The 236,699-nt window shown below is 41.6% G+C and overlaps 1 protein-coding gene and 1 long non-coding RNA gene across 8 annotated transcripts; one reads left to right on the top strand and one right to left on the bottom strand.

The window, feature by feature from the left end:
* Positions 1-68,452: 68,452 nt before the first annotated feature.
* LOC311521124 lies at positions 68,453-118,913 on the bottom strand. Its single transcript, XR_014711802.1, has 3 exons — positions 118,866-118,913; positions 117,068-117,161; positions 68,453-70,345 (listed from the first exon to the last, which is right to left on the bottom strand). It is a non-coding gene; the product is annotated as an uncharacterized lncRNA (long non-coding RNA).
* Positions 108,258-233,492, top strand: PJA2 (praja ring finger ubiquitin ligase 2). 7 transcript variants are annotated; one of them, XM_084629257.1, is made up of 10 exons: positions 108,258-108,277; positions 168,670-168,870; positions 173,022-174,090; positions 197,278-197,463; positions 206,547-206,732; positions 208,566-208,677; positions 222,307-222,381; positions 231,493-231,607; positions 231,930-232,051; positions 232,800-233,492. In XM_084629257.1, the coding sequence occupies exons 2-10, from the start codon at positions 168,672-168,674 to the stop codon at positions 232,923-232,925; spliced, it is 2,190 nt and encodes a 729-aa protein (XP_084485383.1). In that variant the 5' UTR covers positions 108,258-108,277; positions 168,670-168,671; the 3' UTR covers positions 232,926-233,492. The 7 variants fall into 7 exon arrangements, with proteins under 7 accessions (XP_084485383.1, XP_084485384.1, XP_084485386.1 ...); XM_084629258.1 differs by lacking the exon at positions 108,258-108,277 and adding an exon at positions 121,689-121,707; XM_084629260.1 differs by lacking the exon at positions 108,258-108,277 and adding an exon at positions 121,691-121,707 and having other exon boundaries at positions 168,670-168,760.
* The last annotated feature ends 3,207 nt before the right edge of the window (positions 233,493-236,699 follow it).

The raw sequence follows: 236,699 nt of genomic DNA, 5'->3' as shown, positions 1-236,699 counted from the left end.
ACATCACTCCCTGGGTCTTCCCAGTGTGTCCACAAAGACAACCAGAGACAATCAGAGCACCACATTCAAGGACAAGAAAATCTAAGAATCTTAACTCTGTATATCTTGCACCTTCTTCCAGTGCTCTCACCCTGCAGCTGTATCAGTTAAGTCTTCTCTAGATTCACACCCAGTTACCAATGTATAATTTGCTTCTCTCCTACAAACCTTTATACATTACCTGTGAATTTGGCTCACTAGGCCCTGGTCTATAGGAGTTGAGGTCGAATATAGCAGTGTTAAATCGATTTAAATCTGCACCCGTCCACACAACGAAGCCCCTTTTTTCGACTTAAAGGGCTCTTAAAGTCGATTTCTTTACTCCACCCCCGACAAGGGGATTAGCGCTGAAATCGGCCTTGCCTGGTCGAATTTGGGGTAGTGTGGATGCAACTTGGCAGTATTGGCCTCCGGAAGCTATCCCAGAGTGCTCCATTGTGACCGCTCTGGACAGTACTCTCAACTCAGATGCACTGGCCAGGTAAACAGGAAAAGGCCCGTGAACTTTTGAATCTCATTTCCTGTTTGGCCAGCGTGGCAGGCTGCAGGTGACCATGCAGAGCTCATCAGCAGAGGTGACCATGATGGAGTCCCAGAATCGCAAAACAGCTCCAGATGGACCGAACGGGAGGTACGGGATCTGATCACTGTATGGGGAGAGGAATCCGTGCTATCAGAACTCCGTTCCAGATTTTGAAATGCCAAAACATTTGTCAAAATCTCCCAGGGCATGAAGGACAGAGGCCATAACAGGGACCCGAAGCAGTGCCACATGAAACTTAAGGAGCTGAGGCAAGCCTACCAGAAAACCAGAGAGGCAAACGGCCGCTCTGGGTCAGAGCCCCAAACATGCCGCTTTTATGATGAGCTGCATGCTGTTTTAGGGTGTTCAGCCACCACTACCCCAACCGTCTGCTTTGACTCCGTCAATGGAGAGGGAGGCAACACGGAAGAGGTTTTGGAGACAAGGAAGATGATGATGATGAGGTTGTAGATAGCTCACAGCAAGCAAGTGGAGAAACCGGTTTTCCTGACAGCCAGGAACTGTTTCTCACCCTGGACCTGGAGCCAGTACCCCCCGAACCCACCCAAGACTGCCTCCCAGACCCGCCAGGCGGAGAAGGGACCTCTGGTGAGTGTACCTTTTTAAATAGTATACATGGTTTAAAATAAAGCGTGTTTAATGATTAATTTGCCCTGGCATTCGCGGCCAGTACAGCTACTGGAAAAGTCTGTTAAAGTGTCTGGGGATGGAGCGGAAATCCTCCAGGGACATCTCCATAAAGCTCTCCTCAATGTACTCCCAAAGCCTTTGCAAAAGGTTTCTGGGCAGGGTAGCCTTATTCCGTCCACCATGGTAGGACACATTACCATGCCAGGCCAGTAGCACGTAGTCGGGAATCATTCCAGAACAAAGCATTGCAGTGTATGTTTGCTGGCGTTCAAACAACATCCGTTCTTTATCTCTCTGTGTTATCCTCAGGAGAGTGATATCACCCTGGTTGAAATAGGGTGCTTTTCCTAAGGGGACATTCAGAGGTGCCCGTTCCTGCTGGGCTGTTTGCCTGTGTCTGAACAGAAATGTTCCCCGCTGTTAGCCATGCAGTGTGGGGAGGGGGGAGGGGTGAGCCACACGGTGGGGGGAGGTAAAATGCGACCTTGTAACAAAAGCACATGTGCTATGTATGTAATGTTAACAGCAAGGTTTACCGTGAAAGAGTGTACCCATTGTTCTATAAAATATGTCTTTTTAAATACCACTGTCCCTTTTTTTTTTCTCCACCAGCTGCGTGTGTTTCAGGATATTCTCCTTCCCAGAGGCTAAAGATTAGAAGGCAAAAAATGGCACTCGCAATGAAATGTTCTCTGACCTCATGCTGTCCTCCCACACTGACAGAGCACAGACGAATACGTGGAGGCAGACAATGTCAGAGTGCAGGAAAGCACAAAATGAACATGAGGAGAAGTGGCGGGCTGAAGAGAGTAAGTGGCGGGCTGAAAATGATAGGTGGCAGCAGCTTGATGAGCGGAGGCAGGATTCAATGCTGAGGCTGTGAGGAATACAGTTTATTAAATTAGGTTTAGTAAAGGACTCTTTCAGTGAATTTTTAAGTGATCTTATTGAATTTCTGATCCCTTACACAAAGATTATTTAAATTTTCATAACGACTTTGTGTTTCATTATTGTCCTTAATTTTTTAATTTGTAAAGCATGATTACTTTCACATTGAACTGCACTGGGCTACTGTAGCTCTTCAAACGCTGGAAACCAGATGTGAGCAGTAGGGAATGACAAAGCCTCTCAGACTTCACTTGAAAACAAAATAGGAAAAATTTCATAAATATTCATGTTGCCTTAAAACTTGTGCAAAATTAAAGATTTTTTAAACAATACCCAAATAATAAGATATATTGAAAAAATAAATTTAGGTTTGGTATCATCCCCAATAAACTCTTGTAACATCCAACTTTTCTTCTGAAAACTTTCTCAAAATCCATTTGCAGGGTTCATAAATTTTATTGGAGAAATTTAGCATCAGTGTTGGCATCCACTTGTCAACAAGGATCTTGGAGAAAAATTGGAAGGGGGCACCTATTATTTTTTTACATTATAGATTCCCAGGGCCCATTCAGTGGTAGCAGAGTTTAGTAAATTAGTTTTCATGATGATGTGGTCTGTCTGACAGACCATTTCAGCGTTTACAGGGGATTCTGTGTGATGTTGGATTGGCTCTGGGGTTTCTTCATCAGTTTTTTGAATGAATTACTGCATGAATTTTATTGTCAGAATTATTTATATTTCACAAATTTTAGAGATGTTTCATACAATAAAACTAGTCTCCCATTTCTTCTGGATTGCAAGAATTTTCTTAAAATTGTGATTTACAGAATCCAGTTTTTATCTAACAAGATGATATTGTTTGAAGGAAAGTTCCTGGGGTATTGTTTCTTCTGTGGAAAGAAAGCAGACTTTTTAATTCTAAAGCTTTGTCATCATCATACATGTTAAACTGAATCATTGAAGGCTAACAATTAATTGGTTCTATTCTAGTATCCTGACAAATTAAGTGAGTCTGTTTGCACAAGTGGTTATAAATTGCTGTATGATTCACAGGGGTCAATTAAGATTATGCTGGGCCTATCTCCACTAAAGTTTTGGACACTTTCTCATCGCTCTCTTTGCCCCCGCCTCCCCCAAATAAATAAAAATGTTGGCTTCCCTAGATAGCAGTGTGAACTATTTTTGCTGACCAAGGCTACGTCTACGCTGCAATCAATAGATGTTATTTGCAGCTTGGGTAGGCATATATGTGCTAGTTTTAATCTAGTTTGCATGGTTAAAAATAGCAGTGCAGATGTGGTGGCACAGGCTTCAGTAGAAGCTTGCCCAGTTCCTCTGGGTACATACATAGGTAGCCCGTGCTATGGCCTATACCACTACATCTTCACTGCTATTTTTAGTGTGCTAACTAGATTAAAAGTAGCGCAGGTAAACCTACCCAAACTGCAAATCAGCCTAAGTCCGATCTATATGACTTCCAGCTTGTTACCTTACCCCTCTTCCTCGCTTTTCCATGAATCACATAACATGTCATGACCAAACAATGGATGGGGGTACCATGAACATAGAATTCGTCTTCTTTTCCTAGTTGGTGGCCTGTTTCTATCAGAAAAGGAGTACTTGTGGCACCTTAGAGACTAACCAATTTATTTGAGCATAAGCTTTCGTGAGCTACAGCTCACTTCATCGGATGCATAGCTGTACAGTATGCCAGCTGTTGCCCAATATCTGTACCGGTTCCCTCTTTCACCATTAAGTCTAGAACGTAAAGCTCCTGCCTTAATCCTCCCTGGACTGACTCAGCACATCTGAATTCTTGGGGTCAAATAACTTCACATCAAATGGTAATTTAATGAGCAGGACATAAAAAAAAGCAGCATGTTTGGCTTCAAAGCTGTGTTGAGATCTGAAAGTAATCCATGACAGGCCATATATCTGAAAGTCTTGATGAATGTGTATTAACCCCTATGAAAGCTTACTGTAGTTTATACAGAGTAATAGTAAATCATGCATATAACAAAGATCACCCAGCACAAAATGCCAAAAGGGGAAAAGAATATTTGGAAATGGCTTAACCAGCTCATCTGATGATGGATCAAAACTTACAGTGCATACTAAGATGTTTTTACAAAATGGCTCCAGTTCATGTTTCTTTATTGAATTCTATCAGGTATTTCTTTTTTTAATTGTGTACTGACAACATGGAATTTCATTTTGCAGATGTTTTGTAACAAGCATTTCTGCTTTAGTTAAAAAGGAAAAATCTATAAACAGCAGAAAAGTAATGTCTAGCTTCAGAATAGAAGCTGATACTTACCAGTGCTTGTTACGGGGGAGAGAGCACAAAAGAGACAAAAGCCAGTTGAAGGGGAGATAGAGAAGACTGAAATGATGGGAGTGGGAGCCAAAAGGATATGACATGAGAGCAAAGAATGAAGCAGCTCTTGAGTTTTTGCATGAGTATTGAGCTCTGAGGAGGAACAGTGATCAGAGCTGTGCAACTGGAGGAATGCCTCCAAAACAACAGCAACCAACTTCCTGCACCCAGGGCCGTCCCTAGCAATTCTGGGGCCCTTCGCAGACCCCCACCCCCATGGGCTTGGGGGTCAGGGGAAACCACGCCCCAGCACTCACCGGCGGCATGGCTGGGGCTAGGTTGCTGCACTTCCCACGGCCGGTGAGAGCAGGCCCAGACCCCCTGCACGCCTCAGGGGAAGGGGGGCGGGGCTGGGGCAGAGCAGGGGCAGGAAGAGAGGGCTGGTGCAGCAGAGGGCACCAGGAAATTTGGTGCCCCAAATTTCCTGGTGCCCTACAGAGCTGCGTACTTTGTTTTAAGGGGTGCAGGCAGGGCCGTTCTTACCCATATGCAAAGTCCCATCCCTAACAAGCACAGCATACTTAATGAAATGTAGAGAACACCATATTTACTGTTGATTAAGCTGAAGTGCATGGGACACATAACAGAGTGTTGGATGGTAGAATGTGTATGAATTAGCAATAGCCTTCTTGGGTACACAATGGAATAAAGAAAATCAGTTGACACAGAGGAGCATTTCTTTCTAATATGTTGATAAAGAAACAACTCAAAGAGTTGTCTTACAGCTGAGAAACAATTCTGGGAACTGCAAATTTTTACACAATCATTATTTAAGGGGGGGGGACACGACAATGAATGGGTGTGGATAAAGTTGCCTATTTGGACATAATCAAAATAAAGAACAATGATCAAAATACATTGTAGATAATCAGATAAAATATCAGTTTAGGTTTTTTAAACTAACATTTAATGAACACAAAAGAAAACAAATAGCAACAAAAATAGTCAACAGAGCATTAAACATGGTAATTGTCATGTTAAAAGCACAAGCTACAAACAGAACTGTGAAGTTAATAGCACCACTTCAATCAGTTTTATCATTAGGAGTCAAATAGCTGAGAAATATTTTAAACTGATCCTAGCTTACCTTTTCTTGGGAATTTTTCTATTATAAAATACAACCATAGTTCTCTGACTTACCCCTGCAATACAACTAATGGACCTAATGCTAAATAGGCATCCACACTCATGTAAGGCTTAAATGGAGTGGAAATGTAGATCACTGCCACACAGAGTGATTCAGGAGCCCTGCCCCTCTTCCAGGACTGTGGAGTAAGTTTTCATGATGCCTTTTCATTTGGAGCAAAAGCATGAATATTTGGAGAGCATTACTAGTGGATCACACACTGAATCCACAAGGTTTAAACCACATGCTAGAAGGGAGCAGTAAACCATATTCACAATTCCATCTCTCAGCATACAGTAGCAGACACTGTGTGCATGATGGTCCTGAGTCACATGTTGGAACCAAAGATTCAGCCCTGCCATGCTTCAGAATATTTTCCTTGAAGCACTGTCCTTTAGCTTGGGCTATTTATTTAACAATTTTTAGCTTTACTGTGTGAATAGTCATTACACATTGTTCCATGGTTCACCTTGGTAGAAAATAACTTCACCTATATTTGGATCTTCATTTCTGTTGGTGTGTTAGATTGGCATTCCTACTTTATAGAAAAAATAATAATTCTTTGTAACTTCAAAATGCAAATATTCCTGAGAATGTGTCAGATGTTTTAACGTATGGTACACAAACTAATTAAATCCCATATGTCTAAGAATTTGCTGTTCCTGGAATAATTTTGACAGTATGGAACACAATTTGCATTTGTTTATGCCTGCTGTTGCTTACTGCCTATGGAAATATAATGTCTTAGCATTGTAAGGCTATATTATGGTAGATTTTCAGATTATATTCTGTGTGATATTTCTTTTGATCTCTCTTTCAGTGCAACTGAAATATACTTTCTGGAGAGGATATTACAGATCAGCTTCACTTTGTAAGGAACTCCCTCTTCTCATTTACTGCCTTTAACTGTAAAACAACGTATAGAGGAGAAGCTTGTGAAAATCTGTTTTACTTGTACCAGGCCTAGAGTAGAATTGCTTTCTTACAATGCATATTCATATGTACAATTATTATTTATTACAGTAGTGCCTAGAGGTTCCAGTCATGATGGAAGATCTATCATTATGCTAAAGCACAGAGTAAAAAACAGTCCTTGCTCTAAAGAACTTGCAATCCAAACAAAGAAAACAAAGAAAAAAAGTAGTTACCAACAGCTCAAAAATACATAGAATGTTGATCACATTTCCCCAAACCAGCCTTTCCTGTATTCTATGTATATGCCACAACCAACCCATAGTGGCCACCTCTCACCAGGCCCACCCCACAAAAATTGCTAAAACTTAATCTGAGCGAATAAAACAAAGACAGTCAGAAAATCAGACTGGTGAAAAGTGTCTCAGAGCCTGCTTCTGGTTCCCATCTTCTCTGCTCCATGTGGAAGGACCTGGGGGTAGCTCCTGGCAAGGTGTCATAAATATAAAGGGAAGGGTAAACCCCTTTGAAATCCCTCCTGGCCAGAGGAAAAACTCCTCTCACCTGTAAAGGGTTAAGAAGCTAAAGGTAACCTCGCTGGCACCTGACCAAAATGACCAATGAGGAGACAAGATACTTTCAAAAGCTGGGAGGAGGGAGAGAAATAAGGGGTCTCTGTCTGTCTGCTGGGGATAGACCAGGAATGGAGTTTTATTACTTTTAGTAAGTAATCTAGCTAGGTATGCATTAGATTATGATTTCTTTAAATGGCTGAGAAAAGAATTGTGCTGAATAGAATGACTATTTCTGTCTGTGTATCTTTTTTGTAACTTAAGGTTTTGCCTAGAGGGATTCTCTATGTTTTGAATCTAATTACCCTGTAAGGTATCTACCATCCTGATTTTACAGAGGTGATTTCTTTACTTCTATTTACTTCTATTTCTATTAAAAGTCTTCTTGTAAGAAAACTGAATGCTTTTTCATTGTTCTCAGATCCAAGGGTTTGGGTCTGTAGTCACCTATGCAAATTGGTGAGGCTTTTTATCCAACATTTCCCAGGAAAGGGGGGGTGCAAGTGTTGTTGGGAGGATTGTTCTTAAGATCCAAGGGTCTGGGTCTGTAGTCACCTAGGCAAATAGGTGGGGCTTTTTACCAAACCTTGCCCAGGAAGTGGGGTGCAAGGTTTTGGAAAGTATTTTGGGGGGGAAAGATGTTTCCAAACAGCTCTTCCCCAGTAACCAATATTTGTTTGGTGGTGGTAGCGGCCAATCCAAGGACAAAGGGTGGAATATTTTGTACCTTGGGGAAGTTTTGACCTAAGCTGGTAAAGATAAGCTTAGGAGGTTTTTCATGCAGGTCCCCACATCTGTACCCTAGCGTTCAGAGTGGGGAAGGAACCTTGACACAAGGTCTTCTGGGAGAGAGTGCCAACATAGCCCATTCCTCCCCCTGCAGTCACTGGCAAGCAGCTCCAGGCTACTTGTCAGCTCCCTGTGTTGGGGAAGATGGAGAGAAGAAAAGGAGTTCCTGGTGTCATCTCATGAAGCAATATTCAGAGTTTTTCCATTTGAAAGCCAACCCCCCCCCCCCCCCGAAAAAAAAACAAACATCCCCTTTGTTTAGGACAGACCCATTTGCCAATTTCTGCTTTGGCAGAGCTGTGGGGTTAGAAATATGTGTTAATAGTATCATACAAGGGAATTTTACAGCTTCACATACAATGTTACACATTTTATCAGGACAAGACTGATCAGCAAATTATGTGTTTTCAAAATAATATCTTACATGGCATACCTTGAACAACAGTATTGTGGTGGAATGCTTGTAAGCATGAACGCTCAGTAAAGGAATATGAAGATAGACCACTTCTGGTCAGGGGTTACAGCACAGGAAGATGGCAAGGTAGTATACAGGAATGGGTGCCCAGTGAGCTTACAGGAAGGGATGTAAAGATCATATCTTGATTTTTGTGGCTGCATATTTATATTGCATTAACCTTGAAAACACATTAAAAAAAGCTACCTCATGCTCTGCCCTATAGCTCAGAGCATGGTGGCTGCTGCGCTGTGTAGCACTGATAGAGGCATATGGATGTGTGAATGCCTACTATGTTAAAGGGGTGGTGGGAGAGGGGGAAGATAAAGGTTGAGCATGATGTTAGCATGCAGAGAAGACAAGACCTCTATCTCTTGCTCTAATTCTCCTTCTGAAGGGTAAAGGGTTTCCTGGTCTGTTTCCTAACTCTCAATAGATGAGGAAGGTCTCCTTTCTCTCCCTTCCTTCCTTTGCTTCCTGTAGATGAGGAGAGGAAGGGAACTCTCCCCTCTGCTTCTCTATGAACTTGATGGGGAGGAGTCTCTCCCCCCCCCCCTTCTTTTGGTGATTGAAGGAGTCTCCTCCTTCTGGATTTCTGATAGGAAGGTGTCAAACTGAGAAGGGGGTGGTCATGCCTAATGGTTAGAGCATTGGTGATTGGGCCTAGAGATCAGGCTGGGACTCTAGCTAAGTGTCAGAGCAGAAATGAAGAATAGAATTGGAACAAGGAACAGTCTGTCTGAACCACCAAGTGGCAGGAATTACTCCCAGCAAAATAGTGATATTGAGCAGATTGAAGTGGCTGCTGTCAATGGGAGCCAATATTCCTGGCCTTGGAGGTCACCTAGTTAGACCTTCACTTGTTGATTGTCAATCAACCAGGGCTCAGCCATAGAATCCTCAGGTAATCAGGCTCAGAGATGACTAAAGTTAAAGATTTTTGTCAATTCACTGAAGCCTGCAACCTGTTTGACTTTTACTAAAAATAGCCAAGGGGTGGGGGAGGAAGAGACCAACAGTGGGAGCTCCACAGGGGGCTGACCACTGCCTGCTGCTCCAGCCCTGCTGCTGCTGCTCCTGTGGCAGGGGCTGACTCAGCCCAGACACTGTTCCAGCCCCAGGCCGCTGCTCTGCCAGCCGCAGCAGCAAACCTGGCCCTAGCCACTGCTCCCATGGCTGACTGCTGCTCTAGTCCTGACGCGGCTCCTGGGCAGGAGCTAGCAGCTTCTCCAGCCCTGCCACTGCGGCGGGCTGAAGCCAAAGAAATCATGGAGGTCTGATAAAAATCAGAGAATCCATTACTTCAGTGACAGAATCATATCCTTACAGAGGACTCATTACTGGATGATACATTCCCCGCCCCCCATGAGGAGCTGGGACAGCAAATGTCAGGATATTGGGATTGCACCCCATACACAAATGGAAAAGAGATAGAAGGACCTTCTCTGCCTCCTTACAATGAGTGACTATGGTGCCACCTTTCTCCTCTTATTCACTCAACCTTGCAGTAACAGTGACATGCAAGTTGAAGAGCTTACAGTCTTGCAAAGCAAGTATCTTACAACTTGAGCATGTGTGATAGAGTATATCAGCTCTGTACTGAAACCAGGAAAATCATCTGGTAATCACAATAAAACAATTGACAAAAGAGGTAGTGTTGGGTATATTTACATACCATTTATAATGGCCTTATTACAATTCTTTACATGAACATAAAATGGCTTGCACAACAAGACTGATCATCTGTATTAGTTTTACATTAATGTATTCCTTTTAGTTTATAATTTAACTTTGACTCAATTTTGCACTTGTGAAAAATGATGGCTAAAGAGCCCAGCACCCTGAAGCCTGACATCCAAGATGGGGTAGCACAGGCAGCAGCATGGTAACATTCCCCCTACAAGCTGGAGCCACTCTGTCTCAATCTTGCTCTGACAGGCCCATTCGGTCCTGAGGCAACAAGGACACCAATTGGTGGTAGAGATTTGTGACTTAGACATTTGGAAGTAGCTGAGGCTATTAACTCATTTCATGTAAGGTACTAAACAGTCATCTGCTGTTCCAGAAATGCAGCCACTACCAATTTAAACTGAATTTGAACTGGTAGATTAAGGTGAAAAGATCCATATCTGATTACTAACATCTTGAGCCAAATCGTACGACTCTGTTAACTATTGTGTATATATATGTGTCTTTCTGTTAATAAACTGAATACTAATTAATCCCCTAAATTAAAGTATTAATTACAAAAAGTCTGTATCATAACTAACACCCGAAGTTCAATAATTAGTGTGAAAAGCGGAAATGTCATCTGCCCTTCAAAATGGCTTTGTAATTAGCTGAAAAATCTGGGCCTGCAATCCAATCCAATAGGTGCTGATCAGTGCCGCTCCTGTTTGTCCTTGACTTTACGCTCATTAACAGAGCTGAAATCCAAACAGGCTATATATGATATAAATTTGGAGGGTCTTCTATAGCTCCCTCTTATCCTATGACCACCTCCAGGCACTCAACACTATTCTCCATCATGACTGACATGTGTGACAACCACTTCAGCATACAAGCTTCATCTTCACCTGTCTTCCAGGCTCCCTGGCCGCTGATGACACCATGCATGAAATCTAAGAGTATGGAGCTGAAGTACAACTTTCCAGACAGTGAGCAGATGTACTGTAAGAGACTTCAGTATCTGCCATGGCCCTCTCCTGGGAGATGGGATATTCAGAAATTGATGGCTGTCAGCTAGGTTGGATGTGTGCAATTACAAGGTCCTTTGAGGCTCCAGAGATCTAAGGCATATGGTGATCAACATAATTATGGCCAATTTCTTTAGAGTGGAGAAAACCCTCTGCTACTATAAAGTTTGGACCAAAATTCAAAAGTTGTATCTGCTAATTTCAAAGTCTTGAAGATCAGCAAAATTGTAAACAAGGAAAGAATTTTGATAATTTGAGAAGATTCTGTCCTTATGTATCAATGAATCATTTAGAAGAATAACACCCCATTTAGTTTTCTACAATCCTCACATTTCATGACAAAATATTAATGAAGTTGCTTTTAAAAGAAATGGCTGCAAATATTTAATATTTCTCATCTGAAAGAAGTTACTTGTGATTGAGAAACATTACATTTTATTACTTTTTTCAAGGTCTATCTATAAATATTATCAATTTACTTTCAGCACCACTTTTTTAAAAAGAGGAAGCCTGACCCTAGAGTGAAAATACAATTTTATGTTTATACTTGTATGCTGTGTTAGCAAGATATTGAGCATAAATGGGTGTATTTATTTGCATGTGCAATTAGGGTAACTGCAGGTGCAAATGAAGAAATGCAATTGCATGTGTATTTTGGCTTCACCTACCTCCTGAAAATATGACTCAAAGCATGAGAGCCCTTACACATCAGTTGATTAACTCCTGGTGGTTTTAAATGGAGCTTCTTGTTATGTCACCTAAGGTCATAAGTGTTCTTAGTTATATCAGCCGTGAACTAAAAAAATTGAAACCTCTGCTCTTTGTATCTTAAAAAAAAAAAAAAAAAAAAAAAAGCATAGATTTCTATTTTTAGAAGCCAGGAACACTCCATTTTTTTTTTTTTTTTTTTTTTGCTAAAACCAGAATTGCATAGTGGTAATCTTTAATACAATATGACCTAATCTTTCTTCCAGAAAGAAAGGAGCTTTAGCAACAAGTTCATGCTGCATGGAATACTTAATTTTCATGACATTTGCTAAGTTTTTAAAAAAAAATAAAAGTTTAGAACACAAGACAGGCATGTGGACTATTTGTAATAGAACTCAAAGGGGTTGAAGTTCATCCTACAGAGCAGAGGAAGCCTTTCTGCAGACTATTTTAGATAGAGTTTGTTGTTCTAAGAAATACAAATATAGCTTCATTCCAAGTTTATGTTTGTACTTTTAGCAGGGCCAGAAAGTTCTCAGCAAAGTCCTGTTCACAGGGAAAATATTCTTTCCATGTTTCCTAAAATTTTCACTTTCTCTTTATGTATTTTATTTCTGTCTTTGTGAATGCTGCCATTATGCCAACTGACAGGTAAGGCCTGAGTCACCACTCTTTTACATCAATGTTATCTTTAACTTCAATAAGGTATACCGGCGTACAGTTGATGTGAGAGAGGGGAGAATCAGGCCCCGAGTTTGCAAAGTGTTTTAATTGGCAAAGGAAGCAGTAATGTCTATTAACTGTATTAACCAAAGGGTGTAATTATCTGGATTTTGGGTGTGTCTAGATAGTTTGTCACAATTGAACATGCAAGACAGAACTTTATTACTAAATTCTAATTTGTAGAGTTATGACAATTCATTAAATGCCATAACTCTTTTTCCTTCCCCTCTATCCTACCTCTGCAGAACTGAGCTAATTTCTCTGCAGGCCAAAGCACTTGGGACCACTTCTCCTGTCACTGTGAAGGAAACACTGATTATTATTTCAAACTGACATAATAGCTGAACCTAGCAATATATTTCTAGAACCACATTATTCCATTCAAAGACTGGAGAGCTTCCAGAATAAGTTGAAGGAAGTAGAATATCGCACCAGATGACAGCATAGTTCTGATCACACAGAATGCATCTGTGTATAATTTAAAACTCATTTGTCTAGCTACCAGAACTTTAGAGAACCTAGATAAATCTCAGTGGAGTTATATTATCTAACTTGAAAATAGCTGGAATTTCACAGAGGTCAAATGGAAATAATTTCAATAGAAGAAATTCACAAAATCTTCTGGTACAAGTAATTGGAGCAGATACTTTCAGTCACAGCACAGAATTTGAAAGGGTGCCTGCAGACCTTGGCCCCAGCCCAAGTGTAGAAGAGATACCTAAGATGATTGTTCTGAAGCTACTGCACTTTTAAGAGATGAGAATTTTGTACCATGCCAGGAAAAAACAGGCAGAGATACCCTCGAAAGACTTTTTTTTTTTTAATTTACCCACACATCATTGTAGAATACAATGGACAATTAATAGACTTCAAAAGTGGGTTTGCTGCTTCTGAAGATAAAGCGATGGTCATAATACTGTTCACCCGATACATATACTAATTCCTCATTGTGATTTAAAAAGTTTCAACGTAGGAGGCTGAATTTTTCTCTTGTTCTTTCCCTTATCCGATCAACTGGGGTCAGATCATTGTACAAGCATCCACCATCTTCATTTGTCTGAAGTGGCACTAAGGTCCACTTGCTTTCCATGTTCTTTGATACAATCCAACCATCGCTTCCTCAGTGTCTTTTTCCTTTCATCTTCTCCTGGAATACTGTCAGCACCATGTCCCCTTCATTAATCCTCTGCATGTGTCAGAGCCAGCACCATCATGCTTCCTGGATTTTCTCAGCCCCACTACAGACTTGGACTTCCATCCTAATATTTTCATTTCTAAATCCGTCTCTCTGTGTAACTCCTCTCATGGCAAGGCAACATCTCAGACACCTGTAGGCATTGAACCTGCAGCCTCTATTGCCCATGCTCCTGCACCATACATCATTGCAGGGCGCACCAAGATTCTATATCGCTGAGCTTTTAGTCTCAGTGGCATACACTTGTCATATACAATCCCTGAGATGTTATTCTACACTCTTCCAGCATTCCCCAAGCTGGACTGTACCTCCTATTCAAGTTTGTAGTCTTCTGTAACCCAGACACCAACGTACTTGAACTGATCAGTCTGGGTTAGTCTCACTCCATTAATCTCTGATGCACATGACCTCAGTCTTAGTCATGCTTATTTTCATCCTATGCCAGGTCACTGGTAATACCTCTGGTTTACCAGTTCCTCGAGGCCTTTTTTTGAGGATGCCGTTATTGCTATATCTGCAGATAACAGCTTCTCAACATTTCCCATTGGGATCTTCCTGCTGACATAGTCCATCAATATAATAAACAGCAGTGGACTTATGTATTGGGACCAAGATAGATTTGCACTAGTCCTAGGGAAATTCTCTTGTCTTGCCATATGGCTTTAAGCACTCTGCTCATCCATTTTCAGCCTCTCTCACTCAGGACTTTCACTGGGTCCACTGTCATTTCATCAGGTCCTACTGTCTTACTGTTAATTTCCTGGATTGGATTTCTCACCTCCTTCTCTGTTGTTTATGTCAGACTCAGGCACAGCACTAGGATCATATGTTTGCAATTCTGCCCCAGCAGGATTTGCCTCATTTAAGATTCTCTCAAAGTATTGTTTCCACTTCTCCTTCCTTTGTTCAGGTGTTACTAGCAGTCTCCCATGATCATCATTTACAATACCATCCTTCTCTGAGTGTCATTTTTGCAATGCTATAGATCTTTTTGCTAGCTTGTTTACAAGTTCAGTATATAAGTCATCTAAGGCACTTTTTGGCCATTTTCACTCCCCTCTTGGAAGTTCACTTTGCTTCTTTGTATTAGTTTTGATTTCATTTACTCTCATTGGATTCATTTTTCTCTTTATGCACCATTTTCTTCTTTCAGATTCCTACTTGCATTTTATTGGTCCACTACCTCTCCTCTCTTTCCCTTGGTTTTCCCCATCTACAAACCTCTTCTACCACCATGATCCATATTTGCCAGAGGAACTTGTGAAGGCCAAGACTATAACAGGGTTCAAAAAAGAACTAGATACATTCATGGATGATAGGTCCATCAATGGCTATTAGCCAGGATGGGCAGGGATGCAAAACCATGTTCTGAAGCATCCCTAGCCTCTGTTTGCCAGAAGCTGGGAATGGGCAACAGGGGATGGATCACTTGATGATTACCTATTCTGTTCATTCCCTCTGAAGTACTTGGTATTGGCCACTTTCAGAAGATAGAATACTAGGCTAGACAGACCTTTGGTCTGACCCAGTATGGCCATTCTTATGTTCTTTTAAGGTGGTGCCACTCCTCTTCAGTGGATGTCAAATCAGTTTCCAGACACTTATCCTGCACTGCTTCCACAAACTTCTCAGCCGCCCTTCCCATTAATTTTCCATACTTTCAGGGGCATGCACAAGGGGAGCAAACAGGGACAACCCCCTTCCCAATGATCAGCAGGGCACAGAACTACTCCAGCCCCAGGGCCGCAATGGGGAGAGTGAGCTCCTCCGGTCCCCGGGTCCATTGTGTGGCACAGAACATGCCCCTCCAAAAGCAAGGAAATTAAAATTCCTGTCCACACCCCTACATACTTTAATCTTGTTTCTTTTGAGCTTAGTTCTCTCCTTTCCCAACACTACCACAATCTCTTGATAGTCCATAACTATGCTCCTCTGAGATTTCCTCACCAACATCACATCAATCTGGTTTTTGTTTTCACCAGTGATGTAGGCAATGAAATTACTCACCCTCTTCTGGAACCATATATCAGCTGTTATCCATTGTTTGACAACACACGTCTAGTAGTGCTTTCCCTTCCTCATTCATGCAGCCTAGACTGCATTTTCCCCAAAACATTTCATAATCTCTTCTATTTTTGCATGTGAGTGGATTCAGATTACCCGTATCACCAACAGCTGATCAGGGTTGCTGTGTCCACTAGTGCCTGCAAATCTTGGTGGAAACTCTCCATCACATCCTGGCTGAGGTGCATAAACTGATATCACAAACATGATGTACCTTTTAACTAGGGCTCAGTACAGCCATCAGTCTGTCACTTACCCTTAGTTTCAAACACCATCTTCCTCAGCTCTCCTCTCCCTGCCACCCAGACTCTAGTATGCCCCTTTTTGTCACCTGCATAGGAGAGTTTACAATCTAAGCTCAACTCCTTCATTATGTTCCCCATCCATCATCTTTCCTGTAGACACAGAACATTGATACCTCTCCTTAACATTGCATCAGCTACTTCTATATCTTTACCAATGAAACTGGATACATTCAGTTTTGCTACTTTTATAATATGGGGCTTTTTTGGCTGTGCAGGTCACTCCTTTAAGTCTGATTCTCTGCTCTGACCACCTCTCCCCTGACCCTTTATAGGGCAGTTCAGACACTGGCCACCAGAAATCCTGTTGGGCTGGTGCTGCCAGCCTTAGGGTGGGCAAACTGTTTGCATAGGGCTGAAATCCCCTCCCATTGTTAGTGGTAGTCCCTAGCAGAGAACCATAAAGGCCGGTCTCACCCCTCCTCATAATGAGTGTCAATTACAGCCCTTCGGTAACTTGCCATAAGAAGAAGAAATCTGCTTGCACTGACAGTCACTTTGTGCCAATAAGAACTCTAGTGTATCACTGACATCCCCTATATCCACCACACTGCGAGAGTCTTTCTCCAGTTAGGCTAAATACATGCCCACTCTTCCCCATCTTGTTAGGATTGACTTGGTGAACCATCAACAGGAAGTGCTGGTGCCACCATTATCCAACACCAGGCTGCTTTTAACCCAAGGACCGGGAGTTGAGATCAGACTTTTCCTTCTCCTAGATAGGCTGTCCTCCTGGGCTAAAGGGTTCTATCTGTCCTGAACTAATGCTTATTTTAAAAGCACCTGATACCCACCTTTCACACTCCTAATTTCAGTGAAAACATCTGTGGCACCTGAAGGCAAGTGAAGAGGAGTTTTGCTGTCAGAGGCTATCATAGATGCCAGCTATGTACACTTTCATGCACTGAATTCAGGAAAGAAGGAGAAACAGTGATTAAACTCCTGACATATGTTAAGCCAGGACTCCCCACTGCTTGTGAAGGCCATTGATCTTAATACACACAGCTTTGGAATGTGCTGGTAAAATTTCACAGAACTTTTCTAGAAAGTAGTATTTAATCTTTGCCTGGACTTTTCTAATCAGAATTGTCTTGTTTCTCCTGCCATAATAGGACACTTTCCCATGCCATTTTGTAAGGACTTCAAGGATCATCATTTTGAAGAGGCTGGCAGTAAACAGCCTCAGCCGACCACTAACCCTTTCAAGCAGCTTCCTTCTCTGGCCCTTAGAAACCCACCTCATTATATCCTCAAGGACCATGATTATCTGTAATGAGTAACTTTTTGGCATAGAATGGTAATGACTACTAAACTTAAGCCCCCATGCCCAGCCAGCCCTCACAGCTGCAAGGGTTAAAAAAACTCCCCTGTACTCCCCATGCTGCATGCTCTTAAAGGCTTGTGAAGCAATGGGGATTGTGAGACATAGTAGTTTTATACACCTGAGATGGGAAAATGTAGACAGTTATAGTCTGGCACCCCCCTCCTCAAACACACACCCTTAACAATGGCTTTCTGTTTATCAGTAACTTCAGCTGGGGTACCCTTTAGGAGTATCCCTTCTACACATACTGATCAACTCAGCCTGAGGAGGAGAGAGAGAAACAGACAAGAGAAGACATGGTTTTCAAATTGATCCAGACTACCTAGCCCAGAGTCAGATTCAAAAATGGTGGGAGCATATGCTTGAGAAGACAGAAAGATTGAGAGGTGCCCCAAGACATCCTGCAGCACTTGAAGTGAGGTGTTAGAGCATATTATTGATCAAAGCACCCAAAGGACAGCATCCCAACAGCCACTCCACAGCTTGGAGAAAAATTCCTTCTGGCTGTGGTGGTCAGAGCAGGAGAAAGGACCTAGTGCTCAGAGTAGGAGTCCTTAGCCAGGGGCCAGAGCCAAGGGTCACAGCTGGAATGAAGAACCAGGAGTCAGAGCCCAGGATCAGAACTAGAGTCAGAGGCCAGAACCAAGGGTCAAAGTCAGTCAGGAATCAGAGCCGAGGGTCAAAATCAGGAAAAGCAGGAGCAGGACTGGAATGGACCAAGATGGTACAAGGCTAGGAACAAAGAATTATCCCAATCATGGGCAAAATGCTTCAAGCAGCCAGCAGCTTCTCATTTTAAGAGCAGGTCTGCGAATCCTCTCAGCCAACTGGGCAGTTTGGCCAATCAGGTGACTGAAATGGGGCCCAGCTGCATTCATTAGACTGCCTGGGTTAACCTAGCAGGTAAGCAGGCTAGCTGTGGGTCCTTACTCCTGACAGGGCCATGAAGTCCTTTCTTCTGTAGAGTCTCCAATCTTTCCTGCAGCAGTATCCCTGGCATTCAGCCCCAGTGAACAATAATGAGAACTACTGTGAACACACCTACTGCCTGATGTGATGTAGCTGCATACACCTTGCTCTTTCTTTTTCTATATATTTATAAAATTCTATTTCATGAAAACAATTTTATTTTATTTACAATGCAGAGATGAAAATCCCCCAAAGCAATGACCCTTCCTCCCCATTAAAAACACAATTGATAAACCAGTTACTGTATTTGCATAAGCCCAAAGTAACATGCTGGCTCCTGCTTACTGTCAAACTGTGCTCTTAACGCTTCTCTAAACCACACAGCACCTGTAGTGGTAAAAGTCTTGTCTCAGGCTGCTCCAAATCAGCAGACAACCTGGCAACCTCACCCCTCTACCCTGGCAGTAGTGTTTCCCCTCTAGCTTCACCAATGTTATGCAGTACACAACATGCAACAATAATGTCAAGAGTATTTTCCAGCCTTGTCATGAGACACCTCCACCTGCCCTATAGTCTTCCAAAGGCACATTCTACAACCATCTTTCACCAGTCCAGGTGATGTTTAAATCTGTCCTTCTGTCCAGGCACTTGTATGGTTTGTGGCTTCATGAGCTAGAGAAACAAAATGCAGTGTCCCTGAGTATCACAATTGGCATGGCAACCTCATTAATGACAATAAGACAGTCTGGGTAAAGTGTCCTTGCTTTCAGCTTTGCAGAAAGTCCTGTATTCCTGAGATGTGAGCATCATGAACATTCTCTATTCAGACAACATTAATATCAGTAAATCATCCTTAATGCTTGCATTGCCGTGGGGATGTACCGTTTCTGCTTATATACTCAGAGGCAAGGCAGTGGGGAGGGACATGCAGATTTGGGATATGAGTCCCATCTATTGCCGCACCACAGATCAGGAAGCCCATTGCATCACATCCATCTACCACTCCTTCAATATTGCCCAGCATGAAACCCTGTGCAACAAAATATGTTTAATCACCTTGCACACGTGGATGACTACTGGCCCCAAACTGATTGCCTATTGACCATTAGCAATCTGGGGTTGCAAGCTTCCAGACAGCAACTGCCACCCATTTCTCCACTGTCAGAGCAGATGGTCTCTGTGCACTGTAGAACTAGGGTGAGCTCAGCACACAACCTTATCATGTGGCCATCTGTATCTGAAAATTCTGCAACCACTACTGATTGTCCCAGGTTTGCATCACAATCCAATCCTCATAGTATGGGCCCCAAACCACTACTCCGCTGTGTGCAGTTGGTTAGTGAATACTTGACAGCATTCCAGCTTCCTTTTCTGCTTTGCACTCAGGCTCAGTATCCTTGCTGTGTGTCTAAACACATTGGTTCCCCAGACACAAAATAATCTCTTGCTCTGTCCTTAAAATGGACAAGACAGCTCCACTGATCAGTAAAGCATCCATGTTTCTGATGGCAAGAAAGAAAAATGGCATAAACAGAGAGTAGAGTATGGGATGGAACGAGGGATTTATGGAAATTTTACCTCAAACTTCCATAATTCCCTAGGAGGGTTGATGCTGTCCCCAATACCTAGCAACAGGATCACAAAACACTGCAAACATTTTCTACAAGGTAGTGTGCCAGACAATGGCATGGGGGACACTGGGATGTCTTCCCAAAATGCCCTGTCTTTTGCGCATATAACCTGTTTCTGTGAGGACATGCTGCACCAGCAAAGGCAGCCCAATGTGATTGCACTCTGTCAAATGAAACATGTTGGTTGCAGTATGCTGGCAGAACTTCTGTCAATAAAACTTTCTAGTGTGGACATGGCCTTCATCAGGGTTGAAATACATTGGCGAGGAAGTGTAGGGAAGTTACAGAGCTAGTAAACCCGTTCTGCTGAGAGAGGACTTCATTCTCCAGGACACCCAATCTGTCACCCTTCACCAGCATTAAAATCAGTTGCCAACAATTATGAGAAACATAAAATGATAAAGGGGGAAATATTAACTTCTTGATAAATTTCCTTCTTTTTTCACTCTTGGTTTGTAAGGCTGATTCTGTGAAAATGCCAGTGAATCTTACTGTCTCGTGAATCCTAGCTATTCATTGGCTTGCATTGCATAGATGTCATTCTGTTAAAAGCCAACCAAATCACACAGTTACTTCATGCCTAAAGCAAGCTTTTAAAGAGATGTTCATTTGCATACATAGTCTTCTGCTGGACTGGAATGTCAAACTGACAAAAATGTCATTTAAGGAAAGTCTAGTGTTAAAAGGAGAAGGAATATACTGGCATTTAGAGTTTGGACCTGGGATCATGGAAGGAACGTTAACAAAAGGAATGTCTGCTACATTTGCATTCATAGTCTAATCATAATCCAATGTCAACCTGGCAGAGGAGATACCATAATCACGAAGGTGGTTTTCCCAGAGCGAGGCTCATCCATTGTACTGCAGGTGTGCTGACCCCTGCGATTCCCCAAGTGTGGGAAACTTGACTGCATAAATTTGTGGTCGTGGGGGACTGCGTTCGCACTTTCTCCTGGCAAAAAAACCCTATCTTCTTAAATGCAATGGAGTGGTTAAGTTTTGAGATGAAACTTTTGAATGCAATTCTGCAAACTGAACAATGAGTTTCAAAAGGTCAACAGAAGCAGTAATGGCTTGTAATTTGTATGTAATCCAGATACATTACTTTATTACACGATAAATAATGTATTAACATACTGCATAGATCTGTGTTAGCTTTGTGTGTTTTCTATTTCTTGCCTAATGACTTGCATTTATCTTGCTCATCTGTTTTGTTTTCTTTCTTTCATCATCAAGAACAGTACACCAAGAAAGTAGATATTAAAGAAAGGCCCATTCAGTACTTTCTAGAAAAACTGAGTTTACACAAACAGGGCCTAAACAGGAAAGGTCAAGTCTTCCACTAAAATTTTGTGGAACTAAATTAAAAGCAGAAAAAACAGCTGCTCTGCAGTCTTTCATTTCTATCAGCTCTTCTCTGCTCAATAAGAAAATGACAATGAAAAAATAAAGAATTTAGCAATGCTCAAACACTGGCCCCGTACTCTATGTTGGCTGAAGTTATATTCAGGACAATCATAGATGCAATACTCCATATAATAGTAAGAAAGGAAAAAAGAGAAGAGGTGAAAAATTGGAGGAGATTGAAGCAGAGGGAAGGATTGTGTGTGAGAGAGTGGGGAAGGTGGAAAAGATTTATAGATTACCTGAAAAAGAAAAAATATCATGTAGGAAACCATTTTTGCTTTTTTATAACATTGTAATGGGGTCTACAGGCATCAAGTTGAGGAGTAGAGCAATAGTGGGCTATAGAGTCCTGAACCCCTCAATAGGAGCAAGGCATGTTCCCAGTGGAGGAACAGTTTAAAAGGGCACTGATCGTCCAGGAGAAGGGGGAAATGAGCTAGCCTGCATATGGCATCAGGAAGCAAGGCTGATGTGGAGAGCTGTGCCAAGAGTGGCAACAGCTTTAAAAAGGCTGTTTTATAGCAAGGGTGTGGTTTTCCCCACTCCCCACCCCCACTTCTTTAGGAGTTAACAGCTAGTTAGTGTACAGGACACTAAAAGACTGAGGCCTGGTCTACACTGGGGCGGGAGATCGATCTAAGTTACGCAATTTCAACTACGTGAATAAGGTAGCTGAAGTCGACGTACTTAGACCTACTCACTGTGGTGTCTTCAGTGCAGTGAGTCGACTGCTGCCGCTCCCCCGTCGACTCTGCCTGCACCTCTCGTGGCGGTGGAGTACAGGAGTCGACAGGAAAGTGCTCGGGGTGGGGGGTCGATTTATTGCATCTAAATTAGACTTGATAAATCGACCCCAGCTGGATTGATTGCTGCTCGCCGATCCAGCAGGTAGTATAAACATACCCTAGACCAGTCTGCTAAGCCAGTGACCATGCCCCAAACTGAGGAGTTCCAGATTAGTAAAAAGTGACTCGGGGGAAAACATAATATAGGGTAGCTCAGTAACTGGGCTGGACTCTTTGATAAACCCCTAGGACTCTGGTTTAAGACCTGGTGGATTGGGTGGGCCTGCATCCCCGAACCTTGCTTCCCCCCACCCCCACTCGTTTGTAGTGACTGAACTCTAGGGAAGCAATCAGAGTACGAGGGAGTGACTGCGGCTGCATCCAGGGCCCTTCTGAGCTGACTAGACTGGCAGAAATTGTAAGGCCATGAGCTGACCACTAGGTCAGCTGCTCATCAGACATTCCTGCTACAAATATATAAGGAGGCCTGAAAGGTTTATTTCTAAAAAGCAAAAAAGAGAGATAGAAAGAGAGATTTTGTGTTTTGTTTGATTATATCACCAATAATGAGCCTCAGTCTTACCTTCCCTTTTTTGCTGGAGAACTCCATGGGGAACCAAAGAACTGGGACCTTCCTCAGTCATTAATTGAAAGAGCATGACTTTTAACAAAATCTTTCCTCCCATCTGTGTATCAGGTGGTTTAGTTAAATAGGTATAAATCAAAAAAATAAAAACAAAGTTTTAACCTTTCAGAGGGCAAAAAATGCCTTCCTCTGTTACCTCTTCAATAAATGTAATGTCATAATATTTCCAGTCATCGCTAGCCTCTAGTTGTCCAAGAAAAAAAAAAAAAGACGACAAGACCTGAATTTCTAATGGCGTAAAGAGGGGGGGACCCCCACATCCCTACTTTCAGGCTTTTTTTTATATTTCATAATAAAAATGGCACAGGTTCTTTTTTTCTTTAAAAATTATATGTATTTCTTTAAAATGTTATAGAGTAAAATACTCAAATGATAACAACATGTATGCGTGCATATATTGTATATTTTCTTTTCACTGGATCTATTGTGGGTGACACTAATGTTTGTTCTATGTATATAAACATAAAACTACACAGTTACTCTTGGTTGTAACGTTGGCCTTATCATAACCCTTGTCTGACACCTATTGTCTGGTTATAGAAGAATGCCTGCACTGCTCTGAAATGTGAGAGGACATGCATTTAATATACTAAACCTGAAGGCTTGTCCACAGAGGGACACTCAGGAAAGTTGATCTGAATTAACCAGAAGGTGTGCATTTAATACGTTAAATTTATGTGCACTTTAACATAAGTTTGAGTTAAACTGCCTGAAACCGTTGTTTAGATACACTCATTCAGAATTAAAGTGGCCTTAGTTTGGTCTAGTTTCTACTAAACCATGTAAACAACCCAGTCCTGCAGAACTTAAGAGAAATCTTTCACTGAAATTAACAGATGTTTTACATAGTAAGGTCTGCAGGAAGAGGCTCTTAAGTTTTTGGATAACTGGCAGTCAGCTTAGTGAATCAGATTTCCTTTATCTCCTCCTTTAAGTTTTGATCCAAAGCCTAATCAAGGGAATGAGAATCTTTCTGTTGACTTCAATGAGCTTTAGATCAGGCCCTCATCCCACTTTCTCCTTCCTCCCCTTCTTTCGCTGTATTCTATCCTTATTATAGGCACAGATCAAGACCAAGTTATGGACTAATTTTTTTATTTACTAGTAATGACCATGAATTTACCAAGCCTGGAGCCCAAGGATAAAGAAACTTTAGACAGACATCAATAGAGGAGGCAGAAACGTAGAGAACTAGTTTTAATCTAAAAGCTAATAAAGCTCCTGCCCCACATGAGTATACAATCTACTTTCACAAGATACTTAAAGATCAGCTATTCCCCATATGACAGTGTGCAAAGCTTTTAATTTTGTGATTGAACAACAATAAGGTAAAAGAAAATTAAGTTGGCATTTATTTCAGTATTTTAAAATGCAGGAAGGGACTCTTGAGGCTACCAATTTTACAGACCAATCTTATCATTCAGTGCAGGCTAAAAATATTAATCAAAACATCAGTATAATGCCAGATATCCTACTTCCCAAGGTGATGTAGGCAGGCTTTACAACATACCACTATCTGTCAGATGTTTCCTATAGTCTCTTATCTACCCTTGAAAGCTCAGACCCAGAAGGCCTGCCAGAAGTTATCTTGATGATGGACATAGAAAAAGCAGTCAACATGATGAAACAGAGCTTTCTGTTTGCAGTGCTGGGAAAATTTGGTTTAGGCAGCCCTTTTGTTAGATGGGTGATCATAAGCCTTGGCAACAGCCTTTTCCAACTGCATAGTGGCACCCAGCACGGTTGTCTTTTGTCACTTTATTATCTTCTTTGTTTCTATATCCTTTAGCTATAACTCAGTCTGAGACAGAGGCTATAGAAAGGTGGGATCTAACCCTGTTTCTCTTTACATGCCAAGGATATTTTACTTTGTCAGGAATTCTGACTCAACCTTACCAATTTTTAAAGATGCATTATCATTTTTGACATGATAGGCTGTAAAATTAAATTATCTAATAATTATCTAATTACTAAATTAGATAGAGTCTAGTGCCACTGAAATCTCAAAATGAAAGGTAAATACTCAGTGCACTGTATGCTATGAAGAGAACACCTTGCTTATCAAATATCATGGTGTTAAAATCTGACTGATATTATTCTATTCTCCAATTTAAATTACACAGCAAGGATTGAGGAGACAGATGAAATGATCTGCCTAGATGGAATCATGTTCCATTGTTCATAATGGGTAAAACTGAAGGTGTTATAATAAATGTTCTACCCAGTTCTTTAATGTTATTTCAACCCCTTTATGTTATCACGTGTAATTGAGAGGCTAACATTTCTGGCAGCATAAACAATAGTTAAAAATACCTAAACTAACTGAACTATGCAAAGTGCAGCTTCACCTGAATTTAAATTTAACTACTGGGTATTCAGCTTGTGAGGAAGCCTTTTTGAATACTTGGATATTCCAAGTTGTTTTTCTTCTTAACGTACAAAAATACCATCCTCTGCATCTGATATTATAGCCATGCAAAAACTTGGGATTAATGCATTGTTCAAGTGGAGAAGTCAAACATGCGCCAGTCAGGAAATACAGACATAAGGTTGACAGCAGTGCCCTCATTATCCTCTCAATTTTTAGATAGCCTTAAGTGGAAATTATCTCCTATTTGAGATAGCCTGAAGATTGACGTGAACCTGCATTTCAGATGGATCACAGATGTAAACATCCCAGTGGTCTAACCACAATCACTTTGAATTGCTTTAAACAAAAGAATGGAAAAGCTTCAAAATTTCCAGGAAAACAGGACTATTAAAAAGTTCATAATGTTAAAATGACTGAATTGATTTTTCTCAAAAATTTGGCTTGCTTGGGATGACCTTAACTCTCAGAGTCTCTTATTTGGGAGATATCTGTATAATAAAAATAGTTGGCACTTAATTATTAGAGCTAGTGGAAACCATTTCTGTTCCACAGGAAATTCTGGCATTTCCCCCCAAAATTGTTCTGAATCAGAATGAAAAGTCTAAAGTTTCCCATCAAATGAAACTTCCACAATATTTAGTTTCAAGTCAATAAAAATGTTTTGCTTTGATTTTCACTTTAAATTTTTATTTTTTAATTTTATATGGCTATATTATGTTATTTTATAAAATAATATAATAAAGCAATATAATAAAAAGGGTAACATTCCATTCCAATCAGGTTGAAATTGGATGTTTCAACCTTATCAAGATGCTGTTTCAACTTTTTTTTTTCCCCTTTCTAAACAAAATTCTAAAAATAGTACTAAGTACTTGTATGACACCTTTCATATGATTATCTCAAAATACATTTCAAATATTAATAATTTAATTAATCATTACAGTCTCACATTGATTAGGCTGCCAACAAATGTGTCTAGTTGGTATGGTATACACCAAGTGTCCTACCTCTTACAGCGGTTTTACAGTAGTGTAATCCATTGATTTATTTAGTGGAGTTACTCATGATTTGCACCAGGGTATTGGAATTATAGGCATGTATTAAGAATTAGTTAAACTGATATGAAATAAACCTGGTTTAAATAGAAATTGGAGCATCCATACAGGGGTTTCTACCAGTTTAACTAACTTGGTTTAAAATAAAACCTTTAGTTAAACTGGTAGAATTTTTTTATGTGGTCAAGGCATAAGCAAGAGGAAAATGAGACTTGTTCTTTTTTGTTTTGTTTTTCTTAGGGCTGTCAATCAATCACAGTTAACTTACACAATTATCTCAAAAAATTAATCATGATTTAAAAAAATTGCGATTAATTGCACTGTTAAACACTAGAATAGCAATTGACATTTATTAAAAATTTTGGATTTTTCTACATTTTCAAATATATTTCTATTACAACACAGAATACAAAGTGTACAGTGCTCAGTTTATTTTTTTATACAAATATTTGCACTGTAAAAATGATAAGAAATACAGTAGTATTTTTCAATTCAAAAGTACTGTAGTGCAGCCTCTTTATCGTAAAAGTGTAACTTACAAATGTAGATTTTTTTTGTTAGAGCACTGCATTCAAAAACAAATCAGTGTAAAACTTTAGAACCTACAAGTCCACTCAGTCCTACTTCTGGTTCAGACAATCTCTAAGACAAACAAGTGCAAATATTTGTAATCAAAAATAAATGTAAAGTGAGCAATGAACACGTTGTATTTTGTGTTGTAATTGAAATCAATATATTTGAAAATGTAGGAAACATACAAAAATATTTAAATAAATGGCATTGTATTAACAGCGCGATTAATCAAGTGATTAATTGCTATTAATTTTTATAATTGCGCAATTGATCACAATTTTTTTAACCACTTGACAGCCCTAGTTTTTTTCCCTTTCACTCTTTCCTTTTATTAATCTATTCAGTGGAAAACTACTATTGAACATGAACAGCCAACCTCAGAAAATATGTAATATCTAACAATTTTGATGCTTCAGTGCTTATACAAAATCTTTGATTAGCAGTTCGATATGGTATAGCGTTCTTAGATTATATTTAAGGTTTACATTTGATCGCTCCACATCTTTTGCATGCTTAGTGGAGGTGTGAGGAACTTCCCACTGGATCCCCTTCCCCAAATCTTGAAGCCCTGTATCACTGTAATTATCACTGTAATTATCTAACCAAAGATAATTCAACAGAACTCCATTCAGATGTCCCTCTTTAATTTAATGAGTCTGAAATCTTAAAAATACCCAAAGATTATTTTTAAATATTTGCCTGTCCTACATAGATTGTGAGGGGTTGTTTCTCCCCATCCCAATCCTTTAAGGGAATAAATGGCTGAATGTTGTGACAAACAAGTCCATTTCTGACATCATACAATGGTTAGTAGAATTATAGATAATCTCCACTCATTTTTAAACACATTAATTTTTAGGCCCAAATTTTCAAAAGTGCAAGTGTAATTTTATTACACTCAACTTTGGCACATGCCAGTACATGATGTGTGTATGCAAACTGAGGTTGCTTACACACTGTTGATGGGTTTTTTCCCAGGCTGTAGGATGTTTTACACTAACCCTTGTGCCACAGTTATAAGGTAGCCAATGATCAGTATTTGTAGCTACTTTCTGTAGTTCCATTAAGATGACTCATGGCTATTGCACTAGGGAATGAAAGACATTTATCTTTTTTCTGTTAAAGCTAGCTATCCTATTTGCAATTTAATGTGCTGCAAAACTGTTTTTCTCAAAAGGTTTCAATTCTATTTTTGTTCAAATGTGGGAATAAAAAGTTGGTTGTATTTATTTTCCAAAATGCACAAATTACAAACTTTTAATACTGGGAAGCTGAAATGGCAAATGTCACTAGCTTATTCATAGCATTGACAGTGATGTAAAATACAAGCCAACAAGAACAGCTGAAGAGCTCTCTAACTGCAGATCACTTTTAACAATTTATTTTTCCCCACGTATGGGAGAATTAAAGTTCAGTGAGTCTTCTATCTTAGGCTCTTATCTGGCCCCCATTACCACAGTATTTAAACCCCTCACAATTTTTAATATAGTTATCCTCAACACCCTTGAGAGGCAGGGAAGTACTATTAACCCCATTTTACAGATGGGGAACTGAGGCACAGAAAGGGTAGGTCACACAGGAAGTCTTTAGCAGAGCTGGTAATTGAATCTAGGGTCTCCCAAATTCTAATCTAGGGACCTAGCCACTGGACCATCTTTCCTCCGGGCTTAAGCACAAACACACCCCTTGTGAGATAGCAGAGATAATTCTAAAGATACTACCTGAAAAAGTGCAGTAAAGTAGTATGTTTTTGCTGGACTATTTCCTTAACTTCCAGCCATTCCTTGACTTTTATAGCGCTTTAGAAAGACTCATCATGTAAACCTTTTTCTTTTAACTATTGTAAGGTGCTCAGACAGGGAGGGAACAAGTACCATAATAAAATTATAAACAATACAGCTAAATAAATAATGAATAATTTAGGCCTGATCCTGCAATGTGCTCTGTGCAGTTGCAGGGGTTCCCCAGTGCACCTTAAAGGCTCAAAAACTAGAAGGCAAATAAGAACCTAAACTGTTTTGGGTTTTTTTTTTTAATCTTCTGATTTAAGTAAATCTCATGTTTTTTTGGATCCTGACTCACGATATTTGACTGTTTTGTGCTGGCAATACTGCAAATACTCTGCTGTAGAAATATTGAGGGGTGAGATGTTGTTCAAAACAGAACTATCTGCCAGGGAGTAAAGGGATTGGCTCATTGGGCAAAAGATCCTACTCTTGTCTGCAATCTAATCACGAGGAGAGTGACAGATCTTCCACTCACCCCAAGGTACCTTATATTCAAACTATTTTAATTTTCCATACAACAATACAATAATACAATGCAGCTTCAAACTGTAGTAATCCAAAATACACAATTAGCACACCTGAAAGATCAATCTACTTGAAGTACCTCTGAATGATCAAGTCTTTACACTGGTTTGAAAGTTGAATAAACCTCTCAGTGTTGTTGGAACAGATTATGCAGTTTAAAAGGAATCTGGAGACTGTTGCAGCAAGTAAAAGTTCTGCCCAATCTGAAACAAAAGGAAGTGGATATCTAGAAGTCCTTGTACCTGATTTTCCTGCGCATATCTAGTCTTTGCTCCTTACACTTATCAGGAGAAACATTTGTTGATTTTGAGCCCCATCCTTCTTCTGTTTGTTTACAAGAACTTGAGAAAACTGAAGATGTTGTGGTGGGTTTTGTACCTTGTTGACCCCTTTGATTCCGGGGGGGTGGGGTGGGGGGAGGGAGGAGGTTAACCCCGTCTCCTATGCTGGTTCTACAACCTCCCCAGTAGTCAGGGCTGTATGGGATAGCGCAGCCTAGCGGCCAGAGTCCCTATAGCGTGCTCCTAAAGCAGCATGGCCTGAGGGCCAGAGTCCCTCTAAGTCCTCTTCCCCTCGTAGGATAGTGCGGCCCAGCGGCCAGAGTTCATCTCTCTCCTTTGAGGTCAGAGAGAGGTTGGTGAACTATGTTGTCACAAAAAGGGGGGGGGGGGTTAGAGACCCCTGGTAGGGGAGCCTGGGCCCACCCACCTTTACCAGGCTCCAATCCAAGGCCCTGTCATTGATGGCATGATCCGCCCCAGGTCAGCGGGAAATCCTACCGCAACATGCTGCTCTCAGAGTGGTGGGAGATACCACTCCCTTCCCTTTCCTGGGTCACTTCCTACCAGTTCTCCAAACGTAGCAGTCCCTGTGGCATCAGGGTCTTCAGGTTCCTCATCCCCTGAGGCTCCCTGGGGTTCCCACAGCTGCCAGTCTCTGGTCCCACTTCCTGGCCCTTCGGCTCCCTCCTGTACGAGTCACCACAGCTCCTGGGCTGGAGCCTCCACTGGGTGTCCTCCTTCCTCTGCTTCCAGCCCCGATTGAGCAGCTCTGCAGGCTTTTATACTTGACTCTCTGTTGGAACATGCCCAGCAGAGCCTCAGGGGCATGGCATCCTCTGCCAGCAGAGAAGGGTTGACCCTCTCATTCCCAGTGCGGGGCCAGTCCGCCCCGTCATAATGTATATAAATAAGGCAAAAGTACAGCCTTAATTATCCTCAATCACCACTATGTTTTTGTGATCTGAATTCTGAATCGTGCAACATTTTAGCCCATAGTAGGTATGATTATTTTTAGTGCCTTGTCTCATTATCTTACATTCTGTATGCTGAACTGCATGAGCTACTTTATCAGCTTCTATGCCTAATCTATTCAAATAGTTTTCAGGTGATTGGTTCTCTTCTTTATCTATTGGTCCATCCCAATTTGGTATTATCAGCAAAGTAAGCTACTGTTGAAATTACATCTTCCCTTCAGTATCTTGTATATCCACAAAGAAACCAAAGTAAAATTGTAATAAAAAAGAGAAAGGAAGCAGGACTGGGGAATTCTGAGGGGAGACTGGGTGAGGAAAGTGGTCAGTGGAAGCATGTGACTAAAAGAACCAGGCAGAGGAAAAGACGGGCTAGTGAAGGAGAAATAGAGCTTAAGAATAGGTATGCAGAGTTGGAAAATGAAGAAGGGGCTCAGCAGGTAGTCACTGAAGGTGGAAGGGCAAGGAAGAAGAGGAAAAGGGGAAGAGCTAATGGAGATTACACCAAATATGAGCCCCAGGAGGATACAGGATGGGTTAAAGAGGATTATAAGGGAGAATAGGAATGGAAAGAACTTGTAGCCAGAGGGAACAGGGGATAGACTGGAGAATAGCACCATCACTAGGAAAAGACAGGTCTATGTGATTGGGGACTCTTTACTGAGAAGAATAGATAGGCCTGTAACCAGAGCTGATCTGGAAAATAGGAGGGTGTGCTGTCTTCCAGGTGCTAAGATATGGGATGTAGACCTGAGGTTGAAAAGGATTCTAAAGGGAGCGGGAAAGAATCCCCTAATTATCCTTCATGTGGGAACAAATGATACGGCTAGATTCTCGCTGGAAAGTATTAAGGGAGACTATGCTAGGCTGGGGAAGACGCTTAAGGAAATTGAGGCTCAGGTGATCTTTAGTGGGATTCTGCCTGTTCCTAGAGAAGGGCAACAAAGGTGTGACAAGATTATGACTATCAACAGATGGCTTAGGCAGTGTTGCTATAAGGAGGGCTTTGGGATGTATGGCCACTGGGAGGCATTCATGCATAGAGGATAGTTCTCTTGGGATGGACTTCATCTGAGTAGGGAAGGAAATAGACTTCTAGGATGGAGGCTGGCACAACTGATTAAGAGAGCTTTAAACTAGAAATTAGGGGGAGATGGTTGGGAGATGTCCAGGTAATCTCCACGCCAGAATTTAGCATTGAGAGGAAAGAAAATGAAGTAAGAGTGGATACAGCCGTGGGTAGGAGGAAGGGCAGTGTAGACACAAGTCTAATAGGTTATACTGGTAGTAAAATGACCGTGCCTAATAGGGTACAGAATGTGAGTGAGGCCAAACAGCAAAAATTAAGATGTTTGTACACTAATGCGAGGAGCCTAGGTAACAAAATGGAGGAACTAGAGCTACTGGTGCAGAAAGTGAAACCAGAGATTATAGGGATAACAGAAACATGGTGGAATAGTCGTCATGACAGGACTACAGGTATTGAAGGGTATGTGCTGTTTAGGAAAGACCGAAATAAAGGCAAAGGTGGTGGAGTAGCATTGTATATCAATGATGAGGTAGAATGTAAAGAAATAAGAAGGGATGGAATGGATAAGACAGAGTCTGTCTGGGCAAAAATTACATTGGGGAAGAAAACTATTAGAGCCTCCCCTGGGATAGTGCTTGGGGTGTGCTATAGACCGCCGGGATCTAATTTGGATATGGATAGAGCCCTTTTTAATGTTTTTAATAAAGTAAATACTAATGGAAACTGTGTGATCATGGGAGACTTTAACTTCCCAGATATAGACTGGAGGACGAGTGCTACTAATAATAATAGGGCTCAGATTTTCCTAGATGCGATAGCTGATGGATTCCTTCAGCAAGTAGTTGCTGAACCGACTAGAGGGGATGCCATTTTAGAGTTGGTTTTGGTGAGTAGTGAGGACCTCATAGAAGAAATGGTTGTAGGGGATAATCTTGACTCAAGTGATCATGAGCTAATTCAGTTCAAACTGAATGGAAGGATTAATAAAAATAAATCTGCAGCTAGGGTTTTTGATTTCAAAAGGGCTGACTTTCAAAAATTAAAAGGAAATTAGTTAGGGAAGTGGATTGGACTGAAGAATTTATGGATCTAAAGGTAGGAGGCAGCCTGGGATTATTTTAAATCAAAGCTGCAGAAGCTATCGGAAGCCTGCATCCCAAGTAAGGGGAAAAAAAAAAATCATAGGCAGGAGTTGTAGACCAAGCTGGATGAGCAAGCATCTCAGAGAGGTGATTAAGAAAAAGCAAAAAGCATATAGGGAGTGGAAGAAGGGAGGGATCAGCAAGGAAAGCTACCTTATTGAGGTCAGAACATGTAGGGATAAAGTGAGACCAGCTAAAAGACAAGTAGAGTTGGACCTTGCAAAGGGAATTAAAGCCAATAGTAAAAGGTTCTATAGACATATAAATAAGAAGAAAACAAAGAAAGAAGAAGAAGTGGGACCGCTGAACACTGAGGATGAGTGGAGGTCAAGGATAATCTAGGCATGGCCCAATATCTAAACGAATACTTTGCCTCAGTCTTTAATAAGACTAAAGAGGATCTTAGGGATAATGGTAGCACGACAAATGGGAATGAGGATATGGAGGTAGACATCACCATATTTGAGGCAGAAGCGAAACTCAAACAGCTTAATGGGACTAAATCGGGCAGCCCAGATAATCTTCATCCAAGAATATTAAAGGAATTGGCACAAAAAATTGCAAACCCATTAGCGAGAATTTTTAATGAATCTGTAAACTCAGGGGTTATACCGTATGATTGGAGAATTGCTAACATAGTTCCTATTTTTAAGAAAGGGAAAAAAGTGATCCAGGTAATTATAGGCCTGTTAGTTTGACATCTGTAGTATGCAAGGTCTTGGAAAAAATTTTGAAGGAGAAGGTAGTTAAGGACATTGAAGTCAATGGTAAATGGGACAAAATACAACATGGTTTTACAAAAGGTAGATCATGCCAAACCATCCTGATCTCCTTCTTTGAGAAAGGAGCAGATTTTTTAGACAAAGGAAACGCAGTGGATCTAATTTACCTAGATTTTAGTAAGGCATTTGATACCGTGCCACATGGGGAATTATTCGTTAAATTGGATAAGATGGGGATCAATAGGAAAATTGAAAGGTGGACAAGGAATTGGTTAAAGGGGTGACTACAATGAGTCCTACTGAAAGGTGACCTGTCAGGCTGGAGGGAGGTTACCAGTGGAGTTCCTCAAGGATCGGTTTTGGGAACAATCTTTTTATTACTGACCTTGGCACAGAGTGGGAGTGTGCTAATAAAGTTTGCGGATGATACAAAGCTGGGAGGTATTGCCAATTTAGAGAAGGACAGGGATACCCTACAGGAGGATCTGGATGACCTTGTAAACTGGAGTAATAGTAATAGGATGAAATTTAATAGTGAGAAGTGTAAGGTCATGCATTTAGGGATTAATAAGAATTTTAGTTATAAGCTAGGGACGCATCAATTAGAAGTAATGGAGGAGGAAAAGGACCTTGGAGTATTGGTTGATCATAGGATGACTATGAGCTGCCAATGTGATATGGCTGTGAAAAAAGCTAATGCGGTCTTGGGATGCATCAAGAGAGGTATTTCCAGTAGGGATAAGGAGGTTTTAGTACCATTATACAAGGCACTGGTGAGACCTCACCTGGAATACTGTGTGCAGTTCTGGTCTCCCATGTTTAAGAAGGATGAATTCAAACTGGAACAGGTACAGAGAAGGGCTACTAGGATGATCCGAGGAATGGAAAACTTGTCTTATGAAAGGAGACTCAAGGAGCGTGGTTTGTTTAGCCTAACTAAAAGAAGGTTGAGGGGAGATATGATTGCTCTCTATAAATATATCAGAGGGATAAATACTGGAGAGGGAGAGGCATTATTTGAGCTCAGTACCAATGTGGACACAAGAACAAATGGATATAAACTGGCCACTAGGAAATTTAGACTTGAAATTAGACGAAGGTTTTTAACCATCAGAGGAGTGAAGTTTTGAAATAGCCTTCCAAGGGAAGCAGTGGGGGCAAAAGATCTATCTGGCTTTAAGATTAAACTTGATAAGTTTATGGTGGAGATGGTATGATGGGATAACATGGTTTTGGTAATTAAATATTCATAAATAGGCCCAATGGCCTGTGATGGGCTATTAGATGGGGTAAGATCCGAGTTACCCAGGAAAGAATTTTCTGTAGTATCTGGCTGATGAATCTTGCCCATATGCTCAGGGTTTAGCTGATAGCCATATTTGGGGTCGGGAAGGAATTTTCCTCCAGGGCAGATTGGAAGAGGCCCTGGAGGTTTTTCTCCTTCCTCTGTAGCATGTGGCACGGGTCACTTGCTGGAGGATTCTCTGCTACTTGAAGTCTTTAAACTATGATTTGAGGACTTCAGTAGCACAGATATAGGTGTGAGGGTTTTTTTTTTTTGTAGGAGTGGTGGGTGAAATTCTGTGGCCTGCATTGTGCAGGAGGTCAGACTAGATGATCATAATGGTCCCTTCTGACCTAAATATCTATGAATCTAGTGTAGCTACAGTGTATTAAATTCCTTGCTTGACTGGTTTTAAAGCAAAAGCATGTTTTACTGGAGAAGCGGATATTATCACCATCGAAGAACACTGGGAAGATCCAATTAGGTAGGTTTCTTTAACTGACCTTAAAGAAGTTCAACTCTTGGGGAAAAAAACAAACACATAATGTCCATGATTGTCCCCTCTCCACAATCCATGCACAGAGAAGAACCCCCATCCACATGAAAGAGTGAAGGTCAATCACCTCCTCACCACTCTTCCTCCAGATCCTGTGGCAGGTGCTTTGCAGGCCTGTGCTGTGGGAGGGGGTGGAGACTGGGGAGGCTAAGGGCAGAAGTAGGCTGTCTGAAGACAAGTCCAGGGAGATTAACATCATTATCTACCTCTTACCCCACAGCACACAGGCAAAAGAGATAATACACAAAAAGCAACAATCTCTTTTCACTGCCACGATGTCCAACAAAAGTCTCTGGTAATGCAGCTCCAGTGGAGCATTTTCTGGAGGTCAGAGAAGCTGTAGAGGCAGAGAGCCTTTAGATAGATGTCCCTAACTTCCTGCAAACCCTGGGGTGGGAGCATGTTAGGTTTGGGAGTGGGTTCAGTGTCCTGTTCTGCAGAAGGTCACTTCCTCACAGGACAGGTTATTGCACCGATAGGGGTGGTCCAGGCGGTGCTTGTTAAAACTGGCTATTGTATCAGACACTTGTTAAAATGTTGAGTACAGGGTAGTATCCAAACCAACCCATTTTCTTAAATATAAAAACAAATTCAGGTCAAACACTGAGAATCTCCTCTTGTAGTCTCCTCTTGAAACAAAGGTTTACACATGAAGATTAGCCAGCACTGAATAAAAGCTTTCCCTAAGCATCTACCCTATTTTGCCTTTTAAACGTTCAGTTTAAAAATGGAGGGGGGGAAAATGTCACAAAATAATAAAAAATGAACCCTCCCTCTTTTAATTCTTAATTTTTTACAATATATATAAAAATGCTCTGCCAAACTTTCCCACCTGTACATTTTTTGCTGCATTTTAAACCTGTGCAAATTTAAAATTATGGTGGAAATACTGGCAGATCATTAGCTACAGTTTAATGCTGCACATGTGATGATATAATACAATACAAGTTAAACTGAGGTGGTTCTACCCTGAAGGGGTAACTCTCCCCACACAAATCTGTTCATCATCACATTCCCAGCCACATCTCTCTGCCAGGGGGCTACCTAGTCCACTGCGCCCACAAATGTGTTTTCTTCCATACCATCCCAGTATCTGCAATTGGCATCCTCTCCTCCTTCAAAATTTCTGTGATATCCATTTTGCTGTGATGCCAACAAGAAATAAACCAACTAATGATGGATTTTTGAGCAGCAGTCATGTAACTACTTGATCATCATTACCTTAATACTCTTTAGCACTCTCTCCCTGTTCCCTCCTATTTGCTACATTCACTTACTACACCTTATTTCAAATTAGGTCCTGATCTTGCAAATGGATCCATCTGAGTGTAGGGGTTTGTCCAAACAAATCTAACTGTAGAATCAGCCTAGTCAGGGACTGTGTGTTCATATGACAGGTTTCAGAGTAACAGCCATGTTAGTCTGTATTCACAAAAAGAAAAGGAGTACTCGTGGCACCTTAGAGACTAACCAATTTATTTGAGCAGAAGCTTTCGTGAGCTACAGCTCACTTCATCGGATGCATACTGTGCAAAGTGTAGAAGATCTTTTTATACACACAAAGCATGAAAAAATACCTCCCACCTCACTCTCCGGCTGGTAATAGCTTCTCTAAAGTGATCACTCTCCTTACAATGTGTATGATAATCAAGGTGGGCCATTTCCAGCACAAATCCAGGGTTTAACAAGAACGTCGGCGGTGAGGGGGGTAAGAAAAAACAAGGGGAAATAGGCTTGAATAGAGACTGGGAGTGGCTAAGTCATTATGCAAGGTAACCTAAGTTAATTGTATCCAATTTGCAAATAATTCCAATTCAACAGTTTCTCGCTGGAGTCTGGATTTGAAGTTTTTTGTTGTAATATCGCAACTTTCATGTCTAAATTTAAATTTAAATTTAAATTTCATGTAAAATTCATGAGAACCTTGACAAATTAGAAAACTAGCCTAAAATTAACAAGATGAAATTCAGTAAAGAAAAGTTGGAAGTCCAACCTTAAGAAGGAAAAATTAAATGTACAAATACAAAATGGGGAATATCTGGCTAGGTGGTAGTACTGCTGAAAAGGATCTGGGGTTATAGTGGATCACAAATTGAATCTGAGCCAGCAATGTGATGGAGTAGCAAAAAAAAAAAAAAAAAGGCTGATATTCTGGGGTGTATTGACAGGAGTGCCGTACAGAAGGCACAGGAGGTATTTGTCCCACTCTACTTGGCAGTGATGAGGCCTCAGCTGGAGTACTATGACCAGTTTTAGACGCCACACTCTAAGAAAGATGTGAACAAATTGAAGAGATTTCAGAGGAGAGTAACAAAAATGCTAAAAGGTCTAGAAAACCTGACCTGTGAAGAAAGGTTAAAAAAATGGGCATGTCAATCTTGAGGAAAAACGACCTGATAAGTCTTCACATATGTTAAGGGCTGTTATAAAGAGGACAGTGATCAATTGTTCTCCATGGCTACTGAAAGTAGGACAAGACGTAAACGGCTTAATTCGAAGCCAGGGAGATTTAGGTAGATATTAGAAAAAAAAGAAAAAAAAAACTTTCCAACTCTCAGGATTGTTAAGCACTGAAATAGGTTACCAAGGGAGGTTGTGGAATCCTTGTCACTGGGGACTTTTCAGAACAGGTTGGACAAACACCTGCCAGGGTTGGTCTAGGTATATTTGATCCTGCCTCAGTACAGTGGGACAGGCTAGATGATCTCATGACTTCAAGGGGTCCCTTCCAGAGCTAAATTTCTATGATAAGAACTGATTCTCTAGAAAAGGATAATGCAGCAGATCTAATCTCTCTGGACTTCTGTCAAGCATATGATATAGTGCCACATGGGAATGTATTTGTTAAACTGAAGAATATGGGGATTAGTACAAGAGTTGTAAGGTGGGTAAGGACCTATCAACAGAAGAAAAGACAAAAGGTTTTGCTGAAAGGTGAACTATCAGGCTGGAGGGAGGTTACTTGTGAAGCTCCTCAAGTATCGGTCTTGGAACTGATATTATTTGGTATTTTCATCAGTGACCTTGGCCCAAAAAGTAGAAGTGTGTTAATGAAGTTTGCTGATGACACAGAGTAGGGAGACATTATCAATACAGAGGAGGACTAGAATATCATACAGGAACAACTGGAAGACCTTGAGGGCCAAAGAGAGGGACACAGATTGCATCACCACCTCTCTCAGCCCCAGCTGAGTCCCAAACACTGCCTAGGGTGAAACAAGATTAGATTTTAACAATAGCAGCATCTCCAGCCCATCTCCATTAAATTCTTCTCTTTTCTCCAACCGGACAGTAACATCTTTGATACCATCTAAGAAACTGTCCAACAAGGGAGTTTTTCCTTCTAAAAACTCTCTCCAGCTAAAGGGGACAAGGCATGTAGTTAAAAGGAAAGACTTACTTAATAATTTACATTTCAAAAGCTCTGTTTCTTTCTTTTCTAGATATGTAATAAAAGGTTAAAATGATTTTGGATGATGTTTGCGCCCTGGTATGAAGCAGGCTGAGGTCTCTGTATACCAAAATCCTAGACCTTGTTTAACACTGTTCAATACTGGACAGCGACTGGGTTGTGTTAACACCATTAGCTCATATATTCCCTCTAAAATGAATACATCACCCATACTCAAGAAAGATTTATTCAAGCTGGAACATGTGCAAAGACAGGTTACTATGATGATAAGTAATGGAGAGCCTGTCTTACAAGAAGATACTAGAAAACCTTGGCTTGTTTAGCCTAGCAAAATGAAGACTGAGAGGGTATGAGATTGCTCTCTATAAATACACCAGGGGAGTAAATTCCAGGAAAGGAGAAGAGCATTGCTCTTTAGTTTAAATAGCAATGCATAAGAACAAATAGGTATAAATAGGCCATGAATAAATTTAGTCTGGAAATTAGAAGATTTCTAAACATCAGAGGAGTGAGGTTTTCTAACAGCAGCCCCACAGAAGTAGTGGAAGAAAGTAAAGCTAACTGGTTTTACGATAGAGCTTGATCAGTTTACAACTAGTATTATATGATGGGTTCCCTGCGATAGCAGGGGTCCAGACTCACTTACCCAGGAGATCCCTTCCAGTCCTGTGTTCTTGGGTTGGTTGAGTTCCTCAGCAAAAAAGTACACCAACCTTAATACACTTGGGCTAAATGAAGGGGAGGGACGTAGCTCCCTTTTATGAGCCCCCAGCCAGCCAGCTTGCTATAAAATCCTTTAGTAGCTGTTCTCTACTTGCTTTGCCTTTAAAGGGTTAAAAAGGCCCATAGGTAAAAGGAAGGGAGTGGACACCTGACCAAAAGAGCCAATGGGAGAGCTAGAACTTTTTAAAATTGGGGGAAAAAAACTTTCCCTTTGTCTGTTGTTCTCCAGAGAGGGGACAGAGCAGAGACAGGGCTGGGACTATGCTGTAAGAGCTTTGAGCCAGGTATGGAAACCATCACTTCATACCTAGAACTACTCATTTGAACCCCAGATATGTAAGTAGATCAGGAAAAGTCTAGGAAGATGCAATTAGGTTTATCTCTTATTGGCTTGTGGTCTCCTCTGTGCTAATCCATGTGCTTTTGTTTCGCTTGTAACCATTCTTGAGGATTATTATATTTTCTCTTTTTAAATCTAGCAATAGCTTAAGTTCCAGATATGTTTGTTTTTAATAAAGTTTACCTTTTTTAAGAACAGAATTGGGTTTGTGTCCCAAGAGGTTTGTGCATATGTTGTCTAATTAGCTGGTGGCAACAGCTGGATTTCCTTTGTTTTCTTTCTCAGCTCTCCCCTGGAGAGGGGGGGGGTGAGTGCGTGTGGGTGTGTGTAAGGGCTTGAGGGTACCCCACAGGGAGGAATTCCCAAGTGTGCCTTCCTGGGTTAAAAGGTTTTTTTGCATTTGGGTGGTGGCAGCATCTACCCATCTAAGGTCAGAGAAAAGCTCTAACCTTAGGAGTTTAATACCAGCCTGGGGTGGCCAGTATTAATGTTTAGAATCCTTGTGGGCCCCCACCTTCTGCACTCAAAGTGCCAGAGTGGGGAATCAGCCTTGACAACACTAATATAATTGTCACTAACATTGCATAATTAGCAAGATGGAAAATACAATAATCCTAAAAAGTATACAGCAATGACAGTATCATGTTTATCCCTCTGACCTCTCTCTACTATCCACACTTTAAAATTCAACAATTATTGCTTCTAAGAAGGTCACTAAATAGATCTGTATTAAACATTAACCTATACACCACTTCTCTGTAACCTTCAATTACTCAGGTTATTCATATCGATTTTCTAAATTATTCAGTTTGTCCCCATGTACATTAATCTCTTGAATCAATTTATGCTTGATTTCCTATTACAGTCCTCTAGGACTTGTGTGTTGCTCTGCCTCTGTGGTATTGACTCTATTCAAATGTTTCTGGATTTTCTAATATATCACTTTTAACATGATCAAATTCCCCCCCCCCCCCCAGCTCCTTATTTCCTTTCTTCACAACTTAGGAGACTTATTTCAGTCTCCAAATATTTTCTTCATTGTGTCTGATGCTGTTGAATCGGCTGCCTGTGAGTGCGTGGGAGAATCTGATTGCTCTCAGTTTATAGAATTGTCATGCTTTTGTTGCCTTTTCCTTACTCAGCTTCATCTTTCTAGCTTGATATATAGTGCAGGAGCCATTTTCTGTCATACAAAGTATTCTCTTAATTGTACAGCTGATTATTATAAATTCTTCATTCTGATGGGCTATAGAAGGAAGGGAAAGAGCTTTTAGAACCCCATCATAAGCCCCCTCACATTTCAGGTCACAGGCTACCCCTAAAACGCCACAAAATTTCTCTTTTTATTGAGCTTTTCTGCCTATTGAAAATCTGCCTAAACACAAGAACAGCATTCCTGAGATTTCCTGCTCCTCAGTTACCCCAAACTCAACACACACACACTTGCAGAGCCATTATTATACAGAAGAGTCTCTTCTGGTGTCCAAGTAGGTTCAGGAGAAAGTGAAGCAGAGACCACATTTAGAGTGGGCCCTATCTCCACAGCCTTGCCACCCACTTGGCCCTGTTGCCCACCTGCACCATTTAGCAGATGGAAGCAGGTGGTCGTCCATTTTTAAAACTTCTTCTCAGTTTTTCATTGTTTCCTCTGAACAACATGGAATACTGGGACCATTAAAAAGAATTCCTTAAATACAAGTTGTCATGAAAAGAATATAAATTTTTTCAAGAATCCAAAGTGCTGATCCTGAATTCCCTTAACATACAAAAATCCAATGGCAGTTTTCATGCTCAAGGAAGATAGGATTGGGCCCCAGATGTTATTTGAAATGGACAGCCTGCACAGAGATGAGCACTGATTGCAACCTATAAAGTATTCATAAACTCATTGAGAGAGCATGTCATTACTGTATTTTTTCCCTTCTTTTCATTTTTAATTGAACACTTAGTATCTTCAAAGAGCTTTACAGTCAACTAATTAATCCTCACAGTCCCCCTGTGCATCTCTCTGCTAGGTAATTATTATTATCCCCATTTTACAGGTGAGGAAAAACAGATTCTATCCATATGGGCTTGTGATTCTTGAAACTATTTATTTATTTGCATTTATAAAACAAGAAGTTACTACCTCAAATAGGGTTGCCAGGCGTTTGGTTTTCAACCGGAACACCCGGTCGAAAAAGGACCCTGCTGGCTCCGGTCAACACCACCGACTGGAACCTTAAAAGTCCAGTCGGTGGCCGAGCAGGGGCCCAGGGCTAAGGCAGGCTCCTTGCCTGCCCTAGCTCCACACGGCTCCTGGAAGTGGCTGCCAGGTCCTTGTGGACCCTAAATGTATGAGCGGCCAGGGAGGCTCCACACGCTGCCCCCACCCTGAGGTCCGACTCAGTAGCTCCCATTGGCTGGGAACTGCGACCAATAGGAGCTGCAGGGGCGATGCCTGTGGGAGCGAGGGCAACATGCAAAGCCTCCCTGGCCCCCATGCATTTGTGGGCTGCAGGGACATGGCAGCCGCTTCCTGGGAGCTGTAGTAAGTGCCACCAGGACCCCGAACCCTCTCCCATACCCCAACTCCCTGCCCCAGCCCAGAGTCCTCTCCTGCACCCAAATTCCCTCCCAGAGCCTGCACCTCCCACAACACCCTGTCCCAGCCTCCTCCTGCACCCCAACCCCCTCATTTCTGACCCCACACCAGAATCCACATCCCTAGCCTGAGCCCTGACCCACCCCGGCACTCCAACCTCCCCACCCCAACCTCCTGCCCCAGCCCACTGGGGGTGAGTGAGGGTGGGGGAGAGTGAGTGACAGAGGGAGGGGGATGGAATGAGCGGGGGGGGGCCTCAAATAAGGGGTGGGGCAGAGGTGTTTGGTTTTGTGTGATTAGAAAATTTGGCAAGCCTAATCTCAAACTGTAGATACATCTGACCGATCACTAAAACAATACATCAATATGAAAAGAAAACAAAGAACTCCTCAAAATTTAACAACCAAGTTTCTGAATAACTGTTGCAGGGCAAGCACTCCCCATCCCCTCTTGGGGTGATGGTAACTACTTCCCTGTGGCCACATCTTTATGAGCACTCCTTGTCTTGGGGTAGCATGGCCTAGTGGTAAAAGTCAATATCACCATTCTCTCTCTCTGGGTTACGTGGCCCGATGGCCAGGGTCAGGGTAACGGCCCCTTTCCACAGGACCGTGGACCCAATGGCCCAAGTCACTATGACTACCCATTTTGACCAAGGTGTATGGCCTACTGTTCAAAATCAGTGTTGCCACCTGTCTCATCAAGGCTGTGTGGCCTAGTGGCAAAAGTCAGTAGGCTGCCCCCTCTCTCAGGGCTGTGTGGTCCAATGGCCAGAGTCAGTCCAACTACCCACTTCAGGAAGGCTGTATGGCCTAGCAGCCAGAGTCAGTATGACTGCCCGTTCTCAGGGCTTCACAGCCCAATTACCAGAGTCAGTTCACCTGCTCTCTTTCAGGGCAGCAGGTCCCAATGCCCAGAGTCAGCATAATGGCTATCCTGTTCCACAGGGCTGTTTGGCCTGGTGGCTGGTAAGAGGCGTGGGCAGTCACTTGGGTGTGGGGGCAGCCAGGTAGGGAGAGCCAGGCCCTCCCTGCTCCGCTAAGTCCTAGCTCAGGGCCTGGACTTTGGCAAGTATGCTCACCACTGGGTCAGCAGGGAATCCACCCAAAACATCACTCCGAATGATGCCTAGTCCCCCTGAGCTACTTCCTTCCCTGTCCCTGGTGAAGTGGTCCTTGCATTTCCAAAGTCTGTAGGCTCCTCAACTTGTGTGGCTCCCAGGAGCCCATCACTCCTTGAGTGTCTGCAGGGGCTAGGGCATTTGCCTGGGTCTTGGTGTCTCTGGCTTCCGCTGTCGCCGTACCTTCTGCTGTAGTATCAACAGCTCCCAGGCTAGAACTTGCAAATATGCATCCTCCCTCTTCAGCAGCCAGCCCTCAATCAGCTGAGCTGCTCCCTTTTATACTTAGTCTCCAGACAGAGCATGCCCAGCAAGGCCGAGGGGGCGTGGCCTCCTTGGCTCAAAGAGTAGAGTTAACCCTAGCAGTACCAGTGTGGGGCAAGTGCGTCCAATCACAATAACCAAGTTTTGTAAGTAGTAACATCTCAGAGGCTCTGTCTAGACTAGATAACTGAGCTGTTGGTAATTGAACTGTCTGAATAGCTCCAATTTAAGCACCAGTGGTATTGGATGTCTACACTAGCCATGTTGTTATGGATACAAGCCAATCTCAGTTTTTTCTCATGTCCACATTAGTACTGTTGCAGTTGCACTGCCCCCCCATACCTATTCTACAATTCTCAGAGGTTGCTGAAGGAGTGGCTTATAGGAAGTTTTGTTTGATCTAGTGAGAGCTTTTGAAAAACTCAGAGGAATTGCAAAAGAAAAAGTCAAACTCCAATAATTCCTGAGTAACTCCCATAATTCCCCAGCAAAATCCCATAAAACGACAGGTGTCAGTACTTAGCCCATCTCTCAAAATGGAAGGCAGAGTGAAGAACAAGTATCTATACAGAACCAGAAACCAAAATAAGCAGTTGATGGTGGTCTTGATACCAAAGTTGAGTACCCACTATAACCTAAGTAAATGGCTGCATGCTGTACCCAAAGAAGTTCTTCATTGTGTGGAATGCCATTTTCTGGGCCTGGACCACACACACAAAAACAAAGATGGGGAGATCAAGTTGTTCTCAACACCTAAGAGGAGCAGCAGTGGCTGCATGAAGGGGACTTTTCTGTGCTTCTGAGGTGAGCTAGTCCCAGCACTGTATTTTTTTTCCATCCTGAGTTGAACAGATTGTTATTGTCTCAGACCTTATTATATTGGACCTTCAGTTTCTTTATTTTCTGCTAGCATAGCTTGCTGGTTTTGATGAAGACCGTCTCTGCCAGTCACTCAGTTACTAGGTTATATACTAATAATGTGACAATATGTCCCACTTGTACCAGTCTGCAGTGTAATTGTAGTCATGTTGATCCGAGGATATTAGGGAGACAAGGTGGGTGAGGTAATATCTTTTACTGGATCAACTCGGTTTTGGCGGGAGAGACAATCTTTTGAGCCACACAGAGCTCTTCTTCAGGTACTTTTTCCAGGCCTGAAGTAGAGCTCTGTGTGGTTCAAAAGCTTGTCTCTCTCACCCACACAAGTTAGTCCAATAAAAGATATTGCCTCCCCCACCTCTCCACTTTTACCAGAACAGTCCTGTTTTTTCATTTTGTCAGTCAAAATGTTTGGGGAATTTTATAACTACAAAATTTTTGTTTGAAATGAATTGCTGTGCTGAATAGAATTTGTTCTGTGTTTACCAGGAATGAATAACCCAGTGGAACAAGTGTTCAGTGTGATGAAATGTTTGGAGAGAAAAGTTGAATGAGTTTACACATTATCAAAGCTGTTATTTTGCTCAAAAGAACATTGATGACACTTGTTCAGTGTTTTCAGATAAGCTCGTTCATAGGGGAAAAGTCTGTCCTCTGAGAAATATGCATGTGACTCTGTTCAATCAGGAGCTGGCAACAGTGAGCAGCACACATTGTAAAAACTGCATACTTTTGTCTCTTGAATGACTACTTTACAACCCTAAAAAGTGTAGCCACAAAAGTCTCCCACTTTTAAACACCACTTAGCACCTAATGTAGACAAAGATAGGCATGTTTAAAAATGTAATTACAATATTATTAGTACCACATGAACCACTACCACTGACATTTGTTTCAGTGTGAGAATGCCTAGTGCCCCAGGATGCAGTTACAAAGGCTACTGTTATAGCTGTTATATATATATATACAATAAAGAATGTTGTCCTTTAATCAAATTATTATTTGTTCGTCTCTAGAAATCATCTAGCTTCTTTCTGTTTGCAGGATTCAAAGAGGAATTTTTATTATATAGATTGATGGTGAATATTCAACATTCAGGCTGCTTCGCTTAGTTGTGATTGATCACATACGTTGCATGCTATTGTTCACATGAAAGTTTAAAATCTGGGTTTCTGCAAAGACTTGTACAATCTCCTTCAAATTTTGCTTTCTGTAAGTACATAAGTGAGAAAACTCGATTATTTGTTCATGGAAAATGAGCATGAAAGGAGTGTGAACAAGTCCAAAGTGAATTTATTTATATATTCAGACAAATATTTAAAAAAAAAACTTTGAATAATTTACCCAGTTTTTTAAATTCCAGTATGACTTGTATTAAAATTCAGAATGTTTCATGGAAATTTGAATGATAATTTAGTTCTCAACATGGTATAGTATATTTTCAGTTTCTAAGTGTGAAGAACTTTAATTAAAATATCATTTTATCTATCTATATATAGTAGATGCTATTTTTAGCTCTTCCAAAGTAATAATGCATATTATATTTATTATTTATATTGTGTAACAGACAGACCCTGCCCAGAGGAATTTACACTCTACATTCTCTCAGATCTGGGCTTCAAAGAATTTTTCTGACCATGCTCAGACAAGACCCCTAACTTCATTATCATTTATAGTAACAGGGAACCCCAGAGCTGCATGTTTTGTTTCTGCATGATAAAATTGAAGTAGGCTGTATGGGTGTTTCATGGAATGTGTTTTAATGCTGTTGGATCAGTTATATGCTCTGTAGAACTAAATTTCTGCTGAATAGAGACTTTAAAATCTGACTTCTTGACATACAGTCTTGAGTAATTATTTTGGATGGTATTTTCACATATAGAATTGATGTTTAAAATAGGATAAAACTTATTCTGAAATTATGTTGATTCTGATTTTTTTTAAATGTCATCAATTAGAGGCAGGCATTAGTGATTAGAATTCTTATTCATAAAGTAATGTACCATAAGAGAAAATGTAATAGAAAGATAACACATTTTCATACAAAACTTAAAAGACAAATGCACAGAATTGCACTAGATGAATTAACTTCATGTAGAATTTAATATGACTCTTGTGGCTTATAATCCTTTTTGAGAGTCAATCTGGAAAATTGCTCTGGAACTATGAAAGCACAAAATCAAATCATGTTGAAGACTAATGGAGAAAGCGTATAATAGCAGTAAACATGTTGTCTTCTACTCTATATTCACAGGCAGGGCATATTTGTTATATTTTTCTTCAAGCACATAAAAGGTGCAAGACTGCAACATAAAATGTGTATCTGCTTTTTATTTTTTAAATATCTTTCAAGATATGAAAATACTAAAAAATGCAAAGCAGAAAATTAATCACTTACAATATAAGATTACTGGGAGTTCAACCATTTATCATTTGGTATATAGTATTTCATTTTGGTGATAGCACTCTCACAATTTAAGCACAACCACATAACCAGTACAACCGTATAAATCACTATTGTCCTTGAGAATGTTATATACCTTGATGAAACTTCTATGCTTAATGAAATTAAAACATTTGATCATCTTCATATCCCCTAGTTCCCCTCCTCTGTATTTAACTATTAATTTAGTGTGATGGTGTGAGTAACTGGACTGGTGTCAATGTGATTTAGGGGCCTGTTTATACTGCCATCTCAGCTGGATTTGTCTGGAATAATTTATTTTAACAGCTTTTGCCGGGGCCTATTGCACTAATGGTTCAACTGCATACAGAATGCCAGGCCAATCAAATGTTTAATGACAATAAACATCAGCTGACAACAATGCACAAGTAAAACATATTGACTAATCAGATAGCAAAGGGAATTAATACAATGAAGAATTAAACACATAATGAGAGAACCAGATAATCCTCAATACTCTAAATAAACAGAAGTAGGGAAAAAGCGATGCCCTTACTTACAACCCATGAAGCTCTACTGAAGTCAATGTGATTGCATGTAGTATCAAGTTAGAACTTTTGGACATTTCTGTGAAATGAAGAGTTAACATCTAGAGCAGTATCTGCACTGTCTAGTGTCTTCCTGACTTAAATTTTAACTTTTTAATCAAGAGGAAAGAAAGATTTTTTTTTTTAAATAAAATGTATGGGTATGATAGTTAAATAGAACTTGCAGCATAGTCTTTACTGTATTTAGAAAGAGCTAAACATGTTTTTCCTGCCTTTATATTTATGAAGAAGACTGATTAACAATCTTTTCATTATTTTTTTTTCTGTGATTTCTCTTTGCTTCATGCATGGGTCATGTGTGAATATTTGCAAATAATAGTGTTATAAAGATATTCCCAGTTTTTATCTCTGTGTTGTCCATATTTAAACTTGGTTGTCATCCATCAACTAAAGGGAAAAATTAGCCTAAATTCACTGCTGGGGTAAATCCATTGAAGTTAGTGGCTTCCATCAGCATTAATTTGTCCCATTCTATGTGTAAGACGTCTTGGACATGAAGTTTAAGATCCTACACTTTGCTTTAGCCTCCTCATTAGATGCAAGCATTTATAATCCAGGGTGTACGAGTTGAATATTTAAAGGGTAAGGCCTTGATTATACAAAAGCCTTTTACCAGGCCTCTAATTAGTTAAAGTTGCAGTTGGCTAAAAGCAAAGTTTGTGTCCACACAGCATACATTTATTAATCAGTCAATTACTGGCAAATCTAACCAGGAATTGCAATGGCTAGCTGCCTAGTCTGGCACACAGATTAGTTCCTGTAACCAGTTAGACACATGCATTTTATTTATGGGTGGAAGGGCACCTTTAATTTTGCCAATGCAATCTGTAAATCTAGTTCCCTCTCTGCCGCTAGAACTCTGTGCAGTTAGATTTCTCACATTTTACATTCCAACACAATGAAGGTGTCACTGTGCCTGATCTCTAGGAGTCCCTGGGCATAAACTATAACTATCAACTTTCCTTGCTACACCTGGAACCCAATGGCTGATGCGATGAATCTGTTAAGCTGGAAAAAAATTATTATTCCCATCAATCCTTTTACTACTAACCTATAGCAGACCCAGGCCCTTCTTCTGGCCAGCGGGGAAAGCGTGTGTGTGTGTGGGTGGGGGCAATGGGAGCTGGCCACCACTTCCCATAGCTCCCATTGGCCATTAGGAACAGTGAATCGCGGCCACTGGGAGCTGCGAGCAGCCGTACCTGTGGAAGCTCAGGTAAACAATGTGTCTCGCAGCCCGCCAGGGGCTTACCCTGAACAAGCCACAAACCAAATTTGGGAACCCCTGCTCTAGATACTATGGAGGGGAGGGGCTGCAGTGTTGCCTTGTGGTTGGGGTTGCAGTGGGCTTACATTGTTGGGGAAGGGGTAAGTGCCGGGTTTTTTGCATTTCAAAGGTGGTAATCTAGGGTGGACTGGAGAGGGACCTTTTATGAACTCTTAAGGTACAAAGCCCAGGGCTGTTCTTAAAGGACAGAAACCTGAAGAAGGCCATTACAACCTAAATAACCCAGACACAAGAGATTAGCCTGGGATGTGATTAGTGTTGGACCCAAAGAGAAGGGCTAGTCTCCTTGAGAAGAAAGATTATATACCACAAGCAACTAGGACGACGGAGTGGCTGTAGCCTAATTGCCATGCCATTTGCAGGAGCCTGCTAGCAGGATCTGTACAAGAAGAGCTGCCACAATAGCAAATGTAAGCAGCTGCTGAAAATATTTGTTGGGAGGGCTGAGCCTATCCCTCACTCACCCTGCAGCCGTGGCTTCTCTCCCACAGGCCTGAACTCTGCTGCCGCTGCCTGTTCCACCTATTGGCTCTTGCTGCTCGCAGATTTGGAGGAGCCTGCCACAGTGTCAGTTGACTCGTAAGTCTGCTCACAGGTAATGCTCTCCCCTGCAATGTCCCACCCACCCCTTGCTGACCAGGGGCTGCTGTGAAGAGCATGGTTCGGGCGGGGGGGGAGAAGGGTGCTGGTGGGACAGGAGAGGATAATAGGAACCAGAGAGCCTGAGGCCCAGACCAGAGACCAGTTGCCCACAGCCAGTCATCAGGAGTTGGAGTCCCAACAAGCTACCTGTGGCAAGGAGCTTAGACACCCTGATGACAAATGGACCCCAGCTTCAGGATTCACAGTAGGAAGTGGCCAAGGGGGGGGTGAAGTGAGTGGTACCTTGTACCCGAGGAAAGTCATCATGTTGCAGTAGGAGCCCTGCTGACTGGGTGGTGACCATGCTCACTACTGACAGGGCCCTGGGCCGGGACCCCATCCCCCTATCCACTTGCCGCCACCCATCCCTCGGTGGTGGCCCATTTCTCTGACTTTGGCCATTAGGCCACACTGCCCTGACCCCAAGGGATGTTGTATTGACTCTGACCATTCGGCTGGACAGCCCTGAACCCAAGGCCCCGGTACTGAAGCTGGCCACTAGGACTCACTGCCCTAAACCCAAGGGCCACCCTTTTGAATCTGACCATTGTGCCTTATTGTGGCGAGACCCGAGACAGTCAGGTAGACTGTAACCATGGTGTCAGCACACCCATCATCAACTTCAACAGGCAATTGGGCGTGCATATAACGCCAAAGATCCAAAGGACTGCTGTACAGTGTTACAAAACAATCAGGTTAAACAGTTGACCAAGGTCTCCAGAAACCAGCAGACAGTTGATCTGATAGCAGATACGCCTTATTTTGAGGAAGTGGATTGGGCTCTGACAACCAAATTGACCACAGACCCAGTTAATCTCATGGACAGTGAAGAATCTAAACAAGATGAGCTGCTGAAGCATGACGGGAAGCAGGGTGAATAGGCATCTGATTCAAATATTATGCAAGGTCTTTTTACTTTGTTGGTGATGTTGCCGGCACCCAGTGCTGAGAGGCTGAACAACAGCTTGAGTGGTTCGTTACCCAGTGTGCTACACCCAATAATCACAACAGGGTGGAGAAGCAGAAGAGTTTATTTGAAGCTTCAAATAGGTACAGGGAGATTTGAATCTCAAATCCTGTACCCAGAGCAGGAAGTTACACAGGCTTTTATACATCCTTTTTCCCAGCATACTTATCCAATAGCAAGCTGCCCCAAGTATCCATATAGCCAGCCAATCCAGTTCCCAGCTAGTTCCCTGGTTCTCTGTATCATTTGTTAAACTATACATAAAGCTGCTTTATTCAGCATTGTTCTTCCATATCTGCCCTGTGTGGCCTTGCTTAGTTTCAGGCAGTCTGACTCTGCAGCATATTGTTGCAGATCCTCAGCATAACTGCTGTGTGTGCCTCCAGGCGGGGGGGCCAAGGACACCTGGGCCTAGTGTGAGGGGGCTTCATCGACACTCGTGGTCTTCCATCCCCTCGAGTTACCTAGTGGCCATGCCCCAGTGTTCTCAACAGTGGCATGGATGGAGCCAGAGGTAGCATGATAACAGATCCATAGCTCACAATCCATCCATTTTTTTTATTTTTGTGCTGACAGAGCTAACCTCCTGTGAGGGAGACAATCATCTTCCTGCTATGGACCAGCTCCAGAAGCCTCTTTGTCTAGCTGCAGCCTGTATTTGCCTGTTGTCCAAGCAACAATTAGTAATTTTAAGAGTGAAATACAGCAACACACCCAGACTCTTTCCAGCAAGCCACATCGAATTCCAACATTGAATACTCATCACCTATGGCTCCCCATGTTTGTGGTGGCCAAAGAACAGTTTGGTGAAGGCAGAAATTGAGTGATTTTTCCATTTAGTACCACTGGTTTACCAGTTCTATCTCCCCGTAATGGCTAACAGATGCCATACATTTCAAACATGTGAAAAACAAGTCACTCAATTAACCAGTTTATTTAGGTAACTGAGTTGGGATGCCAGGACTACACCACCCCTTTGTTTGAATCTTGGTGATCTAACCAATGTAAGGCATTATATTAGTTTGTACCTTTGTTGATCTTTTTCTAAGTTCATGGAGAACTTTCCAAACAATTTTCTATTTTCTAGCTTATACACCAGATAGCTTTTGTAAAAGGAAATCATGCCTAACCAATCTATTAGAATTCTTTGAGGGGGGTCAACAAACATGCGGACAAAGGTGATCCAGTGGATATAGTATGCTTGGACTTTTAGAAAGCCTTTGATAGGTTTGCTTACCAAAGGTTCTTAAGTAAAGTTAGGAGTCATGAGATAAGAGGAAAGGTCCTCTCATGGATCAATAACTGATTAAAAGATGGGAAGCAAAGGGTAGGAATAAATGGTCAGTTTTCACAGCAGAGAGAGGTAAACAGTGGGGTCCCCAAAGGATCTGTACTGGGACCTTTACCGTTTAACATTTTCATAAATGATCTGGAAAAGAGGGTGAACAGTGAGGTGGCAAAGTTTGTAGACAATACAAAATTATTCAAGATAGTTAAGTCCAAAGCTGACTGTGAAGAGTTACACAGGGATCTAACAAAACTGGGTGACTGGGTGTACCAACCCCACACTACTTCAGCAGGGGTTAAGCACAATCTGTAGGCCAAGGAAGCCATGCCCCCTCACCCCTACTGGGCATGCTCCAACTGGGACGAGGATATGAAAGGGAGTAGCTCAGCTCAGTCTGGGCTGGCCATTGATGAGAGAAGATATGTGTTGTAGGGTCCTGCCAGGAGAGTCTCAGAGCTCCAGGACATAGAAGCCCAACTGGGCTGAGACTCCAGCAGACCCCCAGCCAACTGCTGATGTAAGAAAGACAGCAGAGGCCATAAGATTACAAACAGGGCAGGTTGGGACACAAGCCCTTACTGGTCTGGCTTGAACCCCAAAGCATCACAGAGGGATCTGCAAAGTTGAGTACGGAAAGGAGAGGTCTCAGATGTCTAATTCTGGCCTTGTTAATCAACTGTGCTATGGAGCAGTGCAGTCAGCCAGCAGAGTGCATACTGTACAAGAGATGACATAATCACCCTCCACAGACACAAGACACAGAGATAGGAAGGCTGGGAATATTTTCAAAGCTCATTAGTGGGGAGCAGAGACTCCTAAGTCCCATTTTTCAAGGAATGTTTCTCCTTTATTGCTGTTGGACGCAACTCCATTGCCATCATATTGGGAAGATCTCCTCCAGTTAGAGTTCAAAGGGGCCTTCTTAGAGAGATGGGGTAACTGTAAGCCAAATGGTCCTGTTGTCTGGCACATCTCACCTGACCGAGCTCTGGAACACAGCTGCTATGTGAGGAAAATCTATTGTCTTGGGACCATGGCTCCGTTAGCATTCTTGTTTGGTTGATACACATTCATTAAGACTGGGAAGAATTTGAAAACATGAACATTCGGAGGTACATTCAGTTCAGTATGTCCCCTGACACTGTTTTCATGAATCAAGCTAGACAGAATCACAGATTGTCACTTTAGGAGAGACCAGTTATAGACAGTGTAATAGCAGTGTACGGGCATCAAACTTTGCTGCTATAGTCCTATAGTGTAGACACTTTGTACAGCATCAGAGGGAGTTTTTCCATCAGTTTAGGATCTCCACTTCCCTCAGCAATGGTAGATAGGTCAATGCAAGTATTCTTCCATCAACCTAGCTGGATGGAAGGTTAGGTTGACATAGCTATGGCACTCAAGGGTGTGAATTTTTAAGTGCAGACCAGACCAGAGATGGAAAGCTCACAGCTAGGGAGAGAAGCAGAGTGAGCATGGCTCTGAGAGGAAGCAGAGAGAGAGAGAGAGAAAGAAAGAGCGCAAGCTTCTTTGGGGCACAGAATTTGTTGAAAAGCCAGACTTGGGTTTCTAAGCAAGGAAACTGCCTCCTGTTTTGTTTCTTCAGTGATCAGGGAAACAGAACTTTGTGTACATGCTTTGTAAATAAACAGGATTGCACCAAAGAAATACCAGATTCAGATAATCTACTTCTCTTTCTAATGGAAACAACCTAGCAATTCCCCAAATACTAGCAAACCACTCAGGCCAAAAGGGCAACAATACAGGATATAGCTCCTTGTTGGCATCAAAAGCAGACTCTGTGCTTCTGAGGGCTAGTAGCCACTCAAGCTTAGGACCTGCTTCTATTAAGGTTACAGCCATGTTAGGGGAAACTCTTTACACTATTTTTATACTTTAACTTGATCTCAGCGATGGCTCACAAGTGTAATGAAGATTGGACCTTAATCGGGTCTTATAACTTGTTAAAATTGATCCTATTTAGTATATAACTTGGTTGTTGAAAACAAAAAAAAGGTACATAAAATGATGGCTGACATTTTGGTAATTAAAGGGTTTATCTTCATTCACTTGGAATTACATTGTGAGTAATAAAGCCATGCCAAACTCAGACTACATCACCCAATCATTTATTGTCTATAAATATTTAACAATAATGTGATAAGTGGTATCAGGTATTTTAAAAAATGTTACATCTAAAATTTCAGAAAGCCCAAAGTTAAAAGGTCATTTAATAAACTACATGAGAATACACGCATGGTTTATACCTAGCTCCATTTCGGGAGATAGTGACTGCTGGAACTGACAACTGCAGGATGAGTGGGGATCTCCTCACCCCTTTCACATCTAGATTCACAAATATGGATTTCAGTTGCTAAAATAATTGGATTCTACTACTTATGACATGCAGCGTTTCCTTCCTTCCTCCTTCATGTCAAATTTCTGTGCATAGCTCCCTCAAAGAATAGGGATTTCCTGATATCTAGAAAATGATGAACCTGAAATATGATTGCTCTTATGCATTCTTATTGAGGTTATGCTCAAATAAATTTGTTAGTCTCTAAGGTTACACAAGTACTCCTTTTCTTAAGCATTATATTAGAGTTGAATACTACTGGATAACGTTTTGATGCTTATGCATATGGAAGTGTGGTGGTTTTGTTGATAATTACGATTGGTTTTGGTTGATCACTTTTTTCCTGAATCTCCCTCTTACTCTTTTACGAGCGTATTATGTGGAGTTTTTGATCTCTCATTCTCTTAATATTTCCCATTACTTTCACCAATATTTCTCCAATTGAATCAAAATTTAGTGCACATCCAGTTTTTAAACAAGAAAATATTTTCCTCTCAATAAGAAAAAGAGTACTTGTGGCACCTTAGAGACTAACCAATTTATTTGAGCATAAGCTTTCGTGAGCTACAGCTCACTTCAATGACCTTCATAACCTGCCTCCCTTTCTCTGGTTTCCAGTGTGAGTGCCGAAGATTTAAACTTCTGTTTCAAGATCTCTTTGTTCCCCTCTGTTACTTTTTAAACTCTAAAAGGGCGGAACCATGGGACTTGGTCCTGGTGCTTTGGAATGGTGACATGGGTACTCCAGAAGAAAGTCACTGGATCCATTCAGTGGGAGCAGATCTGCTAGGCTGCCCTTTCTGAAGTAGGAATGTGGACCTGAAGATAAGGGTAATGTGATAAGGGTAGAGTGAGACGCTCAGGGTTACCACACCTCAATAGGCGAGATCACAGCTCCAGGTAGCAGAACACTTAGGTACAGCTACACTCCAATAAAAGTGTAGATGTTCGGACTGGGGCTGGAGCCCACACTCTGAAATTCCAAGAAGGGAGACTTGCTGCCATGGAATTTTTATTGCAGTGTATATGTACCCTATGCGCCCTCCTTTCTCCAGAATAATTACCATCACAGAAGAAGTGGGTGAGGCAAGGATAAAGGGTTAGTACTGAGACATCTTACTCTCTGAATATATGCACAAGGATGGGGGAACAGCAAGGACAGAGTTAGTCTGTCTCTTCAGCTCAAGTTATAGGGACGCATACTTTTACATCTTACATCTGTACCTGGTAAATTGGTTTCCATGATGATTAAAAATAAAATAATAAAACACATGGTAGATCATGGTAGGTCTAACCAACACAGTTTCTGCAAAGATGTCTCACTAATCTATTAGAATTCTTTGACCATGTCAGTAAAGTAGTGGATAAAGGAGAACCATCTGACAATTCAGAGGGGTAGCCGTGTTAGTCTGGATCTGTAAAAGCAGCAAAGAGTCCTGTGGCACCTTATAGACTAACAGACGTATTGGAGCATAAGCTTTCGTGGGTGAATACCCACTTCTTCAGATGCATTTATTTAGACTTTTAAAAGGCCTTTAACAAGTCCCTCACAAGAAACTATTAAAGAAACTACGTAGCTATATAAGAGATGCAAGATATTGACATGGATCAAAAACTGGCTAGGAGACAGGTAACGGGAGGAATAAATGCTCAATCAACTTTCATCATGGCAATATTTAAAAGCAGGCTTCCTTGAGGTTCTGTATTGGGTCTGGTGGTATTTAATAAATGGGTGTTGAGCAGTATAGTAGCAAAATTTGCAGACTGTGAGGAACTTCAGAAGGAACTCCCTAAGGTGAATGGACAACACTGGGGTAGATGGAGTTATATGGCAATAATGAACACTGGAGGGGGAGGGAATGAGCTACTAAGACCCCTTACTTACAGAGTTCTAAATTAACTGTCAGCTCAGGAAAGGGACTGAGGTGTGATTGTGGACAGATCAATGAAGATCGCTGTTCAATGAGTAACTGCAGTCAAACAAGATGTTTGGATGTCTGAGGAATGGGATGGAGAATATAGAGAGAATATAACAATGCCTTTATAAAAATAATGGTGCAGCCTCAACTGTAATACCATGTGCAGCATTGGTCATCCTATCTCAAAGGGGATATTGCAGAATGGGAAGGGATTCAGAGAAAGTTGATGAGAATGATTAAGGGCATGCAAAAACTCTCATATTAATAGAGATCAAAAAGATGGGAATTATTTACCCTAAAAAGGAGATATAACAGGGGACATGACAAAAGTATATAAAATACTGAATGGTATACAGAAGATAGATGGGGAGCTTCTGTTCTCCCCATTTCATAACAGCAATGAGCTATTCAGTGACATTGAAAGATGGAAAATCCAACATGAAAAAAAATTATACAATATATGGTTACACTGTGGAAATCACTGCCAAAGGACATTGTTGAGGCCCAGAATTTAGCAAGATGCAAAAAAGGATTGGACATTTATATGGATAAGAATATCCAGTGTAAAAACAGTAAATGGTAACAAATTTTGGAAAGATACAAAATCTCATGCTTCAGGGTTTAAACCAGTCTCTGACTATAAAGAATTAGGATGAGACGTTCATGGAAATTAGATTATGCTGCATCTGCCTATTGGGGAGTTTCTTGTACCAACTTCTGAAACACTGGAGACAGGATACTGGACTAGATGAACTACAGGCCCAGTATGATATTGGTATGTAAAGCTAGCCACATTTTACATTTTTAAATCTTGACAAATTCAGAATTTGAAGGATGACTGAAGGCTCAGTATACAGCAGGTAAAAATGGTGAAATTTTTCACCAAATTCCTGAAATTTTGAAAAAATTTCCAACCAGCTCTTTTTAAGGGACAGTCTTTTATTTCTTCCTTGAATCAGTGTACCAGTCTTTAATGAAAACCAATTGATTCACTGATGTTTGTATCTTGTATTCTTTGTCACTCAGAAGAAGATGGCGTAAGTATCAATATCACAATGGAGTGAGTTTCATGAGACAGTTTGTTTTGTTCTTTTGGGTGTCTTGTACTTTGTCTACCCGTTCGCCTTTCTCCTCTTAAACTGGAAAGGAAGTGCAAAGAAGGAGAGGAATAGCCAAAGAGTGGAGGAAAATAGAATATTAAAAGGTCACGGCAGTGTGGAACGCTATTTTAATTCGTAAAATGTGAGGCAGTCTAAATGCTTCCTGGCACCTCATTCTACTGACAAATACTGTAATAAGAAGCACAAATGGCACAAATTATTCCATTCACTTGACAAAGATTATGATGAGAGTAGGAAATGGTGCAAAAATTAATCAGTTCCTTTTGTATTTTATTCTTTGACTTGTCTTTAGATGTGTTATTTAAAATTACCAAGTAACAGAGGTATAGCAGCCATTTACTATGATAACAAAAGAGTAAATGGGCAGTGGCTTTCTTTAAATTAATAACCTGAGATTTTAAATAAAAGTCATCAAGAAACTGAACTACTCTTCCATCCTTTTCTCTTCACAACTACATAACTTGTTCTGCCATAATGTGTTGTATTAACTTTCCTCCTCTTTCCAGGAAATGCTCCATTGGAGGAAGAATCACATTTTTTACATGAGGGCAAAATTGATAAAAACCCTTTAATAGGCTTCTTATTATCCTTGCTGAAGTGCTGCAACACTATTTTTTAGTCTATTAAATATACTGTTTTAAAGGGTGTATGTAGCATGATTTTTTTGCTATATGGATGTAAGCAGAGTCAGGATTTGCTCCACCCTGACATCTGGTGGTGAGGTGTGGCAAGTTGTGGAAAAGAACTTCAGGGGCTGATCTCATTTGCATAGGCACACCCACCCACCCCCTAGAATGAGGCCATAAATGCCCAAACATTTGGCTGTTGTGGGATCCCCAGTGTCTCTGTTATTGGGGCGGGAAGAATAAATTGTTATTACCCTGATTATGGGAACTGTGCTTGGAACTGTACTTGGCCTTTTGTTATGATGGAGGGACTCACCATCAACTAAGTAGCACTCGCTAGGCAAGGGACATGGGTTCCAAAACTCTGTGAATGGAGAGAGGCTTGAGACAAGTATTTGTACCTGGTGGTGTGGGCCCGAAACACCAATTGCACCTCTGTCTCTCTCCACTGTGGAATGTCAGAGCTAATTTTGGGTCTATTAAGAGTCTTGCTACAGGTACTGTGCTGAATTCACTTTGGCCTTATGGTGCACCAGCACTAAGGCTCCCCCTACTATGAGCTGGAATCACTGAGCACTGTGTCAAGTAGTGGGGAGCCGAAAAAACTAGAGTGCAGTGGTGCTGTTTGTGGATAGGCTGGCGGAGTGTTCGTGAGATGGCGAGGCGAGCTGTGCAGGGCGGAGCCGTTCGTGAGACAGCGGCGTGTTCGTGAGACGGCGAGCTGAGCAGAGCTGTTTGTGAGACGGCAAGCTGTGCAGAGTGGAGCCGGTCGTGGTGGAGCAGAGCCGTTTGTGAGACAGCAGAGCAGAGCCCTGTGGGGCAGTCAGCTTCAGGACACGTAAGGTGCCCCTAACCTCTTTCCCCCCACACACAGGCACATTTTAGCCAGACTGGGGAGCAACACTCCACAGATGAACTTTTGAACTCTGGGGCTGGACTTTGTGAACTTTGGGTGATTTGTGGATTGCTGGACTCAAGAGACGTTTGGGTTCTGGGACTCAAGAATTCGAGGGAAAGGATGTGGCCCAATTTTCTGGGGTGGGTCTTTGTTCATGGTTTGGTTAATGAACACTAGTTGTGGTGTTTCCCCAATTTAATGCTGATGTCGTTTACCTCATGTTATTAAAGATTCTCTGCTACACCAAGACTCTGTGCTTGCGAGAGGGGAAGTATTGCCTCTTTGAGGCGCCCGGGGGTGTGTAAGATTTTCCCAGGTCACTGGGTGGGGGCTCGAGCCAGTTTTGCATTTGCTTTGATGAGAGGGAACCCCTGTGTACTGAACCCGGCCCTTGCTGCTGTCAACTTGGCCTGGCAGAAGGGTTACATAAAGATGCTATTTTCAATGTGTTGCTTGTAGGAGGGGACAGTTTAACTAGTACAGCACATGGTAAACAGAGGGTATGTGGTCTAATCAAGCAAATTCCTCTGCAACTGCTGCTGGGATTGAACAAGGAGATACTACCCAATATCATAGTTAGAGATTACTGTAGATACTTACTCTTTGCTTAACCGTACAGCAGGATCTCTGTGCCTGCCTTGTCTCTATTAGCTTCTGGCTGCGCAAAAACTTCCTACTACAGGATATTTCAAGTTACTGTCACTTTTCCTAGCTCTCAAGACAGAAATTTTGGAATTCTTCTTTGAGTGATTATATATGTATTCTACGGCTTGTGTACATTCATATTATTCATATCATTTTTGGCCAGCAGGCTCCATTGGTGCTGTGCCCGTGCCCAAGGACATGAAGGATATGTCTGCACTGCAGGTCGGAGCATGCCTCCCAGGCCCCAGTTAGACAGACATGCACTAGCTCCCCTCAGCTAATATGCAAAAACTAGCAGTGTTGATGTTGCCACATGGGCAGTGGTGTGGTAAATTGATGGTTCCTGCCTTAATGCAGCTCAGCTATAAATCTCTAAATTTCAGGGAGTTTATAACATTATATCCTGGTCCCTCTTGCTCCAGAAAACAGGACTATATCACCCCTATTCTCATGGCCTTGGGGGATTCCTGTCCCTAATTCAATCAAATGCATCTATCCTGCCTCTCCTACCTCATTTCCAGCTGTTCCTGTTGGCCCTCTCTTGATCTCCTCTCTTTCTTAAGCCCACGGTTGTATATAGCTATGGGCTGCCCTTCACTTGTGATGCCCCATAACAGTAGAACTGTCCCCTTTTCTTCTTTTAATTTAGCCTTAAAATTTCTTTTTAACATTAGCCTCTGAGTAACACTAACCCACAATCACCTTTTCCCCTTCCCACACTGAAACTACTGCAAAAGTACTCATTTGCATTTTTACCACTTTCAATTTGCAACTTTCTTCATTTGCTCCACCCCCTATATTACTGCCATTTTCTAACCAAAGTCACTGCAACCAGTTCTGCAAGGCTCTCTCTCTCTATTATTCTTGTCTCTGTAAAGTGCTGTATGTTACTTTGTATAAAGGCCATTATACAAAAAAATAAATTGAATTGTTATATTTTATTGTGCAAACCTGTGTGAATGTACTTTCTGGAGAAACCATATCTACATTTTATAAATATTGTCTTAGTAAGAGCACTGTTTTAATTAAAAAAACAGATGTTACACGGAGCTCACAATAGACAAGCTCAAATATAACTTCTGGAAGAATATAGTCATAAAATATTGCTGAACAATACAACTGGAATAATAGAATTTAAGGTAGAAAGAATCCAAATCAGTGGCACTTATTTGAGGGCAGGATCCCAGTGCTTACACCCCCCTAGAACTCTTGTCTCTTGCCAACTGCCCTCCTCTCTAGGAAGTGACTGCAAAGCTCCTCCCTGCAGCAGCCTCTTACTCTCTACTTCCTGGTTTTATTCTCACTCAGCCTGCCCAGCTGGGCTTCATCATCAATTAGAGTTTATCAGCCCTGACTCTCCTCCAGGTGCAGCCTGTCACAAGGTTAATTGGCCCTTTTTACTCACTGAGGCCTTGTGAGGGGTAGACACCCTGTCAGAGTTAAATATGACAGAAATGAACCAGGCACATTCTTAGGGGTTTTTTTTAATCTGTTGTGCCACAAGCCAGTGTGCTTCAAGGTGCTGGCATAATAAAACTGAACGTGCTCATGACACTGTTATACGAATACAAAAAGGTAGGGTGGGAAGGAAGATAAAACACACAGCAACTACAGAAGAATCCAAGTGTAATGGAGAATTAAATATTATGGGCAAAACTTTCACAGGTGGGAGCTTAAAGTTAGACACCTTAGGCTCAGTCCTGCAAACACACACATGAAATGTGTCAGAGGAAAAGATATAGCTATACAGAAGTATAGGAGGAAGAGCAAGGCTGCGCAGTGAGTGTCAAAGATTTGCAGGAGAGCACAGGGATGGGAATTCATATAAAAATGACAATGATCCATGTGAATAACTATCAATGTTGATAAATCTTTATTTAAAAGACAGGAGATTATGCCAAACAAAACTTGGTTAAACAGTCAGGGTTGCTTATGTGCATATACCAATAACACAACCATAAAACTCTCCAAGGAGATCATTAGTTAAGTCCTTGTACAAGAATGATTTCACTTCCCCACATTACCTCTTCCACTTCTACCATTATGTGCCACTTTCCTCCATCTCCACACAAAACATGCAATTTGAACTATGAATATCAACTACTGAAGAAAACCAAAACACTATACCTTACTTCCTCATTATGTCACCTAAATCACATTACTCCAGACATTACACACCCTAACCTCTCAGAATGATAAACTTTGTTATACATTACTTCTGTTTAAAAGCAAACACTTAAACATCACCATCCACTAACAATTTACACTTATACATTAACCATTTTCTTTAACAACATAACAATTTAGCATTCCAACCCTTTAGAAAATATACTATATGCTTTGAGTTAAAGGGCTTCATTCTCCACTTCATCCTAACTACACTCAGATGGAGAGCTGATTTGCTGCTCCCTCATTTTGGGCTACCCAGTACAAATTAGGGCTGCTCGGGGCAACCCCTCCCACCACCGATCTATACCACTGGAGTATCATGCATTGTGCAGCTCTGCTCCAATGTGTCCCATCCCCAGAATTCTCTGATATACTTCCTCTTACGTCAGAGATGAGAGAGTGGATGGCATAGGAGACAAGAAAGCCACCACCATTGCCAGCTTTGTAGCAGCAGGCGTTCCTATGCACAGGGGGGATTCTTCTCTGACCTTCTCTGGCCAGTGCCAAATGGTGCAAAGTGGCCTTAATGGACTGAAGAATTTAGCCCTATATGTTTTATGTGGATCTGGAGCAAAGAGCCACATGTGTTGTGAACTAGATAAAATAATGCAGAGAGAATGATTTAAGTTGGAAGGGTATGGCAAGGACCTAACTAGTGGTCTTGCTTTTTCTTTCATTATCATATTTTTTGGGAAGTGGCTTTCTAAAACCTCAGAACATTTCACTGTTTTCTCCTTAGCCTGCCTCCTGTGGGAACAAAAGATGGGCATTGATTGCAGCTTATCATGTCTTTACAGACTAGATGGGTCACATAAAGAAGTCTGCTCGCTGCAGGTGCACCTCCTTGGGGTTGGGTCTGGGAATTAGCATTTGCCCCGTCCTGTCCCCTGCTCCATCAGTTGCTCATGCTACAGCCCTTCTCTTTCCGTTACTTGGCCCTCCAGTAAAGTCATTATGTAGTCCCCCACCTTCTGGGTTAAAAAAGTCCCACCAGATAAGCTACTTGTATGCTGTCTCAGGAAGTCTTCTGTTCCAACTCCAGTTCCTGTACCACTTTGCCAGTGGTGGATAGAGGACCCTGGGCCCACCTGCTGCTTTGGGTTCCTACTTAGGGACCCTCTGCCCAATAACAATGCTCTGCTCAGTCTCAAACCCTGTTGCTATTTCCCTGAGCGTCTTATTCCCCCTCCCTCCAGTCAATCTGGTTGTCTGTTTCTGGGTTTACTTCTGGAGATTCCTCTGCTCCCCATGGCTACTTCACCCCTTTCATTCTCTTCCCAGATCCCTAATCCAGGGCATGACCCCAGAGTTTATTCCTCCCCTGGATTTCCACCTGGTCCCTGGCTAACTCCTTTTCCCTCTAAGAAATGACTGTATACCTCCTTCCTAGTCTTACTTCCAGGTTTTATAATCCTAGTCCAGCTCCTCCACCAGTTGTGCTTTCTCTGCAATTAGGCCTAATCAAGACCTGGCTTCCCTCCAGAAGCAGCATATCAGGTTAATTGCCCCCTTCTGCCCCACATTCACACCACACAAGCTCTGAGTGTGTTAACACCCCCACCACAGATCAGGTTTGCTCAGTTGGTGTTTGTGACGGGGGTAGGCGGTAGGATGTGTTTGCATTGCACTACTATTAGGACATTCCTTGCCAGTTATAGCTTACCATTTTTGGGCTACCAAAGAATGACAGAAACCTGAAATGGGTGGGAGCAACTGCAGGATGTCCTCCTTATTCTCAATAGCAGAGAGTGATGCGGAGGTGTGCAGCACAGAGACTTCTGTCTGTCTGGCACCAGAACTAGAGACGTGATGCGGATGGCCTGTAAGTAGTAGAGTTGGGAATTGACTGCAAGGCCCAAGCATGCCTATTGCTTTGCTTTATGTCAAATCAAAGAGCAGCAGAGAAGGCCACCTGTGCATTCAGAGCTGGCCTTACCATGAGGCAAACTGAGGCAGCCACCTCAGGTGCCAGACTGTGGGGTGGGCGCCACTAGGACCCAGAGTGTAGAAAATTGTGTCTACTACTGGTGCATGTGTATTCTCTCTGCTCTAGATGCACCGAGGTGGTGGAGTGCTGTGCTGGAGGAAGGAGGGAACAAGAGACATAACAGGCAGGAGAAAAGGTGAAAGCGAATAACAGAAAGCAGCAGGAGCTGCAGGGAGAAAAAGGAGGAAGAGCCTCTTATGTACCTCTCTAGCACCCCCAGGAGCCTGGACTGATTAACACCAGCTTCTCAGGGAGCTCCCTGTTTCCTGCTGCTTCCCTGAAGCCACTTGAGAAGAACAGGCAGTCAACTGAAGTAGTAGGAGCCAGTTAGGCCCTTAAGACGCTGATATCTTCCCTCACTCAGGCCCTGCTTCCAGACTGCTTATTTGTCTCCTTCAATTGACTGTTGAGAGCCACTATAGCTGGCACAGAACAGCAGTCATGAGTGAAAGAAGAAAATGTACCTCTGGGGCAGCATTCAGAAAAAGAAAGAAAGCAAAGGAAGCTTTTCTATCTAAGCAGGAAGGAGCTCTCCTGAGATACATAGACACAAGTGTTCACGGTGAGCCTTCTGGCCCCAGTGAGGATGTGAGTGGTGAAGAGATGCCTGATCTTCTAGTTAGTCAGAGTGCAGGTGACCTGGCAGCTACTGCAGCATCCATATCTCCATCCCAAATGGAAGTAACCATGCCCATTCCTGAAGAAAAATGTAGATCAGAGAAGAGTGTGGTGGAGGCACAAGAAACAGCTGCTGCTGAGTTTAGTTCCTTAAGTCTAGATGATCCAGGACTGTGGACCCACTTGAGTAGCAGCCTCACCAGCAATTCAGGGCACTAGAGACAGTGTTGACACACGATGACATGTGCGATATTGATGTGAGTGATTTAGCTGATGAACTGAAAGCCCTTTCAAGATACATTTCAGCAGGATCAACTCCAAAGGCTGTTCTGGAATATATGTGCACAAATAAGATCACCACCCTCTTTCCAAATGCTTTTGTTGCTCTGAGCATACTTCTAACACTTCCTGTAACAGTTGCTAGTTTATTAACTTCACTTCTCCAAGCTGAAGTTAATAAAAACACATCTACGCTCCACAGTGACACAGGAGAGGCTGGTCAGCCTTGCATCCATCTCAATAGAGCATGAGTTGGCCCAGACTGTGGACCTTCAGGAAGCAGTTAAAATCTTTGCAACCAAGAAGGCACGGAAAGCACTACTTTGATTATTCAAACAGATAAAAATGCCAGTGTTTACTATGCAGACAAGAAAAGTTACATTTGCTGTTCAGGCGTTTGAAAGTTAAGTGTTACTTAAAATTTTTGAACAAGGCATTTTAAGTTGTTGGTTCTCCTTTATTGGAGTAGGTAGCAGAGCAGTACCATGAGAGGAGTAGAACAGGAAGAAGGCAGAATTGAGACCTTTCAAAGTTTTGGCCCAAGTGAGGGGGTATGGGAGTGTCATTTGAGCTCCCCGCCTCAGGTGCCAAAATGTTGTGGGCCGGCCCTGTGTGCTTTATCTTCTCAGCTTTGCTATATTGGAAGCTGGTGTTAGTCTCTAAGAAGAAAATACAGAAACAGGCCACATTAAAGGAATTGATAATTGACTGGTAGGGTTTGTAGGAAAGTGAGCATCATCCTCAAGATGTTTACAATGAACTCATCTTGAAGTCAGATATTTCTCAAAAGTATTTGCTTTAAATTGGATATTGTGGGGATACTCAGTTGTTAGGTGAAGGGGGCTATAGAAGTACCCAGATAGATCCTAAAATCAACTATTTTTAGAAGTATTAAAATCCTAATCTCCAGAGTCAAATCCTGTTAGTTTTTCCTGTTGGAAAAAAAATTGGATGCTTCCTTCAAGAGTACAGCACAGAATAATTTTTACACTTTTGAGTCAGTGGCAGAAAAGATTTGTTGACTGCTAAACATTTCAGTGGGTAGAACAGAATTTTTTCTCTAACTGAAATGACCAGTTGCTTAAATGTACTTTTCAGATGACACAAAGAAGAAGAAAAGGGAACAACTGTAAACAATCAAAAAGTGACATTTCTGTAAGGTATCGTTATGTGACTACCTGTCTTCTCTGTGGTAGTGACCCAAATATCATAGACCATCTGTATGCATAAAATATTTCTATCAACCTGAAATGATGCTTTGACAATCCTATGTGGACTTCTTTCTGTTTTGAAATGTAAATATGGTCTAACTGCTGTGCCTTTCCTTTAAATTTAGTAGATCTCTTGTTGTGAGTGACTTGAGTTCACCATCAGTTCTTCCAAGCAAACATGTTGAAAGAAGTATGCTCTTGTAAGTTCATAAAAACAACAGACAGGGTGGTTACAGTTTCTGTGCACTCCAGCTGTTTTGTAAATTGATAATTATGAGAGTGGTGGCTATTCTTAGCTTAGTTCCTGTATATGTCAACTTGTAAATAAAAACCTCCACAGTCTGTTTTGCTAATGAATTCCACTTCATAATGTAATGCAGATGGCTCTCTTATCTCTTGAAAAGATGTTCTCACCAAGGCTTGATCCTGCTTCCCCTGAAATCAATGGGAATTTTTGCATGGATTCCAGAGAAGGCAAGAGAAGTGTGATGACCCCTTCTTACTGGACCCAGACAGCAATTATTTCATGCATTTAAATAAGCCTGTTTTCTTTTCAGTGGTTAATGCCAGCACAGGGAATCTGTCCGCTCACTGGCTGATATTCAGGATAGAACTGGATAATGTTCCTGTTGAGAACACTTAGAAAGAAGAAATTTCTTTTGAACTGTTAGACAAGAAGAAAGATTTTGCAGCAAACAGCACATATATGTCAGCAGCTGCAAAGTAATTGGAATTAAAGATACATTAGATATGTGCGCACATTTACTAGCATTCAGGATCAACAGTAGACATGTTTGTAAGAAACAAGAGAGAAGCTACTGTAGGAACTAGCTAATGTGAATTGCTACTTTGAACAGAGTCTTTAAGATTTTAAGTGTCAGACAGATACAGGAGCAGAATACAGGTCTGTTCAGCATTGCTGCCTGCTCTATAATCACTCGACTGTCTCAAAGTACTTCTTAAAAAGAAAAGGAGGACTTGTGGCACCTTACAGACTAACCAATTTATTTGAGCATGAGCTTTTGAAAGCTTAATCTCAAATAAATTGGTTAGTATCTAAGGTGCCACAAGTCCTCCTTTTCTTTTTGCGAATACAGACTAACACGGCTGTTACTCTGAAAAAAGTACTTCTTGTTTCCTTTGCACTGGGTGGAGCTACAAGTAGACACACAGGATTTCAGGTAATAAAACTGGAAGATTTTTTTTAAAAAATCTAACGTACATATAATTGTTTATGCTGCTTGTTTAATTTCTGAACTTTTTGCGGCTTGGATAATGAAAGTACCAGTAACTATTTTGCTAATAGCTTCTAATAAAGTACATCTTCACATTCTTGTGCACTAGCACAATGCTGGAATAACTGGAATGCAAATGTAAGAGTATGTGCATTTGTTTAGAAAATGTTTCCATTGCAATTAAAAAAAAAATCATTGGAGCATGTTTTCTAGTCTAAATTCTTGTAAAAATGTAATTTTACAAAGCTTTAATTTTTAAGCAAAATTTGATCTGACAATGTCTGTTTGAGTTCAGGCATGCTACATTCACATAAAAAGAAAACAGATCTAGCCACATGCTTAGAAGGGGCTCTCATGCCTCACAATGTATAAGGCTTAGACAGGCCTCAGGTTTATGTTGTGGGAGTATACACAGGGGCATAGTTAACTTTATTTCTAGATCTAGACCCTCTCTGCCCCACATCATTTCTGTTGCTCTGCCTGACGGGGAAGAAGCATGAAGTGCAAGGTTTTTTTTTAAAAGGCCAGTTCACTATGCCCTGTGATCATTACACGTTCCAGAATAAGGAGCAGGAGGACAAGTCGGAAGTGGAGAGTTCAGCAGTAATTCTGTAGGCCAGGATTTCTGATCCTGTGAAATAAAAGTCAAGGGCTACATTTTAAATAAGTAGATTCAGATGCCAAAAAATTCCCATGAAATTACAGCATTGCACACACAAATCAAATACCTAACTAGCCTTTTGGATCTGCCATTACCTGATTTGCAAAAACTATTGCTTGTATATTTTTGCACATGTATTTTTTCTGCACAGACTGGTCCACAGTTTTTAATGGTACGCAAAGGGACATTACCCATGAAGATTGGTTCATTTTCAACAAAAGCATATAAGCTGAAATGAAAATCCAAATCTACGATGCCTAAGCAGACCTCTCAGACTGAGCAAAAGAAAAATATACAGTATTGCCTCAAGATCCACCACTCCTGCAATGCCTAGACTTGGTCAGCCAATTTATGATGTCAGGTCAGGATAGTTGGAACTTACTTTATTAATTTTTTGGCAAATGTCTATGTTTAGAACAACTGTATATACTTGATTTTATCCTCTATTGACACACTTCATGCAATACTTATCATTCTAGGACTGGAGTGGTGCTTTTATGCACAATGAGGCCTACCTTACTCCACAAGCAGACCCAGTGACTTCAGTGGGACTTCCAGTGGTGAAAGGTTCTATACAACTTCAGCAAGGATACATCATATTTTGACAGTTACACTGTAAAGCAGGGGTGAGCAAACTTTTCGGTCCAAGGACCACATCGGGGTACGAAACTGTATGGAGGGCCAGGTAGAACCCCCTCCCAATCGCTCCCTGTCCCCTGACTGCCCCCCGGGACTCCCTGCCCTTTACCCAACCCTCCACCCCCTTACCCTGCTGCTCAGAACAGCATGTCTAGCAGCCGCTCTGCCTGGCCAGAGCTAGACACGCTGCCACTCTGCGCTGCAGGAGTGCGCAGCCCTGCCACCCAGAGCACTGCCCGCGCAGCGCCATGGCTGCGGGAGAGGGCTGACAGCAGGGGAGGAGCCAGGGGCTAGCCTCCCTGGCCAGGAGCTCAGGGGCCGGGCAGGACGGTCTCGTGGGCCGCAGTTTGCCCACCTCTGCTGTAAAGTGTCGGGGGTAGGGGCTCTCTTCATATATGTTTGTCTCTAACACAGTGGAGCCATGATTGAGTCCTATGGGAACTACTGTAATATAAATATGAATAAGAATGTAGTAAGAATATTAATAAAATGTGTATGGTTTTCAGAGATATAATCATACAGTTGCATGTAGAGAGAGCTAAGAAATTATGATACATTTTGGCTCTGTCCTACACTTTTTAGTGGTCCTGTTACACATTGGGGGCCAGATTCTCCAGCCCGGTAGATGTAAATTGGCCAGAAATGGCCAGTGGCCCTTCCATCTGTGCAGAGAAGCTATCACTGGCAGAAAGGTGGTGAAGAGGACACAGATCCATCCTTTAATGATGGGGCAAGATAGGGAGGAGCAGCAGTGGGACGGGCCATGATATAGTGGAGCTCCACTATAATCCTCTACTGATGAAAAGTCTCAATGGCCTAAGTAAGAAATATTCCTCAACAGTCCTAACATCCCCGAAGGCCAGGTGATGCAGAACAAATAACTGCAGCTGCCTCCCTGTAGCTCTACCTCTCTGCGGTGCTGAGGTGAGATCAGGTAGAGTAAAGAATCTAGCCACTAGTGTTCAGGAAGGTGAAAGGTATGTGTCCAAACACAACAGAACAAAATGTATTATTACATAGACATATGTCAATTTTTATTTAAGCTTTTAATTATTTTTACAAAAGAGAGTAATACAAATGTACAGGATTAATTTTCTTATACTTATCAGCATAAACTATTGGCAGTCTGCATTTTCTCCCTTATTTGACATTCATTTCTTGTTTAACAATCAAAAGCAATGTTGTGTGTGCAAATTACCACTTGGAAGACCTGGATTTGTAACCTTAATTGCTCATGTAAATCATAGCTTTAGACAGAGTGAGCCAAATTCATCCCCAATGTTACTCCATTGAAATCCCAGAGATGAATTCAGCCAACAAGTGTAGTCTTTAGAAAATGTTGACCAAAGCACAATTGTTTTATGTTGACTGTCATATTTAAGTCATTTAGCTATTGAGAAGTTCACAATTTCCTGACTCCAAGGTACAGTACAGCTATCATTTTAGACCTTTCATTGGACAATTCACATAAGAAAAGATTTGCAGGATCAGGTTCTAATATTTTTTAAATGTGTTTTTATCAAGGTAGTCAGGTGCTAAAAAGTGTTAGAGATTTTGTTTTGTTGGTTTTTGGTTGCTTGTGTAACTTGAAAATAAACTGCTTGATTTTCATTCAGCAAATATCTGAATTCAGGCTGACATCTTTTATGTCAAATTACTGCTTAATACACTTTTGGCCCAAATTATGATAAATTATTTAAAACCGGGGTTTATGAACAGGCACAAACCAAGAGAATTAAAGGGCACCAGATATAAATATATAAAATTTGGGTGGGTATTTCATCTCCTTATTTAAGTGATGTGTGATCTGTTCTTAAAGCAATAGTAGCTCAGCTTTCTGTCAGAGTACCAGAAGCTGAGCAAGAATACTGAACATGGTGTTGCTTCTTCCTCCTTTTTTCCAAAGCTTCTAGAGGCATCTACTAACAATTACTGTGACTTCAGATGTCCTTGTTAGTCCTGTCTCCCTTCCTCCTCTCAAACTCAAGAATTGTTACTAGAAAGCATAATTATCTGTACAACTAAAAATTATTAATTTTCTTCTGGGAATTAGTTGTAGCAATTTAAAATACCATTGTGAATCTATAACATCCCCTAACCATCACTGAGAGACTTGTGTTTTAAATGCTAGCAGGACTATTCAAAGCAGAGCATAAATTCATGAACTAATGACTAATACAACATTGTCTGGCAGAGTATAACCTTTACTGTTACTAGCATATTGTTTCTAATATCACAGTCTACAAATTTAACACCAAGTAAGGAGAATAATCAAGTGCAATATAGTTTTCCTTGACTATGCTTAAGAAAAGCATTTCTGTTACAACAGAAAACATCTATATCATTAAATAACCGATTCACAAAATAAGACATGGAAAAGCTCTTTGGTTGATTACTATCCGAAGTTCACGCAGCCATGCATATTGCCCAGACTTTTTATGAGCTGTGAAGAAAAGAAAATGTATTTTATAGGATTTGAGCATATGAGAATATTTCAGTGACTGAAGTAATCCTGCCAAATCCCTCTACAACCTGATCTCCCCACACCACGACCCACCCTTCCTCCCTATCTCTCCTCCCACTCACCCGTCCCCCGCGCACACACAAAAGAAGGAACTCATATTCTGGGCATCATTTAACAAAGTAGCTTTGGGAACAGCATCATAAGATTGCCAGGAATGTGTCATGACTCATTATAGCAAGGTTCCCTCTGACTACCAGAGGGAAAATTAGTTGTCACAGGTTGGGGATATCACTTGCAGGGATTTAGCCTGGAGGTATTGTAAGATGTTAGAAATGTGTCATTCCTCATTATAGCAATGTTGTCAGTCTGCAGTATATAAAATACCATGTCACAGTTACTGTCTGAAATCTGTGCTGTTGATCACTTCTGTTCATATAGTCATTAGTTCACTATCCTGACAGGTCACACTACTCTGAAATTTTGCACCTTAAAACATCATGCTTCAGAAACACCAATGCTATTTAACACCAAGAGGATTTATACCAGTAGCTATAAAGCTAAGTTCCACAGACCACATGGGGTCAGTCATTGGAGAGCTAGTTGGTCACATGATGTTGCTTCCTCCTCCTTGTTTCCAGAGCTTCTAGAGGCATCCACACACTCTAGTGCAAAGAAAGGCTTAGGCACCTGTAGAAGCAGCTAGAAAATGGGCAAGTCTGGCTGCTTCCACTAGGGACAGCTGAAGTGTGAAAGGAAATAAGACCAGCCCTCAGGAAGTAGAACTGTCAGTCACCCGTTTGAGCTGCTAAGAGGAGTAGAACCAAAAGCTTACAGTGTGGAAGGAATGTCCAGAGGAGAAGGGAACGTGAGTGTGGAGCAGTATGGCCAGGGGAGGAGTAGAGAGGAGCAAGTAGTTGGGCAGTATATCCAAGGGGAGAAGAAAAGTAGGCAGAAGGAAGCATACTGTATGCAGGACTAAATAGGAGAGTGTGACCGTGCAGCAGAGAAGCATGGGCAGCCGAAGCAGTGGAAGAGAAAGGAAACAGCATGTGGGAGAGGCAAAGGGGAGATGACATAAATAACATTTTTCTAAAAGGACAAAACACAGTTAAACATACATCTCCGTTTTCCTAATATTACTTTCCACACCAACTATTGCTGTTGTTGCCACAGGGATGTTCCACACTTAGGAATGTGGGATTGTGATTGGCTGCTTTGGAGTGGGGATAGTCTGCAAGAAAATGTGTCTGTTTAAAAACTGGTCCTCAGGCATTCAGAGTCTATCTTAGATTTTATTACAACTTTAAGAAGATATTCTGCCAATTTTTTCTTGTTTAAATTGACTTTTCACTTTCCTGCAAAAAATGGGTATTTGGGGGAATTTTCTAGTTATGTTCAGTGTATGAACATTTTTGAAGGGGGTTACAAACACAAAAATAAGTCCAGCTTTCCCAAAAGAACCAATTATGGACCCGTCTCTGAAGTTTTTGAATAAATGTCAAAAATTGTCTGTAGGTTACAGCTACCACTTTCATAGATCAAGATCTGGAAAAGTGAGTATAATAATTGGTGACCAAATTGTGTGTCCCAATTTGCATGGACAGTTACTGGATTTTACAATTTTACAGTTACTATTTAGCATATATTTTTGTTTGGAAGACTTAGGCATCCCATTTTCAAACTTCTCAAGTGTCCTGCAATTAAGTGTTATGATCAACATAGGAAGTTGTAAGAGCAGAAGTAGCTCTTAGTCCCAAAGAAGTAAAAGGCAAGTGGAAAAAGAAGTGAAAGGCAAGGCACAAGACCTAAAAGAATCATGACAACAGCTAAAACCGCAGAAAATTAGAGTCACAGCCCTAAATGACTAATCATAGAATCATAGAATATCAGGTTTGGAAGGGACCTCAGGAGGTCATCTAGTCCAACCCCCTGCTCAAAGCAAGACCAATCCCCAACTAAATCATCCCAGCCAGGGCTTTGTCAAGCCTGACCTTAAAAACCTCTAAGGAAAGAGAGTCTACCACCTCCCACCACTCTCTTTGAGTGTTCCAGTTTTCATTTAAATTAATACTGAGTTACAAGGTGCATAAGGAGAGCCATTAATGGCAGGCACATGGAATTCGATCTTACACTAAAAAAAGTGGAAAGTAAGAATTGTGAACCACGATCTTCTGCTGTATGTAATTGGTAAACTCCATGCGGCACTAAATTCTTGTTATAGTACGTACTGGGGCATACCCAGTTTGTTTTGACATTCAAAGCAAGAACTCGGCATGAGTGAATGCACCTACTGGACTATGGTATGATGACTACTTTTTAATTTGATTATTGTGTTTTTAATTTATTAGTACAATTAATTTGTATCGATTAGCTCTTCTATATCATGATGTTTGTCGTTGAATATTTTAATGGAGAATACTTTTCACATCAGATGGATTCTTCAGAATCTCAGGTTTCATTTACAATAATTATGTTTCTAGCCCTTATTTAGTGAAGGAAACTTTAAAATTGTGACCTGAGTATAATCAATGCAGTATTGTCTACTTGCGTCTGTCATTTCTTGTGTTTCATGGTACACATATCATTGAAGAATGATATACTAAGAAATTTTTGTTCGAAGTATTTTAGTTCTGACCTACATTGTCCAATAGATTTATTAATAATGTTCTCAGCCAATTTTTTAACGTTTCCAAATATGGTGAGTTGACACAGTTGTGCTGCCCATGAGAATATTAATGTTTGGGCTCATTTAAGTCATTTCAAAAAGTTTCCTAGTCTTTCTGTCAGTCTAGGTAATTTCTGCAATGTGATGGTTCTGTAAACAGAACAGTGAAAATGTCCATGTGTGTCCTAGACTTGCAGATCAACAAGTTTATTATGGTTGGTTTTCAAGCCATCATGGGCTAGATTGATCCATTCGGGTCAGCCCAGATTGGGGCAACAGGTAACTGTACTATCCCAGGAGGGTAGAATTCCTGTCATGTTTCCTCCTTGGTTTAGGGCAGTGGCCCCCTAACTTTTCAGGGTCACACCCCCTGATTCATGTCTGCATTCCCTCCCCCTCCAAGTCGGGGCTGGGAGCAGGGACCACATCTCCTGGGGGGGGGAACGCAGACTGGGGTACGGGGGCTGAGGCTGGGGGCAGATCTGGGGCCAGAAACAGAGCTGTGGCCGGAGGCTGGGGCTTGGACCGGGTGCAAAGCCACGGCCGGGCCGCACTCAGAGTCTGTGGCTGGGAGGTGGAAATGGAGCAGAGCTGAGAGCAGAGCAGGGCTTGTGGTGCTTCCTCCCTGCCCCCTGTGGGGGCTGTCCCAGGCCCTGCTGCACCCCGCCGAACATTCCTCCAAGTGCGCCCCACAGTTTGGGGACCTCTGGTTTAGGGGGTAATATATTACAATTAACTTCATATCAAGGTGTACATTACCCACCACGCTCACACTCAGCCAACTGTTCTTGGTGGGGAATGGAGGAGTTGGGGGTGGGGAGGTCCAACGCTCTTCCCGCCTGCCATCTTTCTCTGCTCCATTAGCTCACAATGGGCAGTTTGGGGTGAGCAGCCCCTGTTCTTTCCCCTATGACCACATCCACAGTCTGAGCAGCCCTTAGTCAGCTTAGCATGAATCAAGAGGGTTGGGGGCTTTACTCCTCTTACTCCGCTCCTCAGCAAAGCAAGTACTAGGGACAATCTAGCCCAGTGTGGCTACCTGTGCTGTCCTTGATGATGACAGACACTGACAACCCATTACAACTGATGACCTAAAAAAGGATGATCATCATCAATGATCAACATCATTGTGGGTCACCAACAGCTTTCACAAAATCAAAAGTGCACTATTTTTGAGGTAAATCTTTTTCATTTTTTATTGAAATTTGTAATTTTGTCCATGTCCTATCAATGTTTCAAATTTCAGTATTTTCTTAGCAGCTCTAGTTTTGTACAATGCAATGTTTAACTTGGGATTTCCTTGTTTGTACTGTTTGTGTTGCTTGTATGCTCACTTGAGCAACCTTAACTCAATTTCAGTGAAATTTTTGCAGGAGGATAGAAGATATACTGGGTGTAAGCCTGCATGGCCACCCCTCCTGGTCTATCTCTGAGGGAGGCCACGCCTCCTCACTGTTGTGCCTTTAGTACTGCAATCAATTAGGGGGGAATTAGCAGCCTTTAAAGCTGAGGCCGCTTGATCTGAGCTAAGCAATAGCGAGTCTGTGAAGCCCAGCCCTCAGGCAGAGCAGGGCCACAAACAGTTAGGGGCTCTGGCCTGCAGTCAGGGCAGAGTTAAACAAGGGTCTAGCATCCTATCTCAGGGGACGGTAGGCTAGCACAGACCTATTGCCATACACTGGGGAGGCTGCCATCCCAGGGCTGGTGTGGCAGGGGGAGCTGGGCCAACCTGACTCCACCAGGTCCCAGCCCAGGGCCCTAACAGTGGCATTGTGTTCCGCCACTGGGTTCAGGGGGGACTCCAGCCGCAACATGCTGACCTATCTGCAGGCAGCCACGCAGCCAGACTACATTTGGCTTCCCCGGGCTACTTCCTACATTCCCAGGGTTTAGTTCCGCCATGCTGTGGGAGTCCTCCATCTCTCAGGGGTTGGTTGTCAGTGGCAGCCCCAGCAGCTCATCAGTGTCTCAGTCGTCCAGCAGCCCTGGAATCCCTGGCCATTCCTCAGGGCAGCAGCGGTCCCCCTCTGCATCCCATTCCGGCAGCAGGGGAAAAGCATCACTCAGCAGCTCCCACCCAACTGAGCTGCAGGGCTCGCCTTTTATACTTCCACTTCCTGTCCCACCCCTCAGCTTCCAGAGTGGTTGGCAGGACTTTCCTGGCTCTACAGCCCCAGAAGCAGATTGTGGTCCCTCCTAGTCTATCTCTGAGGGAGGCCACACTTCCTCGCTACACTGAGAAAATTAAAAATTAAATTTCAGAGTAACAGCTGTGTTAGTCTGTATTCGCAAAAAGAAAAGGAGTACTTGTGGCACTTTAGAGACTAACCAATTTATTTGAGCATAAGCTTTCGTGAGCTACATTCTTTTTTAAAAAAATATGTGGAAGTATAAACAAGTCAGAACAAAATCCAAAGTATTCAAGCCCTGATCCTACAAAACCTTCCAATTCAGCAAAGCACTTGAGCACAAGCTTAAATTTAAGCACATATTTAAATTCCATTTACTTCAATGAGACTTAAGCATCTGCTCAAGTGCTTTGTTGGATTAGGGCCAGAATGTTCTGCATCTTGCAGAATCGTGCTTCAAAACAGAACAATTGAAAAAAAATTAAGAAACCAAAATATGGGATCCTGATAACAGTCAAGGTGCTTCATATATTCAAAAAAGAAATCATGAAATAAGATATTCTGTTGAAGATAAATGACAAGCTTGAATGGCCCCAAAGAAACTGAAAATTTCCTAACAGTTTATTGCATTACCACTATGAAATTCTACAGGTAGAAAAAAATAATTACTAGCCTTTTGAAGAGTACATCACCAGATGTCCTTTATCAGCTCTATCGTATCCACATGGCAGGATGCCTTCGGTGCAAATGTGTTTCTTCATGTATGAACAGCAAACACAATGGGTTTCATCAGCTGTTGCAACATGAAAGAAAAATAAATGCACTCTTTTAAATGTTTCCTTCTCTTTAAGTTTGGTGCCTCAAAATCAGCAAAGATACTCTCAAATATATACTCACAGGCTGCCTCCGCAAACTTTAATGATCAGTACTCTGGAATCATTGTTGTAAACAAAACCTAAAGGCCAATATAACCTATTGAGTTGCAAAAGGGAATTTATGATGTAGTGTATACCATCTCTAAACAGAGGCTTATTCCCTGAGTAGCATAATATTGGAGAGTTTTCTGATGTCTTAGTTTCAGCTGGCTCTAGATTTGATCAAAAGTCCTTAACACAATGGCTAAGTTACATTAAATATATGTATATAATCTATTGGGCATCCTAAACAGATGGAATATTTTGCCCTCAGCTAGGTATGACTGGGAATAACAAAGCCCAATGCAACTATTTATGTTAATACATTCATGAACATCAGAAACATGAGGGGATGCTATATTAATACTGAGTTACTGTGCAGGTACATATCTCACTGAGTATTTGACAGACAAGGTGGGTGAGGTAATATCTTTTATTGGACCAACTTCTGCTGGTGAAAGAGACATGCTTTCAAGCTACACAGAGCTCTTCTTCATGTCTGTCTGGCAATGGTACTCAAAGTGTCACAGCTAAATACAAGATGGAACAGATTGTTTAGCATTAGTTAACACATATTGTAAGAGACCATTCAAAGTGAAGTGGACTCTTAAATAAGAAATGCAAGTATTGTTGAACTTTTCTACACAAATAGCTGTCAATTTTATCTAAAACTCTTTTATGCATGTGACTTGGCCCAAGCTTTTGCCTAGTTGCGTGTAATGGTCCATATTCTGTCCATATTCAGATTCTTGTGTGCAACTCCCTTTTGAGTCATCTTGAATTGCGTGCATGAATATGAGAACAGAACTTGATCTACTGACTTTTAATAAACAGTGTGATGTTAGTTCAGAAAGGAACGTAAAGCTAGTGATGTCATGGTGACATCTTTAAAATGCTGCATGACTGTTTTGGTGACTTACAGAACATTCTTTGCCCAGTTCATACAGCTAGTACAGTAATCACTCAGTATGTTTTAAAACTGTATTTTCATCATAAATCAACAAATAGCACAAGATGGAGCAAACAAAGCAGAATCCATGGGTGATTAAACAGACCCAACTCTCACACCCATGTAATATGTCTCCTCTACACTGTATTGGTGCTGTAATACTATTTAGGTAGAAAACACACATTTGGTAGCCATTATCCAGTAACTTACAGACTGAAGGCACCATGGACAGCACTGCACAAAAAGTTAAGCAAATGAGACAAGGACCAAGGGCCCACTTTGTCTAAGGTCCTAAAAACATTTTTTCTGCTATAATAATTCTCACAGATGTTTGGGAAACAAAGATATTCCAGATATTGTGAATGACAGCTGAGCGAGTGACTACTGGCTTGGATCAGACATTTGCAATGTGCAGCTTCACAGAGTATTAGCCCTGGTCTACACTAGGACTTTAGGTCGAATTTAGCAGCGTTAAATCGATTTAAACCTGCACCCGTCTACACAATGAAGCCCTTTATTTCGACTTAAAGGGCTCTTAAAATCGATTTCCTTACTCCACCCCTGACAAGTGGATTAGTGCTTAAATCGACGTTGCCGGCTCGAATTTGGGGTACTGTGGATACAATTCGATGGTATTGGCCTCTGGGAGCTATCCCAGAGTGCTCCATTCTGACCGCTCTGGACAGCACTCTCAACTCAGATGCACTGGCCAGGTAGACAGGAAAAGAACCGCGAACTTTTGAATCTCATTTCCTGTTTGGCCAGCGTGGCAAGCTGCAGGTGACCATGCAGAGCTCATCAGCACAGGTGACCATGATGGAGTCCCAGAATCGCAAAAGAGCTCCAGCATGGACCGAACGGGAGGTACGGGATCTGATCGCTGTATGGGGAGAGGAATCCGTGCTATCAGAACTCCGTTCCAGTTTTTGAAATGCCAAAACCTTTGTCAAAATCTCCCAGGGCATGAAGGACAGAGGCCATAACAGGGACCCGAAGCAGTGCCGCGTGAAACTGAAGGAGCTGAGGCAAGCCTACCAGAAAACCAGAGAGGCGAACAGCCGCTCTGGGTCAGAGCCCCAAACATGCCGCTTCTATGATGAGCTGCATGCCATTTTAGGGGGTTCAGCCACCACTACCCCAGCCGTGTTGTTTGACTCCTTCAATGGAGATGGAGGCAATACAGAAGCAGGTTTTGGGGACGAAGAAGATGATGATGATGAGGAGGTTGTAGATAGCTCACAGCAAGCAAGCGGAGAAACCGGTTTTCCCGACAGCCAGGAACTGTTTCTCACCCTAGACCTGGAGCCAGTACCCCCCGAACCCACCCAAGGCTGCCTCCTGGACCCAGCAGGCGGAGAAGGGACCTCTGGTGAGTGTACCTTTTAAAATGCTATACATGGTTTAAAAGCAAGCATGTGAAAGGATTACTTTGCCCTGGCATTTGCGGTTCTCCTAGATGTAGTCCTAAAGCCTTTGCAAAAGGTTTCTGGGGAGGGCAGCCTTATTTCGTCCTTCATGGTAGGACACTTTACCACTCCAGGCCAGTAACACGTACTCGGGAATCACTGTAGAACAAAGCATTGCAGTGTATGTTTGCTGGCATTCAACCAAAATCCGTTCTTTATCTCTCTGTGTTATCCTCAGGAGAGTGAGATATAATTCATGGTCACCTGGTTGAAATAGAGTGCTTTTCTTCAGGGGACACTCAGAGGAGCCCATTCCTGCTGGGCTGTTTGCCTGTGGCTAAACAGAAATGTTCCCCGCTGTTAGCCACAGGGAGGGGGGAAGGTTGAGGGGGTAGTCACGCGGTGGGAGGAGGCAAAATACGACCTTGTAACGAAAGCACATGTGCTATGTATGTAATGTTAACAGCAAGGTTTACCCTGAAAGAGTGTAGCGACTGCTTTATAAAATGTGTCTTTTTAAATACCGCTGTCCCTTTTTTTTCTCCACCAGCTGCATGTGTTTCAATGATCACAGGATCTTCTCCTTTCCAGAGGCTAGTGAAGCTTAGAAAGAAAAAAAAACGCACTCGCGATGAAATGTTCTCCGAGCTCATGCTGTCCTCCCACACTGACAGAGCACAGATGAATGCGTGGAGGCAAATAATGTCAGAGTGCAGGAAAGCACAAAATGACCGGGAGGAGAGGTGAAGGGCTGAAGAGAGTAAGTGGCGGGCTGAAGACAGGGCTGAAGCTCAAATGTGGCAGCAGCGTGATGAGAGGAGGCAGGATTCAATGCTGAGGCTGCTGGCGGACCAAACCAGTATGCTCCAGTGTATGCTTGAGCTGCAGCAAAGGCAGCTGGAGCACAGACTGCCACTGCTGCCCCTCTGTAACCAACCGCCCTCCTCCCCAAGTTCCATAGCCTGCACACCCAGACGCCCAAGAACGTGGTGGGGGGGCCTCCGGCCAACCAGCCACTCCACCACAGAGGATTGCCCAAAAAAAAGAAGGCTGTCATTCAATAAATTTTAAAGTTGTAAACTTTTAAAGTGCTGTGCTTAAAGTGCTGTGTGGCATTTTCCTTCCCTCCTCCACCACCCCTCCTGGGATACCTTGATAGTCATCTCCCTATTTGTTTGATGAATGAATAACGAATGCATGACTGTGAAGCAGCAATGACTTTATTGCCTCTGCAAGCAATGATTAAAGGGAGGAGGGGAGGGTGGTTAGCTTACAGGGAAGTAGAGTGAACCAAGGGGCGGGGGGTTTCATCAAGGAGAAACAAACAGAACTTTCACACTGTAGCCTGGCCAGTCATGAAACTGGTTTTCAAAGCTTCTCTGATGCGTACCGCGCCCTCCTGTGCTCTTCTAACCGCCCTGGTGTCTGGCTGCGCGTAACCAGCAGCTAGGCGATTTGCCTCAACCTCCCACCCCGCCCTAAATGTCTCCCCCTTACTCTCACCGATATTGTGGAGCACACAGCAAGCAGTAATAACAGTGGGAATATTGGTTTCGCTGAGGTCTAAGCGAGTCAGTAAACTGCGCCAGCGCGCCTTTAAACGTCCAAATGCACATTCTACCACCATTCTGCACTTGCTCAGCCTGTAGTTGAACAGCTCCTGACTACTGTCCAGGCTGCCTGTGTACGGCTTCATGAGCCATGGCATTAAGGGGTAGGCTGGGTCCCCAAGGATACATATAGGCATTTCAACATCCCCAACAGTTATTTTCTGGTCTGGGAATAAAGTCCCTTCCTGCAGCTTTTGAAACAGACCAGAGTTCCTGAAGATGCGAGCATCATGCACCTTTCCCGGCCATCCCACGTCGATGTTGGTGAAACGTCCCTTGTGATCCACCAGAGCTTGCAGCACTATCGAAAAGTACCCCTTGTGGTTTATGTACTCGGCGGCTTGGTGCTCCGGTGCCAAGATAGGGATATGGGTTCCGTCTATAGCCCCACCACAGTTAGGGAATCCCATTGCAGCAAAGCCATCCACTATGACCTGCACATTTCCCAGGGTCACTACCCTTGATATCAGCAGATCTTTGATTGCGTGAGCTACTTGCATCACAGCAGCCCCCACAGTAGATTTGCCCACTCCAAATTGATTCCCAACTGACCGGTAGCTGTCTGGTGTTGCAAGCTTCCACAGGGCTATCGCCACTCGCTTCTCAACTGTGAGGGCTGCTCTCATCTTGGTATTCATGCGCTTCAGGGCAGGGGAAAGCAAGTCACAAAGTTCCATGAAAGTGCCCCTACGCATGCGAAAGTTTCGCAGCCACTGGGAATCGTCCCAGACTGCAACACTATGCGGTCCCACCAGTCTGTGCTTGTTTCCCGAGCCCAGAATCGGCGTTCCACAGCATGAACCTGCCCCATTAGCACCATGATGCATGCATTGTCAGGGCCCATGCTTTCAGAGAAATCTGTGTCCATGTCCTGATCACTCACGGGACCGCGCTGACGTCGCCTCCTCGCCCGGTATCGCGTTGCCATGTTCTGGTGCTGCATATACTGCTGGATAATGCGTGTGGTGTTTAATGTGCTCCTAATTGCCAAAGTGAGCTGAGCGGCCTCCATGCTTGCCTTGGTATGGCGTCCGCACAGAAAAAAGGCGCGGAACGACTGTCTGCCATTGCTCTGACGGAGGGAGGGGCGACTGACGACACAGCTTACAGGGTTGGCTTCAGGGAGCTAAAATCAACAAAGGGTGTGCCTGTACATCAAGGAGTATTTCAGGCAGGACTGCACGGAGGGTTCCAATAAGAAATGGTGCACCTAAGTTATCGTTGTTATTGGAACAAGGAGGTTAGCCTGGCCTCTGATTGATACATGGCTAGATTTACCTCGCTGCACCTTCTCTGTGAGTGACTGCAGTGTGATCTAGACAGGGAAGGAGGCAAATGAGTACAAAACAAATCTGGTCTATTTCTTGTTCTGACCCACTCCATCTATCTTTTACATCTTTGGCTGGCAGCAGACGGTGCAGAAGGACTGCATGCCATCCACATCTCATGGCTGCTCGGCAGAAGATGGTATAGTACGACTACTAGCCATCTTCATCTCTTGCCTGCCTGGCATAAGATGGTACAATACGACTGCTAGAAATCCTCATCTCTTGCCTGCCTGGCAGAAGATGGTACAGTACGACTGCTAGCAGTCCATATCGCCTGCCCGCTCACCATAAGACGGTTCAATTGGACTGCAGGACTAAAGAGAATGACCTGGTCAAGTCACTCCAAATTTAGTCCCTGCGCCCATGTCTGCCCAGGCGCTCTCAGCCGACGTGGCCAGGAGCACCTCGGACACGACGAGGATGACTACCAATCGTATTGCACCGTCTGCTGCCAGAAGGCAATGGGTTGCTGCTACTGTGCAGCAAAGCCGTACCGCGTCTGCCAGCACCCAGGAGACATAGGGTGACGGTTACCTGAGCTGGCTCCATGCTTGCCGTGGTATGGCGTCTGCACAGGTAACTCATGAAAAAAGGCGCGAAATGATTGTCTGCCCTTGCTTTCACGGGGGGAGGGAGGGAACGGGGGCCTGACGATATGTACCCAGAACCACCCGTGACAATGTTTTAGCCCCATCAGGCATTGGGATCTCAACCCAGAATTCCAATGGGCAGCGGAGACTGTGGGAACTGTGGGATAGCTACCCACAGTACAACGCTCCGGAAGTCGACGCTTGCCTCGGTACTGTGGAAGCGCTCCGCCGAGTTAATGCACTTAATGCACTTAGAGCATTTTCTGTGGGGACACACACACTCGAATATATAAAACCGATTTCTAAAAAACCGACTTCTATAAATTCGACCTAATTTCGTAGTGTAGACATACCCTTAGCTACATTTATCTGAAGTTCACCCATGCAGCACCAAAGCTTCTGTGGAAAATTAGTGTATATAACTCCAGATCATCTGTGACACTGCTGGTCAGTCTCCAAACACTCAATTTTGGGAGGAGCATTAACAACTGTCTATATAAAGACAACCCCAATCTCCAGTAACGTATAATGGTGACTTTCACAGGAAAAGGGCTACACAGATATCCTGTGCTGAATGAGGCGGCAATGTCAATAGAATAGTAAAAACCAGTAAGGACAACAGCACAATTCACAAATGAATGTGATCCTCTGGTAGAACAGATGATCTACAATAGACATAAAATTGAAGTGAAAGTAGTATATGTCTAGAGTGACCAGAGGTCCTGTTTTTAAAGAGACAGACCCGTATTTAAGCCAGCCTGCAGGGGTCCTGACTTTTTCTTTAAAACGGACAAACTGTCCTGTATTTTCTGTCCCATGTCCATACCTCCCCCCACACCGCCCATCTGTACTGGCGGGTCCTGCTGCTGGCTGGATCCCTGGTCACCACCCACCCTCCCACCAGTGGTGAGTGGGGGGGTCCAGTGGCTGACGATATGGGTGGGTACAAGGCTAGTGTCAGGACGAAGTTGCAGTGTGCGGGGCTGGCCGCTCTCCCTGCCAGCCTGTCAGTGCAGTCCCCACTGCATGTTGGCTTTTGGCTAGCAGGGCCCCACCCCCTGCCTTGTTTCCGGCTGGCACTGGCTGCACGCTGTGGCGGCTGCTGAGTGTGGGCAGGTGCCAAGCAGTGACCGGTTACGTGTTGCTTCTTCTGTGTTGCATCGGCCCTTTACGTGCTCCCCTCTCGCTGTGCTTTCCCTGCTTTGCCCCTTCATTCCCCTGCCCTGCTGCTCCTCCATACCTCTCCCCTCCCCCCGGGGTACGTCCCACTGTGAGCAGTGTGTGGAGAACCAGCCCCTGATCGGAGCACTCAGCTCACCAACAGCCTGACCGAGGTACTGGCCAGGAGGAGCCATGCCCTGCATGTGCCAAAGACACACACAGCGCTGGCACGGGAAGCCTCTCCACTCCTCAGGTGGAGGGTGGTAAACGATTCCCAGCTTGTTCGTGCCCCAGCCCTGCAGGCTCCACATCAGCCCCCTGGGCAGGGGCTTAGCACCCTCTCCATCTGCCCCCCGACCCTGGGTCCTACCCCAAAGGAGCACGGGGCTGCTGCATCCCCTAGGCTCCCTCCCCTGCTGAGCCACCTCTCTGGCCAGGTTTTCTGAAGTCCCTGCAGTCAGATTCCTTGGACCCTGGTGCACAATGCATCTTTAGGGCTTAACCCCTTCCTGCCCACGCTGTAGCCAGGGGACAGGAGGCAGCTGGGTTATGTTGGTGGCCAGCAGCAGCCTGGAGGTGTTAGCTGCCTACTGACACTGTGCGGGCAGGAAGGGACAAAGACACAGGCAAAGTCATCCCTTCCCCCAGCTCCCCTGTGGCTGGAAGCAACTCCCGTCCTTTCTCTCCCGCACAGTGCCAAAAGGCTGCTGCTGGCCACATTCTGGTGTGAACCCTGACAGAAATATGGGGGGTGGGGCATCTGACCCTGCATGCCCCCCGACATGTTGCCTGGGGAAGACATGGTGCCAGATACCAGGAAAGGCAGGTCCATCCTGGAGATCCAGCCAGGCATGGTGGCAGGCGGAGAGCACTGGACAGGGAGGGTTGAGTCAGTCACCTTCCCTGTGTGAGAGAGGTGTACAGAGTATGTGTGTATCTCTCACCTCTCCCTGTGTGAACCCTAAAGTTTTAAAGATAAGAAGATAACTAAAAATAATCCAACTACGCAGTATTTCTTTTTAATAAGGGCTCAGTCAGCTTGATGTTAATTTGAACGTTTGTACTGCATAGTTCTGACTGATTGCTTCAATACAAGTAATTTTACCAGGGATGTCCTATATTCAGTATAGGGAAATATGGTCACCCGATATATGTTAATATGAAAAGTGCTGTAATTATTGTGAATGACAATTCATGTTTGGATGTTTCTAGGGTGTTTAACTGAATAATTGTTTTGTAATGATTATTGGAAACATAGTGTAGGTTTGTCATTAAATATTATTGATGATAATATGCACTGGAGAGAGAGAGAGAGAAATCCAGAGAGGGCAAACTAAAAAGATTCATTACAGTGTAGCAGTGTGCTGGTTAGAAATCAGACACCAGCACACATTGACCTATACTCTGATTTTGCTATTATTTTAAAACTAATAATGATAGAAGAGCAAAACGAACATTTTGATAAGTGAACAGTTGTCTGTTTTTCAATCAGCATGCTTTTAGCATAATGACAAGCCACTCGGAATGGAAATTAGCCAATGGATTTCATCACAGTCTATACCCATAATAATATTTATGTTAAATTATTGTGTCTCAGCCTAGCGGATAAATGCACTTTGGAGGAAAAAAAAGATTTGAAATTTTGACTGTTCTCAGAATCTGTAAACAAGAAGGCAGGGCAACGCATTGGCCACCAAGAATAAAGCATCGCTGTACATTGTAGTGCAGAAAACTACTTCATGAATAGAAACTTATCTAAAACCTGAGCTGTACATTTCAGCAAAACTGATATATTTTTTTCAAATTAGATTACTTTTCAGACAACCAATGAAGTCATAAATAAAACTCTCTGTGTTATTCCTGCTGGCAGTAGATTCTGCAAGGGGAGGAAATGAAAATCACAGTAGAAGATAGTTACGTAAAATTATTTTAACTTATAGTTTAATTAAGACATTAAAAACTAATTTTTTAATAATTTATGTACAAAAAATGCATTAGAATGCAGTATGAGAATAAGTAATGAAAAAGAAGATATTATAATGTCTAATAGATGTGCAGTGTTTGCACTGAGAAACTAATTTTCATAGATAGTAAGTAACAATTTAAAAATAATTGCACTGTAAATTATGGTACATAGTTCTGGGAAACTTTTTTCATTAAAAAGATAAGCTTTTTTTTTTAGTTTGAATGTTGTCAATATAATCTCTAAAAAAAAACATCTGCTTACAGTCTAATGGAAACCAGGGACTTTTGATGTCATACCATCAAGATTCCTTGGAAAGAGCTTTTACTAGATGAACATTGGTGTCTGCAGGCTTGGGGTCAATATTGTACCAGTATATCACATGAGCAGTAGAACTGAAGAATGCTTGCTTTTGAGCTCACAAAAATTCTAATTTTGTGGAGTGAATTCTTTTCCTTCACCACCATTAAAGGATGATTGGGGGGTTGGGGGGAAACACATTTATTTGTCACACAATTTTTGCAAACAGCAAATTGAATTGGTTGACTTTGATTGGTCACATAAGTCACTAAGTATTTGGTTTTGGTGCTCTATCTGAGCTGGAAAGTTAGCAGAAGAAGCTATTCTGACTCATTTTCTAAGATGTATTTGCTCTTTGAGCCAGTCAGGATATAAATGGTTGGCATCAGAGAGAAATGTATAGGGAAAATGTTTCTTATCCTTGATTAATTATCACCCTCATCCCTAAAGGTCCGGTTAGGATTTACCAGGGGTAGTGCCTCCATCTGGCAAAGATACTAGGAAAAAAGCAGTCTAGCCACCAACAGTGCAAGAGGGGTTGTAGAAGACCTCCAGTCTTCCTCCGAAAAGGAATATAGGGGGACTGTGTGAGGGAGGACTTAGAGTTGGTTGGAAAAATGAAAATATTTTCACAAAAGAACTGTAGATTGCTTTTTCCTGATTTGTCAAAATGTAATGGACAAAAAAATAGAATAGTTTCTGACTAACTCTGGTGAGCAGTGTGGCCGGGTGTGGTCCTCAGAGTTTCAGATAGGTTTCAAATAAACATCAAAAGTTTCAAAGTGTATTTGTAGATTTCCCCATCTCTAGGATTATTTGGTTGGCACCCTTTAAACATTTACTTTTACATAAGGTATTCATGATACTAGCAGTATTCTCCATTCTAATTGCTCATACATAGAGCCCTGCAAATCCATGGGTATCTGCTTTGTATCCGTAGATGTCCGCATCTGCAGATGCGCAATGTCCGCAGACCATTTTTGCAGATCGCAGCGTGGCTGCAGATACAAACTTTATATCCGCACAGGGGTCCACCGTGCACACTCAAATGGAGTAACTGTCACCTAGCCTGCAGGCTCCATCTCAGCTCTCTGACCGCAACAGTGTGCTGGGCATTCTGGGAGTTGTAGTCCCCAGCTTGCTTTGAGGGAGGAGGTAAACTACAACCCCCAGAAGGGAGTGAGCCAAGCACCATTTTGAAGGTGGGGCTGTTCTTTAAATGAGCAGGTGGCAATGGCTGTGTGCGTGAGAATTGCTGCAACTGCATAGGGGTGCCTGAGCTCCCCAGGGGCAGGGCAGTACTGCATAGAAGGACCCAGAATTGTAGACTTCCTGCCCAGAGTGGGGAAGGAGGTACGGCAGAAGTGGAGCAGGCAGCAGGTCTCTGGGGAGAAGTGGGGCTAAGGGGGTGGTTGGGGGCTGTGCAGTGAGCTGTTTAGAGCCATGCAAATTCATGGATGCAGATATCTGCAGATAATTTTTGCGGATCGCATGGTGATACACCTTTTTGTGTCTGTGAAGGGCTCCACTCATACCACTAATACTGTATTGAATGGTAATAAAAAGTTTAAATGAATTTAAGGTGTTCAAACTACATAGTCTAACTATGTTAAGGCTGGTTTACTGCCAGCATTTCATTGGTTTTGGTTCTCTGATTGGCAAAACCTACTCTATATGGGCTGGAAAGTTAGCAGAAGCTTTTCTGACTCACTTTCTAAGAAGGATTTGCTCTTTGAACCAGTCAGGAAATAAATGGTTGGCATTAGAGAGAAATCTGCAGGGAGAAGGGTTGCTTATCGCAGTCTGGCTATGTCAAGTGCCAGGGTTTGAATGATTATTTCATTCACCTTGTAGGCATCATGCACAAGTTATAAAAATCAGTAACTTTTTAGGTGCATTGTGTGTTCCCTCTGAGAAAGAGGCTAGCACAGGTGTTGACAGACAGTAACGATTAATATACCTGCTGCCTCAGACTCACTTCCCTGGTTCCACGTGGCCAAAGTCCTACTTTAAAAGTATGTATCCTTGTCCTCGGTCACCTCACGGGTCGTCAGATGAACTGAAGGAAATGGAAGAGAAGCTTTCAGTGGTAGGACAAGAAGAAGAGCCCACTACTGGTAAAGCTGTAACTGAGACACTTTCTGGGGGGTGGCCAAGACTGTGAGTCACCTTATTACCCCCACCCCCGCCTCAGGAAGAGAGAGACTTGCTTATGCTTAATTGGATATTAGGCCCTGAACCCTCCAGCCAGTTAGCCACCCAAAAAAATCTCTTCAGGCCTCTGCTTGCCTTTAAGGGGGCTTGGCTTTTCAAAGTAAAGAGTGTTCCTCATTCACTGTCCAGCCCTCAGCCACTGGACACTCACAGAAATTACCAGATAAGCTGTCCCCAAATGACTGGTGCACACAGCAGCTTGCTTAGTTCAGCTGAGGATCAGCTCTACTACAACATCTCAGCGCTGAGATACATTTATATTGAAAAGAATCACAAGTTAAATATTAAAAGATTTATGAGATAGTAAATAAGGATAATGGAAACAAATGGTTACATATAAAACAAAACATAAAATGCAAACCTGGGTCTACACATATCAATGGTTACCTTTGCTATTTAATAAAGTAGATTTCTCCCCGCTCCCCCCCAAGGATTAAAAACCACGATCCAAGCATTCATGATCATCCCTATTCTTGTCTATGTTAAAGGATAACAAAATGTCTTTTTGCTTCTTTTTATATTTCTCCAAACCAATTGTTTTTGTCCCCAGAGTCAGGATGACTCTCCATGGCTCCCTTCCTGGTGTCCTGGCTCTAAGTTGCTTTCACATCCTTGTGTTGACTCCATGTGCAAACTGAGGCTTCCATTGTGTAGGCTTATAATGCTTAATCTACACATGAACCAAGGCAGACAGGTGAATCTACATCCCTTTGTCTGGCAAAACCTGTTTGTCCGCAGATTTTTAAAATCTTTTCAGTGCACAACTCTTTAAATATCATCTGTATATACATCTCACAACATTTATGAGAAACAGTATGACAAGCTTTTACGAGATCTCACTTCTCTCTCTTTGGAGAAATACTATGAAAGCAATATGTTATTGCTGACATACTCACTATATCCATCAGGGGTTACTGTTATAGAACAATGAACCTTTTACCAGTTGGCATGGAGGAGTTCTTAGGGTCACCAATATGTTTCCTTGTCCTCAGTCACTTCTGGGGTCATCACATGACCTGAAGGGAAGAAAAGCTTGTAGCAGCAGGACAAGAGGAAGGGCCCACTACTGGTAACACAGTAGGGTAAGCGCCTACATTGCCTGCCTCCAATTCCATAGCACCCTGGCCATCAGCCTTGTGTGGTTAGGTTCATCAGCTTTCTAACTGCAAAATGGTGGGATGGGTCTCTGATTCCTCTTGGGAAGCCAGGGGCTATTCATGGTCCTTTAGTATGGAAGCCCCCATGAAAAGCTGCTGCTTCACCTCTGAGCCCCATCACACAGAGTTTTGTTGGCCTGGAAGGCCTAGTCTACTTTCTCCCTGCTGGTGAGAATTTCACATTTGTTAGTGGCACAGAAGCCAAAGGCTGGGAGCTAGAAAAGCTAGTGGTTCAGCTGGGAAAGCTTGAGGGGAAAAGAAAAGAAAATCACGTCTCTCCAGACTCAAACTAACATTAATTAGAGACAATATACAACTAAGGGCATGTCTTCACTAGCCATGTTAAAGCGCTGCTGCGGCAGCACTTTAATGTGGCTGTGTAGTCATGGCACCAGTGCTGAGAGAGCTCTCTCCCAGCGCTGTAAAAAACAAAACAAAAACCAAAAACCCCACATCTCCATGAGGGGAGTGGCTCCCGCCACTGGTGCACTGTCTACACTGCCACTTTACAGTGCTGAAATTTGCAGCGCACCGGGGATGTCTTTTCACATTCCTGAGCGAGAAAGTTGCAGCGCTGTAAAGTGACAGTTTAGACAAGGCCTATGAAGAAAGATGGAGCATTTGCTGAAGTGCAGACATTAATAATTTACAGTTAATGAATTTCCCAAGAGTTTTAGGGAGTGACTCTACAGAGGCTTTCAAGCTGTTTACTTACTATTAGATGTCTTTGAAATCTCTGAAAACGGCTGTTTGGAAACCTTCGTGATTTAATGTTTTTGATAAAGAAGGTGGGACAAAATTGCAAGTGATTTGTCTCCACCTAAGGTTACAAAAGATCAAGACCTACAGTAAATGTCAATTTGATAAAAGGCAAAAGGGAATTAAGAGCTGGATGTATCCTATTTGTGACATTTCTGTTTCAGACCCATTGGGACAAGATTAAGTGCCTTGCTAGTCATGGAAAAATTGTACTTCTTAACAGCTAGAAATGAATTTTTCCTTAACTTTACAGCAGCACCTTGTAAAAGAAAATTGAAAACGTATGTGAAGAAATAAGGCTAACCTGCAAAGTTTGGGGTCCAGCAACTACTAGTTCATGAAAAGCAGCACTGGCTAATGTTGGTAAACCAGATTTTGAGGGATGTTACAATAAATCAGTGTCTAGGTAAGACAAGAGACAGATGCCATGTTAATACACAGCCACTAAAGGCATAAAAAAATCCTTTCCCACTGTTTGCAATTTTGTGACATCATGCATATATATAAATAAAACAGTAAAGACAAACAATGTGCTTTTGGGACAGTCAGTTTGAAGATCTGCAGAAATATGGAGAAACAGATGAAGTCAACATTTTCCATAGATGTTCAGGTGCTTTTCTAAAATTAACTTTATATATAAACACAAATCAGTGTTTATCTGCCAGATGGTTAATGAGGGCCAGCCAGGCAACTTCTATAATTCACAATAATGAGTATGGTAATGAGCCTGAATTATAAACTGAAGTGCCGAATGATACATAGTACCTACTTCAACCAACAAAGCCTTTGGAGTGTTTGATATTAAGAAGAGAAACATTGAATTTCCTTAAAGAAATATTGGAAGTAAAATTGAAAGATTCAGTTAAACCCTAATTTGATTGAAAGAATGCTCAAAGTTTGTTATAAATGTTTTCAACGTTATATCTTTATAAATGTAGTCAACATAGTAAACCAGACTAGAATCAAACCAAAAGGTAAGGTATTTAAAGCATACAACAAGTGCAGTTTATATGTCTCCAACAACGAATTTTTCTATACCAGTATCTTCTGTTACCCTTTGCTTACATAAAGGCAACATAACAGGCACATAAGAATGGTTATACTGGGTTAGACCAAAAATCCATCTAGGCAAGTATCTTGTCTTCCGACAGTGGCCAATGCCAGGTGCCCCAGAGGGAATGAACAGAACAGGTAATCATCATGTGATCCATCCCCTGACGCCCATTCCCAGCTTCTGGGAAACAGAGGCTAGGAACACCAGCCCTGACCTATCCTCTATGAACTTATCCAGTTCTTTTCTGAACCCTGTTATAGTCTTGGCCTTCACAACATACTCTGGCAAAGAATTCCACAGGTGTACTGCATTGTTTGAAGAAATACTTCCTTTTGTTTGTTTTAAACCTGCTGCCTATTAATTTCATTTGGTGATCCCTAATTCTTGTTTATGAGGAGTAAATAACACTTATTTACTTTCTTCACTCCAGACTGCTGCTAATTACATTGATTTATTTTCATAAAATTAGATATGCAAATACCATAATTGGGCATCTAGTACTTTTGTGTACTAATAACATGGGTCTAATAAGCCATTTGGGTGTGTGATTTTGGTACTGATACATGCAAAATAGGCATACCGTTTAAAAAAAAATCAATCCCAATGTGTCTCAGACAGTCGTGCATTCCAAAGAGAATAGAGAAAAATTCCTGTTCTCTGTAGCACTCAGGGGTCAGCTTGGCATGCTCACGATGGCTCAGTGTGGTGGGGTGCAGAAGGGAAAGGAATGGGAAGAGACTACACTGAGGCACTATATACATAAATTAAGACAAACACATTTCCTGCATATTCATCTGATAGCTGGTGGCTCATAAAGGTGGTGGCCACCGTTCAAATCCATGAATGGGTTCAGGCATCATGGACTGAAAGCACCATACTCTCCTGCTGGGCATGAGAAAACCTGGGCAAAGGGTCCCATCTCTACCCACTGCCTGATCAGCTACCTCCACATTTCATAGAATCATAGAATATCAGGGTTGGAAGGGACCTCAGGAGGTCATCTAGTCCAACCCCCTTGTACCCTCATGAAGTGCCCTTCACTTTTCTTGACGTTCTCCAAGATGCCTCCTTTGGCCTCCCAAAGCATTCATGTTATCCAGCACATCTGTTCAATCTCTCCTTCAGAGTGACCTCCGTTGTTGGCATATGGTCTCCGAAAGAAGAAAATCTCAAATAGGACCTTCCTCTTCTTCTTAGTTTCTGATAGGCTGGCTAACTGAGATCCACCTGTAGGAGCAAGTGAAGTCACAATAGGAGCAGCTGACGCCCCATCAGCTGAGTGTCATCTAACAACTTTTACTTATTATTTATCCATAGCTCATTACAATATGCTAATTACCCTGGATCCATACAGCTGTTCTGGACAGCTACCCACTCTGTACCCATTACCTTGGATTGGATCTGTTTGGCTTATGTGCTGCCTTAAAGAAGCATGCAATTTGAAAAAATCTCTTTGAAAATTAAACTTCTCATTAGCTTTAATGCAAGACTGAGCCCTGTATGTGGGCCATGGAGTGGTATTGCTGCACAAAACTCCCACTGGTTTCAGCTTAGACTTTCCTTTATCTACATACACATTCCAGGACTGTTTGAAGTTCTTAATTTCCCTCCAAAAAATTCTTGGCCCTTCATCTTCTAGATCTCAGCCAAAGCTTTCTAAGCTAATCACTTTATCATTTTGATGCAACTGCTTTGTAAATTCTAAGGGCTTGATTGGTCACTACCATACACCTTATGCAGTCACTTTAATCCTGGGCAACCTGCTGGTTTTCCTGTGGTCGTGGATGCTGGGAAATGTGCCAGCTTAACACTGACTGACTGGAGGAAAGTTCATTGTTTTGAAAATAAAATGCTAGCACTCTGCTCCCCCCTGCAGGTGTTTCACTTTCCACCTTCTCTTCTCACTCTTTTACTATATCTCCTGATGCTCAAAAAATGTGCCAGTGTAAGTAAAACACATTACTAAGCCTCCACTATAAAGATGGAGGGATGCTATGTGGCCAGCAGAAAGCAGTTAAGAAGGTGCCTGCGTATTAATTCACACATGTGCAAAGTGGGTATATAATGCAACCAAATCAGAATGCGAGTGTTTGATGTTCCTTTTGTCCTCTCTTTGCAGAGCTGTAGATTATTATAGTCTCATAGACTCTTGGACTTTAAATTAGAAGGGATGATCTAGTCTGACTTCCTGCATATTGCAGGCCACAGAACCTCACCCATTCAATTCTGTAATCGACCCCCAACCTCTGGCTGAGTTACTCAAGTCCTCAAATCATGATTTAAAGATTTAAAGTTACAGAGAATTCACTATTTACACTAATTTAAACCTGCAAGTGACCCAGACCCCATGCTTCAGAGGAAGGCAAAAAAATCCCAGGGTCTCTGCTCATCGGACCCAGGCAAAAATTCCTTCCCAACCCCAAATATGGTGGTCAGTCAGATCCTGAGCATGTGGGCAAGACCCACCAGCCGGACACGTGGGAAAGAATTCTCTGTGGTAACTCAGAGCCCTCCTGTAATGGGGTTCACTCACCACTGTGGTGCCTCCTGCTGGCTGTCTTGGGAATTAGCCAACATCCTCTTCAGGTGGTGTCTCACCACCATCACTCCTGCTCTAGGACCCACGTCTCTCCAAGGACCACAGCGTCCTCTTCAGCAACACAGCCCTCTGGCTGTGCCACGCTCTATGCTCCTGCCTTCCGGGGCCTGCAGTCTGCTGTTCAGCCACTTCCCTTAGTGGAAACTGCAGCAAATTGTCCGGCCACTTCCTCGTGGCCCCAGCATCCTCTTGCCCTTGCCTCAGGGCCTCAGCCTGCAAAACCCCAGCAGCCAGCCAGGAGCTGTCTCTCACTCCCCACCTCCATCCCTGCTAGCAGCACTGCTCTGTCCAGGGTGCTGGCAGTTCTCTCAGCCCTCCAGAGAGGCTGTCTGTGTCTGTGTCTGTGTCTGTGTCTGTGTCTGTGTCTGTGTCTGTGTCTGTGTCTGTGTCTGTGTCTGTGTCTGTGTCTGTGTCTGTGTCTGTCCTTCCCCCCTCCCTGGGATCCCAGCAGAGAACTACCTTCCTATGCCCTGTAGCTCCCTTTTTATATGGGCCTGCTTGGCTGCTCCCTTCAGCCCTTCTCTGATTGGCTGCCTCCTGTGCAGCCTCCCTAGGGCTCTGTTAACCCCTTAGAGCCCAGTGTGGGGCAGACGCCCCCTCACATCTCCCCATCTAGGGTCCCATCAGTGGCCATTGGAGATATTTGCCACTAGCAGTCACAGATCAGCTACATGACATTGTACGTACCATCTCCTACATTAACTTATCAAGTTCAGTCTTGAAGCCAGTTAGGTTTTTTGCCCCCACTGTTCCCCTTGGAAGGCTATTCCAAAACTTCATTTCTCTGATGGTTTGAAACCTTTGTCTAATTTCAAGCCTAGCCTTGTTGATGGCCAGTTTATATCCATTTGGTCTTGTGTCCACATTGGCGCTCATCTTAAATAAGTCCTCTCCCTCCCTGGTATTTATCCTTCTGATGTATTTATAGAGAACAATCATATCTCCCCCTTGCCTTCTTTTGTTTAGGCTAAACAAGCCAAGCTCTTTGAGTCTCATCTCATAAGGTAGGTTTTCTATTCCTCTGATCATCCTAGTAGCCCTTCTCTGCACCTTTTCCAGTTTGAATTTATCTTTCTTGAACATGGGAGGCCAGAACTGCACACACTATTCCAGATGAGGTCTCACCAATATCTTGTACAATAGTACTAACACTTCCTGTCTCTACTGGAAATACCTTTCCTGATGCATCCTAGGACTGCATTAGCCTTTTTCCCAGCTGCATCGAAGTGGTGGCTCATAGTCATCCTGTGATCAACCAATATACCCAGGTCTTTCTCTCCTCTGTCACGTCCAACTGGTAAATCCTCATCTTATAGCAAAAATTCTTGTTGCTATTCCCTAAGAGCGTGACCTTGCTCTTTGCACAACTAATAAGATGCATTATCTTCAGTGGGAGTTTTGCCCAAGTAAAGACAATAAGTTCAGGGGGTTGGGATAACATTTTTGCTTTTGGCCTCACTATGCTTTCATTTTCTTCCCCTCTTTTATTTATCTTTAATAAGCACTTCAGGATCCAATTCTAACTGCCTTGTTATGCCTTTCTTTTGTTCCATTCCCTAACTCAGTCATTTTCCATACATTATCCTGTGCTGTTTGTATTTGCTTGTTCTGCACAGTATGCCTTCCATTATCCAGTTTGTTTTTCTTTTTGTTTCAAACCATGTGGATTCCCTGCCTTCTTTCTGGCTGTTAGTTGCTTTGTTGTTTTTCAGCACTTTGATATGACTCACTTCATTGCTGCTTTTGATTTGTTGCTCTGATTTGGTATATACTTTAGACATGCAGTATATGCAAAATGTTCAGAATTCTGTTCTAAAAAGAATCACTGGCCTTTATAATTATTAAAAATATTTCAATTTGCCAAATCAATTTGGAACACTAGCAACATAAACAAAGTCTGATTGAATGTTTTTTTTATTCTGCCATTGCATTACCTGACTTTGGAATTGTTTTCAGTGTCCCCCAAATGTAAACTATTTAAGTAGGATGAATCAAGCTTGATGAAGATAAGACTTTTATGATTTTTTTATAGATAAAGTAATACTACTCTTCTATGGGAGGAAAAAACAAATAGGTACCAGACACTCACCAATCACTCAGACAACCCTGAAAGATCTACAAAAAACTAGGAGAGATAATAATCTGTAAGGTTTCAATAACTCTCTGAGAAAAGGTCACACAGGAAGGAAAATGAACTACCCCTGAGATTTTTCCAGGGAAAACTCAGTTAGAAACAATTATCCTTACTACACAATTGTTTTTGGCATCACTCTCTTCATAACATGCTCATATATGCTGCTTTTTTTCTGTCATTGCTGTCATTATCTACTTTTCTTTTTCTTTAAATTTTCTTCTCTTCTCCTGCTCCTTCACTGCTCTTCCTTCCTTCCTCTGTATTCACTATTCTGATCTGTCTTTAGTTTTCCACAGTTTTTTATTTTATTTCCTTTTTTAGCACAAGAAGAAATTGAAAATAAATAAATCCTACCAGGATAGGCTGATGACTTCCATTTACATCTGGAGATAGCACCTGGAATCATGTTCTAGGAATATGGACACCCAAGGCTAGATTGGGATAGGGATTTAGGTACTTAACTGCCACTTTAGGCACCTGTGTCCAAAATGTAGATCCTCAAAACCCCTGCTCATCTGCCACCTAGCAATGTCAGTGCCTAAGTTCCCAAGGAACCTAAGTTTCCACAGGTGAAGTCCCTATGGTACCTAAATTCCTGCTGTGTAAGTAAATTCCAATACCTAAATTCCAATGCCGCTGAGCTACTCAGTGTTCATGTCCCAGCGGGATCCTCAAACTAGGCATTTCCCTATTTTCCCGCAGAGCCTGATCCAACAGGTGTGCTCAGAGATTGCCTACCAGATTCAGCCCTGCATAAAACAGATAAGATGGTGGTGCTACCTCTTAGCTTATAGCCCAGTGGTTAAAGCACTCACCCACAATGTGGGAGGATCCAGGTCCAAATCCCCACTCTGCCTGATGTGGCTTAAGGACTCCTGCTGAATGCATTAATCACTGAGCTATAGGATATTCTGGGATGAATTTCTCTAAATCTCTCCTACTGAAGCTGTTCCACTTTGTATGAAATACTTAAATAGTTATTGGGACAGAGAGAGTGAGTGAGAATGACTCTACAACCCAGTAGTTAAGGCACTCACCTGGGAGACCCAGGTTCCAATTCCTGCTCCAATGACTATTTAAGTATTTCATGTACAGTGGAACAGCATCAACCAGAGATATTATGAGAACTAGAGGTGCAGGGACCTCACTGGGGAGGTTGGCGACCTAGGGTCAAGTCCCTGCTCCACATCAGGCAGCGTGGAGCTTTGAATCTGTATCTCCCACAGCCTAGATGAGTGTTCTAACTACTCGCTACCTCCTTCTCTGTCCTTTATGATAAAGCATCGACCTGGCATAGGCATCTAATTCCAGGAGAGGCTTCACAACTGTGAATCCTAAGTGGAGATAGGTGCCTCCCTCTGCCATAGACTTAGAGACCTAACTCCGTTTGAGGGGCAGGGACAATCCCCACCCTTCTCAGTATTTTTACTGGCTAGTTTAGCCAGCTCTCTGCTCAGCATTTTGACATTTGTGAATCCCATTCTTAGGCATCTAGCTCTCTCCATTGAATTGTACAGGGAGCCTGGGTACCTAACTCAGGCTGTGGATTTCAGTAGGTGGTAGGCTATCCAAAACTAGCCTTTAAATGCTGAGCATAAGTCCTCTTTGTGGACTCTAGCCTCCAGACTCTAAGTACTCTGAATTATTCTCAGCCTCCTAATTCTTTTCAATAATATCACTAAACTTACAAAATACCTGCAAAATTTGCTAGCACACTGATTTCCATATGCAAAATCTGTATTTCTCCATATAAATAGAACAAATTATTAGTTATTACATTATTTGTGAAACAGTAGTGCCTAGAAGTCAGGATCCCATTGTGCTACGTCAGTGGTTCTCAACTGTGGTCTACCATTTGTTCAGGGAAAGCCCCTGGCACGCCGGGCCAGTTTGTTTACCTGCCGTGTCCACAGGTTCCGCCAATCGCGGCTCCCACTGGCCGCGGTTCACTGCTCCAGGCCAATGGGGGCTGCAGGAAGGTCGGCCAGCACATCCCTTGGCCCGCACCGCTTCCCGCACCCCCCATTGGCCTGGAGCGGCGAACTGTGGCCAGTGGGAGCCGCGATCGGCCGAACCTATGGACACGGCAGGTAAACAAACTGGCCTGGTGCGCCAGGGGCTTACCCTGAACAAATGGTGGACCACAGTTGAGAACCACTGTGCTAGGTACTGTACAGTCATATGGCAAAGAGCCAGTCCCTGCTCTGAAAAGTTTACAGTATAAGTAATGTCATGCATAAATACACATTTGGGTGCACAGTAATCCTGGATCCACATACAAATGAGTGTAAATATTTACAATTGTAAATGTAAATATGGGAGGCCCATTTTAAAATCTCACCAGAAATTTGAGCTAGGATTTTCAAAGGGAGTTAGGCATCCAGGTCAATTGAAATGCAATGGGATTTGGGACCCTGATTCTCTTAGACTTAGATTATGCTTTAAGAATCAGGATAATTACTGCTGAGCCATCCTAGCCACCAGCCAGCATATAAAGGGAGTGGGCAAAAGAGGAAGACTGAGGAGCATCTGAGTTTTGGGAGACATGATCAGATGACAGGTTTCAGAGTAGCAGCTGTGTTAGTCTGTATTCGCAAAAAGAAAAGGAGTACTTGTGGCACCTTAGAGACTAACCAATTTATTTTAGCATAAGCTTTCGTGAGCTACAGCTCACTTCACTGGCTGCATCCGATGAAGTGAGCTGTAGCTCACGAAAGCTTATGCTAAAATAAATTGGTTAGTCTCTAAGGTGCCACAAGTACTCCTTTTCTTTTTATGATCAGATGAGTTTATGTTAGAGGTGTTGTTTCTGCTGAATCCCATTTCTGAGTGAGTTTGGCCTCTCAGGGGCCGAAACCCACTGATATCAGAAGTAATTTTTCCGTTGACCTCAATGGACTTTGGCACAGACCTTAACTCTGTGAGAAAGGGGTAAGGACTCAATCAATTTATATAATAAAAAAAAGTGTTGTTTTTTCCCAATGGCAGTATTTATTTAATGCTTGGAAGAGTCTTAAAACCACTTACCAAGCTAAAAACAATTATTCACTGTATGCAAATAATTTTATGCATTATTTGGATTGTGAGGCTTTTGTTACTTTAAATGTTCCAGCAGAATCAAGTTCATAGTGAAACCAAAGTTCTTGATACCCCACCAAAAAGTTAACTATTAATTTATAATATAGGTTTTGCTTGGTGCAAAATTCATTGTAGAGATTAGCACAAAAATAATAATTTAGATTCACAATTATCACATAAAAATTCTCTAATAGCATTTTTGTGTCTGTTCTGCAGGGTGCTGGGGCAGGTGGGGGGCAGGAGCAAAGCAGGAAAGATTGTTTTCTACTGACATAAAAGTTGTCCCATAATGGTTAGATTAACAGCAAGAATAATTAGCAGCTCAGTGGGTAGGTTGCTACAGTTGTTTTTTCAGCTTTGGCAGATTGCACATACATACCTGTTGAGTTTTGCTACCATGTAAAAATCTAATAAATTATATTGAGGGCACATTGTGATGCATATTCTTTCCTATGATGGATTTATGTTTCTGTTTTTAAAGTCTGAGCCTTAACTAATAGTTGCAGCACAAATTAACAATAACAAAGTATGTATGGAAATTATGAGTGCATTTTCCCAGTTAATTCCAAAATAAGCTTGTTATCTACATGAAATACAACTGTGACTCCATGAATAATTCTTAATAAACTCGAATGTAAGCTGAAAGCCAACCATGATAAATACCAGTGAAATAATTCTGCTATTTCCACATCTCCTATTCAGGAGTTTGTTCATATGAGATTATTACTGTTATCAACTATTTATTCAGGAAAAAATTAGCATAAAACCTAAGAGTTTTGTAAATTTGGTACAGAGTGAATTCATCAGTATTCACCAGTATATTATTTTATCAGAAATTCTTTGATGTGCATTGCATTCCTTGTCAACATATTCTTGCTGACATATATATTTTAACAGAAAATGCTTTTTTCAAGAATCTGATTCAACTGCTTATTGAGTTGGTGTCAGGGATATGAATGACCAACCCAGCGTAGACTAACATAAAGGACCAAATTCTGATTTTAGTTATACTAGTGTAAAGCTGAAGAAAATCCCCTGAATTAGGCTTTTAAAGTCAAATAGATTACGTGAATACAAACTAGGTCTGATACATATGTTTGAGCTGAGCCATATCCTTCCCTATAGGGGAGAAACCCATGTAGGGGCCAGGAAACTCTGAGAGTTTGAACTGATGAAGATTCCTTTAGCTTCTATCACAGGACCAGGATTTGTCCATATATGGAATCGGGAGGGGGTGAAACCCATTAATTCTGAAATTATCCTGAGATCCATAGAATGTTCCTATGGCTCTCAAGATACCCCAAAAAAGAGAGATGCTTACGTAGAGACCTGGCACCTGTTTGTTGTTTCCCAGGATCCTTCTCTTCCATAGCAACATGTCTTTCCCTGCAGTGATACTCACATGCACTTCTCAGCTCCCAATTGTGGGGTAGGGAGACTTTTTAATATGTGGAGGGGGGAATTTTCAGAAGTTAGTTTGACATATGTCAGCCTTATTTTCCACAGGGAAATCCCCACAGATTGGAGTGGAGAATGATGCTTATGAAGGCATCCATTGTTAGGCCCACCCTGCCTTCTTCCATTCCATTCCAGGTATCTGCATATATTTAATATTTTTGCTATGCCATAAAATCACTCAAACACTTTTAACTAGTGCAATCCGTAAGGAAACAAAAACAATTTCTTACTAACGTGTACAGTATAACATAGATTTTATGAGCTGTCATTTAATGCTTATTTCAAAGGAGAATAAAAACTAGGGGCCTGATTTTCCTCTCATTGACACCAGCTTTAAACCAGGCCCAGACATGCCACTTGGTATTTTTCTATTATTTCAGTTTGGTTTTGACTGTAATGAATGCAGCACTGTATCTGCCCTGGTCAGGCTGAAACAAAGCTTAAGACTTTAGAGACACTCAGTTTACAAATCACCAGGCTCTATCTTCATCTGAATGGTGGGGAGTGAATATGTTTGCGTGGGATTAAGAGCTCTCTCTCTCTCCCCCTGCAAAAGCTCACAGTGCTGCAGGCAAAAGAGATGGGTGGCGGTGGGGGGGAAGGTAGGCAAAAAACCTCTTCAGCAGATCATCCCCTCTTGAGCAAAGGTGAACAAGGTAAAAAGATACTAAAATAATAATGTTTAAGCTGTCTTCTATCAACTCACGAAATCTATGCAAATCTGCAACCAGTGAATGTGGCTGTATTGAAGGTGGATGTTCCATTTAAGATAAAGGCCATGTCTAGCTAAATGCTGGAAAAGTATTTGTGGCTCTTTCAGGCCAAGAACGAAGTAGATCGCCTGCAACCATAACTACTAGCTGCTGTTAGGTGCAGAGGAATGTGGTTGCTGATGCAGCTTTGTTACTATGCTTGGAGCACCAATGTCAGCTGTACTAGCAGACAGTGCAGCATGTTAATTCAGGAGACCTTGATAAGAAAAACAACAGGCTCAGTTCAGTGGTGAAGGCATGCACCTAGGTGTATTATTGTTGAAGCATGGTCCTAGTGCCCCATAGGAACTACAGGTACACTAACACATGTAGGCCTATGACAGTGGACCCGCTCAGTCAGCTGCGGGAGTTTCTGATGTCCCTCGGCTGGACAAAGGTGCCCCTCCTATGACTTCCTCTTTTATACATTGATAAAAACAATTTACATATTACAGTCCTGACGTGGTTAGTTACCACCCTTATTCTTGTACCTGCTAGTTCAAACAAAACATCCCCATCCATTGTCTGTCATCCCATCCTAATTGTACTTGGGGTCGGTGTATTACTGTACCTTCTCCTAGGAATGTGTTTACACCGTTACTTGAGAACTCTAGGTGTTCCTGTACCATCCTCTCAAGTCATGAATGTGCTTACTTGGTGTTAGCTAATACCTACTGTATTGTTATTTTGCCAAGACCAGGCTTACTCTGGTTCACAGCCTTTGTTTCACACTGTTACTTATGCCCAAGGCTCCAGCAAAGCCTACAACTAGTTCACAGGTGACAAAAGGTGTCTCAAGTGTTCCAGAGATTCATAAGAATGGTCACACTGGGTCAGACACAGGTCCATCTAGCCCAGTATCCTGTCTTCCAACAGCGGCCAATGCCAGGCTCCCCAGAGGAAATGAACAGAACAGGCAATCATCAAGTGATCCATCCCCTGTCGCCCAGCTTCTGGCAAACAGAGGCCAGGGACACCATCCCTGCCCTGCCTGTCTAATAGACATTCATGGACCTATCTTCCGTGAATTAATCTAGTTCTTTTTTTAACCCTGTTATAGTCTTGGCCTTCACAACATCCCCTGGCAAAGAGTTCCACAGGTTGATTGTGCATTGTGTGAAGAAATACTTTTGTTTGTTTTAAACCTGCTGCCTGTTAATTTCATTTGGCAACCCCTCGTTCTTGTGTTATGAGAAGGAATAAATAACACTTCCTTATCTACTTTCTCCATGCCAGTCATGATTTTATAGACCTCTATCATATATCCCCCCTTAGTCATCTCTTTTCTAAGCTGGAATGTCCCAGTTTTATTAATCTCTCCTCATATGGAAGCTCTTCCATACCCCTAATAATTTTTGTTGCCCTTTTCTGTACCTTTTACAATTCTAGTATACCTTTTTTTGAGATGGGATGCCAACATCTGCATGCAGTATTCAAGATGTGAGCGTACCATTGATTTATATAGAGGCAATATGATATTTTCTGTCTTATTATCTATTCCTTTCTTAATGAATCCCAACATTCTGTTCGCTTTTTTGACTACCACTGTACATTGAGTGGATATTTTCAGAGAACTATCCACAATGACTCCAAGATCTCTTTCTTGAGTGGTAACAGCTAATTTAGACCCCATCATTTTATATGTATAGTTGGGATTATGTTGTCCAATGTCCATTACTTTGCATTTATCAACACTGAACTTCATATGCCGTTTTGTTGCCCAGTCACCCAGTTTCAAGAGATGCTTTTGTAACTCTTTGAAGTCTGCTTGGGACTTAACTATCTTGAGTAGTTTTGTATCATCTTCAAATTTTGCCATCTCACTGTTTACCTCTTTTTCCAAATCATTTATGAATATGTTGAACAGCATTGGTCCCAGTACAGACCCCCGTGGGACACCACAATTTACCTCTCTACATTCTGAAAACTGAACATTTATTATTACCCTTCGTTTCCCATCTTTTAACCATTTACTGATCTATGAGAGGACCTTTCTTCTTATCTGATCACAGCTTACTTTCCTTAAGAGCCTTTGGTGAGGGACCATGCCAAAGGCTTTCTGAAGATCCAAGTACATTATATCTACTGGATCACCCTTTTCCACATGTCTGTTGATCCTCTCAAAGAATTCTAGTAGATCGGTGAGGCATGATTTCGCTTTACAAAAACCATGTTGACTCTTCCCCAACAAATCATGTTCATCTATGTGTCTGATAATTCCGTTCTTTGCTATAGTTTCAGTGAGTTTGCCTGGTACTAAAGTTAGGCTTACCAGTCTGTAATTGTCTAGAGCCTTTTTAAAAAATTGGTTTCACATTAGCCATCCTCCAGTCATCTTGTACAGAAGCTGATTTAAATGACAGGTTACATACCACAGTTAGTAGTTCCACAATTTCATGTTTTAGTTCCTTCAGAACTCTTGAGTGAATACCAGCTGGTCCTGGTGACTTATTACTGTTTAGTTTTTAAATTTGTTTCAAAATCTCCTCTAATGACACCTCAATCTGGGATAGTTCCTCATATTTGTCACCTAAAAAATGGTTGTATAGTAGGCTCTCTGCTTCTGAAGTCCTTTAAAAAGTTTTTGTTATTACTTTTTTGAGTCTTTGGCTAACTGTTCTTCAAATTCTTTTTTGGCATTTCTAATTATATTTTTACACTTCACTTGCCAGAGTAGTGGCTGCTAACAGGCAATACAAGTGTGGATGGTGAGAATGCAGTCCCAAGTCCAAAGAGAGAACCTACAACAATTGAGGTGAGACAGTGGTGCGAGAGAACAAGAAATGTTCAGTTGACTCTTGTATGAAAGTTTGTGCTGCTACATAACAGTGCTGCAGTAACAGTGCTACATCTAACTGTGCTGCAAATACAGTATTATTTGTGCTGTACTTACCTAATGCTAACAGCTGTGGAATGCATAGTTCTCATTTTATGCCTATATTGTTGGATATGCAGTGTATGGTTATATTCAGTCAAAACTCTTCAGCAGCATAGTCAAATGAAAAGGTTTAATATTGATAACAGATATTTTATCTGATGTGTTCAGAGACAAATCAGTAACAGAGACAGTGATTCCACACCCAGTAGGATAAAATGAGCATCAGATCATAGAATCATAGATGCCATACATCATAGCTGCATAAAGAATCCACTGTCCGCATAATCAATATGCTAAGCAATATGACCTTCTTGTAGCAAATAGATCAATATGGTAGCTGTAGCTGGTACCCAGTCTCCCACTGACTAGTGATACATTAGCACCAGTATCTGCTGTGGCCCTAGGGGCAGAGTGGCAAAGATGCAAGAGAAGCATGCTTTGAGCAGGTTTAACTTGTTCCCTTTTTTATGCTGCTTTTTGGATGAGATAATACTAAGTAAGGAATCTGACCACATCTCTCTCTCTCTCTCTGTCTTTTAAATCCTTTCCTATGTCTACAGCTCACCTCTAAATGAGAAAGTCCTAGGTAAGAGTATTGTACTATTTCTTTCAGTCTGTAACAGGAAGCCAGGCAGGAGTGGGGAAGAGAAAAATTCTAGGCAGATTCTGCAGTGAAACAGATGCAGAGATAAAATAGCTCAATATTGGGTTGCTGGGTTTTTTTCATTCTAATAAAGGTCCTTGTTCAATGTAAATTACTTTTTTAACATTGTTACACTGACATCCTGTGCACTGAATGAGTGCTCCCCTTGCTCATTTAGGATTATATGCTAATATATCTTGTGTGTATGCATGAATAATTTACATACTTTTAAAGATTAGTCATATCTTGCATCCTTTTTATCAAGTGTATGCCATATGCCAGATGGAATAGTCTAGCCCCTTTTCTGAAGGACTCTTTCAAACAAAGGCCCAAAGGGCTTTTACCTGACGACAGAAAACAAAGGATTCAAAAATGTGAAAAAGCAGTAAAAATATTATTTTATTTTGCCAGGGTTGTTATTGTTACATGACTTCTGGGCTTAAGCAGCCATTCTGTCTTGGCTTCTGCTGGACTCAAAAATTATTTAATTTCACAGACTGCATTTATAGCAGAGTCACATGTGCTCAGTCTGTGTACATGCACCCACGCACACAGCTTTGCTTCATATAGGAAATACTGGAAGTGCCATGCTGAATCAGACCAGTGGCCCATATAATCCAGATGTGCGTTCTGGGTCTGACAGTAGCCAGTACTAGATACTTCAAGAAAAGATGCAAGCAAGCTGGCAGCAGATAGTTATGGAACATGCCCACAGAGAAAGTTTCTTCTAAATCCCATTTATTTTTGAAAATATGGAAGAATGTGGGGGAACAAAGTCAGCATGCTGGATGTTTATAGCTTTAGTTTGCAACAAGAAGGTGTATAGCACACAGCGCAATTTGTAGTTAGGGACATTTGACAAACATAACATTTCAAAAACCACCTGTAAGCTGATGGGGCAAATCAATGGTTCCGAAAAATTACATGCACATTTTAGACAATTTTATTCCTCCAGGTTTTATTCTTGGAAGATTTTAAAGTGTATTGATTAGAAGAGACACAAACCAAGGTGAATTCACATAAAGAAAATAACCAAACAACTCTCTCAGCCTGGAGCCAACAGGCCTGTGACAAGGTGTGAAGTTAGTCAAAGACCTCCTAATGGGGACATGCACGAGGGGGGCAAGAAGGAGCATGCCCCCCCCCCATCTTCATGTGTCCCTGCAACCTGAGGAGGGAAGAAGCAGCAGGGTGGCTGGCTGCCAGCTGAGCTCCTCCTCCCACCACCTCTACAGCTGCTGCTTCTCCTTTCCCGCTGCTGGAGTCCCACCCGTTACCTCTGCCTCCATCCCCTGACTCACCTCAGTGGGCAGTCTGCAAAGAAGGCAGCAGCACTGGGACTCTAGCAGCAGGGAAGGAGAAGCAGCAGCTATAGGGCCGCCCTGCTGCTTCCTCCCTCCCCCGGCTTCCTCCTTGCTCCTGGGTGTCCCCACCGCTGATGTTCTGAGAAATCGGGGAGGGAGAGTGTCACACGAACCTTTTATTTGTGTGTGTTTAAGATGCCCCTCCAAAAGCAGTCAGATTTAAATTCCTGTGCATGCCCCTGCCTCCTAACTACCAAGTGTTATTTTCCTTTATTCCCCAAGGGACTGAATGGGGGCTGCTTAGGCGTACAGGTCCCAGCCTGTACACCTGTTTGAGGTCTAAGCAGGAGTTCACTCCCTGCTTGCTGGGAAATTAGCAGGATCTCTGGAAGCTGTCACATTATCAAAATGATATGGTCACTGGACTCGTTCACCTATCATCTTTTTTGGACGGGGATGATGTCCCTCGTCTTTGTTTACAAGAAGCTGGGAATGGGCGACATGGGATGGATCACTTGATGATTATCTGTTCTGCTCAGTCGCTCTGAAGCACCTGACATTGGCCACTGGTGGAAGACAGGATACTGGGGTAGATGGACCAATGGTCTGACCCAGTATGGCCATTCTTATGCTTATCTTTGTGGGTTTCTATACCTCAAAGCAGTCTCATCACCAACCAGTCTTCACTGAGAATAATGGAATAAAATAAATTTAGTGGCTAGGCGCTCTTGAGAATGGGTTGATAAGAGAAAGTTATGGAAAAGTGAACAGCCCTAATATTTTAAGTTTTCATATCTTCCAATTGCTTTGCCTGATTAAATTAAATTCAAACTTCAAAATATTTCTCCTTTGGTGGGAAAAAAACTGGTTTATTTTATAGCCAATTTTGCAGTCAAATTTGGGCTTTAAATAGAAATGTACTCACAGCCTGAACTATAATTTCTGTATATCTTGTGAAGTTTTGATAATTTCCTTTGCAAGTCACTTTTAAAAAAAGGTTTAGGTTCTGTTTGGATTAGCGGTTGGACAAAAGGTTGCATCTCTTCTTATTTGTCCTAAACAAATTTGATTATTTCTAATACATACAGTAGTGCTTCATATACTCCTTATAGTTTCTTATTGATTTCCTGCATAACAGTGTGGTGTCAAATATGTAAGTAACACTTTCCATTTGATGCAGGTACTGAATCCTGGATGCACATTCTCAGAAACAAACAACTTGCACATAATGTCAGTATTCTGCTTCACCACTTACTTCTCTTTTGCTGTCCTGTGCAAAGCAAGCAAATCATGAAACAAACTGAGCACAAATCCTGAAACAAGTCACGTTAAAAATATCACATTAACAAATACAATGGTCCATACACCAGAACTGATGCCAACAGCAAGAGCCATAAAAATCATTCGCTGTCTATATGTGAAGTTGAGACTATGGATAGCCTATTAACTTGGGCCCTGTGTCTTTTTCCCTGAATAAGGCATTTATCATCCAAATACACTTAATCTGTAACTATATCAGTAAAAGGATATTTCCATGAAGAAAAGAATACAGACGTCAGAAAAGATCTTTTCACATATTGGGAACTAAGAAATTGGCTGTGGATGGCTCTGGTAGCAGATTAAATGAGTAATATTGTACATGAGCATGGATTCACAATGGTGTGCTTTCACTGAAATTTGAGCACAGCATCGAACAGTGGGCTACTACATTGTAACATGAAACAATGCCAAAATATAAAGGGAACATACATAGCTTATAATACTAATCTATTTTATACAGCCTGCCCATACAAACCGTGTACCAAAACTTAGTGCCTTCCCTTCCTACATAAAGATGTATAGAAAAGGACTTACTCTAGAAGGATTGGTACAGCCTCATGTAGGGAAAAAACTGTTTTAGCACCCTGGCTGGACACAGTATTGGTGGGAATGTGTGGCCAAAGGGATGCATGGAGACTGAGTATCCATGGAGAAAATCAGGGATAAACCACTTAGACTTCAGAGCAGCTATGTGCTGCCTTCCTGACTCTGCTTAACTCCTGTGTCCTTTGTCCAGCACTGGCAGCACATTTTGCAGAGGGGGATTACTGCTGTGCCAAGTAGCAGAAATGTATGCTATGTAATATGTCCCTATTGGAGATGAGTCCATGTGGTGCACAGCAGCCGTTACTTGACCCCTGCTCCCAGCAGCCAGACCAGATATCCTTTTGAGATGCCAGAGTGGCAGTTAGGGGCTGCTAATGACGAACGTAGTGAGTAGGCACATACCGCATAGCCAATTTATAGCTACGTCTGCAAAGCTCCTTAGCCACTCCACCCACTTTTCCTGTGTTTAACATGCTTTTGTTTCCCTCCACCCTAGGCTTTGGATGAAGAAGGGGTTTCTTACAGAACAAAGTAATACAAGACAGTGAATATAATATGATATATATTTCAGAAACAAGGATATAAAGACATTGTATGGTGAATAAATCAAAGCATTCCATCACAAAGCCAATAGCGGAGGAAGAAAGCAAGTAGGAGCATAGGCAAGGGAGAAAAGATAAGTTTTAAGATGAGATTTGAAAGGAGATGGGGAGTTAAAAAGTCAGGGAAATACAGATGGCAGGAAATGCAAAGAAAAAATATCTGGCACCAACAGCTTGGAGATTGTAGGAATAGAATACAAGAGGAAGTAGTTTAAAAAAATAAAGGGAGGGTAGAGGGGAAGAGGGAGGAACACAGTCCAAAAGTAAGCTGCAGTAAATCCAGATTCTTTTTTTGAAAGGAGACAGTTTTGAACTGGATCCTGAGATGAATTTGGAATGAAGTGGCAGAATCTCAGGATAGGGGTGATGCGTTTCCACTTCTTTGTCAAAGTAATAAGGTGGGTAGCAACATTCTGCACATAGCAGGCAAGGAGATGGGTAGATGATAGAAATGTGAGTTAAGGGGTGAAGAAAGGGTTGTAGAGATGAGGATTTCAGCAGAACAAGACTCCAGGCAATTGAACAGCTGCAGAGGTGACAGGGAGATTTGCAGACCCAGGAGATGGCAGTGGAAGGAGAAGGAGAGTTCAGGATCAAGAATGATGCCAAGGTTATGGATAGTGGAATCACAGGGAGTTCAGAGATGAGTAAAATGATGGCATTATATTCCCAGGTGCTTCTCTTATTGTTACGTGATGGAATATCTATTGGTATTTGTTCCAAAATGAAGCCAGGAAAACAAACAGTGAAGAAAAGGCAAGTAAATTTTGAAATTATCCACATGCCTGCTGACAGTGGATGGATTCTGTATTAACTAGAAATGCGTACATTAAGTTCAAGTTATTGTTTAGCAGCCTGTCACATCTCTAATTTAAAGACATATTGAGAAATGACACAGTGGATGAAAAGCCTCTTTTTAAATTATCATTTAATATTACACTCTTCCTTATTTTGTTAGAGTAAACTCAATAGTTCTGAGCTGAGATTTTTTTAATCACATGCGTGAGTCCCATGAAGCCAAGAGTCCAGAAATCCCCCAAAGTCAATTAGCCAGAAAGCTGACAGGAGGAAAAGTATTCAGTGGTTTAGAGAAGAGAGAGTTAATGTCCTGTTGCTAGGCAATAGGTTTCTAGGCCCTTCTCAAAAGCCCAGACTAGTGTGGTGTTTAGTAAAGTACACTTCATTGCATAAACAAATCAGAACAACTGCACACACAGAAATTGCTCTGATTTTTAAAAGAAGAGATTGAAATTTCAAAATAAAAAGCCTCAAATTGGTCCTTTAAGAAGACACATTAGGTCCCCCTCCCTTCTCAGAAACAAAGGATACTTGCTCTTCTTTCAGCTTTCTGGCTTAGTAACTTCTCAACATGTTGACTTCTTGGCCTTTCAGCCATATGTCTGTTGACCTTATGGATTGTTGCCTTTATGAGATGCAACCATATGTCTGGATCCCATGCTCAGAGCAGCAGTTCCCAGTAGTGAATTATTGCAGCAGCCTTAGAGAGAAGAGCTGACACAGCTCCCTATTGTTTCAATAGCCTTTGCAAGCTCAGCAATACAATTAAACTCTCATACTTCATGGATTTCCTCTCCCTACTGTGCACCAATAGTTTCAGAAGTGACCTATTTGGAAGTCATATACTATCCAAATATTTACTCCCCCAATAGCAGTTTTAATTCTAATATAAATTGCTTGTGTTAAATATGTTTGTGGTATATGGATAGCAGTAATCTCTTTATATGTAATCCTCTTTATGTAGTGATGTAGTATGTGAGTTGATACCTTATTCCCCACTCCAGAAAAAATGGCAGTGAAATTGTTGTCATGAAATTCAGATGATGTATGTTATTAATTTAGATATGCTCTTTCTGTACTGGTTTATGGTAACCAAAATAAAGTGGGCTTTACAGATCTTTCACTTGAAGGATATAATTTAAAGTGATCGTATTTAAATACATCAGAAAATTGATTATCTACACATTTCTGGTGTACTATGCACCATAGCCTCCCTGAACCATGTTTAGAGAAACATATATGTAAATAAATACCTGCTCCACATGTATCATGGCCTCCCCATGCCTTTTACTGCTCTTCCACCCAAACACAATATTCTTCTTAACTGAGTTACCCTTGAAATGTGGTACCCAGAAACTGAAGTTTTATTATCAATACAACACTGTTTACGGCATTTTACCAGAATCAAGTACTTCCTAAAATTATGTTACAAAACAGCAAGGGGAAATTTCACCACCACAAGTAGGAAATGACTCAGCAACAAATTATTCTCTTTTCCCTTAGCAAAGAGGCAAAACCTCCCAGTTCCCTAAATGTTTACCAAGATTCCTGCAACATCCCTTAACTATCTAAGCACTTTTATCACATCCATTTACCCTTAGGATAGGGTTTTAATCTTTTTTTAAAACTGCTCTAGTTAATTTTAGTGCTTCTGAAAAGTGCTGTACTGATAGCCCAGAGAAGGAAGTTCTCTGTTTACTCACATAACAAGTACAGTCTTGCAAACTTCAGCAAAAATGGAAGTTGTTACAGATTCACACTCTTGGGTCTTAAGCTTCAAGAACATGCATTGGCAACTCCCAAAACTAAAGATTTTGAGTTGTGCCCCCATCTTCACCCACGTAACAGATGGTATATACACCCTGCTCTCTGAGCTCACAGCCTTATAGTGTTTCAACTGTCAGTTCCTTTTCAAAAGCTGCTGGCAGAAGAGCTCCCGGTGATGGCTACTCCTTCTGTTGTTTATTGTTGGTTAAAATAAATTATTTGGGTATTTTCTGGAGTTTTACCCTCCTTTTCAGTAAGGTAAAAGTAAATAGAGAGGAAAGTGCTATCATGCCATGTGTTATTTTTCTTATTTGTGCTTTCATAAGTTGATAGCGATTAGTATCTCTTCCTCTTTTTCTATCAAGGACATCAACATAATTGAATCACTTGGGGCTGGATTCATGAAGGGGTCTTTGACACCTAGCTGCCATTTCAGGCATCTAAGGTCAACTTTTAGGTATCGCTGGTATTCACAAAACAAACAACCACTTAGCTGCCACCTTATCCTTTAGGTGCCTCAAGTCCCCTAAATGTCTGTTGTTGGATATGCACAAAGGTGTTTAAGTCCTGATGCCACTGCTCAGCACTTAACTCATGCCTAAGCCCCAGGGGGATTCACAATCTTGGTGTTCATTTATTGGGTCCAATCTGTTAGGGCTGCTCAGACATTGCCTAACCTTCACAAAACATAACTGGGGCAAGTGCCCAGTGGTTAGAGCACTCACCCAGGATGCAGGAGACCCAAATTCAAGTCACCACTCTGTGATTCATAGCAGAGACCTGAATCTGGGTGTCCCACCTGATATATCACGGCTCTAAATACTGGGCTATAGGAAGATATTCTGGGGTGGGAATCCCTCCTGTTGAAACTGTCCCACTTTGTATGAAATACTTACCATCACTCAAACAGCAAGAGGAGACTGAGTATAGTCTACTGGTTAGGGCCCTTATGTGGGAAGTGGGAGACTTGGATTCAAATCCATGTTCTGAATCAGGCAGGGTGGGACTTAGAACCCAGGTTCTCCACAGCCTGGGTAAGTATGCTAACAATTGGGTTTAAGGGGCAGTTCTACCCCCCACCTTCTTTTCCTCTGTTTTTCTTTGAGAAAAGGGCTGACTTGGTATAGACACTTAATTTCAGGTGTGGGTTCATAGCTGTGAATCTGGAGCAGAGTTAGGCCCCTCCCTCTAGCCCAAAGTTAGTGCCTAACTCCCTTTGCTGGGCATGGTTTTGGCCACATCACTGTTTTTGGCATTTCTTATTGGCTAATTTAGACAAGCTGGCTTTTCTGAATCTGTTTTTTTAGGCACATACTGCTCCCTATGCATTGTATAGGGACTCTGGGCACCTAACTTGGGCTTGAGAATTCCACGAGGTGGCAAGGCGCCAAAAACATCTAAACTCCCCTGTGAATCTAGCCCTTAGAAGCTTTTTCAGTTCCACTGCCTCCTTTGGTATTTTAATTCTCTTGTCTGGCATATCCATGAACAGAGACTAGTAGATTATACTCAATTACTACTTCATTGTGTCACTCAGGATCTGAACAATAGGCAGAAGCCTTACCTCATTCAGAGGTGTAAGGCAGTTAAAATCTTTCCTTCCAGGTATTAAGACAACAGTAAAGAGTCACCTACTGCAAGGTATTGATGAAATTTTAATGCTTTGATTGGAACTTCAAGACATTGGTACCGCACCTCCTATGAGAAGCACTAGCTCAGAATCACCGTGATTCACTATTGTTTAAAGAGTAGCTGGTCATGTATTGTGACTCGTCTTCTAGAACTTTCAGGGAATTGAAACTCTCAAGCCTCTGTACATCCAGTTATGCTGCCTCCTGAGTCCGAGACGTTGACAGATATGGGCCTTTGGGTCCATACTTGGGACAGATATCAAAGCATCCCCTTTGTAGGCTCTGAGGCTTCAACACAGCATCATCTTCTAAAGCCTGTCATTTCCACACACTTTTGTTTCTAAGTATAGAGGCCTTGGTGCAGTCACCTCCTGGGACAAATGTGTAGGCAAGGCTTTGTACCTTTGACTCCAAATATTTAGGCTTCTATGCAATGATGAAGCCCTGATGCAGCCCTGGAGTGAGGTACAGATGGATCTTTAATTCTAAGTTTGAAAGCTCCAATGTGCCCTTACTGCTTGAAGCCAAAGCTCCAGTCCATCTTCCCTTCTTGGTATACACACACATACATCATTGCTTCCTTTCTGAGGCAGCGATGCACTTTGGTTTGTGGTCCTTAAAGCTCCAGAGAATTGTAGCTTCTTGACTCCAGTGCACTTTCCTTAATTTGCTGTCTGATAATGAAGTCTGATATAGGTTCTACAGTCTAGAACCAAGACACATGCATCATTCATGCACTTACGCTCCAGAATAGTATTAGTCCTGAAACTAAAGCACAGATACTCTGGTGTCCAATGAGAGAGACTGTAAATGGTGCTGGTTACAGAAATCGAAGCACTAACGTTTTTTGTCCCAGACACTGTGGATCAGACATAGTGTAACCTCTGACCACCAAGATGCCAGCCAATGTTGTCTTCTGGCATTGTGCTTATGTGATGACATTGGCTCAGGAGGTCATGGCATTCCACACAGCTTGGTCTCCAGTAAGGGATACAGTGTTATCCCCAAAGGTCATACCCCATGTAACTTGCTTGATTCAAGACTGCAATATTTATCCCCTCCTCTTACACTTGTAGTGCATACATCATGTCTAGGTGAGTTTCAGTTTAAAGGGACATACACTTACACGGTTTGGTTCATATACAGCTAATGGTTCAGCACTTACGGATAAAGGATTGAGGTCCTAGCTTCTCAGATATGTGGCATTTGCGGGGCGAGGGGGGGCATTGGGGGGGGGTGAAAGACATCCATAGAAGGCCTTAAGCACAAGAAATTCAAGAAACTATCTGGGGAGAGTCACAGGGACCTTCCTAAGCTGTACTGTGAGCGGTGCTGCCTAGCTGTTTTCATGGTTTCCTAGTCACAAACACAGATAGCCTGTTTCTTTTTTACCACATATATCTTTAATCCTCAGTTACCAAATTTGCAAGATATAGTACAGATATGGTCCATGTGCAGACTTCTAACTCATGTAACTATTCAATATTTAGCATTTTTTAAAATTAGGCCACTCATTTAGGTACCTAAATATAGGTGTAGGAGCCTAAATTTAGCCATTTTAAAAAAACCTTTTTCTTAGTCTGTATTTTATGAATATCTGCCTACATTTTATGTATTTCATAGTGGAGAGTTTGCAGAAGAGAAGCGTCTGTGCAGGGATCTGTAGCAATATAGGCTCCTGTCACAGTTTCAGTGTAACTACCTTTATTCTCTCTCTGTGGTCCCCCAAAGGCCCAGCAAAGAAAATAACAGAACGCCACTAGCCATCACCTTCAGCCCCCAACTAAAACCTCTCCAACGCATCATCAAGGATCTACAAACTATCCTGAAGGACGACCCATCACTCTTACAGATCTTGGGAGACAGGCCAGTCCTTGCTTACAGACAGCCCGCCAACCTGAAGCAAATACTCATCAGCAACCACACATCACACAACAGAACCACTAACCCAGGAACCTATCCTTGCAACAAAGCCCGTTGCCAACTGTGTCCACATATCTATTCAGGGGACACCATCACAGGGCCTAATCACATTGGCAACACTATCAGAGGCTCGTTCACCTGCACATCTACCAATGTGATATATGCCATCATGTGCCAGCAATGCCCCTCTGCCATGTACATTGGTCAAACTGGACAGTCTCTACGTAAAAGAATAAATGGACACAAATCAGACGTCAAGAATTATAACATTCAAAAACCAGTCGGAGAACACTTCAATCTCCCCCCGCTCCCCTGCTGGTAATAGCTCACCTTAAGTGATCACGCTCATTACAGTGTGTATGGTAACACCCATCGTTGCATGTTCTCTGTGTATATAAAATCTCCCCACTATATTTTCCATTGTATGCATCCGATGAAGTGAGCTGTAGCTCACGAAAGCTTATGCTCAAATAAATTTGTTAGTCTCTAAGGTGCCACAAGTACTCCTCTACTTACAGTTTCAGGCTCTCAGCTGTCAAGATGACTTGTGCCTCCTTATAGTAGGGGGGCACAAGCTAAAGGGGAGTACATATGACCACCTCATGTGTCTCCCCTGCCCAGTGATCCCTCCCGCCTTGCGCCCAGCCTGGAGCCGCAGTGTTCTCCCCACCCCATGTTAAATGCAGGGAGGGGCTCTCTGTCCTTCTCTCCCTGTGCCTCCCTCTCGCAGGTTGAGTCGCTCTCCCTGGCAGCTGGGCGGGGAGCAAGATGCAGCTGCTTCTGCCTGAGAGAGCCTGGCTAGTGCTAGAGAAGTGCCAGAGACAGTGTCCAAACATGCTGGGAGAGAGGAGCGAGGAGAGAAGAACAGAGCCCCTCTCCTTGTGAGGCACTGGAATTTGGAAAGGGGATCCTGTTATTCTCTGAATGGTCAGGAGTTTATCAGGGATAATTCTTGAGGGATCTACTACCTCCAGGCTTGCAAGTGGTACTTGGGCCCTAGTGTCCCTCCACCGCAGGGCCTTTTCCCATCCACTCCCACTTGGAAAAATGTTTTGTTGATTCTCCTTTTGGTTCCGAAATGGTCAGGTTTACTGAGTCAGGGAAAGATCTGTTTCAGCCATGGGTGGGACTATTACCACCTGGACCCACTGTGGTTTACCACTGGCCCCTTGTCCCCCCAGACCTGGGTAATATGTTACTTTATCTGGATAGAAATGGGGAGCCAACCTGGCATATCATGCCCCTAGTATTATCTTGCCACATAGGACAGAATCTTCACCACCAATACACCCTTCCAAAGCTAACCCATAAAAGGCCCCAAGTCCCTCAAGAGGCAAGATAATGTGCAGAATGACAACAATGTGAACAGATCTTCACACTCTGACACCCACAGAATTAATTTAGCAAATTATTCATCTGCAGGAGAACGGGGATTAGTCAGAGAGAACAGACAGAGTGGACAACTAAAGGGGAGATAGGCTAGCCCTTGCAATGACAACGGATGCGGAATAGTAAGAAGGGGAAGTAATAGGTAAGATTTAATTAAACAAGAAAGGGAAAAAAGTGAAGTTAACTAATAGATGAAAGGTGAATATAAGAATTAGTGCTGAAGGGGAGAACTAGTAACAAAACCAATAAAATATAAAAATACAAAATAGTGTGATAAAACGTTATGAAAAATAGCACATTGAGAACTTAACAAAAATGAGAACGTAGGCTAGAGTTTGTCATAAAAAACAGAGGTTAACAGATAAGAGTTAATAAATAATAAAGGCAACCAGGCTTCAATGGGTTTTGAATCATGCCCTTATTGCATAGTAAATCATGTGTTACAGTTTTCATGGGTTAGAAGTTAATCTGCCTGAGGAGTTCTCTCTTGTTCCACAATTAAGATATAAACGATGCCATTTACACATATACAGTCATTTCTTTTAATTAAGACTGACATCTTTGTCAAAGCTATTATTACGTTTCCATAAGTGTTGTATAAGAAACATTGTCAAATGTTTAAAAAGCTTAATCACAATTAATTGCGAGATTAAAAAAAACAGTCACAATTAATCGATGTTTTAATATCACTGTTAAACAATAGTAGAATACAATTTATTTAAATATTTTGGGTGTTTTCTAGATTTTCAAATATATTGATTCCATTTACAACACAGAATACAAAGTATGCAGTGCTCACTTGGGATTATTATTTTTTATTACAAATATTTGCACTGTAAAAAAGATAAGCAAAATAAATAGTATTTTTCAGTTCACCTCATACAGGTACTGTAGCACAAGCTATTTATCCTGAAAGTGCAACTTACAAATGTAGAATTATTTTTTTTACATAACTGCACTCAAAAATAAAACAACGTAAAATTTAGAGCCTACACGTCCACTCAGTACTATTATTCCATATTCTGTATTCCACTCAGTATTATTCCAAACAAAGCTGGTGATTTGAGACATCTTTGAAGATTGAGAACAAGTTTTATCAATCAGCTACTTATAGTAGTTGAATAAAAGGTCACTTTTCAACTTTATGGATAATAGTAATTTAGAGCTGAACTTGTCTCTGTATGAATAACACAGTATGTTTAGCTCTCACTTGTCTATGACCGTATGTCTTTCTTAACATATACTATAGTTTTCTCTCTTTCTCCAAAATGCAGTGCATTTCTCTGCCTGCCTCTGTACACATAGTTCAGTGCATGGAATACTTTTTCTCTCCACATTCTTGTACCAGGCCCAACACAAGTCTCTCAGTCATTCTCTCTCTCTACCTGTTTCTGTATGCACTATACAGTGCACATCTTTTGTGCGCTCCGTCTCTCTGTCTCTCTCTCCACAGAACAGTGTGTGCCACTTTGCCTATGTATCTCTACACTGCAATGTAGAAGTTCTTTCTGCCAGTCTCTCTGACCAGTGCAACTACCCTCAAATGGAAGATGAAAAATTACCAGCCCAGGCCCAAAATCTTTTCTACTTGCCCTTTACCATGATTGTTATAATGATGAAAAACTAACTACAATTTATTCAATAAACCAATAAACAACTCAGAAAGAAAAAAAAACTCACTCTAGGTGAGATGTCACATCAGGTGAGATGTCACATCAGTTCAGTTGAATTCAATAATCCGTTCTGGGCATGACAGGCTACAAGTGTTGGCAAACTGTAAAAGAGACAGAAACCTCACATGTCTGTCAGAGATAGATGCAAACTCCATGGTTAGGGCTGTAGGGAGTGCCTCTCTGCCTGTCACTCCCCATAGGGTTGCCAAATTCCTAGTTGCACAAAACCGAACACCCGAGCCCCACCCCTTCCCCGAGGCCCCACCCCTGCTCCACCACTTCCTCGAGGCCCTGCGCCCCACTCACTATATTTCCCCTCCCTCGGTGGCTTGCTCTCCCCCACCTCATTGACTTTCACTGGGCTGGGACAGGGGGTTGGGGAGTGGGAGTGGATGAGGGCTCTAACTGGGGGTGTGGGCTCTGGGGTGGGGCCAGAAATGAGGGGTTCAGGGTTCAGGAAGGGACTCCGGGCTGGGGCAGGGAGTTGGGGTGTGGGAGGGGGTGAGGGCTCCAGCTGGGGTGGGTAGGCTCTGGTGTGGGGCTGGGGATGAGGGGTTTGAGATGCAGGAGGGGGCACCAGGGTGCAGGGTGGGGCCGAGGGATTTGGAGTGCAGGAGGGGGTTGCAGGTTGAGGCAGGGGTTGGGGTGCAGGGGGGTGAGGGCTCTGGGCTGGGAGTGCTGGCTCTGGGGTGGGGCTGTGGATGAAAGGTTTGGGGTGAAGGAGGGGGCTCCAGACTGGGGTGTGTGGCCAAGGGATTCAGAATGTGGGAGGGGGCTGTGGGTTGAGGCAGAGGGTTGGGGTGTGAGAGGTGAGAGGGCTCTGGGGTGGGGGTACTGGCTCTGGGGTGGGACCTGGGATGAGGGGTTTGGGGTTCAGGAGGGGGTTCCAGGCTGGGGTGTGGCTAAGGCAGGCTGCCTGCCTGTCCTGGCTCCGTACTGCGCATTCCCCAGAAGCAGCCAGCATGTCCAGCTCCTAGGAGGAGGGGGCCAGGAGACTCCACGTGCCATTCTCGCCTGCAGGCACTGCCCCCACCCCCTCCAGCTCCCATTGGCTGGGAACCGGCCAATGGGAGTGTGCAGCCAGTGCTCGGAGCGGGGGCAGCATGCAGAGCCCATTGCCCCTGTCAAGGTTCCTCCCCCACTCTGAACTCTAGGGTACAGATGTGGGGACCTGCATGAAAAACCTCCTAAGCTTATCTTTACCAGCTTAGGTCAAAACTTCCCCAAGGTACAAAATATTCCACCCGTTGTCCTTGGACTGGCCGCTACCACCACAAACTAATACTGGTTACTGGGGAAGAGCTGTTTGGACGCGTCCTTCCCCCCAAAATACTTCCCAAAACCTTGCACCCCACTTCCTGGACAAGGTTTGGTAAAAGCGTCACCAATTTGCCTAGGTGACTACAGACCCAGACCCTTGGATCTTAAGAACAATGAACAATCCTCCCAACACTTGCACCCCCCCTTTCCTGGGAAATGTTGGATAAAAAGCCTCACCAATTTGCATAGGTGACCACAGACCCAAACCCTTGGATCTGAGAACAATGAAAAAGCATTCAGTTTCTTACAAGAAGACTTTTAATAAAAATAGAAGTAAATAGAAATGAAGAAATCCCCCCTGTAAAATCAGGATGGTAGATATCTTACAGGGTAATTAGATTCAAAAACATAGAGAACCCCTCTAGGCAAAACCTTAAGTTACAAAAAAGATACACAGACAGAAATAGTTATTCTATTCAGCACAATTCTTTTCTCAGCCATTTAAAGAAATCATAATCTAACACATACCTAGCTAGATTACTTACTAAAAGTTCTAAGACTCCATTCCTGGTCTATCCCGGACAAAGACAGACTATAGACAGACACAAAGACCCTTTGTTTCTCTCCCTCCTCCCAGCTTTTGAAAGTATCTTGTCTCCTCATTGGTCATTTTGGTCAGGTGCCAGTGAGGTTACCTTTAGCTTCTTAACCCTTTACAGGTGAGAGGAGCTTTCCCCTGGCCAGGAGGGATTTCAAAGGGGTTTACCCTTCCCTTTATATTTATGACAGCCCCCCCCCACTTAGAAGCTGGACCTGCTGGTGCCCCAGGACTGGTAGGGACTAACCTGCCTTAACGCTGAAGCACCGCTGACTGCGCTTTTAATGGCCCGGTTGGCAGTGCTGACCGGAGCTGCCAGAGTCCCTTTTTGACCAGGTGTTCCAGTTGAAAACCGGACATGTGGTCACCCCATCTCCCTACGGTGAAGTGTAGCGCAGTACTTTGTGTGTGTGTCTGTGCATGTGTGTGTGTGTACCCCATTTGTGTGTTTTCACTGGGTGCATATTCTGTGTAGCCTGGTTGTGATATTGGGTTTATGTATGGTACCTTGCATGTGGTTCTGGGTATAGTTTGCCAATCCCAAGCATTTAATAATCACAAAACTGGCTTTACATTTTTCATTTTCACTTTTCACGTTTTCAGGCTTTTCTCCAAGAGAGCTAGAAACTTTCCTTTGAAAACTGAAAGTTGAGATTCTCTCCTAGTCATTAGACTTCAGGAACTGGGGCTTAAGTACAGTAAACACACCAAACATTGCAAAAGTTATCAACACTATGTATACTACTGTATGTGTCTGTCTGCCAGTTCTGGCGGGGCCAGGGAGGGATGCAACTGTGTGTGTGTATGTCTCTGAGGAGGGGTGGATCTCTGTCTGTGTGTCTCTGTGGAGGGTTGTAGCTCTGTGTCTGTGTGCAGCACTAAGGGGAGGAGTATAGCTCTGTAGAACTGTGTGTGTCTCATTGGAGGGGTGTAGCTGTGCATAGCTTTGGGGAAGGGTGTAGCTGTGTGTGTGTATAATTTGGGAGGGACGTAGCTGTGTGGGTGGCTTTGGAGAGGCGTATAGCTCTGTGCAGAGGGGAATCTAGTGTAGCTCAGTGTGTAGCTCTTGGGGAGGAATGTAGCACTGTGCATCTATGTCTAGGGAGAGGTGTAGCACTGTATGTGTGTGGTTCTACGCAGGGGTGTATCTCTGGTGCATAGCTCTGGGGGAGGAGGGTAGCTCTGTGTGTGCGTGTTGCTCTAGAGAGTGGTGTAGCTCTGTGTGTGTGGTTCTAAGGAGCATTGTAACTCCATGTGTGTGGTTCTAGGGAGGGGTGTAGCTTTGTGTGTGTGTGTGTGTGAGTGTGACTCTAGGAAGGGGAGTAGATCTCTCCTTGTGTGTAGCTCTGTCTCTGGGGAGGTGGGTAGCTCTGGGTTTTTCTACACTTAAAACGCTGCAATGGCACACCTCCTTTGCTGCATTGCTGTAGCACTTCAGTGAAGACACTACCTATGCTGACAGCAGGAGTGCAAGTAGGACGGTACCCTCCAGTACGCAGTACTGGCAAGACATTTTTAGCAGGTACAGAGTACTGGAAAGACTTTGGCCTAGCCCCCTGCCCACAACTCCAGGGGTGGGGAGGAGCTGTGCTCTGCTCCTTAAAGGAGCAGAACGAGGCTAGGGAGGCCATTCATTCTTTAAATGGCTTTAACAGCACAATACATATGCTAACAAACTTAAACAAAGGTTTCAGAGCATATGTATTGTGCTGTTACCTTGGTCAGGAGTCCTCAAGAGGGGAGGGATTGGAGGGGACAGAAGGTGTTTAAACAGTGTTTTTGATACTGTTTCTCCCCATTGGTCTGAATTATCCATGACATCCATACTGCATCACATCAAGTCTAAATCATTAGAGGAATGCCTCTGCTTGCACTGACCAGAGGATGTTTGGATTCTGATGTCAGCCCAGTTCTGCAGCCTGATGGGAATCATGAGTTGTCCCCAGTGTAGATATAATTCTTCTTTGCAGCCAAACTAGTCTATCATGCGTTTTGTTAACTGGAACTGGAGCAGCAAAACAAATGTCTCATTTTCCAGCTTTGTGGGTGAGAGAACTATAAGTGAAGATTATAATGCCGAACATTGATGGCCTTAAACCAGCTGCCTCAGGAATCTGCCAAGAATGTTGCTGAAAAATATGTTCCTCATCTTAGCAACGGAGCTAACACTTATCACATATCTGCCCACCTTTATCTGAATTACATGCCTTCTGATCTGACAGCTCAGGCATTGTCAGTTTTATCCAGAACAATTTACAAACTTGGAACCTAATCCTGTAAACTCTTAATCATTTGATCAATCCCATTGAACACAATGGGACTATTTGCATATCTGTGGATCACTTCTGTGGACTGGTAAGAGTTTTAGGAGTCTGTTCCTATAAAGGAAGTTGAAGCCTGCATTGAAATGCAATGTTTGGGTATAATGCCATAATGCAGTTTAGGATACAGTTCTACTTAAAATTTGTCTTTTAATAAGTCATACATATGCTGAAATGGCTCCTCAACCAACTCCCATATTCCATATAAACAGACTGAATACTACATATTTGGGAGGAAAGTGAGTAGTTAAGCATGTTGATGTTTCTATATACAAAGGGAGGTGTCAGAGGGGACGGGAAGAGCGTGGGGGCCCCGGGCTGGGTGCAGGGCAGGGAGGAGTCATATGGAGGGTCATGTGAGGAGGTCACATGCCCCCCTTGTGTCCCTCCCATGAGTGCAGTACTGGCAAGAAAAATGATTTCTACTTGCACCACTGGCTGACAGGAAGACTTGTCCCATTGGCATAGGTAATCCACCTCCACAGGAGGTGGCAGCTAGGTTGACGGGAGAATTCTCCCATTGACCTAGTGCTCTCTACACCAGGGGTTAGGCTGGTTTAATTGTGTCGCTCAGGGACATGGATGTTTCACACCCCTGAGCGATGTAATTATATTGACCTTACTTCTTAGTGCAGATCAGGCCTCTGTGTGAGAGAGGTTCTAAGGATGGGTGTAGTTCTTTGTGTGTGCATAGCTCTGGGGTAGAAGTGTAGCTCCCTGTGTGTCTCTAGGGAGAAGTGTAGCTCTATATCTGTGGCTCTAGGGAAGGGCGTAGCTTTGTGTGTATCTCTAGGGTAGAGTCTAACTGTGTGTGTGTGGCTGTGGTTCTAGAGGGGTTGTAGCTCTGAATGGGCATAGGGAGGAATGTATGTAGCTCTGTGTGTATCTTTGGGATGAAGTGTAGCTCTGTGTGTGGGTGGCTCTAGAGAGGGTATAGTTGTGTGTGCATGGTTCTAGGAAAAAGTGTAGCTCTGTATGTATCTCTAGAGAAGGGTGTAGCTAGGGGTGATAGGAACAATTTTTATAGTGGGGGTGCTGAGAGCCATTGAACCAAACTGTAAACGCTGTGTATAATGGAAATCACTTCAAGCCAGGGGGTGCTGCAGCATCTGTTGGTGTAGTTTCTCTCTGTGGCTCCAGGCAGGAATGTAGTTCTGTGTGTGTGGTTCTAGGGAACAGTGTAGCTCTGCGTGTGTCTCTAGAGAGGACTGTAGCTCTCTCTGTGTGTGGCTCTTGGGATGAGGGTGGCTCTGGGTGGGCGCGTGTGGCCGTAGGGAGAGCCATAGCTGTATGTGTAGCTTAGTTCAGTCATTTCCTTCCCCTGAAACCTACAGCAGCAGTAGCGGGCGGACCCATGGGTTCCCATCCTCTCCCCATCTCTGCAAGGATTGGCTGGTGTCTCCGCAGTGCGGCCCGGGATTGGCTGGCTCTGGCGGTGTAGCGGGCCGGGATTGGCCCGGCTGGCTCTCGCTGAGGCTGTGTCGGGGCCCAGGCTTTGGTGCCGGGACCCGGCCTGGAGGAGGCGGGTGAGTCGGGACCGGGGAGGGGTGAGTGCAGGGGCCGGCCTGGCCGGCGGGTTCGGGGGAATGGCCCCCGTTGCGCGGGAGCGTGGCTGGCTCGGGAGGATCCCGGGCGGTTGGGCCCGGCCGCTCCGTGCCGCGGCCTGTCACGGGGGGAGCCCCGGCCCCCGGGCTGTCGCGGGCGCGACCCGTCCCGTCCCTTCTTGGTTTCCCCGGGGGTCTGACCCCTTTGCCCGGGTGCCCGGTGCGGGGCAGGAGCGGCGCAGCCCGGGCCTGAGGGGAGCGCCTGGGCCGGAACCGCCGCCTCGGTACAGGCCGCTTCCCCCGGGCTTGACGACGGGTCTCGGCTCCACGCCTCTCCAGGCTTGTGCAGGCCCGGGTGGGGGATCGGCCAGCGCTGCTGGCAGCAGGGACTGGGAGGCGCGAGGGGGTAGGAGGAGCTGCGGGGTGGGGCTGGGCATGGTCTAGTCAGTGGGGGGGGGGGGTGCCTGGGGGATGTGGTGGCCACCGGGGCAGCTGTGACCCATAGAGTGGGAAATAAGTGGGGGTGGGGGGCGCCTAGGGAGGGTAGTGGGGAGCAGGGTACATGTGGGTGGGGCTGCTACTCTGAAACCTGTCAGTATTTAGTGTGTGTCAAGGCTGAGCCCTGGAAGCTGGAGGCTCATAGCCCCGGCACCTCTGGGCTTGCTGCATCAGTTATAAATGTAAAAAAAATTACTTGAGTCTCAGTACCGAATTGCTTGAGGCCTGACACCTTTTTCATTACCAGTTAAGTTCTGTGGGGCACTGGGTTGTGGAGTCCTGGTCACAGTCAGTGAACACATCTGGGCCTCCATGCTGCAAACCCTTCCCCTGTGTGCATAACTTCATGTGTGTGAAGAGTCGCTTTAATCAAATGGGGCTGCTTGTGCAAGTAATGTAAAATATAGAACCATAGATACGTAGGGCTAGAAGGGGCCCGCAGTTCATCCCGCACATTGAGTATACCTGGGCGTCTGCAGGATTGGGGCCATAAGTAGAAGCACATCATAAATGTGAAGGCTGGTATTGCTTCTATATAAATCCATAGTATGCCCACATGTTGAATACTGTGTGCAGATGTGGTCACCCCATCTCAAAAAAGATATTTTGGAAAAGTTACAGAAAAGGGCAACAGAAGTGATTAGGGGTATGGAACAACTTCCATATGAAGAGAGATTAATAAGACTGGGGTGTTCCAGCTTAGGAAAGAGACAACTAAAGGGGGAGATCTATAAAATCACAATTGGTGTGGAGAAAGTAAACAAGGAAGTTTTAGTTACTCTTCCTGATAATACAATAACTAGGGATCACCAAATGAAATTAAGAGGCAACAGGTTTAAAACAAACAAAAGGAAGTATTTCTTCACACAGTGCATAGTCAACCTGTGGAACTGTTTGCCAGAGGATGTTGTGAAGGCCAAGAAACTGACAGGGTTAAAAAAAGAACTAGATAAGTTAATGGAGGATGGGTCTATCAATGGCTATTAGCCAGGATGGACAGGGATGCAAAACCGTGCTCTGAAGTGTTCTTAGCCTCCGTTTGCTGGAAGGCAGGAATGGGTGACCAGGAGATGGATCAGTTGATGATTACTTGTTCTGTTCATTCCCTGTGAAGTACCTGGTATTGGCCACTGTCGGAAGATAGGATACTGGCTAGATGGACCATTGATCTGACTCCATATGGCCATTCTTATATTCTTACGATAACAGTCTGTACGTACTTAGGCTATGTCTATGCCAGGGGTGGCCAAACTGGCTTGCGAGCCACATGCGTCTCTCTTACTGTTAAAGTGCAGCTCACAGCCCCACCCCCCCCACCATGCCCTGCCCCATTTTCCACCTACCAGACTGTGTGGGGCCGGGGGGGGGGGAAGAGCTTGGGACCTCTGACTTGCAGTAGGGTGGTGGTGTAGGGGTTTCTGCCCAGTGGGGTGGGCCTTCTCAGGGTTGAATTCAGGGGTGTGAATTTTTTGTAGACTTCAGGTCTCGGGCTGAAGACCTGGCTCTAGGATCTTGCAGGATGGATCCAGCCCAAGCTCTAGGACCCTCTCATGGCCCTGGAGCCTGAGTTCTAGCCTAAGACTGGAAGTCTCCACAGCAGTGAAACAGCCCTGTGGACTGAGCCTCCCAGGCCTGAGTTGGCTGGCAGAGGCCAGCTATGTGATTTTTCTTTGCTGTGTAGACATACCCTAAGTGACCTAATTATAGTGGAATTAACGATATTTTAAAATAAAGAACATTTTGAACACTTGCATAGTATCCGACCAGATACCACTGAAAGTGATTTCACAGACATGAGTTATACATTCATGTAAATACACATATATTGCACAATCTCTGCATATTCAAAGGATGAAAACAATGTTTAAAAAAATTCAAAATTGTAAACTAAACAGGGTCATATATGTGATACTATATAGTTCGCAGAGGAGCCAGGTCTCTCAGGCTTACTGACTTGGGTGGGTTTAAGGTGCTGCTTTGTGTTTTTAATGTCTCTGTAGAGACCAGTTTTCTGGTATGAATCTTGAACTGTGTTATATACGCTTATCCCTCTAAACTGTGCTACCTTTGAGGCTGAAATTGTGCTGCATGTGAATTTCTTTTGTTATATTTGATAAAATTCCATTTGACCATCTTGGGGGGTGGGGAGGAAGGGGGCCTCCCAGCAGTAAAGAGAACTTCCAAATTTTATTTTTGTGCTCTGATAGCTTTTTAAAACTTCTGTACTTCATGGACTTGATGTTCATTTAAGACTAGTGACATGATTGAAAAAAATGATTTTAAAAATAAGCTGTGTAAATATTTATGTATCTGTGATGCAGTACACCAGATATAAACCATTTTGTTTACTTGATTATACAAGTATATATTTGCATCAGAGATTGTATAGAAGTTATTTTCCCTAAAACTGTTAATGTAAGATAAATGTTTAAAAATCAACACACATGAATCAAGAAAGTAAATTGTTTACTGTAGCCATATTGCAGAGGTAATAAGGCAAATGCAAATGGTGTACAAGTGATAGAGATGACTACACATGTGCAATGTGGTCAAGCTATTGTTGCTGTAGGAAACATAACTTTTACATTTCTTGACTTAAAAAGTCAAGCTTAACATTGTATAAATAGTGCTCTTTCACAGGTATTGATTTTTGTCTATTTTGCTAATTCAGTGCATAAGCAGTGCAGTGAAGAAAGTATGTCATTATTTTGCAAATCAAATCAACATCAAAACAAGGCACATTTTTGACCCAGTTTTATTGTGCTGGGTCAGTTGTGGAGTTTTTCCATGAAAAGGACCTGTTCCCCCCAAAGAATTCAGTATATTAACTGAAAAGTGTTTAATCTAGTGTACTGGGTTAACTCAGAGAATGCTGTGATGGGTATTAGTAGCAACAGTTCAGGATGGCACCATCATCACTTTGTATAAATACACTATTTTGCATGGAATCAGAAGTACTCATTGGTTTGTGGGTCTGGTTGTTTTTTTTTGGTGGGAGGGCTGGGGTTTTTTTTGGTGATTCTTGGTCCCTTTTGCTTTGGCCTGGCGTAGTCTTGAAATAGATGAATCTTATTACTTTATTTTGTACTGTGATAGGGCCTAGAGGCCAGGGCTCCATTGTGCTAAGCACAGTATAAACATATAAGAGAGACTGTCTGTGATGATTCCTAGCAGTACCCAGAATTATGAGGCACCTCGCTACCATCCACCCTTAGCATGAGAAAGCCGTCTCTGCGCCTGCAGAGTGTCAGCTCCTTGACTTCACTGACCACGGGCAGCATTACTTTACGCAGGCTCTGTTATCTATCTGCAGGTTAGCAAAATGCACGCTCCAACACCTGAACCTTCTGAGTGTCCCCTTGGATTGTCCAGCCACTGGTTCACTGGACACTTAGAGTTCAGAGATTCACTGCTCCCAAAGGAACGGTACCCCCCAGTTTACCAGCTACACCTCAGAGCAGCACTCCATTTAACACACAGCATTTCACTTTTTTTCACACCTGTAAAAATGTATTTGACAACATACGGAGATTTGAGAAGTAGCAAATAAAAGGTTTGGAAACAAGTGGTTACTTGTGAAATAAAAAACATAACACACATTCTAGAGCCTGGACTTAATTAACAAGATATTCTCCTGTCTAATGAAGTTTAGTTCACCCAAAGTCTCTGTAGCATTTTCAGAGCAAAACTATGCTCTGAAGTGTCCCTAGCCTCTGTTTGCCAGAAGCTGGGAATGGTTGACGGGGGATGGACCACTTAATGATTACCTGTTCTAGTCATTCCCTCTGAAGCACCTGGCATTTTCGGCACCGTTGGAAGACAGGATACTGGGTTAGATGGATCATTGGTCTGACCCAATATGGTCATTTTTATGTTCTAGCTAAGTTAGCTGTGACCCTCCTTTCTTAAAACAGAACACGTTGACAGTATCCTCGGTGAAGGATCCAGGGTGTACCTCAGGACCTCCAGTTGTACCCCAAAAATCCATTGTCTTTATGTGTAAACAAGATACCTCTCTGCTGAAAGTGTTTCCTGCAGTTTTTTCTCTTGAAGATGTCACAAACTCTTGATTATCGTTCTGATCTGTCTGTGGAGGGACCTCCATTGTGAAGCAGACAATATCACACATGTGACCAGCCAGAGTGAGAAGGGTCTCTTCCCTCCTACTTAAAAGGAGCATGTTTATCACCTTCTGGTGACCGGCCTTAACTTACATACCTTAAAAACATAATTTCTGGTTTAGATACTTAACTTCTTAAATATTTTCCATACATACATTTTGAAATGATTGATAATCAGTGGGATACTGTCTTTCAGTAGAGACTTCACATGTCACACTTTGGTGAATTATTGTATGTATACTTGACACAGAGGATCCCAATAAAACTCTATACCTTCCCCGTTCAGGCCCTCTACCAGTTGGCACAAAGATATTCCTGGGTCACAGTTCCTTTACCTGAAGAGCTTATAATATAGGTAGATTGTTATTTACAATGCAAGATAACTGGAGCTGTGAACATATGATTTACATTTTAATAAAGTTTTGTTGCAATACTTCTGAAAAATGGTAATGTTTGATACAAAATAGAACCATAGGGAATGTGTGTGTACTACTTTATTTATTAGAATGCTCATAAAAACCCTTCTGTCTTTTTCTGAACAGATTAAGGGCTGAGAAAATCTGTAATACAGTCCATATGCCAGTATTGGCACAAACTTCACCAGCTTTATTACTTGCTGTGTACCAGCATCATAGTAAAACAGTCCCTGGAGTTCAGTTTAGGATCTACTTTTTATTAGTAGGTGAGCAAAATGTATTTGAAAGAAACAAATCTAAGTTATATTGAAACAACTTTTAAATTATTACATGTACAACTTTCAACATGTCAAAACAAGGCAACTCAAAGATGGAGGTAGGGATGGGAACTCCACAACTTCTGCATTCCATTCTAGGCTCATGCTTTGCCATGGTGTTTCTTATCTTTTCAAAAGGTGCAGCAGCATGACTTAAGGATGGAACTTTTTGGTTTTGTTTGAATCTTCTTCCTTCTGTTGGTTCCAACAGCCTTAACTTTATTGACAGATCTGGTGTGTTGTCTGTCAAAGAAATGACCAGAAACGTTTGCAGTAATGCATTGCTCAGCTGATACAAGGACAGTTATTGGAACTAATTCAACAGTGAATCATAGAATATCAGGGCCGGAAGGGACCTCAGGAGGTCATCTAGTCCAACCCCCAAAGGAACAGGTTCCACCGAGTGTCAGTCATATGCTGACCCTGTAGCAGTGAAGATGAGCGGCTCCTACCAGAAGCTTTGCCTTGGCAAAGAGAAGACTAAGCAGTCAGGGTGGTTGTTTTTGTCTGATTCTTTTAGTCAGTTTCTTTCAGTTAATAGCAATAATTTCTAAACAAATGTTACTTGATATTAGTGGTTAGAGCTTTGTTTTATGCTCTAAGAAAGCACTCAAAAGTTGTAGCTGCTGACACAGCATACAAGTTGTATTTTAGCATAGCTAAGTAAAAGAAAACTCTGAAGACCTAGAAGACGTGGTCCAGAGAACTCTAGATCTAAACCACAGGTACAGGGTGGGAACAAACAATGAGTGTAGGTAACTCACAGCTTGTTAAATATCAGCAACACAGACATGTAAGTGCTAAAATGTCCTCATCTTTTACTAATTAATTTAACATACTTCAAAGGTATGGCAGAACCAGAGTGCCACGTGAAGTATTAAGATAAGCGTTCATGACAGTGGGGAGAAATGTCTCAATCTTCTCCTGCTGAAATTAACTGTTCTAAATCAGTGTTAGCATCTAAGAGGATTGTTCAAATGTGAGAAACTTAAGATGGATATTAGACACCTTATCTGAGGCCTCAGGTGTCTGACTTAATCAAATTATATGAATTCAAAGTACATGAGTTCAGTTCAAATGAGAAAAAGTAGCAAGTTTTAAGAAAAGCTCTGTGCAGCAGCCCCTTACCACCTCCAATTCCCATAAACGCAGAAGGAAAAATGTAGCAATAAGAAATACAAAAGAAAGTCTAAGAACTCTGTTAATATTTTATTAATGTATACATACAATCACGTGATTGTATCTTGTAACTTAATCAAAATTATATTATGCGTTATTGGACTCAGCAGTCTTATACTCGTAATAGCTGGGTTACTTTTATTTTGAGCTCTGACTTCTAAAAAATAAATAGATATGCTCAAGAATAAAGAGATTTTTATGCCCTTTGGATATTGATTTTGGAGGGTTTTCCCTTCAAATTTTAACTTTTGATAGGGAAAGTTCAACAATTTTCATGAAAATTCTTCTACATAGGACCTTGATCCGCACCAAGTTCGCATGAAATGTCAAATGAAACATTCATTTGGCAAAAATATGCAAGGTTGTTCCAGTTTTTAGATTTGTTCTTTTCTGTATGCATCTGAAAGAAAGTTATAGGTGCTTGGATCGCACTGGCTATGTATGTATACCCACAGACGTTTATACTTGCTTATTTTCATATATTCTGTCGTGTATACAGCTTTTGTGACTCAACATCTTTAAATATTTTTAAAAATAAACAGGGTTTTTGAAAAGCAAAAATATAAATTGATTATTTTATACCAGTAATTCATCTGTTTCAGTCAGAATTGGAACTGTCAGTCCGGGTTACAGAGTAGTAGAGGCTTTTTCCTTCTGAATATTTTGTCTTAGTGGGGGAAGTAAGTACTTCAGAGTTCCAAATGAAATATCGGCACATGTAAAGAAAAGGAAAATAGCCTCTTACCTCATTAAATGAAACAAACACCAGAAGCCATAAAAGGAGAGTAGACGCTACCCCAACAAGGGTCATGCTGTAGGTTACCAGGCTATAAAGCTCTGGGCATGTCTACACTAGAAATGCAAGTCGACCTATGTTAGGTTATCTCACAACCACTGCAGTAATTACAGTGCAGTTCATATCCACGCTACTCTCCTTCTGTTGGTGGTGCGCGTCCTCACTAGGAGCACTCCCATTGACTTAAGAGGAGCAGTATGGGGTGCTGAGAGACTGGGAGCTCACAACTGGGACCCCGGCTCTGGTGGGGAGCTGACAGTTGGGGGGGCAGCACCCATGGGGTGCCAGGAACCTCTGAGCAGCAGCTGAGTGGGGAGCACAGGCAGCAGTTGGGCATGCTGCACGAAGCTGGGAGGCAGCTGGGCTCTGGGGAGCAGGGCGAGTGCAGCCCGGCTTAGAGCAGTAAGCCCGGGAGCAGCCATGCTTTAGCTGGAGCCATCCACCCTCCTCTGTGACAGCCCAGCTTTCTTGTCAATTTCAGGGCTCCAATGAACAGCTAGTATAAGTAATGCAGTGTCTCTACACAGACACTGCATCGCCCTAACTACACCGACATAAGCCCTACACTTCTTGTGGAGGTATGTTGGTGTAGTAGGGCACTTGCATCCCGAGGAGCATGTGTACATTGACATAATTAGGTCAACATAAGATGCCTTATGTTGACCTAACTCTGTAGACCAAGCCTTGAACAGTGAGCAGACTTCACAGTGGAAATCTGTGAGGTAACCTCCTTTCTGATTAAACTGTCATCTTTGTCATCAAACGGTCTCTTTGTGGGAAAGCAAGGAAAGGAGATGCCCCAGATAGTTTTCTCAGGTGCTATTACAAGATTTCAATCAACTTTTCAGCTTTTGCGTGTTTTGCTGTAGCTAAAGGACAGTTTTACCTAACAGACTCAAGCATCACCACGATGCTGCTTTTTGGACTTGTATGTTTTTATGCTGTCAGACATCACTATAGTAACTGAGCACCTTCCACATGAAATCGATAACAATGGCACTATCCTTAGTGGGCGACTTCTTCTTTTGGGGGGTAAAAATTCTGCTTGTGGTGGAGGCTGTTGTAGGTCTTTTTTTGAAGTGGGTAGAAGAGACTTGGTTCAGTTGGTTGGGTAGAAGGTTGGTGTCAGTGTTGTATCATAATGGAAAATATTTTGAAAAGTTGGTAAAAGAGCATGCAGAAAAGATTGTCTGACCTCTGTCAAAGACATATAAAGGCACACAGCATCTGAAGACCATTTTTCTTTTTGTTCCTATGGATATAGAAAGAACTCTGCTTATATCGGAAAGAGGTCTTGTAACAGAAATAGTAAGTAGAGGAACACACATGTCAAGACTTGGGAAAATACAGTTAAATCCAATAGAGAACTAGGTAAGACACCCCAGGTCAAAAAGAGCTTTAGGTATGGGGCAGAATATCATTTTTAGACTCTCTAGATAAAACTTATTGCAGACTGATGGGTCACAGAAGAAATTTCCTAAGGTACTCCACAGAATTCATGATGAGTACACAGAATGTGTTTTACCCCCTAAACTCCTTGAGATTTAAAAAAAAAGAAAGAGAAGAATAAGAAGATGTTGACCTCTGTACTACTACCTTGAAAGGGATGCAATAAGACTGTATCAGTGGCATTTTCTGTTGTCTTGTGACTCATAAAAGAAAATGCTATAAATACATGCTGTGTTGGAACACAAGAATGTAAACAAGCTGAGGTTTTTAGTTATTTGTATTGCAGTAGCACCTAGAGGTCCCAGTTGTGCACCCGGACCCCATTGTGGTAGATATTAAAAAAACTAAAAGTCAGTCCCTGCCCTAAAGAGCTTACTATCTAAGACAAGAAACTACATGTATATACAACAGATAGGTGGAGAATAAGGAAACACTGCGATAATACAGGTTAGCATGATAGTCAGTGGTCTCATAGTGTCCCCAAAAGATTTGATGACAGTTAGTTTTAGTAGTGTGTATCTTTCTAGTTACAGTTGACTACCTCTCATGGATTTATGAAATGCTGTTGCCAGATGGTGTTCAAATTCTCAAATCTCTAGAATTCTTTCCAAGATTCTGGTAGCATCTTCTTTGAGGATAGGGATATCACCTTTCACCCTTCCTTGAAAATATTCTATGAGAACCAGTGGCATGGGACTCAACAAGCATAGCAGCTCAGATATCAACAATATCAAAACTCAAGTTCAGGCTATTTGTAATCAATATATCTTCTCAAATAGATACGAGGCTCTTATTAGAACTCCTTTCAATAGTAACCTCTCATCCATTTGAAGATAGGGCAGCTAGCAAGGACAATTACTGTTCTAGGAAAAGAAGTTTTATCAAGTGACAAGTTCCAGAAGATGAGATACAGCATGAACTAACTCCGTATGCAAGAAAGTATGAACAAGCACCTTCATTTGTCTGCTTGAGATAAGTTTCACATCTAGACATTGTGCAATACGCTAGCTGCAACATGTGAAGAATGTAGTGCCCATCTTTAAAAAAGGGAAGAAGGAGGATCCTGGAAACTACAGGCCAGACAGCCTCACCTCAGTCCTTGGAAAAATCATGGAGCAGGTCCTCAAGGAATCAATTCTGCAGCACTTAGAGGAGAGGAAAGTGATCAGGAACAGTCAGCATGGATTCACCAAGGGCAAGTCATGCCTGACTAATCTAATTGCCTTCTATGATGAGATAACTGGCTTTGTGGATGAGGGGAAAGCAGTGGACGTGTTGTTCCTTGACTTTAGCAAAGCTGTTGACGTGGTCTCCCACAGTATTCTTGCCAGCAAGTTAAGGAAGTATGGGCTGGATGAATGGACTATAAGGTGGATAGAAAGTTGGCTAGATTGTCGGGCTCAGCGGGTAGTAATCAATGGCTCCATGTCTGGTTGGCAGCCAGTATCAAGTGGAGTGCCCCAAGGGTCGGTCCTGGGGCCGGTTTTGTTCAATATCTTCATTAATGATCTGGAGGATGGTGTGGACTGCACCCTCAGCAAGTTTGCAGATGACACTAAACTGGGAGGAGAGGTAGATACGCTGGAGGATAGGGATAGGATACAGAGGGACCTAGACAAATTGGAGGATTGGGCCAAAAGAAATCTGATGAGGTTCAACAAGGACAAGTGCAGAGTCCTGCACTTAGGACGGAAGAATCCAATCCACCGCTACGGACTAGGGACCGAATGGCTAGGCTGCAGTTCTGCAGAAAAGGACTTAGGGGTTACAGTGGACTAGAAGCTGGATATGAGTCAAAAGGGTGTGCCCTTGTTGCCAAGAAGGCCAATGGGATTTTGGGCTGTATAAGTAGGAGCATTGCCAGCAGATTGAGGGACGTGATCGTTCCCCTCTATTCGACATTGGTGAGGCCTCATCTGGAGTATTGTGTCCAGTTTTGGGCCCCACACTCCAAGAAGGATGTGGAAAAATTGGAAAGAGTCCAGCGGAGGGCAACAAAAATGATTAGGGGACTGGAACACATGACTTATGAGGAGAGGCTGAGGGAACTGGGATTGTTTAGTCTGCGGAAGAGAAGAATGAGGAGGGATTTGATAGCTGCTTTCAACTACCTGAAAAGGGTTTCAAAGAGGATGGCTCTAGACTGTTCTCAGTGGTAGCAGATGACAGAACGAGGAGTAATGGTCTCAAATTGCAGTGGGGGAGGTTTAGGTTAGATATTAAGAAAAACTTTTTCACTAGGAGGGTGGTGAAACACTGGAATGCGTTACCTAGGGAGGTGGTGGAATCTCCTTCCTTAGATATTTTTAAGGTCAGGCTTACAAAGCCCTGGCTGGGATGATTTAGTTGGGGATTGGTCCTGCTTTGAGCAGGGGGTTGGACTAGAAGACCACCTGAGGTCCCTTCCAACCCTGATATTCTAGGATTCTATGAAAGTATGTGTTCAGCTAGTTGTGGGAACACCAGCATCTACTAGAGTGCAATGTTGCCGTGATGTTGGAGGAAAAGTATTCCAGACAGTTGTCATTTTGAAAGGATAGGTAAACTTAGTGGACGCATGGAAACACTACAAAGCAACACAGATTTTCTGGAACTGTGAGTGGCAAGATTATCTTTGACTTCTTTAAAAGGGGCCTTCAGTGTCAGAGTCCTGCAAGACATTACTATAGTTGGAACAAGCAGGTAGGTATGAGAAGCTGTGTTTTTCATCAGGAAGTGATCAAGACTTGCGTGTTTGTGTGACGCCCAGCAAAATAGGACCCTAACTTGACAGCAGCCTCTGGGTGGTAGTGTTATACAAATAATCATTAAGCTGGGCAAATACAAAAGCAGATCAGTTCAATAGGAGCATTGGAACTGGAACTTGGAAACATGCAAGTGTGTTCCCAGGAACAGCTGCAGTGTACTCATCTCATGACTTATAGTGAGGAAGGCATACAGTGGGGTGTTTGTCAATTGTACTCTCCAGAGCTCTTGAAGAAAAGAGCGTCGGGGGGCATCCTTCTAATGGGCCCCAAATTAGCTCAGCAGAAAATGATTTTAAAACGACATATTTTCCAAAAAATGTACTGTATTTGTTTCTTGAGATCAGTAATAAAACCCAAATCTATAAATACTAATCTAATAGCTTGGCGTTTCAAAGTTTACTGTTAAACCAAAACAAATTTTTTTTATATTCGAAGGTAGATTTTTACAATTCCAGATGCTACCAGCGCTAATAGATGTGAGACTGAATTAACAATTTAATCTTCAGAGGTTAGTTTAGCAAACAGCTTGGGGAACCTGCTGGCCTACAATGTAAGAACAGATGAATAGTTACTTAAAGTAATGTTTTTAAAGGCATTTTAAAAAAAAATTAGATTAAGAACTACCCTGCAGTTCTCTGTGATGCATACGTGCCTATGCACCTTCAAACTTCTTGAGGAAGTTTTATTTTTTTTTAAAATAGCATTTCTTAGTAAATACATTTTCTCAGAGAAAATCAGAGGAGGCAGTCTTGTTCTTGCTATAAAGTTGAAATAATTATCATGCCTTCTCTTGCATTCATACCAAGACTTATTTATTTAGTTCAGAGGTCACAGGAATTAAAAACTGGTAGAACTGTGCTTAAAATGTGGAAGAGAACTAAAGAATTAAGGCTAAACTACGTCCATATTTTCCACTTAGACTCCAGAGCAATAGAGATTCAAAGTTGTTATAGAAAGTGGGGATGTAAAATATTAACTGGTAAGCATTAGTCTTACCAGTTAACCTGCCTTAACTATTAACCCCTGGGCTGGCCCAGCAGCCCCCGCGCCGGCCGAACGTGACCCGAGCCCTGGGCCTGCCGGAGCAGCTCCAACCCCTCTCCCTTTAATTGGTTAACCGTTTAAACAATATAATTTTAATCTCTGTGTCACAGAAGGTGAATGATTAGCAGCATGCTAATTTAAACATAATATAGCCAGTACTTGGCATAAGACAAAAGAGAAATTATGCAGAAATACCTCTCAGGATATGATCTTTGTGCTGAGTTGTGGCTTTCTGTCATGTAAGACCATGCTTACATTATGGAGCCGATGCCAGCATAATTTTTTTTTTCATGTAGTCCTAACCAACATAGTTGTACTGGAATAATTGTGTAGGGTAGATCAGGCCTTCAATTTTCAGAAATCTGAAATTCTACTTTGGAACCGTAGGTTTCAGAGTAGCAGCTGTGTTACTCTGTATTCGCAAAAAGAAAAGGAGTACTTGTGGCACCTTAGAGACTAACAAATTTATCAACACCCATTGTTTCATGTTCTCTATGTATATAAATCTCCCCACCATATTTTCCAGTGAATGCATCCGATGAAGTGAGCTGTAGGTCATGAAAGCTTATGCTCAGATAAATTTGTTAGTCTCTAAGGGGCCACAAGTTCTTTTCTTTTTAGAACGATAGAATCACTTAGACAAACACTTTATAGTATTTGTCAAAGTGAGGGTGTAGCTTTTTGAACTGTCAGGTCCCCTTGAGAGAGAATATGTAATCTTATGATGGGAGTAGCAAGACTAAGGGTATGTCTACACTATGAAATTAGGTTGAATTTATAGAAGTCGGTTTTTTAGAAATTGTTTTTATATAGTTGATTGTGTGTGTCCCCACACAAAATGCTCTAAGTGCATTAAGTGCATTAACTCGGCGGAGTGCTTCCACGGTACCGAGGCTAGCGTCGACTTCTGGAGCGTTGCACTGTGGGTAGCTATCCCACAGTTCCCGCAGTCTCCGCCTCCCATTGGAGTTCTGGGTTGAGATCCCAATGCCTAATGGGGCAAAAACATTGTCGCGGGTGGTTCTGGGTACATGTCATCAGGCCTGCCCCCCTCCCTCCGTGAAAGCAACAGCAGACAATCATTGGCGCCTTTTTTCCTGAGTTTCTTGTGTAGACACCATACCACAGCAAGCATGGAGCCTGCTCAGCTCACTGTCACCGTATGTCTCCTGGGTGCTGGCAGACGCGGTACTGCATTGCTACACAGCAGCAGCTCATTGCCTTTTGGCAACAGATGGTGCAATAGGCCTGCTAACAATTGTCCTCATGTCCGAGGTGCTCTTGCCTGCCTTGGTAAGGTCGGTCAGGAACTCCTGGGCAGACATGGGTGCAGGGACTAAAATAGGAATTACTTGAGCAGGTCATTCTCTTTAGTCCTGCCGGCAGTCCTATTGCACTGTCTTCTGGTGAGCAGCCAGGAGATGAGGATGGCTAGCAGTCCTACTGTACCGTCTGCTGCCAGCCAAAGATGTAAAAGATAGATGGAGTGGATCAAAACAAGAAATAGACCAGATTTGTTTTGTATTCATTTGCTCCCCTCTCCCTCCCTCCGTGAAATCAATGGCCGATAATTGTTTTGGTGAGGTCTGTCAGGGGCACCTTGAAAAGTTTAATGGAGATTCAGTCCTGCCTGGAATACCGGGGAGAGGGATAGCTCAGTGGGTTGAGCATTGGCCTGCCAAACCCAAGGTTTTGAGTTCAATCCTTGAGGGGCCCATTCTGTGTGACAGTTGTTCTTGTTTCTCCTTGATGTAAAGCCACCCCCTTTGTTGATTTTAGTTCCCTGCAAGCCAACCCTGTAAGCCATGTCGTCAGTCGCCCCTCCCTCTGTCAGAGCAACGGCAGATAATCGTTCCGCGGCTTTTTACCGTGCGGAAGCCATACCACGGCAAGCATGGAGCCTGCTCAGATCACTTTGGCAATTATGAGCTCATTAAACACCACGCGCATTATTCAGCAGCATATGGATCACTAGAACCTGCCAAAGTGAAACCGGGCAAGTAGGCGACGTCTGCACGGTGACGAGAGTGATGAGGACATGGACGCAGACTTCTCTTAAAGCACGGGCCCTGGCAATGTGGGCATCATGGTGCTAATGGGGTAGGTTCATGCCATGGAACACTGATTCTGGGCCTGGGAAACAAGCACAGACTGGTGGGACCGCATAGTGTTGCAGTCTGGGACGATTCCCAGTGGCTGCGAAACTTTCGCATGTGTAAGGGCTCTTTCATGGAACTTTGTGACTTGCTTTCCCCTGCCCTGAAGCACCAGAATACGAAGATGAGAGCAGCCCTCACAGTTGAGAAGCGAGTGGCAATAGCCATGTGGAAGCTTTCAATGCCAGACAGCTACCGGTCAGTCCGGAATCAGTTTGGAGTGGGCACATCTACTGTGGGGGCTGCTGTGATGCAAGTAGCCAATGCAATCAAAGATCTGCTGATATCAAGGGTAGTGACCCTGGGAAATGTGCAGGTCATAGTGGATGGCTTTGCTGCAATGGGATTCCCTAACTGTGGTGGGGCCATAGACAGAACCAATATCCCTATCTTGGCACCGGAGCACCAAGCCGGAGAGTACATAAACCGCAAGGGGTACTTTTCGATAGTGCTGCAAGCACTGGTGGATCACAAGGGACGTTTCACCAACATCAACGTGGGATGGCCGGGAAAGGTACATGACGCTCGCATCTTCAGGAACTCTGGTCTGTTTCAAAAGCTGCAGGAAGGGACTTTTCTTCCCAGACCAGAAAATAACTGTTGGGGATGTTGAAATGCCTATAGTTATCCTTGGGGACCCAGCCTACCCCTTAATGCCATGGCTCATGAAGCCGTACACAGGCAGCCTGGACAGTAGTCAGGAGCTGTTCAACTACAGGCTGAGCAAGTGCATAATGGTCATAGAATGTGCATTTGGACATTTAAAAGTGCGCTGGTGCAGTTTACTGATTCGGTTAGACCTCAGCGAAACCAATATTCCCACTGTTATTACTGCTTGCTGTGCGTTCCACAATATCTGTGAGAGTAAGGGGGAGACATTTATGGTAGGGTGGGAGGTAGAGGCAAATCGCCTGGCTGCTGGTCACGCACAGCCAGACACCAGAGCGGTTAGAAGAGCACAGGAGGGCGCGGTGTGCATCAGAGAAGCTTTGAAAACCAGTTTCATGACTGGCCAGGCTACGGTGTGAAAGTTCTGTTTGTTTCTTCTTGATGAAACCCCCCGCCCCTTGGTTCACTCTACTTCCCTGTAAGCTAACTACCCTCCCCTCCCCCCTTTGATCACAGCTTGCAGAGGCAATAAAGTCATTGTTGTCTCAGATTCATGCATTCTTTATTTATTCATCACACAAATAGGGGGATAACTGCCAAGGTAGCCTGGGGGGGGGGGTGGAGGAGGGAAGGACAAGGCCACGCAGCACTTTAAAACTTATTGAATGCCAGCCTTCTGTTGCTTGGGCAATCCTCTGTGGTGGAGTGGCTGGGTGGCCAGAGAGCCCCCCACCACGTTCTTGGGCGTCTGGGTGAGGAGGCTATGGAACTTGGGGAGGAGGGTGGTTGGTTACATAAGGGCTGTAGCGGCGGTCTGTGCTCCTGCCTTTCCTGCAGCTCAACCATATGCTGGAGTATGTTAGTTTGATCCTCCAGCAGCCTCATCATTGAATCCTGCCTCCTCTCATCATGCTGCCGCCACCTATCAGCTTCAGCCCTCTCTTGAGCCCGCCACCTTTCCTCCCAGTTATTTTGTGCTTTCCTGCATTCTGACATTGTCTGCCTCCACGCATTCATCTGTGCTCTGTCAGTGTGGGAGGACAGCATGAGGTCAGAGAACATTTAATTACGAGTGCGTTTTTTTCGCCTTCTAATCTTTGCTAGCCTCTGGGAAGGAGAATCATAGAATATCAGGGTTGGAAGGGACCCCAGAAGGTCATCTAGTCCAACCCCCTGCTCGAAGCAGGACCAATTCCCAGTTAAATCATCCCAGCCAGGGCTTTGTCAAGCCTGACCTTAAAAACCTCGAAGGAAGGAGATTCTACCACCTCCCTAGGTAACGCATTCCAGTGTTTCACCACCCTCATAGTGAAAAAGTTTTTCCTAATATCTAATCTAAACCTCCCCCACTGCAACTTGAGACCATTACTCCTTGTTCTGTCATTTGCTACCATTGAGAACAGTCTAGAGCCATCCTCTTTGGAACCCCCTTTCAGGTAGTTGAAAGCAGCTATCAAATCCCCCCTCATTCTTTTCTTCTGCAGACTAAACAATCCCAGCTCCCTCACCCTCTCCTCATAAGTCATGTGTTCTAGACCCCTAATCATTTTTGTTGCCCTTCGCTGGACTCTCTCCAATTTATCCACATCCTTCTTGTAGTGTGGGGCCCAAAACTGGACACAGTACTCCAGATGAGGCCTCACCAATGTCGAATAGAGGGGAACGATCACGTCCCTCGATCTGCTCGCTATGCCCCTACTTATACATCCCAAAATGCCATTGGCCTTCTTGGCAACAAGGGCACACTGCTGACTCATATCCAGCTTCTCCCCTAGGTCCTTTTCTGCAGAACTGCTGCCTAGCCGTTCAGCCCCTAGTCTGTAGCGGTGCATTGCATTCTTCCGTCCTAAGTGCAGGACCCTGCACTTATCCTTATTGAACCTCATCAGATTTCTTTTGGCCCAATCCTCCAATTTGTCTAGGTCCTTCTGCATCCTATCCCTCCCCTCCAGCGTATCTACCACTCCTCCCAGTTTAGTATCATCCGCAAATTTGCTGAGAGTGCAATCTACACTTGACACCGGCTGCCAACTAGACATGGAGCCATTGATCACTACCCGTTGAGCCCGACAATCTAGCCAGCTTTCTACCCACCTTATAGTGCATTCATCCAGCCCATACTTCCTTAACTTGCTGACAAGAATACTGTGGGAGACGGTGTCAAAAGCTTTGCTAAAGTCAAGAAACAATACATCCACTGCTTTCCCTTCATCCACAGAACCAGTAATCTCATCATAAAAGGCGATTAGATTAGTCAGGCATGACCTTCCCTTGGTGAATCCATGCTGGCTGTTCCTGATCACTTTCCTCTCATGCAAGTGCTTCAGGATTGATTCTTTGAGGACCTGCTCCATGATTTTTCCAGGGACTGAGGTGAGGCTGACTGGCCTGTAGTTCCCAGGATCCTCCTCCTTCCCTTTTTTAAAGATTGGCACTACATTAGCCTTTTTCCAGTCATCCGGGACTTCCCCCATTCGCCACGAGTTTTCAATGATAATGGCCAATGGCTCTGCAATCACAGCCGCCAATTCCTTCAGCACTCTCGGATGCAACTCGTCCGGCCCCATGGACTTGTGCACGTCCAGCTTTTCTAAATAGTCCCTAACCACCTCTATCTCCACAGAGGGCTGGCCATCTATTCCCCATGTTTTGATGCCCAGCGCAGCAGTCTGGGAGCTGACCTTGTTAGTGAAGACAGAGGCAAAAAAAGCATTGAGTACATTAGCTTTTTCCACATCCTCTGTCACTAGGTTGCCTCCCTCATTCATTAAGGGGCCCACAGTTTCCTTGGCTTTCTTCTTGTTGCCAACATACCTGAAGAAACGCTTCTTGTTACTCTTGACATCTCTTGCTAGCTGCAGCTCCAGGTGCGATTTGGCCCTCCTGATATCATTCCTACATGCCCAAGCAATATTTTTATACTCTTCCCTGATCATATGTCCAACCTTCCACTTCTTGTAAGCTTCTTTTTTATGTTTAAGATCCTGTGATCCTTGAAACACATGCAGCTGGTGGAGGAAAAAAAAGGACAGTGGTATTCAAAAAGACACATTTTATAGAACAATGAGTACACTCTTTCACGGTAAACCTTGCTGTTCGGGGGGTACTGGCTCAAGGTTCAGGGTGAGAAACAGTTCCTGGCTGTCGGGAAAACTGGTTTCTCCACTTGCTTGCTGTGAGCTATCTACAACCTCATCATCATCATCTTCCTCGTCCCCAAAACCTGCTTCCATGTTGCCTCCCTCTCCATTGAAGGAGTCAAAGCACATGGTTGGGGTAGTGGTGGCTGAACCCCCTAAAATAGCATGCAGCTCATCATAGAAGCGGCATGTTTGGGGCTCTACCCGGAGCGGCCATTTGCCTCTCTGGTTTTCTGGTAGGCTTGCCTTAGCTCCTTAAGTTTCACACGGCACTGCTTTGGGTCCCTGTTATGGCCTCTGTCCTTCGTGCCCTGGGAGATTTTGACAAATGTTTTGGCATTTGGAAAACTGGAACAGAGTTCTGATAGCATGAATTCCTCTCCCCATACAGTGATTAGATCCCGTACCTCCGGTTTGATCCATTCTGGAGCTCTTTTGCGATTCTGGGACTCCATTATGGTTACCTCTGCTGATGAGCTCTGCACTCACCTGCAGCTTGCCACGCTGGCCAAAGAGGAAATTAGATTCAGAAGTTCGCGGGCCTTTTCCTATCTACCTGGCCAGTGCATCTGAGTTGAGTGTGCTGTCCAGAGCAGTCACAATGGAGCACTCTGGGATAGCTCCCAGACGCCAATACCGTCGAAGTGTGTCCACAGTACCCCAAATTTGACCAGGCAAGGCCAATTTCAGCGCTAATCCCCTTGTCGGGGATGGAGTAAAGAAATTGATTTTAAGAGCCCTTTAAGTGTAAAAAAAAAAAAGGGGGGGGGGGCTTCGTCATGTGGACAGGTGCAGGGTTAAATCGATTTAACGCTGCTAAATTGGACCTCAACTCCAAGTGTAGACCAATGCTGGGTGTAATTAATGATCTGAGTTACAATATATAAACTAACCTTTCCTGTACCCATTTCCTTCCTCAGACTGTGCTGCAGAAAGATGGGAGAGGGCCACTTTAGGTACAGGGAAGGCCAAATGACCTGAAAGGTAGTGGGAGGGAAATATCACCCAACCTTTAATTCATGTCTTCACCTGGATCCTGTAGGTGTCTCCCAAAATGTATTGAATGCGATACAGCCTTTTTCAACATACCTTCATTGTGGAAGAACAACTATGTCCAGGCCCTTTGACAGAGTCTGAGTGGATGACTCAATCCCACAAAATCTTTATCCCTTCTTTTGAGGTGGTAGGTTACTTTTCTTTTTGGTGACACTGACTGAAACAGCACACCACAGTAGAATTTCTTAAAATGAGGCTTATTAAAAACGGAAAATTAATTTAAAACAAATTGTTAATATATCTAGATCTACACTTTTGATAAACAAGATAATGCCGCCTTAATGTAGGTAAGAGAAGAAAATCTAACATGTTCCAAGAGCAAGTCCTGTCTCTGACCTCTCGTATGAAAGTTCTTTCCCCACGTTCAGATTTTTCCCATCCCAAAGCCAGGTTACTTCCACCCTTACGACTTTCCCTATTTCCAAACCCAAAATATAGCACTTCCCAGCTTGTTCTGTAAGTATCTGCCTATCCCATGAAGTTGATTGGTTTCTGATGGGCCTACCCTTTGTTCCTGAGGATGGTAGTTCCATGTGGCTGCATGGAGTTGTTTGTCGGGCTTGCTTGTCTACGCTTTAAACACTGTGCTGCTGTAGTGCTTCAGTATAGAAGATACCTAGGCTGATGGGTGGGATTCTTCCATCAGTATAGGTAATCCACTTCCCCAAGAGGTGGTAGCTAGGTGGATATAAGAATTCTTCCATCAACCTAGTGCTGTCTGTGTGGGAACTTAGGTTGGCTTAACTACGCAACTCAGTGGTGTGCATTTATCATACTCCTGGCCTACATAGTTGAACGAACCTTATTTTGTAGTGTAGACCAGGCCTGTGTCTAAAACTTGCCTACTTAGATATGAAATATTAATTTACTGACTGACTATAATCTGTCACACAGACTATTTCAATAGAAGAAATGTTATTTAATTGTTAAATAATACTAATGTGTAAGGCCCTACCAAATTCACTGTCCATTTTGGTCAATTTCAGGGTCATAGGATTTTAAAAATCATAAATTTCATGATTTCAGCTATTTAAACCTGAAATTTCACGGTGTTGTAATTGTAGAGGTTCTGACCCAAAAAGGAGTTGTGGGGGGGTTGTAAGATTATTATAGGGCGGGGTTGCGGTACTGCTACCTTTACTTCTGGGATGCATCTGAAGGCAGAGCCGCTGCCAGTAGCAGCGCAGAAGTAAGCGTGGCCTGGTATGGTATTGCCACCCTTACTTCTGCACTGCTACTGGCAGGGTCCTGCCTTCAGAGCAGGGCCCCTGGCCAACAGCTGCTGCTCTCCAGCTGCCCAACTCTGAAGGCGGTGCAGAAGTAAGGGTGGCAGTACCGCAACCCCCCTAAAATAACCTTGTGCCCCCCCACAATACCCTTTTGGTTCAGGACCCCTCCTTTGAGAAATGCTGGTCTCCCCCGTGAAATCTGTATATTCCAGGGTAAAAGCGCACACAAGACAAGATTTCACAGGGGGAGACCAGATTTCACAGTCCGTGACGCATTTTTCATGGTTGTGAATTTGGTAGGGCCCTATTAATGTGGTGGTACCTAGAGGCTTCAACTATGATCAGGGTCCCATTATGTTAGGCACAACATACAAACACATAGTACAAACATGTAGTGAGAGACAATTCCTACCCCAAAGAGCTTATAGTCTAAATAGACAAGACAGACAGGGCGAGAGTAGAAATGGGCACAGAAAGGGGAAGTGACTTGTCCAAGGTCACAAAAGAGGTCAGTGACAGAGCCAGGAATAGAATCCAGGTCTCCTGAGTCCTGGTTCAATATATTAATAAATAGTATAGAACATCATCACTCTACATGGTCTTGTCTAGATTTAAAAAAGACACAGTCCCTTCTCCAAAGAGCTTATGATCAAAATTACACTCAAATTGCATGTTGTTTAACAGACAAAGGAATGATAGGGAAAGGAGAGAGGACAGTTAAAAACACATCATTTTACATACAGGAGTCTGGTTTTGTTTGTTTTTTTTTTCAGACAGAGAGCACATCCATCAATTTCAGTCCTTCTGTAGGTAAAATTGTACCTTTCAGTTGCAAAGCAACACTAAGGAATTACTAGTTTAGTACACTTTATTAGTTTAGTTTTAATCTTTTGTCTATAAAAGAATTCTTCTACCAGAATTAGCGAAAGGAGCAAATCACCCAAGGCTTAGCCAATGATTGAGAGCTCTCATGGCTGTCTTCATATTAGCAAAATGCACAACTCTTCTGTGGTGACTGCTGTGTAACCCACACTACATTTTTTTTTTTCCTTTTTAGGCTTTTTGAACTATAAGATGTAGATTTTTCTTCATCAGAAAACCAGTCTATATTTAGACATTATAATTATTGGATATGCCCAGTAGTTAGTTCTGAAAACTTTTATTATTTCAATTATTTAATCGCCTTACTTTTCCTGAATAATAAAACAGGTTTAGTCTAAAATGTTTCACTTTCTAATTTGAGTAATTCTGCTTTATAAGTGCAAAAAAATCCTACAGAATGCTTTTGCATTTACTGTAAAATCATTGACTATAGCAGCTTTTAAAAAGCAACACATTTTTAAAAAAATACACTGAAGTTGAAAATTTGTGTATGCAGTCCTCTTCCCAGAGCCATTAAAGATGTGTTGAAAGTCTCTGAATTTTTGGTGCTTTTAGGACAAATTTACAATGGTGCAAATGTTTGATTCTTTTGTGGTTCACTTGGATAAAGAGTGCATTACTGTCAAATGAAACCGTCATAGGGAGGAAAATACTGAAATTACCAGTGAATGTGAAATTGTACTTTGGGATTAAGATGTGTGGTAGGAAAGCAGTGAGATTAATGTAATCTTGATGTAATTAACGATATTGAGCATAAATGGTCGGCTCATATAACTTGATTCTATCACATTTCTAGAGTATTTTTCTTGGATTATGTTATACATTCTAGAGATGTAATGCTTCAGTGTTTATAAGGGTATCAATCTGATATTGGCACATTTATATATTTGACCTTATTTTTTAAGTTTTTTTTGGTCATTTGGTACTAATAATCTCTTTTGGTCAAAAGGGAATGTCGCCTCCTAAGAAGTAGAAAAGGAATGTGTTAGTGTAATCTGGTAGGAAATTTGATTACAGGAATATTCTTTTTCTAAAAGTGTAAATAAGGGGAACTTTGTATTACAATAGTAAATCTCCTTTGTCTTAAAGAAAGAAGGTTAATCCTTTCTGGTCAAACCATATCAAGGAAAACATAGTTCTGCCCGCTAGCAAGGAAGCAAGTCTACTCTACTTTTACACTTCAACTCCTTTCCTTTCTTGCTAATAAAAGTATAATAGTGGACTTTTTTTGGGAGAAGTACTTCAACAAGGAAATGTTCTTTCCCATCTCACTGCATTTAATGGCAAAACCCTGAATTATGAACCTTACCCAGAGCCCAGTGAAATCTATGAGAATCTTTCCATTGACTTCAGTGGCCTCTGGATTGGGCCTTGTATACTTCTGGAGAAGATGCAGAAGGAATATTGCAATTTGTTAGTAAACTAACTGAAAATAAAAACAATATAGTCTTGGTTAGACTGTAGAAAATGTAACACTAAAAATTACGTAGTGATAATTGGCAGTGGCAAACAGTGAATGCAGCTTCTTTATTTTGGACATAAAACACTTAGCCCCAAATTATATGAAGCATTTAGATTATCTTCTGAATGCTACTGTTGTTTGTATTATTGTAGTGCCTATGAGCCTCAGTCATGGATCAGAACCCAGTTGAGGTAGGTGCTGTATAAACACAGAGCAAAATCCTCCACAAAAGCTTACAATCGAAGTAATAAGACAAAAGGAAACAGATGGATATGGACAGACAGGAGAATACAAAGAATTAATAAGACAATTGTTGCCTAATCATTGTTAATTTTTTTTGTAGGCATCATAGAAAAGGAGAGATTTGAAAGAGGATAATGAGGTAGCTTTGCAGATCTTTATGGGGAGCGCATCCCAAGAATGAGGGGCACCATGCAAGAAAGTTCAAAGGTGCTTGTTTGAAAATTTAAAAGTGGGCTAAGGAGGCTGGCATCATGGGCTATCACACTGACTGTGAATGAGAGGTGACAGGTAGGATGAGGATAGGTTGTGAAGGGCATTTGAAGTGAAGACAAGCAGCATATGTTTGATAATGATAGAGAAGGGGGAGCTAAGATTGGGATGAAAAGACAGGGCTGACATGGCCAAAGTGACGGGCTAGGAAAATGATATTTGTAACAGCAGGCTGATTGATGTGAGTAGGGCAAGATTGTATTTGCTCCAGAGAGAGACTGGAGCATGAGAACAGGAGTGGATGAAGTGCATGTTGCAGGTGAGCAAGGGCTTGGGGGTTGGCAGACTGGATCTTGCAATGGGAAAGAGGGACAGAGAGGCAAGGGTGGAGGAGAGTGAAACGTGGAGAGAATCAACCACAATAGCAATGAAAGAAAGAAATGAATGAGAAGCAAGTGGAGTTAGTATAAGACAAGGATAATGTGCATTTGCTCACATTAGTGAAAAAGTTGTTGTTACTGAACAATTTAGCAAATGTAGTCTGAGAGAGTCCCTGACCGCCTTCCCATGGGCCTCCTCTTAACCTAGAGGGTCTTCCCTATTTTCTACTGCAGGAACCATCCCTCTGGTAGCTATATATGGAAGCTTAAAGATTCCAGAAGAGAATACCATATAGCAACAGAAGAGAGTTCCCGTCCCTTGAGATTGAGCATACTACTTGTGTCTGGTTCTTCTAGATGGGTGGCAAAAGATCAAGTAGTCTCCAACTCCGCTCTCCACACCCACATCAGTGCACTGCACTGCAAAGCTCACGCTGAATATACTCAGGAAAGAGGAGTGGTGGCCACGAGCAGGAAATTAGTTTGTGCTAACACAGCACTTATCACCTCCCTCCTCTTACCTGTGCCGTCACTTTGGAGGGCTGGAACTGGATTCTCCCCTTCTTCCAGTTCTGCCTATGCGGTCTGGGAGCATAACAAAGTAAAATCTCATTCTGTGGTCAAGTTAGTGATAGAAAGGTAAGGGAGGTTTCATTTGACTAATTAAAATCAACAGAATCATAATTTCAATGGTATTGCATGGCAAAGGGGATGTGCTGCTCCCAGCTCCAAGTTCTCAGGTTGATGGAAATTTTGATACTAATAATTTTGATAATAATAAGTGTCATGGGAAATGGGTCAAGTTGAGTATCGTTGGAAAGCCCTGTCTCCCATGAACACAATGGTACCAAACATGACAAAGCTAGAACAGTTATGTAGATACATATTTGAGAAAATGTTTAAAAATCAACATTTTAAATTATACAATGCTTTGCTTACGGGAAAAAAAGACATTGATCTTGGGTAACCATAGGGAAATCTCCCCTCATTTAAATTTTTTTCAGTACTTTCAAAAAATTGGTAGTGCTCTGTTATGAAAGTTATTAAAAATAAACAAGTTTCTTTCATGACAAGTGTGTACATGGAAAATCTCCAGGTATTAACACCTTTAATTACATCACAGACGTTTTCATACAGTGCCACCACCTGCTCCCTTTGAATTCCATGGGATAATTCCCTATGGTTTGAATGGAGATGTGATATATCTGATTATAGTATAGTATTAATTGAAAGCAAATGTATATAAATGCTGATTCAAATATGAATGTTCCTTCTTACTTTTCAGCTGATTGACTACCACCTCTTGATAACCTGGATTAATTCCTTCTTGAAAAGTTTAGCCTTCTCGGTGTTTCTGTGTCTCCATGGTTATAGATGTTTGAGCTCTTTTATTCTCATTCTTATAACAGTTTAGAACTATTTTTATGGGGACAAAATCCACACACAAACACTGTTAGGGAAGTCACAACTCCTTAAATCTGCAGATAAATGCTAAAATTTTAGCTCTAATCTAAGTAAAAGAAGGTTGATTATCATTTTAAATGTTTCACTATTTGTATTATTCTCCCCTCCTTGGAATTCAGGAAGAGATGGGTGTAAATACATGCAGATATTTTTGTGCAATCAGATGCTCTATTGAGGGGAGATGAATTTGCGCAATGCTCTATTTTTAAAAGTATTTTTACCCATCTTACATGTATTTAAAAACAAAACAAAACTTCTTGCTTATTTAGGGTTGTTTGATGGAACAGGTATCGTTTTGGTGAGGATCCAAAAGGATAGTTGCCAAATTACAACAGCATATTTCAGTTACATTACCATATAAACAGTATGCTGCTGGATTCTATTTAAAATAGTAGTCTGCATTCACAAGTATGGAGTGATAATTTACATTAGCAATGATAAAAGAGAAAAAGTTTCTAATAGAGTAGGTAGCTTGGGGCTTGTTCTAATAGAGTAGGTAAACTATTTTAGTTGCTTCAGCCTTACATACCCATCTCCTAAAGTAATTGTTGACTCTGGGTATTTCAAAGTTGATAGACCTGGGTGAAGCCAGTAGCCACTTGCTCTCTACGTCTGATAAGTGAGTATAAACATGTTAAAGCCAAGTTACAAATGTACGTATACGATATGGTATACTGTTTGGTTTGGAGTGACTTAGCTAACTAAGTTGATTATAGAGGACCCAGTCATGTATCTTCTGCAAACTTATAAAGTTTGTGGATGATACTAAATTGGGAGGCCTTGAAGTTGCTTTGGAGGACAGAATTACAATTAAAAATTATTTGGACAAACTGGAAGTGTGGTCTGAAATAAATAGGATGAAATTCAGTAACGACAAATTCAGAGTACTCCACTTAGGAAGGCATAATCAATTGCACAAATACCAAATGGGAAATGACTACGTAGGACTGCCTAGGAAGGAGTACTGCAGAAAAGGATCTGGGGGTTATAGACGATCACAAGAAAAGGCACAAGAACAAATCCTCACAGACACACCCCTGGAACCCTGACCAGGAGTATTCTATCTGCTACCCAAGATCCATAAACCTGGAAATCCTGGATGCCCCAACATCTCAGGCATTGGCACCCTGACAGCAGGATTGTCTGGCTATGTAGACTGCCTCCTCAGGCCCTATGCTACCAGCACTCCCAGCTATCTTCGAGACACCACTGACTTCCTGAGGAAACTACAATCCATCGGTGATCTTCCTGAAAACACCATCCTAGTCACTATGGATGTAGAAGCCCTCTATACCAACATTCCACACAAAGATGGACTACAAGCCGTCAAGAACAGTATCCCCGATAATGTCACGGCAAACCTGGTGGTTGAACTTTGTGACTTTGTCCTCACCCATAACTATTTCACATCTGGGGACAATGTATACCTTCAAATCAGCGGCACTGCTATGGGTACCCACATGACCCCACAGTATGCCAACATTTTTATGGCTGACTTTAGAACAACACTTCCTCAGCTCTCATCTCCTAATGCCCCTATTCTACTTGCGCTACATTGATGACATCTTCAGCATCTGGACCCATGGAAAAGAAGCCCTTGAGGAATTCCACCATGATTTCAACAATTTCCATCCCAACATCAACCTCAGCCTGGATGTGTCCACACAAGAGATCCACTTCCTGAACTCTACAGTGCTAATAAGCGATGGTCACATAAAGACCACCCTATACCGGAAGCCTACTGACTGTCATACTTACCTACATGCCTCCAGCTTTCACCCAGGCCACACCACACGATCCATTGTCTACAGCCAAGCTGTACGATACAACCGCATTTGCTCCAACCCCGCAGACAGAGACAAACACCTACAAGATCTCTATCAAGCGTTTTTACAACTACAACACCCACCTGCTGAAGTGAAGAAACAGATTGACAGAGCCAGAAGAGTACCCAGAAGTTACCTACTACAGGACAGGCCCAACAAAGAAAATAACAGAACGCCACTAGCCATCACCTTCAGCCCCCAACTAAAACCTCTCCAACGCATCATCAAGGATCTACAACCTATCCTGAAGGACGACCCATCACTCTTACAGATCTTGGGAGACAGGCCAGTCCTTGTTTACAGGCAGCCCCCCAAACTGAAGCAAATACTCACCAGCAACCACACACCACACAACAGAACCACTAACCCAGGAATCTATCCTTGCAGCAAAGCCCGTTGCCAACTGTGTCCACATATCTATTCAGGGGACACCATCATAGGGCCTAATCACATTGGCCACACTATCAGAGGCTCGTTCACCTGCACACCTACCAATGTGATATATGCCATCATGTGCCAGCAATGCCCCTCTGCCATGTACATTGGCCAATTGGACAGTCTCTACATAAAAGAATAAATGGACACAAATCGGACGTCAAGAATTATAACATTCAAAAACCAGTCGGAGAACACTTCATTCTCTTTGGTCACTCCATTAGAGACCTAAAAGTGGCAATTCTTCAATAAAAAAACTTCAAATCCAGACTCCAACGAGAGACTGCTGAATTGGAATTAATTTGCAAACGATACAATTAACTTAGGCTTGAATAAAGACTGGGACTGGATGGGTCATTACACAAAGTAAAACTATTTTCCCATGTTTATTCCGCACCTCCCCCCCCCACTGTTCCTCAGACATTGTTAACTGCTGGAAATGGCCCACCTTGATTATCACTACAAAAGGTTTTTTTCTTTCCTGTTGGTAATAGCTCACCTTAGGTGATCACTCTTGTTACAGTGTGTATGGTAACACCCATTGTTTCATGTTCTCTATGTATATAAGTCTCCCTACTGTATTTTACAGTGAATGCATCCGATGAAGTGAGCTGTAGCTCACGAAAGCTTATGCTCAAATAAATTTGTTAGTCTATAAGGTGCCACAAGTACTCCTTTTCTTTTTGCGGACACAGACTAACACGGCTGCAATTCTGACACAAGCTAAATATGAGTCATCAATGTAATAATGTTGCAAAAACCCCACAAATGAACATTGGTTTTTTGATGTATTAGCGGGAGTGTTATAAGCAAGGTACAAGAAGTAATTCTTTCACTCTGCTCAATACTGATAAGACCTCAAGTGGAGTATTGTGTCCAGTTCTGGGTACCACATTTTGGGAAAGATGTGGACAAATTGGAGAAAGTCCAGAGGAGAGCAACAAACATGATTAAAGAGGAAAGTCATGACCTATGAGGAAAAGATTTTTTTAAAATTGGGTTTTTTCAGTCTGGAGAAGAGAAGACTGAGGGGATACATAAGTCTTCAGGTATGTAAAAGGTTATGATAAAGAGAAGGGTGATAAATTATTCCCCTTGACCTCTGAGGACAGGACAAAAAATAATGTGCTTAAATTGCAGCAATGGAGATTTAGGTTAGACATTAGGAGAAACTTCCTAACAGTAAGCGTAGGTAAGCACTGCAATAAATTACCTGTGGAGGTGGTGGAATCTCTGTCATTGAAGGTTTTTAAGAACAAGTTAGACAAACATCTGTCAGGGATGGTGTAGCAAATATTTGGTCTTGCCTTGAGTGCAGGAGACTGGACTACAGGGCCTGTTAAGGGCCCTTCCAGTCCTACATGGCTATTATTTTTGTGATTCTTTGTGCTTGATATTCACAAAGTCAAAACTCACTCTGTTAAATATTTTCAAAGTATGCATTAGCACACCAAATAATTTTAAATATAAATTAATCCCCATAGTCCAGAATGGGCCAGGTACTGCTGAACAACCTGCTTCTTCACAAAGTATTTCACACTTCTTAAATTATCTGTACAGTGCTTCTGAACTTTGATCTACTTTGGAGGAAATACTGGCTTGTTGAAAGGAGGGATTCCTGATGCTTAAATGCCACAAGACATCACCATCTGCTGTTTCAGTCATTAATGACTGAAATCATGACTCTGTAATTTGGGAGGTGAACCAAAAATCATGGTTTTCATTTAATTTAAAGTCAACCCAGTGGAGAGCTGGCTGCCATCTTATTAATATCAGACTACAGGCTGCTTTCAACCTGGGGTAAAGATAGCTGTAATAAAAGGTTGACAAAAAGAAAAAAATTAAGGCCTAAGAATAATCCCTGAAGCACCCACATTTGTTAACATCTTTGTATCTGAAATAACACTGCTTATGGAAACAACCAATGTACATTTCTCAAGTAACCTACAAAACAGTTTTGAGTGGCTCTAAAGCATAATACTCTTAAGACTTTGAAAAGTAACTTGCAGCTAATAAAAATCAAATGCCTTAAGTACATTTTAAATATTTTCCTACAGCATGGTCCTCCATTGCTTTAGGTAAATCCCAGGTGGCTAAAGATGGTGGAATGTCCTAACACTGGAAGTTAACTGTTTTACCAGTGCACATAGTGTGAAATCTGTAAACTTAGAAACTAACATTAACCACAACCAACTTCAAGAACGTTTGTCACAAGTACTTGATTTGGGAATGGCCACATTGCGGTGCAGTGGTATGTCTCTTCACCACTCTAAGGTATTTATTTGCTCATTCGTTTTCTCAGTATTTTTCCTTTTTTCATCTGGCAGCAGTGAGTCGTGAAATAACCTCCCCACCAATTTGAGCCCTGGCCAGCAAAACTGAAATAACTCTTTACTGATTCAAATCTATGTTATTTCATACATTCTTTCATGCTTTCAAATATATCTTCTGGAAAGAAACAATAACATTAAATATCAGTTACTACCTTAATTATTGATGGCACAGGCATTTTAAGGAACTTGAGGACTAGAACTTTTATTTGGAATTATGAGATAGTGTTTTAATAACTTCTCAAAACTAATTGCCCAAAATAGAGAGCATGACGAATACAATTTACCAAAAACTTTTGCACTTAATAGAGGTTGCTAAATTGTTATAATCTAAGATAGTTAAAACGTCTCAAAAGTACTCATTTTGGTAGTTCTCTTCAATTATATTGATGTGCCATATAATTTTTGGGAAGGAAAGAAACTTGGGGAACTAATGTTGAGACCACCACTGTTGGTTTTTACCTTTTCCTTACCTCCATTCCCTTTTCTCCTTTTCTACATTTGTTACAGTTCTTCTGTGTGCTCTTTTTTCTCTTTGTCTGCTCAAGTGTATTTTCTCCCCATTTTTGGTTTTCCCTGAAATTGATTCATTTTGAGTTATTTTCTGAATTACCAGCAGTGATACATTTTACATAAAAGATCCCATAGGAAAACTGATTAGTATTGTACAATGCTAGGTTGCAGTCCTGCAAACACTTTTGCATGTTTATAACATTAAGCACGTTAATATATTCATTAACTTGTCTGTTGCTTAAAGTTACACACTTGTGTAAGTGTTTGCAGGATCAGAATCCTAGTTAGCTTCTTTTTGCTGTTTTAGAGCGTTGCTGTGGCTGTCTGCTTGCACAATCACTGCCTAAGGTGCACCAAGGCTTGTGGTGGGCAAAATGGTGAAGCAGCTCTGCAAAGTATGAATGATTCAGAGGAAACATAATACCATGCAGCTGTTCTTTATAATTTACGGTTTGATCTTTACCTGGTAGCTTGCATACTTTGAGTCTGTCTTTAAGTGACAAATGGAGCTCAATCCAGCATGTTATTTCTGATGCCTTCTAAGCCACATGGGCCTTAGAAGGCTGTGAACTCTGTGATAAATTCTTAGTCTGCTGAAACAGTCTACCTAAGGATGAAAGATCCTATGTTGTAAACTAGTTGAATTTCATAGGGGATGATAACATGAAGATGAGCTTCACAATCCACTTCTCTTGTGATCCATAATTCTGGATTTTCCATTCTGTTCATCTCTCTATCCTAGGTTAACAGTAATTCTGTGCTGTGTGTAATAGTGTTAGGGGAAATGGGTCTTGTCAAACAAACCTGTTTTCATTCTTTTATCAATCAAGTTTGTAATCTCAAAGTAACTGCAGAGGTGTAATATACTTAAATTTTTATAAGGTGTTTGATTTAGTACCACATAATATTCTGGTTTCAAAAATTAGCACTGCACAATATCAATAAAATATATACTTTAATGGATTAAGAATTGGCTAATTGACAGATCTCAAAGAACAGTTGTCCATGGGAATCATCATAAAATGGGAGTGTAACCACAGGGATTGGTAATAAGCCTGATATTCAACATTTTCATAAATGATCTGGAAGCAAACATAAAATCATTCCTGGTAAAATTTGTAGATGACACAAAGATGGTGGAATAGTAAATAATGATTTGGAGAGGGCAGTTATACAGATCTTGCTTGTTAATCTGGGCCTATTAAAATAAAATGTGTTTTAGTAGAGTCAAGCGCAGAGTTCATACACGTAGGAATTAGGAAAGCAGGCCACATCTAGAGAATGAGAGATTACCCTGGAAAGCAGTAACTTTGAGAAGGGCTTATGGGTCATAGTGGACAAGCAACTGAACATGAGCTTCCAATGTGATGCTACGGGAAAGAGGGCTAATAGGATCCTTGGATGTATAAATAGGAGAGTAGTGGAGGAAGGTGATTTTATTTCTGTATATGGCATTGGTGAGAAGTAAATTAGAATACTGTGTACGGTTCTGGTGTCAATATATTTAAAGGAGTGGTGAAAAATTGGACAAGGTATAGAAAAGAACCACACAAAAATGATTTTAGGACTGGAGAAAATGCCTTGTAGTGAGAGACTTAAAGTTCAATCTTTTTAGTTTATCAGAAAGAAGATTGAGAGGTGACTTGTCTACAGTGTAACCAAGGGGAGAAAATACTGGCTACTACAGGGTTTGTAAATCTATTAGAGAAAGGCATAACAAGAACCAGTGGCTTGAAGTTGATGTCAGACAAATGCAAACTACTTGCCTCAATGGGTGGGAAACTTTATGGGGCCAGCAATGATAGGGGCAGCCCCAATTGAATGGAAAGGACATGATAAACACACTGAGGGGAAGCTGTGTAAAAGACCTGAGATTTTGCTGATGGGCTTTATGCTCATAGATTCATAGATATTTAGGTCAGAAGGGACCATTATGATCATCTAGTCTGACCTCCTGCACAATGCAGGCCACAGAATTTCACCCACCACTCCTGCGAAAGACCTCTCACCTATGTCTGAGCTACCTTGTATAACAATACTAAAACCTCCTTATCCCTACTGGAAATACCTGAGACCATTACTCCTCGTTCTGTCATCTGCTACCACTGAGAACAGTCTAGATCCATCCTCTTTGGAACCCCCTTTCAGGTAGTTGAAAGCAGCTATCAAATCCCCTCTCATTCTTCTCTTCCTCAGACTAAACAATCCCAGTTCCCTCAGCCTCTCCTCATAAGTCATGTGTTCCACTCCCCTAATAATTTTTGTTGCCCTCCGCTGGACCTTTTCCAATTTTTCCACATCCTTCTTGTAGTGTGGGGCCCAAAACTGGACACAGTACTCCCAGATGAGGCCTCACCAATGTCGAATAGAGGGGAACGATCACGTCCCTCGATCTGCTGGCAATGTTCCTACTTATACAGCCCAAAATGCCGTTAGCCTTCTTGGCAACAAGGGCACACCCTGTTGACTCATATCCAGCTTCTCGTCCACTGTAACCCCTAAGTCCTTTTCTGCAATTAGGGGAAGACATTGTGGGTTTCACAGGCCGAGGTCTCCCCTCTTTAATACTCTTTGTGTGCCCCTCTTCTTTGAGGGGAAGTAGTAGGATTCAAATGAGGTGACTGCCTGATCTATCAATCATGGAATACTTTAGTGGTCATCTCATACTAATACTTGTGTGAGTTCCCCCAGTCACAAGTGAACTTTGGGAGAACCTCTTTTGATCTTTCTCCTTCCTTTTTGTTTTCTAATATATATAAAATAAAACATAAGAATATTAGGATTATTTGTTCCTTGGTTATATGTGTTATGTCACATGACTATGTCATTGGCTCTTTAATTATGGGGGATTTATTTTATTTATTGTTGGAACAAACATTTTGGGTGCAATGGTAAAAAGTTATAGTACATTTTTTTGTGATAGCACACTATTTTAATATTATAAATAGATTATAACCACCATTATTATAATGGTAGTTCAATTCCTTTTTGCAAATGCTACTCATAAATTAGGTATATTTGCCTGCATAAACAATTTAACCCAGACGGTTTCTATATTAATCAAACTTTTTGTTCAAACTGTTGTTAATTTTGATATGGGATTTGTCAAGCAATGTAGCCAGATGTTTGGGAAAGCCCAGGTTAAAATATATAAATTCATTAAAAACAAACCATGGCAATATTAATATAGATTAATAGCTATGCATGTAATAGCTAAAATGTTTTATAATGTAACTGTATATTTTTGGCTACTGGTGCCATAAATGATTAAACATAATCAGTTTAATGCAAATATAAAAATCAAGTCTCAGCTAAGTAATATGGTATTAGGATTGACACCCCAACAAAGGTGCACCCTAAATTTGACTTTGAGAGCTTTATCTTAGATCAAACTCTGATTGGTATGTGATTGAGTCAACTAATGGTGATTAAAGTTGATGCAGAAAGTCCACATTCTGCAAAATATATTCTTCACAATACACCAAATTGGTGAAAGTGTGATGAATGGAAGGAGACGGGATATATACAGGCTATCACACATTTGTGAGTCAGCTGGTCACTCCTGTCCAATTTCTTCAATTAAGGGAATTCGGGGTAAGGTTGGGGTGGGAAGGTAGATTAAAAAAAATCTACCATGCTAACCATTTAAAGCTGTACCAGAAAAAAGACATTGCAAATTTAGGTATTCCTGTAAAGACCAACCTCTGTCCTTCAAGAAGGAAATGTGGAATTGATCCTTTTGGAATTTGGGGGAGTGTAACAGGTTTACTTGGAACAGGAATATCAATTTGGAACTTGGTGGCTTTTGAAAGAATTAGAAGGCAAATTAACTGTATGGCTCAGGAAAAAGCCAACAAGGTAGTTAACCTAATATTAAAAGGCGATACAAGTTTTAGCAATAGAAGAAAGATTTACAATTTTTGACATGCATGAGATAACAAGATTGTTTGAGACAGACTAAAATTAATCAATTAATAGAACACAATAATGATCAGGGAAGAAATCAATATATGGGGAAGGAATTATCTCTTCTGCATATGGTGACTGTAGTAAATATTATTGCAAGCACCTTACAATTTTTAGAATTGGGAAAAGTGCCCGACCTTAATTAAGAATGGACATATCTTAAATTGGTATTGTCCCAAATTCATTCAAAGAAATGGAGGAGAGAAAGCAAAATGCCTGACTAAATGTCAAGTGATATTATGTGGTGCAATTAAAAACCTAGGATTTGGGACACCACATCCTAATCATAACTCATGTTACTTATTTAAGTAAAATATGTTGCAACTCAAAATCTTTGCATATCTTGTTCATGCTGTGTTTGACCCAGATAAGGATGTATTTGGTCAACTAGCTGCTATTTACTCCATAGGTTGCCTAGAAGACAACATTATTAAGGAAGGACTGAAATTACCCTTCCTGGTGGTTTATCATCAAGAAACTTAGGCCTGGTCCATACTAGACAGGTTGGTTTAACTATGTCAGGGGTGTGAAAAATCCACATTCCTGAGCGGCGTTTGTTAAGCTGATCTAAGTCCCTGTGTTGAGCTAGCTACCATCTCTCGGGGAGGTGGGTTACCTTCACCGATGTGAGAACCGCTCCCATCAACGCAGGCAGTGTCTATACTGAAGCACTACTTAATTGGTGCAGATGTGCTGCTGTAGCATTTTAAATCCAGACATGGCAAGTCCCGCAGACTGCCCGTTACTTTCAAAAGGAGCGTCAGTGGGTCTGTAGGTGTAATGTATTTGAGGTAACAACCCCACTGTGTGGCCAGGCAGAAGGGTACCTATGGAACCTACTGAAAGCTAACTCAACAAGTGTCATGTGCAGTGCAACTGACCAAATGGAAATCTCCCATGGAGCAGGAGACCTACAATGGAAAGGGGCAATATTGTGTCTAACAAGTGAAAAAGATTTGTTTATAATAGTCAAATTAGGTGTCAGGTCACAATTCCAAATTTCTGTTTTAAGCCAAAACTACATATGATTATTGGGCATACAGCAGTCTCCCTTGTAGCTGTGTTTGAAAATGAAATTGTTATCCTTTGTAACCTAGATTATCAAGAGCTAACAAGGCAGAGTACCCCCAGTCTTTCTTGCATCCAAACAACTGTTAGATTTACAGCTAAACTAATTGTTAGAAAGAAGAATGTGCATTTAATTGACATTAGTAATGACATGGACTAAGCGGAGCAAATACTGAATAAATTATTAGATGGAACAGATGACTTATTACCAAGCCCTTTATGAATGAAAATTGGATTAAAAGGAAGAATTGTCCAAGGAAGTATGATAATGATGTATGGGAGGAAGGATTATAACATTGTCGGGATATCGAGAAATACCAAGAAGTCAACCTCAATTGATCAATACTATCCCCATTCCTTCTCAACCATGGTTGCTCCAACAATCCATCGCCACTGTAAAGATCACCCTGTGTTATGGATATGTAAACATGAGCAGAATAAAGCCTTGGCAAGTACCAGAACATCTATATATTTCCATCCACTGGTAACAGCCAGTAAAAACAGCTTACCAACCACGAGAAACTCCATTTAAAAAAAAAAAAAAAAAAGCAACCATCCCTAATTTAGGTATTAATAAAGTTTTCTGTGTAGTAACATATATAACTATGTTGCATGTAGAGCTAATCTAATCATCTGTGTGATGGGGTTCTTATTCATTCTTATTTAGAATCACCCCATTAAAGGGGGAGACTTGTAGCCAAGAATAAAATATATTAAGTATATTTAGGATATAGAGGTGAAATATAGGTATTAATAAATGTTGTAATGCAGGTTGTATAAGCCTGAGGCCTATAAGGCATTCAGTTTAGCCACACTAGGTGTTATGCCTCAACCAAGTTGGTGTGACTAGGTGACCGAAAGACAACCCTGTATCAGTAAATTGTAAGATTACAGTAAAAGATATGCTAAGTGCTGCTGATCTGGAAACTACATGACAATGGACTAGGAAATGTGCTGCAATGTGTCAGTAAATATCACAAGATGACGGATGATAACGTTTTGGGGGATTCTGTAGTAACTTGAACGTGCTATGGTAACCTATTGACATAAATGTTATACTCCTGGGGGAATTCTGTGCCAAAAATTAAAAATTCTGCAAAGAATATTGTAAAATTCTGCAAATTTTGAGTATCAAAATAACACTATATAATCACATCAGTTTCAATTATTTTGGTAATTTATTTCAAAATACCTGTCAGCAACTATGTGTAACAATACAGATACACAAATATTCCCCAAGGAAAGAAACCTCTACAACAACCAGTTCCTGCTTCTCTGCCCCTCTCCTCCAGAGTCCAGTTGGGGATTCAGATGCTCACCCCCCTCCCGAGCCCAGTCGTGGGCCTTTCCCAAACCCAGACATTCAAAACCCCTATCCCCCAGAGCCCAGCCGCAGTCCACGCCCTGGTCCAGAAACTCACAACCTCTACCCCTCAGAGGTGATCTGCAGGGGGGCCCCAGCCCAGACACCCACATCCCCTGTCCCTCAGAGCCCAGCCAAGTTGCCCCTCCTAGCCTGGACACACACACTTCCTACCCTCTTAGAGCCTAGGGATACAGAGGGAGAAACAGCCTGATGCTGGGTCCCAGGCTTGCACAGAGTTTCCGGCTTGGTGCCGCCTCCTTCCTTCAGAACGTGCTGGGAACTGCAGCTGCTGGGAACATTCCAGTTCCCTCCCCTTCCCTCTGGCCTTGCCTTTTATTTGTGAGCTGGGCTCTGCCGAAGCCAGCAGCCCCTAGGGGAGGCCAACATCTCTGCAGGCCCTTTCTGTGGGGGAAAAATGGAAATTCTGTGCACACAACATTAATTTCTGCAAAATTCTGCTTTGCACAGTGGCACAGATTTCCCCCAGGAGTAATGTTAATGAGAATTAAGGGAACTAAGAGGGTAGCCAGTGAAAAATGGGGTGCCCCTAATTAGTGGGGTTTGGAAATACGGATAAGGAAAAATGGGTTGGAACCTTTGAGCCTTAAAAGGTGGAATCATAACTCAGGATAAAAAGGTGTTGCCTGGCCAGTGTGCTGATGGAAGGGGAATGCACAGAGCGCCCTAGGATGACAATCATGGATGATGATAATGATAATGACTAACCCTTCAGGGTCCCCAGCAGGTGATATGAAATGTGAGATTTAAGTGGTGCCAGTCTTAGGGCTAAACATTTTGCACTGTCTTACTATCTACTGTTGTATTTTAGTGTAATTGTTTATCTACGTAGTGGATTTGTTAATAAAGGGACTTGTGATATATTGCTTCTAGGGTCTGTTATGCTAGGGATACTGATTATGATATTCCTGATTCTGTAGCGCTTGGGAGACCAAACCTTTCTTGACCACTGTGGTCTCAAAGATTGGTTAATATTAATTAATCAGTCAATCAATCACCAATCCATCATTAAGGCTACATTAGAGCCTTTTGACATCTTTTCCAGTTGTGAATGAGCCTGTCACAGAATATCTTATTTCGTATTTCATGGTTACAGATGAGGAAATAAGTCTTTCTTTGCCCCTAGAATGTACAGTTAGCACGGCAGAGCCCAGGAAACTCTTCAACTGTATCTGTAAAGATTATTTTTGTGTGAATTTTCGCTTTAAAACTATATTTCTCAATTATGTTAACATTTTTCCACAGTATCTGTCTTATATATTAAAATATGTGTATTTATTCGGTTTAGTATTGTTACTTGTAAGTCAATAAGGGAAAAGTAAATATTTAAGCCACTGGAAGGTGGGGAGGGAACTTGCTATACCTTCAGAATGGATGGAAACACTAAAGGCAGAATACAGACTAACACGGCTGTTACTCTGAAAACTAAAGGCAGTTTAAATTTAGATTTGTTTAAAATGTACATTTGAATTTATACCCATTCATCAAAAGAATGAAGCTAACTATAAATTTGTATTTAAATTTCAACATAACAAACTGAATATTTCTCCCAACATCACTGTAACGGGTTAGGTCACAGAGACCCACTTGGAACTGTCACCTGATGTGCTGAAACTACCTCTGAGCCTGTTTTCCCCGGTTGCGTGGGACTTCAGAGCCCTATCTTGTTGAGCCAGACATGCTAGCCTGCTGCAACACAGACCCGGGGTCTGAACCATGCTCCCAAAGCTGCAGACTAAACTGAAAACAGTTCAGCAAGTACTCCTGTCTTCAGCACCCAGACACCCAGCTCCCAATAGGATCCACACCCCAAATAAATCTGCTTTACTCTGTATAAAGCAGGGGTGGCCAACTTGAGTCTGAGAAGGAGCCAGAATTTACCAATGTACATTTCCAAAGAGCCACAGTAATACATCAGCAGCTCCCACCCCATTTCCAGCGCCTTCCACCCAGTGGCAGCCTTGCCAATCAGCGCCTTCCCCTCCCTCCCTGCACCTCCTAATCAGCTGTTTCATGGTGTGCAGGAGGCTGGGGGTGGGGGGAGCGAGGGCATGGCAGTCTCAGAGGAGGGTGTGGGAAGGGGTGGGGTGGGGGCAGGGCCTGTGGTAGAGCCAGGGGTTGAATAGTGAGCACCCCCCCGCACATTGGAAAGTTGGCGCCTGTAGCTCTAGCCCCGGAGTCGGTGCCTGTACAAGGAGCCGCATGTTCACTTCTGAAGAGCCGCATGTGGCTCCGGAGCCACGGATTGGCCACCCCTGGTATAAAGATTATACAGGGTAAACTCATAAATGGTCCACCCTCTATAATGCTGATAGAGAGATATGTACAGCTGTTTGTTGCCCCAGGTATTAATCACTTACCCTGGGTTCATTAATAAACAAAAGTGATTTTATTAAGTATAAAAAGTAGGATTTAAGTGGTTTCAAGTAATAACAGACAGAACAAAGTTAGTTAACAAGCAAAATAAAATGAAACTCACAATTCTAAGCCTAATACATTAAGAAACTAATACAGGTAAATCTCACCCTCAGAGATGTTCTAATAAGCTTCTTTCACAGACTACACTCCTTCCTAGTCTGGCCCAATCCTTTCCCTAGTTACCATCTGAGATGGAATTAACAAGGACTGTACCAAGGGAATTTCTCCTGACTGGCAGCCCCCTTTGTTCTGTTACACCCACTTCTATAGCTTTGGCCCAAGGTGGGAATCTTTTGTGTCTCTGGGTCCCCACCCTTCCTTCTAAATGGAAAAATACGAGTTTTAAGATGGATTCCAGTATCATGTGACATGGTCACATGTCACTGTAAGAACTTATTCTTCATTACCCACATACACAGGAAAGCTTGCAGGTAAATAGACCCATTCAGAACCAATTGTCCTAGTCAATGGGAGCAATCAAGATTCCAAGCCACCATTAAAGCCACTTTGCATAATTACAATAGGACTTCAGAGTAATACTTCATATTTCTAGCTTCAGATACAAGAATGATACATTCATACAAATAGGTTGAACACACTCAGTAGATTATAAGCTTTGTAATGATTACAAGAGACCTTTTGCATAAAGCATATTCCAGTTACTTTATATTCACACTCATAAACATATTTCCATAAACATATGGAGTATAACGTCACAATCACATATTGCATCTTAGTCTAGTCATCACTGCACTAAGATTAGTAGGACCAGGGTGGATAAAAATCAATGATTTTTTTTATTTAAATCTGATTTTTTTCATAAAATGCTTTTTGAGGGAAAAAAGATAGATACATTATAGCTCAAAGATATCTCATCATGGAATAAGGATTATAAATTCTAATTCTATAGTATGAGATAATATATTCATGTAACAATTAAGACAAGTTTTGTAAATGAGTTCGAATAGTTCATGGATTAGGGAACCAATCTTATGGGGTTCCAGGGACTTCTGTGTTAATTGTTTAGGTTAATCTTTCTATCTACCCAATGGGACTCAGTGCTTAGTCTAGAAGGTACCATCAGAGATGCGTAGTTTTGCAGTTCTCAAACTGTGTATTTGTCTCTCCAGAGATTAAACATGCTTGTTAACAGTAAAAATGTTTTAAAATAATACACAGAGGTGAGAAATAACAGATCCCAACTTTATTGTCTCTCTGCAAATTTGTGCACACAGAGTCAATCCCTTACTTCTCTCTAAAAGTGCAAAGTTTCAAAAAGTTCAATGAACAGAAGATTGTTGGGGGCGGAATAGATCTGGACAAGGAGAAGTCTGGAGATGAATGTGAGAAGGGAGGGACAGGCGGTAAAACAATAGTGAAACAGTTTGAGCAGCATATTCCAGGAGTCTTGAGGTCTTTCCGAGTGTAGCCTTCATTGATTTGAGGTCTACCATACCATTCTCTCACTAGAAGGGAAACCTATAACGGCAGCAGGCCGTAAAAGACACCCAGTTTGGGAATAAGAACCATTCAAGAAAATATGTTTGCTGATGATGTTTTAAAGAAAGTCACATCAGTGAACTGGTAGAAGTCACTTAAGCACTTGGATTCAGAGACTGTTGAAGTGATAATCTCACTTTTAACAGCAGTAGCTTCTTCTGCCACTGTAGAAAATAAGTATTTCCTTTAGACTAATTCATTACAAATTGAGAAATTGTTTGGGACCTGAAAAAGCAGGAAAGCTTGTTTTTCTTTTCCAGATTATGAACAAACAGGAAAATGAAAGTGAAGTTGACTGAGTTAGCTGCAGAAGCCAATATTTTAAGTTTCTCATGTTGGCCTCTGGCTGACATAGTCCGTTTAATTTTTTAAAAAATATTTAATTTAACTATTTTAGTTTAAAACAATTTTAACAAAAACAAACCTGATTTTAAAAAACTTGAATGTTTAACTAAATTCAAAAATTCAGATGCTTGTTTTGTTAAGATATTATATGTTTGCTGTTGAAGAAAAAAATCCAGACTACATAAATGTTGTTGTTTTAGTTAAAACAATTTAAACGTCTGTCTGGTGATGTTCTCTTCCTAATAGAGCATGGCAAGAAAATTCTCCAAATATTAATGATTAACTTGTTGAATTGGAGATAGTTTACCTCCCAGTGACTTCATAAATATCTGTTTGTTACCTTTGATAAATGAAATAACCAATCATTCATTCATTTTCTGATATAGCAGTAAAACTAATCTGAAAAGTTTTCCAAATAAATCACTTAAAAATGTATAGTGTGTGCCTTCTAAAAATGAAACCTCCATCTATCTCTGAGTTATGAAGAATATGTATTAAGGTTATAACAACCAACAAGAATGCACTTTTATGTAGAAACCATGATTAAATGGAGTCTTCCTGACTAGTGATTTAAATCACTAGCCCGCTGCCGGTCTGGGGTTCTGGCTGCCAGCCCCTTGCCAGCCGGGTCCCGGCCGCAGGTCCTGCTTAGCCTGCTGCCAGCCTAGGTGAATGGAACCCCAGGCTGGCAGCGGGCTGAGAGGGCTGGCAGCGTAAGATCAGCATTTTAATTTAATTTTAAATGAAGCTTCTTAAACATTTTGAAAACCTTGTTTACATATGACAATAGTTTAGTTATATAATATATAGACCTTTCGAGAGACACCTTCTAAAAACGTTAAAATGTATTACTGGCACGCAAAACCTTAAATTAAAGTGAATAAATGAAGACTCAGCACACCACTTCTGAAAGGTTGCCAACCCCTGGTGTAGGTACTCCACTTCCCCGAAAGGTGGTAGATATGTCAGCTGGAGGGCACTGTCTACGCCAGGAGTTAGATCAGTAACTATGTTATATTTACATAAGTTGCTAGAGTAGAACAAGCCTTAGAGTGGCTGAAAATTTGGCAGGTAATGGGAAAAAATGAAATTTTAGCTTGAATAATTGTAAAATATTGTAGATCAAAATAGTTAGTGGAAGAGAGACATTTGAAAAAGTGACATAGGTTTGATAGCTGACAGCAAGTTGTCACCTCTGGCAGGGCTTTGCAATATTATATGGCAGCAAGAAAGACCAGTGCAATTTTGGGCTGTGTAGACAGTGATGTCACAGAAGAAGGATGTGATAGTCCAGCACTATAAAGGTCTGAGCTTTCACCTGAAATACTGCATTCTGTTCTGGAATCATCCATATTAGCAAGCTAAAGCTATATGGGAAGGAGTCCAGGAAATGGCAATGAAAGTGACTTAAAGTGGCAGGAGAGACTAAAATTACTAAATGTTTCTTGCTTTAGTGACTGCTAAAAGTAGTAGGTCAGAGGAGAGAATATATACCAGGAAAGAGGATTTATTTAGAGTGATTTAAGGGGATGAAATTAAGTAAGGGAAATCTTAAGCAGAGTATCTGGAAAAATGTCCAGAGCAGAAGATCATTTGGACTGTGGAATAGTCTTTCAAAGGAAGTGGAGGAAACTTAATTGCTTGATGTTTAAAAACAGGATTGGAGGAAGTGTAGTATAGGGAATTTTGCTCTCCCACTGTCCATGCTGTACATCATGGGATAAATAGAGGACCTCAGCTTCCATGATTATTGATTTAGTACCTGTCTTGAGTGCTAAAGTTACTCCAACTCTGAAATATAAAAGGGGGGAAATGTGATCCTGAAAGTCTTTCTCTAAGCTTTCAGGAATTCCTGTAAATCTCATGAAACTTGATGTGCATTTAGTGTATAGATTAAAGTATATGTAAGTTAAAATACTGCTCCAAAATGAGAAGAGGTCACCCGTAATGGCTATCCATATCTTCAATAATGAAGCATAAATAATAAAATGATTCATTGTTTAAATAATTTATTTAAGATGCTATTTGCGTTTAAATAACTTCTCAGAAAAAGCATAAGTAACAAGATCCAGACTCACATAGTGCCTTTTCTTAGTGATGAAGTTCAAGCACAAGGGAAGTCCTTAAATTGAGAGAGAATCTCCCAGGAACTTCCAGATTTGTATCTTTCCCAACTTGACATGAATAATAACTTATATTTATCAATCTGTAATTGAGACACAACCTGATTCTCCTTTAAGGTGCTTTATAGATGCTTTGTAACTGAGTTCCTAAAACTTATGTGAAATTATTCCATTAATGTTTACCTTGCACGCATTTTTCTTTGTGTTCACCAGCCAGAAATTCTCCAGATTTGCCTTTTAATACTGAAAACAATATAACCATTGTCTTCCTCAGAAAAAGTCTAGTACCCAGATTACACGTTAAAATCATGACAGTTACAGTTCTTTAAACTTTTCTTTGAGAATATTGACATACCTGCAGCCCAAATGGCTTCTGCTGGAAGCCTTTAGGTTGTAATAAGTAGCCCTCCTACATCCATTGCTTCAGTTGAAGTTTTTAAAGGGTGGTATCTTAACTGAGAGAAGCTCCAGGAAAAAAAAAATCCTTTTTTCTCTCCAAATTTTTTTCTTAGGACTGGCTCTGGCTTCATCCTGCTTGGAACAAAAAATTGCCTCCTTTGGTGTGTCTGTGTTGGCATAATTAATACATGCTTCAGCAGTGGTGTAGGTTTTTAAGAGAGGTAAAAACACCAGCACCCCATCTACTCTTAATATTTATACTGTTACCACCTGTGCAGTTGCACCATTCTTGGCAGTTGACCTAATATAGGTACTAACTTCGGTAGTAGAAAAAGTGCTTGAGTGCACATGAGGAAATCTCCTGATCATTGGCATCATATGTCTAAACAAACAACTTTATCCTGCTTGTCTCCACTGAACTGAGCATGGTTCTTAAAGAAAGAATATTTGTAACAGCTGGGAAAAATAGAACTTCCATTTGAACTCCAAATATATTTGCTGTCTTTGAATGTGGGCTCTCAGAGAAACTAAACTCCCTCTTGTCCTTGCCCCATCCATTTCGGTGGCTGTCAAGGTTACAAAAGCTAAAGTGTTAATTGAATATCCAACAAAGTTAAAGATGGCCGATTGACTGGAAAAATTACTTATATGTAAGAAAGCTGCTGAACTTCTGAAGTATAGTTCTTTTAATTACAGTAATTGGGGAAATTATGCAACATGAGCACTTCTAAATCAGGCAGACTGCAACTGGAATTAACATTGCACCAGAAACTTTTATAATATCTAGTATATCAGCATTTTTTCCTATTCAAGTTTTCTTATACCTTTGACTGTATCTTCTTGGTAAAGTCAGTAGGATCCATTTAGCCTGGATCTTATTACCATAATAAGATCCCACATGAGTTATTACTTTGTATGGCTACTCTTAATAAAGTTACCTAATGTAAAGAATCCATCACTACCCCTTGTGACCTGGAATGTTTATTCTAGAAGATGTGCTCTGACTACCAATATTTTTCCCCGCCCCAGAGAGAGACTAACTGGAGCCAGCTAACTTTTGTGTTGTTACTGTTAGGCTTATTTTCAACAGTACTTAAGTTTGTGATAAAACTTCTTATGGTCGTGTAAAATGTCAGACCCATTAGCAGCAATGCATGTCATTTAAGGAAGAGCAATCAAGTGTTCTATGTTCTTTATTTGTAAATTTTTGCATATATAAGGAAAAAGCCTAATCACAAAAAACAGATAGTGTTTGTAGTGAAGATTTGAATTTGAGATATGATCTATTGACCTCACAGGGTGGATTGTGCAATGTTCAGTTCTGACCTTTTAAAGTTGTTGCTTTACGTGGCTCAAACAAGTGAAATTTTTTCTTTGAAGCAGCAATTCTTAAATCAGCACTTCTTAAGAAATACTGGATGTGAGCTACAGTTGTTCTTAACTCTTTTCTTAATCATATATTATGCCTTTATGACAAAATGCTAAGTTTATATAAAGTGTCAATATACTTTTCTTTTGCTTAGGGGACTACTGTAACTTCTGAACACTTTTTTTTTTTTTGTAGCATGCATTTAATAAAAGTAGATTGTTCTTTCAGCAAACCCTTTACGTAGATTGTTCTGAAAAACAAGTAGTTCATAGTTGTGCTTTGGATGGTTTATCAAATAACGAAATCCTAATTTTGCAGTGCTGAGTGTTCCAGATTGAGACATTTGTGTCACTCAGAAATATGAAAGGGATGAGAAATGATAAAAATCAGGAATAGAGCAAAATTTACTGTGTCAAACTAGTTCCTGATTTCAGTTGAGCTACATTAGGGATGAGTTAGGCCCAGTGTTTGTTTTTAAGCCTTTATTTACTGCAGAGTTTTATCCTGACAGGATAAAAATTAAATATTATTTAAAACAAGGAGAAAAGTCTGGTCAAGTGTACTTTTATATGCCATTAGTATCAAAAGAACTAAAATTTAAGCTGGTAGTGTTCACTGATTATATATAGATTTTAAAAAAATGTTCATGCCAATGCAGCTCAACACTTTAAAGAGGAAAAATGGGAAATTTATTGTGGAAAATGATTCCCTGCTCAAACAAATCAAACCGTAAGGGGAAGGTGAGGAATGGATTTTTGTTTTCCCTCCCTCTTATCTAATGTATTCAGTTTTTCCTGTTTTGTTTCTTGCAGCAATGGGTCAAGAAGCTGGCAAACCTGCTTGGCCCAAACCAGCAGGAGGCTATCAGACCATTACAGGGAGAAGATATGGAAGAAGACACGCGTATGTCAGTTTTAGACCATCTTTGATGAATCAAGACAGAAATTCAAGTCAACAGAATGGAGAATGTGAAGGATTAGAATTAGACGATGTTCAAAAAGAGAAGTCTTTATGTGCGTTCTCTGTAATTTCAAACTGAGACACATTTTCTTTGGGAGGGAACGGAGATGGAAATGTATAGAATGTTGAAAGTCATATGAACAAACTTCAGGTCATATGTTCTGCATCAAAAACTCAATGTGAAGTTTAATGAACATTAGTATTTATCTTGAAATGTTTTAATTTACTTCATAAAATAAAGTAGAGCAACACTGAAAGATTTAAATTTCATAAAATTTCACAAAACATATAATTGTAACCATGAATATGTCATAGAAATCTTATCTTACCCCAGAACCAGATTCTTGAATAATTCCCATGTAAGAGGAAAATACATCATGTTTATTTGCTGCCTCAAATAGAGCTAGAAAACAAAATACTTTACATTCCATGAGCCAAATTCTTCCATCATGTAAGTCCATTGACTTAGCAGAGTTACACCAGAAGTTAATTCGACTATTTGTAAATAATTACAAGAAAAATATGAGAGCGAAAAAGAAATACTGAAATAGCAAATAGACATTATTTTCCTCTTTTCATGAATATTCAGTTTTCTTTGGTTTGCTAATTTTAAACTTCATCCATAATTCATGAGTTTAAAGTAGCATTCAGTTAGAATAATTGAATCTAGAAATTCAAAATGACCTATTAGATCATATGTATAGTCCCTCTTCTTTTGAGTCTATTATATATTCGTAAATGTTTTTGCAGTCTAGTCTTAAATGTGCCAATTAATATTTGTAAAAAGAAAAGGAGTACTTGTGGCACCTTAGAGACTAACCAATTTATTTGAGCATGAGCTTTCGTGAGCTACAGCTCACTTCATCGGATGCATACTTTGGAAACTGCAGAAGATGCATCCGATGAAGTGAGCTGTAGCTCACGAAAGCTCATGCTCAAATAAATTGGTTAGTCTCTAAGGTGCCCCAAGTACTCCTTTTCTTTTTGCGAATACAGACTAACACGGCTGTTACTCTGAAACCTGTCAGATTTAATTATGCAAGTAATATTTACCACTCTTTCACTTAAGAGACTATTCCAAAAGCCAGAAGATCTCACTTTTTTGGAAACTCTTCACATAATTTCATTTCATTATTCTTGAAAGCTTTTTTTATTGTGCTAAGAAATTCCTGTTCCCCTTTTGTGTTTACATCTTACAAATGTTCAGAGTGAGTTGTATGCAAATATTTACCTTATTTGCATCTTCGTTTTCTGGTAGATCAGTGCTAACCCCATGACTTTTTTTTTGCTTTTTTTGGTCTGAACTTCCTGTAGTTTGTCACTATCTTTTTAGATAATGAAGTGCCAACATTGAACATATTGTTTCAGGTGTTCAGAGGAGGTAAATGGTGAAAGGAATATTACTTCTCTGTTCCGTGATATGACTCCTCTACAGATGTAGCTCAAACTTTCATTGACTTTTTGCTGCTATATTTCCTTGTAAACTTATGACTAATAGTAATTATGTGCTCTATAACCCTTAAGTCTCTTCTTGGCATTTCTACTTTCCATATTTTTCCCTGTCATTTAATATTTGTGTTTCGGATTATTTTATTCCCAGATGTATGAGCTTGCATGTTTCCAAGCTGATTCTCATTTTATACTGAGAGTACTGACCAAAACACAGGAGTTATCCCCTGCTAAATTCCATGCCATCTTCAATATATACTTAAACAACCACAAGAGATAGATAGAAGGGACCTCACTATAATGTTTCATCAAAGGCAGCACCTCTAACAGTGCAGTATCCTTTTAGTTTTGCAGTGACAGCATGCCATGTAAGCCCAAATTCTAGTGTGGGAAACCACAACCCGCATCATTGTGTTCCAGAAATGAAAGTGCTATCAACTCACCCTTCTGACATGCCATATCTTTTTTCAGATAAGACTGAAGAGATAAATAAAAATGTTGGGCTACCATAATTAGAGGTGACACTATCTGTGCCACTTATAATTCAAGGTTCTGCAGAAATCTGAGTCTGTATGATACAAGTGTCTCAAGCAGCCATCTGGATTCTAATCGTAGAAATGTAGGGCTGGAAGGGAACTTGAGAAGTCATCAAGTCCAGCCACTTGTGCTGTGGGAGGACCAAGTAAACCTAGGCCATCCCTGACAGGTGTTTGTCCAACTTCTTTTAAAAGTTTCCAATAATGGGGACTCCACGACCTCCTCTGGAAGCCTGTTCCAGAGCTTAACTACCCCTATTGTTAGAAAGTTTTTCCTAATATCTAACCTAAATCTCCCTTGCTGCAGATTAAATCCATTACTACTTGTCTTACCTCCAGTGGACATGTCCTACCTTCAGTGGACATGGAGAACAATTGATCACCTTCCTCTTTATAACAGCCCTTAACATATTGGAAAACTGTTATCAGGTTGCCCATGGGTCTTCTTTTCTCAAGACTAAACATGCCCACTTTTTTCAAACTTTCCTCACAGGTGAGGTTTTCTAAACCTTTTATCATTTTTGTTGCTGTCCTATGGATTCTTTCCAGTTTGTCCCTGTCTTGCCTAAATTGTGGTGTCTAGAATTGGGGTCTCATCAGTGCCTAGTAGAGCAGGATAGTTATCTCCTGTGTCTTACATACCACACTCTGATTAATATACCTCAGAATCATATAGGCCTTTTTTGCATCACATTGATGACTCGTATTCAGTTTGTGGTCCATAATAATCTTGAGCTCCTTTTCCGCAGTACTACCATCTAGACAATTATTCCCCGTTTTGTATTTGTGCATTTGATTTTTTTCCTTCCTCAAGTGAGGTACTTTGCACTTGTCTTTATTGAATTTCATCTTGTTAAATTCAAACCAATTCAACTTGCCACGGTCATTTTGAATTTTAAACCTGTTGTCCCAAGTGCTTGCAACCCCTCCCGGCCTGGTGTCATCTGCGGATTTTTTCTGCATACTCTCTACTTCATTACCAAGTCATTAATGAAAATATTGAATCATACTGGACCCAGGACTGACCCCTGCAGGACTCCGCTAGGTATGCCCTTCCAGTGTAACAGCAAACCATTGATAAGTACTCTTTGAGTACAGTCTTTCAATCAGTTGTGCACCTACCTTATAGTAATTTAATCTAGACCACATTTCCCTAGTTTGCTTATGTATTTGAATAATGTATAACATTTTTAATTAGATTTTTTCTTTTTCTTTTTTTTAAAGAATATACTTGGGTACATCTATTTAACCATGCATATTTCATTCTTCTTTATTCAAAACCCTTTTCTCAGATGTATACAAGCTTTCTGTGCTTCTAACAGGGGTTTAAATTTCATAAGTGCGTGCACTGAGTTATGCGTGCAACTGGAGGTTTCCATGCAAACTTGAATATAAACGTTCCAACCCTGATTTGCATGTGCACCAGTCAGAGATATGAAAGAATGTACACGCTTTTGAAGATTTGGGTCACTGTTCACTTCAAAGCTGATTGGATGCTATACTTATTTAACCTGTTTCTAACTTTTTCCACTCCGTTTTCAAAGTCTGCCATTCTTGATGTTCATTGTCATGTCACCATCAGAGGAGTCTGCCCTCAGTTTTACTATCAAACCTAATTGCAGTGAAATCATTGTTGCTAATTGGAGCCTTTACATTTACTTTCCTTGTTAATTTCTCCTTGTAAGTCAAGAATAGCATTCTTGCTTGCAAGTACAAAATAGGCCTATTTAAAATCCCATTTATGGTACCAATAAATGGCTTCTTCAGATCCTTGCAGAATGTGCATTTTTGCCCATTAATGTATGGGTAGTCTAATTATTAGCAGTATTATTATTAGCAGCAAATTTTTCAGTTTCCTTAACTTTTGAAGCATACTAAATTCCTATAATTCTCATTTCAAACTTCTATTGTCTGAAAGCAATTTAAAAGAGGCTGCCTGCAAATGTGTTTTTGTTTATAGGGCTCTTACGTATTTCTGCTGTCATGAGTGAAGCTGAAATTGTATCATTTAAGTTTGTTTGTTTAGACTTAGTTTAATAAATGGAACCAAAGATATATTAGCTGCACATAAGCACACATGTGATAAACGTACCTGATCATTCAATTGCACTGTTGTTCCAGTCAACTGCCGGCTTTTTCATGAGCAAGCATTGTTAATGAGAAACTTTATATCCAGTTTGATCACTCCAATGTATTCTTTCTTGCGATTTTCTATGAAGGTCCCAATCCATTGGTTCAAGTTTGTTCTGCTTTATCAGATGAATCTTCGTTACAGAATGGTGGATCTGAAGTTCCTGTTGGTAGAACAGAATTGAGGCGAACTGTCGAGACAGACACATCACCATTTTTTCCAGTATGCTATAATCAGGAAGGCAATCAAACCTCAAGGAGCAGTATGAATCCTGATAAAATTCCTGAGGACTGTGCAGAATATACTTCTGGCAAGTGTAGTGATCTGAATGGTCAGAATGGAATTGCTTTTGTAAACATTGACTCCTATGAACCAGATAGCAGTGATGGAGAGGATGATGGTGCACAAGTTGATCTTTCCTTAGCAAAAGAAGAAGCAGGCTTATTTCAAGAAACGCTGGATCACATGCTTTCTGAGTTGGAGAAAGAGGTGGAGTCCTTCAGTAGCATACAGTCACGATTGTCTACTTTTAATCATAATGCTTCCAGAGAAGTTTTTGAAGAACTAGGACCAGTGCCTTCAATGAGATATTATAACATAGACTCAGATCTTGGCCATCGAAATAATAGGACATTTAAAAAATCATCTGCTGAAGACGAAGCTAGAGGAAAAAATAGCTTAAGTGGTAATGCCAGTTGTGAAACACAACAGAGAAAGATGATAGCTGATGTTGCGGTCAGGACCCCTGTAGGGCTTTGTAATGAACTGAATACCAGTGATGGCAAGACTGATCAAGGAAATTCACCTGAACTGGTAGTGAGACCTAAAGTTAGAAAACAAAATGCTACAAACCCATTGGATAGAAAAAAGCTTACTAGTGATGACGAAGCAAAAAGCAGTACTAGGAGGAGGAGTGAAATTTTGGAAGCCCGGCAAGGCAGTGCAGAGCATGTCTTGAGAAATAGCAAAGAAAAAATGAATTCCAGTGTGTTCTTTGACCCAAGAGACTATGAAGATGCTCAAAAGAAAACAGAAAATGATCTAAAAACTAATGTAACCATCCAAGAAAGAACAGCTGTAGTAGATGATAGAGCTTTCTGGGATGAATTTGAAGATTGCAGCAGGCATTTACCTGGTTCCAACAAAGATGAAGACAGGTAAGATTTAATATATACATTATTGTAGCATCTTAAATTTGTAAAAATAATGCACTAATCTGAATAACTTTAGCAACTATTATGAGGTAGTAGTGGTTTAAAAAAGACAGAGTATCTTGGGAATGAATATATAAAATGGCAAAACAAAAAATTGCTCTCTAAATTGTTTGTGACCTTGTCATGAGTTGCCATCTTTCTCCTCCTCAAATTGCTGTGCAATATTAATACCTGTTGCTGTACCGAAAGCCAGAAATGCATCATTGAAGATAGGGTTTTTTAATTTTAAAATATTAACCAGCCCGTTTTTCATTCTACTAATATGTAAGGTATTTGTGCCTCAGTAAGAATTGATAATTTAAAACCGCATTGAATTATAATTTTCTGCATACAGCTATTTGTAGAGAAAGATTACTGAAATAATGACCAGTAAATACTATCTGTAATTTCTTGCTGTAGAAGCATTTCTTTTTAAAGATGTGCACGGTATGGTAGAGAGACTTAGCTGCTACAGTTGTGTATTATACTAGGAGGGTTTAGATTTCTGAAACACTGACCTTCCTGCTATGCTTCAGTGTCTCCATTCTGTATTCAGCCCAAAGTGTACTGTAAGCTAAAGCCCTCCACATACCATGGAACTCTTAGGGCATGTCTACACTTGCCTCCAGAGCGATCGATCCAGCAGGGGTTGATTTATGGCATCTAGTGAAAATGCAATAAATCGACCGCTCTCCTGTCGACTCCAGTACTCCACCAGAGTAAGACGTGTAGGCGGAGTCGACGGGAGCGGACACAGTCAACCTACCGCAGTGAAGACGCCACGGTAAGTAGCTCTAAGTACATTGACTTCAGCTACGCTATTTTCGTAGCTGAAGATGTGTAACTTAGACCGACTTAGCTCGTGCCCACTCCCCCTTCTCCTCCCAGTGTAGACCAGGCCTTAGTCTCTGTCAGAAACATAGATTATCATCCTGCATTCCAAAACAAAATATTTTGAAGATTGGTTAGTGGAAATGCAGTTGGATGAAGTAAGCGTTTTGTTTTTGAAAGCTTATTTAAACTAATATAAAGAGAAATTTTGGAAGTCCTCTGTAGTAGCCTAATAACAGGGGTGACCAAACTGTGGCTTGTGAGCCACATGCGACTCTTTACCATTGACGTGCGGCTCGCGGAGCCCCCATTCTCCACCTACCAGAAAGTGGTGGGGGAGGAGTTTAGGACCTCTGCCTTGCAGTGGGGTGGTGGGGTAGGGGCTTCTGCCCAGTGTGTGTGGGGGTCTGTCAAGGTTCCTCCCCCACTCTGAACTCTAGGGTACAGATGTGGGGACCTGCATGAAAAAACCTCCTAAGCTTATCTTTACCAGCTTAGGTCAAAACTTCCCCAAGGTACAAAATATTCCCCCCGTTGTCCTTGGACTGGCCGCTACCACCACCAAACTAATACTGGTTACTGGGGAAGAGCTGTTTGGACGCGTCTTTCCCCCCAAAATACTTCCCAAAACCCTGCACCCCACTTCCTGGACAAGGTTTGGTAAAAAGCCTCACCAATTTGCCTAGGTGACTATGTTGTACCAATAAAATAAAAACCAGCAGGATCTTATTAAAGGGAAAAAGGCAAAATACCACATTTATTGTGAATACAGAAAGAATCATAGTAAGCAGTTAGTTATAGCTATAACATGCCATTCAATCTCATATTTAGTCACACATTCATTCATACAAACACACACACACACACACAGGTTCTGCAAGGTTGTTATCATAGTTACCAGCCTTAGAGTTGCTCATGCCAAGCCACTGGCCAGGTGGCCTGGACATGAGGAGGGAGCAGGGCCTTGTCAGATGCTCATCTGATGCTCCTGGAAGTTGGTTTGCAGAATCAGACCCCAAAGTTCTCACTTTTTAGAGTCTATTTTTATAGGAATTTCTTCCTATGCCAGTCTATGGGAATTGCTTCATCATGCTGTTGCTGAATCAATCAGCAGATAGCACATTCCTGGCGGCTCCAAGATGTTATCTTGTTCTTTGGTTCTCCCATTCTTGAGGCTGTTGGGTGGATTCCAGTCTGCCCTCCGGGGGGTCCTCTGGTTATTTCCACTTGACGCCTTCTTCAGCCGATGGACACTGGATTCTTAGGCTGGCACCTCCCTGATCATTCAGTTATTATCCACACCAAGCATCCATCCACATACATCCTCTATCTCTATTTTAATCACAATTGTTAATACAACAAAAGGGCGGGGAGTCTCTGGGTGCTGTTTCTGTTGTTAGAGTATTGCTTTGAGTCTCTCTCTCTCTGTGAATTGCTTTGAGAACAGACTCTGTCTTAGAATGTACTAACACAATTAGCAGCTTGCAAGTTTCACACATAGAGGGAGAGAATCAGCACCAAAAACCAAGAGACCTCTTAATTAGTAATACCCTGGAATTTAAACTCTGGGGAATCAAACTCATTTGTGATTTTAATACAGAACTTCTTTAATATGATCCAACATAATCCCCCTTTTGACACTAAGATTTATAATCGTCAGTGTCACTTTCTATGTAGCCTATTCAAGAGAAAGTACTGTGAGGCAATTTGAGTTTGTGATTCCAATTCATGCCACATACATGATCCTAGTGATGTATCTTTACTACAAGGTTCTGGGGCAACAGGCAAGGTGAGGCACACCCACTTTTGAGGAGTCCATTCGGTACAACCTCTAGTGTCCAATAGCTTCCCTCCCTCCCCAGCCCACTGGCTCGAGGTCCAGGGTAGCCAAAAGGATCCCATGTGTAATATGGGGAGTGGGTTAACCTTCAATACCTTTGCCTCCAGGGACTGTTGGTGTGCAATTTTGACAACAATTTCTCCCATTAACAAGTCTGGTTTACAATAGTGGAAACATGTTGCATCCATTCATATTGATAAGTGTCAAACAATGATCTCTTTCTTTTTTGACAAATGCATCAAACCCTTAATATTTCCCAATATGACCCAGAACATTTTGTGTTCCAAAGTAGCTAGTGCAAGTATCTGCATTTCAGTGCATCCCATAGCTATGGCTGTGTAGTATCCTATTTCTAATATATTTTTTTTTCTTATGGATAAGCCACGTGGTAGTATTAAGCCATTACTAAAGATTCCATCGGCCTTTTAGGTTACCCAGACCAATTTGGACCAAGTCTACATTGGCATGTACTTGTTTTTGTATCAGGCTGTCCTGTAGCTGGGACAGAAAGCTTAATTTATTTTTAAGTTCCTGCAGGTCTTCAGTATTTTTTTTTTTAAACACACAACAGTGCTAGCAACAACACAAAACACAAGACAAAACATAGAACACAGAACACAATTTCTATTGTGACAGTAGATTCATGGTATTGGGTTGCTTTTCAGCTGGCAGCTTTTCCTGATTTTCTGAAAGACAAAAAGAACATGTTTCTACCCCTTTTGGGGTGGCAGATTATTGCTTAAAATATTTCTTTTACAAATACCCTTGCTGATTGCAGGCAAAACAGAGAAATTGCCCCCATATTTTCCTGTTTTTGTTCTATAGGCAGGCCAGGTTTCAAAGGCTTTTATCTTTTAAGGGTTATGGGGAAATTATCCCACTGTTTAGTCATTAAATCCCTGAGTTTTCCTTCTTATACAGCAGACCAAGTTTATAATGTTTTTCCTGCTGTGTTAAGCTTTAAGTTTTATTTACAGGTAATAACTGAGAAGCATCATTACCATACGACCTTAAAGGATTTTTCCAAAAATCATACACACTATATGTTGTTACAGGGATACTTATTATCATTAAATTTATTAAAATTATCTTGTTATCCCATGCCTTTTATTTAGACAATTTGTTTGCTGACCAGGTATGTCCTTTATCTGCAGCTCCTTTGTGCTGCTAGTTCTTTCCTTCCTTTATCATTTAGATAATTTGCATTTTCACAGAAACTTCCTGCTTTTGGATTTAAAGCCATCAGCAGCTCAGAGACTCTATCTTAAAAGGGACACAATCAACTTTCACCAGAGTTTTGATTACTTTTAACTTCTGCTTCCAAAACACACAGCAATCTGAAAAAGAAAACCCAACCTATTGTGGCTCCCTTTGGAGCCCTAATAGCATTTTAATTAAGTAGCATGGTATGTTTGCATTTCTTTTGCCCCTTCTACAATATACCCTGCACATGTTCTGGGGCAAATGCACATTCCTTCCATAGTTTAACTTCTATAACATTATCCAGATCCATTTTTACATAAGGTGTCACTATTTCTTTTTTTTGCTTAGAGAGTTTTCATGTACCTTTATCAAAGTGACAGTCTGATTACTCAGAGCCATTTTAAGACTCAGTGTTTCTAACATTGCTTCTTTTTGTTTTGTGCACTTCACCCCTGCTGTTGCTTCAGAGAGGCACTGTCTTTTTTTTAATTTTTTTTTTTTTACTACAACTCTCATCTGCTATTTTGTTACAAAAACAAACAAACAAAAAGAATCCAAAATTTTTTTTTATATTCTCCTGATTTTGACTGCCCTGCTGCAGCCACAACTTAAAAACATTTTAAATTTTGTAAAGCATTGAGTTACCTTTTAAGGGTTAAATGCCAAATCCCAAAGCCAAACAACACTAATTACCTGTGTCTAGCAAAAAGGTCTGTCAGTTTTGCAACTTTGAATTAAAGAGTCAAATGGATTTTTAGTGGCATTATTTAAAACAAAAACAAAACTAACTGGTCCTTAGAACTTTACATATTTACACACACACAGACAGATACATACACATTTTCTTTTCCTTAACATCCCTTCCACACTGCTCTGTTTTTTACATCTTACATTCCCTTTATACATTTGAGGCAGTTAAGTTCCAATAGAACCCTCTTATGTTCTTTTAGCAAATTTGACTAAATTGTCCAGTCAAATGATTTTAATCAGATAGTTTATTTTTGCCTGGCTAATTTACAGACATTCCTTTGGAAAAGGGCCCATTTTTCTTTCAGAATGGCTGCAAAGAAACCAAGAATGCTCTAACACTTTTCCTTTTTAACATTTTCGGTTAAAAGTTGTTTGGGTGAAATACAAAGTTTAACTGCTTAATTCCCTCCAGCCTCTGCAGAGTTAACTTTTTTTTTTTTTACTCTCTTTTCTCTTTGTAATTATGCCTGGGGGTGCCGTACATAGGACCTTCTCCCCCTTTACCTGCCTCCCTCCAGCCTCTGCAGAGTTAACTTTTTCACTCTTTTTGTATTCCTGGAGTGCCTCTTTCACTATTTTCAGCTGGCTTTGGATATTTGTAGCCAGCACCTTCCAATTGTCTGCTCCCTTTTCCATTTGTGCCTTTTCCTCTTTACATGAAGACAAGCGGAGGGAAGAATCCTTACATGCCTCCCACAACAACCAAATTGCTGCTGCATCTCTTTTGGCAGCACTAGAAGGTTTGTATATGAGGATATACTGAGCCAATCTATCCTCTAGGTCCGAAATAGTGCAGACATCAGCTAGGCCTTGTTTAGTCCAAGGACTGTGCCCAAATTTTTGAAGGATTTGTTTAAAAGGTGTAATTTCTTTAACAAAAGGTGAGGTTGGAGTTCCTTCTGACTCCATTCCTCCCTCTAGTACTGGCTTACCCTGTTTTCTTTTAAACATCTTAACATGGATATTTCAATCTCTTTGTCACTGCTGGTATTACTTAGCAAGTGACACAGCCTAGATTCTGAAATCATAGCTTAATCTATGCGTTTTTCCCCTGCTACCTTCCCGGAGGCCAGCAGGTCCCCTGCTACCTTCCCAGAGGCCAGCAGGTCCAGTTAACCTATTTCTCCCTGCTACCTTCTCGGAGGCCAGCAGGTCTGGTTAACCTGTTTCTCCCTGCTACCTTCTCGGAGGCCAGCAGGTCCGGTTAATCTGTTTTCCCTACTACCTTCTCGGAGGCCAGCAGGTCCCCTGCTACCTTCTCGGAGGCCAGCAGGTCTGGTTTAATCTGTTTTTCCTGCTACCTTCTCGGAGGCCAGCAGGTCCCCTGCTACCTTCTCGGAGGCCAGCAGGTCTGGTTTAATCTGTTTTCCCTACTACCTTCTCGGAGGCCAGCAGGTCTCCTGCTACCTTCTCGGAGGCCAGCAGGTCTGGTTTAATCTGTTTTTCCTGCTACCTTCTCGGAGGCCAGCAGGTCCCCTGCTACCTTCTCGGAGGCCAGCAGGTCCCCTGCTACCTTCTCGGAGGCCAGCAGGTCCCCTGCTACCTTCTCGGAGGCCAGCAGGTCTGGTTTAATCTGTTTTTCCTGCTACCTTCTCGGAGGCCAGCAGGTCCCCTGCTACCTTCTCGGAGGCCAGCAGGTCTGGTTAACCTAATAGAAATGCCTAGCTCACTAGAGCTGGTGGTGTGCACACCAATATTTACAATAACTGAGGTTTTTTACCAATATTCCCCCTTTCGCAATTCTCCACCAAAATGTTGTACCAATAAAATAAAAACCAGCAGGATCTTATTAAAGGGAAAAAGGCAAAATACCACATTTATTGTGAATACAGAAAGAATCATAGTAAGCAGTTAGTTATAGCTATAACATGCCATTCAATCTCATATTTAGTCACACATTCATTCATACAAACACACACACACACACACAGGTTCTGCAAGGTTGTTATCATAGTTACCAGCCTTAGAGTTGCTCATGCCAAGCCACTGGCCAGGTGGCCTGGACATGAGGAGGGAGCAGGGCCTTGTCAGATGCTCATCTGATGCTCCTGGAAGTTGGTTTGCAGAATCAGACCCCAAAGTTCTCACTTTTTAGAGTCTATTTTTATAGGAATTTCTTCCTATGCCAGTCTATGGGAATTGCTTCATCATGCTGTTGCTGAATCAATCAGCAGATAGCACATTCCTGGCGGCTCCAAGATGTTATCTTGTTCTTTGGTTCTCCCATTCTTGAGGCTGTTGGGTGGATTCCAGTCTGCCCTCCGGGGGGTCCTCTGGTTATTTCCACTTGACGCCTTCTTCAGCCGATGGACACTGGATTCTTAGGCTGGCACCTCCCTGATCATTCAGTTATTATCCACACCAAGCATCCATCCACATACATCCTCTATCTCTATTTTAATCACAATTGTTAATACAACAAAAGGGCGGGGAGTCTCTGGGTGCTGTTTCTGTTGTTAGAGTATTGCTTTGAGTCTCTCTCTCTCTGTGAATTGCTTTGAGAACAGACTCTGTCTTAGAATGTACTAACACAATTAGCAGCTTGCAAGTTTCACACATAGAGGGAGAGAATCAGCACCAAAAACCAAGAGACCTCTTAATTAGTAATACCCTGGAATTTAAACTCTGGGGAATCAAACTCATTTGTGATTTTAATACAGAACTTCTTTAATATGATCCAACAACTACAGACCCAGACCCTTGGATCTTAAGAACAATGAACAATCCTCCCAACACTTGCACCCCCCCTTTCCTGGGAAATGTTGGATAAAAAGCCTCACCAATTTGCATAGGTGACCACAGACCCAAACCCTTGGATCTGAGAACAATGAAAAAGCATTCAGTTTTTTACAAGAAGACTTTTAATAAAAAATAGAAGTAAATAGAAATAAAGAAATCCCTCCTGTAAAATCAGGATGGTAGATATCTTACAGGGTAATTAGATTCAAAAACATAGAGAACCCCTCTAGGCAAAACCTTAAGTTACAAAAAAGATGCACAGACAGAAATAGTTATTCTATTCAGCACAATTCTTTTCTCAGCCATTTAAAGAAATCATAATCTAACACATACCTAGCTAGATTACTTACTAAAAGTTCTAAGACTCCATTCCTGGTCTATCCCCGGCCAAGACGACTACAGACAGACCCAGACCCTTTGTTTCTCTCCCTCCTCCCAGCTTTTGAAAGTATCTTGTCTCCTCATTGGTCATTTTGGTCAGGTGCCAGCGAGGTTACCTTTAGCTTCTTAACCCTTTACAGGTGAGAGGAGCTTTCCCCTGGCCAGGAGGGATTTCAAAGGGGTTTACCCTTCCCTTTATATTTATGACAGGGTCTCTGGACTTCTGCTTAATAGGGAGGAGGGTCTTGGGGCTTTAGCCCCACAGGGTGCACCTGCTGGGGCTTGGGGCTTTAACAGGAGTGGGTCTGAAGCCCCGAGCTGCAGCAGGTGTCTCCCATGGGGCTGAAGTCTTGAGCCCCGGCAGGTGTGCCCCAGCTTTCGAACTTTTGAAGACTGTTGTATGTGGCTCAGAGGGTCAGTAAGTTTGGCCACCCCTGCTATATAACTTTTAGAAGACTTCTCCTTCTTCCCATAGCTTCTGACTAGTTTCACTGACAATCAGTGTAGCCAGCTGTAGAGTGAAATTGATGAGTATCTTGCATGTTGCACTTTCATCTTCACTCTTTAGTTTGCCTTGTGTACCCCGTGACAGCAGCAACCTAGTGGTTCGGGTAGCTTGGCAAATATCCAGCAAATCCACCATGCATAAGCGTCTTATGCTGTGAGTAAATCTTAAATATTACAAAATGCATAAAATGTAATTTCTGTATTTGAGAATGACATGTAGTATTCGCTCTTTAATTTACTCATGTAAGAAAGACCAACTGCTGATATAATCCTCATTGAAGTTTTAACGATCATACTGATCTGCAAAAACTATAAATAGAAGAAATATCCATAGCTAGATAAAAACATAGGTGTAATACCCAAAGGAAGAATTATTCTAAAAGGATTATTAAATTGTTGAGATCTTAAAATCTTTTAAAAATACGTCTTCAACTTGTTGCTGTATTTTTTTGTTATAAAGATACTAACTACCGAAACGACATGAATGGAACATTGGGCTTGCCTCCTTGTGTTAACTTTAAAGACAGAGTTAAGTTTCACAGGCCATCCATAATCATGCTTTATGTAGCACTTTCTAGCCTAAAGATCCCATGGCAACTTTTTAAAACTACTACCAAATCTTACAAGCGTAGGTGCCTAAATTAGATCCCTAAATAAGTGGCCAAGGGGTGTGTGCGTGTTAAGAGGTGCAGAGCACCCTAGCTACCACTGAGGACTGTCACTTTTACTGGTAGGAATAGAGGAAAAAGGGGCAAGTTGTTGTTCACCTGTGTAATTTGGTAATTTCTTTTAAACACTTCACCCTGGTTGGTTAGGAAGTTAAAGGTCCTTTGCTGTGAGGGAATTCTTGAACTCTCTTTGTGTGTTGTTCAGGGGGGATTTGATTTAAATCACGATTTAAATCACTAGTCAGGAAGACTTGATTTAATCATGGATTTCTACATAAAAGTGCGTTCTTGTTGGTTGTTATAATCTTAATACATATTCTTCATAACTCAGAGATAGATGGAGGTTTCATTTTTAGAAGGCACACACTATACATTTTTTAAGTGATTTATTTTGAAAACTTTTCAGTTTGGTTTGGTTGTTTGGTTATTTCATTTACCAAAGTTTAATTAAAGCAGATATTTATGAAGTCATTGGGAGGTGAACTATCTCCAATTCAACAGATTAATCATTAATATTTGGAGGATTTTCTTGCTATGCGGTATTAGGAGGAGAACATCACCAGACAGACGTTTAAATTGTTGTATTTAATTAAAACAACAACGTTATGTAGTCTGGATTTTTTCTTCAACAGCAAACGTATAATATTTTAACAAAACAAGCATCTGAATTTTTAAATTTAGTTAAACGTTCAAGTTTTCTAAAATCAGGTTTGTTTTTGTTAAATTGTTTTTAACTAAAATAATTAAATGGCATTTAAAAAAAAATCGACTATGTCAGCCAGGTCAACATGAGAAACTTAAAATATTGGCTTCTGCAGCTAAGTATTGTCTTCCCCTTCATTTTCCTGTTTGTTCATAATCTGGAAAAGAAAAACAAGCTTTCCTGCTTTTTCAGGTCCCAAACGATTTTTCAATTTGTAATGAATTAGTCCAAAGGAAGAAAATATTTTTTCTACACCTGCAGAAGAAGGTACTGCTGTTAAAAATCAGATTATCACTTCAGCCGTCTCTGAATCCAAGGTCTTAAGTGACTTCCTCCAGTTCTCTGGTGTGCCTTTCTTTAGAACATCATCAGCAAACATATATTTCTTGAATGGTTCTTATTCCCAAACTGGGAGTCTTTTATGGCCTGCTGCCATTATAGGTTTTCCCTTCTAGTGAGAGAACGGTATGGTAGATCTCAAATCAATGAAGGCTAAAGTCAGAAAGACCTCAAGACTTCTGGAATATGCTGCTCAAACACTTTCACTTTTGTTTCTACTGCCTGTCCCTCCCTTCTCACATTGATCTCCAAACTTTTCCTTGTCCAGATCTATTCCACCCCCAACAATCTGCTATTCATTGAACTTTTTGAAACTTTGCACTTTTAGAGAGAGATAAGGGATTGACTCTGTGTGCACAAATTTGCAGAGGGATAGTAGGGTTGATGTCTGTTGTTTCTCTCCTCTATATATTTATTTATTTAAAACATTTTTGCTGTTAACAAGCATGTTATCTCTGGAGAGACAAATCCACAGTTTGAGAACTACAAAACTAAGCATCTTTGATTGTATCTTTTATACTGAGTCCCATTGGGTAGATAGAAAGATTAACTTAAATAATCTAGACAGAAGCCCCTGGAACTCCATAAAATTGGTTCCCTAATCCATGAACTATTGGAACTCATTTACAAAACTTGTCTTAAACATTACCTGAATATATTGTCTCATACTATAGAATTAGAATTTATAATCCTTATTCTATGATGAGATATCTTTGAGCTATAATGTATCTTAATTAAAACTATCTTTAGATAAGTTTTTTCCTCAAAAAAGCATTTTATCAAAATAATCCTATTTAAAAATTTTTTTTTAAATCATTGCTTTTTATTCCCCCTCCTGTTATGCTTGGAACTTGTATGATATTCTCAATCAAAGTCTCACTTTCATGTCTTCCAAGAAAAATATATATTTCCCCCTTTGCGCATTACCAATTTCCTTTGTCTTTTACAAGCTGTTATAGCTAGTAACAGTTCTCTATTATAACAGTTATGCCTTAAATAATAGTGAACAAGAGTGACAAGCGCTAGGTGACTGATGACCAAGGACATCTGTGGCCGCATTCATACTCGCATAACCTTTTTTTGGCTGCCTTTTGGGCGGAGAAAATAAATTTTTTGGGGGGGCCCACTTGTACTACTCAAATGTTGATGAGTACTTATTCACACAAGGAATCCCATTGAAATCAGTAGGATGCTATGTGAGCACTTAGTCAGTGTGAGTAAGGGTTGCACAACTGAACCCCCTTAGTGAGGGCTGCCAGCTGAAACCATTATTCAGCCTCTGTTAATTAATTCTCTAAGCATCCATGCTCAATGCAGCATTGTTCCCTTGGGAGTCTATTATTTATTATTATTGTTGATTTATATTGCGGTATCATCGAGGAGCCCCAGTCATAGATCAGGACACTGTTATGCTAGCCACCGTAAAAAGACAGTCCCTGCCCCAAAGAGCTTACAATCTAAGTAGTCTTAGTATCCTGCAAGCCATCTTTCATGTGTTCTGTTCTTTAAAAATACTGTTTTTTACATAGTTCTTTTGCAGTAACTTCACTTCTCCCTGCTTATCTGCTAGTGCTTGATGCACCCTGGTAGTTGACTAGGTTTGACTGATTTTACTTTACTGAGAAAGGGACAGCTTTGTCATATCTATCAGCTAGCCTCATATTATGTATCTGTCAATGTAGAGCTTCTGTCCTTTAGTTGTGCATGTGTTTTTCCTCTTGTGGATGATGATCCCTCACGCTAATCTTTGGGAGGTGATGGCATCAGTCAGCATCTCTATATATGGCTCCTGATTGCCACAAAAGATAAATCATTCTATTTCTAAAATACCTATGTTATCACCATGTTGCTTCCACTAGAGATTTCTTCACCAGATATGAAGTACTAACTGACAAAGTGGGGAAGAGAGAGAACATAAAAAAAAATCAGCCAAACCGTCATCTTCCTTCTTATATTGAAGAATGACATCTTAAAGCCTATACATTTTTTAAAAAATGACATTCATTGCTCTTAACAGGTGAGCATCTCATAAACACTATGGTATACTTCTGATTATCCAAATAGTATGGATAACATGGATTTTCTTTGGATAATCAGGAGCTCTGATAATCAAGAGGGCAGGAGCCATTCAGCAGCTTGGTGGACTCTTCCCACAGCTGGGGACTTGTCATCGTCATCCTCCTGGCAGTCCTCGACGGGGTCTCTGCTCTGCCCCATTTGCTCATTCCCATGACAGTGGGCTGCAGAAATCTCTTTGCACTTCCATAAGGCAGGTGACACCCTATCCCTGTAGGTGCAAGGGTGCAGTGGGGAGCCTGTGGTCCTGGTGAGACAAGAGCAGAGATCCCTGGCTAGGACTCTGTTCTGCTCTGCTCTGCCACAACCAGAGCCTTCCCTGCAGCTTGTCCTTGCACGGATTGGATGTCACTGACTGCAGAAGTTCAAGGAGCCCTTTCAAGGTTCCTTCCCCACTCTGAACTCTACGGTACAGATGTGGGGACCTGCATGAAAGACCCCCTAAACTTATTCTTACCAGCTTAGGTTAAAACTTCCCCAAGGTACAAACTTTTACCTTTTGTCCCTGGACCTTATGCTGCCACCACCAAGGTGTCTAACAAAAATAACAGGGGAAGTGCCCACTTGGAAACGTCTCCCCCACAATATATCCCCCCAAGCACTACACCCCCTTTCCTTGGGAAGGCTTGATTAAAAATCCTCACCAATTTGCATAGGTGAACACAGACCCATACCCTTGGATCTTAAGAACAATGAAAAAGCAATCATGTTCTTGAAAGAAGAATTTTAATTAAAGAAAAAGTAAAAGAATCACCTCTGTAAAATCAGGATGGTAAATACCTTACAGGATAATCAGATTTTAAACATAGAGAATCCCTCTAGGCAAAACCTTAAGTTAGCAAAAGATACAAAAACAGGAATATACATTCCATTCAGCACAACTTATTTTATGAGCCATTTAAACAAAACAGAATCTAACACATATCTAACTAGATTGCTTACAAACTGTTTACAGGAGTTGTGACCTGCATTCCTGCTCTGGTCCCGGCAAAAGCAGCACACAGACAGAGAGGACCCTTTGTGTCCCTCGTCCGTCCCCCCCCCCCCGCCCGCCTCCAGCTTTGAAAGTATCTTGTCTCCTCATTGGTCATTTTGGTCAGGTGCCAGCGAGGTCATCTTAGCTTCATAACCCTTTACAGGTGAAAGGATTTTTCCTCTGGCCAGGAGGGATTTAAAGGTGGTTAGCCTTCCCTTTATATTTATGACAAGCCCTCTGCAGCTCTGGTGTCACACCCCCATTCACTCCTATGACAAGAGGGCTTTCAGAGGGTTCCCTGCACTGCTGCAGGAGCCATTTAGCCACAGGGTGGCTTCCCTCACAGCTGGGGGTTCATCCTCCTCTTCACAGTGTTGGTGGGACGGGGGAGGTGGCTCTGTTCTATTATCTGAAGCTCTTGATTATCCAAATTCCTTCCTTGTGCCCTAACATGATATACATGACCTCTGCATCATATATCTCATGCCGGGGAACAAGGAAGAGATCTGAATAATGCAAAGGTTCGGGTAATAGTGTTTTGGATACATGGGCGTATGCTGTAATTGAGTTTCGTAACACCTTGTAAGTTAGGGAAGTAGTATTCTCATCTTGCAGTTAAGGAGTTAAGTCACTAAGGGTAACATTTTCAAAAGCACTTAAGTCCCATTGAAAGTTAGTGGGACTTAAGTGCTTTTGAAAATGTTACCCAAATAACATGTTACCCAAAGAAGCATGGCCAAAATGACATAAGTCTTTGGCAGAGCTGGAAATAGAAATCAGATCTCTGGCGGTCCAATTTTCAGTGCATTTAACCATAGATCTAATCTTCTCTCTTGATATATAATTGGCCTTGTATTTTTTTTTTTTTACTACTTTATGCTCCTTGGCCAGACCCATTTACCAGTTCACATTTTTACCATTTATGGGGGATTTACAGTATGAAAAATTGTCTGCATAAACTCTTGTAACAAAAATATTGCAGGAAGCTCTGACTGAACAAAAGAATGAAATCTTCAAGGCCTTGTAAATGGATTCAAAAGGTCAAGCCTTTTATTTAATGCCTTTGGGTGGACTTTTGAGGAATACTAACATGAGGGAGGATGGGAATAACCTGTAACAGTTCTTCTTCTTCTATATGTTAGTGCAGATCCCATTCTAGGTACAGATGTGCCTCATGCACGCAAAACTGGAGGTGTTTTAATATCATCCATTAGGGCTGTGCATGTGTCCTCTGCTGCCTCATGCAGCAAGGGCATAAAGGGTGGGGGCAGTCGCTGTACGTGGCAGCAAGATAGAACTTAGCTGATGGCTGACTCACTAGGCTTTAGTTCTGGCTAAATTTCTCTAATGCTTCTTCAAGCACTCTGAAATGCCTCAGAACTATCTTTATTCTGTATTACCTAGACTGTTCTAGCATTTGTCAAACAGAAGTTGCTTGCAGACCCTCCTGTACAACCACTTTCCCATACATAGCTTTTTTTTTTTTTATGGGCTCTTAGAATGGTTGGCTCGAAACTTGCAGGCTAGTAGTTGGCTAGTTCCACTGAAAGACAGGTACAGCAGGTGCCTATTCTTGGGAGAGTCTTGCATTAAAGCAGGTGCTTTGTCTGCCTTTCGTTTTCTGAAAGAACCTGAAAGTTTAGGGACATGCGAGGCTGAAGCTGCATCTTCTGGAGCAGTCTCAGAGTGGGACTGGATCCAGAAGAGCCAAGCTTGAACATCCTTCTGATAGTCAAGCCCACATCTTCTAGCCCTCCATCTGTTAGCCTGCGACTCCAGAAATCTCTGCAGAGAAAGTGGCATCAAAGCCCAAGTTGGATTGACATTGGCATTAGTATTGACCCTGACTTAAAAATTGACACCTCAGATATTGGAGCAAAGTGTTGCAAGTAGGAACTCAAAGCACTTGGACAGGAGCTCTAGAAGGAGTTCTGTGTGCTCTCTTATAAAGAGGGACACTGGAATACATCACGAGACAACCCAACCAAATCATTCACTGAATTGATGACAGGGCAGAAAGGAGCAGACTGTGCTTCAAGAGTTCAGAGCTGTTTTTAGTGAATGGATAGTGATCTATGTTCACTGAAAAATTTCAGTGTCCCTATCCTCTCTGGGGAGCTACATTCCCCCACCCTGTCAAAAACCCTTCAGTCATCATACCAGCGGACACTGTGTACCCTCCTACCAGAGACAGAGTACCAGGCCAGGGAATGCACAGGTGTAACATGGGGTGTCAGTCTTCCAGGACCTTGTCCCTGGACTTCTCCGCAGCAACCCGCCAGCAAATTTGATGGGATGGTTGAGAGTTGCATAGAAATCAGTGCACAGAGCATGACCTTTGGAAGCTGCATCACCCCATTCCCCCAGGTGTGATCTGTTGATAACATCAGACAGGTGCGTATGGGAGATCATAGCCTATGGCTACCCTATACAATCCATTGCTTACTCCCTTCCCCATTCCTCTTTAGGGATCCTTCTCACGAAAGTCTATTACAAACAGGAGTGGCCAGATTGCTTCACCTAGCAGCTATAGGGGAGGTTCCTCAAGAATACAAGGGAGGAGATGTCTGCTCCCACTATAACCTTATACCAAAGGGGGTCTTTGTCCTGTCCCAGACCTGAGGAGACTCAAGATATACACGTCATCTCAGGTTCAGGATTGTAATACTTGCTTCTATCATGTCATCACTCCAAGCCCAAGACTGGTGCATGGTTCTTTACTTGTACATAAAGATGCATACTTCCACATTGCCATCCACTTGGTCCACAGGATGTATCTAAGATTCACAGTGAGGCAAACCATTGCTAGTACAGAGTTCCACCCTTTGGACTCTCCACACCATTAAGAGTGTTTGCTCAGTGTTGAGCTGTAGTGGCAGTGCACCTATGGAAACAAGAATGTTTTCCTGTGTCTGGATTGGCTGGTCTGAGACAGGTTCTAAGAGGAGGCTGAAGCAGCCCTGAGTCACATCCTCTTCTTTCTCTCACAGATGGGACTCCTCGTGAACTATGAGAAGCTGTCTCTTAGATGCTAAGATGGTGCAGATGCTAAGAGTTCCAAAGAGTGCGACTTCACGTAAGTGAAAGCCTTCCTTTCAGAGGATGGATCCAGTCCTTGCTGTAGGTAGTGTGCAAGCTACAGACAAGACCAGTTCCCCCAGTGCATATGTCCACGTGCACATACATGACCTTGCTTGCCAGATTTTGTTTGCTGCCTCGTCAACACTGCTCCCCATCTGGATGTCTTATGATGAAAGGAGTCTCAGGGACAAGTTGGTGTGCCACATGGACCCCCTGCAAGTGCAAGGGTCCAGGTCTCAGAACAATCTAAAACTACATATGAATGTCTTGAAACTGAGAGTCATCCTACTGGCTTATAAGGTGGTCCTAACAGTCCTTTGAAAGGCGGTGGTGCAGATCATTAGAGACAGCATATCAGCTACATACTGTATAAACAAGCGGAAGTCACTCAATCATTCCCTCTCTGCCTGGAGGTCATTGAGTCTGGAAATGGTGCTATCAGCATGGGGTGACTCTAATAGTTCTCCATCTACCAGAGGTTAGCAATGACCTGGCTGACTTCTAGAGTAAGAATGTGGTGACCAGCCATGAATGGTCAGTGCAGAATCAATCCTGGAATTGTTATTCCACCAGTGGAGAACTTGCACTATAGATCTTTTCACCATGGTGGACAACACCAACCATAAGGAGATGTGAACTCCAGTTCCCTTCTTGTTGCTTTTCTACTTTGATGGTTTCAAGTACAACTGTATGCCTTTCCAGCAATCCCCGGGATCATTATCTAAGATCAGATTGGGCAGAGCTATGGTCATTATCATACCCCCTGCCTGTCTGAGGCAGTTGTGGCTGTCAGATCTCCAGCATCTGACTTCCAGCTTCCCCCTGCCCCAGTGTCTGCCCAGAAACAGTCTGGCAGAAGTAGAGTCAAATATTGTACCTGGACCCATAGCTGGTGCATCTGAGAGCCTGGCTTTTGGGTGGTTGAGAAGGACTGAGAGAGACTGTTCATTGTAAGACAAGGAGATCCTTCTACAGTCAGAAACCCTCCATCAGGAAGACATATTCTTTAAAGTGGAAAGATTTTCCATATGGGCAGTGCCAAATGATGTGAACCAAGTTAAAGTCCTGATAGCCAAGATTCTGGACTACAGTACTGCTCCTGAAGCAAGGAGTAGCAGCCTTTAGCTCCCTTAAAGTCTATCTGGAAGCAATATACAGAGAGCCACACTCCAATACAATCACACTTGGTCTTTCATGCCCTGTGGTGTCTAGATTCCTCAAGAGATTTCTTCATACCTGCCCTCTAGTTTCAGACCCTGCTACCATCTGGGAGCTTTATGTTGTTCTCCTACAACTCATTTGAACCATTGGTGGAATGCTTGTTATATTATCTTCACCATCAGGACTGTCTTCTTCATAGCTACTACATCAGCATGAAGAGCCAGTGAACTGCAAGTTCTCATTCTGCTATTCTTTCACATGGGCCAAGTGATGATGAGACCATACTCTAAATTAATCCCTAAAATGGTCTCTCAGAATTCCACCTGAACTAGTCCATCACCTTGCCAGTCTTCTTCCCAAAGCTGCACTTGTTGCCAGGAGGAAAGAAGCTTTGTACTCTGGATGTATCTAAGGCCCTGCTTTATTACATCAACAGGACCAAAGATGCCCCCCTCAACTTTCTCCACACCTCTTTGTGTTGACCTAATGTGGTGCGTAAAAAGGTCAAACTGTCTTATCTCAGAATCTCTGTGTGGATTTCAAAATGCATTTTTACCTGCTACAGGTTGTCCGGCAAGCCTCTGCCTCTAAATATCAAGGCACACTCCACCAGGGCACAGGCAGTGTCTCTGGCCTATTTCAGAAATATGGTGATCTTTGAGATCTGTCAGGCAGCCATGTGGAGCAACCCTGGAGACTTTTGGGAAACATTATGCACTTGATGAGGCTACATGACTGCCAGGACAGACGCCAAGTTTGCAAAAGCAGTACTTGAATCTCTCTTTGATACAGCTGAAACCCTGACTCTTGCCATCTGGGGAGGATGCTACTCACCTAGGGTGGAATCCACAGTGACACATACTCAAAGAAAATACAGTGACTTTCCCTTCGGTAGCTATATGGTTCTTTGAGATGATGTATTTAGTGTGGATTCCATGACCCACCCTCCATCCCAGTTTTTCTGAGCCCTCAGCTATACAGGCTTTGAATTGCGAGGGCATTGTGGGAGGGTTGTGACTGTCCCACTCATGAGGCACATTCAAGGCCCTGACAGACATGGCTATTCAAAAAATCCAGACTGGTGTGTGTGTTGCTCATGTACAGCTGGAGTGGGATCTGCACTGATTACATGATCTTGAACCACAGTTATTGTAGGTAAGTAACTGTATTTTACTTTCAAGGTTATATTATTGCGTAACCTTCTTTTCCACAGTGCTGCTACTATAGATGTGGAGAGGAACTACATTTATATAACTTAACCATTGCCTCCCAGGAGACAATCTGTCTCTTTGCTGTAGAATGATAGGGAGGAAAAAAATATATAGACCACATGCTTATGAATATTGTCTTAGTGATCATGGTAGTAAATGACCCATTAAATAGTAAGCACAGGTGTTTTAAACTACAAATACAACTCACTATCTCTTCACTTTGTTTCAGCTCTGCTATTGCTGTTACTGGTAAGCATCCCGTCATAGGGCTTGGGGAAGGCCACACACCATCAACAAAATAGTGTAACTGACTCCATATGCCATGGTGTCAAACATGTAAAACAAACCACATGAAAGAGAGTTTTGGTTTTGCTATAGTAACTTGCACTTGTGACAGTAATGGATACAAACTTTTCAGATGGGAATGCAATTTTGTTTCAAGTTGACATTTCCCCATTAAAACAGTGGGTTTCTACCACCGTAAGTCAGCTTTTGTCCCAAGTGGATTTCTCCATACAGGGAGATAATACTATGAATTTTTCTTATTTTTAATGGTGTGACCTTTTTCTTGGTGCCCTAACTTAGCTAGGTCTCAGATGTTTGCCCTTAATCTTTGGATTTGGACTCTGGCTATTATTATAAGAAATCATGCCAGAATCTTTCATATGGCTGAATGGGTAGAAGAGCAGAGTTATCCTAGAAAAGCACACAGTAAATCCCTGTAAAGCAAACAGTCCAAAAATAACTCAAAATCCTTTGTGATGGAGAACTCATACATACTAGAAGTAAAGGTGTGTGTAAGCTGTTACAGCTGACAGTGGTTTAACCTAGGTATCGGGGCAGGCATCAGGCCTCGTGGTCAGAGTGGTCCTTAGAAACTAAGGACTAGGGTCAGAGCAAGAATCAGTATTGAGAAGCTGGAGTGAAGGATCAAGCCAGAATCAGTAGTAAAAGTTAAAGCCAAGGGTTAAACCGGAGGCTAGGAACTGGATACCAGAGCTGAGGGGCAAGCTGGAGACAGTAGTCATTAGTCAAAGATCCATGGTCAAGCTGGAGGTCAGAAACTGGAGTGAGCAGGGTAAGAGGCAAGGAAGGGCAGGGACAGGACAGAGGCAGGGGTGGGAGTCAGGCAGGAGTAGCAGGAACAAGGTAACACAGGAGCAGGCATTATGGTGGGTGTTGAGTAGCCAGCCTGCAGCTGCTGCTGACTTAAGAGCCAGCCTGCTGGCCCCTTCAGCCAGTCAGATGGCAAGGACAAATCAGGCAGCCTGCTGCTGCAGGCCAGCTGTATTGTTGGGGCAGTTTGGAGATTAGCTGTGCTACAGGCCTGATTCCTGAGAGTCAGGATCAGGTTGTCCTTAACCATGGTGAAAACACTGTTCCATTATGTTCTGTAGATGGGGCTTTAACCTTGTCACTATTAAACTTTGGAATACCAGTGCTATTGGTTTGGCTATATGCTACTGACACACAAAGGGAAAATAATTTATATTATGCAGTGAAAAGATGAATATAGATGACTGACTGTGGAAGCAATAATTAGTTGATTTCACTCGTGGTAACTTGATCTATTCATTTTTAATGTAACTTGTCTTTACAGCATTCTCTCATGGACTTCTCAGATTTCTTTTGCAATTGGGATATTGTTGAACTTCTAACTGCTGTTTTACTGGAGACTCTTGAAGACAGCTTGAATTGACATTCCAGCTTTATGGAACTATTTCCTCTGGGGGATAACTATTCATAGATCAGATGGACAGTTAGATGTATTTATGGGACTGCTCCTGAGGGACATCTAACTTTACTGGACACTTACTGGATAGCTTTTATTTACCATTGTAGGTTCAGCATGCATGACCAGAGCCAGTATAAAACTGTGGATGTCTCTTTTGGTGGGGAAGCGGGGATAAATAAACGTACAGATCCTGCAACATTTTTCCCTCAGCTTGCATTTATCATGTGTAGCTTCCAGTGTACTGTGCTATTTGGTTAAACATGTTCTTCAGCAAATTCTGTCAGCATGGGTATGTACTATTAGAAGGAAACTTTCTCCATTTTCCCAAATAAGTTTGAAGGTAGGAAGAAGGTAAAATTTCAAATGTCAACTTCATAATGACTCCCAGATTAAATCCTGGTCTGCAGCTTAAATAAAAAGAGATTTTCTCCATCAGATTACAGACTCTCTGCTTCCCTACTCATTATAGTTTTCTGTAACTTTTTATTGAATGACATACTCCATTATCTCTGCTTTGATCTAAGCAGGTGTTCTCTGTCCCTGGGGGCAAAAGATCCAAGAGCTATGCAAATTGTTTTACAGAAGGTGCTGTTTGACAAGTTATGTAGACTGCTTCTGGAGATTCAGCAAATGCCTCTACAATGTTAATGCTATTATAAGCCATGAGAGTAACATCCAGTCAGATATCATCTACTGTGCTCCTTTACTGCACTATGTTGTGGGTGAAAGTTAAACTTCCTCAATCTTTACCCTTTTCTTAGGAAAAACATCTCTGCCATTGGTTCTTTTAGACCGGGGTGGGCAAACTTTTTGGCCCGAGGTCAACATCTGGGTATGGAAATTGTATGGCAGGCCACAAATGCTCACAAAATTGGGGGTTGGGGTGCGGTAGGGGGTGAGTGCTCCGGCTGGGGATGTGGGCTCTGGGGTGGGGCCAGAAATGAGGAGATCAGGGTGCGGGAGGGGGCTCCGGTCTGGGGCAGGGGCTTGGTGGGGGGGAGGGAGGAAGACTCTGGCTGGGGGTGCAAGCTCTGGGTTGGGGTTGGGGATGAGGGGTTTGGGGTGAAGGAGGGTGCTCTGGGCTGGGATTGAGTGATTCAGAGGGCAGGAGGGGTATCAAGGCTGGGGCAGGGGGTTGGGGCACAGGAAAACCTCCTAAGCTTATCTTTACCAGCTTAGGTCAAAACTTCCCCAAGGTACAAAATATTCCACCCTTTGTCCTTGGATTGGCCGCTACCACCACCAAACTAATACTGGTTACTGGGGAAGAGCTGTTTGGACACGTCTTTCCCCCCAAAATACTTCCCAAAACCTTGCACCCCACTTCCTGGACAAGGTTTGGTAAAAAGCCTCACCAATTTGCCTAGGTGACTACAGACCCAGACCCTTGGATCTTAAGAACAATGAACAATCCTCCCAACACTTGCACCCCCCCCTTTCTTGGGAAATGTTGGATAAAAAGCCTCACCAATTTGCATAGGTGACCACAGACCCAAACCCTTGGATCTGAGAACAATGAAAAAGCATTCAGTTTTCTTACAAGAAGTCTTTTAATAAAAATAGAAGTAAATAGAAATAAAGAAATCCCTCCTGTAAAATCAGGATGGTAGATACCTCACAGGTAATTAGATTCAAAACATAGAGAACCCCTCTAGGCAAAACCTTAAGTTACAAAAAGATACACAGACAGAAATAGTTATTCTATTCAGCACAGTTCTTTTCTCAGCCATTTAAAGAAATCATAATCTAACACGTACCAGCTAGATTACTTACTAAAAGTTCTAAGACTCCATTCCTGGTCTATCCCCGGCAAAGACAGAATATAGACAGACACACAGACCCTTTGTTTCTCTCCCTCCTCCCAGCTTTTGAAAGTATCTTGTCTCCTCATTGGTCATTTTGGTCAGGTGCCAGCGAGGTTACCTTTAGCTCTGGGTGCAGGCTCTGGGTGGCGCTTACCTCAAGCAGCTCCCAGAAACAGTGGCATGTTCCTGCTCCGGCTCCTATGCAGAGGTGCAGCCAGGCGGCTCTGCACGCTGCCCTATCTGCAAGCACCACCCCTGCAGCTCCCGTTGGCTGCAGTTCCTGGCTAATGGGAGCTGTGGGGGCAGCGCTTGGGGCAGGGGCAGCATGCGGAGTCCCCTGATTGCCCCTACACGTAGGAGCCAGAGTGGGGACATGCCGCTGCTTCTGGGAGCTGCGTGGAGTAGGGCAAGCCCCCACCCTGCTCCCTGGCTGGAGTGCCAGAGTGGGGCAAGCGCCAGACCCTGCTTCCCAGCGGAAACTTGAGGGCCAAATTAAAACATCTGGAGGGCCTAATGCAGCCCCCGGGCCATAGTTTGCCCACCCCTGTTTCAGTAGTTAATCAGTTTTTTTCTCTTGTTCCTTCAATTTAGATGTCAAATTCACATATAAAGAGTTTTTTTTTTATTTAAAAGTACCAAATAGTGTTTAGAAGTGGAGGATCAATGTCCGGGTGTGAAGTCTTACATGCCATGGGTATGAGGCCATTGCCACACACTTGTATCCTCCTGGCTCCTCTCAAGGGTCTTGCCATCCTTTTCTTTTCCCAGGGCAGCAAGAGAAAGGGTTCTTATATAGTATCTGGAGTGAATATTTTGAAGGTATTTCATGGACTCTGCAAACATGGATGGAGGAGGGAAAAATGAAAAATTGTGCCAAATAATATGGACATGATTTTTAAAAATCATAGTTATAAGAAGATAAACCCTCCTCTTTATAAAGAAACAACAGCTTTTATTCATAATGGTAAGATACATGAATGGTACAAAATTAATGTATTTCAGAAATATTGTTTCTATTTAGAAACAGTTCTCTACCCTTTTCATGAAATAGCTAATAATGAATTTTAACTTTGGCTTTTTTAAATTTATTTACTTATGAACCTGTCAATACTTTAAACACAACATTGGCTTGTCTCAAATTGCAGTTCTGAATGCAGTGATGGGGAGTGGTCTGCATGTTTGCCCTCCTATTTTGCTGCTACAGAAAAAGACCAATCCTCCAGTGATGAAAGCTGGGAGACTTTACCAGGCAGGGAGGAACGTGAACCTGAAGTGCAGAGCAACAGCAGTGGCCTAGAAGAGGAAAACACAGACTTCTGTTTCCAAGGCGGGTATGTATTTTTGTATTTCAGAAAGTGATTTCTACTAATAAGTGAGAATTAATAATACGATATGTACTCAAAAGTATATTTAATTATTGCCATTTTTAATAAATCTTAATTTACCATCAATTACCTCGGTTGCATCAGAAAGAATGCAGTATTTGCCTACATTTAGAACAGGAAATAACTCTGATGTTTCATACAGACCCACTGTTGGTAATTCTTGACTTCTGAATGATAGCTGTAGTAATACTGTAATGCTTTTGAGAAATACTGATGATTGCGCAAGCAACAAAAGAGACTTACTAGACTAAAACAGTCAGAGTGGATTCTGTATTATCTTTGTCCAAATTCGTTGTAATAAACACTCTTCTTCTTCACATATATTTACTTTTTATGTTAACTTTTCAGATACCTCCTCCTACAAATCTACTTCCATGTTTTTCTGTCTGATTCTTCTCTTTACCTGGTTGCTCCTCTTCCTCTGGTCATGGAATTTGCCATCATCAGTTCTTTGTCTATTCAGTCATGTGTGTCAATGACCATAGCAACTTTGTTCTTCAAAGCAAACTGTGGAGGCTTCCAGCTGAGAACTAGATAAAACTCTCCTCTGAGCCAGTCCGTATTGTTTCTTAATTGACTAGAGAGTTCTTCCTTGAGCAACAGTAGTCACTCCCAGTTTTTCTGCTCTTCTGAACTCTCAGATCCTGCTTGCCTTGGGAAATCGCTACCACTAGGCTATCTCTGTTCTGGCCTTCATAAATTTCAGGTGTAATGAATTAGCACAGACTTGCAAAAATACTGTTAAAAACTTACCAGTCCAGACACAAGATCTTTCCAGCCTTTGCAACATTGATGGTGGGAGAACCTGACATTTTATTCACCTGTCAAATAAATTACTCGCCCTGGGAGATTACACATTTGAAAGGTTATTCAGTGTATATTTTTGGGTGAAAGTGTGTAGCTTTCCATTACTCTTTTTACCCTGTAAATAATATTATATGTCAAGAATTGTGAATGAGTGCCTAAATTTGGTTACTTATATCTGTTTGTAGGCATCTAAATCAGAATGGCCTGATTTCACAGACTTCGAGGGTTGCAAGTGTTCAACACTTCAAAAAATAATAATTTAGATGATTTAGATGTCTAAATATGGGTATAGGTGACCAAATATAGGCACTGATGTTTGAAAATGTTGATCTTCATACTTTTTTTAAAATAATTGGTACAGCTTATATAGTGCTGCTATATTAGTGACAATAATAATGTGGTGAATAATTTTCTAAATCACTACTTCTCAAACTGATCTGCAGAGCTGTTTCGGTCACAATGTTTATTGTATTCTAGAAATTTCATTTATCTGGAAAAGTCTTCAGAGTTCACAGGGTCTGTTTTGTTTCTGTGGGAGATTCCTTGTATGGCTCTGTGTCCAGGTTGCTGTGCAGGAATTTGCCTATTAATTAGTCTTTGAGTGTTTTTTCTGGTGTAAATTCAACTCTGATCAAATTTATTGACAAAAAATAAATTGTAAAACTTAAACAGAGTAACACTCCATGAGGCAATTTGGAGAGATTAGACCAGAGTGAGATGTAGGGATATTTGGTACTAATAAATATTGGCTCTAAATCCAGAAAGAGGAAGTAAATAGCAGAGATACTGTATCAGATTAGGAACATATGTCCACTTTAATTCTACTTAGTTATTTTATTTTCATCCCCTAATGGTGTTATAGGATGTTTTCTATTAATTGGATGTGATATATCTTGACTTTAGCAAAGTGTTTGATACGGTCTACCACAGTATTCTTGCCAGCAAGTTAAAGAAGTATGGATTGGATGAATGGACTATAAAGTGGGTAGAAAGCTGGCTAGATTGTCAGGCTCAACGAGTAGTGGTCAACAGCTCGATGTCTAGTTGGCAGCTGGTATCAAGCGGAGTACCCCAGGGTTGGTCCTGGGGCCAGTTTTGTTCAACATCTTTATCACTCATCTGGATGATGGGATTAATTGCATCCTCAGCAAGTTTGCAGATGACACTAAGATGTGGGGAGAGGTAGATATGCTGGAGGGCAGGGATAGGGTCAAGAGTGATCTAGACAAATTGGAGGATTGGGCCAAAAGAAATCTGATGAGGTTCAACAAGGACAAATGCAGAGTTCTGCACTTAGGAAGAAAGAATCCCATGCACCGCTACAGGCTGGGGACAGACTGGCTAAACAGCAGTTCTGCAGAAAAGGACCTAGGGGTTACAGTGGATGAGAAGCTGGATATGAGTCAGCAGTGTGCTCTTGTTACCAAGAAGGCCAATGGCATTTTGGGATGTGTAAGTAGGATCATTGCCAGCCGATTGAGGGAAGTGCTTGTTCCCCTCTATTTGGCACGGTGAGGCCACACCTGGAGTATTGCTTCCAGTTTGGTCCCCCGACTACAGAAGGGGTGTGGCCAAATTGGAGAGAGCCCAGGGGAGGGCAACGAAAATGATTAGGGGGATGGGGCACATGATTTATGAGGAGAGACTGAGGGGTTATTTAGTCTTCAGAAGAGAAGAGTGGGGGGGGATTTGATAGCAGCCTTCAACTACCTGAAGGAGGGTTCCAAAGAGGATGGAGCTTGGCTGTTCTCAGTGGTGGCAGATGGCAGAAAAAGAAACAATGGTCTCAAGTTGCAGTGGGGGAGGTCTAGGTTGGATATTAGTAAACACTATTTCACTAGGAGGGTGGTGAAGCACTGGAATGGGTTACCTAGGCTTGACAAAGTCTTGGCTGCGATGATTTAGTTGGTATTTGGTCCTGCTTTAAGCAGGGGATTAGACTAGATGACCTCCCGAGGTCTCTTCCAACCCGAATATTCTGTTATTCTATGAATCAAGAACTAAGGGTATTGAAAGCATGTGAGATTTGAAAGTTGCAAGGGAAGTGTACCCTAGGGTGGATATTTAGCTTAAGGAGGAGTCTACAATATACGATCTCTTAAATAAAGCTGTGATTTTTCTCTTTGGGGTTATTGGTGGCCTGGGCAGGGAGAGAAAAGGTTTTTTTGATAAAAACACAAATATCTCATGAATGACAACGAAACTATCTTTTATGTTCTATGCAGGGCAGGGCATTTCTTGTGTATTTGTCTGAAATGTGTTAAATCTGGATCGAAAACCAAAACAAAATTTGAGCATTTACTGTTCTTTTTCTTTTAACTTACAAAGTCTGGCCAAAAATATAGAATGTTGTCTTCCCAATGTGCCATAGGCTTTCTTCGGGTTGTCATAATTGGAAGATCAGTAAGCATTCAAGGCAGTGCTAGAAAGGTCATTCACTATGAAATGCGGAAGGAAATGGATTAAAGAAAAACTAGGTAATTTTACCTAGAACATTCACTGTAGTGTGCATTCAATTACCTTGTTGACCAAAAAGCTGCACAAGACTTTCTCTGGGTTTTTTTTTCTGTCATTCAAGCCATTCAAATTGCAATCTTGAGGTCAGTGGCATCAACAGACTGATTGAATTATGATCGTGTATTCCCTTGGGTGGTACATTTTTTCTGTATTTGCTATATGAAATAGAAGAATCATCTGAATATACCCAATCTTTTAAAAATAGCTTTCCTTTCTGACAAGCACTAGAGTTCCATTGCTGTGTTGCAAAAGATGGCTTGTGACCAGCACAGTGCAAGCACTCTGGCATGGCAAATTTACCACCTGAATTTTGCTTTTCATCAAAGCAGTGTCTGTGGCTTGTCATGTTGGTCAACAGTGTTGTGTATAACACCCACACAATACCCATAGTCCTATTATTAGAGGTGGTCTCTTCAAGGCCTTTGCCTTCACACTTGGTGAATGAATAAAAGTGTTGCTTAACTAGTATCGGAGCAGTGGTAGTAACCTGTTGCAAACAACTGCTGAGATTTAGTGTGATTCATCCTCTTCATATGTTGGATTTTTTTCTAAATTGGAATAAAAATATAGACATAAGGGCTTTTATCCTTTCTGTCTGAACCATAAAACAATTGAAAAAGATATTTTTGCATTCTCTTCAGAAATCACGCAATTCTCCATTACATAGCCAAGAAGCTGAGACTCTTGCAGTGTGTCAGAAGTGAAAATCGTATTTTCTAAGGACAGTATACAGTACAGTCTTTACAGGGCAGTCACCCTCAATAATTCCCTGATCTGCAGCACACACAAAAAAGTGGGTCAGGGCCAGTGTGGCTGACACTTTATTTAAAAAAAAAGGGGGGGGGGCAAACCATGGGATTGAAGGGCCCCTAAAATCACCTAATTGCAGCGGGAGAAAGCACATCTGCTGCCCCTGTAGGGGAAGTCCATATAGGTCTGTGAGCAGCAATTGAAGAACAGCAGAGGGCAGGTTTACACTCCCAAATACTTGAAACCCTGTATTGCTGGGAGACAGCGTACGCAAAATATACTGAGTAATGAGGGCAAAAGGGAGGGGCACCTGCTGCAATATTTCTCGTCTGCCCTCTTCCCTCTTGCCCAGTGGTTCTCAAACTTTTGTATTGGTGACCCCTTTCACACAGCAAGCCTCTGAGTGCGACTCCCCCTAATAAATTAAAAACACTTTTTAATATATTTAACACCATTATAAATGCTGGAGGCAAAGCGGGGTTTGGGGGTGGAGGCTGGCAGCTCACGACCCCATGAGGGTCCCTACCCCCAGTTTGAGAACCCCTGCTTTTGCCAGACATCTCACTGGGAACTAACCACTCTGTCAGAATGTTATAGCCTCTGCAAGATTATGGAGAGCTGCAGCCTACCAGGTACATGAATTTGAACATGAACTGCTCTCTCTCTCTTCTGCTACAAACACGGTTACCCCAGTTTTTCACTGCAGTGGGGCAGCCTGTTTGAAGTGTAGTGTGTGGTGAGCAAAGCTATAGGCTGTATTTACCCAGCATTCCTTGCCTATCCCTGCTTCTGTCAGACATGGATTTAGCATCACCATCTTTTTGAGAGGGAGTATAACTGAGGTTGGAGAAGCTGTTTTATCTCACTCTGCCTTCTACAGTTGAAAGGGACCACTAGATTGCAGTGAGAAGTCAGGATAACCCTGAGTGCAATAGGAGGGAGGGAATGGAGAAAATCAGATCACGGATGATTATCCTGGGCAGAGCTAGCCCTTTCTACATGATGTAACTTGTTCATTTCTTTATAAGTTCTTATACTGCCGTCATCTCTGTAGTATATGAGAGGAGTTAGTGCCCAGTGTGGGGAAGGGGACTATAGGCAGGTGACATCTCAGGGGTTTTGTTGGTGCCTGTTCTCTCCTATTCAGGTACTTGTACTGAGCCCATCATAGCGATATTGGAGTATCTTCCTGCCCCTACCCCAGTAATGTAGCATACTGAGTCCTATTCAACCTCTGATAGTTGCCGAGATTGCAGGAGAGGCATAACAATTGCAGCAGTTGAGTTGTCTCCTGCTGTCTGTCCTCTGCTGCAGATAGACAGGTTCCTTCTATGTTCTTTCAAGGAATCAGGGTTATTTCTGATTTCTGGGGATGGGGACTCGGTGAGGCCCATAACCTCAATTTTCCATTACAGCAGCACCTTAAAATGCCCGTTAATGGCAATTACAGACCTTGACCCTCACTGACTGGCAAAGTGAGCAGTCTAGAGCCAAACACTAACTTTTTAATTAAATTTCTTTAAATGCTATTAAAGACTATCTTACCTGAAAAAACAGTAACATGGGTGATGTCAATATATTAGTTCAACTTTATTCTCAGTTAGGGACCCAGTAATTTATCAAATTTAATCCTGGTGTCCCTTTCAGTGAAAAATTAATTGAAAACTTACAATTCTTTTAAAAAAGTGAGCAAGAGTTTAGGTGTTCTCTGAACTAAGCAAAAGCTTAAACTAAACGAAGCATCTTTCAATTGAGTTAGTTCAAATGTATTGAAAAACTCATTTAACACCAGTGTAGACACAGTTTTACACCTTTTAACTCAACTTCACCTATCATTCAACCTGCTAAAATCAAGCTGAAGGAGTGTGTATATTCATGTTACATGGAGTTTTCAGTTGAACTAACTTGGTTTAAGAAGGCACCTATTTCTCTTCTCTAAGCAAGGCCTTAAAGGCCATTAGGGATAGCTCTGTGGTAACAATTGGCAAATGTTAACTCTTATTAGCGTCTTCTATAACTCCACCTATTGTGCATCTCCTGCTCTCAACGCCACATTGTACCCAATATTATGTGTACTAGTTATGTATTGTTCAGCCTAGTACCTGTTGTCCTAAGTTGCAGGGTTTCCACCACTTATCTTGTGAGATTATTGCACAGTTTAAATTTTAATGTAAAAAAGCTTTTCCTGAGATTCAGCCTAAAATTTGCTTTGTTGATTTCACCTCTTAGTCTTGGCTATATACCTGTGTACTATCCTAATTAAATAATTCCTGATCATTCATGTTGATTTTTCTCTGAACTTCCTCCAAATTGTCACTATCTTTCAAATAAAAAAATCAGGAATCAGTATGATGTTCAAGGTGCAGTCACTCCAGAACTTAAAATGCAATGTTTAGCCATCTCGTAGCAGATAAAACAGTATCAGGAGACCTGTAATTGACACCTGTTAGCTCACGTAGGTATATGCTTGTGGCAAAAAATGAGGGTGAGCAGATGCTAAATCCAATGCTTTTCCTTTTACTTTGTGCCAAACTATGATGAGATGTGTGCCAGCTGTTAATTGGGCTTGCTTCTAGCAGTTGGAGCTGCTACTTTTCCTTTAGTGGCCCCATCTTGATTTCCAGAATCTAAGCTTTCATTTAACAAAAGTTTAGCTTCTCTACTCTAAAGGCTAGAGACTTAATCTTGAAAATGAGTGTAACCCATGCAGTTTTGCCTCCCTAGGTCTCTAGGCAGCCTGAAACAATAGCACTGAGAATTCTGAAAAAAGAAAAGGAGTACTTTGTGGCACCTTAGAGACGAACAAATTTATTTGAGCATAAGCTATCATGAGCTACAAGCTGTAGCTCACGAAAGCTTATGCTCAAATAAATTTGTCCATCTCCAAGGTGCCACAAGTCCTCCTTTTCTTTTTGCGGATACAGACTAACACGGCTGCTACTCTGAAACCTGAGAATTCTGAGTATCCTTTCTTCATCTGGTGTGCTAACTCTCTGGGGCTGCTTGATTTAAATGTTAGTTTAAGTATTTCATTAGTGATGAAAACATGCCAGAAAGAAGGATGGTCCTCTTATGGTCATCTTCTCAATTTACTATGTGAAGCATCTAATTTTGGCAACAAGAGTGTGTAGTTCTTGGGTTGATGGTGGATGGAGCTTGGGAGAGTACCATCTCCTTCTGCTCTCCATCTGACTTCTACTTAATATTTGGATTCCAGAATCATTTAAATGTATTGTCTGTTTTCGCAAGTGACTTGCCAATGGAACAGCTATAGTATACTGATATTCTAGTATATTAATGTCTATAGCTAGTAGGTTTTGCATGTCCACCAAAGTAGATTTCAGTTCTACAAGGATAAGCACCTTATTCAATCAGGTTATGGATTGAAATATAGGAAGAGAAACACCATCAACAATTGTAAAAATAGGAATGAAAATGTATTTAAAAGATAAACCAAAAGTGAGCATGACACACAGACTGTATTAGATGCTGAAAAAACTAAAATGTATTTGTATCTTAAATGACTCAGTATCCAACTCTGTGTGAAATAAAACTTCACTCTCCTATACCAATTTTGATCTGAAAGCACTTTAAAAATATCCCAAATTAATTTCATAATATCCCTGCTCAGGGTAGGCAGGTTTTAATCCCAGGTGAAGGATGTCTGAGGCATAGAGACAAAAAAAAAAAAGTTTGCTCATGGTCATGCAGTAAGTCCAGTTGCAAAGCCAGGTAGACTCCTAACTCCAGTCCAGTATACCAATGACTGGATATATGTACTTTGTTGGGCAGTGCAATTTTAATTTTTTTGTTTAAAACATATATTATGCTGACTAGACTTCACACAATCAGTCCAAAAGGGTTATGATCAGAGTACCCCTTTTTTCCCCCATTGTTGATCCAGTTCAAAAGTACAAATCTTGGGGCAACAATCAAAGTGTAAATTTAAAATATTAATTTCAGATTTTCCCTGAGAGCATAAGAATTTTCCTATGATTTTTCCCCAGATTCCTATTATATACAACAACATATACAAATCTACCAGTGAGAAAATGGAGTGCCTCTCTCTGCCTGCCTTATATTAACAGTAGCAAAGGAAATGGAACTGTTTAGTGCTATTCTCCAGACAGGCCAGTTGGCCAGTCTACAATTTTGGCTTTCCAGCTCCACTGTTGCAAGCTGGACTCCTGTTCTTGGTCACCAATCCCTTGCTTGCTGGTTCCATGGAACATTTCAAAGAGATTGCACTGTAATCCAGTTAACTGCCCTCTTGTAGGGAAAGATGGATAGCAAAATTCAGCAGGAAACTGGGCCCTGGCTGGACAGTGAGACAAATGCCTGATTCTGGCTGCAACAAAATAGCAAGTTCTGCAGTAAAAATGCTGATTTCTGTGGCATCTTGGGGAAAAGCCAAATTCCATGACCACAGAATTATGGCTGTCACGGAGCTCTGATTTTTGGTGAATGGGTCAGGTGATACCTCTCGGAGCTATTGTCTTAGGATCTTGGCAGATGACATTGGATTCAGAGTCTAGTTCTTCTGAGCCTTGGTCTACACCGAGGAGGGGTCCAATCTAAGTTACGCAACTTTGGCTACATGAATAATATAGCTGAATTTGACGTACTTAGATCGACTTACTGTGGTGTCTCCACCACAGTGAGTCAACCGCTGCCACTCCCCCATCGACTCTGCTTGCGCCTCTCGCGGTGCTGGTGTACAGGAGTCGACGGGAGAGTGCTTAGGGGTCGATTTATTGCGTCTGGACCAGACACGATAAATCGATCCCTGCTGGATCGATTGCTGCCCACCGATCTGGCGGGTAGTGAAGATATACCCTCAGTCTGAGAAAGCTGCATTTACAGCCCTTAAGAGTAAAAGAAGTATCCTCCATTATTTACATTTACTTTAGAACTTATTTTGTTTAAGTTACAGCTTTTCTAATATTTGTTTGTAGGGAACAGACCTCTTTGGAGGAGGGAGAGATTCCTTGGCTGCAGTACCATGAAGAAATTGAAAGTAGCAGTGATGAGGAAAATGATCCAGTTAGCCATTTTGTGCATCCAGGATTTTTCATGTTGGATGGGAACAACAACCTTGAGGATGACTCCAGTATGAGTGAAGACCTAGACATGGAGTGGAGGTATGCACCTGTGCATAAAAGTGATGGGTTCTCTGTGTGAGATGATATTAATGGTTAGTTTTTCTGTCATCTTGCACTTTGTGCTATATTTAGGAGGCCACAAATTGAGCATTGTTCTACTGCTTAAACAAGCCGATGATACTGGATTTTCAGGGTTAACTTGCAATAAGTGCTGTTTCTTCCAACAAGAAGACTAAGACGTGTCATATTGCTCAGGTTCAAATTTTAAGATAGTTCTGATGTACCATGTAGTTATTTCAAATTGGAGATCCTGTGGATGTAATTTTGGGTTCATTTCCAGGTTGATAAGTGCCCCTATATAAATGTTGTTATACACATTTTTGATTACATAAGAATATTCATCTAATTGAATGTTGACGTATATATGATCTTGGTAAAGGTTTTTATTTTGTAGTTACTCCTCTGCAATTATAGGGATTTAGATCTGCATTATAAACCTTGTCTTATTTCTCTTTTCAGTGCTATGCACATAGAAATCATTTTTACATGTTTCTTTCCATTTCAGTGTTAAGATTACTTAGAAATATTGCAAAATATCAAGATAATTACAATAGGAGTAGGAAGATGACTTTGCCTCCATATGCCATTCATAAGACCATTACTAGAATATTGCATACCCAGTCTGGTATCCACATTTTAAAAAGAAAATTGAAAAATTAGAGAGTGCAGAAAAGAGCCTCAAAAATAATTTGAGGGTTGGAGAAAATGCCTTAGAATGAGAGACTTAAGGAGTTCAATCTGTTTAGTTTATCCAAAAGGAGAGTAACAGGTGACTTGATGACTGTGTATTAGTAGCTTTATGGGGATAAAACAGAGGGTGCCAAAGAGCTGTTTAATCTAGCAGAGAAAGGCTTTATAAGAACCAATGGTTTTCATTTCATTTTTTTTTTAACCTTAGGAATATCAAGGCTGGTTTTCCAAGTACAGTGTTAACTTTCAGCCCTTAATTGAAAAGGTGGGATGTTGAATTTTTAAAATAGTCTACATTCAAAATTTTTAGGTGTTTAAGTTCAAAAGTGTGACCAAAAACAGTTTTAAGCAGCCTAATTACAAATCCTACCTTTACAATAGTTCACCTTTCACTTTTATTGTTGTGGTGACATCACAGTCTCTTCCAGGCTAGACAGGACCTGAGTTCCTAATGTAGAAAAATAAGCAGGAAATAAACTTTTTTGTTGGGAGAGGAGCAAGAGCTTTCAGAGTGTGGCTTAGCATCATGAAGACCTAAAAGGCACAACCCGAAGTCTTGTTTCAATTTTTTGGAAAACAAAAATTGGTAATATCTTTTAGGGTTGATAAGAAAACAGAAAGCATATCCCTTATACCTAGCAAATGCTGATACCTGCATCTTGCAATATCTGCTCATATCAAAGCCTTGTCACTAAATTATACTGATGAATTTATAAAAAGTAGCTCTAAAATAAATTGCTTTTATTTTTCATGTGCATAATATAGAAAAGCATCAGATACAAGGTCAGAAATTGTGTCAGAAGCCTTGTATGGGTTTGTTCCATTGCAGAGTGTACAACTTTACTTAAAATAGATGTAAATGTTTTTGAAAAAGTATAGACACACAGTGTTTAGTCTATCTGAACATCTGTGTGCAGAGACATGAAGCACAAAATTTTCAAATGGGCATACTCCTGACTGATTCACAAACATCCTCTAATTGACATATACAAACCCAGCTTTTATGCACTCCTTAGGATTTGTATGCAGTATAGTTGAATATTTGAATATAATTGAATATTGTTAAAGCTGCACTTAAAATGGAGGCTCTGTTTCCTAATATTGCATTTTTGGTGTTTTCAGACTACTTGATGAATTTGGTGATGGCCTAGGAGTTGCTCAAGCCATTTCTTATGTGGATCCTCAGTTTCTCACATATATGGCACTGGAGGAGCGTTTGGCACAGGCCATGGAGGTACTGAAATACGATTTCTGACTTCTGTGTAAAAATAAAAACGGAACACATTAAAATGACTTAAAACCATGTCACCAGACTAGCTTAAAGGAGCCTAAAGATGATAGTTTTTGTTTTGTTTTGAGTAGTAATGCACCAGTGTGTTCCGCATATATGGTCCCTGTGTGTATTAATTCATATCCGCTCACTTTTTAATGACACGCATTTTTACTACTTTTTATACTTGTAAGCTCTGCTGATCTAAACAAGTATGAAACAGTGAGCTAGATGCACTTACTAGTGTGTTATCATTTCCTAGTGCATCAGTCACTTAGGTGAAAGTAATCATGAAATGACACTTTCATGATCCAATGGAAAGGAAGGATGGAGAGCAGCAGAATAAGGCCAATGGACTTCAAAAAAGAATACTTGAAGAAAATCAGAGAATTAGTGGGTAAGGTTCCATTGGGAAAAAAAATCTAAGGGAAAAAGGAATTCACAGGAGCTGGCAGTTTCTCAAACAGTATTTAAGGGTGTTGAGGGGCAGTTAACCTGCTCCAGTGGAAAAAGGCTAGGGTGACTGGGGAAGCAGCCACAGCTGGGGCTATGCCCTGTCAGGCCACAGCGGACTTATAAAAGGGCTGTCAGTCAGGAGCTGAAGGACCTAGCTGCCTGGGAGAAAAGGGTACCTGAAGCAGAGCAGGGCTGAGGAAAGGCAAGAGGAGCTGGGGAGCTCCAGTCTGACCTTGTTAGGGGCCCAAGGCAGGTACTGGGGCTAAAGAGGTGTAGCCCGGGGATAGGCAGAGGCAGCTGGTCCAACCCCCTTACCGATGATGAGTGGCCATTACAGACTGCAGTTTGCCCCAGTGAGAGGGGGCTAGATGACGACTGGCAGAAGCCACGGAGGCAAGATGGTCTTAGAGGGTTGGGGATTCCCCTGGGAAGAGAGACCCAGAGTGTGAGGGTACAGCTGGGGCAGAACCCAAGTTAAAGGGGCACTGGGGTCCAGGAGGGACACAGGGGCCTTAGGCAGGTGAGCCACCAGCTGGCAGAGGGTGCTCCAAGGCTGGAAAAGAGCTAATTCCCAGGATGTGGGATGCTGATGAGTCATCGCTCTGCTACGAAGGCACAACAGCAAACTGTCCTGATGCAAAGGAAAGATAAGAAGAAGAATAGTAAGAGGCCTGTATGACTCCATCATGAGCTCTTTACTGACCTGAAAATCAAAAAGGAATCCTACAAAAGGTGGAAACATAGCCAGATTGCTAAGGATGAATATAAATGAATACCACAAGCATGTAGGGACAAAATCACAAAGGCTAAGGCACAAAATGAGTTACACCTAGCAAGGGTCATGAGACAGTAAGAAGAGGTTCTATAAATACCTTGGGAGCAAAGAAAGACACAGGAAAGTGTAGGTCTGCTACTTAGCAGGGAAGGAGAACTAATACTAGATGGCACCAAGAAGACTGAAGTGTTTAATGCCCGTGTTACCTCAGTCTGCAATTAAAAAGGAGTGAATGGTGTCCAGATGTTTAACATAAGTAATATTAACAAAGACTAGGAAGGAATACAAGTCAGAATCGAGAAAGTACTGGTTGAAGAATATTCAGATAGCTTAGATGTATTCAAGTCAGCAGGGCCTTACAAAATTCATGATAGGGTACTAAAGCAATCTTTGAACCATTAGCAATTATCTTTGAGAATTTACTGAGGATGGGTGATGTGCAGGAGGATTGGAAGGGGCGTATAGTACATGACTTTTATAAAGGGAAACTTCAATATCTGGAAAGATACTGCAACAAAGTATTAAACAATCCATTTGTAAGCATCTAGAGGATAATTGAGTGATAAGTAATGGCCAATATGGATTTGTCAAGAATAAATAAAGCCAGACAAACCTAATTACTTTCTTTGACATGTTTACTGGCCTAGTGGTTGGGGGTGAAGCAAGTAGATATGAGATATCTTGATTTAGTAAAGCTTTTGGTTTAGTCCCATATGTTCCCCTAGGTCCCATAGGGAAATGTTGCCTAGATGAAGTTAGCATAGAATCATAGAATATGAGGGTTGGAAGGGAGCTCAGGAGGTCATCTAGTACAACTCCCTGCTCAAAGCAGGGCCGATCCCCGACTAAATCATCCCAGCCAGGGCTTTGTCAAGCCTGACCTTAAAAACTTCTAGGGAAGGAGATTCCACCACCACCCTAGGTAACTCATTCCAGTGTTTCACCACCCTCCTAGTGAAAAAGTTTTTCCTAATATCCAACCTAAATCTCCCCCACTGCAACTTGAGACCATTACTCCTTGTTCTGTCATCTGCTACCACTGAGAACAGTCTAGAGCCATCCTCTTTGGAACCCCCTTTCAGCTAGTTGAAAGCAGCTACCAAATCCCTCCTCATTCTTCTCTTCTGAAGACTAAACATCCCCAGTTCCCTCAGCCTCTCCTCATAACACATGTGTTCCAGTCCCCTAATCATTTTTGTTGCCCTCCGCTGGACTCTTTCCAATTTTTCCACATCCTCCGTGTAGTGTGGGCCCCAAAACTGGACACAGTACTCCAGATGAGGCCTCACCAATGTCGAATAGAGGGGAACGATCACGTCCCTCGATCTGCTCGCTATGCCCCTACTTATACATCCCAAAATGCCATTGGCCGCCTTGGCAACAAGGGCACACTGTTGACTCATATCCAACTTCTCGTCCACTGTGACCCCTAGGTCCTTTTCCGCAGAACTGCTGCCGAGCCATTCGGTCCCTAGTCTGTAGTGGTGCATTGGATTCTTCCATCCTAAGTGCAGGACTCTGCACTTGTCCTTGTTGAACCTCATCAGATTTCTTTTGGCCCAATCCTCCAATTTGTCTAGGTCCCTCTGTATCCTATCCCTACCCTTCAGCGTATCTACCACTCCTCCCAGTTTAGTGTCATCTGCAAACTTGCTGAGGGTGCAATCCATGCTATCCTCCAGATCATTTATGAAGATATTGAACAAAATCGGCCCCAGGACCAACCCTGGGGCACTCCACTTGATTCCGCCTGCCAACTAGACATGGAGCCATTGATCACTACCTGTTGAGCCTGACAATCTAGCCAGCTTCCTATCCACCTTATAGTCCATTCATCCAGCCCATACTTCTTTAACCTGCTGGCAAGAGTACTGTAGGAGGCCGTGTCAAAAGCTTTGCTAAAGTCAAGAAACAACATGTGCACTGCTTTCCCTTCATCCACAGTTACTATAAGGTGGATATGCAACTGGTTGAAAAACTGCACTCAGAGAATAGTTATCAATGGCTAGCTGTCAAACTAGGAAGACCTATCTCATGCGGTCATGCAGGGTTCTGTCCTGAGTCTGGTACTAGTCAATATTTTCATTAAAGACTTGGTTAATGGACTAGAGACTACTCTTATAAAATTTGCACTTGACACCAAACTGTTAAGGATTGCAAGCACTTTGCAGGACAGGATTAGAAATCAAAAGACCTTGACAAATTGAAGAATTGGTCTGAAATCAACAGGATGAAATTCAATAAAGTAAAGTTAAATGTACTACATGTAAGAAGGAAAAATCCCATGCATAAATACAAAATGGGTGAATAACTGGCTAGGTGATAGTACTGCTGGGTGTTGTAGAGGACCACAAATTGCATATGAGCCAGCAATGTGAGGCAGTTGCAAAAGAGACTAATATCATTGTGGGGTGTATTAACAGGAGTGTCATATGTAAGACACAAGGGGCAATTGTTTTGTTCTGCTTGGCATTGTGGAGGACCCATCTGCAGTGTTGATTCCAGTTTTGGGTGCTCAAACATAAAGAAAAATGTGGACAAATGGGAGAAGCTCCAGAGGAGAGCAGCAAAAATTATAACAGGTTTAGAAAACCTGACCTATGAGGAAAGGTTTAAAAAAATAACCCAAAAAACTGGGTATGTTCAGTCTTGAGAAAAAGATTGAAGAGGGACATGATGAGTCTTCAAATGTGCTGTTATAAAAAGGATAGTGATCAGTGGTCCTACTGCAGGTAGGACAAGAAGTAATCAGCTTAATCTGCAGCAAGGAAGATGTAGGTTAGATATTAGGAAAAACTTTCTAAATCTAAGAAAACAACAAGGAGTCTGGTGGCACCTTAAAGACTAACAGATTTATTTGGGCATAAGCTTTTGTGGGTAAAACACCACTTCTTCAGATGCACTTTCTAAATCTAAGAATAGTTAAGTATTGGAATAGGCTACCAAGGGAGGTTGTAGAATTCCTGTTATTGGAGGTTTTTCTTCGTGTTTGCATCCATGTGTTCAACTCAGGTATGTACCCACCCAGCACACCAAAGCCAGAGAACTTTGCTAAGCAGTATCTATACAGGCTGTGCTCCTACCCATACCTGCATCAGTTCCTTCTCACTGCCCAGAGCTTGAGTAAGAGTGCTCGTTGTGGTTTTTACCTCAAGCCTTGTTTCACGGTGCTGTCTGTGGTTTCCCCCCCATGTATAGTTGTTAGTTGTCGTTCGAATAGTAGTACCCTTAGGTTTAGTTTACTAATAGTTAGGATTTTGCCTGGTGTGATGCCCTCACTGTTGTGTGGTGTAGCGAACCCTTATAGTGACTCTCAGACTTGTTGGGGGAAGGGCACGTTAAAGAAATCTGCAAGTCCTTCAGAAGAGAGAGGCAAAGAAATGCAGATGGCCAGAAGCTTTCACTTGAAGCAGTACCTTCTGGAGCAGACCATGAGGTTTGCTTCAGCACTAGGGACCTCCAAAGATTGCCAGACCCCTTAGTGGCATCTCAGCCAGCATGGGCTGTTGTTTGGCCAGGTTTGGATTCCTCTTCCAGGAGGAAGAGAGACTGTCTCCCTTCCTCTGGTCCTCCTAGACAAAGATCTCATAAAATGGACCAGAGCTAGGAGAGGTTTCTTCTCCCCTTCTAAGAGGAGTGCAAACCAAGACCATGATTCATCTGGTACATGAGATAGAGCAGGGATGTCTACCTGTACTCTGGTACCAACGTGTGAACTCTGTACTATTGACTCTGGTACTCTGGCGTATTGGGCAGTATCAGACTTGTTTTGCCTGTCTGTTCCTGACTGTCCACTAATTGAGGAATGTTCAGGTGTGGTGGCTTCTTCTTCAGTGTCCTTTGTGCCATGTGAACTTATTACAGACATGACGTTGTTGACACCTTGTTCTGCAGCTCTTCCAATTTAGGGCGCAGAGTTGAGGTTGCCCACCTGTTTGGTACTGAGGGGCTTGTCGGGCTGAGGGGCTAGATCAGATACAAACTTTGGGAAGGCAGTTCTGCAGTTTTCTATAAGTAGTCTCTGATCTCACCTCCTACTCATTCGCTTGTGAGTCACCTGATCTCAACCACTTGAAGAAGAAAAGACAGTTACTTGGTATCTCATGACATATTGATTAAGAAACTGGAATAATATGAAATTAACATGGCACACATTAAATGGATTAATAACTGGCTAACTGTTAGGTCTCAAAATGTAACTGTAAATGGGGAATCATCATCATCAAGCATGTCTGTTTCCACTGGGGTCCCACAGGAATCAGTTCTTGGTCCCATGCTATTTAACATTTTTATCAACGACCTGGAAGAAAACATAAAATAATCACTGATAAAGTTTGCAGATGAGACACAAATTGGGGGGAGTGGTGAATAATGAAGAGGACAAGTTACTGGTACAGAGCAACCTGAATCACTTGGTAAAATGGACACCAGCAAACAATATGTGTTTAATGGGACTAAGTATAAATATATATGTCTAGGAACAAAGAATGTAAGACATACTTACAAGATGGGGTACTCTATCCATGGAAGTAGTGACTCTGAAAAAGATTTGGGAGTCATGGTGGATAATCAGCGGAACATGAGTTCCCAGTGTGACACTGTGACCAAAAGAGCTAATGTGATCCTGGGATGCATAAACAGGAAAATCTTGAGTAGAAGTAGAGAGGTATTATTTTACTTGGCACCAGTGTGACTGCTGCTGGAATACTGAGTCCAGTCCTGGTGTCCACAGTTCCAGAAGGCAGCTGATAAATTAGATAGGGGAAGAGCCACAAGAATGATTGAAGGATTAAAAAACAGTGATACTCAAGGAGTTCAATCTATTTAGCTTAACATGTTATGAGATGACTTGATGCCAGTCTGTAAGTATCCACATAGGGAATAAATATTTTTTAAATAAAAAGAAAAGGAGTACTTGTGGCACCTTAGAGACTAACCAATTTATTTGAGCATAAGCTTTCATGAGCTACAGCTCACTTCATCGGATGCATACTGTGGAAAATACAGAAGATGTTTTTATACACACGAACCATGAAAAAATGGGTGTTTATCACTACAAAAGGTTTTCTCTCCCCCCACCCCACTCTCCTGCTGGTAATAGCTTATCTAAAGTGATCACTCTCCTTACAATGTGTGTGATAATCAAGATGGGCCATTTCCAGCACAAATCCAGGGTTTAACAAGAACGTCTGAGAAACGGGGGCGGGAGGGGGGGTAGGAAAAAACAAGGGGAAATAGGTTACCTTGCATAGTGACTTAGCCACTCCCAGTCTCTATTCAAGCCTAAGTTAATTGTATCCAATTTGCAAATGAATTCCAATTCAGCAGTCCCTCGCTGGAGTCTGGTTTTGAAGTTTTTCTGTTGTAATGTCGCAACTTTCTTGTCTGTAATCGTGTGACCAGAGAGATTGAAGTGTTCTCCGACTCGTTTATGGATGTTATAATTCTTGACATCTGATTTGTGTCCATTTATTCTTTTACGTAGAGACTGTCCAGTTTGACCAATGTACGTGGCAGAGGGGCATTGCTGTCACATGATGGCATATATCACATTGGTAGATGTGCAGGTGAACGAGCCTCTGATAGTGTGGCTGATGTTGTTAGGCCCTGTGATGGTGTCCCCTGAATAGATATGTGGACACAGTTGGCAACGGGCTTTGTTGCAAGGATAGGTTCCTGGGTTAGTGGTTCTGTTGTGTGGTATGTGGTTGCTGGTGAGTATTTGCTTCAGGTTGGGGGGCTGTCTGTAGGCAAGGACTGGACAAATCTCCCAAGATTTGTGAGAGTGTTGGGTCATCCTTCAGGATAGGTTGTAGATCCCTGATAATGCGTTGGAGGGGTTTTAGTTGGGGGCTGAAGGTGACGGCTAGTGGCGTTCTGTTATTTTCTTTGTTAGGCCTGTCCTGTAGTAGGTGACTTCCGGGAACTCTTCTGGCTCTATCAATCTGTTTCTTCACTTCCGCAGGTGGGTATTGTAGTTGTAAGAATACTTAATAGATATCTTGTAGGTGTTTGTCTGAGGGGTTGGAGCAAATGCGGTTGTATCGCAGAGCTTGGCTGTAGACAATGGATCGTGTGGTGTGGTCTCGGTGAAAGCTGGAGGCATGTAGGTAGGAATAGCGGTCAGTAGATTTCCGGTATAGGGTGGTGTTTATGTGACAACTGTTTGTTAGCACTGTAGTGTCCAGGAAGTGGATCTCTTGTGTGGACTGGACCAGGCTGAGGTTGATGGTGCGATGGAAATTGTTGAAATCATGGTGGAATTCCTCAAGGGCGTCTTTTCCGTGGGTCCAGATCATAGAATCATAGAATATCAAGGTTGGAAGGGACCTCAGAGGTCATCTAGTCCAAAGCCCTGCTCAAAGCAGGACCAATCCCCAATTAAATCATCCCAGCCAGGGCTTTGTAAGCCTGACCTTAAAAACTTCTAAGGAAGGAGATTCTACCATCTCCCTAGGTAACGCATTCCAGTGTTTCACCACCCTCCTAGTGAAAAAGTTTTTCCTAATATCCAACCTAAACCTTCCCCACTGGAACCTGAGACCATTACTCCTTGTCCTGTCCTCTTCTACCACTGAGAATAGTCTAGAACCATCCTCTCTGGAATCACCTCTCAGGTAGTTGAAAGCAGCTATCAAATCCCCCCTCATTCTTCTCTTCTGCAGACTAAACAATCCCAGTTCCCTCAGCCTCTCCTCATAAGTCATGTGTTCCAGACCCCTAATCATTTTTGTTGCCCTTCGCTGGACTCTCTCCAATTTATCCACATCCTTCTTGTAGTGTGGGGCCCAAAACTGGACACAGTACTCCAGATGAGGCCTCACCAATGTCGAATAGAGGGGGACGATCACGTCCCTCGATCTGCTCGCTATGCCCCTACTTATACATCCCAAAATGCCATTTGCCTTCTTGGCAACAAGGGCACACTGCTGACTCATATCCAGCTTCTCCCCTAGGTCCTTTTCCACAGAACTGCTGCCTAGCCATTTGGTCCCTAGTCTGTAGCTGTGCATTGGGTTCTTCCGTCCTAAGTGCAGGACCCTGCACTTATCCTTATTGAACCTCATCAGATTTCTTTTGGCCCAATCCTCCAATTTGTCTAGCTCCCTCTGTATCCTGTCCCTACCCTTCAGCGTATCTACCACTCCTCCCAGTTTAGTATCATCCGCAAATTTGCTGAGAGTGCAATCCACACCATCCTTCAGATCATTTATGAAGATATTGAACAAAACCAGCCCCAGGACTGACCCCTGGGGCACTCCACTTGACACCGGCTGCCAACTAGACATGGAGCCATTGATCACTACCCGTTGAGCCCGACAATCTAGCCAACTTTCTACCCACCTTATAGTGCATTCATCCAGCCCGTACTTCTTTAACTTGCTGACAAGAGACCGTGGGAGACCGTGTCAAAAGCTTTGCTAAAGTCAAGAAACAATACATCCACTGCTTTCCCTTCATCCAGAGAACCAGTAATCTCATCATAAAAGGCTATTAGATTAGTCCGGCATGACCTTCCCTTGGTGAATCCATGCTGACTGTTCCTGATCACTTTCCTCTCATGTAAGTGCTTCAGGATTGATTCTTTGAGGACCTGCTCCATGATTTTTCCAGGGACTGAGGTGAGGCTGACTGGCCTGTAGTTCCCAGGATCCTCCTCCTTCCCTTTTTTAAAGATTGGCACTACATTAGCCTTTTTCCAGTCATCCGGGACTTCCCCCATTCGCCACGAGTTTTCAAAGATAATGGCCAATGGATCTGCAATCACAGCCGCCAATTCCTTTAGCACTCTCGGATGCAACTCGTCCGGCCTCATGGACTTGTGCTCGTCCAGCTTTTCTAAATAGTCCCTAACCACCTCTTTCTCCACAGAGGGCTGGCCATCTATTCCCCATGTTGTGATGCCCAGCGCAGCAGTCTGGGAGCTGACCTTGTTCGTGAAGACAGAGGCAAAAAAAGCATTGAGTACATTAGCTTTTTGCACATCCTCTGTCACTAGGTTGACTCCCTCATTCAGTAAGGGGCCCACACTTTCCTTGGCTTTCTTCTTGTTGCCAACATACCTGAAGAAACCCTTCTTGTTACTCTTGACATCTCTCGCTAGCTGCAGCTCCAGGTGCGATTTGGCCCTCCTGATTTCATTCCTACATGCCTGAGCAATATTTTTAAACTCTTCCCTGGTCATATGTCCAACCTTCCACTTCTTGTAAGCTTCTTTTTTATGTTTAAGATCCGCTAGGATTTTACCGTTAAGCCAAGCTGGTCGCCTGCCATATTTACTATTCTTTCGACTCATCGGGATGGTTTGTCCCTGTAACCTCAAAAGGGATTCCTTGAAATACAGCCAGCTCTCCTGGACTCCTTTCCCCTTCATGTTAGTCCCCCAGGGGATCCTACCCATCTGTTCCCTGAGGGAGTCAAAGTCTGCTTTCCTGAAGTCCAGGGTCTGTATCCTGCTGCTTACTTTTCTTCCCTGTGTCAGGATCCTGAACTCAACCAACTCATGGTCACTGCCTCCCAGATTCCCATCCACTTTTGCTTCCCCCACTAATTCTTCCCGGTTTGTGAGCAGCAGGTCAAGAAAAGCTCCCCCCCTAGTTGGCTCCTCTAGCACTTGCACCAGGAAATTGTCCCCTACAGTTTCCAAAAACTTCCTCGATTGTTTATGCACCGCTGTATTGCTCTCCCAGCAGATATCAGGAAAATTAAAGTCACCCATGATGACAGATGATGAAGATGTCATCAATATAGCGCAAGTAGTGTAGGGGCGTTAGGGGACAAGAGCTGAGGAAGCGTTGTTCTAAGTCAACCATAAAAATGTTGGCATACTGTGGGGCCATGCGGGTACCCATAGCAGTGCCGCTGATTTGAAGGTATACATTGTCCCCAAATGTAAAATAGTTATGGGTAAGGACAAAATCACAAAGTTCAGCCACCAGGTTAGCCGTGACATTATCGGGGATAGTGTTCTTGACGACTTGTAGTCCATCTTTGTGTGGAATGTTGGTGTATAATCCATAGTGGCCAGGATGGTGTTATCAGGAAGATCACCGATGGATTGTAGTTTCCTCAGGAAGTCAGTAGTATCTCGAAGGTAGCTGGGAGTGCTGGTAGCGTAGGGCCTGAGGAGAGAGTCTACATAGCCAGACAATCCTGCTGTCAGGGTGCCAATGCCTGAGATCATGGGGCGCCCAGGATTTCCAGGTTTATGGATCTTGAGTAGTAGATAGAATATCCCAGGTCGGAGTTCCAGGGGTGTGTCTATGCGGATTTGATCTTGTGCTTTTTCAGGGAGTTTCTTGAGCAAATGCTGTAGTTTCTTTTGGTAACTCTCAGTGGGATCAGAGGGTAATGGCTTGTAGAAAGTGGTGCTGGCGAGCTGCCGAGCAGCCTCTTGTTCGTATTCTGACCTATTCATGATGACAACAGCACCTCCTTTGTCAGCCCTTTTGATTATGATGTCAGAGTTGTTTCTGAGGCTCTGGATGGCATTGTGTTCTGCACGGCTGAGGTTGTGGGGCAAGTGATGCTGCTTTTCCACAGTTTCAGCCCGTGAACTCTTAAAATTACTTTGTTGTTCCCCATTAAGAGAAGTTAATCTCCAACAATGAAATAACAATAATGATAGCCATCATGCATTCATATACATACAGTTCAAACTGTTCTAGGAATATTGGCAATTTCTCTATATTTACAATCTGAATATGGAACATCCAGTAATGGTACGATTCATGCCCAGAAATTATTTCTGCTTAATCCTAATTCTAAATTCCTTTTTTCCTCTTTTTGCCCTTTGATCCCACAGTGGTGCAGGATATATTTCTGCTGTAGATTTGGCTCAGGTCCATTTTAAGAAAAGGTGGCGATTTTTCCAGTCTTAATTACCTTGCTCTGGTAGACAACAGATGACCTCTTCTCTGTAGCATCATACAGAGCATTGCTCTAAACTTTTAGCAGTTGGCCTTCTCATGTCAAAACTAAAATTCAACAGTGTAGCCCAGTTTGATATTCCTGTCGAAATAAGATTTTGAGGTCCCATGTAGTTTAATTGAGAATCTGGAGAGGGGAGTGCTTGGGGAGGTAAGTAGATAACACAAAGTGATGTAGGTTAGTCAGGAGCATAGGGGACTGTGAGGAATTTCAGAGAGACCTAAATAAGCGAAGTGAAAAGACAACAAAACGGCAAACAAAAGTCATTGTCAATAAATGCAATGTAATGCGCATTGGAAAGAAAAAACTAAACAACTTATAACCTGTCAATTGTGTCAAATCAAGGAAGCGACCTGGCCTCCATTATAGATAATTCAGTGAAGAGTTCTTGATGTGCAGCTGTAGTTTAAAAAAAAAATGTTAGGGTGCATAAGAAAAAGGTTTGAGAATAGTGCAAACAATATTAAATGCTCTTATATAAAGCAGTGATGCAACCTCATCTGGAATAGTGTGTGCAGTCCTGTCTCCCCATCTCAAGAAGAATATTACAAAACTGGGGGGGGAGGGGGGTTCAGAGAAAAGCAAGAGTGATGAAGGGAAGGGAAAAATTCTCATATGAAGGGAGATTGAAAAGTTTGAGAGAATAAGAGGAGACATGAAAAATATGTAAAATAATGAATGGTCTAGAGAAGGTGAATTAGGGACTTTTCTCCTATCTCATAACACAAGAACAAGGGAACATTTGATTAAATTAAAAGATGAGAAATTCAAAATAGATAAAAATAAATTTTTTACTCGATCTGTAATTAAACTGTGGAATTTGCTGCTATGGGATATCATTGAGGCCAATAATTTAACAAAATGTCAAAAGGAATTGGATAATCTATATATCAGAATAATTAGTCAGAATTATAATGCATGATCATAAAAGATTTGGAAGAGATTGAGATTGGCTAAGGATCAAATGTTAGAGGTCAGGGTGAGACCTAATGTGAGGTGCAGATTATCCCACACTTGCCTGCTGTGGGGTTCTTCACCTTTTTTTGGACATCTGATGCTGGTCACTGTTAGACAGGATACTGAACTATATGGACCATGGGTCTGACCCAGTCTGGCAATTCCCATGTTCCCAGACGCCTCAATCTTAGGTTGCATTGTACAAAAGAAGTGCTAAATGGTGCTTTTAGATGTGTAATGTACTGTTGTAAAGTAATTGCTGCAGTGAGTACCTGGTATGTGATCCTGTAAATGCAGGAGCAACATCATTCGACTACCAGTCCATTAGTTCAAAAGGGTAAATTCAATAGACTCGTTTGTTGTAGTACACATGGAGAATTTTTTAAATCTCTGTCTATAGCTCACTCCCTTAATATATTGGTCATGGGTCTCTTCAGTCCTCTCCTGGTAATAGCCGTGGGAGGAGATCTGGGAGATGAAAAACCCCATGAGGATCCCTTCACATTTTTCTTCATTTAATCATTCAATCAGGGGACAGGGGTTGTAGCATCAGCAGTGATTCTGTTCCCATGCCACCTAGGTCCCCTAAGACCCACGAGAAGTCAGGGCCATCCAAAAAAAAGTCATACCTCTGCATCTGCTCTAGGCTCTATACCACTCAGCTCTACCCAGATCCTTAACAGCACGTCTCAACTGGAGACAAATTGCTTTACTTCTGCTAGTCCTTTACTGAGTCACAGGTTTTCATTCAGGGTGGATTTGATTTAAATCATGTTTTAAATCACTAGTAAGGAAGACTCGATTTAATCATGGATTTCTACATAAAAGTGCTTTCTTGTTGGTTGTTATAACCTTAATACATATTCTTCTCAACTCAGAGGTAGATGGAGGTTTAATTTTTAGAAGGTACACACCATACATTTTTAAGTGATTTATTTTGAAAACTTTTCAGATTAGTTTTACAGCAATATCAGAAAATGAATGATTGTTTAGTTATTTCATTTACCAAAGGTAATTGAAGCAGATAGTTCACCTCCCAGTGACTTCAAAAATATCTCCAGTTCAACAGGTTAATTGTCATTAATATTGTGAGGATTTTCTTGCCATGCTGTATTAGGAGAACATCACCAGACAGACATTTAAATTGTTTTATTTAGTTAAAACAACAACGTTATGTAGTCTGGATTTTTTTCTTCAACAGTAAACATATAATATTTTAACAAAACAAGCATCTGAATTTTTAAATTTAGTTAAACGTTCAAGTTTTTTAAAATCAGATTTGTTTTTGTTAAAATTGTTTTTAATTAAAATAGTTAAATGGCATTTTTTAAAAAAATAAATAAATTGACTATGTCAGCCAGGTCAACATGAGAAACTCTAAAATATTGGCTTCTGCAGGTAAGTATTGTCTTCCCCTTCATTTTCCTGTTTGTTCATAATCTGGAAAAGAAAAACAAGTTTTCCTGCTTTTTCAGGTTCCAAACGATTTCTCAATTTGGAATGAATTAGTCCAAAGGAAGAAAATATTTTTTCTACATCAGCAGAAGAAGGTACTGCTGTTAAAAGTGAGATTATCACTTCAACAGTCTTGTCTGAATCCAAGGTCTTAAGTGACTTCCTCCAGTTCTCTGGTGTGCCTTTCTTTAAAACATCATCAGCAAACATATATTTCTTGAATGGTTCTTATTCCCAAACTGGGTGTCTTTCACGGCCTGCTGCCATTATAGGTTTTCCCTTCTAGTGAGAGAATGGTATGGTAGATCTCAAATCAATGAAGGCTACACTCAGAAAGACTTCTGGAATATGCTGCTCAAACAGTTTCACTTTTGTTTCTACTGGCTGTCCCCCACTCCTCACATTTGTCTCCAGACTTCTTCTCCTTGTCCAGATCTATTCTACCCCCAACAATCTGCTATTCATTGAACTTTTTGAAACTTTGCACTTTTAGAGAGAGGTAAGGAATTGACTCTGTGTACACAATTTGCAGAGGGACAGTAGGGTTGAGGTCTGTTATTTCTCTCCTCTATATATTTATTTATTTATTTATTTAAAATATTTTGGCTGGTAACAAGCATGTTATTTCTGGAGAGACAAACCCACATTTTGAGAACTGAAAAACTAAACATCTCTGATGGTATCTTCTAGACTGAGCACTGAGTCCCATTGGGTAGATAGAAAGATTAACCTAAATAATCTAGACAGAAGCCCCTTGAACTCCATAAAATTGGTTCCCTAATCCATGAACTATTGGAACTCATTTACAGAACTTGTCTTGAACATTATATGAATACATTGTCTCATACTATAAAATTAGAATTTTTTCTCAAAAAGCATTTTATCAAAAAAATCTGATTTAAATTTAAAAAAATCTATTTTTTTATTTTTTTTTTACATTTTAAATCATTGATTTTTATCCACCCAGTTTTTTTCCCCTGGGGGGACTGTGGTAACTGAGTGGCTTCTCTGCACAAGAATAGGGGAGCCTGCATGGAGAGGGCAAATCCTTTATGTTTGTTATATTTACCAGATAATCTTGTCCTATTTGTGTTCATATTCATATGTTTATACCTGACCCAGAAGTCTTAGGGTGTTGAGCCTGCAAGAAGTTTGTGTATATTGCTAGTATGCAACAGACATAAGCTCTTCTATCGGAAGAAAAGCATGAGCCCCTGTTTAATTCCATCTGTAATGGCAGTCCTTGGGGGCTGTATGCCCGATTGACTGAGAGAGCTGCTGTAAGGGTGGTAGTATGGTTGGGAGCTGTTGAGCATTCTGTCCATTTAGTAATTCGTAGATGACTGTAAACAAGTTCTTATTTAGTCTTTGAGAGTGACACAAATCCTATCCAGTCAGTTTTTATATCAGACCAGGAGGGAAGACGATTCCCTTAGAACAGTGGGTCTCAACCTATTTACTGTTGTGGATCTCCTATGCAGCTCTCTATGTTTATGTGGGCCACATCCACACAATATATATACTATTTGTATGGCCCTGAGTATGTCACAAGGGACTCGGCTGAGTGCTGATTGGGCCGCCAGTTGAGAACCACTGACTTGGACTATATACCAGTGTTTAAAATTAGGTCTTAGTTGTCTGAAGCGTTATGGAAAGCAAAAGAGCTTGATATAATTGATTTTTGTCAGCAGTACATAAATGCCCAATAGGATGTTTCAAAGCATCTTATATGGCTTTAATAACTGGTTGACACTTATGATACCTGGTACATACATCACTTCTCTACGCTTCCTGGAAAACCCCATTGTGGGATAGTATCATTCTCATTTGTAAATTCAAGTAATTCTTTAAAGGTATGGACTCTATGCTTTTGGCTAAACAAAGTTAGCAATTCTGTATTGTGTTGCGAATGTTGACACAATGTATTTGTTGATACAGGTTGAATCTAATACCATATTCACTGAGCCTCTGTGAAAGTCAGGATTCAGATCCGCTCTCACTAAAATCTCAACCTTTTTCTGGTTTTATGTCATTATCAAGGGCATCGGGATGGCTCTGCATCTACAAGCAAGTCTGGAGCTAATGTAAATACAGGTTTCAGAGTAACAGCCGTGTTAGTCTGTATTCGCAAAAAGAAAAGGAGTACTTGTGGCACCTTAGAGACTAACCAATTTATTTGAGCATAAGCTTTCGTGAGCATAAGCTGTAGCTCACAAAAGCTTAGGCTCAAATAAATTGGTTAGTCTCTAAGGTGCCACAAGTACTCCTTTTCTTTTAATGTAAATACATCTTCTTTAGGGAGAAAAGATAGCTCATAGGCTATTAAATAGCTTATAGGGAGCAGATGAGTTTTAAACTTGCATGCTGTTGTATCTATTGCACTGTCTCCAGTCAGTGTCCTCTTTATTGTTACCAGAATACTTCTAGGTGTTCCTGTATTCATGATTCTTTACCTTTTTTAGGTGAACAGTCATTCCACGCACCTGTCCTAATTTTATTAATGCCAAGAATCAACCTGTTAAATTCTCGACCTTCTACTGTCTAGCTATACTGGGAAGATTTCTGATCAATAGAGCATCCTATATATTTTTGCATACTTACTTCATTCAGAGGTACAGAATATTTTCTAGGCTGTTCAACTGTTTTCAGACATGGTTTAAAGTGGTGAGGAGACTTTCAAAATTTTATTAATGCCAAGAATCAACCCTACATGTGTAATATGTGCTTTCCAGGCTGGAGGGGAATTGGCTTTCACAATATGAAGGAAGCAAACTTTCACACATAATTAACATCAGTACAGAAACCCTGATCTATTATAATAGTGGCTACAACTTCCTAATACAATAATTTCAGCATTCTGATTAATAACCAAGCCTAATGAAAATGAGTAATTTGAGGATTTTGAGTTCTAATATACACGTACACCTTTGCATTAAACATTTTATGATGTAAATAATAGCTACCCATGTGAACCACTGGTAAAAACCTATTGGCATATCCGTCTAAAATTTGCATTTCCAGTAATCATGAGGGGGAGACCATAGGTGTCATGTTTTAGTAGATCTCTTCCTTAGATTCTATAACTTGACCCAACTCTGTTCTTCTAAGAGCTTCTTCCTTTTAATATGGCTAATGTCAATGCCTCTTCCTCTCCAAACTTAAATCCATGAAGCAATTTGAAAAATGGATATTGCCTGTTTCTGATTTGATTATCAGTTGTATCTGCTTCTTTTATTGAATTGAAAATCTGGCATATGTCAAGTGTTGTCGTTTGCTACTCCCTTGTCCAAAAGAACAGACTTACTGCATTGGTTTACTGAATGTAGGAAATGTTTAATCTCTGATCATGTTATCTTTAGATATGTTAAATTCCCTACCCTCTACTATCTAGCTATACTGGGAAGATTTCTGATCAATAGAGCATCCTATATATTTTTGCATACTTACTACATTCAGAGGTACAGAATATTTTCTAGGCTGATCAACTGTTTTCAGAAATGGTTTAAAGTGGTGAGGAGACTTTCAAAATAGCAAAAAAACTACATCTATATTATTTGATTATACCAGAAACAACAGGAATTTTGAGAAGATCTCAAGATATGTACTCCAAATCAGAATTCTATAGATGGCTCACCTCTACTCCGAGCTTCAAGATAGTTACAAAAATTGGCCAGAAAACAGCAAGAATTATCGAACATATGACTTGGTTTCCTTTGGGAGAACTTTGTATGTACCTTCTGGAACTTGAAAAGGAAACTGACTGAAAATCTGTGCTATCCAGAGGACTGTGTGTTCGGCTGTCATCTGGATTTTGATCTACTAAGGTCCCATGTTTGATGAGCATAGCCTGATTTAGAAACAGGAAATACTGTTTTAAATTCTCTTACAAAAGTTTCTAGAACCATAGTGGGCAACCTGTGGATGGTCAACGTCAACATGTCTTGCGGCCCGCAGTCAGCCAACCTGTGGATGGTCAACTGCGGCCATGCCTGTGGATGGTCAACGTCAACATGTCTTGCGGCCCGCAGTCAGCCAACCTGTGGATGGTCAACTGCGGCCATGCCTGTGGATGGTCAACGTCAACATGTCTTGTGGCCCACAGTCAGCTTACCCTGATGGGCCCACAGGTTGCCCACCACTGTTCTAGAAGCAGGGGCAGGTCTACCCATTTTGCCACCCCAAGCAGTCGCCACTGAATTGCCACCGTAGCGGGAAGAGCGGTGGGGGTGCCGCCGAATTGCCGCCGCGGGACACGGACTACCGCCCCATTCTGAATGCCGCCTTGGAATGCCTACTTGGAAAGCTGGTGCCTGGAGCCGGCCCTGTCTAGAAGATGGAGTCTAACATGATTTGGCTGGCTGGTGTTAGCCTAAATTAAGGCAAGCTACCTAGTGTAGGACACTGTGGAAAAGGTGCAGCACCATCCCACATTGGTTAGGCACACAGTGCTAGAAATTAATGTTCCTGATACTGTTTCATTTTCAAACCAAGTTTAAATGATTCCTTCTCTTGCTTTTAGGTCCTTGTAGATAGAGCCTTTAAATGGTGCACCATGCAATTGGAAAATCTAAAATCGATGTGAAGCAAGTAAAATAAAATAAAAATCTTGGAACAGAGAACGTCTTACATTTCTCAGAATACTGGCATAATGGTACGAAGGTTTTCTCTCCTATTTAGTACCACTGTCATAATGCCCACAAACATTCCAGCCCTGGAATTACATTTTTCAGAAAAATAATCTTTTAAGCTAGCTTGTTCTGGGGTACAAACAGTTAAGAATCCTGCACTCTCCTTCACTAACCTGAGTCTTTTCAAATTCAGGTAACAAGCATGTTCATGGAAATGACTTATCACCGTCTACAGGTATCGGCAATTTCTGATTATCTACATATACGGAGTGTAGGAAATATGGTGAATATGGGATAGTAAATAGCATTTTGTTCTGTAGCTTAAAAAGAAGACTGGCTGCTCCCTGTCAAATACAATGAGGTGGCCAGGAGTATCACAGTTTGGCAGCATTTTGCATGTGGGGTTAAGGGTGTTCTCAAAGTCTAACCCAAGGGTCAGCAACTTTTCAGAAGTGGTGTGCCGAGTCTTCATTTTTTCACTCTAATTTAAGGTTTCGTGTGTCTGTAATACATTTTAACATTTTTAGAAGGTCTCTTTCTATAAATCTCTAATATATAACTAAACTATTGTTGTATGTAAAGTAAATAAGGTTTTAAAAATGTTTAAGAAGCTTCATTTAAAATTAAATTAAAATGCAGAGCCCCCCGGACCGGTGGCCAGGACCCGGAAAGCGTGAGTGCCACTGAAAATCAGCTCCCATGCCGCCTTTGGCATGCGTGCCATAGTTTGCCGACCCCTGGTCTAACCACTGACTTGAAATATTATGTACAATTTTTTGATATTTGAGGAACTGGTAGGGTTGATTTTAATGATATCATCAAGAAAATCCTATCTGTCTTGTGACAGTGCAATTCATTCTTTCAGAGGTACTAATTTATTTAAACCCCCTTCCCCAATCTTCCCAAAATGTCTGATGTTCCTTATCTGAACTAGCAAATTCATTTGCTAGATACCTTTCCCCGTGACAACCTAACTTTCATCTGAGGCTATTATAGCTCAGAAGTTACTGAGAAAATCTCTCTACCTAGCAAAACCAATTTGCTGTAGCTAAGGAGCACTTGAAAGGGAGGGGAAACTGTAGTATTGCAAAAATTCAAGTTTATCTTACTCTGGGAAAGGGAGAGACTGAGCTGTCACAATTAAGCATGACCCTATCCATTTTTCTCCCGTCTAATTGGTAGATTAGCCAATTGTTTATTCATAGATTCCAGAATCTTACTGAATGTCAAAGAAAGCTCCGCTTCTGTGTCCAGCAAACTTAATCTTATAAACCATTTGTGATAATTTTCCACCTGTTCTAATTAAGCTATAGAACAAGTGCTGGTATATCTTTCAACTCATTTCAGAGTACAAGATGGGCTGTAGGCCCAAATAGGAGGATGAGAGTGGAAACCTGGCTGGAAGTCTATAGACAGGAGGTGCAAAAAAACCTTTAAAATAAGCAATAATTAGGAAATGTGTCAGTCGGGGAAGAAGTAGAGGCCTGAGGTTGATTCCCAGGTGTTCTCATTAACTGTTTTTAATAACATACACTACTATATTTTGTAGCTTCAGGATAGCCATTTCTTTGGACTACTTTGATATTTAGGCTTGGGGAAAAGTATCAAATGAATTATTATCCCCTCCTCCCCTCCCCCATGCCACCCTTCAGATTTTTATTTTCATGGTTTCCCAAATTTCTTGTCCATTTCTTGCTTTTGATGTTTTTTTCATGTTAAAACTAAGTTATGTAATACTGCATTTAAAGATTTAAATATTTTTTAAGATTAACACTCAAAGATAATATCTTATGCAGGAACATAAATTAAACCAATTCTAACCCTTTAGAATGTTGGACTTGGTTCTGTAAACTTTCTCCCTATTTAAAGATTGAGATGGACACACTCAAAGTAAATCCAGATATAATCCAACATAGTAGTCCCTTAGTTTAGGGTATTGAGTGCTTTCCCCTTTTGTATTTTATGTTAATTAGTAATTAATTGGCTGCTGTAGATCTCAGTAACATTTTCTGTAAATATTACTCTTAGAGATTATTCAAACCTAATAAGTTTTGTGTCCATTAAAATAAATAAATTGGATGCTGACTCCCCCCTCCCCCCCAAAAATCCATGCCTGTATTAAAGTGGCATCTTAGCTGTTCAATTTCAATTGCTATTGTTCTACTGTAAGACTATTGTTAGGTACATCCTAAATTGAAATCTGTAAAATTTGGTTCAGAGCAAGTTGGGGGGTGTAGGGGGGTTGTATTATGTCTCTTCTTATCATCTAGTGTGCACCTTGGGGAATAATAGATGTTAGTTCGCTTTAATCTGCTGAAGTGCCTTAGAAATTTGAAGAATTTGCAGTTTGACCTAAGTACGTTCTTATGCAAATCTAAAGTAGTTCTTCTGGTTTTACTGGATTTTGAAACTTTTTAAATTGAGGCCTCATCTCAGTCTCAGACTTCTTATTTTAAACACTAGGGACCTGAGTTGCCAAGTATTCAGTCAGAGTCCACATTAGATATGCATATTCCAATATCTTTCTGATGAACCTCAACTTTGAAACTTGGGAACCTGTTCAAATGTCATTTATTAGTTTAGTGTGCTGTTCTTAAAAGTAAAATGTATTTTTATGAATAGCTTGTGCTTATCTCTTTGGTGAGAAGATGGATGGCTTGTTAGTGATGAAGTATGTGTCTCTGGGTGGAAGAATGAAGGAGAGACAGTGTAAAATGGCTTAACTTGTTTTGTTTCGTTGTATTTGAACATTTGTCACATGTTACGTGTACAGAAATATATGTTTGTGTTAATATATATTGATAAATATTTATTTATTTCCCAATAAGAATCTCTTTTTAAAGAAAGAGTATCATAATTATTGAAGGTACTAGGCATTAAGAGCCATGTGGTGCCAGTTTAATAAAATATTTATGTCCAGATTCACTCTCCTGCTCAGTCAGCCTTGTGCTATACCAGCTACTTGAAAAGAGGTGTATGAGTTCCTGCACAATCCCACTTTCCCTTGGTCCCAGCATAAGGAACATGAGATGGGAGCGTGCTATATCTTTGTGATCCTCAGCTGCCAGAATAGGTTTTTGGGGCCAATGGTAACTAGCAAGTGAGAGCATAGCCAAAAAGTTGCTGTCATTTATGTGAGGTCTAGGATTGGGGACCCTCAAAAGTGGCTTTAATGCCATCCTTGTTTCCGCCCTCTCTGGATTTGTGCTGAGCGGAATTCAGCTGGTCCAGTGAATATGGGCTTCTGACTCTAAAATCTGTTTTTCCAGACTTGCAAGGTCTGGTTTGCATGTGATCCATTATTCCAGTATTCTTGGCTTTCTAGCTTGATTTAAGTTTTTTTTTTTTTTTAAAGGATTTTGTATCTTTAAGATGTAAAATCTATTTAACATGTCATCCACGCCATATAATATCTCAGTATTATGTTCATTTGCTTCAGCTCTCCATGTTGTAAGTGCAATAAATGTTCTTTAAGTTGGGAAATAAGAAAATAATAATAAATATACCAGTACATTTCTACAGTACCTTTCATCCAGGAATTGTAAAATACTTTACAAACAATTGGTTAAGGCTCTCAACATCATTATAAGGTAAGTAAATAAAATGGGGTCCGCTTCTCTGTGCACTGAAAAGCAGCTACACATTAGATGGAACATGTTTTACGTTATGCCACATAAGTTGTCAGAAAATAAAGAATACTGTATCTAGTTGAAACTGAAGTATGAATTTTAGTTGGACAGAATGTGACTAATCATGTCGTATTTGGTCAGGGACACCAGTGTTAACTCCTTACTCTTAGAAAAAGTGATCTTTAATGACCTTGTATTGGTCAAGATCTTAAGTTGTAAGTGTTAACCAAGAAATGGCTCCTCAAAGAGTACAGTGCTTCTCCACTCACCACTATACATCCGTTGAGTAGCGAGCCACAGGGAAGAGTACCATCTATTGAAATATCCCTACTCCTTGCATTATTTGAGTCTTCGTGAAATGTCACTCATCCGCATAATGACCTCGATGGATTCTGCTTTCCTCCTAAAAACTAGTATTGCTGCTGATCCATAGTCAAGCCCACTACAATTAGCCTTAATTTCTCGTTTATAGTTTTGGGCTATGTTGTAGTTGAAACTGGGAAATCTGTTAACATGAAGCCATTGGTACTGCTTTCAGAAGGTGACAACAGCAGTGTGTTACGAAGGAAACAGTCAATTCTGACCTCCTGCATCCTCTAAGTCATTCCTGAAAAGACATTTTCATGCCATTTTGTTCAGCCACTTTATAATATGAGTAAATATTTATTAGGGAGTAGCTTGAGACCATAACTCTCTTTGCTAATAACCTAATTGATATTTGAAACCAGGGATCCAGAAATAAGTAGCCAATCAATTAAGTTTCTGTTCCATTTGACCTGTAAAAATCTAGCAGTAATGCTGCTCTACAAAACTTGCGTAATCCTTTTGCTTAATAAAGCAACACAATAGCTATATTAATTTTTTTTGTCTGGTGGGTTTTTTACATGTGAAGTATCTCTGTCATGAATATGGAAACGTAACTTTTTTAAAATAAAAACTTCCTTTTTAGACTGCTTTGGCACATCTGGAGTCTCTTGCCGTTGATGTTGAGCAAGCTCATCCACCAGCCAGCAAAGAAAGCATAGACTGTCTGCCACAGATTATTATTACAGAAAATCACAATGGTATGGAAAAAGCAGCTCACTAAAAATTTTAATTCCTGCAAAATGTATCTAAGCTTAAATTTGTTATAGTGTGGTAGTGTACATACAGTATTTAAAGGAAACTGACGCTCTGTTATGCAGCACAATACTGAGTGGTAAATTCAGAAATTATCTGTTCACTCTGAGTAGAACATAAGGGCACTTTGGAAAATGACTTGCTTAGTCTGGTAAACTGTATCATATTCTGATTAGCCACTGATATCTTCTTAACATATTTCACTTGATTTTTAATTAAACTTAAATTTTGAAATTTGTGATGTGTCTTTGTTTTTTCCCCCTCAAGCTGTTGGTCAGGAGCAGTGCTGTGCTATCTGTTGCAGTGAGTATGTGAAAGAAGAAATAATAACTGAGCTGCCCTGTCATCATTTCTTTCACAAACCCTGTGTAACACTTTGGTTACAGAAGGTGAGTTCTCCTTTGCTTGCTTGCGGGACTAGTGGTGAGTTTGTGCTCTGTCAGTTAGAACAACATGCATCTTTTTCTGAAAACTTATTACGAGATTATTTCACAAAATAATTAATTGGATTATTTTAATATTTTAAGAAACAATTTTGTTGGTGGTGAAAAGAAATCCCTAGGAGTATGCAAAGAGCAAAGTTGGTTAGTCTTGACCATTTAACATATACAGGACCCATAAACAATTTAGACGTTGCTTGCAATGTGTGTACAGCCCTAATGTTGAACTGCAGCCGTGATGGTACCAATATTCTTTAGAATGACCAACCCCCAGAACACCATACTGTGCTTCTCATTACTAGGAGGAAAAAAGAAAATTTAAATGGATTAGATAAAAAAATTATTCTTGGATTGGAGAAATTGACTTAAACTTGTTTAATTTTATTTTTTTCTTCATAACTTGCCTAGGAAGAGAGAATAGCAAACTACAAGAGTGAAGAGTGCAACATCACTAAAGATGAGGAATTGTTTAAGGTGGTTCAGAGCAATTTAACTAGAAGTAATAATGTTAAATTGCACTGGAAAATTTAGACTGAGGTCTGTTTGGTTGTGGAATTGTCTCCTTAGCACAGGGATGAAAACCTCAGTGGTTGAGACATTTAAAAGACGGGTGAATAAAGCAGTTGAGAATTGCTATTGGAAAACATGTAAAGTCACGCACACTTTGCAATTAACCTGTTTCTTTTGTCTCTTCTAGTCAGGAACATGCCCGGTGTGTCGTCATGTGCTTGCACCTGTACTCCCTGAAGCAGCAGCTGCTGCTACTTCCTTTCTCTCTGATCATGATTCCCCTCCAGTCCACAGTGCTGCAGGAACACAATAAAAGTAACCTCTGGTATGAGATGTTGCCCCAGCAAACTAAAAATGTAAATTTCTTCTGTTTTAATTACAATGTGAAAACAATTATATATAAAATATATTATATATAAAGGCTATATATAGTATATATTTTAGTTTAGAAAGAGAATGTAAGACTTTCTAAACTGTTTAGATTTACAATAATAGCTAAAATTTTCAAACTGAAAGTTAGAAAAATTTGCATCAGTTTTCTGCTGTAGAACATCTTGCTGTTAACCGTAATATCTAAAGCTTGTATTACGTTAAATTTGTCAAAAGAATGATCATTAATGTGGCACTTTATGTGTTCAAGTTCTTGCAACTGCAGTGCAGTTGGATCTTATTAAAGTTATGCTTATAAACTGTTTTACATAATATAACTGAACAATGTGTTTTTTGTTTTTTTGTTTTTGTCAAAGATAGTTGCACCAAGTGACTTTGTAATTGATCTCTCATATTTGCATCAAATGTGAAGACGTTCTGTGATCACAGCCGTAGTAAAATTTGGTTTCACTGGAAATAAACTGCATAATAGTACACTTTTTTTATCTTATGACTTTTTCCATAATATTCTTTTTCCCATATATGTGAACTATTGCTTATCTGTTATGGATACCACAATGTGGAGATTTTAGAAATATTTGCACTAGTCTTGAGCATATGATCTGGCTTTTAAATAAATAAATAAATAGGTGGGGTATGAAACTTAATGCTGGGATTTTCAAAGGAGTCTAAAGAGTTAAGTCAATGGGAGTCAGATGCCTAATTCCTTTAATCTCTTTTGCAAATCCCATGCTAAATATTTCAGTCTTGAGTTTTAGGGGGCTGGGGTGATGTTTGCTCACTTTGTGCAAACATGTTCAAAATAGTTTCTTGTGTCTGGGAATCTTTGTCTGAAAACTGGAGTGAGGACTCTTAAGACTGAATTGAGAAAAACCAGGTATACTGTAGTAACCACAGAGGCAAAGGATGGAATATAGCAATGGAATAAGCTGTTCAGTGAGATAATTATGACAGAGTCATTACTGGTAGTATAAAGATATGGTTAGACTTCCAGTATTTCTGCTGGCTGCAATCAATTGCACTAGATTTTATATTCACAAGCAAAAGCAAACCAAGAAACTGAAAGGACTGTAAGAAACGTCTCAGACTGTACTATATTTCCTCAATAACCCTTCATCTTCTTCCTTTTGCATTCATAGAAAGCAAAGCGGACATGGCAGGAATGTTGGGCTCAAGGAATTGTACGTTCCCTCTAACAACCAACTCTCAAAAACTTCCATGGGTATGGGTTAGATACATGTTTCTTACAACGTGATTCCATGGGAGCAATATATCTGGCGTCCAGTTCAGCTCCCACTAAAATCAGTGGCAGTTTTTTCCATTTACTTTAATGGAACTGGGCTGGGTCCTTGGAGAAGAGTTACTCTTGGAAAATAACTGCTTTTTCATACAAATTCTGGTCTCATTCTTCAGCTACTCAGAAATATTCCTGATTATGGCCTCCAATACAGTAAAAATGTGATCATCTTACAAACATTAACATATTTTCACAACACCACTCTGAGGCAAAGTATTATTCTCATTTTTCAGGAGAACAGTGAAATAAGGTGACTTGTTCAAAGGTCATACATGAAATATGAAAGATTACTTTTTAAAATCTGTATTTGTAGGTCTTCCTTGTATACCTTTCAAAATCCTGGTCCTTAATTGAGGGATAACACACAAAATCTCTCTCTAACTAGTGGTTGAATCAATAAATACTAGATCATAATAAAAGATTACCAGTTGAATTATATCTGACACAAAAAAGAGGAAGAGTCAAATGATGAACTGTTCTCCAAATGTTATAGCTATTGTTTTGGTCATTATGGAAGCAGTACCCTATGGACATGCAAGTTTCCGCTTTGAATATAAAAATATATCTGGCCAAAATAGCTCCTGTATGGGTGTAAGTGCTCTGAAAAGCACTATATTCTGTCCGTAATCAGTTCAAAGAGACTTTTGTAGGCTATAACTTTGTTCCCAGAGAATAGTCCACTCATCATCTTATAAAGGAACTCTGATCAATCACCAGACGAAATACTTCTATTCTTCCCTGTTACATAAAACAAAACTTTCAAGCTCTTACTTATTTACCCATGTAGACAGATTAACGTGACAAGTTACGCTCATTTATTTAAAAGTACTTATTCTTGGTCTTCTGTGCGTACAGCAATATATTGCAGAGTCTCCTTAAAAAAAGACCACAAAAATGCAGCACCAAAACAAACTACCCCATTTTGAATGTTTTTGTTGTTAATACAATATTCATTCTCCAAAAGCAGTTAAATATATGATATAAACTGACTGCACTTAATATTGTAATAAAACACCTCTAGTTCCAAAATTAGAACGCAGATTTTTGTTAGTGAAAAATATAGTATTACCCACTTTGCTTTCCCCTCCTCCCTTTCTCCTTCTTCCTCCCCTTCCCACTCCTCCCCCATATACGTTGAAAGAAAGAGACTTTGGTTGGAAAAGACAGCCAAAGAAAGTAAGTTCTCTATTTGTGAACAAAGTAGATCTGGCTGGAATAGTGGAAGCTTTCTGGGATAGCCATTATTAAATGAAAGAAACCTCCTCAAGGGGCAAGAGGGTAGTTCAATCCAGTTTTCATGTCTATTCAGACTCCTCTCTGCTGGGAACTTCAGTGAGACCACCAATTTGTTTAATGTGTCCTTCTTTTTAAAAAGAAATTTAATTTTGCCGTTGCTTAAACTCCTGAAAGATGCTTTTAGATTGAGATTTCTGTTTACTACACAGGTTCGTTATATGTGCCAAGACAGCCTTTTGAGAAATATGTATGTTGTAAATAAATCACTTGGAGTATTTTTATCCTGAAGAAATTACATTCCAGGTATCACAGTTGAAATGGCAGCCATTGAGAAAATGGCATTGTGCTCTTTAGAATTTTTAATTTAATTTTTAGAAATTTTAGCACGCACACACAATTCTGCAATATTAATATCTCATAACTGCCAAAACAGGTTGTCCAAGCCCAGCCAATCTACCTAAACATCAAGATACCAAAATTCAAAACTGAAGTTTCAGGTAGAAAAACAAAATAATGAAAACCATTGATTTGGGTAACTGCTTCTGTCTAATACATATGAGGGATAGTTAGGTTCATATCTCAGTTATCAAGCTCTGAGAAAACTATATGATAACGATTGTTACCCAGACCAATAGGTTGTTTGTTATTTTGTTTTACCCTATTTGATGCCCTCCAGAGGAAACTCAGTTTTTCTCTTAAATGATTTCATGCCATATTCATGGCAACTTTTTGATCCTTTTTATTAATTCTCATATGTACTTAATAGGTTAAATCAGTTATTGTACATATATTTCTGTCCAGGCCAGTCTCCTTTCAAGCCAAATAAACTATTTACATAAAAAATTGTTTTAACAGGAATTTTAGTGTAGCACTGCTAAAAACTTTATATTGTATTACACTTCAAGCTATTGCATGGCATTGCTGTCATTGAAGGGTCACGGTCATTGAAGGTTTTTTAAAATATTTTCTACATGGAGGCAAACTCTAACAACATGAGTTTACATGGTGTGGTTAGATGTTGATAGATGTTTAGCTGCTTGTGTGTGTTCCTCCTGTGTGCTGCCCCAGCCCTGCGCAGACAGCTTGCATGGCAGACCTTGAGTGAACTGCCCAGTGACTACAAGATCCATTGAGGGACGAAGGCACCCAGCCAGGTTTATTGTC

The sequence above is a fragment of the Lepidochelys olivacea genome, assembly GCF_965140295.1.
Source record: "Lepidochelys olivacea isolate rLepOli2 genome assembly, chromosome: 5".
Classification (NCBI taxonomy): Eukaryota; Metazoa; Chordata; order Testudines; family Cheloniidae; genus Lepidochelys; species Lepidochelys olivacea.
Note: the sequence above shows the minus strand (reverse complement) of the source record. Positions and strands in the feature narration are given on the sequence as shown.

Bases quoted from the DNA above. Each gene is read 5' to 3' on its own strand.
- PJA2 (XM_084629257.1), top strand. From the start codon at position 168,672: ATGGGTCAAGAAGCTGGCAAACCTGCTTGGCCCAAACCAGCAGGAGGC. The intron at 174,091-197,277 runs GTAAGATTTAAT...CTCAAATTGCAG, and splicing joins TCCAACAAAGATGAAGACAG to TTCTGAATGCAGTGATGGGG. The intron at 206,733-208,565 runs GTATGCACCTGT...TGGTGTTTTCAG, and splicing joins GACCTAGACATGGAGTGGAG to ACTACTTGATGAATTTGGTG.